The sequence below is a fragment of the Mya arenaria genome, chromosome 3, assembly GCF_026914265.1.
Source record: "Mya arenaria isolate MELC-2E11 chromosome 3, ASM2691426v1".
Lineage (NCBI taxonomy): Eukaryota > Metazoa > Mollusca > Bivalvia > Myida > Myidae > Mya > Mya arenaria.
In genome coordinates, this window is record NC_069124.1 from 8,116,475 (window position 1) to 8,343,892 (window position 227,418).

At 35.3% G+C, this 227,418-nt stretch overlaps 6 protein-coding genes across 15 annotated transcripts; 3 read left to right on the top strand and 3 right to left on the bottom strand.

Moving 5' to 3' along the window:
- Positions 1–13,731: 13,731 nt before the first annotated feature.
- Positions 13,732–32,397, bottom strand: LOC128227723 (mucosa-associated lymphoid tissue lymphoma translocation protein 1-like). The gene is made up of 17 exons (XM_052938506.1): positions 32,261–32,397; positions 31,543–31,731; positions 30,996–31,156; positions 30,347–30,536; positions 29,700–29,875; positions 28,045–28,271; positions 27,683–27,776; positions 26,722–26,751; positions 26,147–26,275; positions 24,503–24,691; positions 23,882–24,263; positions 21,503–21,583; positions 19,407–19,528; positions 18,355–18,507; positions 17,780–17,934; positions 16,942–17,046; positions 13,732–15,472 (listed from the first exon to the last, which is right to left on the bottom strand). The coding sequence occupies exons 2-17, from the start codon at positions 31,719–31,721 to the stop codon at positions 15,287–15,289; spliced, it is 2,559 nt and encodes an 852-aa protein (XP_052794466.1). The 5' UTR covers positions 31,722–31,731; positions 32,261–32,397; the 3' UTR covers positions 13,732–15,286.
- Positions 32,398–61,098: 28,701 nt separating this feature from the next.
- LOC128227263 (uncharacterized) lies at positions 61,099–108,688 on the top strand. Of its 4 annotated transcripts, XM_052937624.1 has the most exons (10): positions 61,103–63,637; positions 97,542–97,698; positions 98,282–98,413; positions 99,537–99,728; positions 101,954–102,108; positions 102,324–102,480; positions 102,841–102,960; positions 103,373–103,453; positions 104,203–104,217; positions 105,090–108,688. In XM_052937624.1, exons 1-10 carry the CDS (start codon positions 62,244–62,246, stop codon positions 105,285–105,287), a joined length of 2,601 nt encoding a protein of 866 aa, XP_052793584.1. In that variant the 5' UTR covers positions 61,103–62,243; the 3' UTR covers positions 105,288–108,688. The 4 variants fall into 4 exon arrangements, with proteins under 4 accessions (XP_052793583.1, XP_052793584.1, XP_052793582.1 ...); XM_052937623.1 differs by lacking the exon at positions 104,203–104,217 and having other exon boundaries at positions 61,099–63,637; positions 101,957–102,108; positions 103,373–103,498; XM_052937622.1 differs by lacking the exon at positions 104,203–104,217 and having other exon boundaries at positions 103,373–103,498.
- Positions 108,689–109,734: 1,046 nt separating this feature from the next.
- LOC128228652 (ubiquitin carboxyl-terminal hydrolase 3-like) lies at positions 109,735–127,511 on the bottom strand. The gene is made up of 14 exons (XM_052940086.1): positions 127,124–127,511; positions 126,761–126,821; positions 123,784–123,951; positions 123,444–123,617; positions 122,462–122,578; positions 121,558–121,671; positions 120,920–121,038; positions 117,958–118,068; positions 117,523–117,612; positions 114,834–114,952; positions 114,430–114,546; positions 114,007–114,080; positions 112,023–112,063; positions 109,735–111,520 (listed from the first exon to the last, which is right to left on the bottom strand). The coding sequence occupies exons 1-14, from the start codon at positions 127,212–127,214 to the stop codon at positions 111,351–111,353; spliced, it is 1,566 nt and encodes a 521-aa protein (XP_052796046.1). The 5' UTR covers positions 127,215–127,511; the 3' UTR covers positions 109,735–111,350.
- Positions 127,512–128,247: 736 nt separating this feature from the next.
- On the bottom strand, positions 128,248–130,852 carry LOC128228804 (uncharacterized). Its single transcript, XM_052940307.1, has one exon. It carries the CDS (start codon positions 130,575–130,577, stop codon positions 128,424–128,426), a length of 2,154 nt encoding a protein of 717 aa, XP_052796267.1. The 5' UTR covers positions 130,578–130,852; the 3' UTR covers positions 128,248–128,423.
- An 11,124-nt stretch (positions 130,853–141,976) lies between these two features.
- Positions 141,977–216,440, top strand: LOC128227761 (ADAMTS-like protein 4). 7 transcript variants are annotated; one of them, XM_052938581.1, is made up of 18 exons: positions 141,977–142,342; positions 153,697–153,763; positions 189,828–189,961; positions 192,482–192,539; positions 195,760–195,850; positions 196,149–196,273; positions 201,663–201,867; positions 202,187–202,359; positions 204,096–204,252; positions 206,733–206,900; positions 208,356–208,489; positions 208,767–208,983; positions 209,230–209,359; positions 211,661–211,859; positions 212,149–212,313; positions 213,013–213,192; positions 213,826–213,991; positions 215,083–216,440. In XM_052938581.1, exons 1-18 carry the CDS (start codon positions 142,332–142,334, stop codon positions 215,238–215,240), a joined length of 2,538 nt encoding a protein of 845 aa, XP_052794541.1. In that variant the 5' UTR covers positions 141,977–142,331; the 3' UTR covers positions 215,241–216,440. The 7 variants fall into 7 exon arrangements, with proteins under 7 accessions (XP_052794541.1, XP_052794539.1, XP_052794537.1 ...); XM_052938579.1 differs by lacking the exon at positions 141,977–142,342 and adding an exon at positions 148,713–149,280 and having other exon boundaries at positions 208,770–208,983; XM_052938577.1 differs by lacking the exon at positions 141,977–142,342 and adding an exon at positions 148,715–149,280.
- Positions 216,441–221,296: 4,856 nt separating this feature from the next.
- LOC128228812 (cytochrome P450 1A1-like) lies at positions 221,297–226,247 on the top strand. The gene is made up of 3 exons (XM_052940313.1): positions 221,297–221,735; positions 224,943–225,095; positions 225,466–226,247. The coding sequence occupies exons 1-3, from the start codon at positions 221,297–221,299 to the stop codon at positions 226,245–226,247; spliced, it is 1,374 nt and encodes a 457-aa protein (XP_052796273.1).
- The last annotated feature ends 1,171 nt before the right edge of the window (positions 226,248–227,418 follow it).

The following is a 227,418-nucleotide window of genomic DNA, read 5'->3' on the forward strand; positions in this document are numbered from 1 at the left end:
GGTTCTTTAAAAGAACAAAATGCTGTTTTACAACAGCAAGTAACAATAATTGAACAAGTAAGTTGATTTTACTGTTATTGAACCGACTTTGTGATTATAATTTGGTTTATTGAATTATTTAACAATTCCAAGTTAGTTTTATTTCACTTCATGTGTGACATTTGAAAACCCAATTTGTTATGTCAAGACAGAATTAAGCCATAATGCATTCAAATACACACACATTGATCAATTCAAATTTACAAGTAGGACATTTTTTCACATAAACCACAACCAGATTCTTAATGTTTATTGCTCTTGTTTTTTTCAGTTAGAAACCATGAGATCCCAAATATTGGGGATCCAACAATATATGGAAACTCAAAGGGAAAAGGAGAGTTGGGTTTTTTTAATATTTTTATTAAGGATGATACCTTTAGGAAATATAACATCTTTTTAAATACAACAACTTATCAAACTTAAACACAGTCAACAAATATTAACATGACAATAAACTTTTGTTTTAAAAAATACCCTTTTATACCAAATAATACTGTTATTGATAGAAAATTGACAAAAATGGATGTGATTGATTTTAGAATTAATGAAAAAATATTTACATTGGTAAAGGATGTAAAATGAACATGACAATGCTATGAGGTAAAATGTTGGCATGCAAAAAATATATGATGGGATATATGAGGTAGAATATATACGACATACAAAATATATGAGGTAGTATATGAGATTATATTAAAAACAGAATAGATATGAAACCGTATAAAATAAGGTTATCAAAAGTAAAAATACCTATGATAATTATTTTTACATCCACAAATATAAAATACATGAAATGTGATTCTATTGCAGTATCCAGAAGAACAAAACCCGAAATGTCTATCCGGTATGTAACAACATGTTATATTGAAAATAGAAGTTCAAAATTAGTTTTCAGTTAAAAAAATCATTTTTTTTAAAAAAAAATGGATCATACATGAATACAAGATTAAATCAAGAGCAAGTTGGAACTAACACTGTAACTATGCATATGTATAACAACAGAAATAACACTAATGAAAAAAACAACTAATAGGAACAAAATAATACAGCAAGTTTTGTGTTTAACGTAAATGCTCCCCATTTCCAGTGATTATCATGAAAAGAATATTAGGTGTACACATGAGGCTTTACATTTCTTATTTTTTTACATACATTTGGGATATACACAACAAAGTGGAGAGCTTTTAACATATCAAAAACAACATTAAAAGTAGACACAACACTGGTAATAAAACAGGTTAAAATTAACATGTATTTTGTAGGTGTCTGAACCATACATTATTGTCAAGCAAATCGAAGACCAAACTGTGAGGGTATATATATATATCAATGTTTTACAGTATTGAATTATTTTACAGCTATTAAGCAGCATAAAAAAGAACATCACAGAACTAAAAAATAAGATAATTTTGCTACATTTTCATAATTAATGATTTAAAAAAAAATAATCATGAAATGATATGATATTGTAATACACAGTAGAATTTCACTGATAAACACAACACTAGTTCTATCAGTACCAAGACACAGACAATAATATTAAATATTACCATTGATAAACTGATTTGAAATCAAATGATGTAGATTTAATATCAGATATGTTGTTAGACATTTAGATTAAATATCAGCTTTATCAGTCTGCTATTCTATTTATTATTTCGTTTTGTGATCCTGTTCATTCAATACATAATATATCAAATAACTTTATAGATATTGGTACACAAACATTTTATAGATATTGGTAGTCAAAGTACAACTGATAAACACAACACCTAGATGAATCAGTATCCAGCAATTATTAAATCTAGTTACTATTGATATGTTAATTGAATGATGATGAACTGATTTCAAATGATATATATGGTATTAACTCATTTTTTTTTTACCTTGTTCTTTGACTTATTGATTCTGTTTCAGTTTCAACAACAGCAGTGTCTTCATCTGATGCAACAGCTGCAACTACGTTTTGTTCCTTATTAATTGTGACAACAGCTACATCCTCATCAACTGTCACATTTTCAATGTCATCTCCTGTTCTTGTTGAAACCGTACTATTCAGGAGAAACGTGGCATTACCTAATTATTCTTTTTAATTTTCCGTTTAAACAGTATTATTATTAACACCGTCAACAATACACTGGTACCAGCTGTGACTCCTGTAAACGTTTCAGGATCGGAAAACATTTTTGCTGCATTTGAAGAAAAGACTTGGTACAAACCCGCGCGGTTAATGATGCTACTATAAAATCAAGTGTCATGAAGTTTTCAACCTCAGTGAGTGTTCGGATGACAAGTAGTCAAGTCGAGTCGTACATTAGTGGAAAAAAATGGATCTATTGGATACACGAAAATATAAGATGAGGAGAAAATTGAAAAGCAGTGCCTCTCGAAACAGACATGAGCCTCTCTCCGAAATGTATATACGGATGGTTCTCCCGGCTGAACAGACGACAACTATCGCCAAAAGCATGCTTGACCGTCAGTCGAAACCTTGGGACTTGGATTGACTTGGAATTGCAAAGAATGAAAAAGCCAGCAAAAAACGAAAAGGCAAAGTGCTCAGTGCGGGTGTTATCGGTAATAAGGGCAACAAAAAAAAACCTAGAAAGGTGGCACCATCTAGACAGAAAACGCCGAGACAAACTTCAGAAAAGTCCGAAAACATCGTTACCATCGGGCAGGTATAAAGCCGAATGTTTCACTCACTCCTCCCCATTAGCGCTTAAGGATTTTGTTGCGATGCACCAGTGTGATATTTGTTTGAAAAGTTTCGGAAGACGCGATAATATGTTGCGACATAAAAGGTCTGCGCATTCACACGAAGATTCGGATGAAGACGCTATGTCTGACGTTACTGACCAAGAGGATGAAAACGAGTCTGATAAAAGCGACGACGACATGTCTGTAACCTCGGAGAACTCTTCGGGTATTGATCCTTGGCAAGAGGTTGTCGATGAGGCTTTTCAAGAGTGTCAATCGCAGTATGAGGAGGAAGTGCGTGAACTTATGCAGGATGATACCGACCTTAGTGAAAGCGAAGCCAAGAAGGATGTCTTTGAGGATATGCGAGGTACTTACAGAAAGGCCCTGATGAATAGTTTTGGGGCAAAGCTGATGTGGTTTGACTCTATCAAGCGAGATACGATCTATAAGACCATAAAGAAAACAGTTAATCAACTTAAAGAAACAGAGGACTACGACGAACAGGAAGCCGTAAAGTACGCCATCCTTAAGCGGAGATTTCTGTTCGATAAGTTCTTGGACAGTTATGACGTTCCTCAGTTGGATGCAAAGCAAAAGGAAGAAACAAAACAGTGAAAATCATTCAAAGATACCTTAATTCGTTCGGACTAGAGTGTATCTGATAGTTTTGCAACGCGTACTTGTCTTTAAGTAAAATAAATGTCTTTAATGATGTAAAATAAAATGTCTAATAATACGAAACGGAGTTGTTCTTGTGTGTTTTAGTTGTAGTTTTATTTATGTTTTAAGCGTTTTCCATATATAAACAAGACAAATGTTGTTGCTGGGTATCAAAGACGCCGCCAGATCAGTTAAAAATAATAATGATTGCATTAAAATATTATGTTAATATTGTATTCAGTCATACCTCTTAGTTTGTAAAAAGGTGTGCTAAAAATTAAACATCTCAACTGTCCAAATAATGAACTCATTTCATTGTACTGAGCATTAGGTTTAAAGCTACAATTACTACAAAATTTAATCAAGTAAGTTTTATATCTGGTTACAATTCATACATACTACATAAGTAATATTCTCGATGACATTGTATTACCGGGCTCTCCCCGAACACTTAAACAAGATCCTGACTCCTTCCTTCATCACTCAGAGGGCCTCCTGACCCCCTCCGCAAACTTCTTTTGTCACTCCGAGGGCCTCCTGATACCCTCCTCAAACCTCCGGAGTCACTCCGAGGGCCTCAAAATACCCTCCTCAAACCTCTGGAGTCACTCCGAGGACCGTCTTACCCTTCTTTGAGCCTGGTTTCCCGTTGGAAAGTAATTAATAAAGATGGCGGACTTATAAAGATATAGAAGGGTTCAACAGAGCGCATCTTTTCTGTATAGCCACACCTGACTATAATACGCTATATTGAACTATATAAAACGTGAAGCGTGTAACAGACTTGATGTTTCGTATTGTCATACGTAACATGTATTGAAGAACCCTAGATCTACCTTTAAGCAATATATATTTATATCAATATGTCTGTTAGGATGACCTCGTTAGAGCAGCACAACATATTTAACTTAAATTGCATACATTCGATTTTCTTAATTATTCATTGGATTCAATTTACATGTAATTAGTTAACGTAGTTCCGGGCCGACGACAATTTCATATGGGAACATATAGGATCATGTTAACTGTAAGCGAGACCTGATTGGTTGACCTATTTTAGACTTCTCCATTCTATACATTTAGGTAACACCCCCCCCCCTCCCCCATGTAGGGTTATGTGATCTGTAGGAGAGACCTGATTGGTTTACCCTTTTCTTTAGACGTGTCCATTCTATAGCTTTAGGAAAATCAGACAACCAAACAGAAGGTAAATTGATATCTTTTATCTTCAAGTAAGAGCTAAGATAATATGCAGTATCAGTATTATAAGAACAGTATAAAATACAAGAAAAAAATGTGAGCGTTGAGTTTATCAAATATCATGGATGTGTTCGATTGAAACAATCCGACGGAGATCGCGTGATTGCTAGCAGAGTTTTAATTCACGATGGTCGGAAGTATTATAGACATTTCTCGCTATTGGTTCCCTATATTTTTCACCAAGAAATGGCAAGCAATGTTGTACAAGAATATAATCAGCACAGTTCGCTTTATTTTAAAATTGATAACAATAGTCAAACTAGGATTGAAAAAGAACTCGAAGCACCAGTCGAAAAGGCACATTTACAGCAGTCTGGTTATGGGTGCAGATTTAAACGCAAATTATAGATATAGTGTTGCAGATATCAAAGGCGAAGAAGGATTTGCACTGTTGCAGATGACATACACAATTAATGTGCTAGTAAACACATATAGCATAGAGATATAAAAATAGAACATAACCTGTAGACATACAAGCTGGGTAATAAAATGTCATCGAGAATATTACTTATGTAGTATGTATGAATTGTAACCAGATATAAAACTTACTTGATTAAATTTTGTAGTAATTGTAGCTTTAAACCTAATGCTCAGTACAATGAAATGAGTTCATTATTTGGACAGTTGAGATGTTTAATTTTAAGCACACCTTTTTACAAACTATATGACTGAATACAATATTAACATAATATTTTAATGCAATCATTATTATTTTTAACTGATCGGCGGCGTCTTTGATACCTAGCATCAACATTTGTCTTGTTTATATATGGAAAACGCTTAAAACATAAATAAAACTACAACTAAAACACACAAGAACAACTCCGTTTCGTATTATTAGACATTTTATTTTCCATCATTAAAGACATTTATTTTACTTAAAAACAAGTACGCGTTGCAAAACTATCAGATACAATTGTGTTATGGAATTAAATGGCGTCTGTATTCTGCATTGTGTAAGGATTGAAAAATAATAATTTCCCAAAGCACTCTAGTCCGAACGAATTAAAGTATCTTTAAATGATTTTCACTGTTTTGTTTCTTCCTCTTGCTTTGCATCCAACTGAGGAACGTCATAACTGTCCAAGAACTTATCGAACAGAAATCTCCGCTTAAGGATGGCGTACTTTACGGCTTCCTGTTCGTCGTAGTCCTCTGTTTCTTTAAGTTGATTAACTGTTTTCTTTATGGTCTTATAGATCGTATCTCGCTTGATAGAGTCAAACCACATCAGCTTTGCCCCAAAACTATTCATCAGGGCCTTTCTGTAAGTACCTCGGATATCCTCAAAGACATCCTTCTTGGCTTCGCTTTCACTAAGGTCGGTATCATCCTGCATAAGTTCACGCACTTCCTCCTCGTACTGCGATTGACACTCTTGAAAAGCTCATCGACAACCTTTTGCCAAGGATCAATACCCGAAGAGTTTTCCGAGGTTACAGACATGTCGTCGTCGCTTTTATCAGACTCGTTTTCATCAACAGATCCAAAAATATCCTCTTGGTCAGTAACGTCAGACATAGCGTCTTCATCCGAATCTTCGTTTGAATGCGCAGACCTTTTATGTCGCAACATATTATCGCGTCTTCCGAAACTTTTCAAACAAATATCACACTGGTGCATCGCAACAAAATCCTTGAGCGCTAATGAGGAGGAGTGAGTGAAACATTCAGCTTTATACCTGTCCGATGGTAACGATGTTTTCGGACTTTTCTGAAGTTTGTCTCGGCGTTTTCTGTCTAGATGGTGCCACCTTTCTAGGTTTTTTGTTGCCCTTATTACCGATAACACCCGCACTGAGAACTTTGCCTTTTCGTTTTTTGCTGGCTTTTTTCATTCTTTGTAATTCCAAGTCAATCCAAGTCCCTTTAGGTTTCGACTGTCGGTCAAGCATGCTTTTGGCGATAGCTGTCGTCTGTTTAGCCGGGAGAACCATCCGTATATACATTTCGGAGAGAGGCTCATGTCTGTTTCGAGAGGCACTGCTTTTCAATTTTCTCCTCATCTTATATTTTCGTGTATCCAATAGATCCATTTTTTTCCACTAATGTACGACTTGACTACTTGTCATCCGAACACTCACTGAGGTTGAAAACTTCATGACACTTGATTTTATAGTAGCATCATTAACCGCGCGGGTTTGTACCAAGTCTTTTCTTCAAATGCAGCAAAAATGTTTTCCGATCCTGAAACGTTTACAGGAGTCACAGCTGGTACCAGTGTATTGTTGACGGTGTTAATAATAATACTGTTTAAACGGAAAATTAAAAAAAAATAATTAGGTAATGCCACGTTTCTCCTGAATAGTACGGTTTCAACAAGAACAGGAGATGACATTGAAAATGTGACAGTTGATGAGGATGTAGCTGTTGTCACAATAAATAAGGAACAAAACGTAGTTGCAGCTGTTGCATCAGATGAAGACACTGCTGTTGTTGAAACTGAAACAGAATCAATAAGTCAAAGAACAAGGTAAAAAAATAAAATGAGTTAATACCATATATATCATTTGAAATCAGTTCATCATCATTCAATTAACATATCAATAGTAACTAGATTTAATAATTGCTGGATACTGATTCATCTAGGTGTTGTGTTTATCAGTTGTACTTTGACTACCAATATCTATAAAATGTTTGTGTACCAATATCTATAAAGTTATTTGATATATTATGTATTGAATGAACAGGATCACAAAACGAAATAATAAATAGAATAGCAGACTGATAAAGCTGATATTTAATCTAAATGTCTAACAACATATCTGATATTAAATCTACATCATTTGATTTCAAATCAGTTTATCAATGGTAATATTTAATATTATTGTCTGTGTCTTGGTACTGATAGAACTAGTGTTGTGTTTATCAGTGAAATTCTACTGTGTATTACAATATCATATCATTTCATGATTATTTTTTTTTTAAATCATTAATTATGAAAATGTAGCAAAATTATCTTATTTTTTAGTTCTGTGATGTTCTTTTTTATGCTGCTTAATAGCTGTAAAATAATTCAATACTGTAAAACATTAATATATGAATATATTAATGTGTGGCATGCATGTTGTAAAATTATATACTATATCACATAAAATAACATTTTTTTTAATCATTACAGACTAATACATGTAGAATTATTTTGTTGTGTAAAAATATAGAAAATGGTGGTTTGTATTATTGTACATGCTATAATTAAATGTCATCAATTCTTCTAGTAACATTAAGGCCTATATTTTATAACACAATACGGTTGTTACATTCCAATAAATAATCTTTTAAACACATTCCAAAAAGTGAACTTGTGAAAACACTTACTACTGCTGTTCCATTTTGTTTATGGTGGGCTGGACCCTCACAGTTTGGTCATCGATTTGCTTGACAATAATGTATGGTTCAGACACCTACAAAATACATATTAATTTTAACCTGTTTTATTACCAGTGTTGTGTCTACTTTTAATGTTTTTTTTGATATGTTAAAAGCTCTCCACTTTGTTGTGTATATCCCAAATGTATATAAAAAAATAAGAAATGTAAAGCCTCATGTGTACACCTAATATTCTTTTCATGGTAATCACTGGAAATGGGGAGCATTTACGTTAAACACAAAACTTGCTGTATTATTTTGTTCCTATTGATAGTTTTTTTCATTAGTGTTATTTCTGTTGTTATACATATGCATAGTTACAGTGTTAGTTCCAACTTGCTCTTGATTTAATCTTGTATTCATGTATGATCCATTTTTTTTTAAAAAAAATGATTTTTTTTAACTGAAAACTAATTTTGAACTTCTGTTTTCAATATAACATGTTGTTACATACCGGATAGACATTTCGGGTTTTGTTCTTCTGGATACTGCAATAGAATCACAGTTCATGTATTTTATATTTGTGGATGTAAAAATAATTATCATAGGTATTTTTACTTTTGATAACCTTATTTTATACGGTTTCATATCTATTCTGTTTTTAATATAATCTCATATACTACCTCATATATTTTGTATGTCGTATATATTCTACCTCATATATCCCATCATATATTTTTTGCATGTCAACATTTTACCTCATAGCATTGTCATGTTCATTTTACATCCTTTACCAATGTAAATATTTTTTCATTAATTCTAAAATCAATCACATCCATTTTTGTCAATTTTCTATCAATAACAGTATTATTTGGTATAAAAGGGTATTTTTTAAAACAAAAGTTTATTGTCATGTTAATGTTTGTTGACTGTTTTTAAGTTTGATAAGTTGTTGTATTTAAAAAGATGTTATATTTCCTAAAGGTATCATCCTTAATAAAAATATTTAAAAACCCACCTCTCCTTTTCCCTTTGAGTTTCCATATATTGTTGGATCCCCAATATTTGGGATCTCATGGTTTCTAACTGAAAAAAACAAGAGCAATAAACATTAAGAATCTGGTTGTGGTTTATGTGAAAAAATGTCCTACTTGTAAATTTGAATTGATCAATGTGTGTGTATTTGAATGCATTATGGCTTAATTCTGTCTTGACATAACAAATTGGGTTTTCAAATGTCACACATGACTTGGAAATGTTAAATAATTCAGTAAACCAAATTATAATCACAAAGTCGGTTCAATAACAGTAAAATCAACTTACTTGTTCAATTATTGTTACTTGCTGTTGTAAAACAGCATTTTGTTCTTTTAAAGAACCAATCTCTCTTTCTAAGGCAGCATTCTGAAAAAGTTACAATAAAAAGCTTACAACTTAAAGAGGCAAACAACCAAATACCAGATCGGTAAAAAAAAGATAAACATGTCAAAATTCCCACAAATTTAATATCGTCATATTAAGTATACTAGAACTAGCTTACTGAGTAATTGTCTTTCCTAAAAAATTCAAGATGAAAAAAATGACGTAAACAATATTTTAATTCTAATATAATAAATAAGTTGATAAATCGTAAAAAACAACACCTTGTGACAGAGCACGCTGTTTTCTCCCTGGCACTTTAAAAGTTGTGTTAACACAATACTGAAATGCTGGTTAGCCATCCTCTCTTAACTAAAGTTGAATGTAGACTGATGAAAATATATAGGTTAAAAATCATAAATGTGAGACATCCAGTAACCATAACACAATTTTATTTTTCAATTAAAAAAGGGTTATCATAGTGACTTTTCAAAATGATGGTATGTTAAAATGTAATACTTTCATATCTAACGAAGATGTTTAATTCTCATGGTAATGTAATGTTTAAATTATACCATATAATGTTTAACTTATACAATTTTATTTGATGATAAAATAACGCTTTTCATAAACAGTAATATAATTTACATATATTTATGATTTGGAACTAAGATTAGTAATGTAACATGACCCACAATTATTATGAATGTCAGTATCGCTATTTCATAAATTAATTTTATAATACAAGTCATTTCCGAAAACGTGTGAAATATCACATAATATTTAAATTATTTTAATAGTAGGTCGAATATACTTTTAAAAGTATGTCATGTCTAACACGCACTTGTATAACCAAAACAAGTTTAGTTTGAGCTGTATTTATTAAGTAAATGCAAACCTTTTAAAACATATGTAAGCACATATAAAAAACACAATAATGCACACATTTTAATAGGTATAACTAAGCATTTCATTGAAAACAAAATTGAAAAACTGAAAGATTATATAATGTTTCTCTTCTTAAGGGTAAGTAAAGTGAAAAATAATGCTCTGAAAACAAGACACATGTACTCGTATGTAAAAGTTATTTCCCATACACCAAATATTGTGTTTATACTGACACTGCGTAGTACTGATGGTAGATCAAACTCGGCATCAATGAAGCCAAAACATAAACAACCGTTTCATTTATAAAAACAATGACTAAACCATATCATATCACCCGTAACGGCTCTCGACAAAAGTATGCCCCTCCCCCCATTTTCATATGACACACTAAACCGAGAACCCATAGTTCACAGATACATCACTCTTGTATACACCTATGTACTCCATTGTACGAGTTATTTCCCATAGACCATGTATTGTGTTTATACGATAGCAAAAAGCAAAGATCCCTCCCCAGCAGTAGGAGCCAAATCTTTATTTTATAAAGATCGCTCCACCTATTTTTATACTACTGTCATGACACAAGGGCCTGTATATTTCATGCATGACAGGCACGGTAGCGTTTGACATTTGCGTCATGACACAAGGGCATGTATTCCATGCATGACAGCAACGGTAGCGTTGGACATTGGCGTGAAGACACTAGAGCCTGTATTCAATGCATGACAGCCGCGGTGGCGTTGAATATTGGCGTCGTAATAATATGTTGAAGACCGACACTGCTCCCATAACTTAACACGAATCTTATAGACCTACAACACAATCTTATAATAAGATATCAGGTCGAGATATAGATTCTAAGATGTATTGTGCTCCTTGATCAACGGACGACTTGTGTCATCTGCATGCAAAGCGCGTGTTGTTTGTGATTCGTGCATATACTTAAGACTAAGATTCACAACAAAACGAATCTCAATGTTAAAGAATGGACGAAGTGAACGTAGCGAAAATGTAGGTTGTATTAATGTTGTGTTTCAACTTTACTGTGAACAATTAACTATGGTACTTGACCTTTAACTTCAGTTCGATCGTGACAAAATATCACCAAATTGTGCATTTTACGTTAACATTATTAAACTCTGCCAAATGATACTTTTGCATGTTTGGGTAAAAACACCTTAGCAGTCCCACCTCAATTTCGTCCAAGATGGCCACCAAAATTCAAGATGGCCGCAATCACCATTAATAAAAATAAAGAGGAACTAGAATGTTCGGGGTGAAGTTTACACTTAGAAGGTCATATGACTATATATGAATATAGTTCATGTCCAGTGTTCAGCATATTGAGACGATGCCCAAAGAGCATGTTACAACCAGCTGGGTTCGAGGTCAAAGTCACACTTAGAGGTCAAAGATCATATGACAATAATTCGTGTCTGCTCCACATCTCTTGAACCGCTTGAAGGATTTCGAAATAACTTGCCACAAATGTTCATCATACTGAGACGATGTCCTCAAAAACAACCGTTAAGTTATTGTATGTCTACAAAATACACTTTTATGAAATGTTCCATAATCTTTTAAACATACTGCAATACCAATTATAACTATTATACTGGGGTTTTGGCAAGTTTGCCTTATTCTGGTGTGGCTATAAGATACGCTTTTTAAATGCCACATAATCTTTCAAACGTACTGCAGATACAATGCCAATTATAATAACTTGAATGCTGTGCTTTGGGAATCGAAGACAGTCACTCAATCAATTTCGCTTGCAACAACAGGTTTGAAATATTGCGTAGTATTTGTTCAGATTATAATTGTTGTAACTGTAGATGGGTAAAATGTAACATTTCTGTCAAAAGAAACAATATAAATTGTCATCGTAAGTATGATGCCAAAGAAAAAATAGTTTCAATTGTTTCCAATAATTTATTGACAAATGAACAAGATTACACTATTTCTTATTGTTGCAAAGGTTTCCATGTTGCATGTTTGGAAATCCGACATTGTATACCCAAATTTGATGAAATCATATATCATCCAATGTCTTCACACAAAACGGTTGATGTACTTGCGTTTTGTGAAACATTTTTGACAGTACGTAAAGATAAAAAGTATTAAAAAAATAAATAATGCGTTGGTATCTTGCTGCACATGAAAGGGAATGACTCGAAAGTGAACCTGTAGAAGCCATTTGGATTGAAGTATGTTTTTTGTAAAACAAAATCATTGCGTTTAATGCGTTTCATTTACCGCCTTCCTGAAAATCGATATATAGGAGCCATAAATTAAAGTCACTTCGTTATATGATTGTTGTATTAAATACGCAATATAGCAGCTAAATGAACTTCCAACAAGAGTACAAACGTTTGAAATTGAGGGACATTTAAAAAAGCGTATCTTATAGCCATACAAGAACTTGACGGCTGTTTTTGTAATAAAAACTGGTGTCCCCCCTCTGCACATCGTCTCAATATTGTACTGATTTTCCTCCCCTGTTATAGAATTATTATGTAATATAGTTAAAATGAGTTAAAAAACAGAACTTCAAGGAGTTTTCCAGTTTATAGGAGTTTTCCCTTTCATGTCCATGTTTTATCAGTGTTTACTGTTAATATACGCAAAATATTACATACTCGTACATGAACTTATTTTGTAAGTCAGACATTATTCCAGGTATGTTTCAGAGACTGATTTTCATTGAAATCTGGTTCATTCGAGTAAGTCTTCAGCTAAAGCTCATGCCTAACCAGTCATTATCCCAGCATAATAGATCTTATATCGTACTATAGTATGTTTGAAAGGTTATGAGACTTTTAAAAACATATCCTGTATCCATAAACATATAGGTCAAACCAGCAAATAACTCAGCATATATGAACAATTATGGACTCTAAATAAGAGAGTATCTTTAAGCACTAGAAGAAACAGGAAGACCATACGGTCTGGGTGCCAACTCCTCTATTTTGATTTGATACTGCAACGTTTGTACTTTTAATATCTACATTAAAGTTTATATCGTAGTTTATTTGATTCTACAATTGATCTCTTCCAAACAGATAATTACAATATATGATAAATTAACTTCAACCAATGCTCTATGTTGTAGATAAACTGATAACTACCAACTGATAACAAAATAGTAGTTCGGTATCGTGAATATACCTCGGCTCTCAAATTGGGAACATTTCAGCATTTGCCAACTCTGCAGAATGTTCTTCAATGTTACCACATCTTTTCTGCACAATCAAGAAACATTCCGGAGCCAATTTTAGAACTCTCGGCATTCTTACGCGTCTTAGGATAGGTTTCGGTGTATGCCACTCTGGTAATACACCCCAAACATGCCAAATGGCAAAGTTTCACCCATTTTATTTATTAATGATCTCAAAATGTTCATGAAACTAGCAAAATGTGATTGGCAACCCTTATAAAAAGCCTCAAGGCTGTAGTGGATGGCTGCTATTTTTGTGGTGTGTCGTGTGGAGATGGCCTCTACGAAACTGAACACTATCATTTACATCATTTATTTAACATACTTTTAACAAATCACATTAAAGAACACATTCTTGTATGCTATAAATATACATATGCGTAGATAGACAGAGATATGAAGTATTTCTAAAAATAAAGACATTTAAAAAATCAGCATTTAATCTCAAATCAAGCTTGTCACGTGATAAATGAAAGGGAGAATAAGAAGAGTGCCTTTGTTTGTTCGCATTAATGGATACTAGAATTACAAGACAGATACTAAAAATATGAAAAAATTCAATTTACTTTAAAAATACATGTATACATGCAACTTTGGATATAAATAATAGCATGAGGTGAGAGTAAATAATACATTATAAAAATACAGATCTGGGGCTATCAGAAAGATCGTGACTGTTATTAACAACTTAATATGTGACATAAAATTTAATTGACAAATGGCTTGTATTGGCTAAAGGTATATTTAAAAATTAAACTTATTTCAGTAAAAGTTGGTGTTTTATTTCCTTTACATCTAATACAAGTGTCAGTAAAATTATCATGTTTTTCTTTCACAAGTCTATATTATCATGTTGTCGTTAAAAAATATTAGCTACGGTATTTAGCAAATTTTTAGATTTTTTTTTAATTTGTTCAGTGTTAACATTTTAACATGTAGTATTGGTTCTCCACAAATATGTTAAAAGTCAGGCATTTCATAATATGAAAAGATATCAAATTTTAATGTTTACATTCTCCTAGTCCTTTGTATAGATAAAGCTTGATGTTCATATTGTATAACATGCAAGGAGTTATGACGTCATTGTAAACTTCAATATTGTGCTACGATTGGATTAGCTACGATTGGATTAGCGTGAAGTCATTTAACCAATGATATACAATGTTACAAAATTCAGCCATTCTTTTATACAAACGTATGTTGTCGATTACACTTCTTTAAGAGTAAATACTCAATTGCAGAAGATACTGCTAATTTTAACCGCAATGAATATTTTTGTAAATGTTAATGTAAATATTAGCTTGCTTCATGGAATTTGCTCGCGTGCCCTACTGTGCTCATAAAGCATTAATGCAAGAAATCAATCCTTAAACGGATATACCCAATCATAAATGAAAGATTATAGACTAAGAGAGTATCTTTCAGCACTAGTTGTATTTAACTACATTCCAAGCACATTATCAAAGAAAGGTTTGTTATCTGTATCCAATCTCATGGTTTATTGAATGTTTTCATAGCATGCATTATATAAACAAACTTAAAGCAACGGACACAATGGTAAGTTGTCATCAGAAATATAAGTATTAATTCTATCATTCATAATTGTTATTTACATTTGAAATGTAACAGGAACTGCTTCATTTTGATGACAAGTCTGAGCAACGCCAATGAAAATTGAATGATTTTAAGCTTAACTAACAGAATTGAATTTTAAAGAGCATATGTCAGTCTGTTGTTGCTTGGTGGTGAATCAGCCAATTAAATTAATCTATTTCTGAACAAATGTTTGGGAAAAAAATTTCACTACGAAATCTGTGAGCGAGTCATTTTCACAACGTAACCTTCCTCCATCTCAGGTACTGTCAGTTTCTTCTTGTTCCATGGGCTGCCGATGTTTGGGCTCAAAGTCTTTTGTGGGCTTCCACAGTTTCAGTTTTGACACAAGCGGAAGTCCCAGGTCAACTCTCTGGGTATGGTTGTACTCTTTTCCGTCCCTATTGTACACAAACTTGACAGTGATGTCAACTACCAGATTGTCCTGTAAGAAGTGTACAATATACGTGTTTAGTTTTAACTTATATAATTTTTAAGATAATAATGTAACATGAACAATGTGTTTCCATAATTAAATTGATGTTTCCAGTTATATAATTCCTTTCAAAACTTCTCAAATACTGATGAAAAGTAAATCGATTTGCTGTATTTTAATTACTTTACAAAGGGCAATAACTTTGACAATATTTAAGTCATGCTATATAACTCGTCACAAAGGACCATGATAGTACTATGATGACCCTGAGCACTGATTACTTTAGGGCATGCCCACTACGGTAAAACCTTTTATTTATTTTTTTAGACAACAGAACAAGTGCAAAAAGTCATATTGTACTTTTCATGAGGCCCTCGTTGCTGGTTTGGACATTGAAAAGAACATTTTTTTTTTCCATTCATAAGTCATAGAAAAAGAAGAAGAAAAAAATGAGCCTACTTTGTCGAACTTGAATTCTACCAAAACTATTTTTATATTTTGAAATATAATTTATTAAATGTTTCGAATAAAATACTGTTTTGGTGATGATAAAAGTTTATGATTGCATATAAATTTCCATAGCAAAAGATGTGTTCATTGTACACATTGACAGTTTTTCATGAATATGGGTTGCTATACCAAGTGGCATTTTCGTAAAATTCACACATAGTCTTTCACATATGCATACATGATGTAAAAATAGAAATGCTTTCAGAAAATAAAACATTGCAATTCAAATTTCTCATTGTTACTGGCGAAATACCTTCTTTTTTTAAATAGTTGCCCTTAACCTTTGACCAACTGGCAAAAACAGTGTTAAGTCTTCTGAGGAGGTGGCTTGGACATCCACCTTAATTTACCATTATTGGACTCTATGGCAAGTCAACAAAACTACAGATGCCCATCAGCTCCCTTGTTGAGGAGTACAAGGTTGCTAAAACATGTCTGCTACCAACACTCAGGCCTCGAGCGATGAAAAGAAGTGGGGCAGGAATAGAAGTCAGAACGGGAAGGAAATGGTCAGAGAGACAGACTGTAGGACAGGCTGAAAGCAGTCTCAAACACCAGGACATTGTACACTCCAGGCAAGGATAGAGAAGGTTTGGGAATCAGTAAGAAGCAGCATTAGGAAAACTCTAATAATGTCAAGAAGAGAACCATGGTTCAGGGAGAAGTTCAGAGATCAATAAAGGAGGCACAGTCAGCAAAGGCGGTACAACTTAGACCCCAGGGGAATTGGACAAAGTGGAATGTGCCTGAGAGAAAGATCACATGGCAGCCACTTCAACTGAGTTTCCTTCTCAGATCTGTGTATGACATGTTATCCACTCCAACCAATTTGAAGAAGTGGAGGTAATCAGAAGACCTTATTTAACTGACCAAAGAACTGATCAACCTTCTGACAGACCTACTGACATTTGAAAACCAATATATAACATGCCCTTACTTCCTCCGAGGGGGCATCACAATGTTCCTACCTGCAATTTCTGCATGTCTTGTAGTGTGATCTTCGTGCCATATTTTTCTTTCCTCGTATTTTCTTTCCTTGTAAACTGAACAATGTCGCCAAGACAGGAGATTCTCTGAGGAGAAAAATCAATTTAAATGAAAATATAAAATTAAAGGCAAAATCTTGACATGTGATAAATTCCATTTTCTTACATTAAAATCAGAAAATATATAGATGATTCACTCTTAAATAATGACTATATTAAAATATATTTGTACGTGAAATAAGCAAAAAAATACCTACAATGTATGAATGTCATGAACAGCTTTCTACGTACAGCCATAAAAAAAGTATAACACAACAATGATGACCCAAATGCAATGGTAATTCCTAATCCTTTTATCCTAGCTAAATCAAATTTTGATAAAATCTATTTCAGGTAAATGAAATCTGGATAAATTGAAATGCAGATAAAATATATTTTAGCAAAATGAAAACTGTATACAATTAAATGAATTTCATATTGGAGAGTAGTTTTGTGCCTAGTACATTTAATTGCATACATAAAAGCACATGCTAAAAGGAAACTAGAATTCTGCGAAATGCATGTGTCACCTGTTGCGGACATATTTTTCTAGTTTTGGTCACCATTACTTTGACCTTTAACCTACTGACATCAAAATCTTTAAGGGTCATCTACGGAGCATGCTGATTGTGCTTTATAAGTTTAAAGACTACAACAAGTCATTTATAAGTTATTGACTGGAAATGTAAGAGTGAAACTGACGCCACACGAACAACACCATCCCATCACCATGTGACATAAAACCTCTACTGCATGAAATGCAAATAAAATCTATTCAAACCGGAGAATAGTTGGAGACAAAAGCAATGCAGTTTTGTGTCTCTCCTTGTTCCAGAACCAGCACAAAGATGTGGAGTATGTTGTTATGGTCTGACTGGAAGTCTAGCTGTAGAACAATTCCAGCCGGTAATTTCAGGTCCTGCTTTTTTGGCTTATCTGTAGGAAAACAATTAATGAAACATAAGATTGCTTTTTTGAAAAAGCACTTGTCTTCCCCATTTTTTGGTCATATCGATGATGGATATAAAACTTTTAATTTTGGACTGAAGACTAATAAATATATAATAATAGCGGTCATCTACTGGTCATGATCAACCTGCATACCAAGTATTAAGTTCCTGGGTCAGAGCGTTCTTTAGTTATTTAGTCGAAAGAAGTGTAATGAACAGACTGGCGACCATCAAATTGTCTTTCACCTGAAGGTAACTGTGACCTTGACTTACTGACCTCAAAATCATTAGGGGTCATCTTATAATCAAGATCAACTAGCAAACCAAGTAGGAAGTTCCTGACCCTGCTTTCAAGATAATCCACAAAATGACTTAATATAGTAGTTATTCCATAACATTGACTTACCATGATAGCTACACCATAACATTGTCCTAGCACTATATGCTTGTGTCTGTCCGCGATGAGTGATTTTGTCCGTCAGCGATCTTCGCGTTTCACGAACATTTGACCTTATCTCGGGAATTTGAATCTTTGAGTGCTTAGGGTTACGGCTGAACTCTGTAAGGTAAACCAAAATGTTGACATTAACATTGTGGGTAGCTGTTCTAAAAATAATAAAAAGTTCCAATTTAACTTTAAATCTAAACATGGCACAAATGTCACAAAAAGCAATTAATATACCTTTACATTTTTCTAAACCAACAACAGTAGATAAAACAAGGGCACCGCCTGTGGGTGCTGAATACTCATCTGATTTTATCCTTTTATGGTTCAAAGTTTGAAAGTGATAGCTTTGATAGTTTGCATGTAAGTGACCCAACACAAAAAATCGGACAGACTAGCTAAAAATTACAACGTCCAAAAATGCTAAAATATTCCCCACCCTCCCCCTAACCTTCAAAATGGGTGACTCAAAAACCCGTTTGATATATTGAAGTGCATTTTTTATTGTCTGTGAAAAAAATTTGATATCAATCCAACAAAAACTGAAGAAGCTATGTCCAATTCTCAAAATCAACCAAAATCCATCAATATTCATGTTTTTTACCACCAAAAGCAGGTAAGACTCAACATCTTTAGGGTACAATGTGAAGAAGGGTATAAGATGAACAAGTTCCCCATGTTTAAAAGTGATTTAGATTTAATGTTTTGGGATTTTCATTCAATTTTTTTAATTAAACAAGGCATTTGGTCAAAATTTGAATTAAACTTTATTTTATTCGGCATTTGGTGAACTTTTTTTATTTTGGATAAGGCAGATGGTGAAAAAAAAAACATAGTTACTTTTTTGGAGTAGCATTTGGTGGGTGGATTTTTTATCATTTATCACTTAATGCCACTATTTCCAATATTCCATCCTTTTCCCACTTCCAATTTGTGGAAAATATACGGCAGGATGACATAGTTAACAAGCTCAGCCATTCTTTACATTAGTTGAATATATGTAATAAAACTACCTTCTTTCAGGTCTGTGACAAGCTGGTCAATGCCGATTGGTCTCGTTAACAGGGGGGCAAGATGGCGCATCAGAAGACCTCTCTGTGTGTTCTTGTCTTCAAATGCTGCCAAGCCCAAACTCCTGTAATGCCATTTATTATATTCTTGGTATATTTCCACCATTTTCATACGTCAAAATCATGTGACAATCCATTAAAAATTTGTGATCGCAGATGAAACTTACACTCATGGAAATATTTCTTTTTACATTGGAAAACCAAGCAGTTGCCAATGAGTGTCTGATTTTCAGTTAAAAAATCTAAATTTTACTGTGATTCCATCTTTATAGCGCACATTCTTAACAAGTTTTTTTAAAAGCATTTACTGTTTTAGATCACATGATTATGATGTAAATGCCACAGTTATATGCCTTCCACTGTGCTTTGATCAGTGGAAACAAAATTGACAAGGCAGTGCAAAGGACGGCTATATCCACTGCCTTTGTTTTTTAGTATATTTTGTTTTTCTCGCAACCTGACTGGTACGTTGAATCTGATCAAAATTGTACACAACCACTGGTCAAGAGTGAAAATATAGAAAATACAAGTTTAAGATCGGTAACCTAAATATTCTTGGATATATGAACATATTATAAAAGGATATTTGTTAAAGTTTTTAATATTGTGTGTAGTAAAGGTCAGATCAATGTCGAGGATATTTTGGCCAAAAAAATGAGTCCTTGATTTATAACATTGATGAAATAGCAAGCCTTAAGTATTTTCGATAAAGTAACATGGTAATCCATTAATGCATAAGTAAGTTATAGCGCAGACACAAGCATGTGTACTCTGACCTTTAAGTGTCTTTTGTGACCTTGACCTTTGAGGTATGGACCCGGGTCAAGGTCACTGCACATTGTCTCAATGAGGACAACATTTGTAAAAAGTAATATGGTAATCCATCCATGCATAAGTAAGTTATAGGGCGGACATGAGTACCGGTATGTGTACTCTGACCTTTAAGTGTCTTTTGTGACCTTGACCTTTGAGGTATGGACCCGAGTCAAGGTCACTGCACATTGTCTTCAATAAGGACAACATTTGTACCAAGTAATATGATAATCCATCAATGCATAAGTAAGTTATAGCGTGGGTTTGAGCATGTGTACTCTTAAATGTCTCGTGTGACCTTGACCTTTGAGGTATGGACCCGGGTCAAGGTCACTGCACATTGTATCAATGAGGACAACATTTGTACCAAATAATATTGTTATTCATCAATGCACAAGTAAGTTATAGCGTGGACACGAGTATGTGTACTCTGACCTATTAATGTATTGTGTGACCTTTGAGGTATGGACCCGGGTCAAGGTCACTGCACATCGTCTCAATGAGGAATACATTTGTACCAAGTAATATGGTAATCCATCCATGCATAAGTAAGTTATAGGGCGGACATGAGTACCGGCATGTGTACTCTGACCTTTAAGTGTCTTTTGTGACCTTGACCTGCATAAGTAAGTAATAGCACGGACACGCATTGGGTACTCTGACCTTTAAAGGTCTCGTGTGACCTTGACCTTTGAGGTATGAACCCCGGTCAAGGTCACTGCACATCATCTCAATGTGGACAACATTTGTACCAAGTAATATGGTAATTTATCCATGCATAAGTAAGTTATCAGCCGGACAGGAAATGTTACAGCCAGACAGACAGCCAGCCAGACGGACCGCCATCCTGATGGACGGACGGTCGAACAGACAGACAGACAGACAGATGGACGAAGAGCATGCCTATAATCCCCTCCCTACTACTTGGCGTGAGATTAAAAAGAGGTAGCAATAATATATAATTATCTAAACTTTATCTATTGCTTTAAAGGAAAAACTTACATTTTAAGAAAGCTTTTGATCTTGGCGTTCATCAAGTTACCAAAAATGATGATTTTCCTTCAAGAGTGCATACCTATAACAGACTGATGGACGAACAAAACGGCAAGTGGAACTCACCACTTTGCAAAGCAGGCGTATAATTATAATCTTATATCACAATCTTTCATAGCAAGACAATTTTTTAACATATAGCAAACAAAACAGTCATATTTTTATTATCTTACGTTGCATAGCAGTAGCAAACATTTCCGTTCTGTGCCTGTGTGACCAACTCCTTTGGTGGCTCTGAGGACTTGACTTTGCCCCTAAATGATACAAGAACAAACATACACAATGGATTAACATTACTGTTAGTTATGTATATAATAGTTATCACTACGGTAATTTAAAATAAGTTTGACTGTAAGCCACCTTATTTTACATAAATACAAAATCTTACACATGTTTTGTTTCTAAAGAAATATTTTTTCATTGATGTTAACTTTTAGCTGATGATCAAATGATTTATGCTATAGTTCTACACTATTTTTATAAAGCAAGAATACTGCCACTAAGTGATAATCCATTCTGATATTTTGCATCGATTATTAGCGACCTGTCGTAAATGATCCATTTTCTACAACACAAAATCGTTTGTATGTTTACATGACTCTTGGGCCCATGATTACAACAGTCTCAAGTCTGAGTTCAGTGCCAAATTTAAAAATGTTCATTTCATTGAAACTTTCCCTCTAGTAAAGTATTGATGCTGAAATAAGCTGAATGTTATTATTATTTATAATTGTGCAATTGTTAACATATATTTTTGCAAAAGGAATTGAATCAGCATTGACACCCTTCTGTCCTCATGGAGACCAGCATTGACACCCTTCTGTCCTCATGGAGACCAGCATTGACACCCTTCTGTCCTCATGGAGACCAGCATGGCCACCCTTCTGTCCTCATGGAGACCAGCAATGACACCCTTCTGTCCTCATGGAGACAAGCATTGACACCCTTCTGTCCTCATGGAGACCAGCATTGACACCCTTCTGCCCTCATGGACACCAGCATTGACACCTTTCTGCCCTCAAGGAGACCAGCATTTACACCCTTCTGCCCTCATGGAGACCAGCATTGACACCCTTCTGCCCTCATGGAAACCAGCATTGACACCCTTCTGCCCTCATGGAGACCAGCATTGACACCCTTCTGTCCTCATGGAGACCAGCATTGACACCCTTCTCTCCTCATGGAGACCAGCATTGACACCCTTCTGTCCTCATGGAGACCAGCATTGACACCCTTCTGTCCTCATGGAGACCAGCATTGACACCACTCTGCCCTCATGGAGACCAGCATTGATACCCTTCTGTCCCCATGGAGACCAGCATTGACACCCTTCTGTCCTCATGAAGACAAGCATTGACACCCTTCTCTCCTCATGGAGACCAGCATTGACACCCTTCTGTCCTCAAGGAGACCAGCATTGACACCACTCTGCCCTCATTTAGACAAGCATTGACACACTTCTCTCTTCATGGAGACCAGCATTGACACCCTTCTGTCCTCATGGAGACCAGCATTGACACCCTTCTGTCCTCATGGAGACCAGCATTGACACCAGTCTGCCCTCATGGAGACCAGCATTGATACCCTTCTGTCCCCATGGAGACCAGCATTGACACCCTTCTGTCCTCATGAAGACAAGCATTGACACCCTTCTCTCCTCATGGAGACCAGCATTGACACCCTTCTGTCCTCAAGGAGACCAGCATTGACACCACTCTGCCCTCATTTAGACCAGCATTGACACCCTTCTGCCCTAATGAAGACTAGCATGGACACCCTTCTGTCCTCATAGAGACCAGCATTGACACCCTTCAGCCTTCATGGAGACCAGTCTGGGCACCCTTCTGTCATCATGGAGACCAGCATTGACACCCTTCTGTCCTCATGGAGACCAGCATTGACACCCTTCTGTCCCCATGGAGACCAGCATTGACACCCTTCGGCCTTCGCAAAATTAATTGCTTAAGACTGTTAAGATATCTATTTTATTTTGAAAAACCCCCACTATATACCAAGATTATAAATACATTCAAACTAGTGATGATAATTGGATCGGATTTATTAATCCACCAATCAGCTAAGGAGATTAACCAATTATACCAAATAATAAGAGTATTTAATAAAATTAAATATATATGACTGTCTGTACAGTGTACACTGTTTAATTAACTTGTGAAATTTCTTACTCATTCATACCTGAGCTTTTTAATATATTGCTGTACCTGATTCAGGTGTTTTATGACTAATGTAAGTACTCATCATGTAAGTAGAATGCTGCCAGGTTGGTTACCTGTAGTCTAGTTACTGGTAGCGTTTTTGCCACAGAAAAACTGACCCCCAAATTAATAGGTGTGTATTTTGCTATTCAATAATAAGAAATAAAAATAAAATTGATTAATTAAATTGATATAATTGATTTATCAGACCATCACTACTACAAACCTTACATATTTGGTATTTTATTCTAGACAGCCTGATACAATGCAGCTTCCTGTCCTTTTTGAAATCTGGCTAAAACCCTAATACATCAATAACACCTAAGGTACACATACCGTGTTCTGCATATATCCAGTACCATAAATACCAGAGCTGGGTTCTTCTTCTGGAAGTTGTACAAGACTTGACTTGTATTCACACATTCCTCTGGTGAATACATGGATGGGGCATCCGTCGGCACTAAATACGAAACTCCACTATCCTCAAAACCATGGCCACAAAAGTAGAAGACTGCATACACATTTTTATCGATCAATTTACAAAATTCAACAACAGCATTTTCAATTTCAGGCTTGGTTAAGTTCAACAAGCTAACAACTTTGAAGTTTATTGAGACAAGACTTTCTGCCATTTCCTGAATGTCTTTCGGAGGGGCTGTTAATGCTTTTTCCGAAAGGTAATCAGAGTTTCCTATCAGTAAGGCCACTTTGTCATGGGCTGAAATATTAAGAAAATGAAATGAACAAACTAATATACATTAAAGATCTGAAAACCTTTTACCTCCAAACATTGATTTAATACCAGTACTAATTTTCATATATTTAATATCTTAATATATTTCCGACCCATTTTATATAAATTTAAATATTTTAAATTTTAAAGTTTCGTATTTAAAATCTCAACTAGCTAAAGCTTTAGTTTTCTATCAGATATAGGAATCTTCACAAAATACTTACGGTTATAACGATTATTGTCGTTAACAGATGGTATCTTAAGATGCAAAAAGGCCATGTTTGAGAACACGCGACTGCTCTGAACTTCTCGTCCCTCCGTCGTCATTTTCATAGCCTTGATCTCACATTGGTATAAGCCACTGCAACTTGCGTCCTGTATGTTGTATATCTTGTACTCAAAGTCAGTTGCACCTGCGATAAAAAAATAATGTGATCTATCAATGATAGCGTATTATTATAAGGTTTTCTTTGTAATCTTGAGTCAAGTCTTACAAACTACCTATGTCCTTTAATAACAAACTAGTTTAAAGATTAATGTTCAAAAAATGTTCCAAGATCTAAATAACTAACCTTTAACTTTACATTTGAAACATTTTATAATCACTGTGAAATAAAATGCTTTTTGGTTACAGATGATATATATTAATGATGAAGTTTAGAGGTTTTTAAAGGACTTTTTTTTTAAAACTAGAATTTTGTGAATTTAAATGCGCCTGTTGCCTGTAGGGAATGGCCGTCATTTTTTCTAGCAAATGTCACCATGACCTTTGCACTATGGACCCCAAAGGCAATAGGGGTCATCTACAGATCATGATTAATAAGCCTACTGAGTTTGAACACGCTACACCAAATTGGTCGAAGGTCATTGATAAGAACTGCAAGTGTATTGCCAACAACAACGGCACTTTGAGACACTGGACAAGCTTCTTTATTTGTAAAATCTAGATTAAGCAAGACATTTCTATTATAGAATTATTTCCATTTATTTTAAGTTTATCTCATAATTTTAAAATTGTTTTCTTTAATTCTTTGACACTTTTGTATCCAGGCATTTGACTGAAATCAACATATTGATGTATATTTAATGTCACACTTTCGGCAATATTTCTTTTTTTTTTATTTATATACTTGTACATATATTTTGTCAATAGAATAACAATTTCTCATATCTTGTGCTTCATGTACAACAATATTATATTATGTTCTGCACGACAATGTGTTAATTAAATGCAATTTAAGGCTCTTAAAATGCTTAAATCCCTTGAGCTTAAGGGGGCTTCGCCCCCTCTGAACCCCCACAAGGGCGCTGCCCTGGACCCGTAAGGGGGCCTTTTGCGCCCCCCTTAACTCCCTGCGAAAAAGTGGCGACAACTTTTTAGAACCCAGGGGGAACCCTGCTATAGATTCTTAAATGTATCATCCTTAAGTGACACACTTATTCAAAAATAGATTCATACACATGCATAACAAACATAAATTTTGACTTATACACCTTTAACTACTTACTAAATAATGCATTTATGGAAAATATTGATTATTGATAACAAGATTGTTACCAGGTATTTAATAGCAGAAAGTGCAATAAATTATTTAATGATTGGTGAATGCTAAAAGATAAACTGTGGTCTACTATAGTTTCATAAGGTAGAAATACTGTGTTTTATGCTTATTTCTGTCAAACTAAACTTGGTATTGTTTATGAGAACCATTATTTTCGACATTTATTTATCCTTTTTGGAATATTCAAACATTATTATTAATTGTGGTAAATCTTTAAGATAATTTGTGAAATTTTAGCTTGATGCATATATTTCATGCTCAGACAATCTCCCAGTAACAAACTAATAAATGTACCATATGCTTTACCTTCAATTTCTTTCCCGTCCTTGATCCACTGGTATTGGAGGGGCAATCCGCATCGCGCCTCTACCATGAACAAGGCACTGTCACCAAACTTGAGCTCCTTCGAAACTGGCTGAGAGATTATGGTTATTTCTGAAATGTCAACAGTCAATTTATAAATCGCTGAAGAATTAAAATAATTTGTGATTTAAAATCTTAAAGTTTAAGACATTAAAAATAAAACCTTTCTGATTTATATGGTTAAACAAATGCTGATTATAAACCGTTGAAAGTTATTGAAGTTAAAAGGATCATCAACAATTATGATAACAGATCAATGTAGGTGCCGCATGTAAATATATCACGCCTCCAACATAAATGGCACAACGTCATTGGTCCTGGACTAAATTTGTATCAAACCAGAATGGCGTCTATTTTTCTATTCAGATGAATATTCCAATTAATAAATGAAAAATTTGAAGAAATGTAAACCAATATGGTTTCCTTTGCCCCGTATATCCCATATCGGGTCACCTACTAACCTCGTAACTTACCGGTATATTATTTTCTATGTTAATTTGATTATAAACCATTCTTACCATGATCTTGTCCAGAGTTACGAATAGGAGCTGAAAAGATAAACATGTATTTGAAGACATGACCTGTTCTAAGTTCAAGGGCAGAAAGGCATTCAACATTACAACAGTGTAACATATCAAAATAACCTGACAATGACTAGAAATTGCTCTTGCCAAGCCAGCCAAAAAAAGGACCACAATGGAAAAAGAGTTTTCTCTTTTTTTGTGTCATCCTTGGTTCGGTGTGCCTGACATGGCTATTGAAAATATCATGTATGTATAATGTTATTTACTATACATGTTGTTTATTTTAAACATCCATGTATGTGCATTCCTTACTGAAATAAATCTATCTATCTATCTAAAACTACTTGAGCTGGGATCCTTGCAAAGTTTAAAGGAAAAGCGCTCAAAGAGTTGAACTTGCTGGCTCTATGGTTATACTATAAATATAATATATATTCCTGCTTTTGTTCCAGGGAGAACAGTTTTATTCTATCCCTATTTATAAGTAAGTCTTACTGTTAAATTGCGTTTTAAAGGGACTGTACACCAGACTGGCAAAAAAAGAAGTTTTTTTCTGTAACAAATCTCAGGACAATTATCTAATAGAATGAGAATGTGTAACACTTTCATATCATAATTGTAAAATATATATATATTTATGTTATACACCTATCTCGGTAATATCACGTGATAACACCGACTAGCCAATCACACAAAAGGAATGAATTCTACCTGGTAGACATACCCAGTAATCTTTTTTAATGGAAAAATACAAAATAACTGTTCAACTTAAATAAATTGTAACCTATGTGGTACTTCAGTTAGTAAGTTTCAATGCATTGTACACATCAATGCCAAGTTTATGTCAGTTTTCGACAACTTTTTTTTCCGCTATTTTATCATACAGTATACAGCCCCTTTAAACAAGAGGCAGTCAAATAATATGTGGACCCATGAGTAGCCATAAACCTATCACCTGTAACAGAGGCAGTCCTAGTGCGTTCCTTCCTCAGTCCATTCCCCACGATACAATAATAGTGACCATAGTCCTGATGTTGGGAATTTAACATCTGAAATAGGCACAATAAGGATTTTTCATAATTCCCATAATTCATATGACATATGAAAATCATTTGTCTTTCTTTTTTTATTCATATAAAGTCTCTGTCCTGTATTTCAAACCAAGTAGGGCCCCAAATTTGGTCCAATTTCCTATACTAGTATGTTAATCAGATTTCCAACAATTATAAAGGCCTTCAACCTTAATTATAAAGGCCTTGAACCTTAATTATAAAGGCCTTGAACCTTAATTAAAACACTGCCCCTACAACTACTTACTGAGAGTTTAGGTCCAAACTGATTTTTAAGGAGTTCCTCATTGTGAAACCACTGGTAGTAAATAGGCGGGTCTCCAGCAGTCTCGACAGCAAGGGTGAACGATTCCCCCAACGGAACCTCAACATCCTGCAGGTCTTTCAGAATGAGGCTGTATGGGGATCGGGGAGTGGTTGGGCCAACAGTAGATCGGTTCTCTAACCCCTCATAAAAACTGGCATGTGGACTATCTAAAAAAAAAAATGATACATTTATATAATTGCATCTATTGAGGCAAATGGGTACTGATATATTTTACATGATTATACAATTACTAGAAGCGCAGAAATGTGGCAAAACCAGGTTTTTCATTTGGGGAAATTAGAAGTTATAGCCATTTGATTTCTTGTACGAGTTGGAAAAAAGCATTGTTCTCCACTTAGCGCAGTGGTTAGCACACTTGCTTCTCACTTAGATTTCCAGGGTTCGAATCCTGGCCTGGGCGTGCAACATCATTCCAACAAAAGTGACCATAACTTTCTTCACAATTATTGTAAAACATATAATGTAGAAAACTAAAAAGCATGAGCTTTTTCTCTTAACTTTAAAAAAAAAGATCCATACCGGTACCTGAAAATTACTCTAGTCCAGGGTGTTATATGTTCAGTTCCCCTGCAACATTCATACCAAGTTTCATTCTTTGTCCCCACCCTCTTCACATAAGCTACCTACACACCAAGTTTCATCACTATTCATCAATCCTAATTAATTTTATTGGTTGGAAACCATTTTTCTATTTATTGTAACCTTAAACTTCACTCCACCACGTCAAAAGCAACCCCGAGATAGCTCTTTAGATAAGCATCATACACACCTAGATTCTTGCAATCCATCAAACATAACCAGTGCTCCAGCCAGGATTTGATACGGGCAGGGTGATAGTTCACAATAGGCACTTTAGATGCACATTGAATGAGTCTTAATGGGGCATTTGCAAGGGCCTATGTTCAATTCACATTTTGTACCATATGTGTTGTTACTACTTTCAATACTTATAGTTTGTTATGAATACCTTAGCTGTTATCTTTACTTTAGTGTCCAAATTATGGATATTTATTATTATCATTATACTTATTTTTGAAAATTGACTCTGTCAAACAAAAGGGCACAACAGGGCTATTTAGGCCTAGTTGGATCCCTGCCTAACTAAAGTTATTGGGTTGAAACCATTATTATAATTTTAGTAACAATGACCTTGCCATAATTGCAGTAACATGCAAAAGCTTAACCAGATTTCTTAAGTCGAATAATAAAGGCCCATTATTCAAAGCAGTGTTATTATACTTCATTAATTAAGTAGGTTGGATAGTTAGGAAGACACATCTTAGATTTTAATGGAAAACATGATATAATTGCTCAGATAATGACTAAAAGGTTTATACAAGCAAAACCTTAACCAAAGTGTGACACTGATACTGACCATTAATGGGTGTCTTTATTAAAATAATAATTAACATTTATGTATACCTGCCCTTAAAAACACTAAATAAAGATCAGTCACAAATAAAACTGAGCTTACTCTGTGTCAGATGATGAAACAAGGTCTACCGCACATAAAACTGAACTTTCATCGTGTCAGATAATGAAACAATGTGTACCACGCTTAAAATTGAACATACTTGTTGAAAGACGGGGAAACATCTGTGCTAGACTATCAGCATCTGGTGGGTTAAGCCCATTAGCAGTTGGGTTTGGATTGGGCGTGACAGACACGAGGGATATTTCGGTAATCCTTGTCAGTTTTGGATCTCGACAGTTGTGGATCTGGCACGAGTAACCACCAGCATTGGCAGAACTGTAAGGAATGAATTGTGTTACAATGCCAGTTTGCATTTTATCAATCAAATGAGCAAATTTGATGAAAATTGCAACCCAGTCTTTTTTAATTTTGTTATTTTAGGTTCATTTTTACAACTGACATTTTTTACCCATAAGATTTGTTATCTTGCAACTGTTTTCCGTAAATGCGTTTAAATATTTTGTAAATGCCCATCAAAAATTATCTATGAGACTTACATGGTAATGGTTTTTGTACATGGCAACTTTTAGTATACACGTAAATGAAATCAGATTTAGTTAATATAACAATAAATAAATGTAGCAAATAAGCTTAATACGAAGCAAATACTATACATTCATAAAAAGCTTTTAATAAATATAAATTCTGAATCAGATTATCGCTTCAAGGTAAATTTTCATGCATTAGCTACTCTTTGTACATTTTACGCTGAGCTAATATGAAAGTGACTCATGGTCATAATCTTACGTGACATATGGAATTTTGAGTATTCCCTCTGTATGTCCCTGCAACTTCCTGAAGTCATTCTGCCCATTGGGACAGAAGTACCACTGAAATCGTGGGTGGGGTTTTCCCGTTGCCTCCACCTCCAACACTAGTGGATCCCCATCGTGGACATCAACTCCTTTCTCTGGGCTCCGAGTGATTTTTATTTCTTCTGCAAAGAGTTATAGAGTAGAAAGTCAGATGATAACTAACAGTATTCAATTACTTGTTGTTGATGAACAATCAATTTCAACGGCCTTTTTTTCAGCAAACAAAGCACAGATAAAATCAAAACATTGTTAAAGAAATTAGAAACATAGAGTTTTTGCTCATAATCTAACATTAAAAATAAACCAGTCACAAACCAAAAAACTAAATCACAAACAAATCCCAACAGTTATCTGCTTCAAGGAAATTTAAACTATCATTAAAGTCATTGTTATCTGCCTTAATAAATACAAAAATTTTTTTTTATCATGCTGACAAAGCAATAAGGCAATAAAAATAATCTGGCTATTTATGTTTGAAAGAGATAAGATAAAAGAATTATAAAACATTTAAACTTTTATCATCAAGGGAGATTTCCTGTAATCTTTAGTTATGCTGTCAAACAAAAAGCATCAACATTAACCATATTTAGAGAGTCCCAGGTTAAAGGTATCAATGCCTGTCTCTTCCATTATATCTCTCAGTTCCCCGACGGTCATGCCCTGTGAGCCCAACTCTGTCAGCAGTTTCCCTGCCGCACTCTCTCCACTGATCGCTGGTGCCCATAGCTCAACCACTTGTGGTCTGCAATTATAATATAATTAGTAAACTATCGATAATATTATGAAAACATTACAAATACATGTATGATTTCATAGATATTCATCATAGAGAAATCACGCTAAAAAAGAATATATATACATATTAAAGATCTGATGGATGAATTGGGATTCAGTTTGGCATTTAACCATTGTTGATCATGATAATTTTCATAAACATAATTTTATATTCACCACTTCATAAACTAGTGGGAGAACAGCAAAGGTAAAAAATACCTCTGTCTGTATAGGTTTTATCATCAACAACGATATATTTATTGGCAACAAACATGGTATGCATTAAACAATATATTATGCCATATTTACAATTTGGTTTATTTACATACATGTTACCAAAAAAAATGAACATACTTTATTTTGTATCTATATTTTATCCTTTTAGATGTTTCCAAAGTTCTAATTAAAGCCCTCCAGTCCATATTTGCTGGGTTTGTATCCAGCATCCCTCTGGCTTTAATCCAAATATTTCCTGGGAGGTCATTGACACTCCCATCGAAGTCAACATGTCCATTTAAACCATTCACTGGCATGACTGTTCACCTGTGAAAATAAAGGTTAAAAATAAATTGTAGGGTAGCTCACCAGTATGCGGTACCGAGAATTGTTTAATTTTGAACTCATAAGTATTTATTTAAAAAAGCATATGGTATCTTCTACCAGTACCAGTATTTAAAAACTATTGTGTGTAGTATCAGAAAAAATAATTTGAGCAATAAAAGCTTAAGACTTGCACACAATCAGATGACTGTGTCACTTATTCAGTTTCAAATGAATTTTCAATATGAACAAAAACAACAATGAATTTTCTGGAGATACAAATTCAACTGTTCATCATACATATGATACCTGATGTGTGTACGTGTTACTACGGGGTTAAAGTGACATACACTGTGATACACTATAAATACTATGATAATTACTATTTGACTGTTCACTATTTGACTGTTCTTTTAATAATTGTATGTCACACTATCGGAACTTATTGTGTGACATTTGATTTACTCGTTGATTTGTGAATACTTTGACAAATAATAATATGATAATTATCGCAAGAAATATAATAATTTACCTTTTTAGAAAACTAATAGGTAAACCTTGCCATTTTAGATCCTATATTCCTAATTTCATCAACAGGAAGTAAATAATCTATGATGTCATCAAAAATATTATCCAATCACAGAAAGGAAACATAAATGTCAATTTCCGTGATAAATCGCTGCACACCCAAAAGCCAATGAAAAGACTTCGCAGATTGACGGATACCTTCGATGGTTAGACAGCATCAATGTTTTTACAATGCCACCATTTAAACCAAAAATAACAAAATAAATGAGGCGCATCCCACCTTCGTAAGTTGCCCAAGTGAACTCAATATACATGTGTGTGTAAATGTATATGTGTTATGTGTTTATTTTTCATAACAACCTGTACATCTTGTTTAATTGCTCTTTTCGTATTATTTTGCTTTTTTGATACTGTTTTATTCTCACTTCGTCTGACATTCGTTTTATTCTGCCGATATATACATGTACTTGCACGATGCAATTGGTTAATTAAACCATAAACGGATTATAGAAAGACTACATCCAAGTCGAACCAACATTTGAAAAAAAAATGTGTAAACGAAAACAAAGAAAGCACGCTCAAAAATGGTACACATATGGTATGAAAGAGCGACAGCTGCCATTCCATATATATATATATCTATGTACGATATTTGCGGGTATTGCGGTAAATTAAGCAATGAATCTGATGTCGACTCTCGAATTGTACACGTCGATAGAACTTCGTGGACGATTTATACACAATAGCCCTGACCTTCAACTTTGCGACTCGTTGTATCTGGAGAGTCCGGTTATAGTGATGTTACTTCTGCCCGGACTGCAACATGCTCGATAAAAAGAGGGATCGTATTATAAGGCACGAATTCGCGGCAGTTAAAGTCTTTGGGAGTAACCGCTTCATTGTGTGAAGGTCGAAAGTGTCATTTCATGGAGGAATGAACAACTATTCTACAGTATCCCATGTGATATAACTGACATGTCCTTATCGAGGGTTTTCGGCTTGTTGAAAATTACGCTTCAGGCAAAGATAGTCAGAAACATAAATGTATACTGCGCACTTTTGAAACACGATTCATAAATACATGGAGCTTGGTTGAGTACCTCTAACTGAGACTGCAGGTCTAGAAGTCAGGTTAGGTAGATATTGAAATTATAGAGCTGAAGCGGCGATTATACGTTAAATCGAGCCAATTCGGCCCAGTTACTATTTCAGTGTTAACCATTACGGCCCAGCTACCATTTCGGCCTGGTCCATTTCAGTATACCTTTGAATCATGAACGGTAGTAACATTCATGGTAAATATAGCTTTAAACTGAAATAATGTTTTACGACGACAACAGAAAAGACAACACGATAAGTGTGGTATTGCTATTCTTCGACCATGCCATCAGGCGCTCATATGGACTGCTCACACTACTTTTAGTTTTCAATGCAGCAATTAAATGAAAGTTCATCAACTGTAAGAAAAACATGGAAATAAACTATTACAACACATGTTTTCACATAAATTAGACAACATTGAAAACAAATAAGTTTATCATTTATATTAATTAGGTCTTGAATGCAAGTCGCAATAGTCATGCAAAAACGGGCCGAAAAGAACGAGATTATTATGGTGCGATTATTTGAGACCCATACCTAAAACAGAACATTTTAAAACTAGAAAACTTTCAGCACCATGCAGCCCTTTTTATAACCGGGTACCAGAGAAGAAGGATGTGTCACAAACATGCTAGAATCTTTGAAACTCCCTACTCTACAAGAACGACGAACAGGCAGCAGGCTGATCTTATTCTATAAGGTGGCCGAAGGTTTGGTGCCAGCGCTACCACCTACTGAGTTCCTACAGCCAGCTAGGCAGAGGAGGCAAGTTAGAGCTACTAAATTTCAAGACTGTATTACAACAACTATTATTGACAAACAAGTAATCAATCATGACAGAGGATTTATAATTCAACAGTGTAAAACTGAGCAGTTTAAACAATTATCCTTCGTCAAAACGTGTCAGCATTGGAACCATCTGGAGAATAGTGTAGTCCACGCACAGACAGGCCCTGCACCGTATCTAAGCAGAAGCAGAAGATTGAAACTGTTTAGGCTATAATGATAATTGGGGCGAATTGATCTCACTCTTTTTCAGTGATAACCATAATTATGCGGGTCTTTTCGGACCAGTCACAAATTTGGCCTGGTCAATTTAGGCCCATTGACAAACTCAAACTGGTTTATTTTCTTAAGTATATGGTATATGATATCCAAGATGCTGAACGCGTAGGTTAGATTCAGGCCCACTCGGGATACTTTCTCACCGTGCACCTGAAAACGGTCATATACATGTATAATAGTCCCAATTTGTCGGAAAAAATGGAAGAGTACATGTAGCACGTTGAAGTATCATATTTAATTAAGCGATTTTTTAACTAAAACTTGTACCTGCGACTGAAAACATAATCCAACTCATACATGTAGATTATACAAAACAAAAATATGTTTTTTTTTTTATAGTTATTATCTAAAAAAAACATTTCAAAAGCCTTGAACTCTTTAATATAGAAATGTTACAAATTATATATCCAAAGGCAAAAAAGTGTGCTAGATCCTGTTAAATAAGGACCAGTTTCTACTCAGGGAACAGACTCGAGAGTCATTCATAGATTTCAGTTGCCTTTATAAACTAGTATAAAACTGAACTATTTTACACAATTATTTTGATAGTAGTTAGCCATTTGCAATTCTTATAGAATACAATTTTACAACACCGACTCCAATGAAAACAGAAACGGGAGAAACGTATTTATTTTAGCCTTTCCACCCTGAAAGCCAAAGATGGACATGGAGGACGGGTAAAATAAAATCAATTTATATTTAAATTACATTTTCGTCAAACAGCTAGGTGGTGACAACTGTAACACATTGTTTTGTACGACTTTGTATAGAAATCGGATTTCACATTTTCGGATGTAGGTTGCAGACCACCAAATAAATTATATATATATATATATTCTGCCGTGAATTAACCAATTTTGCCGTTGAAAACCCCTGTTTTAGTTGTGAGAAGCTTATTTGTCAACCCCCACATAACCAAGAACTATTATTCTATGGAATCCACATAGATATCATTGAATCATTTCTATTTCAAACTAGTCCAAAATAATAGACGTGTTATACGGGATTCTTCCAATCCCTAACGTCTAAACGGGAATGTGCAAAAAACGGGGGTGTTTTAAAAATATTGAAATTGTTCTAAGTGAAGTATTTTATGGTTGAAATTGATCATAAAGAGTAATATTAATATTTTATCATGTAAGTTAATTGTTATTTTGCACTAAACAAGATTTAATGCATTAAAACAAGTTGTTTACCTTTCCAATAAAACGAAAGTTGACTGACACAGAAAACAATATGCGAAGGGGAACAACTCGATACAATCGTAATAACTCGGCCTCCTCTGACAAAGCTTCGAGATAGACCTCGTTATACAACCGTAACAACTCGGCCATGGCCGAAATGTTCCGAGCGATTTAAAACTGTGCCCTGAAGCCTTGCAGGTGCCCTTCATGTATATATCGTGATGTTTTGACAGAATGAAATGAAAAAAAGCTGTCAAACTCATAATTATAAGTTGGATATTTATTTTTTGTGTACGGAACTAATATAAAATCACATTATCTGGTAATATTTCTTGTTTTTATGATATTTTATAGACTCTATATGCTTTAACCAGGAATCCAGATCGGAACGACTACCCACTTTTGATACTAAACAATTTGTACGTGAAGGATTTGCCATCTCAAAAATCTAAAAAAAATCCGCCAACATACAATTATTTGGACTAATTTCAAACATGATCAAATCAAACACAGTCACAAAATAAAAATAAAGAAACTCACATACAGGTCTGGAAAATCCATGTCACTTGCACCACCAATGTCAGTCATTTGTTCTGCCAGTTCTTTTAAAGAAATTGGCATGCCATATTAAAATTATTATTGACATACAATTTAATACATTGCAATTGTCAGATTTGTCCCTTTGTTAACAGTTTCTGTGCTACACTGATACTTAGTTGATTGTTATTGGGTGAATTTTGCAAGAAAAGAATAATGTCAAACATCGCAATGTTTTTAGAAGCTGTATTCATCCAAGGATTTGAAGAACATGTGGGCCTGTTAGCCCATCAATCCTAAAAACAAGAGGCCATGTTCAGAAATGGTTGGCCATGAATTCATGAAACTGTACATTATCAAGTAAGATGGCTGTAAGCTGAATCAACCAATATAAACTCCTCAAAAGCAGACCTGTTTTAAACTGTGTACATGCAGCAGGGCTTTTTCTATAGTACCCACGGGTCCGACTATCGGACCCATTCTCAAAGCAAAATATAAGATATTTTTCCCAATCTTCAGAAAAAAATCCCAATCCAAAAAAAAAAAATTTTTTTTTTTTTTTTTTTTTTTTAGAAATTCTTTTTACGTGTACTGGTTCATTTTCAACATCCTAATAAATTATGTGATTGTAAGTTTTTTTGGTAATTGAACTCAGAAATCATTGATTTTCATTACATTCAGACATATGAACTATTATATGTCATGATTTATTGCAATAGATATTTACACCCCAAGGATTGATATTTCAGCCATTGTGGGTCTTTTAAAGGGAAAATAAACTAATATTAAATCATTTCCTTATTCACAGGAGACTAGACAGCTTTTTCTTTTCACTGTAATATTTCCCAATTTCCGCATTTTCACGACGCAAAATTTCCCAAAATGTCTAGGGTCTTTTTCCCAAAATGGGCAGAAAAAGCCCTGAATATTGCATTTTACCCTTCTTAATGTTGTCACATATTGCAGCTCTTCTTTTATTAGCTTTACTATTTGAAGACATTGGCGTCACACCTTGGTTAAGGTTCTGCATTTAAGTCAATATATCACCAAATACATTACGTATTACATTGAAGCTTAAGTTACTCAAATGTTCCCATCCATCAAACCTTCTTAATAAATCAAGTTTATTGATAACTCTCTTTGGATATTGCGAATTATGGCACTTAATTATTCAAATTAAAAATTATGAATACGAGTTTTGCATGTAAGTGTGTATAAATCAGGGCAACTTGGGGGTTTAACTCAGATCTCAAATAATGTTCTTTCAATGGACTTCATACTTCACAGAGCTGCCATCACAAGATAAGGTTTAATAACTCCATATTATCCTAAATACAAGTTTTTGGCCCTTTAGAGAATTTGGTAAAAGTTTTCAGGGAACTTGTGGGTTTACTTATATCTCAAATAATGCTTATTCAATGGACTTTGTACACCACACAGTAACTGTTGTTCACGGCCATCACACAGTTAGGTTACAATGGACTTTGTACACCACACAGAAACTGTTGTTCACGGCCATCACACAGTTAGGTTACATGACTCCATATCAACCTAAATACAAATTATGGTCCTTGGTATTTTACATTTTTTTCTTGAGGCATCGAAAATTACCATGTTTGTTGTGGGTTTAATGCCCACCCCCACGCCTCTTGAAGAAATGAAACATAATAGGGTAGGTAGGTCAGAATTGTTTTATTAGGGAAATTGTTTCTGAAGATTTTTCTGTTACAAAAATCATAAATTATATGCTTATGAACATCTATACAATGGTATGAGCACCACTGGTATTGTAAAAAGCCCAAAACACTTCATTTTTAGCTCGACTATTCGAAGAATAAGGAGAGCTATTCTACTCACCCTGGCATCGGCGTTGGCGTTGGCGTCACACCTTGGTTAAGGTTTTGCATGTAAGCACCTTTAAGTCATTATCTCAGTAAATACATCAGTTATTGCATTGAAACTTTGGATATGTATTCCCAACTATCTTACATACTAAATTAATGAAGTTAGATAACAATTATTTGAATATAATGCAAATAATAGGCCTTTATTATTCGACTTAGAAATTCTGGTTAAGGTTTTGCGTGTAAACACACATAGGGTAATATCTCAGCAACTAGGGTATTGCATTGAAACTTGATACAATGGTACTCAACCATCCAACCTACTAAATTAACCAAGTTAGATAACTCTAGTTTGCATTTAATGCAAAATATTTGCCCTTTATTATTCAACTTTGAAATTCTGGTTAAGGTTTTGCATGTAACCACATTTAAGTCAATATCTCAGCAAATATATCATGTATTGCATTAAAACATTAGATATGTTTTCCCAGATAACACTTTTTTGAATATAATGCAAATTATGGGCCTTTATTATTTGACTTAGAAATTCTGGTTAAGGTATTGCATGTATGACACATAGGTTAATATCTCAGCAATTACTTGATGGATTGCATTTAGACTTTATACAATGGTACTCAACCATCCAATCTACTTAAATAACCAAGTAAGATAACTCCAGTTTGCATTAAATTAAAAAAGTGGCCCCTTTTTTATTGGACATAGAAATTCTGGTTAAGGTTTTGCATGCAGGGCTTTTTCTAAAGTACCCACGGGTCCCACTATCGGACCCATTCCCAAAGCAAAATATAAGATAATTTTCCCAATCTTCAGAAAAAAATCCCAATCCAAATTTTTTTTTTTTTTTTTTTTTTTTAGAAATTCTTTTTACCTGTACTGGTTCATTTCCAACATCCTAATAAATTATGTGATGTGAAGTTTTTTTTAGTAATTGCACTCAGAAATCATTGTTTTCATCACTTTCAGCGATATGAAATATTATCTGTCATGATATTTACACCCCAAGGATTGATATTTCAGCCATTGTGGGTCTTTTAAAGGGAAAATAAACTAATATTAAATAATTTCCTAATTCACAGGAGACTATACAGCTTTTTCTTTTCACTGTAAAATTTCCCAATTTCCGCATTTTCACGACGCAAAAATTTCCCAAAATGTCTAGGGTCTTTTTCCCAAAATGGGCAGAAAAAGCCCTTGCATGTAACCACTTTTAAGTCAATACCTCAGGGAATACTTCATGTATTGCATTGAAACTTTACACACAGGCTCCCATCTATTTAACCTTCTTTTTAAATCAAGTAAGATAACTCTATCTTTTATAATATATAATTTTTGCCCCTTTATTATACGACTTAGAAATTCTGGTTAAGGTCTTGCATGTTAGCACACATAGGATAATATCTCAGCAACTTTTTGATGTATTGCATTGAGACTTTATACAATGGTATTCAACCACTCAACTTAATTGAATAACCAAGTAAAATAACTGTATTTTGCAAATAATGGCCCTTTATTATTAGACTTAGAAATTCTCGTTAAAATTATGCATGGAAACACATTTATGTTAATATCTCAGCACACCATGTATTGCATTGAAATCTAATCTAACAGTGATCCATGCATGTTTCGCCAAAACTTTTCAATCCTTACATTGAAAAGCGGCGGAATAGTCGAGCGCGCTGTCTCTGTGACAGCTCTTGTTAACTTTTAAATGAAAAAAAATCAAACAAATGCTTAAACATATTTCTCAAGACAATAAAGAGGTTTGGGATCTTGGCCCAACTAAAAGGGTAAGGCACATATTTTTTATGACAGCTCTTATTTCATGAGCTATTGATTTTTTGCCTCTGAGTAACATGCCCATACTTAAGATTTACATTATTATATGAATTTATAAAGCAAACACCTGCCACAGGTAAAGATTGGGAGTGATTGCTTTAATACTTGGTTTATATACCGGTACCTACCAAGATGGCATCCAGGGGTAGTAATTCCTGTGATAGCTGGTTCATACTAGTGTTGCAGTTTGCATGCAAACAGGATCCAGGGTCTTATAAGATATTAATATGTAAACCTTGCATGCAAATTGCTGAAAAAGATGAAAACAAACAATTTTGAGTGTTGGATTGAATTTCATTCCTGAGGAAATGTGAATTTATTTGAAGATTTAAACTAATGCAGCAACAAGATTGTTCACTTACTGGTAGTTCACAGATGTCGGTTCCAAACATCTGCTATCAGTTTCTCTTCAGCTGCTCATTATGGTGTTATTTGTTGATAATGAATTGTTTATAGTTTTCAATAAGACGCAAAGAAAATACAATTTGTATGTGTAGCATAATTGCTGTGTGTTGATGGAATGAGGAACATTGATTGGGGTTATCTCTGTATAATTACAAACTCCAGTATTGTGACATTACTTTAACTTTGAGCTGATTGCTGTGAAAACTTGTACTTGATGCAAGAACATTAACTCTTTCAACCATACCTACAAACTTGCATTACGGTGCTTATCTCTCTTGGTTAATATTCACATAATTATGGTTAGCTTAATTTATGTCAGAACTTTGTTTATTATGAATTCAATACAAAAAAAATACTTTCCGGGATCTGTGAGCAAGATTTTTAGTAAATGGCTCTTATTTGCATTATGAGTTACCTTACTTGAAACTAGAGGTCATTTTGATAATGGCCTGTCCACTTTCAATAAATTTGACAATAAAATTGATATTATTTGTTTTGCCACAACATTGTAAATGCATGATCAAGTAAACATTTTGATACCTTTTTTCTCCTACAAGTATTCCATTACAGTAAGATACTAATAATAGTGACAATATGTCAATGAATACTTGTGCTCTCTGATTGTTTCAAAATTTTGATAAAGTCTTAAATTTTGCCCAATTCATGTTCAATATAATTATATGAATGTCCTAAATTCAAAATATTATTGACAATTTTATTGTTCATGGATGGACTTATGTTATCTGTGCATTTTTGGTCTATCTGAGTCATTAATTTTATGTGTCATAACATGAAAGCCATGCAGTATTTAATACAAATTAAGACCTTAAAGGCACTTGTGCGGGTGTCAAATGAGTTTTCCTTATTAGTACAGTGATGGGCTGCAGCTAGTGACTTGTCACCTAGATGTTCTTCTCAATGTACAGTTATTAATAGACTTTCAGAAATATTATTTCAAGAATGTTTTATTTTTATCATTAAAAAATGTGCTGATGGCTCTGGATTAAAAATGTATTGCAGTATGGAGTGAACTATATTGTAGTATAGTACTGTCAGTCAGTGTACCGGTTTGTATCAGTTTATATCGGTATAAATCAGTAACTGTTTATATATTGGTTTATATCTGTATATATCAGTTTATATAGTTTATATTGGTGTAAATCAGTTAATATTGTTTCAGCTCTAATGTTTTACTCTTTTGTTTTACTCTTTCAAAAATATAATTCAGCCTCAGAATAAATTTGGAAAGTCTATGAAAAATGATGTAAGTAAAGTGAAAAAAAGCTTCTTTATTTTTACTTAAACTTCAAAATGAATCACATGAAAATACACCCAGATCCCTATCTATGTAGTTGACAATCACACTCCTAGCTAGATACCTGTTCATGCAGCAAGGCCTCTGATTTCACATTTAAGATGGTGGTGATATAAATGTTGCTGTCAACGATGGACAGGGGCGGGTGCCAGATACATGTGCAAGATTGTCCACTGTCCAAACCTAGTTTTCACATCTACAGCACTTTCATTGTATCATTAGTACAACCAAAGGTCCTTGGCTGTTTTTACAGTGTTTTATTTCTTGTTGATAGTTGTTTGAATCAGAGTTTAATTGTAATGAATGTAATTAATTCAGCTGTATGATGTTCTGCTCTTGTTTTTTTTAGGTTATAATCTTGTGTGTATGTTAGTTATATTGCTTTTTGGAAAGTTACAAGATTCCCAAATGCACTGATTGAGTGTAATTGTGTAAAATACTAAACAAGTGGATGTTATCTTATTAAATGAAGATATTTTCATAGTACAGTGCTTAAATTATCAAGTGTTTTACTGCAATATTAACCGGAATACTTCTTAGAATATCTCCAGTTTGTTTGGTGCTAAGCCAGATATACTAAATCCTATATTTACCAGATTACATTATATTACCCCCTTCTGTGCAGAAACAATACAGGTTTATTGATAGCAAAAACAGATTGATGTTCAATTGAAAGCAATTAAAATTTGGCAAGAATTGCACGAGATCTTTCTGATCAACCACTGGCACTGGATTTTTTTTTCTGGTTCAGTCAGTTCCTGGTTTTGGGAAATCGTTCTGGACACTTGTAGGAATTGTAAGTTGTAAACATCTGGATTATCATTATATACATACTCCTAATCTTGTTTATATTTTTGGTCTCTGTATGTGTCTAAAATCTTATACAAAATAATAATTTACCAAGTACTATTTATGAATAAGACATTGCACTAAATGATTCACAACGATGGATGACTTACCAGTGTTTCCTGATTTTCCGGAGTTCCTTTTACGTGAGCAGTATGTTCGCCTCCCGAGGAAGACGCCAACGCAAACCCCTCGTACATCGCCTCTCCCGCGAATGTCGCCAGCATTCGGAAATGGATGGTACGATGCATTACCATTCGTTCCTGGTCCTGTTTTGAATCTGCGTGATGACGAGGTTTATGACTGTTATATTTCACCGAGAAATGTTTTTCGCAAACGTTTGAACAGTTTGCCTCTTGAAGATATGATAAAGGAAAAGGCTAAAGTAGTGACAGTTGAAGATGGAAAGAAAATGGAAAAAGGAACGAGGGAGAGCTCTAGGGAAAGAGGTCAAGGCAGAAAGTCAGAGGATTTGAAGTTCACGTAAGTGCATGCAGCCTGGTATTTTACATTGTAATAGCAACAACTTCCAGGGATAACTGTCACTTGATGTATGGAAGTATACCCCTACTAAAGCATCATTTGTTAAATTAATGAAATGAACAACATATAATCACAGAACATTAAATCTCACTGTTTTAAACTGTGGCCCTTTAAATTCTGCCGTCTAAACAAAATGTTAGCACTCACAATTATCTTATTTTTAGATATAATATGATGAAGCCATTTCTGGAAAGGCTTGACATCATCAAGAAATTAGCCTGTCATGGCAATTAAATACCATTTAACATCATTTTGAATAAGTTAGAAGCATAAGATAAAATAAAATGATGTGTTTGTTTCAGTCATATAGTAATTTTATTTCATCTTATAGACACTGAAAAGTAATATTATTATTTTGGTATGATGAAATTTAAATGATATCTCACTGAATCACAAACATTTATCCTCTTTGTATTTGTGCAAATGTTTTGAGAGCTTCCTTCACCTGAGCTGACATACCCGAGATAGTAACAAAGCAGTTTATTTGTAACATTATAATGAACGAGCAGGAAAATAATGCCTTTTCCATTTTTGTTGAAATGTGAATATTTATATTGGTAGTGGTTATGTAAGTTACTGTTTTTTTAAAACGATACTTTGTTGTGCCATGTATTACTGGCTTTTAATCTATTATCTGATTTTAAAGATCAGTGGTTATGTTTTGACTGTGTTATCTGGTTTAATGGACATGCCATTGATATAATAATTAATGGAAATTCGGCCAAATTACTTTCATTTATTGACATAATTCAGCTGTTATTGTTCTTGGTTGTTTGGCTTTTCAACGAAGAAGCTTGTATATAAGTATCAACAATGGATATTACAACAATGATATATGATCGTTGAAACAATGTACGTAGATGTTAGAACATTACCTTGTAAAGTTAATTTTGGTTTTATATTTCACTTTAAAATAGTTATGTGGCCTATTACTAGTGTTTTCTTTTTGGTTAAACTCAATTTTGCCATTTAAAAGTTAAAAATAGACGAAAAGCTTTGAAGAAAAAGAAAATATTTAAAACACTTATCAATATTCACAAAATGAGGAAATTGGTAGAATAATGTTCTTATGTATTTGGAATGGCATTTAAAATCTCCTGAAAATTTGTCTGAAAGGTATCTCAGATCAGCACACATCTTATAAGCCCACCCATCTGATGCAGAATAGAAACACAAAGTGCAGAATAATAATTTGAAGCTGCTGAAAATGTGAAGTTCTTGTTTAGTCTCAATTGATTGTCAGAGAAAAGATAAGCTTTAATAGGAATGAAGCTTAGACTTTAAAATTGAAGAGTTAATGAAAGTTGTTTCTGCTGTGTTGGATTATGATGATGTTCTGGTGAGTAGTTTGGTCTATTCTTCATTTGATTACTTTGATACATTTCCTAATTTAATTGAATGAAGAAAAAAGTGCTTTTAATAATTAATAATTATAGCTTGTGTGATTTTTTATAAACATCATTTGCAACAATATAATGGTGTTGATTTGCAATATTGTTGAAAGAAATATTGTTATACAGGTATGAGTATTAACAGACTTATAATTATTCTTGAATAACAGTATTTCTTTTTATAATTTTACAATTTCAACATCATTATATTGATCATCTAAATGGAAGCCATTTTTTCAGATTAATCATCGTTAATACGTAACATCACATTCCCGCAAGTACATTTTCCTATCAATTGCATGCCTGCTTTTTTCTACCCCATCTGTGACGACCAGGCTGTTGCCAGCAATGTCTTTCAAGTGTGTACAAATTTGATCAAATATCTGCAATTGGTTGTTGTCAGTCCCTGTCTTCTTGATGGCATTTTCTTGTTTACTTTCCAGTGGCGATATTGTCACACAAAATTGTTTGATTAGTTTGAAATGGCTTAAAATTACAGTGTTAGTAAAGGATACTTGGTGATTTATTAAAATGTAGTGAAAGTTTTCATACATTGGTACGCTATGCCCTATACGTAAGTATTTTTGATTTTAATTACAAGTGAAAACTGAAAGAATGATTATACAGAATTAATATTAATGTCTTCATTTTCTGTTAATTGCACATTTTACTTTGATATCAGTCAGATGCTTAGGTTTCTTATTATAAAGCAAATGATTTTTCCAGACAACTTTCAAGTCAGGCCATCCTTCAAAAATATGTTTGTTTGAAGTTTTCTAACAGTCTCAAATTTTCCCAAATGTTTGTAATGCATGTTGATAAGCAATTATTGTCTTGTTACATGCTTGTCTCTTATTAAGTGTTTAGTCATAACTCTTTAAAACTAATTCTGGACAATCAGTCCAATGATAATGTCTTATCAATTCTTGCACCAGCTGTGACTGCAAACCAACACTTAATGGATGGCCTGAGACATTATTTATTTATTGTTCCTTTTTCTTCTGATTGTCAGACATAATTTTCTTTGCTCCAAAAAACATATCACTTTCATACAAGCAAATTCTTTACATCTTTTACACTGTGTGTGAGTGTTGCACTTGAATGGAATGTATGTTCACATATCTATTTCCAAGATGTTTCCAGATATTGTTTATAGCATTTCCATGTGCAGAAATCATACTCTTTCAAGTTATATATTTTGTTATTTTCAAGGATTTTCCCCGATTATTTCTGACGCTGGCGTAATGCCTCAGATTGAGGCTGATATCATTTGGTTAATAACTTGTGTGTCATTATTTTTAATGAAGAGTAATTGTGCATATAGCCCATTTGGTCTTTCTCTGTTTGTTAAATATTCTTGCATAAACACAGTCAATGCATTTGGCTGTTTGTAAAAATTGTCTTGAAATTATAGGCTCTATAGTTTCAATTTAGCCCTGTGGTTTCCATTTGGCCCTTAAGTTTCCATTTGGCCCTGTGATTTCCAATTGTCCCGGTGGTTTCAAATTGTCCCTGTAGTTTCCGTAAGCCCATTTGGTTTCCATTTGGCCCTGAGGTTTCCATTTGGCCAAGTAGTTTCCATTTGACCCTATAGTTTTCATTTGGCTCTTTAGTTTCCATTTGCCTCATGTTTTCCATTTGGCCTTGTTGTTTTCATTTGGCCCTGTGGTTTCCTATTGTCCCTGTAGTTTCCATAAGGCCATTCGGTTTCCATTTGGCCCTGTGGTTTCCATTTGGACCTGTGGTTTCCATTTGCCCCTGTGGTTTCCATTTTGCCCTGTGGTTTCCATTTGACCCTGTGGTTTCCATTTGGACCTGTGGTTGCCATTTGGCCAAGTGTTTTCCATTTGACCCTGTGGTTTCCATTTTGCCCTGTGGTTTCCATTTGGCTCTTTAGTTTCCATTTTACCTCGTGGTTTCCATTTGGCCAGGTTGTTTTCATTTGGCCCTGTGGTTTCCATTTTGCCCTGTGGTTTCCATTTGCCCCTGTGGTTTCCATTTGGACCTGTGGTTGCCATTTGGCCAAGTGTTTTCCATTTGACCCTGTGGTTTCCATTTTGCCCTGTGGTTTCCATTTGCCCCTTTGGTTTCCATTTGGACCTGTGGTTGCCATTTGGCCAGGTTGTTTTCCATTTGACCCTGTGGTTTCCATTTGGCCCTGTGGTTTCTAGTTTTTCCAGTGGTTTTCATTTGGCCCTGTGGTTTCCATTTGACCATGTGGATTTCACTTGTCCCTGTGGTTTTCATTTGGCCATGTGGATTTCATTTGACCCTATGGTTTCCATTTGGCCCTGTGGTTTCCATTTGGCTTTGTGGACCTGTGGCTTCCATTTGGCCCCTTAGTTTCCATTTGTCCCTGCGGTTTCTGTAAGACCCTCTGGCCTTCATTTGGCCCGCAGCGGTTTCCATTTGTCCATCTTGTATCCATTTGTCCCTCTTGTTTCCATTTGGCCCTTTAGTTTCCATTTGGACATGTGGTTTCCATTTGTTCCTGTTGTTTCAATTAAGCACTCTAGAATACATTATTTGTCCCTATGATTTTCATTTGGCCCTGTGGATTTCATTTAGCCTTCTGGTTTCCATTTGGCTCTGTGGTTTCCATTTGTCACTCTGGTTTCCATTTGGCCCTGTGGTTTCCATTTGGCTCTGTGGTTTCCATTTAGCCCTGTGGTTTCTATTTGCTCCTGTGGTTTCCATTTGGCCTTGTGGCTTCCATCGAGACCTGTGGTTTCACTTTGGCCCTGCGGTTTCCATTTGGCCCTGAGGTTTCCATTTGGCTCTGTAGTTTCCATTTGGCCCTGTGGTTTCCATTTGTTCATGTGGATTTCACTTGTCCCTATGGTTTCCACTGGTCCTAACAGTTATGTGGACCTGTGGCTTCCATTTGGCCCTGTGGTTTCCATTTGTCCATGTGGATTTCAATTGTCCCTATGGTTTCCACTGGTCCATACAGCTATGTGGACCTGTAGCTTCCATTTGGCCCCTTAGTTTCCATTTGTCCCTGTGGTTTCCGTAAGACCCTCTGGCCTTCATTTGGCCCGCAGTGGTTTCCATTTAGCCCTGTGGTTTCTATTTGCCCCTGTGGTTTCCATTTGGCCTTGTGGCTTCCATCTGGACCTGTTGTTTCACTTTGGCCCTGGGGTTTCCATTTGGCCCTGTCAGGTTTCCATTTGGCTTTGTAGTTTCCATTTGGCCCTGTGGTTTCCATTTGTTCATGTGGATTTCACTTGTCCCTATGGTTTCCACTGGTCCTAACAGCTATGTGGACCTGTGGCTTCCATTTGGCCCTGTGGTTTCCATTTGTCCATGTGGATTTCAATTGTCCCTATGGTTTCCACTTGTCCATACAGCTATGTGGACCTGTAGCTTCCATTTGGCCCCTAAGTTTCCATTTGTCCCTGTGGTTTCCGTAAGACCCTCTGGCCTTCATTTGGCCCGTAGTGGTTTCCATTTGTCCATCTGGTATCCATTTGTCCCTCTTGTTTCAATTTGGCCCTTAAGTTTCCATTTAGACATGTGGTTTCCATTTGTTCCTGTAGTTTCAATTAAGCCCTCTGGATTACATTTGTCCCTATGATTTTCATTTGGCCCTGTGGTTTTCTTTTAGCGCTCTAGTTTTCATTTGGCTCTGTGGTTTCCATTTATCCATGTGGTTTCCATTTGTCCATGTGGTTTCCATTTAGCCCTGTGGTTTCCATTTGTCCCAGTGGTTTCCATTTGCCCCTGTGGTTTCCATTTGGCCCTGTGGTTTCCATTTGTCCATGTGGTTTCCATTTAGCCTTGTGGTTTCCATTTGGCCCAGTGGTTTCCATTTGCCCCTGTGGTTTCCATTTGGCCCTGTGGTTTCCACTTGTCCATTTGGTTACTATTTAGCACTGTGGTTTCCATTTGTCCCAGTGGTTTCCATTTGTCCCAGTGGTTTCCATTTAGCTCTGTGATTTCCATTTGCCCCTGTGGTTTCCATTAGGACTTGTGGTTACCATTTGTCCATGTGGTTTCCATTAAGCCCTGTGGTTTCCATGTGTCCCAGTGGTAAAATCCATTTGACCCTGTGGTTTCCAGTTGTCCCAGTGTTTTCCATTTGGCTCTGTGGTTTCCATTTGGCCCTGTGGTTTCCAGTTGTCCCAGTGTTTTCCATTTGGCCCTGTGGTTTCCAGTTGTCCCAGTGTTTTCCATTTGGCCCTGTGGTTTCCATTTGGCTCTGTGGTTTCCATTTGGCCCTGTGGTTTCCATACGGCTATGTGGTTTCCATTTGGCTCTGTGGTCTCCATTTGTCCATGTGGTTTCCATTTAGCAATGTGGTTTCCGTTTGTCCATGTGGTTTCCATTTAGCACTGTGGTTTCCATTTGTATCAGTGGTTTTCATCTGGCCCTGTGTTTTCCATTTGTCTCTGTAGTTTCCATAAGGCTATTCGGTTTCCATTTGGCCCTGTGGTTTCCATTTGGCCCTGTGGTTGCCATTTGGCCCTGTGGTTTCCATTTGGCCATGTGGTTTCCATTTGGCCCTGTGGTTTCCATTTGTACCAGTGGTTTTCATCTGGCCCTGTGTTTTCCATTTGTCTCTATAGTTTCCATCTGGACCTGTGGATTCCATTTGACCCTGCAGTTTAAATTTGGCCCTGCGGTTTCCATTTGGCCCGTAGGTTTCCATACGTCCAGGTAGTTGCCATTTGACCCTGGGGTTTCTATTTGGCAAGGTAGTTTCCATTTGGCCCTTAAGTTTTTGTTTGTCCCTGTAATCATCTTGTATAGTTTAGTCGCAAAACATCACAGCAAAATTAATAACAATATAAATGTAACAGACAACTTAATTATTTCTAGGATGTATGGCAATGAAGCCCAATACGAAAGTCATTTATTTCCTATATATACAAACATTAAATGTAAAATGAATGTTCAAATGTTTAGTTTAAAAAAGAAGAAATATATGGCATGTGGGTTAAAATAAAATTTCATTACCAGTTGATTGCCTCTTTTGTTGAAGTTTCATCCATAAAATGCTTTATAAATTAAGTTGTAAATAAGATACTTATCTTTGCTATTAGATGACATTTAGATGAGGTAGTATAATAGAGATATCAGGTATTAGATCTACAGGTATGTTCCCAATATTCATTCAGTGGTAAATGGTATCATATATTGTTTCATCTTAGAGATTTGATTTGCTTAAGTAAACCAAATACTGTTTGGCAAATGCTGGCAACCACTGACAACCAACCACTGAAGAACAGCCATTGAAGACCAACAACTGACCAAAAAACAGCAACTGAAGAACAGCCACTGATGACCATCCACTGATAATCATGCAACCACTGAAGACAAACCACTATGAACAACCAGCGAGACCAACCACTGAAGGTCAATGACTGATGATCTACTGTAGACAAACCACTGAAGAAAAACCAGAGTAGATCAACAATGGAAAATCAATGACTGCCAATCAACTCCTGATGATCAACCATTGAGGACCTTAACCACTGAAGACCAAACACTGAAGAGCTGCTACTGAAAAACAACCAGTTAGGACCAGCATCTAAAGAATGTCCAATTAGGACCAGCCACTGACGACCAGCCACTGAAGACCATGCAACCACTGAGGACCATCTACTGACCAGCCACTGACGACAAACCACTGAAGACCATGCAACCACTGAGGACCATCTACTGACCAGCCACTGACGACAAACCACTGAAGACCATGCAACCACTGAGGACCATCTACTGACCAGCCACTGACGACCGGCCACTGAAGACCATGCAACCACTGAGGACCATCTACTGACCAGCCACTGACGACCAGCCACTGAAGACCATGCAACCACTGAGGACCATCTACTGACCAGCCACTGACGACCGGCCACTGAAGACCATGCAACCACTGAGGACCATCTACTGACCAGCCACTGACGACCGGCCACTGAAGACCATGCAACCACTGAGGACCATCTACTGACCAGCCACTGACGACCGGCCACTGAAGACCTTGCAACCACTGAGGACCATCTACTGACCAGCCACTGACGACCAGCCACTGAAGACCATGCAACCACTGAGGACCATCTACTGACCAGCCACTGACGACAAACCACTGAAGACCTATTTAAAAGACTGGTTCAGGAACTGTTGTCTGTCCTCGGAAAATTAATAAAAGCATGTTTTGTCAGCAAAAGTTATTTAATGCAGCAGTTCATACCTCTGGAGACCAAAATGTTCAAAGTTTAACATCTTAACAAAAAACAAACACTCTTTAACAACTGCTGAATGTCACTGAAGTTGGCAAATGATTATCCTCTTGTGTGACTGGGTCTTTAAGTGAAAAACTATAGCATTTATTTGTCTGTAAAAAAATAAATTTAAAGCCCTTTTAGGGTGGTTGTTCATAAAAACATAATATTTACTTTGTTATTTCAAGGATGCATTCATATCTTTGTATTATATATTTGGTTTACACATCAGAAACAATGACTAAACAAATTTTGACTTCTCACCTATTCTGTGAAGTGAAGATTTTATTTGCATGTTTGTTTAAGATGCCTATAATTCACAATATGTATATCAATATTTAGATTGATTTCTCAAAAACTGTTTGCTTATAGCATTTTTTTAACGAATTCTTTGTTCACTGTGTTTGCCTACAGAATAGTATTGGAATAAATTTCATGAATAATACAGTACCATTAATTGGTATACTTTAATTGGATTCTTCAGTTTATCTCTTTAAAGTAAGGAATTTTATATACATGAAGTGTTATATAGTGTGTAGTAGTAGTGAATGTAGTTTTGTGTGTATAATGATGATAGAACATCAGTACAATCATGACTGCTGTAACAAGTGAACACAAGGAATAAATTTTGTTTTTATTTTTGACATTTTATGGAAATGCTTTTATCGGACACATAAATGGGCAGATCTTTCAGACGGTTGCTTCCGTAAGTAGTTTGTCATTGTCGTTTTGTCAGAATTTTTGCAGTTTTATTATGAATGCAACTGCATAAGACCAAAGTTTAGGTTTATTTAGTGAATTTCAAGTGGTTTTAACATGAAGTATGTTTGTATTTTATGTTGTCAGATGTTTTGGATTGAAAATAACTTGTATATTTAATTGTACTATTGACCATGGAGATGAAAATGCAAACATTCCTTAGATAAAAAATATTTTTGTAAAAATCCAAAGAACAATGTTTATGTTTTGGACTTGAAGAGAGTTACTTACAAGGCATAGGTAAAACATATAAATTTGAACAAAATATCAGAAAGAAAACCTATTATTATAATTTATATTTTTTTCCACTTTAATTGATAATACTTACCTGCTTCATTCTGAGTCTCAGACTTAAATTGCTTTCATTTTCTGACAATACATGCCCCGAAACATGTCGAAATAATGATATACGCAAATATCAATCATGAGTAGGTAGAAGCAACAATACTCCAATTAGGGAAGCGGCATGTCAGTAACTGATAGACAAATTGTGAATGAATGCCACTGCTTGCTGATTTCTACTGCATGCAGGTTCCATATACCTTGGCCGCTAAGAAAATCCTGGTGAGCTTGGAAGTGGGAAAGGTGATGAATGTTCTCATTGGCTTTCAGCTCACCTGTTTATGTTTGTTGTTGTTGTTTTTTTAAAGAAAAAAGTCTAGATTTTTTTTTTGATGGCGAAATAGTGCCAAAAAACTCTTGCTCCTAACTTAAAGGGACATTAAAATGCATTAAATCTTACTTACTGATGTATCACAGCGCTAAAGACATATGCATCTTTTGCAGTCTTTGCACATTTGTCCAATTTCAAATTTACTGGGATTGTCTACCACATAAATCCCAGTTAGTTAAAAAAAGCATCGGTGTATTTATCAGTACTCATAAACAGGTATGATTTATACTGAGATTGAGCCATTATGCACTATTTTTAAATGGGGAAACACAGATGAGACAGCAATATGATTGTTAAGTTTATTCTTTTAATCATGTAAAATGATGTATTATCGGCCTCCTACTAGCTCGCATTGACAATTCTCGGCTTGATTTCAGGAAATTACTAGATTTGCAAATGTTTGGACCATCGGGTGTCAAGTCCCTTTAAAGATAATTCCAGATATTGACATAACTATTATTACAATTGTAACCAACAACATGAATGCACTTGTTTAAGTTATTAGAATGTTCAGAACAGTTTCTGATATCTTGCCTAATGCAAGTGCAGCATAACTGAATGTGGTCACAGGTTCTTTTCGGCAATGGCTCTTGAGGTTTAAACCCTTTGGTTTGATCAAAAGTCAAATTTAGAAAAACAGTTTATTGATTGGCCTAATTTTATCCAATAATTACTATAATCCAATCAAATCATTTAGATCTGCAATTAAACTAGCCAAAGATATCCTGTGAACAACTTCGCCATTTTTTATATAATCGGCTGCCACTGTTTCATTCCTAGGTCTTAAAATTTCTGTCCGTATCATGCATACCAAATATTATACTCATCTTGAAATTTCTGTGGAAGGAAAAATTACAATTTTTTATTTCATTATTTGTTGATTGTTTGAAAAAGTCTTTGTTTTTGTTTTGTTGTACCGTATTTACAATAACTCATGACCCATGTGTGAGTTTTTGATATTTTTTTTTGTTGGCTTTAAATTCAACACCAATTGTGGAACATTGTGAAGAATAAAAACATTAATGGTTAAAATTAAATAATCATGTTGTTATATAGCACACAGTCCGATATTACAATGAAGCAGAATATTTAGAATTAGGATTTAATTATTTTATGCCTCCTGCCCATTAAAGGGCTACGGGCCCATGAGGGTTCAGAAGGCGCCCAGATGCTGGAGTGCTTTCAGTACTAGTGTTAGCAAAAAATCTTAGCTAAACGTGCTTGTCAATCAGTTACATGACAGCACGTTCACATTGCAATTTTGGAAATTCAATGCTTTAAACCCTTAAAATGCTTAATCCATTTGCAAACAGTAGTAAATGCTCATTGCATACATAACATTGAGCTGACAATGTTCGGCACTGGAATGTATTAGTAAGTGCTTCGACTGTCTAGATATTACCAGAATAGTAATTGAAAAAGTAACCTTTCCCTCAGCCAGCATACAGAAAGTATAAGTCAGTGTTTGTATGTTTCCTCATGTGATGAAAGAGATCTAGTAGTTGATAATAACTTAATGTCTCAAAAAGGTGATAAGCATCTTTAATTTAAATAATTCATTAATACCTGGGACTGTTGAAAATCAGAAATTTCGAAAAGTGGAATAATTTGTGAGATGTTGAAGTATAAATCGACTTTCGTTGATGTTCAAGCGAGTTATTTGGCGGAGGGTCGCAGGTGAGTTATGATATGATATGTATTACGATGTATTTCTGTTCAGCTCTTGTTCAGTGGATTGTGTAATAGATGGATATGATGGGTATCTGATGGGTAAAGGTGTTTCCAGGATGGACAAGAATGCATCTAGGAAATGTATACATGGGGTATGATTGTTCTGCAGGTGTTTAGACATATAAAGAAGAGTCAAAAGTTGAAGGCTAAGTGTCAGAACTTGCTTATGCTTTGCAAGTCCTAATATTTTCAATTCGTATAGAGGTAAATCGATTTTTTGCTAGAATCATTTCTGAAATTGGTCTTTAATGTTGAAGACTGGTAAACAATTGTATGATAAGATTAGTTCAAAGACTGGTAAACAATCGTGTAACCAGATTTCGCAGAAGACTGGTAAACCATAAGAGTTGACCAAAGAATGGTAAACGGAAAGAGTTGGCCAAAGACTGAATTACCATATGAGTTGGCCAAAGACTGGTAAACAGTTGTATAATAATTTTTGGCCCTAGACTGGTTACCAGTTGTGCTCTTAAAGTTGGCAAAAGACTGGTTAACCATAAGAGTTAGCCAAAGAATGGTAAACCATTAAAGTTGGCCAAAGACTGGTCAACAGTAAGAGTTGGCCTAAGACTGCTAATACATAAGGATTGGCCGAAGACTGGTAAACCATTAGAGTTGGCCAAAGACTGGTAAACCATAAGAGTTGGCCAAAGACTGGTAAATAAACCGTAAGTTTTGACCAAAGACTGGTAAAGCATAAGAGTTGGCCAAAGACAGGTAAATAAACCGTAAGTTTTGGCCAAAGACTGGTAAAGCATAAGAGTTGGCCAAAGACTGGTAAATAAACCGTAAGTTTTGGCCAAAGACAGGTAAAGCATAAGAGTTGGCCAAAGACTGGTAAACCATAAGATTTGACAGAAACTGGTAAACAGTTGTTTTATAAGAGTTGGCCAAATATTGGTAGACACCAGTGTAATACAAGTTGATGGAAGACTGGTAAGCAGTTGTGTAATAAGAGTTGGCCAAATATTGGTAGACACCAGTGTAATACAAGTTGATGGAAGACTGGTAAACAGTTGTGTAATAAGGGTTGGCCAAATATTGGTAGACACCAGTGTATTACAAGTTGATGGAAGACTGGTAAACAGCTGTTTAATATGAGTTGGCCAAAGACTGGTAGACAATAGTATAATACAGGTTAAATGAAGTCTGGTAAACAGTTGGATAATAAGAATTGGCCAAAGACTGGTAGACAATAGTGTGATACAGGTTGATGAAAGCCTTGGAAACAGTTGTGTAATAAGAGTTGGTCAAAGACTGCTAGACAACAGTTTAATACAAGTTGATGGAGGACTGGTAAACAGTTGTGAAATAAAAATTGGTCAAAGACTGCTAGACAACAGTGTAATACAAGTTGATGGAGGACTGGTAAACAGTTATGTAATAAGAGTTGGCCATAGACTGGTAGACAACAGTGTAAAACAAGTTGATGGAAGACTGGTAAACAGTTGTGTATACGAGTTGGCCATAGACTGGTAAACAATAGTGTACTGCAAGTCGATGGAGGACGGGTAAACAGTTGTGTATACAAGTTGGCCATAGACTGGTAAACAGTGATGTTATAAGTGTTGGCCAAAGACTGGTAGACATAGTGTATTGCAAGTCGATGGAGGACTGGTAAACAGTTGTGTATACGAGTTGGCCATAGACTGGTAGACATAGTGTATTGCAAGTCGATGGAGGACTGGTAAACAGTTGTGTATACGAGTTGGCCAAAGATTGGTAGACAAAAGTGTAATACAAGTTGATGGAAGATTGGTAAACAGTTGTGTATACGAGTTGGCCAAAGATTGGAAGACAATAGTGTAATATAAGTTGATGGAAGATTGGTAAACAGTTGTGTATACGAGTTGGCCAAAGATTGGTAGACAATAGTGTAATATAAGTTGATGGAAGATTGGTAAACAGTTGTGTTTACGAGTTGGCCAAAGATTGGTAGACAATAGTGTAATATAAGTTGATGGAGGACTTGTAAACAGTTGTGTTTACGAGTTGGCCAAAGATTGGTAGACAACAGTGTAATACAAGTTGTCTTTGCCTTGTTTACAAATAAGAACACAGTGGAATTGAAATTATTCTATTTAGTTTTTTGTTTGTTTAAAATGTAATGCTTTTTGTTGGATTTTTGTGAAATGGGGGATTTCAGAGGCGTATAATTTAGGGAAAAATAGTGTCCGTCGCTTTGAAACATATGTAATGTAGCGAGGAACCGTCTAAGAAAAAGGGTGCCAAGGCCAAGGCTTTAACTATAACTCCTAAAAGATTCATTTTGGTTACCCAATATTTTAATATTTGATCGAAAACATTACCAAATATTCGAATATCAATTTTGCCATTCCTTTGCATTCGTAGTTTTGAGCAATCACTGGCATTTCTGGTAAACATTTGTTGAAAAAATGATATTGCTTTGTAACATGAAAACACGTTTTTGGTTGGGGGTTAATGAAAGACTTCTGGGCATGATGTTGATGCTTTTTATTGGCATTCATGTATTTCCATGGATAATAAAAACAACATGTGGTCAAATGACATTTATTTGAGAAATAAGGGAGTTAACTCTATCTGCAATATTGTTATTTAGTATGTAGTTGCCTCCCTTTGCTAGCAATTTCATTTTGTTGAGTATAATTCATAGTAAATAGTGTAATGAAAAGCTCATTGCTTGAATTTAAGTTGGAAAGGCTTTGTCGACTCAATTTAGATAAAATTATTCTGATTTTTTTACCAGAGCCGCTTAATGTAACATAAGCTCATTGAGCTATTTTCCGACTTGATTATAGTAATTAGTCAAAACAATATACTTTTTGACTGATAAATACAATCGCAACACATATTTTCACATAAAATATTAAGAGGTTTTAAACTTCAAACCACCTGTTTACTGAATTATCCCCCCTGGCATATTTTATTCAAAATCTTCGAGAGGAAAACCCCCTGTGAAGCAAATACGGCCTGTCTGATAATGTTATCTCCCCATGCTCTGTTATGGGGGCCTCAAACCACTGTTTGATTTGTGAAACAGTTGGAAATAGCCCTCTTAACAGATTTATACATCTTATAATATTGGTAAATTTTGGTTAAGATTTGCATTTATTATGTTGAAATTCTAGATTTTTCAGGATTTGGTGCCAGCGGCCCATTTTGCAGCATTGACTCATCTTGGATGCTTTTAAAGCTATATAACTGATTTGTTACAGGTATAGCGAAAAATATGCGAAAGAGAATTAAATAAAGGACTGAAAATAAAGCAGAAATTCAGTAAACACTAATTAAAATGCACATAAACAAATAAACACATTTTAAATATAAATATTGATGTGTCCATCAAATTAAATGCTTATCACTCTGAACCCTCTTTCTCTGTTTCCCTAAGCCCCTCCATCTATATCAAGTGAAAATTTAGACATGTCAGATGCCTACTTTCTGCTATTGTATGGGTACTTAAGCACTTTTGTTCATTTAAAAATTTGAATAATGGAACATGAGTATTTAATTAAAGTGTTGGGCTTGATTGTGTAAATTATACCACTGGCCGTTCGAAAAAAGGAAAAAAATCATATTAGCCAGCAAAAAATATTCCTCTGATAAAATAATTCAATGCCCCAGTTTACATCGTTATTTATCATGTACATTGTAATTGTGCAGGAAATATACTTTTCTTTTACAGATAGAAAAAATATATATATATCATTTGCGAAAAGATTCCCGCTGATCAAATAATCCTACGCCCCAGTGTACAAGGTTATTCTGACAGACGGCCCTAATGTCTGGTAAAGTCTGGATGGACTCTATACTTGATAATGCCCCGATAAGATAAATGTTCACTGCTCTTTTATTGAAGATTGCCACCGATTTTTTGTGTTTTTGTGGCAAGATTTTTTTATACCCATGAGAATAAGTATCTGTTGATCTGTTTAAGTATACTTGGTGAATTTAGGAGCATAATTATACAGTTTTAATATACAGGTGTTGGTAGTAAGATTTATTTTTTTTTAATTTAGAAATTGCATAAAAATGATTTTCACAGCATAGTCCACATAGTAACACCTGAAATGCAATAGTTTTGTTTGCATGATTGCACTGAGGATGGAAAACATGATTCAGTGTAATTGATTCCCAGAAAAAAGCAATTGTTTGAAACTTTAATTATAAATTCAGTCAGTTTAGACAGACACACAAACAGAAGAAATGCATGGCGTTTGTTGTGATATCCCTTTTAAAAATATGTTACTTACCGTATTAACAAGCTTTTCAAACTTGTGCTGTGAGGAAGAGGGTGATCGAGTGCTCTTGTGATATAGGTGTCCGCCTCTAACCCAAAAGGTTGTGGGTTTAATCTCCACCTTGGGTACTTTCTTTTGACCACTCAAATATTTAAAATTGACACGAGAGTCCGTAATGAAGAACCAACTTTGATCTGTCTTGAATTTAATAATAAATTCTGACTGTTTTGATTGGACTGTAAAATGGTATTGCCAAAAGACTTAATTGAATCACTGAGGCATATCTATGGAAAAAGATATGGTAATCATTATATTGAATATGGACCCTGGTTTCTACCCAGGAAACTTGGACACCAGAGTAATTGCACTAATGCTTATAAGCATTAATGTCACAAAAGAGCTGAAAGAAGTATAATAAAGTATAAACTAAAATCCTGCCCTCATTCCACCCAGGTTATATCAATTATAACAATTACTTCTAATAGTATTGACATCGGCATTTTTCAGAATTTAAACTGAAAGTGCATAATGAATTCATCTCAGTACAACTCATTACTTATAATCATTGTTTGATAACTTGATTCCCATCAACAGATGATTTGATACACACTGATTGATGGCGATGGTGTCTGCATTTCTGAATCAACCCTTCTCCTGACTGAAAGATTTCCGCTAATGAGTTCCAATTAGCTATAAAACATTCATATTTAAATAATAAATATAGGCTTGATATCTGGGTCATAGAATGTGGTAGGTAGTAAAAATTGTAAATATATTTTGAGATTTGTTTACAAAGAAATTGTACCTAGCAAAATCCCCCACATAGGTAAACAAGTTCTGCAAGATCTAGATGATCAGATTTTGATTTCTGTTCGGATATTTTATATTTAACACAAGAGTTAGGCAATCCTATGTTACAAACTTCATTCCATGATTTTTTTTCATTATACACATATAAACCTCTGAGAGATAAAACTAGTCATTTATGTCCAATTTTCAACTCATTGTCACTATAACAAAAAAGACACATTGGAGGATTTTTATGGCATAACAAATTTATGTGATTCAAGTGATTGAGCTGCCCACTCTTCAACATTCGATCTCATGCAGCTGATTTTCAATGAGGTTTTAATTTGAACAGCAGAACACTTTTAATGACAAGGGAGGTAATTATCTACCTTCCTGCCAATTTGGGAAATCCTTTTTGCTTCTGTAGTTTAGGGGGGTTTCTTGTTTCTTGTTGCAGTAAAATTTAAAGTGGTAGTTTTGATACCAAGGGAGTTTATTGAAATATTTCTATCCTTTAGCAAACATTAATGGGACATTTGTGCTGAATAATGTTTTATTAATCTCTTCTTTTCAATCATTTGGCAAAAAGATTACAAAATATTTTATTTTTTTTAATTACCTTTTTATGTGTCGTACTGTAATGCAAAGTTATAAGACACATTTTTCCCTGTTATCAATGTTACTTCATCTGCATTAGTTATTATTCATAGTCATTGTCTTAACAGATGCTTACTGAGAAATAAACAAAGCTTAACAGCAGGCTATGTAAGAAAATCATTTGTCTTCCATCACTAATCAAGAGGAGCTGCTAATTGTAACAACTGCTGTTGCTTGAGGAGAGAGAAATAAACAGGTTTCCTGGCAATTCTTACATGCATATTGTTACATTATATAAGGCAAAAGAAAAACATGCTTTTGATTTTTATCCCTGCCAACTCCTGTTGGAAACCCCCCTGATCGTTTTTTATTGTACAGAAGTCCAGCCTGGATGGGTCATAAAAATAGCAGCAACATCAAAACATGCCATAAGCATTTGTATGAAAGTGACTGTCATGTATTTTAATTATTTATAGGTAATCAATTAGAAGAACAATTAAGAGCAAGAAGTAAATTTGACTATATTTTGTACATAGTGGGTTAATGCTTAGGAAATGAAACCTAAACCACCTGTGCCATTTTATTTTTTATAATAAGGATGAGAATCCAATAATTATATTTCACTGGCCTAATCAGGCATTCTGTGAATACTTACCTGCTCTTTCTTATGTAATTTATATAAGACTGAAGGCTTAGGAATAGGGAAATATGACAAAGTTGGGCTGTGATTGAAATGTCTCTCAGCTCACGCTGGCAAGCCAGTGAAACAATCCTGGGCACTTAAAAAGAAATCTGGGATTTGTTATAAGTTTATATATTCAGTCTTGTGAATTAAATACTTTAAATATATATCGTTATGAACATAGAGTATTTGGGCTTATACTGACAGTAAAATCTTAATTTCTATGATTGGTTAGGCCCCACAGATTTCGTAGGTTTTTTATTACCACTGTAAACTTGCCTGTACTTTTGTATTTAGTATTGCAGTAAGTACTTTGCTATTAATTACTTTTTATAATTGATCGAGGGTTATTCGCATCATCTCCTAATAAATAAGAAAGTCTGCATGTAATGTGATGTTATTTCTTTGAGAGGGATAATTAAGTGAGGCAAAGTGTACACATTTTTTTCCCTCATAATGTGAATGAAGTAATGAGTTTCTATTTTATGCTGTTTCTGTAAAAACTGAACACTTCAACTGTAAATTATTTTTTTAAAACATGTTGAAGCTTCTTGAAAAGTAGGAGGTCATGTCTGACTCCTGGCTATAATGCAGTCAACAGGCATATGCAGACTCCATAACAACAACCTTTTAGAAACAAAAACCAGAAGATTTCTTAGTACAAAAACTTGGATTTCATAACTTGAAGACTCAGTATAATATTCAGTTTTAAAATATTTATTGTTCATTTTTCAGATTACCTAGGATTTCCTTTATTTTTTGGTTATCATCTTTAATTTTATTAAAAAGAATTTAAAAAAATTACAAAACACAGACAGGTAAATTTTGAAAATCATAGCTATCATTTCCATAGTTGTCTCCCTTAAAATTTCCCCACGCATCTTTTCAGAGCTATCTCAGAATGATATCTCAGATAGAAGAGCCAACTTAATGTGTTTTGCACAGCAGTGAGCCCCTGAAAATCTCTTGAGTCTACCTGGATATACCTTTAAAACATCACAGAACTGATTTTTACATTTTTGTCTTGGATTATATTCAGGTTTGAAATTTTACAGCTATCGGAAATATATATATATATATTACTTTTGTGCGCGTGGAGTGTGGAATATATTTTATACAATAAATGTATAACTGGTGTGCTGGCATATTGCGAACAGGCCTATTTATTATATTTTGGCAGGATGTACCATAGAGATGATGAAATTAGGAAACATATAGTGGTGCTGTGATCATGCTGGAGTTAATGATTTACTCTCTGGAGTGGTTATTATTATAACCAGAAGGCCGGTATACTGGTTGGATTGAGATGTTTGGAAAATATATAGCCAGTACAAGACTAGTTATGATAATTGTGGACATGTGAGACCATTGTGTTTGTGGAACTGTTCAGAAATTTTGTTTGTGTTTACCAGGAAGCGATGCACCATGTGCAGGACAGAAAACATGAAAATATCTATGGCTATTAAAATGTTTGCAGCTTGTAATGTTTAGAATAGATCTGCCAGAAGTTGAATAAAAAAAATATTTTCCTTGGAATTTCTAAGAAAAACAAAAACGGGTATTGAAAGGCATTGAAAAGTGAAAGATGAGTTACGATATACCATGACTTCACTGAAAGATGAGTTGATCTATATATACCTGGTATCTGATCAATCGTTATGCTTTGATTAAAATCAAAAGTTATTCTTAACAGGGCAGGATTATTTCCATAGAAACAGAAAACTAAGAAAAAGAGAGTGTGTAGTGAAAAACAGGAAATGCGAGTGCACACCTGCTGAGTTAAATGAGAGTAAAGACCCTGCTATTGTGATTGTTTTATTTGGTATCTATGAGATAAAAAAAGAATATAGTTGGTCTATTATTCCCATACCAAACAGATAATGAGATAGTTATCAGAAACACAAGAAAAAGCCTGTTTATAAGTCCTTGATTTATACCAGTGGATGGAGCCATGAAAGACCTTGATGGAATTTTTATTTCTCTACAAGAATAAGGAAGATTTCCTGGTTGCTTGCAGCATAAAGCTTCTTTTGATTCTATCTCTGTTCTTTAGTTGGTTTGGTGCGATTTCAGCAGTTCAATATGGAATAGCCAGAGGAGGAACTGGGTTTTTTATGTGATTTTCGAATTTTCCGAAGAATTCTGATCAAAATCTGGATGTTGTGCATGGGTTTGGAATGTAGTTCAGAAATGTAGGTAGATCGGAAACTAGCAATCAGCTATGTCATCTTGGTTAGCTGCGCTGGGGCCGTGTGCCAGCCCAAAGAGCAAAGCAAAAGAGCACAAACATGTTGAATCTGTGGGTAAACCGCTCAGTCTTTCGTCTATAAAGAGGAGGGGTTCCCTTACTGATGTTCGCCCTACACGAAAGGTCACTGGGTCAAGAAGTTTTCGTGAAAAGATTCATGACACTTTTGAGGGAAGTCTTCGTAAGGTCAAAAAGGCAGGAAGTCTTGAAGCTGTGCATCGCAATGGCAGGGGTGAAACATATGATAATCCTGACACTAATATGAACGTTTCGACTTCGTTTAAACCAAAACAGTACAAGGGAAATCATTCAGGGACATTACCAACAGGTGCAGAAATCGAAAGTGCTGGTTTACAAAAGGACAAGTTTTGGACCAACTTTTATAATACTCTTCCTAGGAATAGACACAAGGAGAGACCAAAGGACCTTTCTTTACAAGACTTACCAGTGACTGAGAAAGATTCGGAAACAGACCTTACCCAAAACAGAGAAATAGAAATGAAGCCTAACTCTGATGGTCAATGGCAGGGGTATGCTACTAGTCCTAGGACAAGAAGAAAGAATAAGGGCCTGGAAAGGATGAACTCAGCCCCTAGTTCAAGAAATTCCCCAATGAAGGGTGGCTATGACAATGAAAACAGAGCAGCATCAGATGGGCAAGCGAGTCCTCAAATAATTGAGCTTGCAGATGAACAAGTTTTCGAAAACTCCAATGGTGGATTTATAATAATGCCAAGATCTGTTTCTCTGCAAGAAGAGTACTGGATGCCAGGTGGAAAAGGGGGCTCTAAGGTTGAGCTAAGGAAAGTCACCCCAAGCCCAGACCGGCTTGGAGCCCGTCGGTCTCCTGTTGGAAGCCCGGTACAGGTGCCCGGTCATGTTTGGGTGAGGACCAAAGAAGGGAACATGGAGCTAAGGCCCATTGAGAGGCACCCTAGAGACCTACCATCCCCTTCTGATTCACAGAAAACTGACTCCTCTTCTGCGATATACAACATGACTGCCAATACCTTGTCTAGTATTGCTATGGTGCCCAAGTTTCCAGTCGAGGACAAGCTGCCTGCTGGTTTATCCACAAGCATGACCCAAACACAAAATGACCAGAGCTCCTCCCAACCAGGGTCTCTTCATGGTTCATACATGTCTCCAGAGGAATACCAGGCCAACATATTTGAACTAATTAACTCTCTCAACCAATCAACATCCAACCCAGCATCTCCAGAGGTCAAAAGGTCACAGGATTGTAAGGGGTCAAGGTCACCATTGGATAAACGTATCCCTGTGGAAGATGGACACCAAAAATCATTTCATACTGAAAGGTTCATAGTTCTTGGACATAGTGAGGGACAAAATGACTATGAAAAAAGGTGAGACTAGTTGATGAAGGTGGTTACATGTTACCAAATACCTGTTAATTTTCAACAAATTACTGCAGTTGAACCCTTTCAGCACTGTAGTAGCACAAAATGCAACATTAGAGACTGCCGATGTTGCAAAACTTTGACATAGAATGATATAATATCTATTATCTATTATATATCTGGTGCCGAAGGGGTTGAAATTGTACATGTATTATGTTTTACAACAGTTTTGAAATAGGCGAAACAACATCCGACAAAATGTACGCATAAATCATAATGTCAAATATATATGGCCGTTGGGGGAATCAAATGTACCTGTCTGGTTTGGTGACCACTACTTCTTAAATATGTTTGCCACAGACTGGGTCACCTACAGCAAGTTGTGCCAAACCATACAAATAATTTGAAATATGTTGGTTGTTAATGTTTCTATAAAAATTCTGCCTTCAGGTTTAAAGTTAATCTCACTAATCTGTTACTGGATTGCACTGGATGTTCTCAATAAATATTTATCAGCAGGTATACATGACTGTCTTATGGATTTTGTGATAGATTTTATTCCAAAATTTTGACGCAGATCAACCTCTTTTTAGAAAATAAGGAGATGAAAGGGTGCGTTGATATATTTTACAACGATTTAAAACTGAGATAAGTTCCTTTCATACTCTGATAGCTCGTAGTTGTTTATCTCATATTTATATAAGCCCTGCAGTTGTAAATCAACAGAAATGATAATTCTGCTATAAGTTATTGTCTGCCAAAAAGATGCAGGATTTCTTGTTAACTTTTTGGTAATTCTTTAAACCACTTCCAGAAGCAAAACAAATGAAACGATGAATCGAAATAACACTCCAGACATGCCTCTTTGTTCTTATAGATATTAAAAACCAAATTTTTGTGATTTATGCCTGCTTTATTTTCATTGATGATCTTGATTCCAGGCCAAAATTTAATTTGGCGTCAGAAATTGATGATATTAAGTGGTTTTGCAACCATTTAGTAATAATTTTCACTCCGTCTGTTTTTTGTTAAAAATTGATAGTGTTTCCCTGGCTTCTTCATGAACTGTTAATCATAGTTTTTTTTTCAAATGTTATTTTAGGCAATTTTACGTTACACTCCCTGAAGCCTTCACAACTGACTGTTTTTACAATAAATTCCTCTGATAAATTTATGACGTACTATTTTGGCCTTCTAGATGTTACATAATTATATAATAGACGTGCACCACTTAAAGCGTTAGATAATCGGAAAATTTCATGAACAATAATCAAATCCAAATGGACAACAATAATCGATCATTGAATTGGAAAAAATTGAAAGATTATTTCCAAGCTAAATATTGGTATAAAAATATTGTTTATTTCAGTTAAATTAGTTTTGACAGTAACTTAGGTGTCGATTTAAATAAACATCAATAAATTTCAGAACTTGACACATGAAGCACAGGCATAATATGGAATCAGAGGATATAGAAGTTGATAGTCCGGTACCAATTTGATGTATTTTCATGATTGGCTATGGTAAAGAAATCGATAGGCATTTTTATCTCATCTGAGCACAAAGTATTTTTGAAGCTACAGTTTTCAAAATTGGACCATATGTACACATTGAGAACAAATATCAAGCTATATTGATTACAAAGGTTAAACACTTTTACTCAGGTGAGCAATTTAGGGCCATCATGGCTCTCTTGTTTAATATATATTGTTCCGCTGAACACATGATACTATAGGCATGCATTTAATTGTTTTTAAAAAAGTTGAGAAAATTGAGTATGGATCATCAACAATTAATGGATTCATATTCCATTATTGGACCATCATTTTAAACCACTATCTGCTATTACCTATAACTTAAATGGTGTGTCATCTAAATTTGATGATGCTGACAAGTTCCATTAAAATGATGACAGGTTTTCACACACCCAATAGAATATAAAGGTTTCTGACAAAATGAAATATAAATTTGATGCCTCTCCTCAGAAAAAAGATGGGTATTAGTAATTAGAGTAATCTATAGGTTATGTAATTGAGTGTGTCAGTTGGGTTCTCAAGCTGTCACTTATCATTTTCACAGAAAAAAGTTATGGTGAGCTGTCCACAGGGTAGCAATAATGCTGTGAAAGTTCTTGTAAACTTCCTTGAGGAGGAAAGTCAAAGGTGCCACCGAGATGGACTAGTCAGTCTGAAATACGGATTTTGTATTGTTTAGTCTATGGAATTTTATGATAATTGAATGATAATTGAATGCTTTATGGTTTGTCATAACCGAAGATTGATGTTAAGGAATCTTAAGAAAATGTCATGGTATTGTTAGTATGATTACTTTTTTCCATACATCATTTAAATGCCATTCTTGAAGGATGAGTTGAGCCTTCTCATATTAATCTTGACTTTCTATAATGAAAAAGGTTGAGGTTTGTTGGTTCAAAGAACTGTTATGCAATATTGCTTTGAAAATCTAGTCTGCATTCTAGTCATTTCTTTCATCAGTTATAGCAGAAGTCAGCTCCTTTTTGCTTCTTGGAGATTTGCAGCAGCTGCTATAGCTTGCACATGGTTGTTACCTGGATGAGGTTCTGTTTAGCATTGTGCATGTCTTTCTTATTGGATCCATTGTCACTGTTGTTGTCACTTTGGGGATTTAAGTTAAGGCAGTGCCGAATGGAAGGCTCTGTCCCATGCATCTGCATCAACATTGGCATACACACCCTAAAACTAATTGTTGATCAAACCAATGTTAAAAGATGGTGAAAAGACTGTGGCTTTGCAAAATTCCCTATTATTAAAATCAGCACAGTCTAGCATTTCCGGTTGCGGCTGTCCCAGTCCAGTTGCCGCACATTAGAGCATATTGTGTGTCCCAGTCCAGTTGCTGCACATTACAGCATATTGTGTGTCCAAGTCCAGTTGCTGCACATTACAGCAATAATTGTGTGTCCCAGTAGCATATTGTATGTCTCAGTCCAGTTGTCGCACAATAGAGCATATTGTGTGTCCCAGTCCAGTTGGCGCACATTAGAGCATATTGTGTGTCCCAGTCCAGTTGCCGCACATTAGAGCATATTGTGTCCCAGTGTAGTTGCCTCACAGTCGAGCATATTGTGTGTCCCAGTCCAGTTGCCTCACAGTTGGGCATATTGTGTGTCCCAGTCCAGTTGCCGCACAGTCGAGCATATTGTGTGTCCCAGTCCAGTTCCCTCACAGTTAGAGCATATTGTGTCCCAGTCCAGTTGCCCCACAGTTAGAGCGTATTGTGTGTCCCAGTCCAGTTGCCTCACAGTAGAGCATATTGTGTGTCCCAGTCCAGTTGCTGCACAGTCGAGCATAGTGTGTGTCCCAGATTAGTTGCCTCACAGTTAGAGCATATTGTGTCCCAGTCCAGTTGCTGCACAGTTAGAGCATATTGTGTGTCCAAGTCCAGTTGCCTCACAATAGAGCATATTGTGTGTCCCAGTCCAGTTGCTGCACATTAAAGCATATTGTGTGTCCCAGTCCAGTTGCCGCACATTAGAGCATATTGTGTGTCCCAGTCCAGTTGCCGCACAATAGAGCATATTGTGTGTCCCAGTCCAGTTGCCGCACATTAGAGCATATTGTGTGTCCCAGTCCAGTTGCCGTACAGTTAGAGCATATTGTGTGTCCCAGTCCAGTTGCCTCACAGTAGAGCATATTGTGTGTCCCAGTCCAGTTGCCGCACATTAGAGCATATTGTGTGTCCCAGTCCAGTTGCCATACAGTAAGAGCATATTGTGTGTCCCAGTCCAGTTGCCTCACAGTAGAGCATATTGTGTGTCCCAGTCCAGTTGCCGCACATTAGAGCATTTTGTGTGTCCCAGTCCAGTTGCCGCACATTAGAGCATATTGTGTGTCCCAGTCCAGTTGCCGCACAATAGAGGATATTGTGTGTCCCAGTCCAGTTGCCGCACATTAGAGCATATTGTGTGTCCCAGTCCAGTTGCCTCACAGTAGAGCATATTGTGTGTCCAAGTCCAGTTGCCGCACATTAGAGCATATTGTGTGTCCCAGTCCAGTTGCCATACAGTTAGAGCATATTGTATGTCTCAGTCCAGTTGCCGCACAATAGAGCATATTGTGTGTCCCAGTCCAGTTGCCGCACAATAGAGCATATTGTGTGTCCCAGTCCAGTTGCCTCACATTAGAGCATATTGTGTGTCCCAGTCCAGTTGCCGCACAATAGAGCATATTGTGTGTCCCAGTCCAGTTGCCGCACATTAGAGCATATTGTGTGTCCCAGTCCAGTTGCCGTACAGTTAGAGCATATTGTGTGTCCCAGTCCAGTTGCCTCACAGTAGAGCATATTGTGTGTCCCAGTCCAGTTCCCGCACATTAGAGCATATTGTGTGTCCCAGTCCAGTTGCCATACAGTTAGAGCATATTGTGTGTCCCAGTCCAGTTGCCTCACATTAGAGCATATTGTGTGTCCCAGTCCAGTTGTCGCACAATAGAGCATATTGTGTGTCCCAGTCCTGTTGCCGCACATTAGAGCATATAGTGTGTCCCAGTCCAGTTGCCTCACATTAGAGCATATTGTGTGTCCCAGTCCAGTTGCCGCACATTAGAGCATATTGTGTGTCCCAGTCCAGTTGCCGCACAATAGAGCATATTGTGTGTCCCAGTCCAGTTGCCGCACATTAGAGCATATTGTGTGTCCCAGTCCAGTTGCCGCACATTAGAGCATATTGTGTGTCCCAGTCCAGTTGCCGTACAGTTGGGCATATTGTGTGTCCCAGTCCAGTTGTCGCACAATAGAGCATATTGTGTCCCAGTCCAGTTGCCGCACATTAGAGCATATTGTGTGTCCCAGTCCAGTTGCCGCACATTAGAGCATATTGTGTGTCCCAGTCCAGTTGCTGCACATTAGAGCATATTGTGTGTCCCAGTAGCATATTGTATGTCTCAGTCCAGTTGCCGCACAATAGAGCATATTGTCAGGGTTCGAATTTAACTTTGAGGAACACTCGCAAAATTTTGCGAGTGCATTTTGAGGCAACTCGCAAAATGACAAATCAACTTGCAATTTTATTATTTGCTTTATTCCCTTATAATATTGTCTAATTAAAGTAGAAATTAACACCTAAGACATATTATGAATATTTAAAAGTGACTCGACTACTAGAACTTGTTGATGGCTTATTTTATTTGGGGGGTATGGAAAGACTCGTCTGATGCTGGCAGCTTTTTGATAACAAAGCTGTCCAATAATTTGACATTGTTCACTTTGTATATTTACCCTCGCCATCGGGTAATTTAATACCCATTCTACAAGCACGCTACAGATTTCATTAAGCTTGTAAGTATTAAGAACAATAAAATAATAAATTTAAAATAAAAAAGCAACAGTAAATGTAGCGTGGATACTTTGGACCATGAACTATATCGATCAACGAAGTCTATTCAATTTGACAGTTGGGCGGAAATGTATTCAAAGGATGATGGGGTTTACATATAGTGCGCAAAAGCGCTAAATTTAGCCAATGATTGAGCTAGGTGATTACGTCATTCGTATTTACTTTGTATTATGCACGCCTCGGAGCATCCCGGAAATATTCGAGATAAAACTCGGCCTTTTCTGTATTTGTTCTATTGTTGAAAACCTACTAGAGCGTGACTCCGTACTGTCTTCTTTATACCGGTAGTGTAAACATGCCACTTATAGGCTGTTCACACTCGACTTCATAGCGGAATTAAGTTCATGTTTATTCTACTTTCCTTTTAACATTTTGTGGTCTAGAAAAAGCCACTCGCAGAATTTTGCGAGCTTGAATAAAAGTCACTCGCAATTTCCAAATATCGCTCGCATTTTGCAAGTATGCGAGTCTAAATTCGAACCCTGATTGTGTGTCCCAGTCCAGTTGCCGCACAATAGAGCATATTGTGTGTCCCAGTCCAGTTGCTGCACAATAGAGCATATTGTGTGTCCCAGTCCAGTTGCCGCACAATAGAGCATATTGTGTGTCCCAGTCCAGTTGCCTCACATTAGAGCATATTGTGTGTCCCAGTCCAGTTGGCGCACATTAGAGCATATTGTGTGTCCCAGTCCAGTTGCCGCACAATAGAGCATATTGTGTCCCAGTCCAGTTGCCTCACAGTAGAGCATATTGTGTGTCCCAGTCCAGTTGCCGCACAGTAGAGCATATTGTGTGTCCCAGTCCAGTTGCTGCACAGTTAGAGCATATTGTGTGTCCCAGTCCAGTTGCCGCACAATAGAGCATATTGTGTGTCCCAGTCCAGTTGCCTCACAGTTAGAGCATATTGTGTGTCCCAGTCCAGTTGCCTCACAGTTAGATCATATTGTGTGTCCCAGTCCAGTTGCCTCACAGTTAGAGCATATTGTGTGTCCCAGTCCAGTTGCCTCACAGTTAGAGCATATTGTGTGTCCCAGTCCAGTTGCCATACAGTTAGAGCATATTGTGTGTCCCAGTCCAGTTGCCTCACAGTAGAGCATATTGTGTGTCCCAGTCCAGTTGCCGCACATTAGAGCATATTGTGTGTCCCAGTCCAGTTGCCGCACAATAGAGCATATTGTGTGTCCCAGTCCTGTTGCCGCACATTAGAGCATATTGTGTGTCCCAGTCCAGTTGCCTCACATTAGAGCATATTGTGTGTCCCAGTCCAGTTGCCATACAATAGATCATATTGTGTGTCACAGTCAAGTTGCCATACAGTAAAGTGGTGATCCAATTCATCTGCTGCTTGGAGCCAACAGTCTTGTTGGCTTCACAAGCTCTTTTCTTTTCTAGCATATCATTCTGAATTCATCTGAAATTCTGACTACATACGAAAATGAAGTTTGATCAGACATCTTGTTGCAGCAATCCCTAGACCTTGTTGATAATTATCAGGTTCACAAAATAGGAATCTACAGCAACTTAGAGTAGATAGATCATATTGATTTTGAGGTCTTTGGGTCAAAGATTTAAAGGTTACAGTGACTTTGAATGCAAAAAGTTTGTCAGAGTGATAATGCTTCCATGGCCCTCAAACTTAACATGAAGGTTTGGTGTGACCAGTAGATGAATTTGAGGTCATCAGGTCAAAGGTCACAGTGCCCTTGAAGGTTAAAAGCTTGTTCAGTGATAACTTGACAATGCTTGTACACATGAGAGTCATACTTGATAAGAAATTTGTGGATGTGACTAGTAGATGTGGCTTTTGATTTTGAGGTCAAAGGTCAGATCACTGATCTTGAATGCAAAAAGCTTGTCTGAGTGATAATTTGACAATGCTTGCACCCATGGCCCTCAAACCTGACATGAAGGTTGGGTGTGACCAGAAGATGACCCTTATGTGTTTTCGGGTCATTAAGTTCAAAGGTCAAGATCATAAATCTTGTCTGAGATCTAACTTGATAATGTCTGCACCAACGGTTCTTAAACTTGATATGTAGATTGGGCGTGACCAGTAGATGGCCTCTATTGATTTTAAGGTCATCAGATCAAATCAACATTGTTTAACTTAAAAAAACAAGGCCAGACCAGCATTGGCAGCCGTTCCACAGCGCTCTCATTTGTTTTCTTCACACATGCCTATTTTGTATACATGTACAAAATCTGAAATCACTGAGTGTTCAATATCACTGTTCTTTCATTTTGAACATGAGGCATAATCATGAAACTGTGAAGTAGTTTCAAACCTGTGTGTAATGGTCTTATGTTCTGGCACATCAAGTGTAAAATTCCCCCTTCAATGGTCTGTACACCTGGTTTTAAAGTAAGCAGGTGGATTTCAGGATGCTATATAACAGACAAAAACTCATCAGTATCAATTAGCCGGCAATCGGGTGATTACAAACTGCCAAAAAACACAAGCATACATTGAACACTGGCAGCTACCTGAAGCCATTACCAATACTCTTGTTCTACAGGGAATACAGGGATATTGCTGATATTTGCTGCATGTTCCTGCATATTGAAGAATAAAAACGCTTGTTACCTTGATCATCGACAGATTCAATGTGTCTGATCAGAGAGGGGGGGGGGGGGGGGGGGGTAGAAGATCCCCAATATCATAGTTTAAAAAAAATTAAGCATTGAAGGAAGGGGCATACGTTTCAAGCTAGCCCCGCTCTTACGTCAAATCTGGAAACAGCCGTGGATGCCTTGATGTTTCTAACTACCTTTGTTAGAGTACTTCACAAATAACTAAGAGGTTGTACAAGCTACCTTGTGATTTATTTTTCTTCCTGCATCTGACATTGTGCTTGTCTAAAGATTACCACATTGTTTCATTATTTCTGCAATGGTTTTGTACCAGAATAGTCAGGATTGAAATACTTGTAATTGTTAGCTCCTATGGCAACATTACAAGTTTTTTTCTTCGCCTGCATGGAGCCATCCTGTCATAATAATGAAGTGATGAGGGATGAATGATCTTGTCACAGTAAAGTGATTATAAATGCTGCATCCATGTAAACTTAATTGAGATGAAGCTTGTCTTGTATTTTGACGAAAAGAGTCAAGGTATTTACATAGCTAAATAAGTCTTGGTTTTGATGTCTGCATTTTAAAGATATTAAAACAAAAATTGGTACACAATCATGTTCACTATTACGATACATAAGTGTATAGCAGGTTCTATAACTCTGGCTATTTTGCCAGGGTGAGAGTGGTCTAGTGGTATAGGTGTCCACTCTCTCACCCAAGAGGTTGTGGGTTTGATCCTCACCGGGAGTACTTTCTAATGGCCTTTCAAAATAGACAACAGTATTTTTTCTAAACAAACTGATTTTTAGCTCGACTATTCGAAGATTATGGAGAGCTATACTACTCACCCAAGTGTCGGCGTCGGTTAAGGATTTGCATGCAATCACACATAGGTTAATATCTCAGCAACTACTTGAGGTATTGCATTGAGACTTTATACACTGGTACTCAACCTTCCAACCTACTTAATTAACCCAGTTAGAACACTTTAATTTGCATTTAATGCAAATAATAGGCCTTTATTTTTCGACTTAGAAATTCTGGTAAGGTTTTGCGTGCAAGCACACATAGGTTAATATCTCAGCAACTACTTGAGGTATTGCATTGATACTTGATACAATGGTACTCAACCGTCCAACCTACTTAATTTACCAAGTAAGATAACTCTTGTTTTCATTTAATGCAAATAATTGCCCTTTATTATTCAACTTAGAAATCCTGGTTAAGGTTTTGTGTGCAAGCACACATAGGTTTATATCTCAGCAACTACTTGAGGTATTGCATTGAGATTTTATACTGTGGCACTCAACCATCCAATCTACTTAATTAACCAAGTAAGATAACTCTAGTTTGTATTTTATGCAAATAATAGGCCTTTATTATTCGACTTAGAAATTCTGGTTAAGGTTTTGCGTGCAAGCACACATAGGTTAATATCTCAGCAACTTCTTGAGGTTTGGCATTGAGACTTGATACAATGGCACTCAACCATCCAACCTACTTAATTAACTAAGTTAGATAACTCTTGTTTGCATTTAATGCAAATAATTGCTCTTTATTATTCGACTTAAAAATTATGGTTAAGGTTTTGCATGCAAGCACACTTAGGTTAATATCTCAGCAACTACTTGAGGTATTGCATTGAGACTTGATACAATGGTACTCAACAATCCAACCTACTTAATTAACCAAGTAAGATAACTCTAGTTTGCATTTAATGTAAATAATTGCCCTTTATTATTCAACTAAGATATTCTGGTTAAGGTTTTGCGTGCAAGCACACAAAGGTTAATATCTCAACAACTACTTGAGGTATTGCATTAAGACTTTATACAATGGCACTCAACCATCCAACCTACTTAATTAACCAAGTTAGATAACTCTAGTTTGCATCATATTATAAAAATGGCCCCTTTTTTAGACATAGAAATTCTGGTTAAGGTTTTGCTTGTTACCACTTTTAAGTCAATACCTCAGCGAATACGTCATGTATTGCATTGAAACTTTACACACATGCTCCCAACCATTTAACCTTCTTCTTTAATCAAGTAAGATAACTCTATCTTTCATATTATATAAATTTTGCCCCTTTATTATGCGACTAAATTCTGGTTAAGGTCTTGCATGTTAGCACACATAGGATAATATCTCAGCAATTACTTGATGTATTTGTCACCGTGTGACTTTCTCTTTCAAATTCTGTTAGAAAATTTATTGTTCTTTTTTTTGGTTACATCTTATTTTTCTATGATATTTACTTTCATAATTTCCTAAAGAGACTTTTGTCAGTCATTCTAATTGCAATTGAGTGTTTTGACATTTCTGATAAGATTTTACTGCTTCCTCATCTTAATTATTATCAGTTAGTTATCTCAGATCATAATCATAAACCTTACTCTTTGAGACTTTGACACTTCTCAATTATCTCAGACTTAATCTAATTGTAAATTTTATTTTGACAATAATTATTTTTGAGTGACACTTTCTAAAATCTTCGATCATTATCTTTTTATCACTTAATTCTGATTGGTAACTTCTACTCTTTAAGTTAGTATATAAGTATGTACATTTTTCATTTAAAGAAAGAGAAGAGAAATTTGTACATTAGAGATACATATAGACTAGGAACTTTGTACTTCTTCTTTTACTAAGGAAATATCTTTGAACTACTTTTTTTGTGACTATATAATTAATTCACTTACTTTCATAACTTAATATATCACATGGACTATTGAATGTTTCTTGTTGAATAAGTCTTTGGATTTATCTTTGTTAACTATTCAACTTAAATGTGGAATTAATAAAGAACCAACTTTTAAACATCTTAATTGGACTTGAGTTGTTAATCAAAGTGAACCATTAAACGTGATCTGAACTTAAACGGTAACTCGCAGTTGTGCCAGCTAATTCCCCAAATTAATGGCCAACTGCACGTGCTCCTTAGACAGTGTGGCTCGGGCTCGGTGACCACCCCTACTATACCGGAGTGTATATGCTGGCCCGTTCCCGACGCTGCACGACTTAACTGGGGTGCGCGGTGACATATGGTGGAGAACAGCGGGTAATCAATTTCTACATTGATTCGGTCACCGACATCAACTCAACGGAAACATCATCAGCCGAGACAACTTCACATCAACCATTTCAGCTAGAAACGAGTCTTCTTGAACAGAAGAATTCTACTGGATTTAAGTGTATAGTGAGTGTCAAGTGCTAAATTAAATAGTTAAATGTGATATAAGTGTTCAATATGAAATGGATTAATTTTATCAACACAATCAACCATAAAAGCTTCAAGATTCAACATTCCTGGTGAGAAAATTCCTTCAGTTTCAATAACAGCTGATTTGCGTCATCAAAACTGGACATCAACCCTTCAATTAAACATTGTTTGGTAACCACTGTGTTCCTATTTTATCCTGAGACCATCCTGCTGATTGAACTCTAGGAAAATGTACAAGTTCTAAGTTGCTGGTTGAGCCAATCACACTTCTTTGTTCCAAGAAGATGGCTTCCAGAAAGAAAATAGGTCATTCTTGGCAATGCTCCAAGAAAATTTGCAAGAAATATGCCATTAATTCAATAGAACAACCTACAAGACCATTTACTCCAGTGCTTGAGAAAAACAAGATAAACATTTCAATTAACAGCAAATCTGTGGAATGTTTAATTGACACTGGAGCTGACATCAGTTGCATCAGCAAGTTTCTGCTAAAATCAGTTGCACCTAATGTGGAGATTAAACGGTCCTCCTTGATGACAATAGTTGGTGCTTGTGGGGAAAGACACCCTGTGCTTGGAACAGTGGAGCTTGAATTCAACTGTGAGGAACATTCATTTAAGCAAATATTCCACGTTTTTGAACATTTACAAGCCAAAATTATACTTGGCGTGGACTTTCTGATCAAGAATAGTGTGACAGTAAAATTTGGTGAAGTTCAAGTTCCAATTGAAAATCACAATGGAATTACATGTGCTACCATTTCCACAGAAAAAGTGCTTCATCAACAAACTGAATTGGCAAGACCAGTTTCACAAACCATAGTGCCACCACACAGTGAACATTCATTTCAAGTGAAAATCAATGGATTTGCAGATGGTTCAACTATTTTAATTGAGCCCATGTCAAACATTTTAGGAAAGAACCAATTATCTGGATGCAAGACACTTTGTACAGTAAACAATGGTCAAGCTCGATTTAGGGTCTTAAACCCTACTGAACTACCTGTATTTCTAAGCAGTAAATTAGCAATAGGCAAAGCTCAATTAGTGGACAATGATTTGTGTTTTGATTTTGAAGAGGAAACATATGACATTAACATTTCCAATATAGATACAGCAAATTCAAACTTAAATCTTACATATGACAAAAACTTGGTGAATGAACTGGGAATCAACCTGGACAATAATGGAAATTTAACTGAAACCCAAAAATTACAAACTTACAATTTATTAGCAAGAAATCGGGATATCTTTGCCAAGGATTTATCTGAAATTGGTGAGACAACCCTTCATACACACGAAATCTACACCAAGCAGGGAGCTCGACCTGTGAGCTCTGGTCCATACCGCCTGTCTCCAGAGATGAGGAAAGTTTTGGATGGTGAATTGGATGAGATGAAAAGGAACGGGTTCATCACTGAGAGCAACACACCCTGGCATAGCCCCGTTGTCATGGTGAAGAAACCAAATGGGGAATGGAGGGTTTGCATTGACTATCGCAAACTAAATGAAATCACCGAGCCAATGTCATACCCCATTCCTCATATGACAGACGTCTTCGACACCTTGGCTGAGTCAAAGGCTACCATCTACTCTACTTTGGACCTCCGTTCAGGCTTTTGGCAGGTTCCTCTTGGGGAAGAAACTAAACACAAGAGTGGCTTCATCACGCACAGAGGCGTCTTTGAATTCAATAGGTTAAGTTTTGGGATGACCAATGCTCCAATGACCTTTCAGGCCCTGATGAGCAAAGTACTCCGAAACCTCAACTACAAGATTGCTTTGGTCTACATCGATGACATCCTGATTTTCTCCAAAACCTTTGCCGAACATATCCATCATCTAGACACCATCTTCAATAACCTGCGACAAGCAAATTTGAAACTTCATCCAACCAAGTGCAAGTTTGCAACAACCAGTGTTAAATATCTTGGGCATATTATTTCAAAAGACGGGTTAACTACATCTCCAGAAAATATTGAGAAAATAATGAAAGCTAAATCACCAAAATCTGCCAAAGAAATCAAACGCTTTTTAGGAATGGCTGGATATTATCGAAAGTTTGTGAAGGACTATTCTAAAATTTCTCAACCCCTCCAAGATCAACTAAAGAAAAATGTAAAATTTCAGTGGACTCAAAAATGTGAAATCGCCTTTAAAACACTCAAAGAAAAATTAACTAGTGCACCAATCCTAAAATACCCAGACTTTGACAAACCATTTGTACTTTCAACTGATAGTTCAGAATATGCAATAGGATATGTGTTAACACAGGAATACAACAAGAAAGAGCACCCCATCAGCTTTGGAGGACGATCACTGCGTGAAAACGAATTAAAGTGGCACATCACAGACAAAGAAGGGCTTGCATTAGTGGAAGGAATACAACATTTTAAACATTACCTTGCAAACAAACATTTCATCATCTACACCGACAATATTGGCATAAAATATCTTCAAAAGATCCAAGACTGTCAAGGTCGCCTTGGGAGATGGAGCATTCTACTACAAGGCTACGACTTTGAAATCCGCCACAGAGCTGGTGCTGCCAACCACACTGCAGACTTCCTTTCACGTCAAGAATACAGCTCTGAACAAACAAAATATTCTACAGACCTAGCAGACCACATTGGTTCTATAAGCGCTTCAACAAAAACCTACATTCAGACATCATTCCAGTATCCTGATGAACCAGACATAGTTGTTTCACCTATAACAGCCATTCAAGACCCACCAGACAACATTAACATAGACACCATATCCAATGCTCAACAATCTTGCTGTGATCTTCAACACCTCTACAAATACCTGAAAACCAGAGAAGTCCCTGATAATGAAAAACTAGCTAGAGCGGTAGCAGCTGAATCCTACAACTACATCATTGAAAACCAAGTTCTATACCATTTCCACACAAAACGCAACAAGAATCGACCACAACATGAAAGAATCATCAAATGCATTGCCATTCCAAGAAAACTTCGCGACGACCTACTCAAGTCCTACCATGATTGTCTAATAGGAGGAGGACATCAAGGCTCAGAGAGAACTTATGAGGCCCTTCGTAGTAAATACTTCTGGCGATCAATGTATACCGATGTCAGGCAGTATATTCAATCCTGCGAAGTGTGCCAACAATCCAAGAGAGCTTTCAATAGTAAGCCACCTCCTCTTCACCCACAGCCAGTGGATGACATCTTCAGTCGCTGGCACATGGACATTCTGAGTGGACTACCTACTACAAAGGAGAAATATAAGCACATTCTTTTAGTGGTTGACAGCTACTCAAAATGGTGCGAGTGCTTCCCTTTGAAAACACAAGAAGCCCCAGAAGTTGCAGCTGTCCTCTACCGGGAAATCATTTCCAGATACGGAGCTCCAAGGACACTTATCAGCGACAGGGGAAGGAACTTCATGTCCCATCTTGTGAATGCCTTATCTGAACTCTTCCAGATCAAGCGCAGCTACACCAGTTCCTATCATCCTCAAACCAATGGACTGGTAGAGTCTAAAAACTCTTTCATTCTTCAATCATTTCGTGCCTACTGTAAAAATCAGCAAGATGACTGGCCAGAATATCTTCCTGGAATTATGATGGCATACCGTTCAACTCCCGCAACCCAATCAACGGATTACAGTCCCTTTTTCATGTTATTTGGACGAGAAATGAGGCTCCCTATCGACACTGTGTTACAACCAAAAGATCATCTCTCTCCAGATATCAAACTGAACCTCGCTCGAATTACACAGAATGTGGAGATATGTCGCAAACTTGCAGGCGAAAACATACAGCGGTCACAGGACAAGTACAAGAAGCAGTATGACAAGTGGTCTAAACTTCCCAGCTATAGACCAGCTCAACGTGTTTGGCTTTACTGCACTAAAGTACCACCTGGGAAAGCACCCAAGCTACACCGCAAGTGGGTTGGTCCCTACTACATCACTCTGGTTGGACCAAACCATACATACAAAGTGCGACATCAGGCAACTAACAAAGAGGTACAATCCCTTGTCAATGCCAAGAGGCTCAAACCATACTACGATCCTGAAGAAAGGCCAACCAATATTCCTGATGATCTACATAATGCAGCAGATGAGCTTGATCCTGATCAATTAAATGACAACCTAGATGATGATATTGAAGACAATGATCCTGCACCGAACAATACTTCTGACATTCAGCAGCAGCCAGCTACAAATTATCCTCAACATAATAATCAAGCTCTTCAACAAAATGACCATACAGCCGACAATCAAGTCGAACAGCAACGACAACTGCAAGATGCAGCAACTAATCAAAATCCAGTCAATGTTAAAACAGGGAAACCAAAGATGAAACCCAGAGCTAACAAATCATCAACAGCAGACAAAACCAAAACTGTTGCATCAAAATTTCAACCTCAACAGAAGCAGCACACCATTAAAGATACTCTACCTATGAACAAGAACCAGGATAAACAACCTAATGTTAAGCAGCATCAGATTCACAGTAACCCTCAAGCATCTTCACCTCAACCAGGACCGAGTGGCATCAACAAAACTCCAACATGCCCAGATTGCAAAGAACCTGTTTGTCTCAAACTACCTACTTCAAGAATTCAACAACTTGAAGCTAGCAAAAGACAGAATGGAAAACTTTACTACAAAGTTCGTTTCCAAAACAAGGAATTTGCTTGGTATGTTCAGTGCAGAGTTCCTGGACACCTCAAACGAGAATTTCACGCCAGCAAAGCAATGCACGGAAAGAAACGCAAAAGACCACTTCGGCAACACCAGCACAAGTTCTTCAATCAAGTTAAACCTACAGTTAATTACATTCAAAAACAAAGCTTTCAGCAAGACCCTAAAATCAATAGAAAGAAAAAATCAAAACAAAACTACAACCAGCCTTTCCAAAAATACCGGAGCTACAATAGACCACATTTCGAAAACCAACCACATCATCAACAATATGGTGACATTATCCATGAACAATCATTTGCCTCGTCTCCTTTCGATGACAACTTCCAGGCCTTCGAAGAACCATACTACAACAACAACTTCCAGACCTACCAACACCCTTCTTTCAACAACCACTTTCCTTATGAACCTCAATGTCAAAACAACTTTGAACCTTACCATGATCCACCAATCCACGACAACTATGATGAACCCAACCAAAATGAATGTTTTCAAGATTGCGATCACTATAACAATCATGCACGCTACAACCAGGTAGAAGATCACTATAACAATCATGCAAGCTACAACCAGGTAGAAGTAATACAGAGTATGCTGGACAATTGTGCTAAAATTACTAAAACCTTGGACATTAGCTGCACTAAAGAAATCTTAGAACTGCTGATTTAACTATCATTTTTTTATATTCTGGTCTTCGATTTTCTAAGGGTTAATTTTTAATTTTTGAGTCAACGCTCAAAATTCTAAAATATACTAGATATTACAACTTTATTGCGCAAAAAGTTTGTTTTATCGCATGTATGCCCTTATAATATCGGATATTGGAATCAAAATAAAGTGAAATGAGTTAAACTGTATAATTACTTCATAATCTTATATACATGTATATGTTCTTTAAACCTATTTTGTATGTGGATCCACACTGTACATATCACTGTATATAGCAACTTGTATTGTCATTATTTTTCATTTGTATTGTATTGTTACATGGGTGAAAATTCGTCATATAATATTCATGTTATGTTAAACTTCAATTATAGAATTAGAAAAATCAAAAAAAAAAAAAAAAAAATCTACTTATGTTAAAGTTATAACTGTTTTATTAAGTTCGGGACGAACTTTTTGTGAGCAAGGGGGAATTTGTCACCGTGTGACTTTCTCTTTCAAATTCTGTTAGAAAATTTATTGTTCTTTTTTTTGGTTACATCTTATTTTTCTATGATATTTACTTTCATAATTTCCTAAAGAGACTTTTGTCAGTCATTCTAATTGCAATTGAGTGTTTTGACATTTCTGATAAGATTTTACTGCTTCCTCATCTTAATTATTATCAGTTAGTTATCTCAGATCATAATCATAAACCTTACTCTTTGAGACTTTGACACTTCTCAATTATCTCAGACTTAATCTAATTGTAAATTTTATTTTGACAATAATTATTTTTGAGTGACACTTTCTAAAATCTTCGATCATTATCTTTTTATCACTTAATTCTGATTGGTAACTTCTACTCTTTAAGTTAGTATATAAGTATGTACATTTTTCATTTAAAGAAAGAGAAGAGAAATTTGTACATTAGAGATACATATAGACTAGGAACTTTGTACTTCTTCTTTTACTAAGGAAATATCTTTGAACTACTTTTTTTGTGACTATATAATTAATTCACTTACTTTCATAACTTAATATATCACATGGACTATTGAATGTTTCTTGTTGAATAAGTCTTTGGATTTATCTTTGTTAACTATTCAACTTAAATGTGGAATTAATAAAGAACCAACTTTTAAACATCTTAATTGGACTTGAGTTGTTAATCAAAGTGAACCATTAAACGTGATCTGAACTTAAACGGTAACTCGCAGTTGTGCCAGCTAATTCCCCAAATTAATGGCCAACTGCACGTGCTCCTTAGACAGTGTGGCTCGGGCTCGGTGACCACCCCTACTATACCGGAGTGTATATGCTGGCCCGTTCCCGACGCTGCACGACTTAACTGGGGTGCGCGGTGACATATTGCATTGAGACTTTATACAATGGTATTCAACCACCCAAAGTAATTGAATAACCAAGTTAGATAACTGTATTTTGCAAATAATGGCCCTTTATTATTAGACTAAAAAATTCTGGTTAAAATATTCATTGTAAATACATTTATGTTGATATCTCAGCACATTATGTATTGCATTGAAATCTAATCTAACAGTGATCCATGCATGTTTAGCCAAAACTTTTCAATCCTTACACTGAAAAGCGGCGGAATAGTCGAGCGCGCTGTCTCTGTGACAGCTCTTGTTTTTTCAGGAAACAGACTTGAGCATCTTTTTATAAGCTGTTAGCTGTCTAACTGAGCTAAAGAAATTAGTATAATCATTAACTTGGGCTAAAATATATGTTGAGTTGCATTGCTTGAGCACCTGAGAAAAACAGACATGTAGCATCAATTTCTGTTGCTTTTGTTGTTCCTTTGCAATTGGTTCTTGGGATGTATTCTGGTCATGCTAAGAATAAACGTTTATGGTTATCCATAGCATCATGATTATAAGTTTATTATGTGACTAGGTAATCCCTCAATTTGTTCGACTGTTACAAATGTTGGCATTACTTCAATTACATATATTATTATGATTTACTAGCATGTATATTATATTTTATTCTTTTTATTGTATTTTAATTTTTGCAATGATTAAAAATTCGGCTCAGCTGATATTCTTAGCTAGCAACTGTCTAGAATAAACAGTACTAAGAATTATCTAAGCTGTCTGAATAATCTTGTAATTGTGTTATCTCCACATACCTGTGCAACTGATAGGCCTGTATGGCTGTCATGGGCAATGTACACTAACATATGTTACACCTTAATTGTTGTTACATGCTGGAATATTATGTGTGTGATTATCAAGTATCTTTCAGCTGTTTAAGTGATGGTTTTTCAGTGATGAAACTAAACACTTCAATTAGATGAAATTTTTGTTTTTGGCTTAATGAAGGGCTGCAATTGCCCATGGGCTGCATTACGGCTTGCCCAAATTTCCAAGTACCAACCTCTAATGCCGAGCGCCTGAAAGGGATCTGCTGCGATTTGTCATGTCTTCAGTATGACAAAGTCCAGGTTTGAAGCTAAAACCAAATGGGCTGAATGTGCCTCTCAAAGGATGGGTGCTACCCATATAGTATTGTGGGAATGATATGCTACCATGCTTTATTTAGTAATTGTACCATGTCTTAAAGTTTTTTCTGTGTGTTCTGCTATATATTAGCTCTCATATAAGAAAGTTAACAAGTAGGTGGACTTGAACCATGCTCTAAGTAGCGTGCAGATATATTCCATGGCTATTCACCTACAGGCATGCTTGGACAACATGGTTCAAAACAATTAGTTCACCAACAACTCTGATTGAAATCATTTCTACATACCCATTTAAAATTTCAATAACTTTAGCTGCAGATGCACTTACTATTACTAAGTGACATCATTATAAAAGTTTGAGCCCTCTATAAATTATTTTAAGTGATTAAAATAGCAAACTATTGGTCTGTTCTTGATACATATTACTTCCCATTGTTAAATTTGTATTATTTATTTCTCATAGTGTTATGGCTGCTTCATTTTATGCATAATATCAATGTACAAGTCATATTCACATGGAATTTTAAGGTCAGTGATTTGTACTGTGATGATGTGCTGTTATGTGTTTTTTATTAAATACCAAGGGAGACAATTCAGTATGATAAAACTTATACCATGTTGTATATTTCTGAAGATTCAAGGGAGACAATCCCTTAAGCAAAAAAATAAAGTGGCGATGTCTTCCCTTGATTTTACAATATTCCTGGTCTGTTTACATTTAACATGCCTTTATGTACATTCCCTTCATGACATCTATGTGGCATTTAAACAAAACCTTGATAACCCCACTTAACAGGCCATATTTCATTACTTTATTACTTATGAACCTGTCTTCATTATCTTAAACCATGATGCTATATGAGTGCAGAGTTTGTGTTATCAGTAATTTGGCCATTATCATATTATTTATAAAGATGTTTCTTAAAACATAATTATGATATTTTTCCATTTTTTCTTCAATAAGATTTTTTATTTGAAAGAAAAAATAATAATGGCATTATCAAGTAATCCTTTACAACTTTCAAAAAAGACGAGGCAAGATGAAGAATAACAAAAAGAAAAAGAAAAAAACGGTCTAAAAAGTAATTGATATACTTTGTATCAGGATGAAGGTTTTTATTGTTATAAATTTTGGACATAATTAAACAGCCACTTATATAATTAATCACACACATTAATTTTGAACCCAATAATAGGTCTCCATAGAACAGTCTTCATTGATTTATTACCTTCTTTGAAAAGATGTATAAACTCTCAAAATTCAACTCATCGATGACTTATAATCATTCATCTACATACCTGAAATATTGAAGTGACTTAATATTGTGTTTCTTCCTTCAACAATTGATCGTACACAAAGGAACGGTTTTTAAATATTTGTTGATCAGTTCAGACATGTTTAATTTGTTTAAGGTATCATATACTGAATTATGTGAGTTTTGGAATACTGGCGAACCCATCTTATTTTCGATATCACTTGAAATGGGTTTTATGTATAGAGAAAAGATTGTAGATCATTACTGAATACAATTTTATAAAAAGGCATTTTTGGCCTTAAAGCTGCTCTCTCACAGATTTACAATTTTTACAACTTTTTTATTTTTTGCCTTGGAAAGGGCAAGTTTTTGCATAAATATCTGCAAACCAGTGATAAAAGACTGCTGACATAAGATCAGATTGCAGATTTTCATATTTTCGTTCGAAAATTAATGTTTTATGGCTTTAAATTTTTTGTCAGCAGTCTTATATAATTGGTTTCCATGGATTTTCACAAAAACTGGCTCGTTCCAAGACAAAATATAAAAAAAAAGTTGTCAAAACGTTCAATCTGTGAGGGTGCAGCTTTAAATGTTTGCAAAATTGGTCAAATCTAAGTCTGATTTCAGTTGAAGCAAATAAAAAAGTACTTCAACTGTCTATTCTGTTTTTGACCACTTGTATAATATATTAGTAATGAGCACATAATACCCCTTCAAACTGTACCACCAGCTTTATATGGGGTCACTAGGGATTAAAATTTAACATTATGATGAAATGTAGTAATTAGCTTAATTGTGGGTTGAATACCTTAAATAAAGTCAAAGGTGAGGAAGTTATTGACAATTTTTGTAAACCAACAAAGACATTTCTTGTTATTGGATGGTGCCCTTGTAAAGCTTTGATTAAATTATACCTTAGATTTTAACTTTAAACGGAAGGTTTGCATATATTTAGCTATACCAAGTGTAATTTCAGATAGAACAATTATATAGTCTGTTTTTGTTGCACTGTTGACTGTAGATGATGATAAATTATTGGCATCAAAGTTCAAAGTTCAAGCCCAAATGAATTCTGAAAATATTTGTGATTATACTGGTGTTCTGCGTCCGTCCGTCAGCCCCCCCAATGGTTTGCGATTGATAACTAAAGAAAGCTATGGCCCCCAAACTTGGTTGGCAGGTTGGTAATGACCAGCAGATGAACCGTATTGATTTTGAGGTCAGTGGAAGTCAAGGACGTAGTGACCTCGAGTTGAAAAACTTTTTCCACTTCCATTTTGCATTGACTTCATTTCCATCAACATACTTTGCTCTTTAAAAATGTCACAGTTCAATATTTCCAAACTTTATAGACAGGAAGGGTAGGTCATCATGACAAAACAAGACAAAATTTAATTATTTCTATTGATGTTGTATTCTATCAAGTGGCTTTGCAGTATTTTTGGTGAAAAGAACACAGAACACAAGTTTATTTTCTTTTTAAACATACTTTTGATATATTAGAGATCTTGTTATTACCTTATTGTCAATGGGTGCCTATAGGTCACTACAATACAACCGTCCGAGATAATCTGCTATAGTAAACAAATGGATTATTACTATTTACATTACAAGAATTCCATTTTATTGCCATAGGTGTGTGCTAAAAGACAATAATTGACCATGACTTATAGGATTACAGTCTGACATAAGGTGACCGGATCTAAACAAGTGGATTTTGAGACCCCACCAAAGTTGTAACCTTAATAATAATCCAATTTCATATTCTCTCATGGGTTCCGTGACCTGCCACTAATAGACTACTTCTATTTTCTTTTTCAGATTTTACCAAAATATCTATTGTATTTTAAAAGACATAATACACAAAATCTTGAAAGGATTGTGAATTGATATTTTTAATCATTAACACAAATGTTTAGTAACATTGAAGTGGATATAGTGTGAACTTTTAAAGATATAATTCTATTTTTAATAGAAATAGTGTAGATGACATTCAAGTATATCAATGTTCCAGAACTTGGATTTAATGTCTCTTGAGTTTTATTGTTTTTGTTTGCCTCCAATATTTATGTAGGCTTTATATTAAGGGTCCTGGGAAATTGTAAACCAAAGATTGTGGTATTTATGATCGAAGTTTAAGAGAGGGGGTATCCATTGCCGTGTCATCTTTAAACTTTGATCACATAAGTCACAAAAATCAATTTACGTTCATTCATTGATGGAATTTCGATAAAAAGAAGACTTCACAAGCTCGACGAACAGTTTTGGCGGATGATTATTTGATACATGGTGTTGTTATTAACAAATATTTATAGAATAGAGTAATTTTGGACTACTTTTATCTACTAGACATATATAGGATTGAAGGGCTTTTGAATATTTGGAAAGAAATTGAAGTTGAAGTACTTTTGGAAGTGACTGATGGAGTTTGTATGAGTTCAATAGTGAATATCGATGAGAAAATAGTTTTAAGAATATATCTGATATGTCAATGATGAATATTGATGAGAAAATAGCTGGGATTTAACTTAATTGTGATTGGTTTTTATCTGGCTTTTTAGGGAGATTGATAAATACTCTAAATGCTGATTATTATAAGTCTTTGTGAAGTCAGTTGGAATTTTGGGAATACAATAACTGCATGCATTACAGTCTAACGAGAGACAGGAAAAAAACAAAGGGAAGCATTTAATATTTTGGATTAAGTTGCAAAACATACGACTATTGAAAAACTGAAGTTAAATCATTACTACATGTTTGTTAGTTTGTCTGTTCTTCTGCGTGTGTGAATGATGAGATCTGATATTATGAGTGCTAGTTCGATGTCTTCAACTCCAGTCACCACCACTGGTGCCTCGGTCCTCCGCAATTATAGCTTCCGACTTGTCAGGTGAGTGTTTGGGGGGAGCTGGATGGGGTGATGGGAGGTTGTCAGATACAATAGTCACCCTATCAAAGCCAGGATTCTATATAAGTTTTAAAAACACATTAAAGAATAAATAAACATGGTATTTATCTTTTTCTCATAGAGTAACTGTTTAAAACATTTTTTAACTTGTTTATAACTTAACTATTAATTATTATAAGCATTTTTGTCATCAATTGTCTGTGTCAACACAGACAGTATAAATAATCATTCAGTTTCTTAAGTTATAGTCTTTACACTAATTAATTTAATTAAGTCCTTTAATTTGTAATATATGCTCTAATTTTATTCTCTTATTAAAAGCAATCTCCCAATCATGATCATTTCTAACTTTCCAGACAAGGTGGACTTTCAAGGTATTTTGGTGAAAGTTTTATAAATCAAGAATTTTAGAAGTAGATTGTTTATCTGTATAGATTTTTTTAAGTGGATGCTATTCTTGTATAGATGTTAGAATTGAGTGTTCCCTTTATAACTTTGGTTAGAGTAAATTAACTTGTAGAGTTTAATGCATTTCATTAACTTTGTGACTGTTTTCGATAATATGATTGTGTTTACAGGCACCAGCGTTGAATTGATATTTCTTTAAGGGTAGCCATAAAATTGCTGTATTCGTTATGGTTATTGGTTTCTAATTGATATAATTACTGAAGGGACAAACTAATCTTGGTTAACAATTATAAGAAGTCTGTTTAGCTTGTAATGAGGGACTGGGTTTAAGACAAGTTGTCAAAAGACACATTCTCATAATAACAATAAGTGCAATTTAGTAGATTTTCTCTTAAAGCTGCACTCTCACAGATTGACGGTTTTGACATTATTCTCTTTTTGTCTCAGAATCAGCTCATTTTGGTATCAATGCCTTCAATTCAGTTATGTAAAATAAATCACAATATAATTAATTAACATATGTCAATTTATTTAGAAAACTGCTTAATATTTCATTTGTCTTAAAACGTTACTAACACTTTATCAATTTTCGAACATAAATATGAAAAACTGCGATCTGCTCTTTGTCAGCATTCTTATATCACTGGTTTCGAGACATTACGCAAAAATTGGCTCACACATTCCAAGACAAAAAATAAAAAAGTTGTCCAAACGGTCAATCTGTGAGAGTGCAGTTTTAATATTTGCGTAACTATAATAGACCATTCTTTTTTAAGTAAAATAATTAAATCTTTCAGAAATTTCAACATAAATTGATTTTCCAGCATTTGGTTAAATGAAGAATAATCATTGATTTACAGTTATTTGATTATAGTCATCCTATCATGAAGATCAGCTTTATAGGACAGAAATGTTTGAAAAAATAATTAAAAGCATGAACCTAAAAAGCAATGAAATAATAAATATTTATATCAAATACAAAAAATTGTCTACCAATGTCAAAAGTAATTCACTGACATTGTTTTGGAATTGCGTAGTACAATTTTTTGCAAGAACATCATTGATATGAGAATTTCCGTAAAGTGTTACCTGCCAGTATTTTTTTGCGCAATCTGTACAGAATGTTGGCCGATTTTTTATCCAGATGCAAATGATAATTGTAAATAGAGAATCAAACAGATGGAGTTTGTAGAGATTCTAGGTTTATTTAGAATAGATTTACGTCAGTTATAACTTATTTAAACAATAAATGTTGCAAGTTTGAACATCAACATTTGTATGTTTAATACAGATGTTTGTCTTTCAGTTATTGGAGTTTTTTTACTGAAACTTATAGTTTTTAAAGGCTAAATACAGTGTTTTTCATAAATGTTTCAGCTCTATAATAGAGTTTTTTGTTATTCTAATTTGTCATACTAGACAATCTCCAATATATTCAGTTGATAATGTCGTTTCTGGTTAATATTGGCACAAAGATAGTTGATTTTTTTTTTATGATAATTAAGCAGTAATTCTTTAATGTTAGGGTTTTTGTTGGCGTAATTGATAATTTGTGTAAAATCTAGGATGGACTGAGTTTCCCATACAACTATACTTATTGGTATCTTGTCCTTAGTTTACAATGAGCAATAACTATTGTATTTACTTTAAACAAACAAAGACCATCAATCTTTGAGAAGTTGAACCTGTCTTCAGATGAAAATGGGAGAAAAAAAAACAATTAATGTAAGGGAGGCAACACATACTCTCATTATTTATGCTTCAGAAGAATTACTTCCCTTGTATTACTTGTACTAAAAGCTAAAAAATCCTATAATTAGTGACTTTTCAATAAAGGATTCAGCCTGTATTTCCTGAAGATCTGTGTATAAACACATGCTGATATTAAAATGATGTGGGTGTGAATATTATGCTGAAAAAAAGTTATTTCAGGTATCCAGGACTGGTTTGTTGTTGTCGGTTTCACTAAACATAGTGACACAACTTCCAAGCTTGGGGCCCTAGGTTAGAGTAAGCTTACAGCCAGTGATTCATTTGATGTGGCCTCTGTCTCTGGGACATCTGAACACAGTGACATGAAGTGACGGGATCACAAGCTTGCCGTTAAACTGCCCCATTCATCAGTTTTGGCTTCTGTCACCATAGCGATGACTACCTGCATCCCTTTGTTAGCCTGAAATTAAATCCAAACATTATCGCAAAAATGTTGGTCATCAGGGAATTGGATCTTGCTGGGTCTTTGTGTTGCTCTTTTTGTGGTGAAGATGGCTTGTGGATAATTTTGGGTTGTTTTGGGTGTTTATGTGATTAAAATTACCAAATTATCTATTGCACGGTTTTTGGTCAGTGTTTATTTCATGTTTATAAGGGAGCAAATTTTAAAATGATCTGAGCCGACTGAGTTTTCGAAACTGATCTTCAATTTTTAAGGATTATGCATGGGATGCTCTGTATAATTTTTAAAACATTACTTGATGCTCATTCATTTAGGTATACATTGATGCGTAAATAATTTTATGGTTAGTTATTTATATACAAGGTAACAAAGGGGAACACTTTGTAAACCATTTCTCTATAATACCCGGCAACCTCAAATTTGTATAAACATCTTAACGCTATCTGTAATTATAGAAGACACAAAAATGGGCAAACGTTTATCAAACGATATTTCTCTACTGCCAATTGGAAGTATATAATTTACTTACATCAAAGTCTGAAATTCATTTGGCTTGTGAGCAAACAAATACAATGAACTATTGCTCTCTCTTGGATCATATAGTTTCTGTGGTGTAATTCAGTTATCTAAAGATATGCGGACAAAAGAATAAAACTTGAAAGTTGAGAGTGATCATGGGTGCATTATTCATATTCGGAGGACAATCAAAAGTTTTACTTTATTTGTAAAATAAATATTCATTATCAAGTAGTCAGGTATTGATCAGTTTTGTTAATACATCGCAAATGAACTGCAGTTATTCACTAGGTCTGGTATTTGATAGGAAATTACCTTAACATAACTTGTTTGGATTTTAGACATGGAAGTTTTTAAAATTGAAACATTAAACATAATTTTTGTTACAAGTTGTCATGAGAAATAATACTGGAATACTTCGTTATTTGGAAATCTTTTGCAATTTATAAGTGTTATAATTCATTTATTAAAAGATGTCTTTTATGGAACTTGCAGAGAATATGTAAGTTTATATACAAAATAATTTTTAGTTCAAAAGTTTTCATTTATTACCCACACTCCATGGCAATTTTATAGTATAAGTGTGCGAAAGTCCAAAGCGTGTTAACATACAAAATTCACAATTTTCAACAGCAGACAAATTGTTGATATTCTGAAACTTAATGTACCATAAGTAACAAAATTTTATATGCTTGATTTCAGTACAGACGTGTCAAATTTACTTAATGTATTCTTCTTGAAATGAGGCATAAAGTTGGAACCCTCAGGCTTCAGAATTGTTCCCTGAAGCTCTATATTATACATAACATAATACATGCTAGGCCACAATTCATTAATAGCTTGTTTGGTGTTACCCGACCGATATTTTTCAGTGTGGGTGGGTGGTCTAGGTGGTTAGTTTGGTAGGATTGTTTGTTTTGTTGTTGTTTTTTACCTTATAATCCTTTATTTCAGTTACGAAAAAAATAGAAAATAATGGCAAGCTAAAAAGACTTTCGGGTCAGGGGTATTCTCATAAGTGACTTTCGGGTAACGACAAATGAACTATTAATTAATTGTGGCCCTAATCAGAAATATTTAATGAAGTAGGAGTAGTTGTTTCAGATTCACTAGCTTGATCATAATTAGTTGAGAGCAAATGTTTGTTCTGGGTACTGATAATTTATGCGGACATATTTTAGGTCCCTAACAACTTCAACTTTCAACAAAATTTGGCTTCATAACAGCTGGATTTATCTTAGCTTGTGTTTACAGAGTAACTGATTGTTTCATGGTTTCAAAAAATGGTTGCTTCTTTGTTTTAAAAAATGTTTACAATCTTCATTTTTGTGCAATGTTGTTTTCAAAGAATATGGACATACTTTAAGAAAAGAAAAAGAGGATTTTTTTTCGTTATTTCTGTATGGAATTTTTTTATTACAATGTCAATACCACATTTATTGTATTTTAACAGTTGCAATGTGATGAAAGTTTTAAAATGTGAAGGTGGAATTAAGTTTTTATTATGACTCCTTGACATGCACACATGCGTTAAAGAACAGATAGGAATAGTTTCAATCTTAAAATAATTGCAATTCTTTGGCAGAACATTCAAATGTTGAAAAATAATACTGAAACATGTCAGAGAAAATGTCAGAATGATTTTGAGATGATGTCTGAAGTTTTCATTCATTCTCCATATTGATAAGCAAGTGATAAATATGAAATATTTATAGATTTTATGGGGTAGTTTCAGTGAGTAAGTAAAGCATTTGGTTAATTTATGTATCTTTCCTACGAGATATTCTTTATAGTGTATCATAATTGCATTTTGAAAAAGGCATTAAACTGCAACTAAAAGCAATAAAATATGTGGGTAATCTTTTGTTTAAGTAAAGTTAAAATAAAATAAAATAAAAAAAACAACATATTATAGATAAATACAAGATGTTTTAGTTGTAAAATGAAACATGAAAATTATCACAGTTTTCTTTGGAATTCATTTTCATATACTTTATTATTAGCTTCAGTATAAATATTAATAACTTAAACACAACTGTCTTTAGGTCTAGGCCTAATATTATGATTCTAACAGGAAACGAAATTAATTACATGGTGCCATGGGGTGAATTTACTGTACTGGAAAGCCTTCCTTATCTTAATGTTGGTTGTATGTATGGTGTTTATTTAATTATAAGTAAGTTTGGAATATCTTGCCAGTTAATTTTCTCCCTGATAAATTGATTAAGCATTAAGTATGGAGGTCTGGAATTCATTGAAATCCAGAATTAAAAACATGGTAGCTTTTCATGTGGTATACTACAAAAATGGATGGGTTTTTCTCAAACAAGGGAGGTAATATAAGACTGAAGTGAAGAGTTTTTAAAAAAGAAAGATAATATAGCACAAAGTGATTTCTTCCCTTTTAGTTTAGTGATGCTAATGTGTCAAACCAAAGTTAAATCTGAATCAATGGAGATTGTGTTGCAATACTAAAATTCCAAGTTTGAGTTCATTGTGGAACTGTATCTTGTAGTTGATAAGCTTTGAAATGTGGTTTTGAATTATCTCCCTTGATTACCTAAATACCTTTTGCAAATGTAACTTAATAATATTTATTTAAGTAAGAAAAACATGTTTTAAACAAGAAACATCTTGTCTTGTGTATCTGATGATCCACAGTATTTATCCTCCACCATAAAATTCAATTCAAGTTTTTAAGGTACAAAAAACTATATTTCTTTTCATGTTTCCTAGCTTTGGATTCACCATTATTTATTTCATCAAAGTTGTATGTGCTTTGAGGGAAAATAGAGGATTTTGATTTATTTATGTAAACAGAAATATTTCGGAACTAGAACTAAATGTAATCTGAGCTGATAGGTAGAATAAAAAAAAGACCTTATTCTAGAAGGCTGGGATATTCTCAGAGAACATATTGTGATAAACTGATATAGCATACAGTTTTTGTTCTGCAGAGATGAAGATAATGGCTGCATTAATGCAGATTTCCTAAACTTTTGGCATTTAACTGCTTTGGAATTTTTTAAAACATTTTTTATATAGATTGTATAATCATCATCATAGTTTTGTAAAATTACTTGGATGTCATAACAATTTATGATGCTAAAATGCATACAGTTGTACTGTTGAGTGATGAAAATTCTTTGAGGAATTTTATTTAGTGAAATCTTCATTGTTTTGGAAATATTGTGGAATTAAACTGACCTTAGCTGGTAGTGATGTTTATGTGATGTTTATGTGCATTCTATAAAAAAAAAACAGTGTGGTTTTAATAAGACGCAAATGAAAATGGAATTTTATGACGCATAAATAAATGCTGCGGAGTAAGACTAGTATGGATGTCTACATTATCATAACATTATAACGGGAAATATATCAAAGTTGCGATTACATCTTATATACTGTATTGCATTATTATAAACATATCAATATAGTTTATTGCTTAAGATAACCTTCAGATTGTAAAGGTTGTTGAAGGGTAGCCGTATTATTTTTATTGAATCTCGTACATATTTTATTTGATGCCCTCTAAAAAATATGTCCATAATCTTTGAAAACATCTAAATATTTATGCGTAAAGGAATGTTAAGTCATGTGTATGAATAACTAATGATACGCTTTTGACCTAAAAAAATGAATGCTTTATTGTTAAACTACTTTAAATGTTACAAGGGAAATTCATCTTCTTAAAACTGAGATGTGACATTTAAATTCTGCCTGACATAATATGAGGAAGGGCTATGAAAAATCTCACTGTAATTAAACTGAACAATTATTAAATGAAATGTAAATGCACTAGTTTAAAAAAGATGTTTACACCCTTTGTTGGTATTTACAGAAATTGCATCACTAAAGGGAATTAATTAGCAACCGTTACTTATTGAATAGGACATAAAAAAACAATGTTTGAAACAGCGTTAAAATGTTTAAGACTTCATTAAAATGAAATAAAAGTGATATAAAAAAGTGCTCTGAGTTTTATATGCATTTTATGGATGATTGCAACCAATAAATAACAAGCAAAGGGAGATTATATTTGTTACCATCTAAAGGGAGTTAATAGACATGAAGCAGCCACCAGAGTTACCTGCCCAGCTAGAAAAGCTGGCAAAGGATGTTATTGCAATGTAAGTTTTCTTAAAAAAGTTTTTGTACCATTAGATGATAGATTTTAGTTAATTTGATGGCTCAATAATGTGACCGTGAGCCAGGCGAGTTGTAAAACTGCTGTCTGTGGTCCAGAAGAAATCTTCGTCTGACTGTCAATCATAGGTAGTGGCTTCCATACTGGCTATATTTCTAAGGATTCCTGTTTTCAGGTCTCTTGATATGAATATATTTTTCAAAGGGTCACGTTTAATTTTTCAAACTATTTAAAGCTCTAGTTTCTTAAGGTTAATGTGTCCAAAGGTGCAAATGATGGTGGGTTCAGTCGCTGGGGTGTTGTCAGGTGTAAAGGTATAGATGTTCAAAATTTGTGCTAAGGATCATGGGTTCAACCCTCATGGTCTTAAGGTAAAGGTGTCAGCCATCTGTGCAAGGGATGGTTGGTTGGTTCAGTCCCAGAGTTGTTGAGGTATAGATGTTCACAATTTGTGCTAAGGATCATGGGTTCAACCCTCATGGTCTTGAGGTAAAGGTGTCAGCCATCTGTGCAAGGGATGATTGGTTGGTTCAGTCCCAGAGTTGTTGAGGTATAGATGTTCACAATTTGTGCTAAGGATCATGAGTTCAACCCTCATGGTCTTGAGGTAAAGGTGTCAGCCATCTGTGCAAGGGATGGTTGGTTGGTTCAGTCCCAGAGTTGTTGAGGTATAGATGTTCACAATTTGTGCTAAGGATCATGGGTTCAACCCTCATGGTCTTGAGGTAAAGGTGTCAGCCATCTGTGCAAGGGATGGTTGGTTGGTTCAGTCCCAGAGTTGTTGAGGTATAGATGTTCACAATTTGTGCTAAGGATCATGGGTTCAACCCTCATGGTCTTGAGGTAAAGGTGTCAACCATCTGTGCAAGGGATGGTTGGTTGGTTCAGTCCCAGAGTTGTTGAGGTATAGATGTTCACAATTTGTGCTAAGGATCATGGGTTCAACCCTCATGGTCTTGAGGTAAAGGTGTCAGCCATCTGTGCAAGGGATGATTGGTTGGTTCAGTCCAAGAGTTGTTGAGGTATAGATGTTCACAATTTGTGCTAAGGATCATGGGTTCAACCCTCATGGTCTTGAGGTAAAGGTGTCAGCCATCTGTGCAAGGGATGATTGGTTGGTTCAGTCCAAGAGTTGTTGAGGTATAGATGTTCACAATTTGTGCTAAGGATCATGGGTTCAACCCTCATGGTCTTGAGGTAAAGGTGTCAGCCATCTGTGCAAGGGATGATTGGTTGGTTCAGTCCAAGAGTTGTTGAGGTATAGATGTTCACAATTTGTGCTAAGGATCATGGGTTCAACCCTCATGGTCTTGAGGTAAAGGTGTCAGCCATCTGTGCAAGGGATGGTTGGTTGGTTCAGTCCCAGAGTTGTTGAGGTATAGATGTTCACAATTTGTGCTAAGGATCATGGGTTCAACCCTCATGGTCTTGAGGTAAAGGTGTCAGCCATCTGTGCAAGGGATGGTTGTTTGGTTCAGTCCCAGGGGTGTTGAGGTATAGATGTTCACAATTTGTGCTAAGGATCATGGGTTAAACCCTCATGGTCTTGAGGTAAAGGTGTCCACATTCTGTGCAAGGGGTGGTTGGTTCAGTCCCAGGGGTGTTGAGGTATAGGTGTCAGCCATTAATGCAAGTGGGTTCAATCCCCACCAGGCGTCCTTTCTTGTGACCTCTTAAAAAGGACACCTGATTACTGTAAGGTTTCATCACCTTAAAGCTGACTTTCTATCAAGCTTAAATATTTAAGTATAAGCTTAATAAATACATGTTAAATGCCTTACACAGTGTGTCCCCAACATGCTTTAATTGTCATTTCATGTCATATATTACAAAACTCTCTTTTTTGGTTGTCAACATCATTTTAGGTTGATGTGTATTTAAATTAAAGCTAATTAGAGGCCAACAGTTATTTCTAATTTATTTTGCCTTTGGCAGTTTGATTTAAAGTTTTAAGCTTTCAATTTCAAGTTGCTACACATGTAAATTGATATAGAATAAAATTACATTGAATTTATTTTCTAATAAATTATGATTATCTTTTAGACTGAAAACAATAGCCTTTTATCATAATTAATGCAATTATGATCAAAATGGCGAGATAAAACTTGAATCTATGGCTCTATTATATGGAAACAATAATGACATAAAGATATGGGAAAGTGATATATGAATGGATGACCCCAGGGTTTTTAGTTAAGACCATAAAATAAAAGTGACAATTGTTGTTTAATCATTAAGATCGAAGAAAACTCTTATGCATTAACACATCTTACCAGATTTTAGTTGTTTTTCACTATTAAGTCTTGGTTGCCTTATTTTGTATATAGTACGGAGATAATTTAATTGTTAAGAAGATTAATTTTGGATTTTAGAAAATATTTTTTATTTCAAGTGTCAAGAAATAGTGCTTTTTCAAGACCTTTCATTGAAAAACTTAAAAGGAACTTAAGAAGAAATATATAGGAGTTGTAAAGGGCTTCCAAATGGAGCAGAAAATTGAGATTTTGGAATCAGATGTGGATGGGATATTTATTGAAAATTGTCGAGTTGATGATTTCCTGAAGTGAGTTGGCTGTACTTTGTTGGGGGAAAGTGTTTATGGTTTTTGAACATTAAAGGTTTCTTACCAGACTCTGTGGTGCTTGTTTATTAAAGCTTTGCCATTTGCCAAGCTGCAAGATTCATCCCACTCCACATACTCTCAAATATGATAAAGTTTCTTTGAAAGTTTTATGTGTTTGTTTTTATGGGGTGGTGACTTAAATAACCATACTAGTGACTTAAGTGGCAAAAAACAACAAGGCAAATCTTTATTTCATTGTAAATTAAATTCTTTCTAGTTGAGTTTTAATGACAAAAAATGCTGGATTTTATTACTACATAGTATTCAAAATCGTACAATTATTTACATTTAATTTTGTAAAATGAATGGAATAAAGATGATTCTTTGCAATTTAATAAAAAGTGCTTCTCTGAGTCTATAGACTCAGACATGAGACTGTTTGTAATCATGGGCGCTGAACAAGATTGCCAGCTGCAGCTGCAAGAGGCAACAGATGTCTCTACCATGGCTCATAGGCAAAACTCTAGTGTATCTTGCAGTAAAAATGATAACCTTTTAATACAACACATGCTTTCATTGACTTAAGTATGAATCAGTACAAAAAACCTAGCAAAAATCCCTCTCAACTTTTGAGTATTTGTTGTGGATGTAGAGGCAATATCAGGGTGCAGTGTTGAACATGATAACTTATTCATAAGCCATTGAAGCTATTCACTTGAATCTTGATAAATATAAACAAAACCAAAACATAAGGGTATGGCTATTCCATCACTCTGCCAAATATTTGTTAGGAGTAAAGCTTCTTGATCAGTTGAAAGAACAATCACAGATAAGCATTTGCATCAAATAACAGTGCTGTTAATTATATAAGCAGTTGTCTCTAGGCTAAAAGAAAGCTGCACAAAACATGACGAAGATTAAACATGTATTAACTAACAATTAATTAATATTTGCAGGGAGCAGCCGATTTTCTCGGTGCGGGCACATGTGTTCCAAATCGACCCGGAGACAAAGAAAAACTGGCTCCCCTCCAGTAAGACCGCTGTCGCTGTGTCATACTACTATGATAGTGCTAGAAATACATACCGTATCATCAGCGTGGAGGGATCGAAGGTTGGTGTTCAAAGTGCTTCATAGAAATTTGACCTTGAACATGAGCTATTTGTATAACTGCTTTGCATCTTAAGAAATACATACCGTATCATCAGCGTGGAGGGATCGAAGGTTGGTGTTCAAAGTGCTTCATAGAAATTTGACCTTGAACATGAGCTATTTGTATAACTGCTTTGCATCTTAATGCTGTCATAATCATAAAAAAAGGGTTCTTCATTTTGAACAGTCATAACATTTGCTTGATAATAATGATCTAGATCTTATGATGTCATTGAATAATCCTTATAAGTGTGACTTTTTGGAAGAAAACAGTCCAGCAAGTTAATCGAGGTATTGTCATAGCCAAATGATGTGAAAAACCTTGACTGATGATAACTTTTAAATATTCTTATATTGAACATAATACATGACTTCTTTGTGCAGAAAGTCACAAAGCTCAAGCTTAAATGATTGTGGAGTTACATCTGCTTATTGACGGAAACAAAACAGACGAGGGCTGGTAACTGTGTGTGGTGCTCTTGCTTTATGAATGTTGGTATGTAGCGTTTATTGGTGTGTTTCATAAATGCATTCTCAACTTCAGGCTATCATCAACAGCACTATCACCCCAAACATGGCGTTCACAAAGACGTCACAGAAGTTTGGTCAGTGGTCCGACCCCAGGGCTAACACTGTCTATGGACTGGGCTTTGGTACAGAAGCAGACCTGAGCAAGGTATGAAAAAGGATGTCATGTAATACAACCTATCTTAAATTAGTAAAATAGTTCACGGGTTTATCTATAATGGAAAACTTGAATCAAATTAGCATGTAAGCCCCAAACAAACACTCTAGTCATTAATTAATACATTAACATACGCTCTAAATATGCTCTAAATACGCTCTAAATACGGGGTATGTGTAAATGATTTATTGCAAAATTTTACAGTATAACCTTTGCTTTTGCAGATTCACTGAAAGATGAAATATTTTTAAGAAAAGCAACAGCAAATTAATGACAGTTATGTTTTATCATGCATTAAAAAGCTTGTGAGAACGAAAAACAATTCAAATAATGTCCCTTTACTCGTATATAATGTCAAAGAAAGTCTGACTGAAAACCCCCAGTAATTGTTCATGTTGTAAATGATTTCGACTTGTGCCCACATCCTGTCATTTGGTGCAAAGTTACAAATAACAATGGAATGTTCAGTGGGGTTCAGTTTTGATACCATGCAAATTGATACTAAGCGATGCAATTTAAGGTATGGATGACATATTGTATGAACTATTTTGTGTTATATATTGAGTTAGTCTAGTTATACATCTTAATCTTGATTTGTTTAGGGCAAAAATAACGTGATGAACCTTGATGTTGAGATTTCTACACAAGAATTTTAAGCTGTTAAGTGTACTTACTCAATTTTGGAAAATATGAAATATATGAAAGTCTCTCAATAATATGAAATTTGTCAAGAAGCCCATTTTAATCACTATAATATAAATGTATTCTTTTTTTATTATAATTTTTCATTTTTGAAACATAATTGTATCACACCAAACTGGCCACATTCCCCCATCACAGTGTGAGACCTTTATAATCAATAACTTAATGGTAAAAATCTGTAAATATAATGTACAAAAGCTTTAATCTGATCTTTAAAATCTAAAAATGGATGTATAAAATCAATAAACGTAAGGTTTAAAAATCTATAAATGACATGTTAAAGTCAATAAACTTACTGTTTAAAATCTAAAACTTCATGTTTAAAATTTAAAAACTTATGTTTAAATTCTGTTAATTTAATGGTTAAAATCTAGAAACTCATTTGTAAAAATGCTCTAATAACCTTTTTCAGTTTATTGAAAAGTTCAAGGAAGTGAAGGAAATGACACGGCAGCAATTGAGTCACAGTACGTCACCACCGACTGTCAACGGCACCGACGACACGCCATCATCATCAGCAACAACAACACCCCGGGAAACCCCAACCAATAGGGGCTTCTTCCACACACGCAGTTCTAGTCTAACATCTATGAGGGATAACAACGTGAGGAACATTTAAAAAAAAAGTCATTTCATCAATTTTTTTGCTTATTTACCATGTCATTGAACTTTGTAAATTTGTTTGTGACTTTCAATAAGGTCAGCTAGTTAATTATACCCCCCAAAACAAAGTTTGGGGAGGGTATACTGGAATAGGGTTGTCCGTCTGTCCGTCTGTCTGTCTGTCTGTCCGTCTGTCCGTCCGTTTTTTTTGTCCGGGATTCATCTTTGTCGTTATTGAACAAATCTTTTTCAAACTTTCATATATTAATGACCATGATGTAAACCTGTGCCTCCGTGGATTTGGTCAGAGTCGCATGATCCTGAGTGGAGTTGTGGCCCCTTAATGAGTTAAATTGGGCAAAATTAGCTTTGTCCAGGATTCTTCTTTGAAGCTATTGAGCAAATCTTTTTCAAACTTTCAAATATTAATGGCCATGATGTAAACCTTTGCCTCCATGAATTTGGTGGGAGTCACATGATCCTGAGTGGAGTTGTGGCCCCTTAATGAGTTAAATTGGGTAAAATTAGTTTTGTTCGTCCTACTCCTTCGTCATTTTTGAATGAATCTTTTTAAACTTTTAGCCATGGTGAGAACATTTGCCCCTGTGATTGTGGTTGGAATCACATGATCATGTCTCCAATTATGGCCCCTGAATAAGTTAAAATAGGCAAAAATTATACAGCTTTGTCTAGCCTAATCCTTGGTCATTTTTTCTCATTTTTTCTATAAATCTTTTTCAAACTTTCAGATGTCAATGACCATGATATGAACTGTTGAATATGTGATTTGGTGCACCTGTATTAATCAGAATGTTTGCATGGCCTTAAAAAGACCTTTAATTGATTTTGTCCTTAAAAAGACCATCAAAAGTCCTGAAGTTAGGTGCATACAGGCCTTAAATTTGTTACAATATTCGCTTTGGTGGCCTACTCCTTTGTCATTTTTCAATATATTTTTCTCAAACTTTCAGCTATCCATGACCATGATGTGAACCTTTGTATATGTGATTTTGTGCACCTGTATTATTTCCTTGGTACTCATGTGTGGGGGGGAGGTGGTGGGGGTGGGTAAACAGAAATTGGGTTGACAGACTGTCAAATTCACCCGTCCACCTTCATTTTGGAATATCCTGTCAGGAGTCATGACCCCTTTATGGTGAAAATGAGAGAAACAGGTTTGTTATCTCCCCTGAGGTGGGTGGGAGTGGGGTAATATTCGCTTTGGTGGCCTACTCCTTTGTCATTTTTCATCATGACCCCTTTATGGTGAAAATGAGAGAAACAGGTTTGTTATCTCCCCTGAGGTGGATGGGAGTGGGGTAATATTCGCTTTGGTGGCCTACTCCTTTGTCATTTTTCAATATATTTTTCTCAAACTTTCAGATATCCATGACCATTATGTGAACCTTTGTATATGTGATTTTTTACACCTGTATTATTTCCTTGGTACTCATGTGTGGGGGGGTGGGGGTGGGTAAACAGAAATTGGGTTGGCAGACTGCCAAATTCACCCGTCCACCTTCATTTTGGAATATCCTGCCAGGAGTCATGACCCCTTTATGGTGAAAATCAGAGAAACAACAAACTTTCAGATATCCATGACCATTTTGTGATCTCTGCTGCAGTGCCATGGCAGTCCTTGATTCAGTAATAGGTATTCTAAATAAACTAAATAAATGTATTGCCTTGTGCTTTCTAATGATACCATAACTAAGGCCAGGGCAAACAACCTAGACAGGGAAGGGTTGGGGGGTTTTCGTTAGCCTTTGGCTTACAGTTCTAGTTTTTGTTTGGATTGATATCAAACCACAAGTGCAGAAAAATATTTAAGACATTTTGATTTGAGGTTAAATGATCCTGATGATTTTTATACTGGGGTAGAAGGTTTAATAGCGGTTTATGCAAAGAAAAAATTGTGTGTACGGTAACTGTTCTTGTTGCCTGAAACATTTACTTCTTGTTTTCGCTCAATATAATCTTGATTTTACTGATCATTCAAAAGTCTAACATAAATTGATATATCCTCAGATTTATATTTTTTAACTGAATGTTTTTTGAAGATATTCAAATGAAACATTGTACACTTGATGAGACTATATGCAAATGTATAACCTGGCCAATAACTCTTGGATAATTATTGAGGTATGACCCTTGTTAGACGGAGAACAACAACACCTGATGTGCATTCTGGTTTGCTCTTGTAATGATATTGTTATTGTTTTCCAGCAGCAACAGCCACCGCAGCCATCTGATCAGAAGGAGAACATCAACCTTCGTGAGCGTCGTAACTCCTTCAACACGCCGGGAAGTAACGGCACAGCGTCACCGGAGAGTCAAGTCAAATATGAAAATGATAGGCTTAAGCTTGCACTGGCACAGAGGTACAATTTTTGTATCATGTAAATTTTGGTGTCATCAGCACCAGAGAAACTTTAGTAACTGAATTATGTAGTCGCCGTTATGCAGTTTACAGTGCGCTGACTGTCAGGCATAAACAATATCTGTCAATAATCTCATGGTATTGTGTAGAGTTTAAGGAATGTGTACCGTTGATGCTGATGGTGACTTAAGCCATTCATATTTTCATGCGTTACAGTTCTTCAAATGCAAAGAAGTGGGAGGTTGAGCTGCAGACATTGAAGAACAACAACGCTAGGCTGACGGCGGCACTTCAGGAGTCTACGGCCAACGTGGAGGAGTGGAAGAAGCAGCTGGCGGGATACAAGGACGAGACGGGCAGGCTGAAGAAACGGGTATGACTGGAAAGATTTGTGGTTGCAAATTTTTTTTTGCAATTATCTCATTTTTCACAGTATTTTTTTGACATCATAAACAAGAATAAGATTAAAAATCAGTTGCATTTAAAGAACTAGCATTGGTGAAAATATATGGTTATTAGTTTCATTTATGTTTGGAAAACTGCAGTAAATAAACTGCTTAAAAATATGACTGAACAAATACATATTTGAAAGTCATGAGATACTCCTGATGGTTGAAATTTAAGATATAAATTATTATGAGGTTAAGGTATCGGTTAACAAATAAACAGTACTAAGTTCTCAGTAAAACCTGTTGTTTTTTTAAAGAATTTTACATTCATCTGTAATATACAGGTTTCGGAACTTGAAGGAAAGTCTGGTGACTCAGAAAGAGTATCAGATCTCGAGTCAGAGGTCACAGAACTGAATGACACAGTACAGGCACTACAGCGGGATAATAGCTACAAGGATCAGGTAACAGGAGAAAGATTATGTTTAAAATGTTTCATACTTAATTTATACTTATTATACAATTACTTTTGTAAAGATGGCTGAAACTGATATAACTCACTCTTTATTCTGTTTCCTGGTGTCCGTTTGAAAGGCCATAAGAAAGGCTCTGCAAATCTAACCCATGACTTATTGGGTGAGAGGTAGAACATGTCACTAGACTACCTTCACCCCCTTTATGCTTTATGCAAAATGATCTGATAATAAGCCTTAAGGCTCATACCAATCCAGGATCCATGATTACGAACGGTTCAGAGTTGAGTATTAAAGGTATGAGCATGAAACTAGACCACATGTTCTCTATGACAATACGCATGCTTTACTGATAAGTGTTAGTGAAGCCTCGATCTCATTTTTGTTATCTTTTTCTGAACAGGAGGTGGACAGATTACAACAGCGTCTCGCCGAAATGCAGACGAGAGAAACAGCCAATGGAAACTTGCAAAACAAACTTAAGGTTGGATCTATATTTCGGTCATCTTCCAAATCGAAACTCATCAAAGTAAGCCAGATCAACATTCTCCCCTCCATGGGGGAGAGCTCGGTATAGATCGGTGTTGTCTGGCATGCTACAAACATGGAATGAACATATCGTTTCTTTCTTACTTGAAAATATATTTTTGGGAGCTCATTCATGACATTTTATTTTTGGTGATATTCACCTCCCGCCGGGGTTGAACCAAAATGATATATATAACTATGAGAAATATCAATTCGAAAAAGTGCTTGAACAATTAGTGCCATGATATGATGGCCCCATTCATCCCCCGGTGTAAGGAGAGAAAATGCAGGGGATTTTTCTTCCCTCAAAAGGGATATTGAATGTATGATTATTATAGCTATTACATAATTGTAGTTAACACTTTCCTGAGGAATAATTTTGAAGTTCTATGTCATGAATTTGCTCAAGTATAAAATGACCACATCCATTTTTAATGCTTTCTTTATTTAATATCAGCATCTAGGGTTATCATTTATTTATCATAATACCTTGAAATACAGTCATTTCTCAATGTATTATAGTTAAATAGACCACACATTGATAGCCCTAGACTGATAACGCATTTAACTGTTCTCTTTTACATTATTCAAACACCATTATAACTTTTGATTAGCATTTTTCAATTCAGCTTTATTTGACTTTCTAATATATTATTTCATTTTCTTCTGTCTTTATCTCTGCATCTTAACTATTTCTTCAATCAGGTTGACAGCGTCAAAGTAAGTATAGAAGCAACATGGCGATGCCGCAGAATGTGGATGAGAAAATATTTTATTTGTGAACATTTACCTATGTCTTTCATTTCGTTCTTTGTCTTCCAATTATTTCAAATTTTTAACATATTTATTATTTTTGTTTTGGATTGATGTACAGTATATTTTTCAAACATAACAAGTTATTAAATTACACAAGGAGAAATTTTTTACATAGTATGGATGCAACAAAGCACTAGTTTTTGTAGCGTAGAAGAGCACCAAACACACCCAAAATGTTCATGTTTGGATCCATGGCTAATCAATAAAGCTAGTGGGATAGATAAGGGTATATAGAAGGATTCTATTCTGTTTATATCTTTGACTAGAGGCTTCTGACTGTTATGATGTTCAGTTATGCATACAAAGAGAATTTATGAAGTGCATCATATTTCGTTCTTTATTTATGGGTATGAATTTTGCTTTGTTTAAAAATGACATGTTTGCCTGTAACACATCCAGATAGTTAGAGACTAACACTTTAATTTGGAAAAAAAAGTAAACAATATCAAATTTCTTAAAAAAAAATAATTTTCAGTACCGCCATGTAAGACATTTGTTGAAACTCAAAAGAATGTATCTATTCAATATGCTAATCCATACAAGTATGACCAAATTCTGAAAAACATTCTTGGATCATTATTGGATTCTGTTTACATTTATATATCTTCATTGTATTCTGTACTGTTTGTGTAGAATGTATGTCATACATGTACTAACTATGTGGGAGTTCCCTTCGAAGGTTTTTCCATACTTGATATTAACAATCATACATAGTTTTAAAGTTTAAAATATTTCATAATCATTCTCATACAAAGTGTGTTTTCCCTTTTTTTCAGGCACTAGAAGAAGAAAACCGTTCCTTGCACCAGAAAGTTCACGACCTTCAGCAGTTGTTACAAGACTATAAAACGTCGCAGGAGAGCGAAAAAGATGAACTTGTTCAAATGCAGGATCACTTGGGCAGCAAAATCACAGAACTGTATGAGTTTCATGAACAAATAGTGGCAACATTAAGGAAGGAATCAGAGAGCTAGGGGTGGAAGATGGAATAAGTTATGTGCCAATATGGGATTATAGGATTAACGGAGCATTTCGAGCCAGTATGTTGTTCTGTGGTTGCTGTTAGGAGCAAACTGGGCCCTTATTCTAATGATAAGGAAAACTGCCCTGATTCTAAAGGAGAAGATACGATTAATTCTTGGGTTTGGGTTCAAAAGCGATTGTAACGGAACTCTTGGCATTTCTGATGATCAGGAAACAAGGTTTTATTTTAATGAAAATGTAAAGGAAGTACGTAGAATGTATAGGGCTGATTATTTCTAGATTGAATTGATGCATATTGTTAGAGGGGCTTTATTTCTGTGAATATTAGTACAAGTTAAGGCTTTTGGTGTATCAATGTTAGGCTCGTGTAACAGATGTGCGTTGGAGGGATCGTGAAAAATAATGGCATTGTTTTTCATTATGTATGCCAAACATGTGGTGATATTTCGCCATCCTGTTGGTAGATATTTATTGAAATGAGCCTCCTAGTTGTTTGAATAGAATATAGACAGCATTATGACAAGATCACACAACGATATGAAATAATATACTGTTTTAGCCTAACTTATGCTATGCAAATTGCTCACAGTATTGTTACCAGAAAAAAATACATGTACTGGTACATCATTTTGCCAGAAGGTAGACGGTGCTTAATACAAGCAACAGTATAAAAGGCATTTTGCTTTTGTTCTTGCTACTGTTTCTAACTCACATTTCGTTACTTTTAATTTTCTATGATATTAATTTAATGTCCTGCATATCTGCATAAGCATTGTTTCACTGTAGAAATATTGATATACAGACAATTTGATGTTTTTTTGTTCTTTTTTTGTACTTTGAGAAATATTTTGTTTATAACTGTTCTTGTTTTATCTGCATTTAAGATTTTATATATTAAGTATTCTTATAAAGTTCTAGGTATTGGTAAAAATATTTTTAACGAATAAGATTTTTATTTATTTTACACAAAATCTTGGTGGTACGGTTTTATTTTCTGACACAAGTCAAAACATTCATTGTGCCATTTATAAGTACATTTTTAAGTACATTTTATGACTAGAATTGTATTACTTATTATTTGCCTGTTTAGTGATTCTTCCTTTTTAACTTGTATGTATCATTTCTTATTACGTGCATTTGCATTCAGTACTTCTCAAGTATTTCATTTTCTATAACTGTAAATATTAAACAAAAGATCTGCAATTTTTAATATTTTATGGCCATATTTCATTGTCAGTAATTCTTATGCATTCTTATGCATAACAACATCTTCTGGTATATTTAATATATATGATAACATGGCTGAAATTTTAACTTAAGCTATTATACTGTGTCTCCTGCAGTAATGTGAAAAATTACTACTAATTATGAAAATATCATTTTAGAACATGATTATTCTTTATACACACTAATTAATGTTAATCAAGATTATATTTAAGGAATAGTCAACCGATGTTTTTTTACCAGAAGATATTAAAGTCATCGAAACCATAAGTTAATTGAGCACAAAATTAATCTAGATCTGACTTGTTGATATTAACTACCATGGTCAATAGAACCAGTATAAAGCAGGCCCTGACCATTGTCAGATACCCCGCTGCACCCCAAATACCCTCCTCTTCATCATATACTGTGAATCATTTCACAGTCTTGTTTCTTTTCTGCAAACTAAATAGTGCAGAGATTACGCTTATAGAAAAAATACTTTCAAAATCAAATAGTTCATTCTCTAGCACTTCTGACAGTGAACTGCATTGAATATTATGACATTGGGTTGAGTTGTACAAACAACAAAAATTTGTCAATTCTATTTCCAACACAATTAAGTTCATCATTTATCCCATGGTATCTGTGTAGAGTTAACAGAATGTGCCCTGTGGGTTCGACGGTGCCCCTGACATACTTCCATGTGAAGAAATTCTTGCACTCTTACTAATTAGTGAGATCATCATGAGTTTGGGTGAAGACTGTCTAGATCAAGCACATACCACACATAATATGTGACATTGATTTGCCATTTCCGTCCAGTTTATACATACAGTTGAATTATTATTAACATGCATACCAATTGATATTTCATGTTGTAGTTTTCTATACTTGCCGTGTCGGTATATTAATCAGAACTTTTACTCAACACATTTATTTTATTCGAAGTATTAGACTCATTTTAGACAGGTATTATAGATGGACTTTCATTTCTACCTCTCTTATATTTCTTCCTTTTAAAATATTGCTGTAACTGAGCCTATGTTGTGAAACGCCTATTATTATCTGGCTAACTAAATTATTATACATACTGTACTAAGTGATTTTGCTTGACAGTAACATGTATATTTTATCTTGAAAGAAGAAAGGTCACTATGGGTACCTGTATGTTAATGTCAAAGCAAACATATTACAACGCTGTATTTCTAATTTTGATTTTTTTTTACAATTTTAGTGTAATGATCATTTATAGTAACATTGACATTGCAAATAATAGGCTGTTGTTGCATGTCTGAATAAATACCATTTACCGTCCATGTTACCAGAACATGCCAGTATGTATTTTAAACAAGATATTTTTCTGTTGACAATTGGTGATTGTATTTAAAACATCGATTATACAATGCATAAAATAACCAGTTTATAGCAATGATTTCATAGCATGCTTTCTAACTCGTATACATGTATAAATCAATTCATGATCACTGTACTTACCTAGCACATAATTCTATGTAGGTCACATTTTGTCTTGTAGAAGAAACTTAAAATCTTCCAAAAGCAAATAATCCTTGGGCTGTATTCAATATTGTCCTTATCCTTGTCCTTAGACACGCCTCAGTGATTCCAATCAGTCCATTGGCCAGTTATTCAACAGAACAGTCCAATCAAAACACACAGATACTTATCTTAAAATAAGGTGAACTCGAAGGTGGTTATTAAATACAGCCCAAGATCCTTTGTTTTCGAGATTTATTCTACATTTACATTTATACTCCCTTGGAGTAACTCTTGACTGCCAATGGCAATCCATTTGGACAAATAACTGTTCAAACATGTCCAGTAATATGCCATTTTTCTTCAAGATAATTAATAATTATTTATTTTATATGTGTTGTATATACATGTATGTGATAACCACTTCACACAGATACTTCTGTGCTCCGTATCTATACTTCATTTTTATATCAAGAAAACAATCTGTAAGACATAAACCATGCTTTTTCTAGATTGTATATAGTGATCATTTTCGATTAGCAATACATTTTGTACATAGTATTTGTACATAAATGTTAACAATAGTATTTATCCATTAATTCATCTTATACATAATATATAAACTATGCAAGATATTTATAACACTGGTGACTAGCTTTGTTAGTCAGCAAAAATAAAAAAAATAAAATGATGTTTTTGTTGTTTTTCATTATAGTTTTAAATTGGCACCTAGGGTGGGTTTCTGAAGCTGTAAACTATCTTTCACTATACATGTACAACCAAGTCTTATGCAATGGCATGTAATCGTGGAGTGCCACCTGGTCCCTGTGGCTCGAATATTGCTGCCTCATGGCAATGAAAATCTGCAATTAATATAAAGCATTAAAAACCATATGGACTTTCTGGGGGCGGGGCATAATTGTTTGGCTTAGGTGAACTTATTCTATTCTAACGGGATAGTACTATTTTGATTCAGGTTGTTGGTTAGGTAAATGGGCTCTAATGCAGTACTCTCAAATAGCACAATGCCTACACAACCGACAAAGCAGGTAGTTGAACTTACAGCAATACATGTATCCCCTCACTAAATATTTAGGCAAACATATGTCAAGATTTGCCTTCAATGGGAGGAGATAGGACAGGAACATGATATGCTTATGACCTTATTATGTGGACTTGAGCAAGTTTCAAGAGGGATTCTGCCATGCTGTTTGATCAGCTGAACATGTGATGCAGGTATGGAGTGGAATCAAAATGCCCTTGGATTAATATTTTTGCCTTGACCAAGTTTTAAATGAATTATGCTGTGTCATCTGTAAAGGCTGAACATGTGACCAAGGTATGGAGTGGACACAAAATGCCCTTGGCCTCATATCATTGCCATGAACCAGTTTTTAGGTGGTTTGCAATGTCATTTTGCTTGGTTGAACACCTGATCAGGCCAAATCCGAGACAAATTGCCCTTTACACTTTACAGTTGTGGCCTTAGTTTTCACTTTGATCTTTTGATTTTTAAACATTTTATTTAATAATATAAAAATATGTGACAGCATTGAAAACTTCAATAATAATTATGATCAATTCCAGTTTTGATGTCAAAATACAAAAGTATACATTTGATTTAAGTGATTAAATGATATTGAAATTACTTGGCACAAACATATCCATGTGAAAAGTACAATGCATTAGGATATCAACTGCAGAAGAGGGTTACAAGGCTAGAGAAAACATATCACACTAATTTATTCGTTTTATTTTTTTCACATGAGAAAACCAGTTTCCTCAACAAAAATTGTTCACATATTTACATTCAAAAGCAATGTTCAGTACATACTGAAAACAAATCCAATGTTTTACACCACAAATTGATCTTGCACATTCTTAAACTTGCAAGCATATTTAACAGGCATCAAACATAGCACTAAAAAAATGAACAAAAAAAAAACAAGAAAAGTTGTACTAGCAACGTCAAGATAAAGTAATCAACTCTATTGACTTGGAAAAAATGAACATATGGTGGAAATTCAAACATAAGTTAATAATTGTATTACTAAATAAAGATGAAAATTCAAATGGGAAATGTCTTTTTTCCCTATAAAGCTTCACCTTCAATAATTCAGCTACAAGATATTAATGAAAAGGAGCATATGTGATTCTGGTCTGTGATTAGTATTCAAGAAAAGTCAATCTAGTATCATCACAAGTTCCAAGTATAATACCTTCATATAGTAGTAGTTAATAGAAGAATACATGGACACATATAAACACAGCACAATAATGACCATGTAAACCCCGTACAAGTCACAAAAATTAACAATTCAAACACAAATGCTCTTAAGTTGGTTATCAAAGTCCAACTAACGTCTAACACAAAAAGTCCTCATCATATTATTGGCATACAAACATTTTCACACAAACCTAGAAAGACTTTGGCTTCTTTACTCCCCTCCTGCCCTTGTAAATGAAATGAGTTCTGACAATAACAATGAAAATGATTACCAGTACTGGCGACTGGTCTAAATATGTACACTCCTCAAGTGAGCACACATCATCACCTAGTCACCTACAGTATCAATAGCACTACAGTATTCTTATTTTAACAAAGTGATCCTCAATTTGATTGTTTTTAACAAAATCAAATTGACAGAGTCCTAAAAGGACAACACATGTAGAATTTTTTTTCACAACTTTCATTATAAATTTTGATAGACAACCATTGATAAGTCAAAGATCATTTTTAAATGTTTCAGTTTAACAAACATCAAGCCTGTAACATTTTCAATATCTCTAGACAATTTTGTACGTCACTTTGTACAAATACAATACAATTTTTAACAGAAGCATGAAAAAATTCCTTCTTATGGCATAAATTATGGTACACTTTTCGAGTGAGATCAAGAAACCATGTAATTACTGCTCATATACAAAAAGTAAGCATCTTACTTTTTCTCATGAAAAGAAATGTGAAAAACCTGGTCAACTTTTTTTTAATTATTTATTTATATCCATATACAACACTAGAATGTTTTACACATGACCAATTCTGACTGACAAATGATGCCTGTGAATGTTTTTAACCCTACAACAGTCAATAACAAGGATATGATATCAAAAGAGAAAAATCATCAACTTATTCCCCTTTAACAATCCAACGACATCTTTATGAGAATGGCCACTGTTCATTTTTTATGTACATTTGTACTGTGAATATGTGGAACTATTTGAGAGGAAGAAAACTGACACCTCTGTACATTCACTTTGCTGTGAAAGGCACCCTGCAGGCCATCATTCATTTGTTAACAAACTACTCCAGTAAGCACATGACTTTTTGTCAAACCCAATCACGTAGATCCTCAAGACACTTTGCCCCTTCTGGCCTGGGGTACACCATTGAGGCTGACGGTCAGGTAGTCTGGGAGGCGTATTTCTCGACGGATGTAGAACAGAATGTAGGCTTTACAGCGGGCAACCGTCTCAGGCTCACAGGCTGTCACGGTGCTGTCGTTGAAATGGTACCACTGACCTTAAAGAAGTGAAGCAACAAATGAATGATGACTGTTTAATGTTGAGACATTAAGAAACTATCAATTGGAAAAAAATAAAAACCTTTTGTTCACTATTGAAATACTGTTTTCTTATACATCATAACATGTATGTAGTTTCTAAAACAAAAATGAGTCAGAGGATATTATTTTAATTCTAAGGTTACAACTTTTTCTTGCTACTGTTTGAAGCTTTAAACGATCTTGGTTTCAACTCCACCCCAATCCAACAATTCACTTCGACCAAGCAGACTCAGGAAATGTTGAACAAGACTGTTTGAATCCACAGTTGGGTGGGTACAAATTGACTGTTTCTTCAGTGCAAAATTGCATTGGGAGTGTTCTGTGTTTAACTGATTGATGAGCACTTTTTGCTATGACTTTTATTTGGAAAAAGTATTAACCCCTAAGTATGCATACTACTGGTAATTCAAGCTGTGCCAAGATGGTATTAAACTATGATTCTAATGGACATTCCCATACCTTCATGTAAAACATATGCTGTATAATGCCCAGAGCCGGCCCTGAAAAGTAAGTATATATATATATGAAATAATGGCACTCCAACAGTTGAATCAGTTTATATATTGTGAACCATTTCAGAGGGGAAAACTGGATGTAACACAGCTGAGTCAACCCCGATCACCCTATTTAGAGCATCAACGAAATAGATAACAGAAAACATTTCTGTTTAATATAGTTGTACAGGTATCACTTCTAGGTTATAAAGGCATTTAATCTCAATACTTGTCAGGGTGTTTCAAAGCAATCTAGTATGTAGTTTTTCTAATCACCAGGAAAAAAAATCATATCTTAAAAAAAGAAAAGAGCATGTTGACTGGTATTTAAACAGTATAAACACAGTCGCCATCTTTTCTAAGAATTACCAAATTGAAGGCATTTTATGTGAAAGAAATTGATGATTATTCAATAATATTCCAAATTTCACAAGGGGTCAATATCCAAACAAGAGGGCCAAGATGGCCCTATATCGCTCACCTGAGTAAAACTTTGTGCTATAGACTTGTTGATAATTAAAGGGCAATAACAGGGATTTGGCTTCTCTGACGTATTATACCCATTCACATTCTCACCAAATTTTGTGATGATTGGACAAATGCTTAAAAAGTTATTGATAGATAAATAGCAATTTTAGGTAATTTCTATGTTTAAAGCGCAATAACTCTCGGGTAACTACTGCAATTTTGCTAATTATCAAACACGTTCATACACATTCTGACCAAATTTGGTAATGATTGGACAAAGGGTTTAAAAGTAATTGATCGGACTACATACTGGATGGTGCCTGTCTGCCCTTTCATACACCCTAGGTGGAACTATTATATGTCCAGTTTTTTTAAACACATGACAAAGATGTAGTTGTTTAAAAAGGTACAAAGGGCAATAACTCTAACAATATTTAGGTTGGATTTTATATAACTCGTCACAAAAAAATCACAATTTACTGTGAATAAGTTCATGAAGTTTGAAGTTGGTACCTTCAATGATTTTAAAACAATAAATAACAAAAAAAAAAAAAAAAGACGACCCATATTCGAACTTGAGCTAGAAATCATCGAAACAACCTTTCTGACAAATTTCCTGGATATTTGGGCTGAAAATGTTACCTCTAGAGTGCTAACAAGGTTTTTCCATATTTGGGCTCTGTGACCTAGTTTTTGACCCCAGATGACCCATATTCGAACTTAAGCTAGAAATCATCGAAACAACCTTTCTGACAAATTTCCAGAATATTTGGGCTGAAAATGTTACCTCTAGAGTGTTAACAAGGTTTTCCCATATTTGGGCTCTGTGACATAGTTTTTGACCCCAGATGACCCATATTGGAACTTGAGCTAGAAATCATCGAAACAACCTTTCTGACAAATTTCCAGGATATTTGGGCTAAAAATGTTACCTGTAGAGTGTTAACAAGGTATTTCCATATCTGGGCTCTGTGACCTAGTTTTTGACCATAGATGACCCATATTCGAACTCGTCCGAGTAATCACTGGGACAAACATCCCGACCAAGTTTCGTGACAATTGAGGCAAAATGTGACCACTAGAGTGTTAACAAACTAAGTCTGGACGGAGGACGGACGACAGACGATGGACAATCATTGATCCTAATAGCTCACCCTCAGCCAACGTCTAAGGTGAGCTTAAAAGCTGTTCATCCCCTAATAGTTCAAACATTTTTATTAAACTGTCTGTACGAGTTTTCCTTGATGCAAAACAGCTGAGTCCCTTACCAGAAACTCACATTTTGAACTTACTGTGCATCCCAGGGACCCCAAAGTTAACTTTTATTGAGTTCAATCCATATACAAGGACCCCATATGATTACCAGACACCCAAGTATTTCAAGCACAGGGGTCAGAGGACTCATAGTTGAATAATTCTAGAGAAGCTGTGCAGTATAAGCAGTTGCAGTAAACATATATGATGTAAATATTGAGCCATACCCTGATCCATGGTGCACTATCACGGCGGCGAGGTCGTAGATGTTACTCCCGACAGTTGTTCCTCGAGTCTCATGCTGGAAAATAAACACAACATTTCATCATTCTTTCACATCTTTCTCATGAATGCATTCATTATATCAACTTATTTCTAAAACTTACAATCAGTGTTTCTATGGATCAATACAGTAGGCGATTCTAGCCAATTTTATCAATATCAATAATGTTTTGCCTTCCAAAGATTAAATAATCTAATTTTTGGATGTAATTTGGTTTTCAAACCAGCAACCATAGATATGGGTATAAAGGGATTCTTTTTAACACACTCCATGTTTCTTAAGCTGTTTTCTACTCCTCAAGAATGCAACCCTTTATTCAACAAAACAATTTAACTTTGCAAGAAGTGAAAACACAAAAAAGCCATACCATGTCTAGAATGTATTTGTTCATATCGAGGTTGGTGAGAGGAAAATCAATGTAGGTTTCAAGCTTCTGTCTGAAGGATGTGACCCACTTGAACCTCTTCACGTGTAAACATAATACCTGAAATTATAACATTGAATAAGAGGAATTTACTAGCATTTCTCCATACCTATGACAACAAAGTTGATATCAAAGTGGATATTGGCAGATTGTTTTTATTCATTCTTATAAAAGAACAGGTTCATGTTAAAGATTCTGTTTAGAGAAATCAATTATTGATTGATGGAGTTGAAATAATATTGAGCTTAAGTAACAAACTCTTCCAAGTCAATCTCACTCAAAACATACAAGCCAACTTAAACAACCAAATCATTCAACAAGTAAGCACAACATAACAAGGTTTGTACATTAGGTAGTCTCCTGATCCAGAACTTCTTGGTAGAGCGCTGTTTCTTCTTGCAGCCCGTACACATGTACAACTCTGTCTCTTCCAGCTCCTCAACCTCTGTGAAGTGGGTCAGACACTCTGAAAGAAGATCAATGGATTAAATTGAGCCTATATATTTATGCTTGCAATAAAAAACTGTTTTAAGAGATCATGAGATCTTATACAAGCAGTGTCTTGATGCAAAGTTTTCTGGTTTAATGTAAAAACAACAATACTGTGAACAGCAGTAACAGGAACATAAAAATACTATTTTGAAGGACAAAAATGAATTTGAACTATTAAAGAAGACAAACAACAAAGTTTCTACAGGGACTTACAATTTCAATTGGCATATATCTGTCTGTTATTATTACTGTTATTATTAGGCCAGATTATTTTTAAATTATTTGTTTCCAATATCAATGCAAAACATTTTATGGTAAATAGGTCAGAATACTTTTTGGTAATACTTTTGTTTGCTTAAATAGTGTCTAAAGTTAAACAATTTCAAAACTAAAACAAGGGCTGTCATAGTGATGAAAGCCCCCAAAGTGCATTCCAGGTGAATAGATTATGCAATTACTAATAAGCCTACATTCAGGAAGAGCTAAAATCAACTACAAGCATATGCTGGCCCCCATGTTAGTTGACATCAAGAGTGGAGGAGTGATGCAGTAAGAGGTATGAAAATGGGTCTTTCAACCGACTGGTTGTGGCACACTGGCAGGTCAATATTCTACTTGCCCTGTATTCATACCCGAGAAGGCAGGTCCATATTCTCCTTGCCCTGAATTCATACTTGAGAGGTGACACACAGGCAGGTCCATATTCCCCTTGCCCTGTATTCATACCTGAGAGATGACACACAGGCAGGTCCATATTCTCCTTACCCTGAATTCATACTTGAGAGATGACACACAGGCAGGTCCATGTTCCCCTCGCCCTGTATTCATACCTAAAAGATGGTACACAGGCAGGTCCATATTCTCCTTGCCCTGTATTGATACCTGAGAGATGGCACACAGGCAGGTCCATATTCCCCTCGCCCTGTATTCATACCTGAGAGATGACACACTGGCAGGTTCATATTCTCCTTGCCCTGTATTCAAATCTGAGAGATGGCACACAGGCAGGTCCATATTCTCCTTGCCCTGTATTCATATCTGAGAGATGGCACACAGGCAGGTCCATATTCTCCTTGCCCTGTAATCATATCTGAGAGATGGCACACAAGCAGGTCCATATTCTCCTTGCACTGAATTCATACTTGAGAGGTGACACACAGGCAGGTCTATATTCTCCTTGCCCTGTAATCATATCTGAGAGGTGACACACAGGCAGGTCCATATGCCCCTCGCCCTGTATTCATATATGTGAGATGACACACTGGCAGGTCCATATTCTCCTTGCCCTGTATCGATACCTGTGAGATTACACACAGGCAGGTCCATATTCCCCTCGCCCTGTATTCATACCTAAAAGATGGTACACAGGCAGGTCCATATTCTCCTTGCCCTAAATTCATACTTGAGAGATGGCACACAGGCAGGTCCATATTCTCCTTGCCCTGTATTGATACATGAGAGATGGCACACTGGCAGGTTCATATTCTCCTTGCCCTGTATTGATACCTAAAAGATGGTACACAGGCAGGTCCATATTGTCCTTGCCCTGTATTCATACCTGAGAGATGGCAAACTGGCAGGTCCATATTTTCCTTGCCCTTTATTCATACCTGAGAGATGACACACAGGCAGGTCCATAATCTCCTTGCCCTGTAATCATACCTGAGAGATGGCACACAGGCAGGTCCATATTCTCCTTGCCCTGTATTGATACCTGAGAGATGGCACACAGGCAGGATCATATTCTCCTTGCCCTGTATTCATACCTGAGAGATGGCACACAGGCAGGTCCATATTCTCCTTGCCCTGTATTGATACCTGAGAGATGGCACACAGGCAGGATCATATTCTCCTTGCCCTGTATTCATACCTGAGAGATGGCACACAGGCAGGTCCATATTCTCCTTGCCCTGTATTCATACCTGAGAGGTGGCACACATGCAGGTCCATATTCTCCTTGGCCTGTATTGATACCTGAGAGATGGCACACAGGCAGGTCCATATTCTCTGCTCTGTAATCATATCTGAGAGATGGCACACATGCAGGTCCATATTCTCCTTGGCCTGTATTGATACCTGAGAGATGGCACACAGGCAGGTCCATATTCCCCTTGCCCTGTATTCATACCTGAGAGGTGGCACACATGCAGGTCCATATTCTCCTTGGCCTGTATTGATACCTGAGAGATGGCACACAGGCAGGTCCATATTCCCCTTGCCCTGTATTCATACCTGAGAGGTGGCACACATGCAGGTCCATATTCTCCTTGGCCTGTATTGATACCTGAGAGATGGCACACAGGCAGGTCCATATTCCCCTTGCCCTGTATTCATACCTGAGAGGTGGCACACATGCAGGTCCATATTCTCCTTGGCCTGTATTGATACCTGAGAGATGGCACACAGGCAGGTCCATATTCTCCTTGCCCTGTATTCATACCTGAGAGATGGCACACAGGCAGGTCCATATTCTCCTTGCCCTGTAATCATACCTGAGAGATGGCAAACTGGCAGGTCCATATTTTCCTTGCCCTTTATTCATACCTGAGAGATGGCACACAGGCAGGTCCATATTCTCCTTGCCCTTTGTTGTCTTCACATTGTGGTACTGGACTGGAATATCTAATGACAAATCTGGAACAAAGGAACAACTTGAGGATATGTACTCCAAATATTGCTAGACTTAAACAATAAAAATACCAATAGATGTAGTCTAGACTTCATAGAAATTAAATGGCTTTTCATGTAATGTAATAAAGTGACATAATAATTATCATTTAAAAAAATCATTCTTATGTAAAGCGATTATTTTGAATTTGCCTATAACTCATAACTTCTTTTATTTAAAAGGACAATCAGTTCATAAGAATTGCTTAGAATCTTATTTGAATTTGAAATAACCCTTTTACTCAAAGCAACTTTCCAGTAAACATATAGAAAATGAAATAGGAAATTGAAATCACCTATCACAGAACTTACCTAAGAATGGATCATGTTTCTTGGACTCCACCCCGCATATCAAACAATTCACTTCACTCTGTAACAGCCCTCCAAATATCGCAGAAACTATTGTACTCTTTCCTTTTGGACCTGGAAAATAACACCAGAAAACTGGTACAAATGGTTCCAGCATACATGCTATGGTTGATGTGTATAAAAGTAAGGCTAGTAACTCTTTGTTTACCTATGAAAGGACTGTTGTTATTGGTGGTCCAGGCCCCAATATCACGAAATTACTCAAGTGAAATTTCAATCTCAAACTCAACTCAATTTACCACATACAAGCATAGTATTCTATGTATCTATCATGTGTTTCCGGTACGGATAGAAAAATCCGACCCGAGGGCACGTGCGTAAGCCGGTAATGAGGCTTGCCAAGTTACCGGTCAGGCAGCGTGCCCGAGGGTCGGTTTTTCTATCCGGACCGGAAAAACATGATTGATATTTTTTCTTGAATACCTAAAATTATGAATTTGTGGAAACATTGACGCACTTTTGTACATTTCACCAAAAAGCGCGTGCGACGTTGTGTACTGACGTCATAAAGCGCAGTAATTTTAAATCACTATCGACATCAAAAAGTTCCTTTAAAAATGGCGCTTTTACGATTATTTATATTCCATTTTAATTAAAACTATTGTATACTTATATTTTTTATTCCGCTTTATAGAAATTGCATAATATACTTTTCATAAACCATACAATTAAAAGAAATAAGAAATGGCGCGTTGTTGCACGTGACTCATCTTACATGGGGGGTGTAAGATGAGTTTTTCCAGCACCGGTCATATGACCGGAAACACACGTCCGGTATGCAAGAAGATTATTTTCTCATAGATTGTGTTGATAAAAAGATTTTTCAAAACTTAATTCCAGAGCAAAAATAAACTTGAGTAATTGTTAAACAAGAACGGTCACAGAGACAGCGTGCTCGACTATTCCGCCGCTTTTCAGTGTAAGAATTGAAAAGTTTTGGCGAAACATGCATGAATCACTGTTAGATTAGATTCCAATGGAATAGATGATGTGCTGAGATATTAAAATAAATGTGGTTACATGCAAAATTTTAACCAGAATTGTAATAATAAAGGCCCATTATTTGCAAAATACAGTTATCTAACTTGGTTATTCAATTAGGTTGGGTGGTTGAATACCATTGTATAAAGTCTCAATGCAATACATCAAGTAATTGCTGAGATAATATCCTATGTGTGCTAACATGCAAGACCTTAACCAGAATTTCTAAGTCGCATAATAAAGGGGCAAAAATTATATAATATGAAAGATAGAGTTATCTAACTCGATTAAATAAGAAGGTTAAATGGTTGGGAGCCTGTGTGTAAAGTTTCAATGCAATACATGATGTATTCGCTGAGGTATTGACTTAAAAGTGGTTACATGCAAAACCTTTACAAGAATTTCTATGTCGAATAAAAAAGGGGCCAGAATTTAATGCAAACTAGAGTTATCTTACTTTGTTATTTAAGTAGATTGGATGGTTGAGTACCATTTTATAAAGTCTCAATGCAATACGTCCAGTAGTTGCTGAGATATTAACTTAAATGTGGTTACATGCAAAACCTTAGGCAGAATTTCTAAGTCGAATAATAAAAGGCAATTATTTTGCATTAAATGCAAACTAGAGTTATCTAACTTGATTATTTTAGTAGGTTGGATGGTTGAGTACCATTGTATCAAGTCTCAATGCAATACCTCAAGCTGTTGCTGAGATATTAACCTATGTGTGCTTGCATGCAAAACCTTAACCAGAATTTCTAAGTTGAATAATGAAGGGCAATTATTTGCATAAAATGCAAATTAGAGTTATCTTACTTGGTAAATTAAGTAGGTTGGATGGTTGAGTACCATTGTATCGAGTCTCAATGCAATACCTCCAGTAGTTGCTGAGATATTAACCAATGTGTGCTTGCACGCAAAACCTTATCCAGAATTTCTAAGTCGAATAATAAAGGGCAGTTTTTTGCATAAAATGCAAATTAGAGTTATCTTACTTGGTTAATTAAGTAGGTTGGATTGTTGAGTACCTTTGAATCAATTCTCAATGCAATACCTCCAGTAGTTACTGAGATATTAACCAATGTGTGCTTGCACGCAAAACCTTAACCAGAATTTCTAAGTCGAATAATAAAGGGCAATTATTTGCATTAAATGCAAACTAGAGTTATCTAACTTGGTTAATTAAGTAGGTTGGATGGTTGAGTACCATTGTATCAAGTCTCAATGCAATACCTCAAGCAGTTGCTGAGATATTAACCTATGTGTGCTTGCACGCAAAACCTTAACCAGAATTTCTAAGTCAAATAATAAAGGCCTATTATTTACATAAATGCAAACTAGAGTTATCTTACTTGATTAATTAAGTAGGTTGCAAGGTTGAGTACCATCGTATCAAGTCTCAATGCAATACCTCAAGTAGTTGCTGAGATATTAACTTATGTGTGCTTGCACTCAAAACCTTAACCAAGGGGTGACGCCGACGCCGACGCTTGGGTGAGTAGTATAGCTCTCCTTATTCTTCGAATAGTCGAGCTAAAAACAAGGAATTGTACTCAAATACATTTTTTGCCGTAGAATATTATTCCCTTAGAATTTTGACCAAAGGCATAAATTAATTATTACGTGATAGAATACCTTTTCAAAGGTGTAAAATCGTATGCTATTTTTAATAACTTTTGATGCTATGTGGTTGAATAAGTTGAGACTGAGATTAAGATCTGACTTAAGCTATTTCGTGATATTGTGGCCTGGTGTATGGTAGCAAGGCAAGTAACTCTCATTAATAACCCTTTCCATAACCCCCAGTAAAAATACAGCAATACAGTATTGAAAAACTTGTTTCACGCTAATGTAAATTTCCAAACCCTTATCATCATAGTAGCATGTGTTGACTGCTATCTTTTACAGACTGTATATACCTTACCTATAAAAGGACTGTTGTTATTGGTGGTTGAGGTGTATGGTAGCAAGGCGAGTAACTCTGTATGAAGCCGATCAAGGAGATACCGCATAAACTCATGAGCATCTTGCTGCTGGTACCCCCTGGGAAAGGAAATCATATATGAATGTATATATACACCAATGCTTTGTTTTTGCTTCGAAAAAACAGCCAAGCTAAAAACAAACTTTAAGAGGTATGAAGAATGCATTGTGCATGTATGACTGTATATCAAAATTAGGCTACATGATATTTCAAGATCTAAATCTAATTCATACGGTTACTATAGACCTGGATTATAAAGCAACTGATAGAATAAGCAGGATTTGTTAAAGGAATATCACCAAGGCACATTAGTAGCAATTAACCCAATCCTACAATCCAGACAATGGTAATTGTTCGAAATTTTAAATCAAATAATAAATTTGTTACAAATTTAATGAGATGTTGTCAGGAATACGGGCTTGTTCAACACAAAGTCCACTTTTGCTGTCAGACTGAAAGCATGCAATATATTGATTGAATGTTTAGTGAATTGAAACAACACTCTTAATTAAAATCATGGTTGCCTTGGTCAGGCTATCTAAAACCTATTAATGACAATATGCTTTAAAGATTCTCACCGGAATCGAGGCACCAGAGTCCATATAACATGGAGAAGAGACTCGGGTGAGATGGCCGACTTCCCCCCTTCCCAGATGGCTATTAACGTCTTACGCAACTCCTCAACTAGCAACCTAGAAAACAAAGTACTGTATTAATGAATGAGACACTATCAAAATATTGGTACACTTATATTATTAAGTTCACACAAGGTTTTGAACATCACAAATGAACACTGCTATAATCAGATCAGGCAAAAGCAGAGACAAACAATTGAACAGCAACAGCTGAACACAGCGGTAGACAGTTCATGCAAAATCAGAGACAAACATCTGAACAGCAACAGCTGAATACAGTTGTAGACATATCAAGCAAAGCATAGTCAAGCTACAGCAACAGCTGTAGATAGATCAGGCAAAGCATAGTCAAGCTACAGCAACAGCTGTAGACAGATCAGGCAAAGCATAGTCAAGCTACAGCAACAGCTGAACACTGCTGTAGACAGATAAGGCAAAGCATAGTCAAGGTACAGCAACAGCTGAACACTGCTGTAGACAGATAAGGCAAAGCATAGACAAACTACAGCAACAGCTGAATACAGCTGTACACAGATCAGGTTAAGCATAGACCAACTACCGCAACAGCTGAATACAGCTGTACACAAATCAGGTCAAGCATAGACCAACTACCGCAACAGCTGAATACAGCTGTACACAAATCAGGTCAAGCATAGACCAACTACCGCAACAGCTGAACACTGCTGTAGACAGATCAGGCGAATCATAGACAATAAGATTAAAACAGCTAGTTTGATGTGGACAAGTGGATCTTTTTCGACTTAAGAGTGGTTATTTTTTATGTTATTTTCATAATCAATAACAGATGAATTTGTAATTTATAACCATTAAAGATTCCATGTCTTACACATCCTTATCTGTTCCATCCCTGGACTGTTTACGTGTGATGACCTTTCTCATCTTGTTATTCTTGTCTTCAAGGGATGGCAGTTGCTTGATATAGCCACAGAAGTGCTGGATGTTACTGAAACATGGGTAATAAATCAACTTTTTGATACATTCCACTATATCTTAAATGTATTAATGAATTCATGCAGTCAGACATCATTGTCATGATTTTTTTTTAATTTGTTATAAGATTATTATTAAACTTATACTTGCTAATTAATTTAATTAGCTTTAAAATTTCTACCCAATGTAATAGTTATAGATTTTTTTCTTACGTTTATGCTGTATGAACGCAGAAGGGAATGTGAGCAAATTTCATGAAGCACGCTAGATCTTCTTGGTCATTTGCTCGCTGGCCCTACTGCATTCATATAGCATAAACTCAAGAGAAAAAGTGATCAATTTGATATTTAATTTTTAAATAATTATCCATTACGATTAAAAATTAGCAGTACCTTCAGCAATTTAGTATTTGTTCTTAAAGAAATGTAACAGACAAATTAAGTTTGTATAAAAATAGCTTATTTTTGAAACGTTACATATATATATATATATATCATTGGTTAAATGATGTTGCGCTTATCCAAACTGAGTGCAAAATTAAAATAAACAATGATGTCATAACTCTTTGCATGTCATAGTCATACAATATACACATAAAGTGCTATTATACAAAATATATGAACATCAAGTGCTATTATACAATATACAATTACATGTCAAGTTTTATCTATACAAGGACCAGGCGAATATAAACAAATAAAAACAGCTGTACAATTAAAAAGTACAAATGTCATGTGTTAGGGGTACATTTCAATTTTGTCAATTTAAACTCAGTCAATGTGTAAGACTGCTAAAAATGTTCTATTAACAATATAATATACATGGACAAACTACTTTTACTCGTTTTGGGGAAACAAACTGATTTAAGCTACCCTCACCTTAAAGATTGTAATACAGCACTCATAAAACATGTGTTTCCAAGGTTTCTCAGCCCTGATGACTTTGGACGTATCTTCTTCAGCTCCTTTTTCTGCTTTTTGGCATCATTTTCTACCTCATTTAATGGCTCTGAACGTCTACGCTGCGACTTCTGGCGCATTTCTCCATTAGACCTGAAATCACCACATTTGACAGAGAATGTTGTATACCCTGAGATGTTAAAATCTTTGACAGAAGTGAAATCTTCTGTATTAAACAGTTTAAGTGTGGGTCAATTTTAAAAATAACCTGACATTTTCCGAGACCTCCATTGAATATTATAAACCAAATATTTCATACCTAGTTGCAGACAAACATTTTCTCAAGGCATCAAAGTGACCAGTCTGAGTGTCATTGATTACAAATTCATCACAGGAGTAGCAGTAGACAGCATAACTGAGGGCATCCATACACACGCAGTGCTCACTATGGCTTTCATGGTGGCCCAAGGCATGACCACTTACATATCTGTTGAAATAAATAATGATAAATACAGTGCATGAAAATGTTGATTATTCAGCAAAACCACTTGGCAACTAAGATTTAAGGATCACCAAACATTAAAACAGTTTCATCATCTGTTTGTGTGAATAAGATGTTCAGCTGCATCTAATTTTTATCCTACACATTTTCGGACCTCATATATTCAGTGCAAGTCAATCTGAACCCAGGATCACACCCTCCCACTGATCCTTTTGAACCTCATGCATTTCTTGTTCGCACATATTTGTGGGCCAATGACAATCAAAGATTTACCGTAACTTCATATCATGTAGAACAAATCTGACAGTGAAAACAAACAGTTACTTTTGTAGAGACTAGAGAGTATTTTGTCAGTCTACGTGACTTGGTACAGTTGGTTATTTTCAAAAGTTCCCTTCCACATGTGTTAAATACATGTACATGTAACTATGATTGACAGCTAAGGCTGCTGTCTGGAGGTAGTTGGAGCTTACATCATGAACCTTAATGTGTAATCAGCCAATCGAATCATATTGACAACTTTTCAACTTCAGTGGTACAAATTCATAATATTTATGTGAAAATATTCAAATAAAGATAAAGAATTTATGATCGATTTTTCCTTCTTTTATTATTGTCTTTCTGATATACAATCAAGAAAGCACAATTCAGTACCAAAATGCGAGTGTTTTTTTGTTGATATTCATTCTGAGTAATGCTTAAAGAGAACAGTATAGCGTTACTGAAAAAAGGTTAGAATTCAACCTATGTTTTCAGCCAATGAAATTGCAAATTTTAATAGGCAATCATTACAGCGGTTAAGCCTAGCCTTAATCATTAAGATTTTCAACTTTCGCGGGTGTTTTAAACTTCAGCCTACTGCAACTCATCCAATACAGACTCCCTGTGTAAGGTTTTGCGATAACAATTTGTCAGCCAATTTTGCGATAACAATGTGTCAGCCAATGAGGTTGTATTCTAAGTAAGTTAGATGACCTGAAGTAAAATCTTAATGATAAAGAATGGGCTAAGTGAGCGTAGTGTCATTTAATTATTAAATAACATCATTATGAATGACAAAAAAAATTAATGATGTCATCCCAGTAACTGTACTATGCAAAAGCACCTAGATACTCCAATAAACCAAATTTATATCTACATTTTGTTGATTTGAAAAGTACACGACAATTTACCTTAGCACGACCATCATTTACTGATATTTAATTAAGCTATTGGGCCTGGGAGATTTTAACTACAAAGAGGGAGGAGCTGCGCCTACTCCATTTTCTGTAGATAGCCAAAATAAACTCTTACATATACTTGGTATCTGTCTAATGTGTATGTTTAAATTTTATGTTTGTGCTCATATATAGTAACTTTCTGTTTCTGTAATGTTTCTTGTTATCATATACCTGACTTTAAATAAAGATTCTTGTATCTTGTTTTGTTGATATTGTCTGATGTCAGTTTCCGTAACGTAGATGTCGGAATGCGTACCGCACTAAGTCGAACACCATGAATGATTTGCCTCCCTTTGTAATACATTACCAAAATATGTATATTACTGTGTATATACTGCGCGATATTTTGCAATGCTAAAATGATAAACTTTTGTCATCGACATTGGAATGTTTTAAGGGAACGTTACTAAATGATCCAATCGAAAATCTTATGGTTTGGAGCATGTTATTGGTTTCCAAAAGTCAGAACCAGTTCATTCTGAAATCTTCATGTTGCGAACACATCAACCTTTTCATTACGATTAAGTGCGAGTGTCAAAAAATGGCAATACTAAAATTTTCTTTCGAAACAAAACCTAGCATTTAAAATTAGCAACAAAGGCTTTGAAAAAGCAAGTTTTCAAACAAAAGTTGCCAGACCAGCAAATTTTCTTTCGGAGACTGTCGGTCAAAATGAGGCTGTCGGTCAAAATGACACTTTTTCTGAACTCACACTTTTTCTGAACTCACACCACCTATCTAGTCTAAAATAATAGACGTGTGATACGGGATTCTTCCAATCCCTAACGTCTAAACGGGAATGTGCAAAAAACGGGGGTGTTTTAAAAATATTGAAATTGTTTTAAGTGAAGTATTTTATGGTTGAAATTGATCATAAAGAGTTAAATTCATATTTTACGATGTAAGTGAAATGTTATTTTGCACTAAACAAGCATTTAATGCATTAAAACAAGTTGTTTACCTTTCCAATAAAACGAAAGTTGACTGACACAGATAACAATTATGCGAAGGGGAACAACTCGATACAATCGTAATAACTCGGCCTCCTCCGACAATGCTTCGAGACAGACCTCGTTATTTACAATAGTAATAACTCGGCCATGGCCGAAATGTTCCGAGCGATTTAAAACTGTGCCTTGAAGCCTTGCAGGTGCCCTTCATGTATATATCGTTATGTTTTGACAGAATGAAATGAAGAAAAGCCGTCAAACTCATAATTATAAGTTGGATAAAAAAAAATTGTGAACGGAACTAATATAAAATAACATTATCTGGTAATATTTCTTGTTTTTATGATATTTTATAGACGCTATATGCTTTAACCCAGAATCCTGATCGGAACAACTACCCACTTTTGATACTAAACAATTTGTACGTGAAGGATTTGCCATATCAAAAATCTAAAAATAATCCGTCAACATACAATTATTTGGACTAACCACCAATCTGACAATACCAATATTAATAAAAATTATGCTTGCATTTAGTTCATAAGCAACATAAGTGGGTTTTTTTGTAATTAACATCATGAACTCAGTGTATTTATGAAGTCCCAACTTAAGCATTCCACAAACCTCCCACATCCAACGGATCCACACATCATACAAATCCATGGACTGTCTTCTGTTGAGCATTCTGAAAAAATAGTGATTTATTGTTTCAAAAATTTATTTCAAACTTTCATTTTTTTGCACCAACAAATGAACAATGGTGCACATAGCTAAATTTGAACAATGATAACTCTTAAAATAGGCGCTGAAGCTAATTGATTTCAAAAGGAATCGATACGAATCGTATTGGTTCGATCCAAGAGAGGACGAATCGCTGCCATACCGGAAGTCTTAAAATTACCTCCCTTCAAAATGGAAAAGTCTCATTTTTTGTAATTTGCCGTTATAAGACCTGTCTAAGTCTATAATCACTAGTCATATATTTACCTGCACAACACAATTTTGAGGTGTTTCCGTTTGTATTTGTCTGTACAAGCGTCGATACGCGAACGGACTCTTCCAAATGGGGGCACTCCATAGGAGATTACATTCACACCATACGTTTTCGATAATTCAACCCCATGCACAAAATTTTCACATTACTCAGCAGTTTTAACAATAAATTAAAACAGCAAATGTTAACACAATTTTATCCCAATTATTTTAAGTTGTATAAGAATCGGCATTGTGTTTTCTGCATTATTTTGAGGTCACGAATTCATACGCTCGTTCTAAAATGAAAATAGAAAAGTATTCTTTTATCTAGGTTTTTTGTTTCATTTTTCTTGAGTTTACATCAGAATTAAACATTTTCATTTCGTATGAATCATCATCGGAAGTATTTAACAAAAGTCTATAATGAAATGAAAATTTGTTTCATGCACTATTTGATGACGCGCATGCTGTATAAAAAAAGAAAAACAATAGTCACGTGACTTGTTTTACAAAATCCCGTACACTGCCGGACAGTTCTCATTTAAAGGGAAGATAGATTCCAAAACTTGCTACTGAGCTTGTTTTTGTAGCTTTTTGCATATATATTGATATTAACAGCAGTTGTGTGTGTGCCGTGTGGAAGCTGTAAAAAGACGTCTGCTGTGTGAGGTTTGGCAAAATCCTACGTCTAGACCAACGTTAGACCAATGATGGCAAAAGTCAAAGTAGTAATACAACTGTTTTGCAAAACGACGTTGAACGTTGTCTGGCAGGCTGGCCGGATAATTGTCATTTGTGTTGTTTCGCCCTATCTTATAGTTTTTGTTTCTTCCCTCAACGCGAAGTCTGTCATTTCATCACCAAACGGGGTGGGGTGGGTGGGGGTTGAGGGGGTGGGGCGGTTAAATTGCTACTATCAGTTTCTGGAATGCTTACAATGACACCATTTTGACTTTTTTGTATCTGAAATTGCTATCTGAATGAAGTGCGGTTTAAAACAGGTTATACTCTCCGTAATATTAAGGACTAAAACATATTTACTAATATGCAGAAACGCGATATAACGAACTTTTGAACTGATAAAGTTTGCGTTCGTCCAGTAAAATTAAACAAAACATAAAGGCACGTTTCTTTTCTTCGCTATTTATTTACATATTTACTTACTTGAATCAGACTTTCAATAATACAATGGAAACTACAGAAACAAACTGTGGTAAAAATAACGACTACAACTGAGACTAAACGAGTGGCACACGATGTCACAAAACAGCAGAGACAGATTGCACATGGAACAGACTATCAGTTACACATGTCAAATATGTTTAAGTGTTCTTGAATAGATGAGTCGCATAATATGCCAGTTTGCAGCATTATTTTTTCGCTGTGCCTGGAGCGATTTGCAGTACATGACATAAGCAAGCCAGTGATTATTTTCCATTTCGAAAAAATGTCCCAAAAGGTTCAGAGCAGTTTCTAGATGTCCGTAGCCATTATATTGTGCCACATAGTTTATCAGCTTTGATCTGGCCTGGTCTACTCTTGTTGAAACATTCAATTTCTTGAAAGTAAGATACTGTAAGTAATACAAATATGGCAAAGAGTCGACCACAGCCATGTCCATCCAATCATCAACCAATGGCTCCCTCATTTCAATCTCCTCTCGACTGGCAGCTCTATACATTTCATATGCAAAGTGTTTGGGGACGCAATGAATCTCATGTCGCATAAACTCCACACATTTCGCTTGTGCATGCCGCATAGAGTAGTTAAGATCTTTGCTCAGAAGCAGGGTATTGCAATCTTTGCTCTTCGCTTTAGTTGTTCGTCTGTGTTCTTTGCATGCCAACCAAACGTGTTTACCCATGTTCATTGACACAGATATGAGGACGCATGAAGCCAGTTGATAGTCTTTTCTTTGGTACAACATTGACGCAAACTTAAGTTTTGCGGCGGCTACGTCTCCATGTTCTGCTATCATGTACATCAGGAGTGTAAGCGGCTGTAAATCGACCGCAAAGCAACAACAAAATGATGCAGTTAAAGAGGCTAGCAAAGAGCAGAAGTGGGGCAAGAACATTTCGGCTGCCTTTCGTTGAATCTCGTTTCCAGAGTTGCGAAACCAATCTAACTTTTGAATTTTCTTGAATACTGCTTGTACAGTTCCGTGGTAAGGCAGTTTCATGACGCCAGCTATAAATACGAACAAGCTCGAGTATAGAGAAAATGCCATTTCATCAAATATTTCGTCTGAAACGGCACGCATGCAATTTTCCTGGGACTTGAATGGCACGTGGACATGCTTGTATTGTGTCGGCAGGATGCTCATTTTGTTAGCCAGTCGGAGGCCTACATTGTCAAATCTGATGCTGGTGAGGCATTGCAGATTGTTGCTAAGAATGTTTTCTATGATTTGTATTAGCTGTTTCATTTCTTGTTTATGAATTTTCCCTACAAAGAGATCAACTCCTGCAATCGTGTAATGTGGACAATACCCCTTTTGCAACCAGCGAAGTAAAGTTGTCAGGCAACATTCCAAACATTCAACCAATCGGTGTTCCTTCCAAACTTCGGGTGGATATGTCTCTATGGTGAAGAAAAGCGCTGTTTTAAAATGAAACGTACTTAGTCTGTCACCCAAGACTGGTTTAAAGAATGTTTTTCTCATCATCTTCAGTACCAGAAAGGCTCTCAGTTGGATTGTGTTACAATCAAACATGAGATATCTCTCAACAAGTGACGTTGAATACCTCCACTCCACCTCAGGGAAGTAACTCTCCGGGTGCCCAGATGTGAGCAGAAATATTCCACTCTTCCTCGCCCTTTCACGCGTCCATCTAAGAGGCCAATGTCCAGGTCGAGGACGACATAGCCATGTTACACAGTCTTCGGGAATGGTAGCGCAGGGAAAGGCGTGGACACAGTCGTATCGAGGATGTGGCGTGATAGACGGGCCGTGTCTTTCCCATTTCTCACTTCCGTAGATTCGTTTCCTCAACTGTTTCTCGAATATTTTGTTTGAAATAAACCGCCTATCGTTTGGACCTATTTCACGAACTATATGAAGCTCGTCAGCTTCGGTATCTGACCCAATAGGTTGTAACCTACAATGCTGTGGTGGGGAATCTTGATCAAGTGTGAATAAATATCTTTGTTTCGAGTCAGCACATTCGGTCTGAGACATGACCACTGGAATGTTGATAGCTACTGACATCGTATCTACGTCAGACCGCATGTCCGGCGTCGTCGTGCCTTCACTTTGACTTCCAAACACGTACACTTTGCTTGCACCTTTTGGAGAAGATTTGCCGTCCGTGTTGTCATCGATGGTGTATAGAGTCTCTCGAAGGAGAAAAGTTTGTCTACGTTTTTGTATCATTCTCTTATTCACCCCAATTTCACATAAAACTGAACACAGTCTTTGTGATAGTGGTCTTTTCCAGGTCTTTGTGTTAGAAATGTTCCACATTTTGAAGTAGAGAACAAAATCGAAACGACCTGTATATTTCCGCGAACGATTGAAATAAAAACTCAATCAGGAAGTAATATTGATTCACTTGGTATGAATCTCTGACATGTTTCTATAATTATTCTATGTTATTTTCAGAAAATCCAGTTTGTAATCAATATGTTAGTTCACGCATGACAAAAATAAACGTAAATCCTTTTTCTTTTCTTCATTGGTGCCTTTTGTTTTATTTGATCGCTAAAATCACATGATCATAGACAGTGAATGATAACATTCCAAACCTCTATTGCATTCAGACCGGAAGTAGCCAATATACTCCTCAAAATAAGTTAAGGACCACATAAAGAAACTAATATATTTCAGTAGGCATATAAAGTTATAAAGTTAATTTAGCACATTATTTTTCCTAGCATTTGTATATGATTAGGGGAAAGTAAAAAAAAAAATACATATTGAGCCCATCGAGCAATTAAATGTTAAGAGATCTATCAAAATCGATTGATATAATCCATGAGAGATTATATATTTATTTTGTATAATTATGGGGTCGAAAGCACCCACAAAAACCTGCTACGAAAATGATATTTCAATGTAAGTTTGACTCACAAGGGCAGCAATACACCCATAACATCTAAACCGGAAGCGAGTTAACCCTTTCCGAGCTTTGTTAGCCATTAAAACAAAATTCAAGCCGGTGCAACTTGTAACTGGACATACAAAGCATTCCCGGACTTCTGTAACTCAGCCTCGTCCTACCTGATAGTGGTATATCCAAACAACGTTTCTCACATCATCTGTAAGTATCAGCTATGGACCACCATAGGTCTCGTACTGTATGCAAACATTTTCCATACAATAACCCTCTTCTGTGGGTATACTTGTTCAAATTCATTCTTATGCACCAGTCAATTGTAACCACGCCCCTCCCCAGGTCCGGGGGGTATATCGGGGATAGCCGGGGAAATTGGCCGTGTTTTTACCTTCCAGGTGGCCCCGCAGTGCCGGGTGAATGCGGTGGTTTTGTCTCCGTGCGCAAAAATAGCGGAGAATGGGCCTGACCTAGAGTCCCTGGGGTTCGGGGGCATTTGGCAGGGGTTTCACCAGCAGTTCGTCTCCACAGGGCGGGGATTTTGCCCGGGCATGGCTGGACCGAAGTTCAAAGTCCCCGCTAGTCCCCGGACCTAAGGGGGGGGGGCGTGGTTCCAATTGACTGGTGCATTATGCGTACTTTATACTTATCTCATGGGGCTTCAAAATGCCCTCACGTGGGTCTATTCCAATCATGCACCAGTGCATAATTATGGAGTACAAAGGAAAAACACAGAACATTTCTCCGGACATGTTCCGCGCGCACAGAAAAGGGTGGTGCGAATGGAACAGTTGTTGTTGTTGTTGTTATTGTCGTTGTTGTTGTTATTGTTGTTGTCATGGTGATCTTCAGTCGAAAGATATTGTGCGCTTTCAATCCGATTCATGGAATTTAAGCTGATTTTAACCACAGTAAATATTAAACACAACTTTTTTTCTTTAATTTGACTATACCATTTATTTAATAACTGTTTGGAAATACGGCATCCATGATCACTGGTAATACAGTCGACATTATGATTATGTTTTTGGAGTAGGACCATTTCATTTGCTTACTACACTTCCTATATATACATGCCAACGATACGGGTAAAACCTAACATTGTTCCAGCTTATGATTTCACCCTCTTTCGTGGTGAATGAGCTCTTTAAGACCTGGATGTCCGAGTCATATCTAGCATTGTTGCACCTAATGATTTCACACCTTACATTGACGGATGCGCTCTTAATGAATTGCTTGGTGTCATCTGAGCACATCAAAATGAACGGCGAAATGAACAATACGATTACCACTATTTCAGCCTCACATGAGCGCAAGATGGACACTCTAATGTGGATTTTCCAACTTTGTGTGTCACCGTCAGCCTCGGAGACCACATAGAACTATAAAAAGGTCTGCCAAATATACATTTTGAACTTCTAACGAGCATTTGGAGCTCCTTCTTTATTTGTCGGTTCTGTCGCTAAAATAGGTACATTGTTTTTCATACGGCATAGTGTCGTATTGTGTTGTGGGAAGGGGTGCAACTCTTTCTTTATTGCATAATTAAAATAAACGTGATTAGTGTGTCTTAACAACATGGCTAAGATTTTACTGCAAAAACACAGTAAAAAAATGGATTTGTTGAAAAAAGGGTTTGTGAATAACACTATTTGAGATGCCGGAATGGTCGAGTAATGAGTGTGATATTTGAAGAAGGAAAAAAACAATCAAAAACTTTAAACCCATATTGTCAATACTGTCAAATGCCTTCTAATATCCATAAATAGATTGAAAAATCATTATTTAATTGACATATTCAGCCAAAGCGCACCACCTTTAACCAACCAGCGTGCACGTTCCATCAAATACATCTGAATGCATATTATTAATATGTGTTTTTAAACCAGGACAACGATGTCATTCTTTGCATCTTCTTATCACTAGTTTCAATATCTAAAATGTGTAACAATCATTGTATGTGAAGCGCATCTTGATCAAAGGAAGACTTACATTCACGGCAGATTTATGCAATACATGGAATGCTTGATGCACTTTTATGACTGAAACCACTTGTTAGATAAATCTTTAGTGCGAAATTTATGTAATTCTCATAAGCTTTAAAACGGTTGTAAATCTAGCAAAATATTTAAACATCCAGCACTTCAAAAAAACTTATCATTAAAAACATTTCTTAAGGGTGAATATTTTATTGTAAATTTATCATTAGAGGTATTATCATTCACCGTTTGTTGTAATTATACAACAGTATGTAATTATCATAGTGCCATGGATCTTATATTGATTCTCATCTGTGAACTCTTTGAGGAAGAAATAGAAAAAGTAATGTCGTTGCAGCTTTTACAATAATTTTATTATTTAGACCATGTTCAGTTATCAGACAAGTTAGAGTTAACGTTAATCACAGCCGGAAAATTGGCTGTAAAGTCTAGCGTTCATGCTCACAAAGCTTTATTATCCCGTTAACCTGATAGTTTGAGGTACTGACATTGGGCATGATATTATGTAAATACCAAGTTTGATAGTCAAAATAATATTCCAATAACATCAACGACGTTAAAGCTGCACTCTTACAGATTGAACGTTGTGACACCTTTTTTTGTCTTGGAACGAGCCAATTTTTGCGAAAATCCATGGAAACCAGTTATATAAGACTGCTGACGAAAAAAATAAGATCGCAGATTTTTACATTTAATTTCAAAAATTGATGGGTTTTTTTTGCATTTTCTTAAACCGTTAGTTACATATTCCAATGGCATTCATAAGTACATTTATATATATTTACTTTTTTTCTTTTCTTTGATCTTGTGACGACATTTTATGATCGGACAGTACCTATATTTCAACAAAATAAATCCTGACCAACACATCCATATCCAACAGTGTACTTATTTTCTAATCATTCGGGTTCATTAAATAGGACTGTTTTAGGGCGTTGACGTGCTGCACATCTACCATTGCATTGCTGTCCATGAGCAGTGTCCATAAACCTGAGACTGTTGTGACCTTCAGACCTTGGTGCATTGGTGCTATTTGTGCTTCCGAAGGTTCACTCATCCAGATTGCATTGGCCCAGGTAATGCGTAAATAATCATTGTGATCGTGAAAAACTTTACAGTTGAAACAACCATCATGCAAATGTATCACATATTGCTAAGTTAACAGTCCATTGGTTTTAAAGATTTTAGAGAGAAAGTCGAGTGCGTATATCATTGTATCATAAGTAATAGATGAGATTTTTCTTTCTGAAAACAATATCGCCAAACGTGCGTTAACGGAATCTAGAAACAATGTCCTGCTACACATGTGTACTCTTGTATATTGCGTACATGGACAAAACTGCAAACAAACGAGAACGCACACAAGCCAACACGTGGCTGGAGCATGCATTCAACGAATATTTGGTTTTATTATATTTATGTTACAATAATAAAAGTGTGTATATGGAAGTAGGCTTGCGTTGCTTTGTCCGTTTTATTACGCATACACATACAGTAACAATTCTGCTTACTGAAGCTAAGCCTATAAAGAAACTTAATTGTGCATAGGAAGCTGTATATTAAATATTATCATCACTCACTGACGTTGCACAATGCTCACAGTAAACTCGCCCTTGTTGCTAAGTTCCCTTTATACCATGCATATTTGATTATATAACTTTGATTGATAATTATTTATATCTATTATGTATATGTAAAGATAAATATCTATTGAATTTTGTCATTGACATGACATATTGCATTCTTCGAATGTGTTCCTATGATTTTATCAGCCAGCATAAATTATATCACTTTGTGTGTATGTTTCTCATACAATAGAACTGATGTTGCCTTTTTGTCATGGAAATGAATTGTCTAAAATTCGTTATTTAAAACTTGATCTCACTTTATATTACAAATACGAATTTATGTTGAATATGAAGGTTTTAAGATTATCTTGAAAGTCTAATTTGTGCGTATGCATAGAGGTAAAATATTTGAAGTTTAAATATGTAATAAAGTTCAAATGACTTAATAACTCGTTTTAACGACTTACGTACCTCGTTAAAACGAGTTAGTAACTTAAAAATATCATATCTTTATAATCAGAATTGTTAAAGTGTCATTTTATGCAAGTCCTTCTTAACAGTATTTTGTAATAAGATCATCTCTTGCCTCAGCTATGTTTACAATGTCGCGAATTTAATTACGTTATTCTGATTGTTCGTTTTAACGAGATACGAAAGTCTTCTTAACGAGATACGTAGGACGTTTTAACGAGATACAAGAGGTCATTTTCAGAAGTTACTAAGATGTTTTAACGACACATGTAAGTTATTCAAACGAGATACTAAGTCGTTTTAACGAGACCCTCAATCGTTATAACTAGTGAGAAAGTAGTTTTAGCGACACACGTAAGTCTTTCAAACGAGATTCTAAGTCGCTTTAACGGGATACGTAAGTTGTTTTAACGAGTATCTGGGTCGAGAAACGTAAGTCAATTTAAAGAGATCTAAACAAACAGGCATGCCACCTCTATACCGCCGTATTTTAAAAAAGGAAATGTCCCATAATTTTAATCCAACCAGTGCATGGAACGCAAAAAGCACTAAAACTGTCCGGATGTAAAAAAAATACAGATCAATTTACGGAAACCAAGTTTTACTTTGCCAATATATTGAACATACATGCCAAGACATAAATACATAGGAAACATTGAAATCATGGTGCCTAAATTTTCTGTTTCATATTTTAAAAACATGGGTTTCATCAGTTTTTGTTATCGTCGAACATCATGCCTTTTAGTAAGTTTTAAAACATATGTGGTTGTATATGTGGTATGCATCAATCAGGCAGGGTTAAATGTTACGATAAACATTTGCTAATGTTTTTTTTTTTAAATGCAAGATGTCTAATGGAAATGGATATAAGTGGCTAGTATTTTGATTGACAGCAAATGCATACTATAATACAGGAAATACTCTCTCTTGGGGCAGAATTAGCCTTTCAGTTAGTATTAAACCGTGATCAAAATAATGTTGCTGAACGATGTTTATCATTAAAAGATGATATGAGTGAACTATAAATGACGATATCCTTTTAATTTTATTACTGTTGGTGATACGCGCATATGCTTTTTTCTACATTCGTTTACCGATCTAAAATGCTAAGGACCTCTTGAACACATTATACCTGTCTCTCATTTTTAATGTTGCTCAGCGACTATATCAATACTTATGATATATTTTAATGATTGCATTGCGAAACTCTTTCCTAACGCTTCTGTCATATGAAAACATTCGGGACTCCTCGGCCATTTTCCAGCGAAAACAACATCGGATGTATGCTGGTACATCAGTAGTTCGTAAAATGTTAACGTGTATCTTGTATATCTAAGCTTTAATTGATTTCCTGTGAAGTGTTTTATTGCACAAATAATTAAGATTCCTTAGAGAAATGTGATAACGCTTAACTGTTAAATAGAAATAACTACGCGATCTACTTGCATTGAAGTTAAAGGTAAAGATTTCTGACATTGTTCATCATCCATATACATCCGAGGTTGTTTTAAAAGGAAAATGTCCGAGGAGTTCCGAATGATATGAAAAACGTTATCAGAGTCTCGAAAGATACTGCAGTCACGGTGCAAAAAAAGATACAAAGGCTCTGAATAACCACGGAAATCGACTAATTACAATTCCATAAGTCAAAAAAGCCCGATACTTTGCGGGAGTGACAGGAAGCTTGCTCAATTCTGTGATCTTTGTATTTTCAACAAATCACGTCAAAAGTTGTGTTGAGATAAAAATTACGTTATGATGCAAAAATGGCAAACCTTTTGGCTCCAAACTGCCAGAGCGATGAAAAGTCACAAAAACAATTGGCTTGAAAATCATCCCAGATGCAAAAAAACAACAGTTTTTTGTCTGAACTGAGATGGAAACGAGAACACTTATTTTAAAGATAATGTGTGCATTCCTTCGGTAATAAGATTCAATTTTCACGCACAATAATATACAGGAAAAATATAACAATTTGATGTGAAATTTCGTACACTTTCAAAGCCCTCTAATTTAATGTTTTAATGTCTTACTGTCTGAGTGATCTATTTTATTGCAGGCAATTTTAGCATCTAGGATTTCTTTTGGGAGTTAATGTGCATGATACAAAAATGCCAATGGTAAGTAGAGGCGATACAAAACAAGTCATTTTTAATCGTTGAAACAATATCGGTTACTATCATCATTACTTCATGCCTTACACATAATGGCTTATCCGCAGTGGAGCGGTTTTCTATCAAAGTGTCGACATGAATAATGAGCGTATGTTTCAAACTAAACATATCAAAGCTTATCCAAGGACGAACACAATTAACTTAATACCAAAACCCTGAATAATGCCACAAATACTATTCGCTATATCTAGGCTTTTTCTATCACGCTATGGTGTAAAGGCAAATAATAACATTACAATAACTCCATATACACAAATTAGCAAATATTGAACATAAATGAAATTATTCATAAGTGGATGCCAAGAAATGACAATGGTTATACAGGAGGTATCACACACATACATGGTCGTATATAAGAACAGTGCAGAGAAAACCAGACGAGAATTCAAAGATTCCTGTTCGTAGCCTGCATCTAAACTAAAACAAGAGCATTATTTCATTTGCTCTAATTTTTAACAGGTGGTCTACCAATTGATACACCACTTGATTCTTCTGCTTGCCACAATGTCAAGTTTGAGATGTTTGTGAAGTGCTAAAGTATTGTTTGAGTTAGCAGGGGAAAAGGCTTGAGTGTTACTGCAAAATACACTTTTACATCCTCCCTATGTAAACAATTACACTTTTAAGATACAGCATATACCGATGCCATTGATAGCTAAGTTAATTGTCCATTTTATTTTATTCTTAAAAGTTATAGTTTCTTCTAAAATATATTATTATTATGACATAGTCATACCAAAAGCCTTTATTCGCTTTGAGGTTCTTACATGACGTCTGGACAGAAGTTCAAGGATGCGATGTACCGTTTCGTTTTACATGGTTTTACTGCAATCATTTGAAAATAGTATCATGTCAGATCTTAATCCGATTTCTTTTATTTATAGTTGCCGCTGATATTGATAGATTTGTTTGAATTCTATTTTGTTTCTATTTTATACCCTTTTACACATTCACATTCCACTCAACCGTAATGCATAATTTTTAGTATTTTGGAATGTTTATTAGCCCTCTTCATTGCCTTATCTGTGGTTCAACATTCTACGCTGGTCGGTCGCTAATGTCATGATGTTTCTCTTTGTTCCTGCATTTCCTCGATGCATTTAAATTCATTACACGAATTACATGGTTAGTGTTCTGTACGGTTAACCTCTCTTGGTATGTTAATAGTTTCAGTTTATTGGCAATATCAGGAAATACAGCAACATACTTCAGAGGTTGCATTTCCGTGCATTTGTATGATCTATTCAAACTATGCGATACTATACCAAACGGAAGTTCAAATATGGGTGAAGTTATTTCTACAGTTACTTGACTGATTCGAATAAATGGGCGATGAATCTTCCAATGGTTGGTTTGACCTTTTAAAAATGTGTATGCTCTTGTTGTTTCCCTGCTTGGCTTGTGATCCACATTAAACACCAACCGCAAAAGGCTTTTGTTTTCTGTGCCTTTACCATTCCCTTTGTATCTTTGATTAACAAAGTCAATGACATTCTGACGTGACATTTAATCGTGACCTACATTTTCTTTATTCTATTCAAATTCAGTTGATTTTTTTGGGAGAAGAAATGAGGATTAAACCTCCATTTTGATCATGATCATCAAGAAGGGTTTATAATATATGACCAATGTCGTGTCAGGTGTTACGCCAGACAGCGCATATGTCAAGGTCAAGTTAGATGTTGATATTCATCACTTTTTATTTATTTTGATAAAATTTTAACATTTTTTCAAATTGATTGTTCATACTCAAATACTATATAAATATTGCCTCCCTTCAGGTGAACAGTGGCTAAGTGCATCTTGTCAAACCGAGGCAAAAACCTCGATCGACAGTGTTTGCCCAATATGAGTAATATTAATTGTATTGTATTGAACAAAACTTACTTTTTTACTTTTATTAAATGAGTTTCCGAAATTGTTGCATACCTCGCCATTGTCTATAAACAAAACAGACGAAACTGTAAACCCCGTACCGCATCGTACTATGATGTCAGCGGGTTATAGGGCGCTAGCGGGTAAAAGTGTGGATAGTATTATAGTAAGGATTGTTGCTTGCTGAAATTAGCTATATATTGTATAGCTAATAAAAGAAGTGAGGTACAACAACTAATTTATTTGCCCACTGTTGTTTACTATGTTTTATATAGAATTAGAGGAGTCAGGTAAAATAAAGACAATGTCATTTGATATCGCAATAAGCTGTCCAAATGGCGACTAGAGTATTAGCTTTTAAGGGACTAGACACCAGATGATAACATTGCAAGAAAAAATAAAATTGTCAAAAACTTACATACATTTGTTAGCGTTTTGTACAACGCATTGAATCTTACTTACTGATGTATCACATCGTATACGACACGTGTATCTATCGTATTTTTCCTATTCGCAATTTACTGGGTTAGTCTACCACGTTAATCCTAGTATTAAAATCTAAAAATAGTGTCGGTACATGTATCTGTAATTATCACACGACTTTCACATGCTAAATTAGCACAATACATATCAAGTGGGAAACCGTTATGCGCTATTTTTGAACGGGTAAACTCAGCTGAGACAGACCACGAAATATCATTTTAATCAGGTAAGATGATGTATCATATACCTCATACTGGTTCGTATTGATAAGTCTAGGCTTGTTTTGAGGTACTAATGTATATGCCGAGTTTGGGACCATCTGATGTCGAGTCCCTTCAAAGCGTTGTAAATAATAGTAAAATACGTTATCGAAACTTATCAACAAAATAATTAAGATCCACAATTAAATTTAAAAAAAATCGTGTTTGGCTATATCATCCATATTTATATTATGTATGTTAAAAGATTGCGTCATTATAATGAAAATGAAGATTAAACTCAGAAACATAGCGAAATATGACGGAACACAATGAACTGTAGGTACTGTACGTATTCAATTGACTTGACTTGGCTTGGACTGTGAGAAAACAGAAAATCATACATTGGAGAGTTTGTCCAGCAATGAAAACTATTTATATGCTTTCATTGTTCTTGCAGTCAATGCATTTTGGTCAACACACATATTTTAACTTAATTGCTGAAATATGTGGCAACTATTTGGAATCCAACGTTTACTACTGAGAGAAATAAGTCCCAGCTAATGATGGACAATTTTGGATAGGCATGTAACCTACATTTTTTACTCATTGTTTAAGTAATATGTAAGATTCAAAGTTCTACTTGTTTATCCTTTCGATTGGTCAAGATAGCCATCCCTGTAGTTCTCATTGGCTGAACTAACTGATGGATTACACCGAATTCGCTAACAAACCACACAGTTTGAACTACATTTTAAATATAATACAATGGATTACCGCAAAGTGATTTAACAATTGTTAGAATGAATATATAAAACATTTTAGACGAAATATACTACAAGAGTAAGCTAATTTAAAAGCAAACATCAAAAACACAGTAATTAATTATTTTAATAAAATAGTTTTAAAAATAGTCGCACCTGTTCTGAAAAAGTGACGAACAAATATACAATATAACGTTCTCTTCCTACGAAAGTCTGACAGTGAGCAAGGTAAGTGAAGAAGCTGTTCACCTACTGAAGCAAATCCGAGTGATAAAGTTAATTGCGCATTAACGTATACAATACAGATTTAAGTACCCTTTGTCGGGATTTATTCGGTTGCATTAGGTTTGTGTCAAATTATAATGAAGCTGGCTGAACTATCTCAATAATATATCTTAAATAATGACACGAGTTTAATGGAAATGAGCTGAGGTGTGCAGTTGATGTCATGCCGTCCTTGGTTTGATTTGTTTAACCCACCATGAAGTGCTGTTTTCGCTTTTCCGTTCCATGTTAGTTACCAAAATAGTTCAAGATTAAACAAAACTGATTTTATATATATGTAGTATGTGTTTTTGTCTTGTTTGTCTTACGTTAAGGGTCAGTTAGAATTGTATTTCTGTGTCTTTATGCAAGTTCATAGTCGTGTGTTGGCTGACGAGTTTGTTCCTGTAATTTCCTGTAATTTCCATTGATGTACTTAGTGGATATTTTAGTGATAGTTTCAGTCTCTGGGTGTGTTCAAGCGTGTTTATTCTTAGTATTCTAATAGGTCCGAATTCATAGAGTGGCGCAACGCATATAAAGACTGTAAAACATAATCGGAGCACATCGATTGAAGCGTGCAACAAAATGGTGCTTTAATTTCACTGTGTGATATGGAACTAGTGTGGTCAGTTTCTTACTTTCTCTATGGTATCACTTTTTTAATACTGCTTACATTTACCTTAAAATTGCTATCCATCTTAAAGTAAATCCTATTAATTCTCAAGCTATTCATTATCTTCGACTTTTTGTATATGGTGTTCATATATTTTGTTTCATTATTCTTTAATTGTTAAAAGAGATTCAAAATTATACTTATAAACAACTTAAATCTTTATAAAGAGAAGCTGAGCATTTTCCAGTGACGCAACCCGGCTGTTATGTAAAAGCAGAATTGGCTCGTTCCTTGGTGTTTAACAACCGAACAGATCCAACTTTTCTTAAGTTTTCTACGAACGAAACTTTTTTTCAAGAAGGTTTGAAATATTACAAGAAAGGAAAACTATTTAAAGCTATAATTTATCCAGGATTGTGAAGGAGTTTGAAAATACGTAGAACCACATAAGATATTAAGTGCTTATATGGAGATCTGATACAATTACAAATATGCACTGAAGCTATATCTGCTTAAATGAGTAATATCTGAACCCAAGAAGAAGTGATGTTGAATTTGCACAGTACTTAAGTTTCGTTTAAAGGATTATAGTATTAGACTGCATTGAATTCGTGAATCATTTCATATGCCACCCAGTTGTTACGTTCCATTGGAGAACGATCGAAGTGAAGCTACTGTGCGCGGATGTTCTTTGCATAATTATAGATCACATTTTATATGATAGTGTTTATGGAATACTGGATATAACCCAAAATGTTAATCAGGTATATTCATGTTTTCATCGTTATAACAGAAATAGTTATGCTCATATAATATATTTTCTTGTTCGTTAGCGCAGAACATTGGAATAATGATAATAATTATACTAATACTGTGCTAGATTTAATTATTTATTCGTATTTATCTTAGCTATATGTAATATTGTTTGTAAATTAGAAGGAATACATGATGGTTATGAAATTCAAACGTGGCAAAAGTTGTATAATGTATTATGACATTTTTACTCGAAAATATCAAGTATTGAAAAATATGTTAAGTTTATGTTAACATTTAAGAGCACTCAAATGATAATAAATTCGTTTAACGATTATAATCCTACAGACTATACTATACGAAAATAAAGAACGTTCAATTTGCACAGTTTATTGGCACTTCAAAAAAGAATAAACGATACATACCTGCAACAAAAAGGAGAAAAAACGATTATCATAATCAAACGGATAATTATTGAAGTACCTTTATAATCATTATATAGTGATATTAAAACCAAAACGTTTAAAGTTCATTATTTCAAGTGAAGAATGTGCTATGCAATAGTAAATATGTGGCATAAAAAGTTCAGCACACTCACTCGTTCCACCAACTGTCTATTTCAAGTGTCAGGTCTATGAACACATGGTTTTTACGTAAACGGGACAACGCGTGGGGTATCAGACTATCAGTTAATATAACAGTTGTAAATATGAATTGAAAATGAAAATGTAGGATCATTCATTAAAAAATTATCATTGCGACAAGTCGGCTTTCCCATAATGTCGAGAAGTATATTTGTGAGAGTATAGAAGTGTTAACGTTTTCTTAGTATTCCTATAGAAGAGAAACAAACGATGGTGTTTTAAAGTGGTGATCATGATATTTGTTCTGAATTCACCCTGACTTCCTGTGAAATTCTCAGAAATTAACTGAATAAAATTAAGACTTTCATTGGTCATTATAAATTCAAACTAGAAATCCCATTTGTCATTGTAAAATAAGTCAAATAACTTAAAGGAGTATCGGAAAAGAGCTCCTTAGATCTCTCATTGTTCAAAAGTTGAAGAATTCGAACGATGTTTTCCAGAAAAGTTAGACAGATCATCTCGTAAGTGTAAACATAACGAGTAAAATGCTAAAAATAGAAAACACATTGGTTTTGGACATGATTGGATTGTTTTAGTTGCAAGCCACAAGCAAACTGACTTGCTACTTCCAAGGTCATTATAGTTTTGACGAATGTTCTCAAGAACTCAGTTCCTGTTGGTCATATATATTGACGCCCTACAATATATCTAATAATCCAGGCGTTCTGTTACATTCTTAGGGATGAAAACATTTTTGTATTGAAAAATAACACGTGTTAAAACAAGCATTGCAATACTCTGTAATTCTGTGCATTGTGTTATTATTTATTCGATAAGAAATGCATTGCCCGAGGAATTACCCAACAACAATTAAACCAAAAACAAGCTCTAATACATGTCGAACATTCGAACCATTCGGACACTAATCACTTACCACGAGCGAGTATCTTTTTTATGCTTTATATCACGGTATTGGAACTGTATGATTAGTTCCGATCAATGGTGCAATAGCAACAAATATCATGAAAATGTATCGTTTATATTATCATAGATACCTCTTCTATAAATTTAAGAGCGGTTCGTGTGGACGGTCTTATGGAAACTTGTATTGCATTTGATAAGAAGCTGACAGCAATGATATCGTGTTTGTTGCTAAAGCTGTCCCTGAATATATATTTTTGCCAGAAATCTTTAAACCAATATTGCAGTAGGAAATACAGGGAATTTTGCACAGGGGTCAAAAGCATGTTGTTCTCTTGTCTACTGGCACAATGATAAAACCCTCCCAGGATACAATCAAACAATTGACGAAACACACACACACCAGCACACAAGTCCTCACTTGAGTATGCATACCAACAAGCAACACTCATATTTTATTATTCCGATTTGCGATCATTTTGTAAAGTTCTGTATGATATTTATGCATCGAAGTTTTTGGTAATGCAGCCGTTTTCTTTCTGTATATTTGCAAGTGGTTGGAAAGGCAGCCTTGCATTACTTTGTTAATTGTAAGCTTCAACTGCCTAAAGTTGTTAGTTGTTCGACTTATTGCAGCAAAACATACACCGAAAATTAACTGTGCATAAAAAGCCATAAATACCATATATCAACAATGCATAATGCACACAAGTAAAATGAGCTTTGTTGTTAACATTCTTTTATACAATTTCATAAATGTTTGATTATTTTAATTTTGATTTTGTATACTGAGATATAAAGATTGATTTCTAAGCAACTGATATTAACAATTCGATATTTATCTTTATCTCTGTCATATTGGTAATGATAATTAAACTATTTCATCCTTCGAAGGGTTTCAATTTTGTAGGTCTCTCATAAATTGTGTTTTTTGTGTTTGTATTGATTTCTTAAAGTGTAGAAATAAGGTTTTGGATTTATAAAATTAAATGAAATAACTTATGTTAAAAACTGATCTTGCTTTATATGGTAAATCGCGTTTGAGTCTTATACAAAGGCATAACAAATTTAGGTGGTGTGAGTTTTTTATAGAAAATTTTCCCATTATATCTAGGCTCCATATTTCATGCTAATAAAAGAAGAAACCTTCTTCAAATTGTATAAACTTTGAAAACTATTGCCATTATGCGAAACTTACTGTTATTTCAAATATGACAAAATCATTTTCAGATACAATGTATTTGCATTTTACAACGCTAGGAAGCTCGATCTTTGTTTTTAGGGATGAACAATTTCGTTATGATACAAATATTGAAAACCTCTTGGCATTCAACTACCAGAGAGATGGAAGGTCGCAACAATTTTGTTGCAATGAAAATCACATCAATTTAAGATTTTTTTTGTAAATATTGTCTCAAATGAATGAAACAGATATTATTTGCATTCTATTGTTTTTGAAATAGGATAAGTTTCAAGAGAAGAGTTCAATGTAAAATATATACAAAGAACAATATGAAGCAAAATCATTATAAAACATATACTTTTCACATGTTGAAACTATGTCGGATTATATCATCGTTGAAGACTTTACATATAATTACTCAGCGTGGATTGGTTTTCTATTTTAATGTCGAGTTGAGCTTATGTTTCAATCTAAAACGTATCGAATCTAATCCAAATGTAAGGACAACACCAACTGACTGAATTTCTAAATCTAGAATAATAACACCAATGCTATACACTGTATCTATATCTATGCGGTATTCGTTCTTTTCACCCCTCATGGCGAGAAGACAAGCATTAAACTAACCACATTTCATGTACATAAGTGAGAACACGTATAGATCTACATAAATGGTATAATTGATTAGTAGATTCAAATACAAATGGTTAAACAGGTAACCCTCATTAGCATTGCCTTATGCAGAGGATATCAGCGTATCTTCATTTAGGAAGAATCATTTGGTTACTAGTTTTATATATACATGTAAATAAGGTTATCTCATACTATCATCTTTCTCATCACACCCATCTAAAACTACTGAAACTCGTTTTTTATGTTAATCATCAAATGTCTGTCTTGAACCTTTTATATCAACGAAGATTGTATTGGTATTAGTTGTTTGTGTTGGTACATTTCGTGTTGCCGTGTGGTCTTGATATCGTAAAACTAGACCGAAGTAAGGCGTTTGTATTTAAATAAAGTGCTTTGTTGCTGCCCCCATGTTTCATCTCATACTTCTTCCCTCGTTATTTAGTTCCTGGTCATTCGCATTAATTGAATGCATCATAGTGCTATTTAAGCCTGTGGAGGCGGAGGTGACAGTTTTACAATTACTGTCATCCACATTCGCAATTAACCCACAATTACTAAAAAAATCGGACCTCTATTCCAGAGTTATTTTCCTATTTTCTTAACCGCTTATTAGTTGTTATTTCTGCAACAAATGTATGAGTATATAACCATACCGCTAACAGTCAAGTTCAAACAGTACGCCCAGGCAAAAATGCAAGGATGTGGTGTGACCCCCGTTGTGTGTTTTTGCAATTATTTAAGCGTTCAAAAATAAATATGACATTCAGTGAACTCCCTATTCAAAATAGTTGCAGATCGGAAAATGCAATTGCTTTTCAATTCGATTTCTTTTATTTAAAGCAACCGCTAATATTGATGGGTTGGCTTGAAATATATTTAGTTTATAAATGTTGCTGAACCGTAACATATGATTATACAATATTTTTCCATTTGTATTTGACCTCCTTATCTTTATATACACATTTGTCGTTTCAACATTTTACGGTGAGCGATCGCTTACAGCATGCTGTTTCTCTCTGTTCACTCTCTTCCCCGATGCATTTAAAATCATTACTCGGATTCCATTGCTAGAGTTATGAACGTTTAATCTCTTTTGGTATGTTAATACGTTCCGTGCATTTGTGTGATCTATACAAACCTGAGCTATTATATCTTAGACAAGTTCAAAAACGGTTCAAGTTCTATCCACATTTACTGACAGATTCTACTGAATGGGTCATGTATCTTCGGATGGTGGGTTTGACCTTTGAGAAGTATGTTTAATATCGTTGTTTCCCTGTTTGGCTTGTGATTCAATGTCATTTAACGATATCAATCACAGTAGGTTTCCATTTACAGTGCTTGCTCCCGTAGTTTCCCTTGTATTTCTTATAAATAGACTCAAATTCTATTTAATTATATACTTGAAAATGTTTATCTGACCTAAGCTGACTGATTTTACATGTGTAAAAGAAGAAAATAACATAGTTTTTTTTTATAGGCAAAGCCACATTTTCTGTCAAAAAGTTATTTAGAAATAAACGTCACTTACTTGTTTGTTAGTATCGGTTGTGACCAGTGGTGATCCATGTGAGAACTCCCTTGAGTCACGTGATTCCTCACCCTGGTATTTCAACTAATTTTTAAATTCAATGTTCATAAAAATCACGAACACAACGAACTGTCAGTTCTATAAGTTTTGACTTGACTTAACTTAACGTGAACTGTAAGATAAAAACCTGTCAAACAAAAATGACGATTTATTCATCGTGTCAGTGAGGACGATTGAATGTTTCAGTTTTTGTAGTCAATGCATTTTAATCAAAAAAACATTTATTAAGACTTGTAATATGAAATCTGTGGAAACGCTTCGGAATCCAACTTTTGATATTTTATGAGATATATACGCCCTAGATAAGACTGACTTTTTTATCATGGTATGTTACTTACATTTGCTTACGCATTGTTGAGAGCATTTAATAGATATATTCATCATCACCACCGGTCAGGGTAGCTTTCGTAAAGTTTGACTAGACCAAATGAAGCATAACACACACGGGGCTAACAATTCAACTAGTAGACGTAGATGTACATATACATGTAATGCAAACTACGGGGCCAAGATCAGATTCCACAAAGAAAAGCTAGACTGAAGCAATTCCTTTTGATAGAATTGCTTGTGCATAAATACACAATATAGAACTAAGAACTCTGTGTCAGGTTTTAATTGGCTGCCTTTTTGTAGAACTATTTCAGCAATATAACTCAAATAATGAAGTTGATAGAACAACTTTCTCAGTAATATAACTCAAATAATGAAATTGATTGAACTATCTCAGCAACATATCTCAAATAATGAAGTTGGTAGAGATATATTAGTAATATTACTCAAATAATGAAATTTCAGTGAGCTATGAGGGGTAAATGTGTATAGTTGTATCGTCATTGGTTCAACGTTTAATCCATCTAGAGCTCTTGTTTTCTCCTCCCGTTCCATGGTGGTTACCCCACCAATCATTGATAAACAATGTTTTTGTATTTATGTAATTTGTGTGCGTTGTCTGGTGTATCTTTCGTTGAAAGTTCGTAAGGATTTTATTATTGAGCCTTTGAACAAATTCATATTTTTTTAGTGTGTGTTGTGTCTTCTGTAATTTCCTTGTAGTATTATGTGGATATATGAAGGATATCTCTGAGTCTGTTTTGTCGGTTGTTTTAAGCGTGTTTTTTTTTCTTATTTCTCTTCATAGAGTGTCGCACCACATTTAATAACACTAGATAACATTATCGGAGTAGATTGATATCACCGTGTACCAAATGGTGCTTTAATTCCATTGTGCTGGTGGAAATGGCGTTGACAGTATGCCGCTTTCTGAGTGGTGACTCTATTTCCTCAAAATTGGGGTACATTTTAAAGTAAATACTTTTAATTCCCAAACTATTAAATCTCTTTCATCTTTTGTGAATGATATTCATAGATTTTTTATGAGTAGTCCTTTATTGTTAAAACAAGATTCAGCAACTTAAACCGTGGAGAAGAGAAGCTGTGAATTATCCAATGACGCGGCTGTTATGCGAAAGCAGAATTGACTTGTTACTTTCATACTTACACCCGCATTGTATTTAACAGCCAAACAGATATAAATGTTCTCATTGCTACTTGGAGTTTTCTTTATAAGAAGCTTGCTTCAAGAAAGTATATAATGTTACAATAAAGGAAAAATATCGAACACTTTAATTTATTCAGCTCATGAATGTGAAGGAATTCGAAAATACGTTGTACCACAGTGTTAAATGTTAAGTGCTTTTGGAGATCTGATACAACTTCAAATATGCACTGAATGTTAATCTGTTTAGTGAAGTTATTTCTCAACCCAAGAAAAAAATATGTTAAATTTGCACAGTATGTTAGCTCAGTGTTAAGAATTTAAGTATTCGACTGCATTGAATTATCTTTTCATATGCCATCCAGTTGCATCGTTTCATTGAACAACGATCAAAGTAAAGCTGCTGTGTGCGGATGTTCTTTGCATAATTATAGATCACATTTTATATGATAGTGTTTATGGAATACTGGATATAACCCAAAATGCTAATCAGGTATGACAATTGAAGGCTTCACTGTTATTACGAAGATAATCTTATGGTAATATAATACATTTATTTTAGCACAGAACATTTAATTGGTTTTGAATAATAAACATGTCATTGATGATATATTTCTTGATTTAAAAAATATCTTACCTATATTTGATAGTTATTTTTTTAAGTGGATTCCATAAATAATTGGTTTAAAACTCAGACATGGTAAAAACTATTTTTGTTTCATTCAAAATAAACAATATAGCTTTTTTTTGTTTCTGAAGGATCAAGTATATATTTTTTTATTTTAGTTTTATGGTAGTATTTGAAGAGCAATGAAATGATAAGGTTTTACGTTAAAAGATATCATCCTTAAACACTACAGCATGCATATATATGCAGAACATCAAAATTGCACAGTTTATTGGCACTTCAAAATAGATTAAAATATACTTACCTGCTACTAAATAGGGAAAAAACAGTCTGTGATATATATGGTATTACCATAAAACACACGAGGCTTTTTTATTCAGAAATACCATCGATAACTACTTTTAATGTCTGCATTGAATAAAAATTGGTCCAAAATAATTTAAACCCTTATATCATATTAATATTCAAAAATGGATGAATATATTTAGAGCTGTTGTTTCAAGACCAACTGCTTGTGGTGCAACATTGATAATATCCTGGCTCGTTTAATTAAAATAGTAGTATTGTAACCAATACGTTACGTAATTTTTGTCGGTGAAAGGATGTGCTGAACAATATCAAATATTTGGAAATAAAAACTATTTCGACAACAATCATAGGAACCACCGACAACACATGTCAAATGTCATGTCACAAGGTTTAGTACGTAGGGTTTAAGTACACAAGACAAAGGGTGAAGTCTGAATTTAACACAAACATATATAAATAGGAAACGAATAAAACACGTTGTACAAAAGACATCATTGAGACTAATGGGCTTTCCCGAAATTTCGAATGTTTTTTTTTTAAAGTGTAAAAGTTTTAACCTCCTCTCACTACCCCTTTTAAAACAATGATGGCATTTTAAGATGATGCTTAAAATTATGTACCTGAATCGTATTGAAATGTAAACTACGTGGATATGCCCAGGAGTCAAAAACTTGATGTGCTATGTTGAATTGTTAAAGGATGAAAAGCCAAAACACGATTAAATAGAAGAAGAGACATACAAAACAGCACACAAGTCCTCACTTGCGTACATTTATATACAGAAGAAGAACATTTAATTATCGAATGTATATATACATAGTATTTGTTTGATTTAGGCCAAATAACCAGATCACCAGCAACGATTAATTTGGTTTAATTATCCTAATATGCTTTATTTTTGTGTGTTTTTTCTCTTCTGTTTTTGCAAGTAGGTGGTGAAACAGCCTTTCGATGCTTTGTTGATGCTAATAGGCATAAACTGCATAAAGTTGTTAGTTATTCGATTTACTGAAGCAAAACATATACCGACAATTAACTGTGCATTGAAAGCCATAAAATACCATATATCAACAATGCATAATGCACACAGTGAAATGAGCTTTGTTGTAATTGTATGAATGTTTGATTATTTATAAATTGATTTTGTAGACTGAGATTTGATGTTTATTTCCAAGCAAATGTTACGAATAAAAGTTGATAAGTATCTTTATCTCGTCATGTTGCTACAGATATCATATTTATTTAAAACAACAACTTCATCCTTCGGAGTCTTTCAAATTTTGGTTAAATACAAGTACAAACATAAGAAGTTCACGAGGTTTGTTTCCCATTATATCAAGCGTCCAAATTGCATTGTGAAAAAGGTAAACAAAAAGCAAAGCAAAAAAACAAAGCGAAAACCGATGACATTATGCTACACTCACTTTAATATTTATTTTTTATTCTTTTTCTTGTATTTCAAACAATCACAGCATCAGTTTCTTTTTTATTATTTTGTGTGTTTAAAGGAATGTGATTACATACACTGATCTTTGATGATCACACATAACGATAAGGATTTAAATTATAGTTACGGTTTGTGTCGAACTGATTGATGGAAGGGAATCGTTCTCTAAATTGAGTTGTCTAAATTTGCAAATACCAAAATAAATCGGCCATAAATCGTAAAAAGGAGTAAACATAATTAGTGAACGCTTGCACAATGCTGGAAATGCCTAAAGATGTTCGAATTTTGTCTCTGAATTCGTTGAGTTTCATCCCTGTCAGAGTACTGATGATGATTTTGCTAGTGCCCATTATACTTGCTGAAATTCTGACTTAGCCATGATCAACATTACTCTAAAAGAAAAGAGGTAAATATATTTGTCTTAAGTGTTTTAATGACATACATTTTATGTCATTCTATTAGAGAGCCTCAGCAAAATATGTGTGCTTCCATAGTTTTTTGAAAGAAATAAACGCAGATAAATATGTGCATTTTATGTGAATAATACCTGGAATTATGTCAAATGAAGCACAATTAATCTGTCATGTATTACTTTACACTGTTTCTAAAGCAATTGTCCACGAAGTTTTAGAGCATATAAAGGTAATTTGATTGGAAAACGATTCATCGCTCCTTGATGTACTTTAAATTCTAAATATTCTAAATGACCTCTAGAATACAACGCTACTTTTCGTCTTTTTATATTAATCAGTCATCTTCAGTTTGTCCAATAAATTCTAAGTTATTAATTGCGTTGAACTTTTCGAAACATTTCTGGCATCAGCAAAAACGTTATTCATTTCCCCAGTGCAAAAACTACTGCAGTCACGGGGCAAAAAAAAAAAAAAATACAAAGGCTCAGAAAACCACACGAACCGACTAATTACAATTCCACCCATCAAACAAGCCCGATACATTGCGAGATTGATAGGAAGCTTGCTCATTTCTGTGATCTTTGTATTTTCAACGACTCCTGTCAAAATTTGCGGAGGGGTGAAAAATACATAATGATGCAAAAACTGCAAACCTTTTGGCATTAAACTGCCATAGAGATAATAAAAAACCCTCAAAAACAACTTCCGGCTTATAAATTACACGAATGCACGACTAGTTCATTTCTGTCTGAAACGGATGAGACGGAGAGGAGGAAAGCAATCTGTTTGCATTCCATTTGGACTTCGTTTATAAAAAAAATAGTTTGACACTCAAGATATTTTTACAAAGGAAAATTGTACCATTTTCATATTTTTTATGATATTCCGTACACTTATCACGCATACTGCCATTCAACGTATTATGAATGCCTCAAAGATCTGAGGAATCTGTTTGAGCAGAGTTGACATTGGAATTTATTTCCTGATTAAATTTTAATGTGCATGATGCGAAAATAACAACAAAAACAAAAGTAAGCGAAAGCCATACAAACAAACAATAATAATCTATCAGTTATTTAAAACTAGAAAACTGACTGTTTAATTATTTTTAACCACTCAATATTGCCAGACTAAATAGCATTCAACTAACAAGAATTGAGCACAGACACCCAATGCAATAATTAAGAAAAAATCATATCTTGGTGTCTAGAAAACAAGCATGATTATGCATAATCTGCATGGTCTTTTAATAAGTTCAAGGTAGAGAAGATCAGACAAGTTTACAAAAAAATGTTACTCATCGTCTGCGTCTTAACCAAAGCAAGGGCGTAATCTTAATTTCTCTATTTATACCGGTGGTCTACGAACTGATACACCAATTGTGTCGTCTGCTTGCCACAATGTCAAGATTGGGAGACATGTAAAGTGCTTGAGCTTTGTTCGAGATACAGGGGAAATGGTCTGGAATGTTTTATCACTTTTACAACCTCCGTGCGCAAACAAGTACAACTTTTAAGAGATAAGGGATCTAAATTATATATATGTGCTAGAAATAATACGATACGAGCATTGATCTCTCACTTTTTAAAGTAACGGGACAAGCAACATAAAAACACTTATGTTGTTCAAATATTTTGTTAATCAGAAGATATAAATTCATGACCAGAATCCCCACCCCTCCTTATTCTTGAGAGACATCGATCAGAAAAATTTCCAATCATATTGTAGTCATGGCAAATGGTTTGAGTGGTTAGTCAAGTTTTAATACAATGGAAACAGCTCACGGCGGCACAATTCCCGTAAACTTTAATTTATCCATAAAATGGTGACGACAATACACTACTTTGACTTATAAAAAACAAAAAAACAATAAGTAATGCAATGGAAACAATCAGTACCTAAACATATTTTATGATCAAACAGCAAACATTAAATGACGAACGAACAAACAAACTAAGCAAACACAACAGAAGACACAAATAGCTCGCTGACAATAACATAATCATGGCAAAACAGTATTCTGTTACTTAAAGTGACTGTAATCGTCTCGGATCGGCCAAGAAAACCATCTTATTCACATTTATGATCAAACTCCATTTGTATATTAGACCACTTATACGTGTGTCCATTAATCTATATTCATTCGTCTTTACTTCAGGTCCATCGTGGTCGCTCTAATCAGCCTGCATGTATCTGTGGTCCTCTCACAGGATAACAGCCACGTGGTAAGTGTAAACTTCTAGTATAAAAAATCTATAATGTTTTAGTATATTTATCTCACTGGTGATTTAAATATGCAGAGAGTTTTGTAAAAGAAAAAAAGGAAAATGGAGATGCAGTTCATTGTATGAAACTTGTGCACCGATGCATTGATTCCAAGCTATTAACGGCAACGAAATTCATTTGCTCTCATGATTCGCAAGAGCGTGGTTTGAACTCTGGTAAACCGGTATTAATCCCAACTCAGTACTTACTTAGTTCCAAATGACCAAGCCAATGCGTTACCCTATGAGGCCCACGCGTGATCTGTTTCCCTTGACCAATGTAGCCATGAGAATATCATGTGATCTCTTTCCATTGACCAATGTAGCCATGAGGATATCACGTGATCTGTTTCCCTTGACCAATGTAGCCATGAGGATATCACGTGATCTGTTTCCCTTGACCAATGTAGCCATGAGGATATCACGTGATCTGTTTCACTTAACTTATGTAGTGATTGAACGAATTTCAGTTTAATGAATTCAGGAAGTTTACTCAAACACTTTTCTGATTTATATCTCTCGACAAATGATGATCAAATGTAAATTTGGACATCCAAAAAACATCCTAATTGATTTGCATAACTCCAAAGGAGCACATGGATAGTGATATATTCGTTGCTTGCTAAATCGCACAAGGAGTGTTTTTATTTTATTTATTTATTTATTTATTTATTTATTTATTTATTTATTTATTTATTTATTTATTTATTTATTTATTTTTTATTTTTATTTATTTTTTTTTTTTTTTGGGGGGGGGGAATTAACAAAATATTCTGCATAACATTATATTTTACAGTTTTTATGGCAAAACATTATAAGTCCTTGAACATGTGATTTATTGAATGTCTAAGAAAACGACACGGTTCTGTAGCACTTATATTTTTCCAGATATTTAACATGCTATTCTATTTCAAGAAACAAATCGTGATAATTACAGTTTGAATCGAAACGTAAACTTCCTTGACAGTAATTGTTTGTAAACAGATGTTGCAACTTTTCACTGAAGTTCAAGTAGTAAAACCTATTATAGAAGCTACCACGATTGCCAATTGCATTACTCTCAAGTAGCACTTAGGTTATGGCTATCAATTAAACGGTTTTTGCATGTACTATCTCAATAATCACGGGCAATAAAACGGTGCAGTTTGTATGGTAATTAAATGCAGGTTTCGACCGATGTGGTAAACGCATAACGTCTAACAGATAACTTTCGTCCTCACATGTTAAATATAAAAGCGTTTGGATTTTTTGAAAATATAACTTAAATTATATTTTTTTAATACTTTTATGGGCAATTGAAATAAATTTCCATACTAGCATAGAAGAAAAGCAGTACGCTATACTGAAACATTGCCACAGCCTATTTTAAATCACAACCGCGTGTAAAGCAGCCGTATAGCACAAGTATAAGTGTGCGCTATACTGAAACACTACCATTACCTATACAAAAAGTACAAAAACACGACCACGTGTATAACAGCAGTATAGCACAATATTAAGGACACGATTATTTGATAGTTTGTTTGACGTTGCCCGACTCACATTTTAAGGCATATGTCGGGAGGTAGGGTTGTTTGTACCTCCTTGTTCCTTAATCAGTATTGAAAAAAAGACACAAACAACGATAAGATGCTCCTGAGATGCAAGAAACCTTTGGTTGGTTGGTATTTTTGTGAATTGGTCGGGTTAGGCCTAACAAATTATGTATTTATTTAGGCCTGACTGGAACATTCTCGTTACCACTACCATGTCGTTATGGGAACTGTGGGTCAAGGGGTGCGATTTTGTTTCATACTGCGTATCTTAAGAGAGCACAAAAGTATGACATTGACTAACAATGCTAGGCTGGACATCCTTTATAATTATTTAGGTTATTGTTTTGCGTGGGAGAAACATAAATGTTTTAATGACTTTCTCGCCCATCTGGTTGTGAAACAACATAACTATTTTTAAAGCGAATCGCAAAATCTTCAAGGATATCTGAGTTGAGTTTTTAAGGAAAGAGTTCTTGACAATTCTGAAAGAAACGAGAACAATGCGTCCAGCCTAATGGTAAAGTGTATCCAAGAGAGCATAAGCATTCAATCTGATCCACCTAAGAGAGCCAAGTTTATTTTGCTTTCAAAACATAAAGGAACAGTGTCTGTCTGTCACTTATTGTTAGCCTGTATTTGTTCGATAAAAAACTGTCAAATGCTATAGGTGCCTCAACGACGGGGTCATAGCGTTGAGTTTTCCCTTGGAAGATTAAGATGACGCCGTTGTTTTGCATATTCGAAAATCAAACACATGTTAAAATAAACAACAATAAATCAATGCAAACTACAGGGAGATGCCCAGTAGACCCTATGAGACGAATAAACTGTTGAGGAACACAATGTTAAGGCCCAAATGACACATGACGAGGAACAAAACACACCACAAAATAGTACAGACTACACAACTTTCCAGTTCATAAGGATGTAGCTGTATAGGATTGAGGTGTTGACCTATATATAAGACCAATATAATCATATAGAATCGTATATAAAGCGTGAGTTAAGTAGTATTTTTACCAGTAGATTGATAATCAGATTTATAAGCTTAAGTACTGTGTTCAGCTTTCAATTATACACATAAAATTCAAAACAAAATCTTAATCATTTCAAAGTTATACATGAACAGGCATGAACCTTATAATAGTAAAAGTAGTGACAAATTCAACCTGTCATGCATATTTAAAGCTTATCAGACACAACTAATTCACTTACTATAACTACGATGACAAGCCGTGTAGCCGAACGTTTAACCAAACTCCCGTTTAAAGGCTAAGCTAACACACGAAAAACCCAATGCTACAAGACAGCAAGCATCTCACCTTTCAAAACTATAAATATGTGCAAAAGCAAACATATACGCCTTATCGGGGCTAGCATCCTGCCTGCAATTTTACATGAAAATATGTTAGGTTTGCACGGTTTCAATGTGCTGGAAGACCATTCATACAAGTTACAGCTTTCCAACATGCTGGTGATTTCTCACTAGAATTGTAAAGTATTGCAAAACACTCAATGATAAATAATGCTTGCTTCAGCAATCTTCGTGATATCAGCTGCTTTGCCATTTCCAATATTTTACTATACTAAGTATAGTAAGTCTATCTTTAACGAACATATGATCCTAATCGGATTTTTTTCTTGCATAATGCAAGATAAATTGGCAATAAATGATTTAAATGTTTACGAATGTAAAAAAAAGAGATTTTGTAGAGTTTTCAAGTGAACACAGATCCATTTTTATTTCTTTTTGAACTGGTTTTACTGTCAGTGAAATCTCTCACTCAAAGTGGTAATGTATTAAGTTACCTGCCTAATGACGTTTTAGAGCATTCTTTTATTTTTCTGACGTAATGTAAATACTTATAAAATAATTTAAAACATATCTTCAACCCTTTACATGTACATGCACTATAAGTTATTAACACCGAGAAACGATGGACAAGTGACTTCTGTGTGAAGTGTTTCAGTATTTATCAGCAACAACATAATAGTGATTTATTAAGATTTATAATAACTAGAAATCATCATACATTTTGATCTAACAGTATGATTTTGCATGATGTTGTTTGAGCAACAAGAAGCCCGATTATCCATTTTTGTGCAAAGATGACTGAATGTCCAGATTTATGCAAAGTGGAATCACCCGCAATAGGTCAATACAGGATTTGTTCAGAGACATGTTTGTATTATTGATATGCATAAAATAGCCATGGACCCTATGGATCCTTGCTGAACACCACTTTTAACATAAGATGTAGATTTCTGACCACCAACCTTTCATACGAATTGACTTCGATTAATACGATGCCATGAGCAAAGAATCCGAACAGGTGATATATTTGAATTTTTGTTGAAACTATCATGAACTATAAGATCGAAAGCTTTCCTTAGATCTAAACCAACAGTTTTATTAGAGTTGACATACGTTAATGGTCACTTAGACACTTGAACAAGATAATCTGTCATCCTAACAGGCCTACTGGAATATAAATGCTTGATTAGGGTACACTTTGATTTCGTCACTCTGGTTGACAGCAAGTTGTGATATACCATTCGACAACACAAAAGATGAATACTGGACATTCTGAAAGTTATTCTTATATTGATCGAAATTAATGTTGAAGTCTGTATTTCTGTGGAATAATATTCTACTTTAGAAAAGTGACTTTCTTAAGAAACGTATGTTCAATCCAAGCAGACTGTATATTTTGTTTATATAAGTGCAATTCGTATTTAAAGATATGGATTGTTTTATTTACACGAGTATCACGCTGGTACAAGTAATTTTGTTATATTTTCTCGACGAACAATAGCACAGTTTCTTATAAAGTAGTCTAAATCACTTATTCCGTCATGTAAACATTCTAGTAGTCCGAAGGCATCTATTAAACATAGTCCAGAAAGCGCATTTTATGTTGAATATTCAAAATATTGAGATTATTATTATAATTAAAACTGCAAGTACTGCTGTCCTTTTTATCATTACTATCACACTAATGTGCGTACAAGGTGAGTACTGGGTATCAGCAGCTAAGAACGACGTATGTAAGTTTTCATTATAATTAATAACCTTATACTCGTTACATTTATCTTTGTAATGTTGATTTAAAGGACACATTTCAACTGCATTTGTATACATTAAATTAATTGCATGAAGTTTTTCAATATTGAAATATTGAGTTTCTAGCGTATTTTAAAAATAATACTCTGACAATGAAAACTACAGGGACAAGCTGAATATCAATACATCTACTGACAATCAATCAATATTAGGGGTTATTGCATTGACTTTATGTTAGAAAAACAAGTCACATAGCATACCAGTAATGATCTAATTTTACTAAAGGTTTCACTTAACAATATACTGGCTGAAACATCTGGCAGTGTATGGTGCAGACATGTGCAGTTCGGGTTTACTGTGCCAAAGTGTGGAAGTGTTTTTTGGTTACCACATTAATATTTTTTTAAGAGGTTAAGCGTTTTTCTTTCCTGTTATTGTCTTTCTTATACAATGGTTTGCCAATGTTAATATCTGAGGTATTAACAGTTTATTTTTGTTATTATTATATCATTTTATCACTTGAATTGCGTTTCAAACTTCTTCATCTATAAAGTTAATTTGTCTCTATATAATGAAACCCCCGCCTCCATATTTTTTTTTTCAAAATTGGCAAATTGCAGATGAAAATCTAAATCTAAAAGCGTACATTTTCCATCATGTCTTCATGTTTAAATAAGATCTAAGATTTATAAGCCCAATTTTGTTTTGGGAATAGGGAGTGATTTTAAGTAAACGGCTGGGTCGCACTTTGCCATTGTTAATCCTTTTGTCTCTTTTCAGAATTCATATCTGTATAACTATTTTAAGCATAGCGAACAGTTTGTGGAATGTATGAACACAAAGTGACCAGCTGCCGTTTAAATTTTAAGTAATGTCTGATAGCTAACACTGCGGTAACGGTGACTAACAGTCTCTTTCTTGATACTAGTGATTTTTGATTTTCTGATTTTCTTCTAAGATTGATCATATCTTTTAGACATATGATAATTTGAATTTGACTAATTTATCGTACATTCTAACTTTAGTATGAAGAGGGTATATCCTATATCTAGGTAGAACATAATGCTTTCAAATAGTGTAATAATTAAGTCATTCACGTACTATAATGCTTTATGTCGTATTTTATGTATTTTTCGACGAACAGGACAATAATATTTTTTTCTGGTGTCATAAAACAGTCTAATTGTTGCAATCACAATTGCTATAAGTACTTCTGCTGTAATTATGACTTCAGAAAAGGTATAGAAGTGTGGAAAGGCTTGTTTTGCTTCAACGGTGTTTGTAAAAACTTGTTGATAACATCACGATAGTCAATATACAAGTGCTTTATCAAAACGTATTGTTTATGTTTCTGCTGTGTGTTCTCGTATCTTAAAATGCCGTGTATTTCTGTAAGCTACGTTACATGATTAGACTATCATTTTAAAATCACTTATCTCCATCCATCACATTATCAGGCTAATAAAATATTTCAAATGGCAGAAAACACATTCGGTTATCTTCACAAAAAGCGTTCTCTGTAAAAAAATATAGCAAAACTGACATATTCGGATTTGGCTCATGCACAAGAGAGCGATCTCCAATACTCTGGTCTACAATTTTTCGCAAACTATATAAAAACGTTTTCCTACGGCACTCGTTAAATAAAGCTTCTGATGCTACTCGTTAAAATTTATTACGATCTTAGACCGCATCGAACAATTCTCCTCCATATTATCATCAATTTTAACATAAAACAATGGAAACTGTAATGCACAATGGGTTGATGTTTGCATATTTGCTACTGAGCTTGTTTCTGTAGTTTTTCACATAAGTATTGTTGCTATTTCAACATAACCCAAGACATTCCCATTGCATTGGAGGACTTGTCCGAATGTTAATTTCCGTGAAGTAGCTAATCATTAGCATGTATTTAATGGTTGCAATAAAATTTATTATTGCTTACGGGTTTTGTGCACAATGATTTGAGCACTTAGCGCGGACTAATAATTGTGTCGACGAATTGTATTTAAAACCAGAAGTACGAGTTAATTGAAAACTTAAGTGAAACAGATGAATTCTTACCAATGATTCAAGAAGAAGGTAACGTTTTATTACCTCTCACGAAAGCAAAACATTACAAACTTTATAGACGTAAACTGTAACAGCTAAGTATGACAGGAACATGTTCGTTATCACTAAAATATTAGGCGAAGACCCCTGCGTGGTTTACGAAGATGCGTGGGTGGGGTTTCATTGCCTAAACCATAAACATACTTTTATGTCGTGCATGCATTTCTAATACTAAACGTTATTTTTTTTATTCTACTCAATAAATCAGGCTTAGCCCCCTATCGAGATGTCAGGGTAATGTTTAAGCGTCGGTGGACTTTATTGTCTGAAATATAAACATTTCTTTGACGTTATTTACGTCATATGGTTGTAAATTGTAACACTTAATGTGAGTCACAGAATGTAATAAAGATTTTCATTGTTAACATTGCTACGGTTAAAAGAATAATGCGTCTAGTCTGAAAGTTATTTTTTTTATAATTATCAGGTTGGTGAGCCAAGTAAAGTGTTGCTTAATCAAATGTGTCAACCTGAAATTTAAAAAAAAAATTCACGAACAGGCAGTCAATATTGTTTTTTTTCGATTTTCAGAACCTGACACGATTCAAGGCAACAAAACAATTACAAATTTCAAGTCATAATCAATGTGCCTTCCGTGCCCTACATTTTTTGTTCAGATTATTTATGAATATCTGTTCAAATAGTCATTTTTCTTCTCGAATTAGAACGCAAGTTATTCATTATATTCGTGATTACTATTGTACGATTCATCAGCGTGTAATTATTTAGATATTTAAAATATGATCTTAAACAAAGGTGATATTGTTTTAGAACAAATTGGCTATGCAGACGTATGTCAAATTAAGTGATTATCCTTTTTATAATTGTGTCATGTTTTGTGTTCAACTTAACAAAGACGCACCTCTCACGACAATGGACACTAAGTCAAGATATGGAGGAAAATGACGCAAATTTCGAACCGTTTGCCACGTGTTTAACCCTTTCTTAGATATTTTTTTAAAAACATGACAATTTTTTCTCCATATTATTTATCGGTCAATGTATCTGTGAAATTGCATATATATTAAGCATTTTTGTTTTATGGACGTGTTGCAACAAAAAACAGCATTTTCTTTAATGATATAAATAGCTCATTGCTTTGCATTTTCAATCTTCAATACGTCATACTATTTCAAAACACTTTCCACGTTTTACAGTGATTTGGTATGTTTGGTTTGCCGGTGTTGGACAAATCTGTTTTCGGCCAAAACGCTCATATATGAGAAATGTTTAGAAACGGCGAATCCTTAAAACACTAAAATTTACTTTCATAACACTATCAGTTTAAAAATCTTTAAAATCGAACCAAAGCATTCAGTTGTCTTGACAAAAGGTTATTCTAGTCAAACACTTTATTAACACTTTGTGCCGAGATTTTTATAAGCGAACAAGGAAACATTTGTCATAAAATAATCACCAGTTTAACAAGTTTTGTTTATATGTCAACACTTTACAAGGGCGTTTTCTCTGCATAGAAGTCTTTTTTTCAAAATGCATAAACCCCAAAAAACTAATGATAAGCAATGTATGTAATGTTGCAAAAAGACGACGCAGATCTGACAGGCTGTATGCACTACATTTAGACCGACATGGTTTGCAAATTTTTGCACCATAAATTATATACACCAATTAAAAGTACGATTTATTTGAAATGTAAGTGAAGCAGATTAAATTTAAATCAATTTGTCTCGGATGGAATTTAATAATTGTCGAAACTAGTACGTGAGAAACGGGCTCGTTTGAATCTCTGCTGAGAGCAACACACTACAAAGTGTATAGCATGTTTAACAGTTCTGGAACATTGTCGTTATCATTACAATATCTGGCGGGGAACCCCGTGCTGGTGCCGCTGATGTGTGGGCGGGTTAGTCTGGAACGGATATTTTTATTATTGAATTTACTTGAGGGGTTTAAGGTGTTGAATTGACTTGACGGACATCCAAACAGAGCAATGCTTGAGAATTGTCCTAACTGTTTCATTTAAGGAAAGTGCAAGATATGCTTAATGTATACACACCTTTTTAGAGAATTAGTTTCATCAAGTAATGCAACATTTTCAAATATTATAATTTACAAAATAATACAGGAAAATCTTTTAAGCTGCTCCTGAAAAAAACTCTTTTAAGAGCTGTCAGTGTCAAGCTGAACCGATGGTGGGTTTATTGCCTGAAACAAAAACATTTCTCGAACGTATGTTTTTGGTCATATGGATATAAAAGTTGACATTTAATAAGAATCTCAGAGTGCAATGAATACATCATAGGGTTATCATTGTTAAGCTTAAGTGAAAAGTTATAGCTTCTGAAAGTTGAATTTAAAACGAGAATAATGGGTCTTGCTCGAAATTGTAAAAAGGTTAATATATCAGTGTCGTTCATTCTTTTCTATGTCTAGCTGTACTCATGGCGAGCCAGGAACATTGATGCTTTCAAAAACCCTTCAAAAGTATAGAAGCAATGTTTTATATTTAACTGTATAATTTTTTTAATGCAAGCACAATAGTGGTAGTGTTGTGGCGCAGAGATCAGAGAAAGGCTCTTTTGACCTTTGGAAACGGACAGTACAGGGTTTTTCACTAGACAAAAACAAGAAATAAAACAAACAAACTTGAGCACAAATTGTATCTGATAACAAATATCTCCCAAATCGAGCTATAATAAATTACATAAAATGAGTATCATGAAATTTTTGTGTGTGTGTGCAATCTCTGGAGGTTAACCACAATGTCATGTTCGCGTTCTGATGAGAGAAACGATGCGTTTGTAGCATTTGACATCGATGAAAAGGAGAGAAAGGTTAAAATGTGTATTAGCGATTGCTTTGATGTAATCAAATATAAAACATTCTTAAAAAGTTGAAACACATAGGTGATAAGCTGAGACATGATATTAATTTTACGAGTTGAATGATTGAAAATAGAAAAGAAAAATAAAGAAAATATCATCGACAGCAACCCGAATAATTTAGGGCTGCAGTCGGGGGCCATATCCATTTCACCACTTTAGAAAACTAGACAAATTGGATTGAGGAGTACGTTATCAACATTGAAACAAAAATTGGCAATATTTGGATGTTCATTGTTATTGTTTAGGGTAGTTTGAACATAATTTAGAACAATGTTTTCCCTTTAACTATCAGGTAGTAGAGTAATGAGAAGCTTGCAAGAGGTCTTGAGATATTCTGGCTGCCACCATGTTTATGCTAAACAAGAACAGACAGTTCTCCTGTAACTGGATATTTTAAGAGACTATCACCCCCACAGGTAGTGTTTAAATAACAGACATGTCGATTCAATCTGAATATGGTACCTTATGTATTATGTTTCAAAGAAGAATCAGTAATTACGGCATTTAGGCCACAATGTCTTGTTAACTGTCCTGTACGTCAACACATAGTTACAGTTATGTAGAAAGTAAGTGTCATTTTGTTGGTAACTGTCATTCATTTTTAAGATATATGTGCACTATATTTTGGGATGTCAGGAGATATGACCCGCCCAAAATGTAGAAGGGCTATTGATTATTTGACCCTTGACAGCGAGGCCACTCTCTGGTGAACCAGTAGTTGTGTAGTTATTATGTTTATTCACTTAAATTAAGTAATTGGATTTTTCAAAATAATGTATTTCATGTTTTTGAGCAGAAATCAAGTTCATACATTAATTCATACTATATTTTTGTCAAATCAAATATCAAGAAGAATTGGTTCGCGAAAATAAGCTCAATCGGGTCCATTGGTGGAACATACCAAACATAGGAAAAAAGTCAAACACGCAACCTGTGTTCAGTGTTCCCATCTGGTTGCATATAAATGCATAAACCTTTGAATTAAATGAAACTACAGGGTAAGCCCCAAGATACCAGAGTAAAGATTTTAAGTTATCCGATGTTCATTATAGCTTGTCATTTTATCTTGCCATTAGCGCTAATGTCACAGTGAAAGTTTAATGACTGGCAACCACGTATATTTTTTTGTAAATGATATTGCTTGCTGATAAGACATATGTTTCGAAAATGACCAAAAACACAACACAGATAAAGCTTTTGCAATTTTTATATATGTTATATTTTATTTCAAATTTAAAATGGCTTATAAAGCAATCTTTCTATACAGAAAGGGATTTGATATTTCGTTATATGTTTTTATACATTTTTTTCTCAATACAATACTCTTTCAAATGCTACCATAATAAAAAAGAGGTAACCTATTATCAAACATTTAAATAACTGAGAATCGGATATCTTAATTATAAAGAGAAACAATTGCATGTTTCTTGCAATGGAATGTATATTAGAATGTGATCACATATAATGTGTTGTTCGGCATACTCTAGCACTTGTTATTATGAGACATTAAATGAGTTTGGAATTAATAAAGGTTCGCACGATTCCACTTGAAGCGCTGCGAGACAACACATTGATATTTTTCCCACGAACTGTGTTGTTTCCGTAATTCAGACGTGTAAGAATTGCAAAACACGTGAGTCTTCCTCATGAGAAATAACTCAGCTGCAGGAATGCATATTCGTGTTTTCGACACTAAGTTGTCGGTGTCTATTTCACAGATACAATCAACTGTATCGTTTTTGCAATTTAGATGTACCAGTTAGTTTATTTTCAATCTGATTAAAGAACACAATGTTCCTTTCAGCGATCGTAGCGTTTATGAGGATATGATTTTTATCAGATTATGTGTATTTCTTGCAAATTGTAAGATAAACATTTAACGGTTTACGAATGAACGTATTTGCAGTTTAATGGCTCATACAGTTTTAAAATGAGCTTTTGAAAAGTCGAGTATAAGGTCTTTCAAAGGTTGTATAATTTGCAATTTTATGATACATGAATCAGTTCATATATACGGAACATAGTATTTCAGAGCTGAACACAACTTTACAAAAGGTATTTAAATTAATTTAAGTTCAAATGCATTTCCTTCAAACACGGAAGCGCTACAAGAATAGGAAACGTTTAACAATAATTGCTTGCACTTTTGAAATGATTCCTAAGAAATATAGTGTTGCAAATTTGTAATCAGAAAGAACGAACATTTAAGTAACATTATTTTAAAAAAGACATTATTATAAGACAACTGGATGGTCTGGAGCGTTTGGCACAAAGAACAGATTAAGAAATCACATCCGAAAATAAGCTACTCCCCTGATATCTCTAATCACCGCAAATTATTAAATGTTGAATGCCTGCTGATCCCATGTAATATTGTTACCAGTTTCGAGGTTGTAACTTTCTTATGGCTATTATGTACATTAGATGACCAAGCTCTAAATTTAAACTGAAATCGGACTTGACTTGACCTATTTTGCATTTTTCCAGAAAAAAGTTTATTGTAAATGTACCAAAATTAATGTTTTATGGCCAAAAGTATTACTAACCTTAAGCATTTAGCGAAATGAGTTTGTCGACAGAAAACATCACTTTTTGAATGTAAACATACAATACTGCGATCTGATATTTTGTCAGCAGTCTTAAATCACCGGTTTTCTGACATTTACCCAAAAATTGGCTCATTCCAAGACAAAAAATAAAAATAAGCTGTGAGAGAGCAGCTTCAACTTCCGAATATTTATCTAATTATTTGTATTTAAAGATATGTTGTCATTTGAATTATACATGAAATAGAAGACCCTGAAACTAAAAACAAATTTAACCTTAAAAAGTAAATGTAAATAAAGTTTTCATCAGTTGAAATTATTCGACTTTCCCACCCACTGACGTGTATTGTTTTGATCCAGGAACACTGTCATGTTTTCTGTATTCTGGCGTGTTGCACTTCAAACTACAGGGACAACCCGGCCATGCGTTCAGTAAACATGGTTGCGGCGAACGTTTGCTGTTTGGTCCCCGCTTGCAGTGTATGTGCAGCGTTGGAACAGGGATTCGTAGGGGGTATTATAATAGGACCCTTTCCTGGTAAACTGTATCACGTCGGTGTGTAAGCACGTATTCGTCGAGACGCAGCTCGAGACGGACACGTGTTTACCCGCCGAACAAGACGTGATGCAGGTCACCAGAAAAACGTCATATCGTAATATTCCATTTATTATATACCTCACTATTGATTCCTTTATTTTTTTAGTTTCAATTTGATTTAAATTTACCGCTAAATGTCAAATGTTCAAATAAAGAATGGCTTGCGCGTATGTTACGGACTTTTGTGTTTTGATAGCAAGGGAGGCTACTCCATCGAAGCAAGTCAAAAATTACAGAATTTATTTTATGGAGCAAAGTAAGAAGAAAATGTTTATACGAAATCTTTTTTTAATTGTCATAGCACAAAAAAAACAATCATTAAAAAATGTGCAGCTGCTCGTGTCTATGATTTTGTTACAATTTATGATCTTCGAATTGGCAAACAAAAAGTTGTCTATAGATAGATCGGAAGTGTTCTCTGCTTCATGCTCCATCCGTGTTCGTTGAATACCATGTTCCTGAATAGTTTAATGCCGCTGGTGGCGTGAGTAAAATTAGGTCATATTATGTACATGTATGTAAAATTTGACTGGTTTTAACAGTTATTTTTGTCACGCTATTTTTAGAATCTCGGAAGTAGTTCCTAGACTACACACCGTACCAGCATGATACGGAATCAGAAATCGACAGTATGGCAATAGCATAGGGAATATTCAATTCGGCGTGTTGTATTTTCACTGTTAGATATGGAAAGGGAAACTGAAAGGCATACGATAAAACACAAAACAGGTTGCTAACGTTAGGTAAACGCTCACCCTTCTGAACGTATTTTGGCAAACCAATTAACATGTATTGCACGACGATAGATAAGGTACAAATACGTCAGCTTCAGTTCAAGCCCTGTGAATTTCAAATTAATAGTTTATTTGAGTATCAATCATTCTATATTTGAGTTTACCTTCTTCAATATCCTTCACGATGCTATTTGCGAAATTTATGTAATATTAGAGAAATGAAGGTCTGTGAGCACACAAGATCAGCCAAGTTGTAACCTTACTAACAGTTTTTCGGTTCATAATATAGTGCCAGTCAGTGCTGGCAACAATACTAGACAAAATTGCGCCGTTTCTTATATCGTCTGGGTATATTGTGCCAAAACTATGCAAGTACAGCTTAGTGCAGTTGATACTAAATTCATTATTACACAACAGTGTTATCATTTGCTGTCAAAACAGTTCACTACATTGTTTTGCCCACATCGCAAATGAATGGCAATATTGTTACTCTACAGAACACACGTTTGTCAAATCCCCTACCTTAAACATCCTGAAATGAAAGCTGGACATACAACGGAAAATTCCCAATCAAAATTAAGGTTTAAGTCGTGTTTCCAAAATTATAGTGATAATGAAAAAAGCAGAGTTCAAGATCATGTGAAACTATTATAGTTGCACTTTACCTGTTGCATATAAATGGGTTTGATTGATATTTAAGTACCGCATCGATAAAGAACGCGGTATGTAAATCAAATCGTTTAGGTTAATAGGTCGATTAACCTACATTTTACTATCACTTCAACATGTTAATACCGACCATAACCATTCTTTTAATACTTTAAGGGCCTATCCAACAGCGTGTTCTAGGCGTACTCTGCCAGAGTATTCAAATGCAGTTTGAGCGCATACCGTGCCATTGCGGTTTTCAAAACACTCATCATCTACTGTCTTTCCAATTAATTGCAGTATGTTGCCAACATCATGAATCAATGGTATTAACAAATGCACTCCGGCTTTGTGAATAACTTTGACTCATAGCATATCACAGACAGCATCAACTACAGCATCATCGTCGGCAACCACGGTACTTTCTTCCGTTACACTTCGTACAAAACGAAGCAAAGCGTAGTGTGTATCGGGGGTATCCGATAAACATTAACTTCAGCATTTGTGTACATCCACATCGGATTGTTGAGACCTCTTCCAATTTGATTTAAGTTAAAAAATCTTCCGTTTAGTAAGCATAGCGTTTATGAGCTATGACTTCAACAGGTTAAGCAAATATATTTCAAGAATTATGCAATAAAAGATAAGAAAATTTACAAATGTAAGTATTAATTGTTTAATGGTCCTTGCAGTTTACAAAGATTCCTTGAAGTGAAGCCGTTACTACCTGATGATATTCATTTCCGCAATTACAGGTCCTACCCATATGTGTTGTGTGTGTGGGGGGGGGGGGGGGCAGGGAATACTTGTTTTGTTCAAGAATAGTACAATTTAAACTACAGGGAAAAGCCAAGTAGCCAAAAACGTTGAAGAGAACTCTGGTTAAAAGCATAAACGTAACCGTAACAGACATTAACCATACAGTTAGGGCACCTTTGTTGATACCAAATTCGTTTCAGTTTTTGTTTCAAGGTTTTCTGCGGTTTAGAAACTGTTTCAAAGTTTTGTGTAAAGTAACAATGAGGAAGACCTATACGTTTAAATCGTGCTTCCAAGATTATAGCGATAATGAAAAAGCAGAGTTCAAGATCATATGAAACTATAATACTTGCACTTTACCTGTTGTATATAAATGGGTTTAACTGATATTTAAGTAGCGCCTCGATAAAGAACGCGGTGTGTATATCAAAGTGTTTAAGTTAATAGGTCGAATAACGTACAGTTTACTATCACTTCAACATGTTAATATCGACCATAACATTATTTTTGATACTTTAAGTGCCTATCCCACGGCGTGTTCTAGGCGTACTCTGCCAAAGTATTAAAATGCATTTCAAGCCCATACCGTGCCATTGCGGTTTTTAAAACACTTATCCTTTACTGTATTTCCAATTAATTGCAGTATTTTGCCAAAATCATGAATCAATGGAATTAACAAATGTACTCTTGAAGTAATTAAGCATTCGTACACGATGTGCTCCAATCGCATGTAAATGTATTTATATTGTCAATGTTTTATAACGGATTGAAATATAGGTCTATATGCTTTCTCAAACGAAAACTATATATAAAACAGTTTAGTACAATTATTGAAACCGTATCAAACTCTACCCGATTTGATGGATTCATTTGTAGGTGTTTTATCTCCAAAGAAATAGCCCCAAAACATAACGTATGTCTAGAATGCCATTATTGTCCAAGTAAAGCTACTGTATAGTTTTTTTCTCGAAGGATATGCAGCATTCGACTTGTTTCTCATATACTTTCATTACACCCAATAAAATGATATGGACATAAAACATTGCCAAAAACACAGCCTTGATATTTGGAGCTGTTTAGTAAAAAAGATGTAAACCGTTTGGAAGCAAACTAGATTGTCGGTAAACATCGTAACTACACGAGCGACGACTGGTATAACAAATGCACTGATTAGGCCGCTAGCTGTACGCAGCTTTTCGGAAGTTGTAGCGATTTTAAACAACCACGATATAAATGACGAGATCTTGATAGTTGTGTTATGTTTGTGTCACTTGTTCAGTGTTTGTTGAGAACGGGATCTTTGTTAGACCAAACATTAATGAAATATATTGGTCGATAAATGTTGTGGTAAGCGAAATAAGAGTTTACTGGGGTTTTAACCAGTTCATGGTAATGAAAAATCAACATTAATATTGTTTCGAACAAAATCATAGTGCAGATAACGAATTTAACAATACGAATACAAGAATTATACAAGAAAAAAGTTGATGCATAGCATCAAGTCGGCGCAATGAAATTAGAAGAAAAACGTGAATGCAGATAACCAAAAATGGTTATTATTTCAATGATAATATTCTGTTTTATGTTGGGTGTACATATGCTCGAAGGACATTATGGTTAATAATATTGTTACAATAGTTTAAGCCCGGAATTAGAGATATTCTAGGTTTTTTCCCCAAGCTCCGGTTTAAACTAAATTATAACAAAAATATACATTCGTTTCTTCGGATGAAATAGAGTAAATGGTCTAATACATAGATTTCAATAGCATGAAATTCACCTTTTATTTGTACCGGCATGTTATGTGAATTCCTTGCTTTATATTTTGTATAAGTTTTTGTAACACATTTCACTCATATGAGTATATAGAACGTGGATAAAAATACTATACATCAAAGGGGAATTATCTGGAGTTCATTCTTTCGAGTGACATTTTCAAAACAAACATTTAAGCTCAAGGTTAATTTTTCAAAACTCGGCATTTTTGCCGCCACCAAGGGAGATTACTGCGTAGGAGGTTTACAAACATAAAGGATATTTTAATAGTACTGTGCAACCTTCATCTATTTGATATCAATCGGAACACCTCGGCCTGTATCTATCTCGGAGATGGCCGAGTTGTTATGATTGAATTGGTATTTAAAATCAAAATTTTCATAATGATAAGCAAGGCTATTATAATTTAAGGTTTCAATTAAAGTTTAAAGTTTTATAAAACAAACTAAACTTCATATTTTATCATGCAACGTGGAAACTATTGAAAGCATTGTTCTGCAATTTATGAACTAGTCCATAAGTTGGAATATTTCTAAAGTAATATCAAATATAGTCTGGGCGCCGACTAAAAACCTGACTCTTCAGTCGTCAATATTTACTTATCTAGAAAAAAATGTATAAGATTGTTTTCTTATCTCAATATTCCAGGCATTTATATTAACAACAATATATGACCAGCCTCCCAATCTAAGATCATTTATCTACTTTCCAAACATTATCGAGCTGAATAAATTCTTGAAACCAGTCGAACAGTATTCAGTTATCTTCGCAACGAGTTTCTGGAAAGACATTTTGGCAACAATGATAAAATACTAAATATCTACTAATCATGAATATAAGGAAGCGACATCATTACGTGCAAGCTTTATACACTACACTTAAATTAGCGTGGTAAATGCACTTGGCGCTTACTGATTTATTTCGCCCCTCCTTAAACTTATACTTTTATTGTCTAGTAATTTAAATAGTAAATGATGCAGATAAAATCCAATCAATCTGTCTGGGATATAATTTAATGAAAAATTGAAAACAAATTTGGAACTAGCACTTACGAAAAACAGATTGTACGCTTTACCCGCCTAAACGAGTATTTCGAAAATACTACCAATATTATAGTAGTAATATGTTGATACCCAAGCAGTGCTGGAACAATTTTGTTATCTCAAATAACTCCCCTCTGACACGGTGATTCTCGGGTAGATTTTATAGTCTGCAAAATAAACATTTATGTAACACTCATATGGCTGTAAAATGTTCTGACATTAAATACGCAGTTAAAGATTCACAGGGCTGGCATTGTTCAGTTTAAATGAACATTCGTCTGAGGAAAAACTTGCATGAAGTAAAAAAATCCAAATCATCCACGTCAAAAACGTCATTATTATGTTCGTCCAAATGTACTAAAACTTATCTTTATTTGTCAAAGAAATCTTATGTTTTCTGTTCATCTTCACCTTATTTGATTTTGTTCATAAATGTGTATTCTTATTGGCTTATTATTGTATTACTTGTGTTTTCACCATGTGCTCATTTATTGTATATGTGTGGTTTAGGAGATAATGTACTTTGTACATGTCTTAATAAATCATCTGTTATGTTCTGTTCTGTTCTGTTTAATGTGAATTACATTGTGATATCATATACAGCACCATTATGTTTTGCCACGTAAGAGATAATTGTCATTTGAAGTGACACTCTTATTCAAATTCAATATATACACATGTTTAACAAACACTGATTTTAAATGATAAACCTTCAACCACTTCCTAAATAATGCATTTATGGAAAATATTAATTAATGATAACAAGATTGTAACCGTGTATTTAATGTCTGAATACACAAAAATATTAAATGGTTGATGAGTGCTAAAATATTTACTGCGATCTACTATCATCTCATAAGGTAGAAATACCGTGTTTTCTGCACCTTTATTTCAAATTAAACTCGATATCCTCCATCAAACCATTGATTTCGACATTTATTCAGCCATTTCGGTATAATAAAACAATTGTAATAATCGTGGTAAATCTTATTTGGGAGTAAGAGTTCATCTTCAAAGGAGTATTTCGTAGTGTCTCATCTTAACGTGTGACCGATTTGAGGCGTTTTCCATGCCCTTCTGATTACTCCATTTGAAGTCTTTACATTTCATAGGATAACCTTTAACATTAAAATAGAAGGGTAAACACGAGTACAAGGATTATGTGATATGTCTGATAAACAAGCAAAGATACTCTGTAATTCGAACAATAGATGCAATTATACTTTGTTTAACCTTGTGTTCATATCACAGTAGTACAGTAATTGTGGCATTTAAGCTACAGCCGCTTGTAGACTGTCATAAACTTCAACACTTTGTTACAGTTATCTAGGAAATATATGACATGTTGTTGGTCACTGGCATGTTTAGACGTCAGTTAAAATTAAAAATTACTTTTGGACCTGCAAAAAATTACATTTCATGTCTGACACAATACTACAACAACTTACAAACTATAATACCCGGTCATGCTACGCCAGTACACAATAGCTAAATAGGTCAGACAATATGACTTTGCATAAAATGAAACTACATTGTCTGTCAAAAGCTAATCGTAGCTAATGCTAACCTGTTGTTACCCTTATTTCAAAAGAAAAACATATTGACTTGACCTGACTACAGGGACAACACCCAAAAACAAATAAAACCTTAGTTTAAATGAAGTGATACACTTTCATGCTTTTTGAAGTCAAGTGCTGATTTGAATCTGATCAGATACAAAAATGTTATGAAACACTTTCCTGTTATTCGACATGAACTGGGATTGAGTTCAATTCTCCTTTGGTCCAATTTACTGTTTCCAAGTTCTGTCATAACTTTCTCACGTAGTAGAGTCATTTATTCATGATTTTTATCAGAATTGAAACAATTGCAAAACTCCCAGTGTTCTTTATAAAAAAAATGAAGCCGGCTTTGTGAATATCGGTGCCTCATAGTATATCACAGCGGCATCAACTACAGCATTAACTTCAGCATGTGTGTACATCAACACCTGAGTGTTGAGACATCTTCTAATTTGATTTAAGTTAACAATCTTCCTTTAATTCAGCAAAGCGTTTATAAGCTATGATCTTAACAGATTAAGCCAATATTTTTCAAGAATTATGCAATAAAAGATAATAAAATTAACAAATGTAAGTATTAATTGTTTAATGGTCCTTGCAGTTTACAAAGAATCCTTTGGTTTGCCATGTAAAACCAGATATATTATCAGTACATTCTTACATGTTTAGCCATTATTACCTGATGATATTCATTTCCGCAATTACAGGTCCTACCCATATGTGTTGTAGGGGGAGTTGGCATATATCTGGAATGCGTGTTTTGTTGTGGAATAGTACAATGGAAACTACAGAAAAAGCCAAGTAGCCAAAACGTTAACGATAACACTGCTTAGAAACATGAGTTTATGGCCGTTACAAACGTTAACCATATACTAAGGATGTTTTAGTTGATACGAAACTAGTTTCAGTTTTTGGTTTCAAGGTTTTCTGCGGTTTGAAAACCGGTTTCGAAAGTTTTGCGTAAAGTAACAATGAGGAAGAACTATGGGTTTAAGTCATGCTTCCAATATTATAATGGTAATGACAAAAGCAGAGGTCAAGATTATGTGAAACTATAATACTTGCATTTTACCTGTTGCACATAAATGTGTTTAATTGATATTTAAGTACCGCCTCGATAAAGAACGCGGTATGTACAACATAGCTAATGAATGGTACATTTGTAAGTCTACAAAACACACGTTTGTCAAATACCTCACCTAAAACATCCTGAAATGAGATCTGGACAATGGAAAATTCCCAATCAAATTTAAGTCGTGTTTCCAAAATTGTAGTGATAATGAAAAAAGCAGAATTTAAGATCATGTGAAACTGTTATATGATAGTTGAACTTTACCTGTTGCATATAAATGGGTTTGATTGATATTTAAGTACCCGCTCGGTATGTATATCAAAGTGTTTAGGTTAATAAGTCAAATTACGTACGTTTTACTATCACTTCAACATGTTAATATATCAACCATAACATTTCTTTTAATACTTTAAGTGCCTATCCCACAGCATGTTCTAGGCGTACTCTGCCAAAGTATTCAAATGCAGTTCGAGCCTATACTGTGCCATTGCGGTTTTCAAAACACTCATCCTCTACTGTCTTTCCAATTAATTGCAGTATTTTGCCAAAATCATGAATCAATGGTATTAACAAATGCACTCTTGTTGTAATAAATTATCTGTACGAAATGTAATTCAATCGCATGTCATGTACATGTATTTATATTGTCAATGTTATATAACGGATTGAAATACAGGTCCATATGCCCCAAATGAAAACTATAAAACAGTTTAGTACAACTATTGAAACCGTATCAAGCTCGAACAGTTTTGATATATACATTTATGGGTTTGGCGTCTCCAAAGAAATAGCCCCATAACATAACATGTGTCTAGAATGCCATTGTTGTCGAGGTAAAGTTAATGTACAGTTGTTGTTTTTTCGAAAGATATGTAGCATTCGACTATTACTGATGTTATGATGCTTACTTGTTTCTTATATACTTTCATGTCACCCAATAAAATGTTATGAATATAACACATTGCCAAGAAAGCAGCCTAAATATTTGGAGCTCGTTGGTCAGGAAAAATTAACCGTTCGGAAGCTAACTAGCTTGTCGGTAAACATCGTAACTACACGACCAGTATGACAAATACGCTGATTGGGCCGCTAGCTGTACGCAGCTTTTCGGAAGAAGTGGCCTGAGACCACAGTTATTTTACTATATGTTTCATATAGACACTAACCTGGCTTTTCACTTTAAAACAGTCCAAATTGAAAAACAGGTAACTGGTTGCTATAGAACAATCCAAGACACCACACAATTTAATCACAAGAAAACATAGGGTTGAACAATGCGTTGTCTCACAAAATTGAGTAGTAATACATGACCCTGAGGTCAAGACGGAATAATGCTACAAACAACCAATTTACATAGTTCCACAGGCAATGATTTTTCTAATTTTTACACTGAAAACTATCAGTTTTTGCAATACAGTGTCAAATTATGTTAAGCTCTATGCAAAAAGGCCACCCGTTTCTTCTCTTTCATTCAACTTTAATAAAATATTGATTCTTGATCACAAGCACTCTTTTTTTCTGTATTTACATCCGGATCTTGGTCAACGGGGGGGCAGATAACTGTGGTCTAGAGCCAAGTGGTCAACGGGGGGAGGGGGGCAGATAACCGTGGTTTTGAGCCAAGTGGCGATTTAAACCAGCGGCGATATAAATGGCGAGATCTTAATAGTTGAGTTATGTTTATTTCATTTGATTAGTGTTTGTCGAGCCTTATAACGCGATCTTGGTTAAACCAAACCTGCATGAAATAGCTTTACCGGTAAATGTTGGGGTCACCACCGTGGAACGGTCAGCGAAACTAGAGTTTACTGGGGTTTTAAACCAGTTCATGGGTATGAAAATAAAAACATTAATATTGCCTCGAACAAAATCACAGTACAGATGTTATAACGAATTTAAGGATACGAACAAAAGAATTATGAATACCTGACTTTTCATTCGGTAATATTTACTTATCTAGAATAAAATGTATCAGATTGTTTTCTTATCTCAATATTCCAGGCATTTATATTAACAACAAAATATGACCAGCCTCCCGATCTAAAATCATTTATCTTCTTTCCAAGCATTATCGAGCGGAATAAATCATTTAAACCAGTCAAAAAGTTTTCAGTTATTTTCACAACGAGTTTCTAGAAACACATTTTGGCAATGATAAAATACTTAATTTCTACAAATCATGAAGGTAAGGAATCGACATCATGACTTGCAAGCGTTATACACTACACTTAAATTAGCGTGGTAAATGCACTTGGCGCTAACTAATTTATTTCGCCCCTTCTTATAGTTAAACTATTATTATCTAGTAATTTAAATAGTAAATGATGCATATAAAATCCAATCAATCTGTCTGGGATGCAATTAAATGAAAAATTGAAAAAACCAATTTGGAACTAGCACTTACGAAAAACAGATTGTACGCTTTACCCGCCTTAATGAATATTCGAAATACTACCAATATTAAAGCAGTAATATGTAGATGCCCAAGCAGTTCTGGAATAATTTTGTTATCGCAAAAACACTCCGCCTGACACGGTGATTCTAGGGTGGATTTTATTGTCAGCAAAATAAACATTTATGTAACACTCATATGGCTGTAACATATTTTGACATTAAATACGCAGTGAAAGATTCCCAGGGCTGGCATTGTTCAGTTTAAATGGACATTCGTGTGAGGAAAAACTAACATGAAGTAAAAAAAATCCAAGTCATGCCCCTCACTATCAGCCGCGTTAAAAGTATAGAAACTTTATCAGAAAATACATGAAACGTCATTATTATATTCGTCCATATGTACTAAAATGTATCCTTATTTGTCAAAGAAATGTAATGTTTTTGTTAATCTCCACCTTATTTGATTTTTATCCATAAATTTGTATTCTTATTGGCTTATTATTGTATTACCTGTGTTTTCACCATGTGCTCAATTATTGTACATGTATAATTATGTGTGGTTTAGGTGATGATATACTTTGTACATGTCTTAATAAATCATCTGTTATGTTCTGTTCTGTTCTGTTTAATGTGAATTACATTGTGATATCATATACAGCACCATTATGTTTTGCCACGTAAGAGATAATTGTCATTTGAAGTGACACTCTTATTCAAATTCAATATATACACATGTATAAGAATCATATTTTTTAGTGATAAACCTTAAACTACTTCTTAAAATACCTTTTTTTCGGTAATCCCATAAAAACCATTGATTCGACATTTATTTATCCTTTTCGGTATAATAAAACAATTGTTTTAATTATGGTAAATCTTAATTTGGAGTAAGAGTGCATCTTCAAAGGAGTATTGCGTAGATTGTCATCTTAACGTGTGACCGATTTGAGGCGTTTTCCATGCCCTTTTGATTACTCCATTTGAAGTCTTCACATTAAATAAGATAACCTTAAAATAGAAGGGCAAATAACGAGTGAAAGGATTATGTGATTTGTCTGATAAACAAGCAAAGATACTCTGTACGTCGACAGTAGATACAATTATATTCTGTTCCACCTTGTGTTCATATCACTGTAGTACAGTAATTGCGGCATTAAAGCTACAATCGCTTGTACACTGTCATGTACGTCCACACCATGTTACAGTTATAAAGAAAATAAATGACATGTTTTGGGAAAAACTACCTTCGGACCTGCAAACATGTTACATTCAATGGTTGACCCAATCATACAACACATTGTTACATACCATAGTACTGGGTCGTATTTCGCCATTACACAAACAGCTAAATAGGTCAGACAATATGACTTTGCATAAAAATGCATAAAAATGAAACTACATTGTCTGTCAAAAGTTAATCGGAGTTAATGCTTACTTGTTACCCGGATTTCAAAAAAATATACTTGACTTGACTACAGGGACAACACCCGGAAACAATTGAAACCTTAGTTTAAATGAAGTGATATACTTTCATGTATTTTGAAGACAAGTGCTGATTTGAATCTGACCAGATACAAAAATGTTATGAAACACGTTCCTTTTAGTCGACATGAAATGGGATTGATATTAATTCTCCTTTGGTCCAATTTACTGTTTCCAAGTTCTGTCATAACTTTCTCACGTTCTGTAATTTACAAAAGCAATATCGTAGAGACATTAATGCATGATTGTTATCAGAATTGAAATAATTGCAAAACACCCAGTGTTCTTTATAAAAAATGAAGCCGGCTTTGTGAATATCGGTAGCTCATATTATATCACCGCATCAACTAAGGTATTAACTTCAACATTTGTGTACATCAGCATCGGAGTGTTAAGACCTCTTCCAATTTGATTTAAGTTAACAATTTTCCTTTTAGTAAGCATAGCGTTTAAGAGCTATGATTTTAACAGATTAAGCCAATATATTTCAAGAATTATGCAATAAAAGATAATAAAATTAACAAATGTAAGTATTAATTGTTTAATGGTCCTTGCAAAGAATCCATTGGTTTGCCATGTAAAACCAGATATATTATCAGTACATTCTTACACGTGAAGCCGGTACTACCTGATGATATTCATTTCTGCAATTACATTTCCTACTCTTATGGGTCGAAGACAGAAGCCATATATCTGGAATGCTTGTTTTGTTGTGGAATAACACATTGGAAACTACAGTGAAAAGCCAAGTAGCCAAAACGTTAACGATAACTCTGTTTAGAAGCATAAGTTCTCAAAGTGCACTAGTTTTCGGATGAAAGGAATAACGAAACCACATCCAGAGAGTTTTTCGGACGTTTCAAATTTAAAAAAACAGTTTCGGTTTTCATTAAGCAAACGATAAAGCTGGTTTTCATTTTATTTTAAACTGTCGAAACGGATACACCGTTTGTGAAACTAATATAAAATCAAAACTAAGTTATTACCAACAAAAACGCACGAACTGTCACAAGATTAACACATACATTCACATATCTTGGGGTTACGGCCTTGGAGCGGTCAACGAAATATGGATTCAATGGTGGTTGAGATAACATCAAGATGTTTTTACCGCCGCAAGTTTAGCGAATAAAAAAGCGTGATACAGGCAAACACGCACATTTAGAACCAATCTCCTTTATCAATGAATTTAAATTGGAATTTATATCACTGGTGCCTTACATGTTTTTATATGTTTCAGATAAATTTGTGATATATCTCCGACATTAAACAATCAAAAGAAATAACAAGAACGTAAATCTTCAGGAAAGTCGTAAGAATACTTATGGGTTCTTTTAAGAAGACATTGGCAGACAGATTTGGCATCTTTGTGGTGCAAACCTGCGCCTATTCCAATAGTTTCTGTGATTAAAATGTCAAAAAATGCAAGTGGAGGGTAACGCATCACTCTTTGCTTGTACTTCCTCTCCGGTATATATTGTATTACAAGTGTATGGCATTTGTAAAACTTCTGTAGGGCTATTGCAGGACTTCTGTAGGGCTATTGTGGACCTTTTGTAGGGTTATTGTGGGCCTTTTGTAGGGCTATTGTGGACCTTTTGTAGGGCTATTGTGCACCTTTTGTAGGGCTATTGTGGGCCTTTTGTAGGGTCATTGTGGGCCTTTTGTAGGGTCATTGTGGGCCTTTTGTAGGGTCATTGTGGGCCTTTTGTAGGGCTATTGTGGGCCTTTTGTAGGGTCATTGTGGGCCTTTTGTAGGGCTATTGTAGACCTTTTGTAGGGCTATTGTGGACCTTTTGTAGGGCTATTGTGGACCTTATGTAGGGCTATTGTGGACCTTTTGTAGGGCTGTAGGGCTATTGTGGGCATTTTGTAGGGCTATTGTAGACCTTTTGTAGGGCTATTGTGGAACTTTTGTAGGGCTATTGTAGACCTTTTGTAGGGCTATTGTGGAACTTCTGTAGGGCTATTGTGGACCTTTTGTAGGGCTATTGTAGACCTTTTGTAGGGCTATTGTGGAACTTTTGTAGGGCTATTGTGGTCCTTTTGTGGGACCATTGTGGGCCTTTTGTAGGGCTATTGTGGGCCCTTTGTAGGACTATTGTGGGCCTTTTGTAGGGTTATTGTGGGCCCTTTGTGGGGCTATTGTGGAACTTTTGTAGGGCTATTGTAGACCCTTTGTAGGGCTGTAGGGCTATTGTGGGCCTTTTGTAGGGCTATTGTGGACCTTTGTAAGGCTATTGTAGACCTGTTGTAGGGCTATTGTGGACCTTTTGTAGGGCTATTATGGGCCTTTTGTAGGGCTATTGTGGGCATTTTGTAGGGCTATTGTAGACCTTTTGTAGGGCTATTTTGGAACTTTTGTAGGGCTATTGTAGACCTTTTGTAGGGCTATTGTGGACCTTTTGTAGGGTTATTGTGGGCCTTTTGTAGGACTATTGTGGACCTTTTGTAGGGTTATTGTGGTCCTTTTGTAGGGCTATTCTTGACCTTTTAGCGGGCTAATTTTAACCTTTTGTAGGGCTATTGTGGGCCTTTTGTAGGGCTATTGTGGGCATTTTGTAGGGCTATTGTAGACCTTTTGTAGGGCTATTTTGAAACTATTGTAGGGCTATTGTAGACCTTTTGTAGGGCTATTGTGGACCTTTTGTAGGGTTATTGTGGGCCTTTTGTAGGGTTATTGTGGTCCTTTTGTAGGGCTATTCTTGACCTTTTAGCGGGCTAATTTTAACCTTTTGTATGGCTATTGTGGGCCTATTGTATGGCTATTCTTGACCTTTTAGCGGGCTAATTTTAACCTTTTGTAGGGCTATTGTGGACCTTTTGTAGGGCTATTCTTGACCTTTTAGCGGGCTAATTTTAACCTTTTGTAGGGTTATTGTGGTCCTTTTGTAGGGCTATTCTTGACCTTTTAGCGGGCTAATTTTAACCTTTTGTATGGCTATTGTGGGCCTATTGTATGGCTATTCTTGACCTTTTAGCGGGCTAATTTTAACCTTTTGTAGGGCTATTGTGGACCTTTTGTAGGGCTATTCTTGACCTTTTAGCGGGCTAATTTTAACCTTTTGTAGGGTTATTGTGGGCCTTTTGTAGGGCTATTGTGGACCTTTTGTAGGGTTATTGTGGTCCTTTTGGAGGGCTATTCTTGACCTTTTAGCGGGCTAATTTTAACCTTTTGTAGGGCTATTCTGGACCTTTTGTAGGGCTATTCTGTACCTTTTTTATGGCTATTGTATGTTTTCGTAGGACCAATGCATTGTTTTAAAGATTTCTCGTATTGTAATTAAAAGTATTAAATAAGTTTTTAATAACTTATTCAAATAAAAGCTTGATTTCCTATGGGAATCAAAATAGAATGTAAAGTGAAATTCTAGACCTGTAGGTTACACACCACCATTGTTATTCTCTATATAATTCAATGCAAAATTATAATTTTTAGACAACATTTAAAGGCATTTCCAGCGAATGCAGGCTATGATAACCACATATATTCTTAAAGTACAAGCTTTAAATTACCTTTTAAGCCAATAAAAAGGGGGGTCAAGTTATTCCTAAGAAAAATCACTCCACTTGAAAAACAAACTCTAAAAATTTGACCGTCCCCCATGACAGTTCTTCCAAAATGACCTTTCAACTATAGGGCAGCGATTTATGCTTTAATCTCTACTCTAAATGATAAATCAAGCAAGAATAGATACTTAAGGTATAAAAGTTTCAGGAATAATGATATTTTTGATTTACAGTGTATTGAGCATGTGAAAACATGTCTATCAATCATAAGACATTTTTTTTATTGAGAATTTTCCACACAACGTAAGTACATATGACGTAATGGTGACGTCATTCCTGTATGCATTCATTTAAAAGATTGATTGGATAGGGTTTAGCACATTTCAGCGCTTTGATAACTTTTCAAAAAATATTCTTACTAGGGATGGAAACCGGATACCAAATCGGTATCCGGATATTCGTATCAAGTATTCGAATACTATCCGGATACTCGTATCAAATTGTTTTCATAATAAGTAAATTTCCTATTATATGTCACCCACCTTCTTCGTTATTTAACATAATTGTCCACTTAATTTATAGTTTGTCATATGGCAATTTCACTTTTTCATTCATTCTTTCTCAGTCTTAATAATTCATAATGTTATAATCAAAGCTAAACAACTCATTTTACGTCATAAAACTCATGATGAATACCACATAAACACCTCGCGAATTTGATAGTCACTTCGGCCGAGGTGGTTGCTTGGTTACTGCCACGTGCTTTCGAGTTTATTATTTATCAGCAGGTTTCATGTTAAATGACGCTTTGATTATTTGATAGTCGATTGTAATTTTATTTCATTACATTGTTTGATTTAATGCAATACCTACAATTTCTGCGGTGTTTTGTAATGAAGGATATAATTGCGGAAAAGATAAGGAGACAAAAAGACGATCTGATTTTTCTTTATTTACATGCGTGTACTTTTTTTATTTATCAATAAACTAAACATGTTTACATATCGTATGAAAAATATGAAATAAGTATTTGATTGAAAAGTGAAAAGAGAAACATTTTTTTTTGTATTTATTGTTCAGATAGCAATAATTTCTTCATGCATATTCATCAAAAATACGATTGGTAATTAATAGCTTTGATTGCACGACCCTTATCTTGTGATTGGACGATCAATTCCTACGGATTAATGATCAATCCGTTTAATATCAACTAGTGCCAATTAGTGTCAATTAAGCACATCTGAGATCATAAAACAACACTTGTCATTGTAAACAAGGTCATAGTACTGTACTTACCAATTCAACACTGGATTCACTAGTTTAAACATACAATACCTCAATAATTAATGCTTGCACTTTTATCGAACAGCAAGAAGGTAACTGTGTATGATATATTTATATTATAATAATATATAAGTATGCGATCGAATTTTAAGTACTAAAATAATGTATCGATAGACTAGGCCTACTACGTCTTAAACATATGCGAATACGTCAAGGAGTGCGAACAACCCCTATATCAGTTCAACATCTCAATGTCTGGTTTTACTTTATTTAACGCGCATAACATAACAGTTTCTGCGCGTTTTGTGCCAACTTATGCAAGTACTATTTCGAGTTCACGTCCAAATTATAACTCTGCGGTTTACAAACATCTATTAGCCGTTACTGTCGTTCCATTTCATTGCCATGTTTTGAGAAAATCGTGAAACATGGTAATAACAAATGTACTTTGGTGGTAATGATTATATATACGAAATGTGTTTAGAGTATGTGTACCTGTATTGACTGTGATACTGTTGTTGTGTTAGCAACTACCAACCTTGATGGTACTGTATTGAAATATCAGTACTGTATTGAAATATCAGTGAATATCAGCTTTGTGATTATAATATAAATGTATGCATTACAATTCGGTAGAGAAATTGAAACAGTTTGATTGTTGACAAGCTCTAACCATATTGATAGATGCAGTGTTTTGATTCTGTGTTAACAGTGCATTAGAAACGTATAGCCATTGTATATTGCTATCAGGCGCGTAGCTAAGGCCAATTTGGATTTACGCAGATCGATGCCTAACCCCTTCACACCATATCCCCTTCGGTTATATTTCAAATTCGGGGGGTTTGGCATGACACAAAATTCGACCTGTCAAAATTTCATAACGCAACTGCCTATCTGCGTTCAGTCTGCTACGCGCCTGGCTGTTCTATCGGGCGATACATAGAAAAGGCAGCATGCACCAAATAACATCTTATTGTCTACACATAATTAGTACTGGTAGAAGTTGCACATTTACTTCCATTACCCCCAAAATGGCTTCTATAAAAGTATTGCTCCTGAAAAGCACTCGAATGCGGACGGGCGTTGTTGCTAAACATGTTTGTTAAATGAAAGGTATAACTCAATAGAATAGTGGAGAACGTTTCGGAAGCAGCGGATGATTTAAAAGTACAAGTGAAAGCACAATATTTAAATACAACTGCGACTGTAAACATAATACCAGTTTGTCTCATCATATTTTAATGATTTTTATTCTGAAATATTTATCTTTAATATTAGTTTATCGTAAACATATAAATAACACAGTGATTGTAGGCTAGAACCCAATGAAAATGTGTAAAGTCATCACAGAACATAGTAAAGAACATAATGACTATGAATGAAAGCATTCGCAGAACATAATGTATTATGTCGTACAATATGTAGTTCACGATTCTAACAGATTGGATTTTTTTGTGAGTGCAAGATAGAACTGTCTACTTATTGTCAAGATAATAGATGTAACATAAATGTAATGGGGTGTTTGTGATTTGTTTTGCGATAGCATGTGCTGTATGAAAGCTTTGGCGAAAAATACTTGTTAATAGAGGGTTTACGTTCTTTTTTAAATCATCAACAAAGTGCGGCCAAAAACATAATGTTAATTAGCAGATTTGCTGTTAGATTATAAAAATAGTTCCACAACTGACTGCAAAGTAAAGTTCGTTTTGTATTTGCCTTTGAATACAGCAGGTGTTCCAAAGTGTTCACAGTTTGTAAAAATATATTGTCGGAATGTTTTATATGTTATTTTACCTCGAAAAGACAAAGCCCAACCCCAAACCAGTTCAGGAACAAATATGTAAATTATAAAATATAGTCTTGAGGGTTTATATCGTAATGTAACGGTGTGATATGGTTAAAAAATCGGTCTGTGCTTATCCCCTATACTCAACAAAAGTTCTAATTAGATTATTAGAATGTCTATTTTTCTATACCTAATTTATATGACAAATCGCCTTATATATATATATATATATATATATATATATATATATATATATATATATATATATATATATATATATATATATATATATATATATATATATATATATATATATGTGAAGTGATAGTACAACATAGTTCCATATCGGGACGCACGTGCGAACAAATATCCTGTTTTTTTCTGTACAGTACAATTCAAACGTCCCATGTAAATCGACGATAAAATGCAAATTACACTAAATCGGAAGTGCCTACTCATTGTAAAATACATTTTCTTATTCTTTTAATTTACACATGACAGTGAATAAAAGCCTGGTTATACCTTCTCAGACTACTTTCCATCTGTATAGGTTTTGAAGCAGAATGGTTTGTGATTTCAAGCACAGGCCTAACGTGCTGGAACTACTTGATCTACTTTTTAGTGTTTCAATTTTCAACACATTGGTTGTAATTGACCCCATGATATGGTCATTTTACCGAATCAACAGTGGTTATGTTCAACCAATTCTATTTTTCTTATGAGAAACGTAACTTTTTTTGCTAACGTTGTTTTATGTTCAGAAGATAAGTGGAGTTTTCTCCCAATATATTGTGTTGGGGGTCGTAAAGGACTAGAAATCAGTGTTATCTTGCGTGAAAATTGGTCAAGTGACTAAAGAATATATAGGAAATTTAGTTAGTGGTGTCTGACCTAAAGACCGAAACGCGTGAAAAGGTTCCGAATAAAAATCGGAATCGATACATGCTATATACAGTGTGTGTATACCACGTGATAAATTACAGCATATATGCTACGTCGGAAGGCAACATTTTGCTTAAAATAAAGACTGAAATCAAAGAAAACTTTTATTTTACTACATCAGTTTAAATAAAATAGAGGGCAGTCTATGCCGCTTAAAGAGCCCCGGCTTCGTTTTATTACCGAATTTTGATGAGGTGATTAGTTTAATCAAACCCTTCGAGAAACCTGTTTCCAAAATAATGATTTGACAGTGCGTTGAAACTAAACTCTCAATCAACTCTGGTAAAAGACTGAAGGCGGGGCTCCGTCAGTGGCATAGACTGCGCTATTTTTCATTTAAAATGGTGAAGAAATAATGAAGTTATCTTTGTTTCAAGTCTTCATTCGAAGCAAAATATTGCCTTCCGACTTAGCATTTATGACGCAATTTATCACGTGGTATACACACACTGATATAGTAAGAGTGACAAAAATAATATGTACAAACGATGATCAATTCTCATTTGTTTTCTATCAAAACGTCAACATGTTGTCAGAATCTGATATCACGACTGTGTAACTGAACAGAACCGAAAAGTACTTTAATGAAAACAAAATCTGACTTGAACTATTTTACAAAGATTTTATGCCGCACTCCTAAAATCATTATAATATGTGGAGTCATGAAGGTATATCATAACTAAGTTATTCTACATTGTTCTGAACAACACGCGATATCGTCCAGTAAGGTTTTCCCTACAGACGTGTACTCGTCTGTACAACACGCGATATCGTCCAGTAAGGTTTTCCCTACAGACGTGTACTCGTCTGTACAACACGCGATATCGTCCAGTAAGGTTTTCCCTACAGACGTGTACTCGTCTGTACAACACGCGATATCGTCCAGTAAGGTTTTCCCTACAGACGTGTACTCGTCTGTACAACACGCGATATCGTCCAGTAAGGTTTTCCCTACAGACGTGTACTCGTCTGTACAACACGCGATATCGTCCAGTAAGGTTTTCCCTACAGACGTGTACTCGTCCAAACATAGCTCAGTATTGTACAGCACAGTGTTAAATAACAGTATAGATATATGTGGACAGAAAATGTACTTTTACAAAAGTACTTTTAAGCTTACTATTTATGACATGACATTTTAAAGTTGTTAAACGTTTATAAACAGCACAATCCAAAACACGTTGTTATTGAACATTATTTGAAACTGCTATCAAAAAACGACCAAGCATTTACGTAAATGTAGCCTGATGATGTCGAGAAGAGAGAACAACCAAAGCCGATGGTGGAATTATGAACCTGAGTGTTATTTTTCCTTTAAATTTTAAGATAACTTTCTTTGATGTATGTTTTTTAATGCATGTGACCATTTTAAAAAGCAATTAATTAAATATTGAGTTTGAATGTTCTTGCTGACGGGTTATTTTAACCCCTTCAGCTAACCTTGATCATGCATCTATGGTATACATTGTCCGAGGTCATTGTTTGTACCGCCAGGGTTGCAGAGAATGCCCTATTTCTGCTCACAGGCGGCAGATACGTTGACTGAATTCACCATATGGCTAACACAGAATTATTTTGCGAAATATTGTATATAACGTATCCCTGACAATCTTTGACATTATATAACGAATTCACTTGCAATTGTTTTGAATCATTTGGAGCTCCTCGGCTATTTCTATCGAAAACAACCTCGGATGTATTTATACGGTTTACATACTCAAAAAGTGGTACGTTTAAGTCCGCTGCAAGTAGATCGCGTAATATTTCATTTAGCAGTTAAACTTTATGATTTAACTCTTGGGAATCTTAATAATGTTTGCAATAATTCACTTCACTGACAATCAATTTCAACTTAGATTAATAAATACAACTATAAAACACTACATTTAATTAATGATATTATTAAAAAAATTACGAACTACTTCATACATCCGAGGTTTTGAATAGCTTTCGTATACAAGTCTATCATTTGAACACGCCTATACTCATCACATTATCAGGCTAATAAACTCATTGAAATATCACAAAAAGCATTCATTTAATCTGAAAAGCTTTTCCCGAGACTCAACGGGTATTAGTGATAAAACATTGAAACATGTATAATCGCATGATTGATAAAAAAATCCATTTTCTGATATATTCAACATTTTTATCCTATAATATTTCTAATAGACTAAACAGATACATGCAGTCATTATTTTTTCTTTCAAGTGTATCAATTACTCGTATATATGTTGCTGTTTTATGTGTTTGGATTTTGTATCATTGTCTGTGCAATTGTGGAAATGTCCTTGAATATTAAAAGATTTACGGGGGCGTGTAGATTCTTAAAAAAATCTTTACAAATCTTAGAATGTGATTTCCCGTGCTTGAACCTATTAAGTGTCTAACTGGTAAGCTCTTATATTAAAGTCATAAGTGTTTTATCAAGTCATGCATTGTGTTGTCTTAATCGTTGCTTTACGCTCACATAAAAACTTAACTGTAACGGTTCTTATAAATGGTTGTATTACCGTGATGTCGGACGTCCTAAAACAGTAGTGGTCAAAAACATTTTAATCCAATGAGGAGGCAATATTTGTCATTTTTCCAATACTTTTACATCAGTTAAATATCAGTCATCCGTTATTGATTTTAATCAGGTGAAGCGGTAGATATAAACAGTGGCTGGCCCGTCAGTGGGTAGTTTACAATAGATTATATAGACCTCGTACCACATTTTCTTAAGATTGTTAGTATGTACTTGCACGAAATAAATGGTTATGGGACTGCGTTCATGTAACAATAAAGCACAGTTTATTAAAATGACGGCGATATTTTGAATTTTTAATATAGATGAAAAACTGTATGGGACGTGATATATTGTGATTATGTACTTGCACAAAATAAATGGTTATGAGACTGCGTTCATGTAACAATAGTGCACAGTTTATCAAAATGACGGCGATATTTTGAATGTTTAAAATAGATGAAAAACTGCATGGAACGTGATATATTGTGAGTACGATTAAGGTGTGTTATTTTCTTCCCATTTTAACAATGTTTTAATTCCCAGACTTTTCTGTGCGGGTGAATGTTTATGTTAATGGGATATTTGAATCACAAGTTGGCAATTCACGTAACATCGGCATTAAATGTAATCATCGCGTACATCTATCATTCTAATTCCATTACCTATTGCTTGTTAACGACTTATATAAGATCAACTTTAGAGATAAGATGTGAAAATATGTGTGTAATTTGGAACAGCTTCTATGACAATGGGTGGCCTAGTTAGTGGGAGAACAAACATAGCTGCTAACAAAATAAACCCGTTTAATCCAATACGATTATTCTCAGATTGCCCTGTTTGTTAGCTATATAACGATCGTCTTGCCCAAATGTATCGACACTTCTTAACCTTAACAGGTTTAAGTAGCTTATTTCAATATAGCAAAGTACATACTTAAATTGGATTTTGATTAATGAACAATGATTTATTGTGATTATCAAAATGAATATTCCTATCTGAAGCAATAAAAACTCTCAAAGAAATAAATATTACGCAAATTATTGAAAGACAAAAATAGTGAGCTTAGCTTTATCCTGTTATAAAGTGCTTAAGAAGTTTCGAAAAATTGGGGCCAGCTTTAGCAGAGTTCTACTGACAACAGATGAGATGGACATAAAAGACACAGCTAGGGAAACTGCTAAACATATTTTAAAAGATTGTGTATGACCATCAGGTCTGGTATTCAGCTAATCGAATTACTTGTTATAAATAACTAACCAATAGAGTGAACGAAGCCAATGATGTATGACCATACGATTAACTTAAATAATGAATACCAGCCTATATCACGGTCAAGGTCGATGATGGACCAACTCTGACCAATAGGTCAAGCGTTATTTCCCTTATGTTTATCATAAAATGCGATGTTCAACATTGTTAACACTCGAGCACGTCCATTTTGGCATCACACATAGTCATACATGAATTGACGATATCTGGGCCAAGCTTGAATATGGGCCAAATCTGACCAAATGCCAAGGCAAGAGTTCAATCATCAGGTGAACCATTCAGACCCTTATGAACACACTTGTTAATCAATAAACACATGACACAGGAGTACATCATCCTGTCCTCGAAATGATTTGTATAACAATGGGTTAAATAAATGTCTTATAACCGTTGCATGGAGTAGCGTCATTCGAGTTATGTATTATAATGTTGTGCCAATACGTTAATTGTGGATAAGGACTAATTTGAAGTAATTTCATTTCTTTTTTTTTCGTAACAAAATTTCTACCGTCATGTGCACTGTCTTGTCATATCTATACTTATCGTTACAGCAAAGGCATCCGAGCCACGCCGGCCATGGACCGGAAGCCCGCTGGGACGTGTGGACCAACTGGACGCCTTGCTCCGTGAACTGTGGAACTGGTGTCACCTCCAGAACACGTGACTGCAGATCGATGATTACTGGGTAAGTCAACGAGGGTTTGATTGTCAAAAAGGGTTTCCTTCCGTGTTCGATACATGGCCCTTTGTTTAACCAGTCACACATGAATACCTCCGTGAAAACCCGTTCCTGATGTATGGAGTGGGTCGTAATGGGCCAGTCGATGACAATACCAAACGTTTGTCAGAGTTTGCGCGGAATTGAATGTGCCGGGAGACCCAGGAACTGTTTAGCATGCGGAATAGTTTTCAATTATCGTGCAGATTAATCGTTTGTTGAGCACAGACCATTTTTGTTATTTGGAAGTCAGGCTGACATAAAATAAATATTTGAAAAGATTTTGTTTGAAGTATTGTATGTGATTAATTAACTTCTGAAAATGCGTGCCAAAATGATGAAATTGTACGATGCCGACAATGAATCTAATTAAAAGGCACGTTTCACCCTGCTGTAAATACATTGTTGAAAAACACCTAGACGAAATCATTAGCCACGGAATGTAAAGCCTTTGGATTAATTTCAACTTAATCAAGAACATAATTTGATACTTATTTTAATCAATTCGGCTAATGGCTCATAACGTTCAAAAGTTACTCCGATATTCAGATAACATTTAACCGCATATACTATACATCAAGTTGTTCAAACGTGCTGGAGTAACGCAAAATAGATGGTGAAAGAAGGCGCTCGTGTGAACCAGCCAAAGACTTTTGAAGATAATTAATGATTAATTTCAACAATTCAGCTCATTTTGTGCAGGAGAAAATATAATTGCTCCCATAATTCACCTCATGCGATTGTCTTAATCGTTAACTCCATGCCAGAGTCTGGATTAGAGGGATAAATAAAGTTTCCCGGCATCTGTTGATATCGTTTCATGAAGATTTAAGATTCCACGATGTCAAGTCTATAAAGTTGTTAATGAGATGAATAACACAAACCCTACACCACTCTCACCACAGAACACCATGCGACTTCGTTGATCTCAATAACAGTCCGTCATAGATCGATAATTGTTCATTACAAGCTTTATTGCATAATACTTAATTCAATGCTTATAGAAAATGGTAAATACACTAATGTTTTGGCAGTTTTTGCTCTTATACTTCTCAATATAGAAGAACTCAAGCAATCCTGACCAACCCAAGACGATAATCTACTGTGTTCCGCAGTGGCCATATCGTGTCTTCGTCCTTAAATACGATTTACCAATAATGATGTGAAAGAGATGTCCTGTATCATTGATTATGTGTGGTTTATTATTCAGTTGATCTGTCCCCTAAGCAACTTTCCGAGATCATATGGCGAGGAGTTTCAGTTAACCCTATGGCTAATAAAACAACGGCCATTTTTGTTAAAACACATATCCTTAGGCCAACTGATAAATAATTGACAACTTGTGAATGGTCAATTTTGGTCATATGGTCAAGGCACTGAAGCAACTCGGCATGTCGTGTAGGGTTTTCTGCAGGATTTAAGTTTTTCTGACTCATGTAGATTGACTTTCAAATTACTAACTATGTTTTATTGTTTTTTGTTCTTTAGTGCCAAAATGATGTTCACTAGTGTATATTTATGTAACTGTAAGCCGCTTTCAATTAGTCTGATAGTGTAATGTCATTTTATCTTATTTTATTTTTAAATGTTCCAATACTAATAGTAAATATTGAATTATTGGTATTATTCATCAAATATAGGTTTATAAGTGGCGTAAATACATTTTAAAAGTTTTTTCTTTCATGCTTTACGATGAAATATGGGGTTTTAACAGTGAAATAACAACAGTGAAAATATCAATTTGATATTTTCACTGCAAAATAAGGAGTGAAAATATCAACTTTCGGAACTACTTTTAAATTCCTTTGTTGTTACATGTACTTGCCTTGATCAAAACAGAACACTGAACGTTAAAAAATGTAAAAAAAAATAATGAAATATTTTATAAATTTATATAAATATATAATTGGAAATTAACAACTTACCGTTTATTACCGGTTATCCCGTTTATCAAACATTTTACTGATCTTTGAAGCTGAATGTTGGAACATTTGCTTTCATGCCAAACAAATTACAGACAAAAACAACTGTTCGAACATGAATAAAAACTCCGAAAATAAGCATAAAAGAAACAGAAACAGAAAACTTATCAAAATACTGCTTTCACTCGTGATCATAAAAAAACTACAAATATGTTTTTCTATGACACTCGTGAAATAAAATACGATCTTACACTGAAATAAACAAATATCCTCTATATCATATCAATGTGTAACGTTACTTCACATACAAAGCAGTATTTTGATAAGTTGGCTAGACAAACAATTGAGGTTTCCGGATTCCGAAAAAGTGCAACAAGTGTGAACGCAGTACATGTTTATGTTGCTGTTTGATGTTTTACTTGCTAATAAACATATATTTACATCAAACACATTGATAGCGTCATAATCGTACTTATTCCTATGGTTATTCGCACCGGAAAAATATGCCAATGCTGCTTTCATTAGAAAGTTTTTACTCGGAACAACAAAATGTGCTCTTTTTCAGAGAAGAAATACAGGGATGTGCAGGAACACAACGAGAAATAAAGCTCTGCGAAATCACGGTAAGGCATTTTAGAACATCCCTGGATGTAACCATGGTATTAGTTTAAACATATTTATTTTACAACGATTGTGAAACAAGTTATTACAACATTATATTAATCACTCTCGTTGGCCCGATTTTACGCGAGAGTGTGGTCTTGTGTTGTGGGGGAAACCGGAGAACCCGGAGAAAACCCACTTGTCCGGCTTGGTGACCACGAACCAAACTCACATGCGCCCGAGCCGGGAATCGAACCCCGCTTAGGTGAGAAGCGAGTGCGCTATCCAATGCGCTAACTGGATAACCAAACCAGGGTTTTCAATAAAACACGTAATTAATGTGTGTGAACTTCTGTTAAATAATGTGAAGTTTTAGTTTCCGGGTGACCCTTTATTGTTTTGGCATCAGTTGACAGCGTTTTATGTGAGGAGAAAGATTAAGTGGGAACAAACACGCCTGTTGGTCTTCGAAATGTTGCAAAATGGGGCATTTCACGTCCTATTTCAGTTGATAGTACTGACGAAGTTGAAACGGTTACTTTATCAATACTGGGTGTTCGGTCATTTAGTTTTCATACATTTATATTGGTCAGCAAGGTATACACGTTCTACTTGAACCACAATTATTTAGGGTCACCAGGATTCAAGATCTAACATTATCGCCAATGGCTGGATGAAATCATATTTGTAGATCAGATTCACTGATAGGAGGATTGGTTTCAATGTCAGGAGAACAACTACATTAAAAAACAATCCACACATTCTTTATATCTTATGTTTAAATATATACGAGTAGTGTCGCGTCAACTGTACAAGGAACTACCCTTCCTACCGCTTTATTTGGGCTAGCTGTTGTGGTGTCTTGCCGAACAAGAGGTCCTGTTTGCTTTCCCTAGACCATGTAGACGGGACACGAACCCCTTTGCCTCTTGGAAGTCATCATATACGATACAATCATAATGTTAAATCAGCCGAGATAAATAAAAAATGTTTTCGAAATTTGCTGAATAAATGAAGATTCCAAAAATGTATTGCATGTATTTAAGTCAAACTACTGACCAAATACCATTGTGAAAAAGTATGTAAAATTAAATCATTTTTTATAAACTTATACCAACACTAATTTCCCCGAACATGTAGCCTTCAAGTTATAACATTTGCGTCGAATACTCTGCCTAGTAGTGGAACAAGGGGAAACCAAACCATCTGGGTTTTAAGAACATGTCCAAAGTCAGAGTGATGTTTTAACGATTAAAATTCCATGTCAAAAACCAAAATATAAATCAAAGAAAAAACATGTTATTCTATTTTTTAAAGTGACATGTTTATTTCAGCACGTATGTGTCGCAGCATGTTTTCCATAATATTATATAACTTCCCGAATCCTGATTGATATTCCAGATGTATTGTGTTAACGTCGTTCTCTAAATTTTCGCTGACAGCAACAGTCATTAGACATGATTTATTTTCTGCGGACCAAGTCTTTTCAAGTCAAGTTCCTGTGTATTGGGGTTCAAGGAGTTATGAATTATATGACTTCCCCGCTCTTTCAAGACTGATTAATGACAAACAGAATGAAGGAAACGTTCTTTGCTCTTTGGAAACAATTGTTCTCCGTAATGAGTTTTAATTATACTTTTCATTCTCATGCGATATTTCTCCATTATATTGAAGACGGTTCATACGTGGCATTCCCTTTAGTCAGAAGTGTTTCGATCTTCATTCATTTTCCAGAATCACACAATTTTAAACTCGGTATGTTCTTTAATATTTTACATTTTGGATTTTCTAAAAAGAGAAACAAAATGCCATCACTTTTGATCGAGTCATGAATATGTAAAATAAAACTGCCTCATGGAAAAGCAAATAATTTCTGGCCAAACCATTTTAAACAGTATACTTGTAAATATCTAAACATCAACAAGAGAAACTTGCTTGAATTGGTTTTGTCCGCTTTTTATTTCTTTAAATATTTATCGTTTCATTTATATTTATCCGAATCTGTAGTTCATCTGTTAGTAAATAACAAAAAATATGCGGAGCCTTTGGATTTCACTAAAATAGGATTTACAGCTTTTTCTGCAGTGAGAGAACGGACCAAGGGACTTTTTATCTGTCAACAAGTTGCAGCACAGGGAGATAAAAGTGTGTGCTAACATTGAAAAACTGATATTAGTGCCCTGAACGCCTATGTCAATTTTCCAGTATGTTCACACATTCAGATATATGTATATTCGTGTGTATGTGTGAGAATGTGTGAGGTCAGTTTCTAAAATAACTGATGTATGTTGTTATGTTGGTTTTCATCAGAAATTTCAAGGCGGGTCAATAAGAGCATTTACGAGTAATAGTGTGTGTGCGGTCGCGCACAGTTGTATGCCTGCGACTGTGTGCACGCGTGCGTACGTGCGTGCGTGTGTGATGCATTCTCGTTCACCAGAGTGTTGATGCTATCCGTAGCGTTAGAGTTGTCACGATCGAACCTCTGATGAATGAGAATGGTTTGAAATGCAGTTTCTTCTCTGAAATTCAAGGGTTTTCTAGATGACAGCGCGTTAACCATGCAACCACAGGAATGTCGGCTGTAAGGGGTGTCAGGGGGAGATAAGAGATATCAATAGTGTCAATTGAAACGGTGGGGGAAATAGCAACAACAAAGCAACAACAACAACAACATTATACATTGACGCAAAACAATGATTTGTTATACTTATGTGCATTCGTCATCAGCATTAGGCCATACCAAATTGATTTTATGTTTAGCGTCAACCCTTAGTGCAAAACCCTATCTATCCTTCCTGAAAAAAATGAACCCACAAAAAAACGAATGCTAAATGAGTGACATCTTATGTAGAATATAGACACCAGACCCTCCTTAGTCCAATCTTGACCCTCCTCAACTGTAAGATAGAAATGATTTCATTTAAATGTGTTGATCTTGGGAATCACACCGAAAGTATCATTTATATATGAAATGACAAGAACACTAGGAAAACGTATGAAGCATGTTGTTTACACTCGTGTGCTGTATATAATGGAAATAACAAGTGAAATGAAATTATAAATATTCGCCAAGATCGTTGATCATATAAAATGTGTTGGGGTTTTTTCGATCAGGAAGCTCAAAACCTTCTTAACATAGAAACGATATGGTATGGTCTTACGGCAATATATACGATGGTATTGGAATGTTTTTGTCTGTCTGACACACGGATAAGCGCCGTTTTATCTACTACCTAGGGATGTGTAGCTGCAGCAGAGGACCCGTGCTCGGAGCTTGAAGCCCGAACGTTTGGCGGGAAGAGGTACAGATGGCTACCTTACACGCACCGTAAGTATACAATATGGAAGTAAGAACACCAAGCAAGTTGGACATGTATCAGTACATTTGCAACGAAATCCTGATAAAAACCACGAACACACTTTGCCATGAATTATTTTAAAAAATCGACATGGATTCACAACAGCATGGGAAATAGTTTATTTTTATTTCTTTTTTTTCTGCCTTTCAGACAGCTAACATTGTTATGGGAACATTCCTGTCCATTCTTTGCAGTAAAACAAACACGTTTCAAAACTGGCAACTGTTTCATTACACCAAAAACATGTATGTGTATATCTACTTACAGCCAGAGACATTTGTGAGGCGGCATGTCGACCTGTCGGAGCGGGGTTCTTTTTGGGGTTGGGCAGATCTCTCCCCGACGGGTCAGCTTGTGGAGAAGAGAAAGTTTGTGTGGGTGGTCTGTGTAAGGTAGGTTCAGTAAAGGATTTTATGACGTGCGTCTCAACAATATTTTTGAAGTGTCTTGTTCAAATGGAAACGAAGACAATTATGAGCATTTTCCAAAAAAGTCGATCGAGCAGCGGCGTAAAATAAGCGACCTATTGGCTTTAGTACTTTTCTTTTTCAAAGCATTTTTTAAAACCTATCAAAAAGAGCTTTGACATTGAGAACAATAAAAGGCCGCCAGGTCGTAACTTCACGGCGCTAGGCCGCCAACTTCACGCCGCTAGGCCGCTGACTTCACGCCGCTATGCCGCAAATTTCACACATCTAGGCCGTTAACTTCACGCCAAGAATGTGGCTTTAATTAGAACCGTCTACCGAATGTTTACTAGTATGCTGATTTATTTTAGGCTTCGGTCGGGAATAAAGTTGTCGGATGTGTTTTAAAATGCAATTGAGTCCTTTCACTAAGGACATACCTTTACTAGTTTTAATTTCTTTTTCTACCTTATTATATACATGTACAAGGGTCACTATTGATTATCCTAAATAAGGTCGAGTAAAAGTCATGGTCGTTGTAAGGCGTGTAATATGCTACACGCGCAAGCCAATATCAATTTTAGGTATGCAGTTTGCACCACGTACAAGACAAGGTCGTTGTCGGAGCGCAATATGAATCACGTGTAAGCCAAGGTCGCTGTCTTGCGTATAATATGCTCCGAGTAAAAGCCATGGTCGCTGTAAGGCGTGTTATATGCTACACGTGTAAGCCAAGGTCGCGTTGATGTGTGCCATATGCACCACTTGCAAGCTGAGGTGGCTATAGGGTGTGCAATATGTGCCACGTGCAAGCTGAGGTGGCTATAGGGTGTGTAATATGTGCCACGTGCAAGCTGAGGTGGCTATAGGGTGTGCAATATGTGCCACGTGCAAAATATCCAATGTCGTTTTGAAGTGCGCAATAAGCACAACGTACCAGTCAAGGTCGCTATGAGTTTTATTATATGCACAAAGGTCATTGTGAGGTGCGCAATAGCCAAGGTCGATGTGAGATGTAAATTAGCCATGGTCGTTGTTAGGTGTGCAATAACCAAGGTCGATGTGAGATGTGAATTAGCCATGGTCGTTGTTAGGTGCGCAATAGCCAAGGTCGATGTGGGATTTAAATTAGCCATGGTCGTTGTAAAGTGTGCAATAGCCAAGGTCGATGTGAGATGTAAATTAGCCATGGTCGTTGTAAAGTGTGCAAAAGCCAAGGTCGATGTGAGATGTAAATTAGCCATGGTCGTTGTTAGGTGCGCAAAAGCCAAGGTCGCTATGAGTTTTGTTATATGCACAAAGGTCATTGTGAGGTGCGCAATAGCCAAGGTCGATGTGAGATGTAAATTAGCCATGGTCGTTGTTAGGTGCGCAATAGCCAAGGTCGATGTGAGATGTAAATTAGCCATGGTCGTTGTAAAGTGTGCAAAAGCCAAGGTCGATGTAAGATGTAAATTAGCCATGGTCGTTGTTAGGTGTGCAATAGCCAAGGTCGATGTAAGATGTAAATTAGCAATGGTCGTTGTTAGGTGTGCATACCATGGTCGCTACGAGGATTGTAATATGCATAAAGTACAAGCCAAGGTAATTGTGAGGTGTGCAAATCAAGTAATATGCACAAAGTAGAATATGTACCTCGGACAAGCATATGTTGTTGTGAGGTGGGCAGTATCACAAGAAGCAGATAAAATCAGATAGACGCGCTGCATACTGATCACCGAGACATAATAGCATACCATTGAAAGCTCCCAATGTTGAATATCAAGGAATTTCATCTAAATTGGCATTGATGAAGAATTAATAACTTAGAATAAAGATATTTTTAAATGTCCATGAATCAAGATTGGTTTATGTGACTTCAAAAATCGTCCCATAAACCCCAAGAACGCCATGGTGCCAAGAAGCATGAAACCTCAACAATTGAAAAGATATGTACACCATCGAGAAGTGTTAATCTATTGAACACTGCAATAACATCATGGTCGGATATCATATCATCTTGATGGTGCTACTTGTGTTCTTGCAATCGCCGATGAAAAATCTGGCTGCACTACGCTAAACCGCCCCCTGATGCTAGATCCTCCACCTGTTTCTCTTGGTGTTAGGATCCCAAGCGGCCGAGGCCAACTAATCAGGCTGACAAAACGAAGGGCAGTGTTATTCATGGAGTATATACCCAAAACGGTGGATAGCGAGGATTTTGAGAAATGCAGGAGGATATCATCTACTCTGCTTCGGCAATGTCAGCAGAGAGGTCACGTGATGAGTTGACTGTCGCATGAGCGTTTTACTGTAGGCCTGTATTTCTATCTCCCTAAAAGGGAAAACGTAATGTTTTTGCTCGAGTTGTCCGTCCGTCCACCGCAAAGCGTGTTCGCTCCATAACTTTTGATCCCCTTGAAGAGGCTTGAAATAACTGCCCACAAATGTTCACCATATTAAGACGAAGGGCAGAGCGCAAGTTAGAACCAGCTCGGTTCAAGGTCACAAGCGTTCTAGTCTTTTCCATATTTATTATCTCCCAATGTCAAATATCGTGGAACTGAATAAGACAACCATAAGGGGAAACATCTTGTTTTTATTACAAAATCAACCATCTAGTTCAATATAGTTTTATATATTTAATTACCCTGCTTATTTTTCTGATGATAGACAATTCGGATTACATCAGAATGAGGTTATTCCTTAATAGAGAACTAACTCAATATCTGCATACATCAAGTAAATTTGGTATCTATACTTACCAAGGGCTGAGCATTAAAATATGATTTCCCTATTATACAGCAGTATGTTGAATAAGATAAATCACCTTTCATTCAGTCTTACGTTAATTTCGTTACATTTGGTTGAATAATCATGTACAGTCGAAACCCGTTTGGACCGGCCTGAATGCTTCGAGCCTCGCAAATATCGAGCCAAACGGGAATGATGCATAGTTTTGTTTTTTTTAAAAACAACGATACTTTGTATCACGTTCGAGCCAAGAAATCGAGACAATCGATATCGAGCCAACGGGTTTCGACTAATACTTTAAATATAATGTAAGGCCCAATACATCCACATGTTTTTTCACAAGCACTTCTCATTGTGCATCGTGTGAAACTCATTACTTGAAATCCTGCAGTGCAGACATGCTAACGAGATGTAACACACAGCGTCTATGTTTTCATAAGATCGGCAATCTGAACGCATTTGCAATGGATATGAATGTTATTCCAGGAATTCTTGTCATCCTAATTATCAACATGATGCACTTTGCACAGTTTCTGGCACGTTTGCATTTAATACTTTAGTTTGAACTATATTTGTTTTACAAAGAGTGTGAAGGAACAGTGATTTTTTTATGCAATTACTACCTTTAGAAGGCTGTTTCCCCTTGCGAAAAACTGTCCATTTTCCCCAAAATTTTATATTTCTTTTCCCAATTTGATAAATGCAGGTGACATTCATGATTAAATGAATTTATTGAAATATAAACAAAATCTTGAGAAGACTTACTCTTTCACAGCATAATGTATGCATAAAAAAGTTAAAACATGTATATTTGCCATTATATTAGCTATTTTGGCCTGATTTGTATATTCCAAGTCAACTTTTTTCCCAATTTGCAAGGTACAGACAGTTAAAATAATTCCAAATAATCACTGAGGAAGCTATATTACGTTATGCCAAAGAACTGTCGTTGGCACGTCGTGTGCGAGGGTGTGGTCTTGTGCTGTGGGGGACCCGGAGTGTCCGTTTTAAAAAACCGGACAACCAATGAAGTACATTTAACTACTGAACAATTTTGCAAGAAATTTAAATGCCCAAGAATGCCAGAACATATTTTTTTAATAAACACATTCAGGGGTGTACCTAAAGCACTTTGAATTTTACACTCGATGTAGGGTGAGCCGTGCATATGTGAAGTTTTGTTCAACTCAACTCAAAACTCGTTTTATTACTAATTCATGTTAAAATATATGCAACAACATGGATATAATATATATATATATAACGTATGTTTATTATTGGTAATCGGGTACAGTATTTGGACAGTATGCAGGGATCATAACTATTAGTACGTAAAATAATAACCATCTATACATGTACGTGTATAAAACCTTAGCAGGGCCTATGTTGCTTTATGCCGTCTACAAAATAGAGCAGTATCACACGGCATCAACTATGTTATTCGGACAATGGTATATTAGTTTGGACGCAAAATATTATATTGAATGAGAGCGGAAGGGATGTTTCCTCCGTAGGAACTGTTTAAAGCAGTAATGAAAGAATCATTTTGAAGCATTCCAAACGCCTAAAACACAGTGAAATTAAATATAATCTTGATCGGGTTAAACGTTGCATGTATTCACTACCCATAAGCCTTCAAGACTGAGTTGCACCATCGGGCGTACCAGAGTATCTCTAGGTACGCCCCTGAGCTTCACGTAAGGTTGATTTTTCCCTTTGTCCATAAATTCTGCCTAGGTCATATATCCGAACGAGTTCCGTACGATTGATAGAATTCCACTAACTTTTAAAATCGTACGGACTCCGTGCAATCATAGCTTTTGGTCACATGCCTATGGGCCCCGTACGATCTCTTGAAGGATGTTATCGTAGGATATCCGTAGGGAGATCATAAATAAGTCGTTCGTTGTATGGTGCTCGTGCGTTCGAACGGCGCTCGTACAGTGTCCGCAAGGTGTTCGTATGACAAGAATAAACCATTTCAGCGATATCTGAAAATTCTCATTTTTAGCTAGTTAATAAGTGCAACAGTCTGTGACGCTATCGTACAATTGCCATCCTGCACCACGCCTCGACAGTTCTTTGTGCAAGATATACCTGGTCTTATACAAACTTTAACCGTCAAGGATGTCGTACGGAGCCCGTACGGCGAACGTAACAAGCCCCGTGCGAACATCGCAAGTTCCCCGCCCGATGTCCGTTTTCTCGTACGGACATCGTGTGTTGCCCTTGTGACTCCCCTGCAATATTGGTGCGAGCACCGGCAAGCTTTAACGGGCATCTCGGTGTTCCATATCCGCACAGACATCGTGCGATGGCCGTAAGAGCTCTATCGGGGCCTTTGCGAGCTGCTCCCGACTAAGATTGTTTATAAGCTTGGCGACAACTCGGAGCTTGGTAAAATATTTTCACCGAGTCCTCTTCGAGTTAAAATAATCCATACGATGCTCGCAACAATCAACGATGTCTGTCAAGACTCCGTGTGATTTTGCAAAATTCCGTTTGAAAACCTCGTACGGAGCTCGTAGCGTGGATGTGACCGGGGTATAAGCGACCAAAATAGCATTGCCCTAGGATTGTATAACTTAGTTCAATAGCGGTAATATTATTTTTATTATACTATTGTACATATTATTTTCAGGCCGTTGGCTGTGATAAAGTTGTAGATTCTGGCGTCGACGTTGACTCTTGTGGCGTATGCGGCGGCGATGGAACGTCATGTAGTGGCGTCGATCTAACGTTTTCCGATGACGTCAAATTCGGGTATCATACGTTTGCAACGATTCCAAGAGGCGCAACGAATATTTTTGTCAGAGAACTGTCGCCTACATCTAGAAATTATTTAGGTAAACTATGTTTTGATCGGCTGAACTAATAGTTACACATATCAGATAAAGTGAAATAGCATGTGCTTGTTTTTGAAAATGATTAAATAATGAACCTTTTGATTTGGAAATAACCATGCTTATCTTTGTATAATACCCAAACTAACATATTACCGTTTATAATTCATTTCTGAGAACTAAGAACTTACTTTGTGCTAAAATATATGAACACTTTCACAAATAAAAGTCTTTTGGATTGAAGATTTGAGCTCATATTCACTCGAGTCATTCCCATGTTTTACATTGTATATTCTCAGGGAATATGTTTTCGCCCTTTAAGCTTGTAAGGCAACGGACGGGTCGCTGCATCTCAACACCGATTTTAGGTTGAGTCGGTTCGGGGAGCATCCGGGAGCAGGGGCGGTGTTAACATACGAGCGGCAGCGAGGACCGGAGTGTCCAGATGAGTGCATCCGAGCGGAGGGACCCACGGACGCCGCTATTGACCTCATGGTTAGGGGAATAAGTGATGGTTAAACCAATAATTTAAACTATTTTTCTTTCTTAATGAGACAGTCTGAATATATTGACAGTATATAATGATACACATTTTTGCATGTTAATTGCCTGACAATCTATTTTAACGAGTTTCACAAATGATATTAATCACGTGCTTAAGTCACCACAGACAAAACAAAACACTTGACCAATTTAGCTGGTGATACATCTTGTAATGCAGTTACCCTTTGTATCCTGGGTGGAGTTTAAGCGTGACTCTACTTGAACCTTAGCTATCACTATGTAGACACGAGTTTGGACTATCAGACTTGTATAGTGAATTGTGATATAGCTGATTATAAGTATCTTTCATGGCCGAGAGTGTAAGATAGGTTCATTCCGACCCGAGCGTAGGGTGTTTTGCGGAAACGAGGTTTACCGAGTTTCCGCAAAACACCCTGCGCGAGGGTCGGGATGAACCTATCTTACACGAGCGGCTATGGTAGATGCTTTTTCTCCCACCTCAGTTAAACAAAATTAAGTAAAAATGTATTTTTTTGCCGGAAATTATTTTACAGCTTTCTTACCATGATATTGTGGTTCAACATGTATACTATTGTTATAGTCGGTTCAAAAACGCTTGTCGCTTATGTTGTATTGTTATTTCTGACTTGCCGACTTAAAATAAAATTTATCTTATCTTATCTTATCTTATCTAACTATTTTGTGCTTAGTGAAAATAATTGCGTACGGATATGCAATAATTCGTGGTTGTCATGGATATTCGCGCAGTGATTCAGGGTATGTAAATGGTCTGATCGGTCTTTAAATAGTTCTAAGAAGAGTGAAGCATTATTTCTTGAAAGGTGCGTGAAAACTGTTTTCTGGTGACATTTGAAGCGAGAAATAATTAACTCGCGTTCTAAATATTGCCACCAGACAAGGTTTCCATGATGCGCTACAGACGACAGTCTTCAACAAGGGAGGTAATTACAATTTGGTGACCATTAAAAGAAGTTCCATACGGGCATTTTATCTTCGCCCGTGGGCAAGATAAGAATTTCTAGCATGGTTAAATTAATGGATCTACTTATCAGAGGTGGGAGAAAAAAGCATATTTGAGTTACTAAAAATCTATACACTCAAATATAATATTACTACATTTCCCATGTTAAGCATCAAACTTAATATTATGAATTACTCTTTAGAAAAAATCGGTTTCATAATCATCAATATAACTCGCAATACCGTTACTCACAATTAAAGTATAAAGACAAATTACATTAATGTGTGCATAATTTAAACTATTTTTCAATAAATTTGTACATTATATAAATAAATTATGGTCTTACACCGGCAATACGACCGATAGGATTTGAAATGATCGTGTGTTGATGAGAATCGATCGTTTAGCCTCCTAAGTCGCGATTTTCGATTGTGATTTTCAAATATCGATTTTTGCTAGCGAATTTTTATAACATTTTAATATAAAGTTAATTCACACCTTTGTAAAATTATATAAACACCGTTTGATCTTACCTTGACTTATAAGTAAAACATAATAAAGAACTGAAAAATAAAACAAATGATTTTTGCACTGATCGTAATTTGGCCATCACATGGTGGTGGACATCAACTGATGTAAATGACTTGACAGTGGCCGATATGGTGCAGAAAGGAAGCTTTTGACTTCTTTCTAGCTACTTTTTATGTATATGCACTCTTTAATATTGTTTCTTTAATTTATTCAGGTGTTAGCATATTCGGACAACACCGGTATCCGGTACTCCTACAACATCCCTGAAACTCGGGTCCCATCCCAGAGCCAATATCCCCCACGCCCGGGCCAGAATCTCACACCCTCGGGTCAGGATGAGGATATTGCCCCCGTGGTCTATATAGAGGGAGGTAAGATTTTGTACCAACCTTTCCAAGTACTATCAACGTTTTGCTAACGTATGTCTTTTTGTTCCATTGTCTTATGTTGTTATGTCCTTAGCAGTCGGATTTATATTGTTATTCATCAACGAATGCCTCTTGTTTAACGTTAGCAATTTATACATACAGTATATACTAATATGGTTGTTGTTTGTATTATGTATGGTAAAGTAGTTCATAGATAAACGTAAATAAAACCAATTAACATTGTCTACAACAATGGCAAGGAAATGTCAATAAAATAGTGTTCTTTTCCGTTCTGTTTCACTGTGTATGGAGAATCCTATTGAGATAAAATTGTGTCAAGATGTCTTAGAATTGCTAAAATGACGTTAACGTTGTCATAGTTGAAGAAAACATACTGCAGGTGTGGCGGAACGTACATCATTGTTAAGTTTGTGATTCAAATGAAACAGAGAACGATTTAGTCCATTTGTGTTTAACTGTGCACCATCATTTATAAAGACAAGTTGTTATAGAGTTAGATATGTTCAACTGCTTAATTCCCCCCAAATATCTGAAATGTTTAAATATTAAACATTATATGCGTTTATGTCAGTGCTTAATGAAGTGTACTTTTTTGTTCCAACATAAATTATATATGATAATCCAAAGTAATATTTGTCAAGTTAGTATGTTTATGACAGTTCGATGATTAGCAATAGTACTATTTCAGTTCATCATTTAAATGTTAATTAAACGTTATTTTTTAATATAGCTTTTATTGTATATTTGTAAATTATGTATGTGTCACACAAAACAACTCTTACCTTTGCATATAATAAATTCTGTTCTGTTCTATTTTACTTTTACATTGTTTGAAAAACAGCAATACGCAATTCTTACCGTGGACACATTCGGCATTTGTGGATCCGGCCATTATACCTTATTGCATCTGTTAAAAAGGTTGATCAATGCACAGCAAAGAGCATTTCAATAAATTATTTACATTAATAAATTACAAAAACCGAAACTCAACCCCAAAAGACGTGATCTCTTTTTACCAACTTTATGTTTAATTAGAAGGAGTTATATTTTGATGTTTATTTTTCATGAATTACAAATTCACCTTCGAAATACCTTAATCGCTAGACAGCTTTTCGAAAACCGTCAGATTGGGCTTTGATGGAACTCAAAATTTATAAATAACATTTTTCACAATATTGTGAAATATGTGATCACGAATTCCATGAATCGATTACGAATTTCAAAAATCGAGTTGTGAAAAATGAGTTCTGTCAAATAGGGTGGTCACATAGCAAAACACATTTTTCACAATGTTGTCCTACATATTTCTTCTACATTTCATACATCTGGAAGTTAATGCGGCTAGTGAAGTATTATTTCGTTTGTTATTCGTCCGTCTGTCTGTCCGTTTATGTGTCTGTATGTCGATTACTTTGCAAAACGTGCAATCGCTTGACTTAAACACATTGGTATACCATTCGTATATAATTTGATTGACAGTTGCACATATATAAAAACACCCGAAGACCGAGTTATTTCTTAGAAAAGCATGTTTTTGCAATGTTCCCTTAAGGGATTTTAACAGAGTGTTTGCCTTTCATACCTTTATAACCAAGATTTGTTATTTGGGGTGTGCAACCTCTTTCTCCTGAAATGTTAACTATAAACTCTAAACGTCGTGTTCAGGTTTTCAGTAAAAAATGGTGTTTGCTGGTGTTTGTTATCATGCCAAACACCATATTGGCATTTAAAGTTCACTTGAACAATGGACGTTAGAAGAGGGGTCGGTGTAGGTACATCATCCCATCCAACAGGTGTGCAGGTGGTGTGTCGCACTCAAGACCAATTGCCTGTTTGGCTTGTCTTTTTGATTTCGATCATATATGTATAACATTACTTTGATTAAATATCATAAGAAACCAAGCACAGAACGTCGATTGCAAAATATGCTCGTTGATAAAAAAGACCAATGAAAGAGTAAAACATGTGCTTTAATACGTGTGTGAATTTTCCTATCCAACACAAAATTCACAAAAAATGTGAAAAATTGATTTGTGAATTATATGGCCTAACAGGGCTTCAATATTCAAAACTTCATTGGATATTTTTGATGTTTTGTTAATAACAAAAACTTAAGCAAACCCTATCGTTATCTGTTATGTTTATAGGTGCCTGTTAAATTGTTTGTTTTGTTTCAGCCAGTTATCTTAAATGAAAATCAAAATACTGGATTTAAAGTTCGACATTCTATTAGTTCAATTAATTTAAATGGTTAATTAATGGTCTTGATAGTAATATATAGGGTTTAATTGCTGTGATACTATTTGTCATTGTATCTGCATAATGTAGACATTGTCTTAACCTTGCTTTTTGTCGTGTTTAAACAGTGTATGGAAACACCCCTCCCTAAAATCTCGACTAGCGCTAATAACTTATAGCTTATAACTTGTGGCTTAAAAACTTACCCCAATTTGCACTTTCAGGTCGCATTCCAGGAACAAATTACGGACACAAGGAACAAACAACACTAACAAAAGAGAAGAAACCAATATTTTCACACGATTTCAAATTCAAATTTCCCGCCAAAAAGCATGACGCGCATGCGCACGGTGTGGACAGTGATAATGGATTTGATCATGACCGCACAGATGGTACTTTTTGGTACTTCAGCTTACAATTTGGTCAAAATATAAGTTGCTGTTGCAATGAAATGTTGTGTCCTTTATTTGAATTTGATTAATTTGTATACCTCTATATCACCAAAAGAAAACACGCTTTGGAAAATTTTAATTTTTAATATTGTCAAAATGCATTATAACATAGGCATGCAAATAATAAGTCGTCTGAATTAAACGTGCATGCTCCGTGGACTAACACTTGTAATAATTACAATAATCTATGTTAAAGGTCATATACGATGTAAACGAATATTGGGCAGTACGAGGGTCCTTCAAAAAGTTATGTAATATGGTGTACAATACAATGTACTCACGTACAGATTTGTTATAAGCCCTCAATATATGCCCCCTGTTCACTTACCTGAAATCATTCTAGTCTTTGTTAAAAACCGTCCGAGTATTCTTCCCTTGGAACATGTTTTACCATTTCTACTTCAAATTTTATTTCTAGTATTATATTTCAGCACAAAAAGCACTTTTCGAGACTATACCATAAGAAAATGGAACCAAAATCAAATCTAGTGCAGATAGTTGAAGTTTAATTTTAATTTCATTTTTTAATCCAACAATAACACCACGCTCTTATATGCATAGGCTTGGAAATTGACCTAAATAGGAGAAAACCCGTTTTAATTTCAATTTTCTTAATAAGAATAATGAATATTTTCCATTCTGAAATCCCTCCCGCTTAAGAGATACTTAAAGAAATTAAGCGAAACATCTCATTTTACCATTCCCGTCACAGCAACAACATACTTTGATGTTTTGTTCGGGCCAATGACAAACGAGGATTTTTCAAATTTTCTTTTCAATTATTTTACGTCCATCAATTCTGACAAATGCACCGAAGCACTTAATAAGTTAGAGTCATATTTTGATGATCTACAGAAAATTGAGCGGGCGTACATCGGCCTTATTGCGGCTGACGTACGCCCGCTCTTTTTGCGTAGCTCGCCAAAACTCAAATTCAAAGGTGATTCTTTCCGTTCATTACAGTGGCCATCTTTAATACTAGATATACCAACTTTAATTATATAAGTCTGTCTAAAAATCATAATCACCCTGAATAAAAATTCATTTATACTAGTCAACTCTTCATAGACGTGTTTTGACAAGGGAATTTTTAACGTTATTACTTTAATAAGTTTTTTCTTTATTACACAGTCCAAACATTGCCAGTGTAAACGGATGTACTACTTCCAAAATAAATAACCTTTTCATTACCTTATTTTGTATACAAAATGTTTACGTTTCGTAGATAAAGGCTTGACCATTATGTTCCAAGTTTGAGTAAAATGGTGATATAAGCATGTTATTTCATTTAGATAAAACTTTTTGAAGGACCCTCGTGACTGGTCATGCTGTAAATAGCTAAATTCTAATAAGAAAACAAGCGTTTACACACAACTGAGTTCCATGTATTCTTAGCAGACGGGGAAACGACAACGCCGACCTCCGGCGACACCACGGAAACAGACGAACATGAACATAGACACGTGATCATTGTAGAGGAGCAAGCACCTATTCTTATCACAAACGTCACCGAGAGGACAGACGCGCTGGTATGTTTTACAGGTTAGGGAACAGGGCCCATGTGCGCTTGGCGTTTGATTGCATTTTGCGGGGAAAAGCCCCTTTACTAGATGTAGATTTATATAGTATTTTATGTATTTTACTGCTATGAAACTGAAGAAAAATAGGGAAAGGGATTTAGAGAAATAGTTCTGGTCGATTACCGTGCATATATCAGCATACGAGCATAGTCTTTCTTCGTGTATATAAAAGAAAATTCATAGTGTGTTCTATTTTTTATTCAAAGGTAAAAGTAATTCATTGCAGCAGGCATCCAAGACGGGTGTTATATCGGAGGCGGATGGCGACTCACTGGAGGTGACGGACGAGGAGGAGGAGGAGGAGGAGGAGGAGGACAGAGACGTTATGACAGAGGGGACAGAGGAAGCTGTCGGAGATATGTACCGGAGCGATAACAATATTCCCTCTCTTTATTCCTGGCAGATTACCTCGCATTCAGAATGTAGCCGGACATGTGGGGCGGGTAAAGGCTCAGGCAAAACTCGTCCTTGCCCATACTTTTTACTCAAAAAATAAAGTCGTGTTGCACTACTTTCCTTTGTTATATTAACACTGCTCAAGAATATTATATTATAACATAAAACGTCATTAACCGCTAGAATATGCTTCGTCTGAAATAAAATCAAGCGTGTTAAATGCAAAAGCAAAAGATTATGAACTTCAGCATGAAGGCTTTTTAAGCCCAAAGCTGGTGTGTTTTATTTTCTAGGTAAGAAGAACCCGGTACTTGAGTGTGTCGCCACTGACAAGGGTGTCGCGGTGGAGAGACAATTCTGTGGCGACCAAGAGAGACCTGACGACACGCCAATACCCTGTAACTATGGGCCATGTCCACCAAGGTAACATTTACGTCTTCTCATTATTTTGTGCAAAACTCTGTTCTCTTTCAATCTTTCTACTGTCTCCGCATTCTCTCCTTTAGCAGTATCTTCTCCAATGGTGTCTATTGTCTTCTTGCTTATCTTCTCATTCTGCTGGTATAATGACTTTTTTCCTTTCTCTGGTATCAATCTTCTGCCACTTCTGGTACTATTGGTACTGGTATCATTCATCATCTCCTTCCTCTGATACTGCTCTTCACCTTTCCTTGGTATAACCGGTCCCTCTCCCTCTGGTATGACTGCTTTTTCACCTTCCTCTGGAATATCCTCTGGTATTATTCATAATCTTCTTGTTCTGGTACTGTTGCTTTTCAGTTTTCTCCTTTCTCTGGTGTTACTCTTTTCTCCTTCCTCTTGTATTTTCATCTTCCTCGTCAGGTTTGTCGGAAAATAGCTCACTGAGCTAATGCTTGTTGTTAACACATACCCGACTTTAAATAAAGATTCTTGTATTTTGTATTTCTCTTGTTCATATTTCTCTAGTACTACCGCTCTTCTCCTTCCTCTGATACTAATGCATTCCTCCTTCCTTTGGTACTACTTGTCTTCTCCTTCCTCTAATAGAAGTGCTCTTCGCTTTCATCCGATATTAATTTTTCTCTGGTAATTCATATTTTTCTTCCTCTGGTAACATTCCTCTTTGTCGGAATCAGGTACTCCTCTTCTCTTTTCTTTGGTAGTAATCCGTTTCTCCTTTCTCTGGCATTACTCCTCTTCTCCTTACACTATAAGTTAGTCATCGTGTCCGTCATCTGTTATAACTCATGTTCTTCCTCTTGAACTACTCATGTTCTTTTTCCTTTTTATGACTGTTCTTCTTTCTCCTCTGGTGCTAGTGTTGTTTTCGGTCCTCATGTATTGGTCCTCTTCTCCCTCCTCAAGTTAGTACTCATCTCTTTCCTCTGGTTCAACTGTTCATCTCCTTCCTCTAGTATTACCAATACGCTTCTTCCTCTGCTATTAGAGTTCTTCATCTTCCTCGTTCTACTTTAATTGTCCTTCCCCTGGTATTACAGCTCTTCTTTATCCCCTGGTACTACTGCTTATCTCCTTGTTGTGGTATTACCCTTCTTCCTCTATTTCCTCTGCTATAACAGCTCTTCATCTTTCTTCCTCTGGTACTACTGACATTACCCTTCCACTAGTATCACCTTTCCTCTCCTCCATCTGGTATTACATCTTTACTTCTTCCTCTGGTACTACTGACATTGTCCTTCCCCTAGTATTACCTTTCCTCTCCTCCATCTGGTATTACATCTTTACTTCTTCCTCTGGTACTACTGACATTGTCCTTCCACTAGTATCACCTTTCCTCTCCTCCATCTGGTATTACATCTTTACTTCTTCCTCTGGTACTACTGCCATTGTCCTTCCAATAGTATCATCTTTCCTCTCCTCCATCTGGTATTACATCTTTACTTCTTCCGCTGGTACTACTGCCATTGTCCTTCCAATAGTATCATCTTTCCTCTCCTCCATCTGGTATTACATCTTTACTTCTTCCGCTGGTACTACTGACATTGTCCTTCCACTAGTATCATCTTTCCTCTCCTCCATCTGGTATTACATCTTTACTTCTTCCGCTGGTACTACTGCCATTGTCCTTCCACTAGTATCACCTCTCCTCTCCTCCATCTGGTATTACATCTTTACTTCTTCTTCTGGTACTACTGACATTGTCATTTCCCTAGTATCAACTTTCCTCTCCTCCATCTGGTATTATAGCTTTACTTCCTCCTCTGGCACTACTGTCACTGTCATTCCTCTAGTATCAACTTTCCTCTCCTTCCTCTGTTATTACAGAGGTTACTTCTTCCTCTGGTACTAAAGCCATTGTCCTTTCTCTGGAATAACGCTTCCTCTCCTTCCTCTGGTATTACAGCGTTACTTCTTCCTCTGGTACTATTGGCATTGTCCTTTCTCTGTTATAACTGCACTCTTCCTTATAAAAAGTCTGCGACCATATCACCCGTCCTTGAATTTAAGCTGTGATTTGGGGTCAGTAGTAAAATTGTCCTAATGTACCTGGAACACTCGTCACTTATAACTCTAGACGAATGAAGTGAAGTGGTTATTAAGTTCAACGGAAATTGACGTTTTATGTTTATGCCAATCTTAGTATTAAGCGCTTGAAAGTCCAAAAATGTCACATGCTCTTGGACAGGTAATGAGTTTTTCTTATTATTTATATCATATATACTATATTATTATTATTATTACCTCAATTATAGTAAGTACAGCCATTGGCATTTGTTTAAGTTGGCAGCCAACTGTCTGGAGCAAATGCAGTGTCACGTGCGGGGTAGGAACGCAGGTGCGTGACTTCAGGTGTATGACGTCAGACGGTGTCGATGTAGGCAGCTCCCAGTGTGGATCGTCCCACCCCGGTCGTGATGAGCGAACATGTGAGGCGGGGTCTTGCGCTGCCGGTTGGTACTTTACGGAGTGGCCGGAAAGGGTTAGTATACATCAAGGAGTTCACTAGTCATGTGTATGAAACGTTTTCTTGTATTGTATTTTTATACACCATACTATCCTGAATTAATATGGAGTATCATGCATTCATTATATTTAAAACGTACGCTAGTAAAATGATTGAAAGACATTTTTACGAATCCTTGAAAGGCATACATGTACATTATAACTTTCACGGTATATTGGGAATTATATCCGTTTTTTCCATCAAATCAACATTGAAACTAAAATATATCATACTAAAATTTTATATTTCGAAACAACCTTAACAGTGCCAAGCAACCTGTGGTTACGGCACGTTATCTCGGGGCGTCACTTGTATCTCAGACACCGGAAATGAGCGGACCGCTTGCCCAGACTACGAGCGCCCTATACAGGAAAAGACATGCAGGGACGATAACTGCGGGGGATTTTGGCTAACAGGATCCTGGTCAGAGGTGAACAAAGGATGAACGTGAAAATGAAAATAGATTATTTGAAAAAGAAGCACTTCCTCTTCAGGACTAGCCTCTTTCTTTTCAATGCTACGTAGATAGTAACTAAGAATACGACGATGAGCTGTATTAAGTGTTTTAAATTCCTAGTTAATCGCCATAAATTAGTGCTATCAAATTGTTTAAACATGGACCTTTAGTAATGAAGTAATTTCACTTGACTCACAATTTTATTTGGTGCAACAATCTTGCTTACAAATCATCTTTTCTCAAAGAACGGTTCGGGCTATCTCTAGGTCAAGCTTCTTCGTAGCGTAACGCTTTGGCCATTTGGCTGAATTTAAGCCATGCTTTATTTGAAATAATTGTAAAGTCATCACTATCGAATACTTATGTAGGGTACGTATCAATACTTTATCTAACTATATCTAGTGACGAGTTTAAATAACTGTTTATGCAATATTTACCTCAAAGTTTTTAAAAGTTTCATCTTAATGTCAAAATCCACAATTTTCATAAACACAGTTTATGTATTGTTATGGCTGTAGCGTTTCAAAGGGCGGCTACCCATGACTGTATTGTCCAAAAGTTTATAACATAGAAGGGAAATAACCGAGTCATAAACCACGACTATTATATCCCTTGACCAATGGGACGGTCATAAATAACATACATGTTTTTTTTACACGTATTCGTTTTCAGTGCAATGCTTCGTGTGGTGAGTCCTACCAGACGCGGGACATTGCGTGTGCCCAAAAGCAGAGTGGGCGTGTCAGTGTAGTTGGCGAGAGTGCGTGCGCCGATGAAGAGAAACCGCCCACTTACATGTCATGTGACATGCCCAGATGTGGGCCCACGTGGTACATGAGCGAATGGGGAGAGGTAAAATAGTATAGTTTTACTTTTTATATGAAAAGTATGGTGGAAATAAATAATTCATGTTCTTTTTTAAAGAACAATTTTCTTTTTTGTGGTTTTGAGACATTTACCATTTTTGCATTAAGTATTTTTAACAAAGCCTTAATCTTCAATTGAGTGAAGTTGTCAAAACGTACAGTTTATAGGCGGTCATTAGTTTGTTCCATTGTTTTGAAACTGAACTCCTCTATGAAAATACAAAAAAAAATAGCTAAGTTATAATACACCGTACTAAGTCAACTCAAGCATCTGGGAGTAGTCCTTCTATTTTCTTCCATCAATACAAATAAACACTCGCTGATAGGCAAACATACATGTCGATTTGTGAAATCAAATACGTCTCAAGTACACCAAGACCATTTTAGAGTAATAATCGCATTTTTTCCTCTGGGTAGCTCTTCTGGGCCCACATAACGTACGATGGTAGGGGCTCTCAGGTTTCATATCCTGGATAACAAATTAACAACATTAATCTTGGATTTGCACCTGCTTTAACTAGTTCATGTTTAGCTTCTGCAGATTTTGAAGGACCATTTTAGTTCTATTTCATTGCGTTTTAAACCAATTTACCATAAACCATAACCTCTTTACCTTCAGTGCTCAGTCACGTGTGGGAAGGGATTCCGGTCACGTGATATTCGGTGTATGGACGCGGACGGACGTGCGGCCGGCGACTGTGACCGTATCTCGCGACCCAGAGAGCGCGACCCTTGCAAGGAGAAGCCTTGTCCTCTGTCAGACGAATACCGGCACACAGCAAAAGGTTGGTGTTTGTTATTAATACTATAAACTGCTTCATTTCTGCCTGCTTTTATCCAACCCTTTATTGTGTTTAATCATCATATTATAAAAGAGAAAAAAACAATCTGAATCCCCAACTTCCAACTACCAAGTTGGTAGTTGGATATTCGCAAATAACCAACTGAAAATAGTCTTTAAGCTTGATATCAACATCAACATCTAACTCGGATTTTTCGAATCCCCAACTGGCAACCAGTAGGTAGTTGAATATTGGAATCCCCAACTACCTTCCAACTTTACCGTCATGAACATAATGTGAACTCTTATAAATGAAGAAGGGTGGGGAGAACAAACTGACTGACTTTGATTATAATGGATTTTCTGCAGAAAAAGAACAAAATTATTCTCAACGAGTGTGTATAAAAATGGAATTTATTGGAATCAGTCGTAGGAAAAAGAAACATTCTATGTAAAAATGAAGGTAGCTTGGTAGCTGCTCCAAACTCTTAATTGGGGACAGTTATGTAATGGAATACGTGTCCGCCTTTCACCCAAGAAGTTCTGGGTTCGAGCCGAACCAGGGAACCTTTCTCATGATCTCTCAAAATGGACGTCAGTTTGGGTTTTATAGAAAAACGAAGTCGAGCGTGATAAGCTATCAGCTTTTGTTACAATCGAGCTTAAAGAAACTAGTTTAAGCTAAATACATAATAATCTTGGTATTTTTTCAGCATGTTTGCGCTGCCCTTTATAAACAAACAAACATGAACGTGTTGAACAAACTTCATACAAATAGAGCTTATACATACTTGATTATTTGTTTATATATTCAGTTTTATTGTAAGCGGTTTTGATTGGGGGACAATACGATTTTGATTGAAATAAAAAAATTTTTTTTAGATTTGACAGCACTGAACCGGAACCATTTAAATAATATTTGGAGTGGTCAACACATGTAACCTTTAATAAATAGGTCGAGTGTTTCCAGTTAAGAAAATGTTTAAAGATGTGTGTTTGAAGCGCTTGTCGAACGACAGAAAACTTGCTCAGGTGAGCAAAACTCGCGAAAAAGTGTTAGCGATTGTGTTTTAATTCAAATATATTCTTTTCCAGTGACGTCAGCCCCAGTAACAAGCCGACCCCCGGACCCGGGTTGCGCAGACATTTTTGTCCAGTGTCGTCAAGTGCTTAAAAACAACTTGTGCCAATATAAATACTACCAGAAGATTTGCTGTGCTTCCTGTAAAATGGCGGGGCTTGAAGCAACGTGAATATTAGAACAATGATAATGTGTTTACATAAAATTTGAATATGCCACAATGACTCGGTTACTTTTAAGTTGTTTTATTCTTTCGACGTATATACCAGAGTGACTAGGTACATTTATATCCTGGAATGTTCCTTAAAATTATTTTAACAGGTGTATGTTCTGCAGGTGAGTCTGTTGAACGTTGTTAATAAGATTGTAAGTTAAAATAAAGGTGTCGACGGCAACACCTTTCGAGGTAGATCTGTATACATTGTAGTCCATTTTAATGTATGTCATATTATCTGCTTGTTATATTTATTCTTGCTGGAAGTTCGAGGTATTATGTATCAAGAACATTTTTTTTTCAAATTGTTTTGTGCCTTTAGAACATTTTTGGTGCTTTTTCTTATTTCCAACTGTACATAATATTTACACAGAGTGGTGGGTGACATGAAATCCCAGTCGATGATTAATGCAAGTCATCTACACAAAATCAAACTCAAGCGGCAAGATTATTCAGTTATTTCTATCGATGGGACAGCAATGAGCTATAATTTATTAACCAAATTTAATCATATAAGTCGTCAACTGATTGTTTGGAGTACGACCGGAGTTTTATATGTCAGACTGCAGTCAGTACGAGTTTAGAGAATACATATGTTCGTATACTTGCTGGAAGAAAACGAGAAAAAGTATGCATCTATAGGGAAATATTTAACACTCATTAAGAGCTTTACTATATATAATGTCTATATTCAACATCATCCAGGACTTTGCATGATTCAATCATTATATATGTATTATTAAAATGTAAATGAAACATGTTCTGCAATATTTGGTATATTAAAGCTTTAAGTATATAAATAAACACTTTATTGTATGCACCGAAGGAGGGTAGTTTTCGCACCATGCGTGTGTGCGTGTGTTCATGAGGAGCGTACTACCGGCACAGTTCAGTTCAATGTTGAGGTCAACTATAAAGCTGAGCATTATGAAGATTCATGTTCCGATTCTTCAGTCTCTGATTATTGTTTTACTCTTCCCCTCTGTATTCTGATGAGATCTTATTCTAGACTTTAAATCTGTTAAGGCCATTCGGGTGCATTTGTCAAATTCCTGTGACATTGTAAATAATAATCATAATAATGTAAATTGCATTTGTAAATATGTCTTGTGTTTGTTCCTCGGTTAAATAAATATTCAAATGCAAAACATGCACACATACCATTTTGTTTTTTACTCCTAATCTAGTTTTTTTTTTCAAAACTAATTGTTACAATAAATATAACAAGAAATATCTTTAAAAGATCAGCAGCGTAAATAGAATTATATAATTATATTTGTACCATGGGTGCCATCAGTGTTTATAAATATTTCTAGAGCTCTCATATCGGAACGATAACAAGGAAATAGTCGCTACCGATTACGTAAATCATAATATGTATACTTTTTATATTTAGTAGATCGTTGTTTTTGAAATAAGTCGCTGTGCTCAAGGAGACCGTCTTTTGCTATTTATATTTTTCGATGTTGTTCTTACGAAACCTGCTAATTCATAGTTCTGAAATAGTATCTGCCTTTAATTATCACCTGGTCGAGCTTTATTATATATTCCATGACTTCTGAGAGGAATCGCAGACTCGAATTAACCGTCTGAAGTCATGAATGCCAACCGAGTTCTACCGGACAAGCAAAAAAGAGTTGGTAGCCAAGTTGACCTGTCGCTACATCCCCGGCCGCTCGCCCGAGCAGGCACGGAAGTCCGTCGTGTACATGTACCGAGTTGCAGAACCGGAAGGGAGAATGCAATGCAACGCGCGGCATCTTATGATGGACGCCAAACACGTGCTCTGTCTGTCTCTGATCTACTGGTATGGTCTTCGCGTCTACAGATAACCAGCGATACGCTTTTCCCGCGGATAGATACAGAGAAGTACCAGACCAACGCTCCCGTCACAATGTACTTAGCAGATATCACGGACACCGACGAGGAGATAGCCACGTACTTTCAAAAAGATCCTGAGCGTTCTGGTACCTTAAAGGGTTGCTTCTATCGGAGGACGCCTACCACTTCAAGACACGGAAGTATTCAATACAGCATAAAGGATGACGAGTCGGAGGACATTCTCGCCGCCTTTAAACGTCTTTCTGTTCAGGGCCGCATGCGCAAGATGTCCATTCCGGTGTCAATTGTCAGCAGTTCCGTTGCTCTCGACACGAAATCTCGTTTCAGCATAGCCCCAAGTATATGGTTTGGCTGCCACATGAATCACATGGTAGTGGACAACAGTTTCATGATTCAGATAGAGCGACGCGGACGTCTCCTGTCAGAGATAGGCCGGAAGCCACTACGCATTGTTGCCAAACTGTGCCTTATGCCAGGAAATATTCAGAAACAAACGGTCAAGATCATGTCAGAGAATAATAGCCCTCTCAAAATGCAGCGGGCCTTTTTTAAGGGCTTTAGTCCTGCCGAACTTTCCACGATGTGTATTGGCGTGAAAGTGCTCGCACGCAGAGGGGTGTTCCGAAAGTTCAGCATCGTGCACGAGTGGTCCATACGTCTATCAGAAGTCAACTTTGTAGACCAACAAACGGCTTGGAAACATATTCAATGGAGGGTTTAGTAACATTTCTTGTCAGAGTTGATTCCTCTGAATGGTATGTGAATTTGAATGTATAAATTTATTCGAATATACAAATGTTATTTATTTGTGGTTTCTTCCATTTTTCTTGTTAATTTTATGTCTTAAATATTGTACTTTGAAACGTTTAAATAAAGGTTGATATGCTAACTTCTGGTTGTCATTATCCTACGTTTTAAACATTAGCAGAATGCCGAAAAATAAAGGCCAGAATTGGCACTGAGTTAACACATTGCAGAACCCTCAGGCAACCATTAAAATAACCACCATTAACACATCATTTTATAAACGGTTACTCCTAGTCAAGCATACCCACTGGGCGAAGCCCAGTAGCAAAACGTACATATCGTGTACCGTAATTGGATCTTTCACGAGTTTGCATTGAATACACAATGTTATTCGACGCATTTATGAGAGCTAACTTACATAGTTATTCCAGAGAAATGACACATATTCGGAAGTGCCTACTCATTGTTACATCCAAATTACGTTCAATCAATTTTGTTTTTCTTATAAAAGCGTAGCCTTTTGTCTTACATTGGTCAATGATTAGTACAAAAGTGGATTTTTCCCCATGTATGGTGTTAAGGGTTGTGAAGGACAAGAAATCAGTGTTACAATGCGAGCAAATTGGCCAATTAACTATAGAATATATATATAGGAAATGTATTTAGTGGTGTCTGAACTGGGCGCGTTGAATAAATTTGTTGTTATATGGTGACGAGTTCCGGATTGTTTTTTCACATGCTTGTTTTCCGGATCAAAAATAACAAAAATGACCTACCTGTTTCACCTGCACTGATGAGCCTAATTACACAAACTGACAAAGCAATGCCATTTCCCGCACTACATGCACTGCACAAATGTAGTACCCAGAATGATTGAATATAATTTATCAAAACGATCGTTTAAATTCCGTTTATAAGTATAATGAATACTGAGATAATATCCTGTGATAATTATTTGTAACTTCTTTTAAGTGGTGTCGTCACACCTGACTACATGACGTCATGAGTTTGAAATATGTTCATGGCGTCATTTCCTGTGTAAGTACAGAAAATGACGTTTTTGGACACAAAAGCTGTTCAGCTGTGACTAGCTTTTAAAACACCCTGTGCCTCAGCTTCACATTGTTTTCGGAACAACCTGTACATAAAGGACACTTAGCTGTCTCAAAAATATCTGAATAACTAATAAATAAAAACTAAACATGAAATAATTTTTGATTGATAATATCCTGCAAATCTCTTGTGAAAAAAAACCTAACATTATAAACCTTTAAAATTAAACCAATAACATGGAATTCAGGAAAGTAAGATTTTAGGGTATTTTGACCACTTTAAACGTTAGTTTGTTTAGAAAATACAACAATGACTACTACACATGCAAGTGTGTTAAGAGAATGCAGATGTAACCACTGTAACGCAGTGTTCAGAGACTATAGCAGCGACCACTACAAACACAGTTGTTGAGAAGCAACAATGTTGACTGCTACAAACATGAGTGTTTAGAGACTACAGTTGGAAGACTTACAAACACAAGTGTTAACTGTGACTATTACATTAACACGTGTATTTAGAGACTACATCATTGACCACTACAACACATGTATGTGTTTAGAGACAACAACTGTTAATACTGCAACTAACGGTGTTTAGAAGCACAACTGTGACTACTACATTCACAGATGTTAAGAGATTACAGCTTGGACCACTTCAACCACATGTGTTAAGATACTTCGGAAGTGACAATTACACATGAAAGTGTGTTTAGAGACTACAGCATTGACCACTTCAAACACATGTGTTGAGAGACAACAGCTGTGACAACTTCAAACACATGTGTTGAGAGACAACAACTGTGACCTCTATAATCACAGGTATTTGGAGACTACAGCAGTGACTATAACACATACCGATGTGATAAGATACTACATTAGTGACCACTACAAACACATGTGTTTAGTTACAACAGCTGTGACAACGACAAACACAACTGTGACTACTACAAACACATGTGTTTTTAAAACAACTGTGACTACTCCAAACACAGGTAGTTAGAGACATAAACTGTGATTACTGCAAACACATGTGTTTATAGACAAAATAGGTGTTCAGAGACAACAACTCCAACCATTTCAAACATCAAATCGAGGCTTTACCTATAAAATAGAATGTAACACTGTTTATTTCAACAGGCGGTGTAGTTGAGGAACCAAATTTAAAGACTTTTTGCCGACAATTAAACTTTTTCTCTCACAGAAACCTACAAATAATCCTGATAACCCAATAATACCCAGAGACAAAATAGGGCGAAAAACTGATCAAAAGCTGGTGGCATGGACTCATTTTACATTAATACAGTGGAAAATGGTGGAACATCTTGAACTCAGCTTAAATATTAACCTCCTAGTATTCACAAAAAGGAAAATAGTCAAATGTCGCCGTATTTTCATTTTATCCTTGTCACCGATAAAAATATTGGAAAATATATTGATAGTTTAAATACAAACAACAATTGGAAAATATATTATTTCTCCCAAAATTATTATTGCTGTCAAAGTTATGGCCAATGCTGTCATAAGCCGGCAATCATTTCCCAATAGTCTTAAGCTAGCACAAGCCACCCCTATTTTCAAGAAAAATAACCTTTTTATAAAAAGAACTATACACCAGTCATTATTTTACCGTCAATGTCCCAATTACACATTAACAGATCACAAGCAAGCCACTAATAAGTCATTCTGATTAAAAAATATCCCTTATTGGTAGCTTTCAGAAAAACGATATCGATGTCAAACTACCCTGTTGAGATTGGTGGAAGACTGGCAAAAACCCTTGTTGAGAACAAATATGTAGGTGCAGTTCTAATGCACCTCTCAAGAGCATTCGACTGCCTAGCCCATGTTCTCAACTTAGACAATTGTAATGCATAAAGTCGCTCTGTCTCAGCATGTAAACTAATTGCAAGCTATCGTACAAACAGAAAACAACAGGTCAAACTTGGTCAAATTACCAGTGAGTGGTACTACATTCTGAAAGGGCGTGACACAAGGGTCAATATTAAAGCATCTAGTGTTCAACATCTTTCTGAATGACATTTTCTACTTTATCAAGAAGGCAGCCTTGTTCAATTATGCATATGACAATACTCTTTCTGTGTGTGATAAAGATCCGGATGATGATAAGACCACTCTTGAAGAAGAAAGTAACATTTTGATAAACCGGTTTACTACCAATCAAATGCAGGCTAGCCCTAACACATTTCAGTTCACTCCAAGTCTGTTCTTCTAAACGTATTGTATGACTTACAAGGTGCAGGGGTGAACACTACAAATAAGACAATATTGTGGCTCATACTTTACATGGCTAAATACCCAGCTGTACAAAAGTGCATTCAAGATGGAATAGACTGTACAGTTGGCCAAACAAATATGCCGTGTTTAGACGATAAACCTCACCTGATGTACACGAACGCTGTAATACACGAGGCCATGCGTATTGAAACGATTATCCCGACGTCACTTCCGCATTACGCGATGCAAGACTCTTACATCCAGGGTAAAAAAGTCGACAAAGACACCGTCGTATTATTCAACCTTCACTCGTTGGCTCATGACGCTACGGTTTGGAGAGACCCGACTAATTTTTTACCTGATATATTTCTCAAGGAGGATGGTGACCTAGATATCAAGATGCTAGCAAAATCACATCCGTTCAGTCTTGGTCACAGACGATGCACTGGTGAACAGCTAGCGATAATGAACATTTTCCTAATTTTCTCTGGTCTCATGAAGAAATATACATTCGAATTGTATGAAAATGCAGAGGTGGCTACAATTCCTGGTCTTGTGTATGCCCCTGACAAATTCAGTATGTATGTGAAAATCCGTGCTTAAAAGAGACTGCCGTATTCACAGTCAACACGTGTCAACTACTTGAGTGGGACAAGTGGAGTGACCCTTAAGTGATACATCCGTGTTCACCAACTAAGTTCACGTTCTAAAAGTGGTCAAGTACAGTTACAATCAGTTACTTCGGCGACCAAATGTATATGTCAAGTCATAAAGGGGGCGTATTTAATGTATATATATATATATATATATATTTTTTTTTTTTTTTTTCAAACGGCATTGATGCGATTGAGTATGGTAAAAATGTTCTATATGAATAAATAGTTGGTTGTTACTTATTTATTTTTGCTCGATTGTCAAGACAGCTGAACGCTTGATAAATTGCTCTCGAGCCCGTTTTCTGGCCGTTAACCAGTTCGGTGCCCTTATTGAGAGGTAATGAGAAAGAACTGACGGGGCTCGAACCCACAACTTCTTGGGCGAGAGGAAGACGACAATAGCACAAGGCAACTATAAACAGTTGAAATGAAAAGGAAATGCATTCTTATAATATTTGCATGGTCCAATTGACACATGCCATTTGGATTATATGAGACAAACTTAATAAAACATTTTTTTCTGATGCAAGGTACAATACTTTAGATAAATACAAATTTCATGGCTATGCATATATTTTCTCAGTTGCATACACCTTCTCATTGAGTGAATGTTAAAAGACCCTCAAAAACTTGAGTACATAAACAAACAAATTAAAAATGCACTCTTACTCCCAAAGCAGACTTACCATAATTAATAATATTATTTTAATATTCAAAAAAGGATGAACAAATGTCGAAAACAGTGGTTCTCATGAAGGATACCGAGTTTAATTTGAAAGAAATGCGCATAAAAGACGCTATTTCTACCTTATGAGACTATAGTAGACCAGAGTAAATATTTTAACATTCACCAATCATTTAATATTTTTGCGCTTTCTGCTATAACATACACTGTTACAATTTTGTTATCAGTAATTAATATTTTCCATAAATGCATTATTTAGTAAGTTGTTAAAGGTTTATCAGTCAAACATAAAGTTTGTTATATATGTGTATGAATTGATTTCGAATAAGAGTGTTACTTTAATAAAACGCTTCATAATGTAATTATGCATGTATTTTTTTTCTCCTCTGTTAATCATAGGGCTCATTACAGTAATTCAATATTCTCAATACGGTACCAATAAGTTTTCATATTCCTTATTCGAGTTTGAATAAGGAATAGGGAACTAGTTCCTTATTCCTTATTCGATTTTTGTTCTATTTCCGTGCATTATTTTATTCACAAAGTTGTTTAATTGTTATGAAAATACCAAACACATAACAAGAAGTGATTTAATGCATATCTACATTTTATTTATTTTTTAATAAGGAATAAGGAACTAGTTCCCTATTCCTTATTCGAATAAGGAATAAGGAACTAACTTATCGTCCATGAAAAATATACACTAACCTGAGTGAATCTTCCTGAATTCATGTTAGCCAAATGATATGCATAAACAATTACAGTCATAATAGTTTTAGTGCTATTTTTGTACTTTTCGACACTTAACTGTCATATATTTCAACTGCAATCGATTTGTATTCTATTTTATTATTAAATATCTATTTGAATCTTTTTACGGATGAAAATGCGGATGTTAAAATTTGTTATTTTACATATGAATTATGAAAAGTTGTGCCATTTTAAATAAAAATTAAGGCTGATAATGAATAAACACAATTATAAAGTCACTGACAAATGTATAGGAAAGGCATGCACAAAGGTAACATAAACACTTATAGATTATATAGAGGTAACGAGCGACCTTCAGGTGGGTTAAGCTCTAATTTGTTTATATTGCTGCTAAAATGTCACAGCTACACTCGTTACTTTTGTTCATAGGACATATGTAGCACACCATGGCAATATCTTGTAGGAACTTGCAGTATACAAATCATATAATACTGTGATATATAAGTGTTGGTCCATCGGTCCCGTTCTTGGATAATTGCTAAATGAAGAACACACTTACTACACATTGACACATACCATCTACAAGGCTGAGTTATATGTTTGTTTCATTGACGATATGAGACGAAAGCGGTGGCCGTGCATTAGGTAATTCGCATATGGTATCATTCATTTAACATGTGCTACCCTCATGTGATAACCAATGGACGGTACGCAACTACAACTATTTACTTTGCAGACACACGCAGAGTTTTAAATGCTTGATATTTAAATCCATTTCGGTTAACTCCACGATACTCTTTTTATGATTAAGGCAGGCGATCTGTGCAAATATTGTGTACACGCTTTCATTGCACACACGAAAATTCTTATTTCAGTCTTAACCCGCATCTTAGCGGCAGAGTACTTCTTTTGGCGAAATAAGACGGCCTGAACATTTTAGATAGGTGGCCATTTTCTGCAAAATTAGTTTAATATCGGATATCTTTTTTACAAAAAAGTTGTTTATTGGATATTTTCTTTTCCGTTGCCAAGGCAATCTTATCAAATAATTTTGTACAATCTTTCGAACAACTTTGACAGAGAACAACTCATGAATCATTGGATAAATGATCCAATATAAGACGGAAATTCGGAGTTCGTTTTAAAGTAATTGTTGTCGACGACGCAACTGGCAACGGACAGCAGGCCATCAAAGTCTTTCGGCATGCTAAAATGTGAAGTGATTGCAAATGAATTCCGAAACACTGCAAAAAAGCAACGCAAAGAACACCACGCACACTCAACACCAGCAGATCTCACAACACCACTGTAATATATATTTAAACATTACTATTATTAACCTTCGTATGTCCTCTAAGTCTTTGACATAATCTGCGTGATATCAGTGTCGCTTATGGCGACCGCTCTACTAACCTACAATGGGGCAAATGCCCTACTTTACTTTGACGTGTTCTAGTATTAGTTTTAGTTAGATCGTGTACCTTTGTCGGAACCCGTGTTTTAAAATCTACAGCTATTTTCATTTATTCGACTAGAACGCATTGTTATTTATAATAAAGACAAAAGACCTGATTTCACTGGCACTTTTTTGGGATTGTGTTTGTGTTAACATTTTGGTATTTAAAGCTCCGCGGTTTCATTATTACGAAGGCATATCCAGACGGACCTTGGGGCTTCCCAATTGTGGGTCATTTACCATGGCTTGGTAATGACACACAGAAGACATTTGCAGATTGGCAGAAACGATATGGAGATGTGTTTAGGATAAGACTGGGCAGCTGGCCGACTGTTGTAGTGAATGGACACAAGGCCATTCATGATGCTGCGGTTACCGCGGGTGACGCCTTTTTCGGACGCCCTAACTTTGTGACAACAGAAATTCTACGTAGGCGTACTGGAGATGATCCCTTTGCCTTTGGGACGTTTTCGCCTGCTTACCTGCACCAGAAAAAAATCACTACACATGCTTTAAGACTGTTTACCAAAGATCGCAAGGAATTTGTAGAGGAACTCATTACTTCTGAGGTCGAGACTTTAACAACAAATATCAATCAGGCTCTGTTTCAGATGACGTTTATTTTGCTGTTGTGGGTGTAATTTATCATATTCTTTACGGTAAAGACAAATATGTCGACACTGACAAACACGTCCGTGTCCTCGCTGATAGTCTGACAAAATTTGATGAGCTTTCTAAAAGTAGAAATCCTATCGATGCCATGCCATGGCTAGCATATGTGATGCCTAAAAAATCAAAGACTTCAAGGTCACGCTGCATTTGTTTGACGACGTTGCCATGTCCCAGGTAGCCGAACATTATGAATCCAGACTTGACGGTAACATAAGGGATGTTGCGGATTCACTTATTGCTGCAGCAGATGAACTTAAGGATTCGGGTGACAGTTGCTATGAACTTACAAAAGGCAGACTTCTCAACGTGTTGTATGACTTACAAGGTGCAGGGGTCGACACCACAAGTAAGACAATATTGTGGCTCATACTTTACATGGCTAAATACCCAGCTGTACAAAAGCGCGTTCAAGATGAAATAGACTGTACAGTGGACCAAACAAATATGCCGTGTTTAGACGATAAACCTCACCTGATATACACAAACGCTGTGATACATGAGGTCATGCGTATTGAAACGATTATTCCGACGTCCCTTCCGCATTACGCGATGAAGGACTCTTACATCCAGGGTAAAAAAGTCGACAAAGACACCGTCGTATTATTCAACCTTCACTCGTTGGCTTATGAAGCTACGGTTTGGGGAGACCCGACTAATTTCCGACCTGATAGATTTCTCAAGGAGGATGGTGGCCTAGATATCAAGATGACAGCGCAATCACATCCGTTCAGTCTTGGCCGAAGACGATGCATTGGTGAACAGCTAGCGATCATGAACATCTTCCTATTTTTCTCTGGTCTTATGAAGAAATGCACATTCGAATTGTGTGAAAATCCAGAAGTGGATACGATTCCTGGTCTTGTGTATGCCCCTGAGAAATTAAGTGTGTATGTGAAAAGCCGTGCTTAAAGGAGATATTCTCAATCTACACGTGTCAGTCACTTGAGTTGGAGAAGTGGAGTGACCCTCAAGTGATATATTCGTATTCACAACTTTAGTTCATACTGACTTCTAAAAGTGGCCAAGTACAGTTTAAATCATCGATAATGGCGATTAAATGTATATGGCAAGGAATTAAGGAGACGTATCCATTTAAATGTGTATGTATTAAATAAAAAAAAACTGAATTGATCCAATTGAATACGGTAGAACTGTTGTTTATGTAAACAGTTGGTTTTTACTTATTTTTTTTTGCTCGATTGTAAAGACAGCTGAGTGCTGAACGAAGTACTCTCGAGCCCGTTCCCTAGCCATTAACCAGTTCCGTGCCCTTATTGCGCGGTAATGAGAAAGACCCCCTGGTGGGGCTCGAATCCACAACCTCTTGGGTGAGATACATACACATATCACAAATACCGCTAGAAAACTATAAACGGTTTTAGTAAAACTAAACTTGTTTAAGAAATTGATTTGATAAGACGGACAACAACCTAAGTATGCGATCAGCTACTTTTGTGTTTGTTTTTATTCATGTTTTTCTGTATGAAATATTATGATATCATTTGGATAATTGCTCAACTGATATATGTTTTTATTTTCTGTATTTTTCAACGCAAATATCCGAAAGTCTGTAGAAGTTTTGGTAATAGCAGGACTGTGTGGCAGTCCGCAAATGCGTCGATCAATCTGCATTTGTCTGTGACCCCATAGCAGGACTGTTTGGGAGTCCGCAAATGCGTCGATCAATCTGCATCTGTCTGTGACCCCATAGGAGGACTGTATGGCAATCCGCAAATGCGTCGATCAATCTGCATCTGTCTGTGACCCCATAGCAGGACTGTGTGGCAGTCCACAAATGCGTCGATCAATCTGCATCTGTCTGTGACCCCATAGCAGGACTGTGTGGCAGTCCGCAAATGCGTCGATCAATCTGCATCTGTCTGTGACCCCATAGCAGGACTGTGTGGAAGTCCTCAAATGCGTCGATCAATCTGCATCTGTCTGTGACCCCATAGCAGGACTGTGTGGCAGTCCGCAAATGCGTCGATCAATCTGCATCTGTCTGTGACCCCATAGCAGGACTGTGTGGAAGTCCTCAAATGCGTCGATCAATCTGCATCTGTCTGTGACCCCATAGCAG

Excerpts from the sequence above, each read along its gene's own strand:
- LOC128228804 (XM_052940307.1), bottom strand. The coding sequence starts at position 130,577 with ATGTGGAACATTTCTAACACAAAGACCTGGAAAAGACCACTATCACAA.
- LOC128227723 (XM_052938506.1), bottom strand. The coding sequence starts at position 31,721 with ATGCCAGTGAATGGTTTAAATGGACATGTTGACTTCGATGGGAGTGTC. Across the intron at positions 28,272-29,699 it reads GTTTCCCCGTCTTTCAACAA|ATAGTCCACATGCCAGTTTT; the intron begins GTATGTTCAATT and ends TTTTTTTTTTAG. Across the intron at positions 24,264-24,502 it reads CGACAATAATCGTTATAACC|CCCATGACAAAGTGGCCTTA; the intron begins GTAAGTATTTTG and ends TTAATATTTCAG.
- LOC128227263 (XM_052937622.1), top strand. The coding sequence starts at position 62,244 with ATGTCATCTTGGTTAGCTGCGCTGGGGCCGTGTGCCAGCCCAAAGAGC. Across the intron at positions 97,699-98,281 it reads TCAGCGTGGAGGGATCGAAG|GCTATCATCAACAGCACTAT; the intron begins GTTGGTGTTCAA and ends TCTCAACTTCAG. Across the intron at positions 99,729-101,953 it reads CATCTATGAGGGATAACAAC|CAGCAACAGCCACCGCAGCC; the intron begins GTGAGGAACATT and ends ATTGTTTTCCAG.
- LOC128227761 (XM_052938577.1), top strand. The coding sequence starts at position 149,237 with ATGACAATTGAAGGCTTCACTGTTATTACGAAGATAATCTTATG. Across the intron at positions 206,901-208,355 it reads TGATCATGACCGCACAGATG|CAGACGGGGAAACGACAACG; the intron begins GTACTTTTTGGT and ends ATGTATTCTTAG. Across the intron at positions 208,984-209,229 it reads TAGCCGGACATGTGGGGCGG|GTAAGAAGAACCCGGTACTT; the intron begins GTAAAGGCTCAG and ends TTTATTTTCTAG.
- LOC128228812 (XM_052940313.1), top strand. The coding sequence starts at position 221,297 with ATGCCGTGTTTAGACGATAAACCTCACCTGATGTACACGAACGCTGTA. Across the intron at positions 221,736-224,942 it reads GTATGCCCCTGACAAATTCA|ATTGGCAGAAACGATATGGA; the intron begins GTATGTATGTGA and ends AGACATTTGCAG. Across the intron at positions 225,096-225,465 it reads TGTGACAACAGAAATTCTAC|ACTTCAAGGTCACGCTGCAT; the intron begins GTAGGCGTACTG and ends AAAAAATCAAAG.
- LOC128228652 (XM_052940086.1), bottom strand. The coding sequence starts at position 127,214 with ATGGAGTGCCCCCATTTGGAAGAGTCCGTTCGCGTATCGACGCTTGTA. Across the intron at positions 123,952-126,760 it reads GGATCCGTTGGATGTGGGAG|ATATGTAAGTGGTCATGCCT; the intron begins GTTTGTGGAATG and ends TTATTTCAACAG. Across the intron at positions 118,069-120,919 it reads TAACAACAGTCCTTTTATAG|GTCCAAAAGGAAAGAGTACA; the intron begins GTAAGGTATATA and ends GTTATTTTCCAG.